This window comes from Paroedura picta, chromosome 14 (assembly GCF_049243985.1).
Source record: "Paroedura picta isolate Pp20150507F chromosome 14, Ppicta_v3.0, whole genome shotgun sequence".
Taxonomy (NCBI): domain Eukaryota; kingdom Metazoa; phylum Chordata; class Lepidosauria; order Squamata; family Gekkonidae; genus Paroedura; species Paroedura picta.
The window spans coordinates 16,731,168-17,018,639 of NC_135382.1; the positions used below are offsets into that span (position 1 = coordinate 16,731,168).

Sequence of the window (287,472 nt, forward strand, 5' to 3'; positions counted from 1 at the left end):
GCCAAACAAGAGGCAAAATGATCTTTGGTCCGAAGGAGGGTCTGGGGTGGGGGTGGGGAGCGTCAGGCTCCCCCAGCTCCGGGGGTTACATGCAGCACAGTAGGTCCCAGGACTTTTCCAGAGCCCAGGCCTTCCAGCCCACCTATTAAAATCCCATAATCTCTGAGATTAAGCGGCTCCTGTAAACCCTCAGGAGGAATTTTACTCAATCAGCATGTATATGCAGTGAAGAAAAAGTACATGAAGCTGCCTGACCCAGCATCGGACCACTGGTCCATCAAGGGCAGTACTGTCTACTCAGACAGGCACTGGTTCTCCAGGGTCTCAGGCAGAGGTCTTCCCCATCACCTACTGCCTGGGCCTTTCCACTGGAGATGCCAGGGACTGAACCAGGACCCCTCTGCATGCCAAGCAGATGCTCAACCAGAGTCATGGACCCACCCCAGGCTACCAACTCATGTGTGGCATGACATGAAAGATACCATTTCCAAGGTCAGATGTATTCATTGGGGCTTTGTTAAATCCCATGGGCTCAAGGAAGCCAGGACCACTGGGAGTTCCATCAGCTCTTTATTAGGAACTCAGCATGGTGGTAGAAGAGGCAAAACTGAACTGAGAAACCCTCTAAAGAGCCCCAGGCTATATACACTCACAGACAAGGGATCTTCCTGCCCGTGTGCACTACTGGGCCAATTATGCATCCGTTGGATAATGCCCTTTCAATGTGCTTTTGCAGCTGGATTTTCCTGTGCAGAACAGGATAATCTGCTTTTAAAGTGAATTTAAAGTGCATTACCCAATGTGTGCATAATGGGCCCTAGTCAGTTTCAGTTTAAATCGACTGGATCCTGAAACCAAGGATCTAACAGCACATTGGTCAATTACATTGCCTGTTTCTATCCTGCCTCAGATCTCAAGCTTGGTCCTCTGACGGATCGTTAACAAAATGACAAACCCAACAGGCTTCCTGCCAGAAAAGGGGTCTTGGGGTTGGAATATGTGAGCAATTGGTTGGATAGTTTTCTGTGACTGACTACAGGCCTCCATCAATTAATGAAACAGTGATATTTTGAGCAAAAAGAAAGAAAGTTAAAAGTACATGGAGAAAACTAGATAGCAGATATGTCTTTCCTGCCACAGCAGAAAACATCTCCCCTAAAACAGTGTACATATCATCTGCAATCCAAGAATGCACTTTCATGTATAAACTAGTAAAAGAGCCCATTGTATCCTAAATACAATGGGCGCTAGGAGGCAGTGGGAGAGTAGGCAGTGGGAGAGTTCTTACCCGGCGCTGTGTTTTCAGAATGGCGGCCATTTTGATGGCGGCGGAGGCGGCTTGATCGGCGGCGGCGGAGGCTTGATGGCGGAGGCGACTTAACAGGGAAGGCTTGATCGGCGGGCGCCGCGCTTCGCGCGACTGAATGGCGGCCATTTTGATGGCGGCGGAGGCGGCTTGATCGGCGGCGGTGGAGGCGGCTTAACGGCGGAGGCCGGGGTCTCCCCGGCCGGCGGGCTGACGCGTCGGAGGCGCTTCGCGCCTCCGACGCGTCAGCCTGCCAGCTTCGCGCGGCTCGCAGTTGCTTTCTTGAGCGGCGGCTTGACGTGGCGAGAGGCGCTTCGCGCCTCTCGCCGCGCCAAGCCGCCGGCCAGGGAGCCCCCGGCAGCCGCGCTTCGCGCAACTGCCGGGGACTCCCTGGGCGGCGGGCTGACGCGTCGGAGGCGCTTCGCGCCTCCGACGCGTCAGCCCGCCAGCAAGGAAGCAACTGCGAGCCGCGCGAAGCGCGGCTCGCAGTTGCTTCCTTGTGAGTGGGGTGGGAATCGACCGAGCCAATCGGCAGGCGCTTCGCGCCTGCCGATTGGCTCGGCCGATGGTCCGTCAAGAGGAAGGGGCCAATTGGCACCCTTCCTCATCCCGGACCGAGCCCGCCCTAACTCCTCCTACACAGCCCTTACGGCTTTATTTAGTCCGTGGCGCCCGTGGCGCCACGGGCGGTGTAAAGATATGCAGATTTATGGATTAAATCTGATAAGATTTCTTTGGATGTAGTGACATCCCTAACACATATAAGAGCAAAGAGTGAAAACCCAGGGCTTTTTCAGAATGGCTTTGTTGGAAGGTGGAGGTAAAAACTATTTAAAATAAGTTGTGATCTGATTTTTTAACATACCACTGAACATCATCATTTGCCCTTTCTTTTTTTTTTTTTGGCCAAAATTTAGAATTGTAGACTTGGGGTATTTTTGTAGAGTCCTACAAATGGATTTGTGAAACTATTTCACATAGCGAAGAAGAAGAAGAAGAAGAAGAGTTGGTTCTTATATGCCGCTTTTCCCTACCCGAAGGAGGCTCAAAGCGGCTTACAGTCGCCTTCCCATTCCTCTCCCCACAACAGACACCCTGTGGGGTAGGTGAGGCTGAGAGAGCGCTGATAACACTGCTCGGTCAGAACAGTTTTATCAGTGCCGTGATGAGCCCAAAGTCACCCAGCTGGTTGCATGTGGGGGAATTCAGAATCGAACCCGGCATGCCAGATTAGAAGTCCGCACTCCTAACCACTACACCTTAAAGACTCACAACATTTGGGGCAGGGGAGGAGTTTTCGTGAATCAATGCTCCCTTCTTCAGAGACCTGAATAAGTGAAGAAGTGAGCAGTGATTCACAAAAGCTCCTCCTGTGCCACAAATTTTATTAGTCTTTAAGGTGCTCCTGAACCCTGGCTCTTTTCTCCTGCTGCAGACAGACTGACATGGCCATCCATCTTGACATAATAAATCAGTTTCCTTCCAATTCTCACATTACAGATTATTGGCACCATAGTTTAATATGCATGTTCAGTTTGTTCTGCTAATACATTTATCAAAAGTCTTTGGGAGAAATGTCTCCACCACATGTTCTTTGGTAAATATTGTAAAAGCAGCATAGGCTCTGAGATCTCTAATGAGTATGTGTAAGAAAACAGGCTTGAAAAGTGTGGTTGTTTACAAGGTATAATTTCTGACCTGGTAATAGTCTGTTTAGGAGGTTGTTCTGATGAACCCTGTTATCTATGAGGAATTGTTCTGTCAGGGAATTACAGATCTTGGCTTCAGTCTCACATGAACTAGGCACAGGTATTCACTGGTAACCACAGAAGATGAGGACTGTCCTTCTACATCCAAGCACTGCAAGTGGGAATCGAGCAAGCAACATGGACATGAGTCTCCCTTGACCTTTAAATGCATGAGCCAGAATTAAAGCAATCACATATATATTGTTGGGTTTGTGGTTCTGCCGAGGACCGAACTAGAGGTCTGAGGCAGGATCGAAGCGGGCAGTGTAACTGGCCAATGCACAGCTGGATCTTGGCTGAAACTGACCAATAGCATGCATTGGTGGGAAGATCCTTCATCTGCCACTGTATAGAAGTTGGGATTTTGCAGGGGTTGCTGGTTCAGTTCTCACTTCTGCTTGTACTATGCTGGGGTCTTAATGAAGAGCTCAAAGCACCTCCAGTGTCCATGGCCACCTCTGAACTCACAATTTAACAAAAATAATCTGATCTGATTAACGTCTTTGCAGAAACGAACCCCAACGGTTCCAATGGGAGTTACACCAAATTGAGGATGCAGATAATTAAAGTCTTTACACCCAGTCTATTTTGACCCAAACTCTTGTTGGTTAATCTTGAAATTCTTTCAACGTTTCTGTTGAAGAGTCAGAGAATGGCATGTGGCCAGAATAACCATTCTACAGGAGTAGCCAGAGGAGATAATGAAATGTCGGAGCCCAAGAATCTTGAGTTCGGTACAGGGCAGTTCAGGGCTCTGAATGTTAAGGTGTAAGAGCTATTGAGGAGGTGGGGCAACTTCATCCGTGCCTTGCCATGATTTATATCCTGGTACTGAGGGAGCCAGGTAAAGCACTCTCACCTGAAACCACTATCCCTCATTGTTTGAATGACTTGAAAAGAGGGGATTACTCAGGAATACCCAAATACTGAATTATTTTCCTCTCACTTTTTCCCCCCTTATAACAAAGGTAGATTATACTGAAAGATAATGACTGGCCCAAAGCTATTAGGGAGCACCAAGGCAGAGGGCCAAACTACCTGCTCTGTTTCATACTTGTCCTCTACTGGGACTTTTAGTCAGAGGCAGCTGTGAGTTGGCCACTGGGAATTCAGTTCTCAAGTGTGTGTGACCTCAGTTTGGATTGTTCCAATGAGCCTGAACTGAAGTAGAGCTCTGTAAGCTTTAGACCTGGGCTCCTGGTGCAGAACTCACTTGACTAGAAGTCTTTGCAGAAAGGAAAAGCGTAACATTCATTTAGGTTCTGAGTGAGAATTTGAACGTAGATCACCCCAGTTCTACGCCAAGAGGCTCAGATGTTAACCATTTCCCCACCTGAGCCATGAGTAGGTTTGTCTTGGAATTCCACTGAGAAATGTTATCAAACACACTGCCCTGTTCAAGTAGGAATTCATCTCAAATTTTCACTTTAAGTAAAAATCGGGCACCTAGCTCTTACCCGGATATGTCTCCTTGTGCTCCGCGGTATGTGATCACTCATGTTGCATGATCTCAAGCTGAAAACAATTTTGTACAGATGTTCATGTCAAGTTGAATAAGAAATGATGCAACCACATGTGATTTCCTGTTCCTTTAAATCTTCCCTTCCCTTGGCTTCTATTTCTTCTACCAGCTTCCTTCAGTAAAAGAGATGAACCATACCTTCGCTAAATGTTTTGCTTATTTACAGTTTTTATGCCCCACTCTTCTGCCCTCATCAGGACCACCAGCGTAGCTAACAGATTAGAAACACACGGAACAAAAACACATGCTAAAACCCATAAAAACCAAAGAGGAACACATCATTTGAACTATTAAAACCAAGTTAGGATATGCACGTGATATAATAAAATAACAATTGAACAATTAAAACCAAGTTAGGATATGCACGTGATATAATAAAATATACATAGATAAAAGCAACAATTAAACATGACAGGAAGGAGAGATCATTGTGGGAGGAATGCCAGATGAAGTAACAAAGGCAGAAGATGGAAACAGGATACAGACAAATCTCCTGGAGTAGGGGTAGTCAACCTGTGGTCCTCCTGATATTCATGGACTCCAATTCCCATGAGCCCCTGCCAGCAAATGCTGGCAGGGGCTCATGGGAATTGGAGTCCATGGACGTCTGGAGGACCACAGGTTGACTACCCCTGTCCTGGAGTAATTAATTCTAGAGTTTTTGTGCCAAAACTGAGAAAGCCGTCTCCCAAGTTGCCACTGCCTAAATCTCAGAATACTTCGGCCACCTCATGAGAAGGAAGGACTCCCTGGAGAAGAGCCTAATGCTGGGAGCGATCGAGGGCAAAAGAAGAAGGGGACGACAGAGAATGAGGTGGCTGGATGGAGTCACTGAAGCAGTCGGTGCGAACTTAAATGGACTCCGGGGAATGGTAGAGGACAGGAAGGCCTGGAGGATCATTGTCCATGGGGTCGCGATGGGTCGGACAGGACTTCGCGCCTAACAACAACAACAAATCTCAGAAGGTGGTGGCACCTGGAGCAGGACCTCAGAAGATTACCTTAGTGGTGAGATAGGTTTGTAAGAGTGTAGGTGGTCCTTTGCTCAAGTATTCCCCATTACCATGTATGGATGTGAAAGCTAGACAAGGAAGAAAGTTCACAGGAAAAAAAGATTGCTTTGAAATGTGGTTTTGGAGGAGGATTCACTGAATTTTAGAATTTGCTGAAATGACTAAACTCACCGTCACTAATTAGAGAGAAGACAACTTCCTTCATGATTAACTGGAAACCTCTTATTGACCTTGCAGGAAAGAGAAAAGAGTGGGTGACTTGTGGATTTAGAGACTAAAGAAAATAACTTAGAATTAGTTTTAATTTTAATTACTTGATATAAAATGATAAATCTGAAGTATAAATTATAGTTTATGATCCAGTTGGCTGGAGATTAAAAAACTGTGGTAGTTAAATTCTTTGTTCTTGTTTCCTTATTGTACCTTTTCTTTCTCTTTTCTTTTAATCTGTATGAAAATCTCTAATAAAAATTCTTTTGGGGGAAGGGGAAAGAATAACTGCCCAAGTGAAAAACAAGCTGATCTTAACCGATACACCAACATTGTTTCAAAACAAAACTTGTCTGATTGCTCTGCCCGGGTTTCTGTGAAGTCTAAAAACTATCACATATATTCTCATATTCAACAAGGATATTGATTGAAATCACGAACCCAGTGCTAAATTTAATTTTTACAACACCGATGGGGGTGGGTGAAAGAGTAATTGAGTAATCCTACTCAGAAACCTTAGATGTATTATTTGGGCTTGCTTCTAGGAAAGTGTTCTTAAGATCACATCACACTGAAGACCCATGACTGTTCTCTTGTCCATGTGGAGTAGATTAAGCTGCAGTAATCTTAGGCCAGATAGAGCCTCTTGTGGCGCAGAGTGGTAAGGCAGCAGACATGCAGTCTGAAAGCTCTGCCCATGAGGTTGGGAGTTCGATCTAAACCAGCCGCCGGCTCAAGGTTGACTCAGACTTCCATCCTTCCGAGGTCGGTAGAATGAGTACCCAGCTTGCTGGGGGGTAAACGGTAATGACTGGGGAAGGGACTGGCAAACCACCCCTATTGAGTCTGCCATGAAAACGCTAGAGGGCGTCACCCCAAGGATCGATGCTTGAACAGGGGATACCTTTACCTTAATCTTAGGCCAAGCCAATCCAGAAACAGCAGGCATGGCCCTCTCAGACCCTCCTGCTCATTCCAGGCCCTAGGGAACCAGTAATTGCTCCACTTTTGCTTTGAAACTCTTCCTCCCACACACACACAGTCTACAACAATTAACTTTGCAAGCCTTGCTACATTTTGAAGCAATTTAAATTATGTCTCGTACATGGATTTTTTCAAGAAGATGGGGAAAAACAGCCATTTTGAACATTAGTGCGCTTTCTAGTCATTTCCCCAGGCAGCATTTGGTTCTTATTATCAAAAGATAACCGGGGGAGGGGGGGGGCTAGCGAATAATCCAAAATGCTGTAAGCATTCCCCAGCTATGCATGACTCCAAAAACATTTGAAACAGAACCCTTCAGAAACATTTCCTTTTGCATGTCAAACTGACTTTATTCCGTACCATGAGGATCAATGACACATTAAAGGTTATTCTAACAAAGGAAAGGACTTTGTGGTTAAGAATGTCCTGAATATTTTAATGTTCTTAATCTGGAAACATATTAAGCAAGAATAGTTGCTATACTGTATTTCTCTACTTCTTTAGCCGTTCTAACAAATCGCAGCAATAAAAGTGTGTGTGTGTGTGTGGGGGGGGGGCTTGCAAGGATTTACAGGGACTTGCAGGGAATGGGAAGCACTTTTTCCTGTCTTTCATTATTTCCTCTTTGTCTTTCCTGAACACCCCAATACCCTTTCCCCTCCTTCCCACCCAGTAGCCACCCTTGTCTTAGTTTCTTAAAGCTACAAGTGCAGCCTATATTTGCAGGGAAATTAACCCCCCTCCCCATTTTTTTAAATTTCAGATTTTTCTGCAAACCTGGGGCTTTCCTCAGGTTACTAGACAGATCTCTCTTGTTGTCCATATCTCTAATCTCTGGACAAAACTATCCACAGGTGCTGCCATGTTGAGAATGAGAAACAGTGACAGCATCACCTTTACTAATCCTGGTTATTAAAATCACGCTGGGAGAAGCATTTGAATATGACTGCGGGCCAGAATTTGGGAATGAAGCAGCATTTTCTTCAGCTGCAGTTGGATAAAGTCAGTCGGTCATTGTTGATATCGTTAGATCTTTCAGCAGCACAAATACCGTTGACCATGATCCTTTGGTGCACAGCCTACAATCCATGTTTGAGATAGAAGAGATGGGCAAGCCTTTCTGGTTTCATTCTTTCCTTGCTGGAAGGGAAGAAGGAATGTTCATAGGACAGGCAAATGCAGCTAGTTGGGGCCTGAAGTGTGGGGTGCCTCAAGGGTCCATTGTATCGTCAGTGCTCTTTAACCTTTATGTTAACTCTCTCACTGAGATGATCAGGAGCTTCCAAATGGATCATCTGTGTCACCATTATACAGATTTCACCCAGCATATAAGCGGCATATAAGAACCAACTCTTCTTCTGGTTCTTCTTCTTCTTCTTCTTCTTCTTCTTCTTCTTCTTCTTCTTCTTCTTCTTCTTCTTCTTCCTGCCCTTATGGCAACAGCTAGATCAGGGTTCCCCAACATGGCGCCCACAAGTACTTTCCCTGCTGAGCATTACAGAAAGTAGATGGGGCCATTGGCTTGTTATTGGCTGACCTAATTCAAATGAAAGGTTTTTTTTCATGGTTGCAAAAGCTGTAGGTAAGTACATAGGCTTGTGGTCGCATTCCCCTTTCAGGTTTTCCTGTTCATTCCTCTTTCTCCTTTCCTCACACCTGGGCTTTCCTTCATCCCTTTTTATTTCCTTTCTGTTATTCTTCTGCAAAGGAAGGAGGGGAATATTGTGTTTGTCTACCCCTCCACCTTTGTTTTGGTTCTACATCCTGAGACAGCCATTCTGAGGTGTCACTCATGAAAAGGGGGGGGGGGGAGATGTATCAGCACAGCGAATTCTGTGGGAGAGGGAGGGAAGACCCACCTGTATGTTTGAATCCACAACATCCTGATCTTTGGGCTGATATCTTACTACATCTATAATCTTACTATACAGCCTAGGCTGAAGTTTTGAGCTGATAAATAGCATACAGAGGTTTCCCCAAATATTTTTTAAAAACAAAGCAAGACTCTGACTGTACCAAGTTTCCTTATTTTTTTTAAGAAATTGACAAGATGGGAGAGAAAGGGGGGAGGACAGATGGCAGCACTTAGGAGCATTTCTCAACACACGCACACACAAGTTGTTTAAGGATTCATGAGGCCCATAGCACCAGAGTCTGTTTAAGGATTTGTGGGGCCATGCAGAGTACAATTGCAATGGGAGCAGCCAGACGGGGAGAGGGAATGCCCTCCAGTAGAAAGGGGGGGGGTCATTCCACATCCTTAAAGAGGATAAAGCGGGGAGGAGAGAGGCTACAGCCCTGATCAATTTGGGGGGGGGGGAGGCACTGTGAGGGTCCCCTGGAAGTGCAGGACCCATAGCATGTGCTACAGTTTGGTGTAGTGGTTAGGAGTGCGGACTTCTAATCTGGCATGCCGGGTTCGATTCTGCGCTCACCCACATGCAGCCAGCTGGGAGACCTTGGACTCGCCACAGCGTTGATAAAACTGTTCTGACCGGGCAGTGATATCAGGGCTCTCTCAGCCTCACCCACCTCATAGGGTGGCTGTTGTGGGGAGAGGAATGGGAAGGCGACTGTAAGCCGCTTTGAGCCTCCTTCGGGTAGGGAAAAGTGGCATATAAGAACCAACTCTTCTTCTTCTTCTTCTACATGTGCTCATGGTTAAACCCTGCTGCATAATGCACCTGTTAGGACAAAGAAGGGGGGAGTGGCTGAAGGGGACACTAATGCTAGACCCTGATTCTCACAAGAATTAAGTGGGGGCTCATAAAAAAATAAATGTTTAAACAGTACTGGAGCTTAGAAAAGATGAAAACAATCTGGAAATAAAAGAAGCTTTAAGCATCTCTCCTTACAATTTCAAAAGACACCCCTATCTGAAAGGTTCCAACCAGTGCAACAAAAGGTGAAAAAAAAAACCCAGAACCCTTGGCAATCCAATTTTTCTCATTAGTATTCAGTTATACTCTGTGATTCAGAGGAGAAAAGTCAGAGAGACGTTTGGAGTGTAGGAACAAGATGTGAATTAAAAGCACACTGGCTTCAGCTCAGTGAGAATAAGAATTAAGCTGTGCATGCAGAAACAGCCATTTGTAAGGATGCAATTTTTCTGCTTGAATCTACTAACCATCATTTTCATTGGGTATCCCTGAGTTCTAATATTTTGGGAGAAGGAGAAAAAAGTTTTCTTTCTGCATTCTCTCTACCCTGTTAATGATGCCATAAATTTCTATCATGTTCTCTCCCTCACTTAGTCTTCTCTCTTCTAGACTGAAAAGTTTCAGACCCCAACTCCTTAATCACCTTGGTTGCCCTCTTCCACAATTTTTCTGGCAACTCCCATCTCTTGGCCTCTTCCCATTCATGGCTGTTCTGCCCCACAGGCAGATGGGCTTCTATAGTGTCCCTATCTGGTTAGTGCAGCCTCTTTCGACCTTTGGATCATGGAGGAGCCCCTGAAAAAATATTTCAAACTTCGAGGAGCCCCAAAAGTGATGTCACCTGGCCACACCCCCTGCTACATCCCAGAAATGGCATCACGACTCGTACCCCTAGCCCTGCTCCCTCCCTCCACTTATACTGCTACTATGGTGGCTTTGCTTCATGTGGGCCAGAAAGAAGAGTCGGAGCTGAGAAGACAGCCCCGACACCCCCCCCCCCCGCCGTACCATGCCACTTAAGTGCTCCCATGGACCCCTGGTTGGGAATCCCTGGGTTAATGAGTCCTTCCTTCTTGAAACCCTCCTCTGTCCATCCTTTAACATTTCTGATCCTTTTTTTTTGAAGGGGGGACTTCTACATCTAGGAAGGTAAGTCAAAAAGTATTGCTACAAGGGGTCCAATTCATATACGCGTGGGTTTATTCCAAACAAAGTTATTTTCTCAAAGGACACAGGATGAAGGAGTTGTAAGAACACTGAAAACTGCATTGATGAGAAAAAGGCCAGGAATTTTTCCCCCATCATGACAATGTATAGCAGGGGTAGTCAAACTGCGGCCCTCCAGATGTCCACGGACTACAATTCCCACAAGCCCCTGCCAGCGAATGCTGGCAGGGGCTTGTGGGAATTGTAGTCCGTGGACATCTGGAGGGCTGCAGTTTGACTACCCCTGATGTATAGCCTCATTCTTCAAGGGCACTATGAAAATGTCATAGGGAAGCCTAACCCCACCCACCCTACAACCTTGATCTTGCCCCTCCAGCCTTCTTATTGCCCCCAAAACCCAAAGGATATTTAAAAGGAACATGATTTGAGTTCCTTGAGGATGCCAAAACTGCAGTTTTGACGTTCTGTAAGTGGAAGAGCACAGAATTCTTCAAGGAAGGGTTAGACAAATGGAAGCCCCACCTTCAAAAGTATATTATTATTATTATTATTATTATTATTATTATTATTATTATTAATTAGATTTATTTCCCGCCACTCCCCGTAGGCTCGTGGTGGGTCACAATAGTCTTATATTGAGCTAGATGTAAGATATGTCAAGAAACAATAGCTTCACATTTCAATGCCTATGTATAATAACATTTTCTGAGATTTTGTAGCAATGCTCTCTGACTTACCCTCGTATCATGTCAGTCCTGATTAATAACAATTCATTGAGCCTCTATTAAAGGGAGAGGATATTTTTCTCCAGGCCAGTTGGCAACCCTGCGTACTTCACTCATCTGGTTCTCCACTGAACTCTGAAGTCATTACAATATAATGTGTCTAAACCGTTCTGGATTCCATTGTGTAGAATGCATTGGCCTTTAGTATCTGAAGTCTTTCTCCTAATTGAAGCACTGCGTGGGTCTCCTCTGAAGGCAGAGGATCTGGATTTGATCTGCCGCGATTCTTGATAGTGCAGCATACTAAAACCATCAAAGTGGCTCCAGCTGAGTAATAAATAGCAGCTCCAGACACAACACGAGAATCCTGTTTTCCTTAGCCTCCATTCTCCTGAATGGAAGCAGCTTTAGGAAACCAGACCCCCTTTTGTTGCAACTGGCTAAGAGTGGGACCAACTCTTGGGACTTCTGACTTTGTGATGTCAGCGGGAAAGCATGAAATGATTTTCCCCCTTTACTTTAAAAATGGATATGGTGTACAATGATCAGCTTTCAGTGACTATTTTTCATTTGGAGGCTGGGAACGGCCAATGTTATTTCTAAAGAACCAAAGATGTATCGTAGGGCAAGTGCTATTTTTAAAGGACCAAAGGTGTATCATAGGGCCCTGTACACCTTACAAAGGCCATCTGGTGTACAAAAACATTCCCAACAGGCTTCCCAGTCAAATAATTTGCCCAAATCCTAAACTTCCAGAATGTATTGAGGAGAGTTCTAATCCCAGGCCAGTTTCTTCCACCTGCCTGATTTTTCTGCTGCCTCTTCTGGGAGGGAAATCAGATGCGACTTTTGATCCCTTGGAAATTCAGCGTGCATCTCTTTCCTTCCTAGGACCCGGTGATTTCTAAGACAGATCACCAGGACCTCACCTTACCTCTTCCACACATTGACATGGAGCATAGGAACAAATCCATGGGCTCTGGGCCTTTCCTGGACGTTATGTATCCCCTCTAGGGCAGTCCTGGTTAGTAGGGTGTTTGAGCCAAGTTGACATGTGGCTTTAAAATATTTTTAAATTAGCTTTTATATACGGTATCAAAGTAACTGGTTATGAAAGTGCAAGCAAATGTCTATCTTCAGTAACTAAGTAAAAGTCGAAATAAATGCATTTCCTTAAATCTGAACGTACTTTAAAGATGGAGCTAGAAGTCATCTTTAAAACTGAAGTTAGAAAATTATCTCGAGTCTCTTCCTTTTATCCAGCAGTGTCTCACAGCATCACCATTCCTTCCGCCACAACAGGTGGTAAGAACACATGGTAAGAACTGGTACAATCCAGCCAGAAAACAAAACAAATAACAGCATCATTCGAGGAATCAACAAGTCCAACTTAGATAACAGCCCCAACATCTTGAATGAAACTTGGTTGGTCTTAAAGGTGCTCATGGACTCTAAATTTGTTCTGTTGTTTCAGACTAACACTTGAACCCACTTGAATCTGCCCCCACCTCAGACCTTCCAAAGAGTACTGCCTTGCTCTTGTTTTCAGATGTACAGTTAGCTGGAGGCTTTTTGGACCTTATGGGGAAGCCCATTCCATAGGGTTGCCTGCTGTGAGTTGGAAATTTGGGGTGGGGGTTGACGCCTGGGAAAGGGGACTTCAGAGGGGAGGGAATTCAGTGGGGTATAATAATACACATCCTTAAGCTGCCATTTTGTCTTGCATAGTGTAGGGCAGGGGTAGTCAACCTGTGGTCCTCCAGATGTTCATGGACTACAATTCCCATGAGCCCCTGCCAGCGTTTGCTGGCAGGGATTCGTGGGAATTGTAGTCCATGAACATCTGGAGGACCACAGGTTGACTACCCCTGGTGTAGGGGGTTGGACTAGATGACCCAGGAGGTCCCTTCCAACTCTATTATTCTATGATTCTATGACTAGCTACCCTACCACTCCAGAGTATTGGTGCCTCCACTGAGAAGGCTTCAGATCGTACCACTGAATCTGCTGGTTGGAACAAGAATTGCTCTGAGGACCTCAGTGAGTGAGTGGACCTTAACAGAGAGAGGTGACCTTCCAAGAGCTGAGAGGGCGAAAACTTTATGGGTAATATTGATTTGAACGTGTTGAGTTCTTCCAGCCTCCATGCTCATGGGAAACCAAACCTGTTGATTCACAAGCAGCGGCATGCTAGTTGCAGCTCCTGAGTGACCTTGGATGGCAACACCGTGACGAAAATGTTAGAGTAATCACAGCTAGCGGTTGCCGAAGCCTGGATCAAAGTGGTGAGATCAGCCAAGTTCATAAGGAAGGACAGATGGTATCAAATCAAATGCAGATGGCAAAAAGCAACTGCGTTCATATGAACTTTGGCAAGTGGGGCTGGGCCTATCAGTTCTCCTAAGCTTCAGCCTGGCCTTAAGAGGACAAATCAGACCTTTCTAACATATCCACCTTTCCCTCCAACATCACCTCCACTGTCTGAATTCAGCTTGAGCTTGTTTCCTCTCATCCACAGGAATGGCCTGTCCCCTCTAGACAATTGGCCAGGATACCAGAGAAAGGGATGTGTGTGCTGGATGCAGCAAGTGGGACCCCCAAGTATTTCACCTGGGTCCACCACTGCTGCCGGGGGCGCATTCACTTGGCCAGCTTTCCGTGCTTCTACCCCATGAAAGAAGGAGGGAGGGAGGGAGGGAGGGAGGGGGAAGAAGAGGAGGTAGTTGCTCCATACAATATTTTCAGTTCCAGTCTCAGAAATGGTTCATTGGATCAAGCTGGAAGCTAAGAAGAAGAAGAGTTGGTTTTTACACCCTGCTTTTCACTACCCAAAGGAGTCCCAAGGCGGTCTACCATCACCTTTCCTCTCCCCACTACAGCCGCCTTATGAGGTAGGTGAGGCTGAGAGAGTTCCTGACAGGACTGCTCGGTTAGAACAGCACTATTAGGACTGTGATGCAGCTGGCTGCATGTGGAGGAGCAGGGAATCAAACCCGGCTCGCCAGATTAGAAACCACCGCTTTTAACCCCGACACCAAGTTGGCTTTATAAATATAATTCGGTGTGACCAAAACCTTCATGCCAAGTGCAGCCAGGATTTCACAAAGCATCTTTTAGTCATTACCATTTCTTTGTGAATCCTGGCAAACCTGCCACAGCACGCAGGAAAGCTGAGGCTGCTTGGGAAAATTAGATGTTATCTTAGCAAAGGCGTAGCCCCATCGTTGCATTTGCTCAGATAACAGGGAATGTGTATGCGGGGGCACTTATAGGGGAGGCAGGAAGGAGGTCTTTAATCTTGCATCCGACATTTCCCCCTGCAAATGCCCACCTCGGGGCTGCTAAATCGGGAAGGCCAGGCGGAAAAGTCCTCGGGCCCCGGTCACACTTGACGGCCTTGGAGCTAGGCAAGCTGTGTAACTTGCTTCCATATGATGGGTGATATAGGGCAGGGGTAGTCAACCTGTGGTCCTTCAGATGTCCATGGACTACAATTCCCATGAGCCCCTGCCAGCATTTGCTGGCAGGGGCTCATGGGAATTGTAGTCCATGGACACCTGGAGGACCACAGGTTGACTACCCCTGGTGTAGGGGAATGGTCCAGCAGAATCTTTGTCTGGGAACCAGCTGCCCCCTTTTCCCCCACAATTGGGCTCATTTCTGGGTTTGCATCCCAGCTGGGGAGGGGCATTTGCAACAGACACTTGGCAGGTGAGGATTAAGCACACAGGTACACATGCTACTTGCTGTGTGCCACTGATGACTCTCAGCCCTCGTAATCTGGGCCTCTGTTTTATGCACACTCGGGAAGGAGACTTCTGTGGTTTTAGCCCCCCCCCCCCAGCAAAGAACACTGCCATCTAATTAGACAAGTATTATCATTATATCCAAACTATTTGAAAACAGTCCATTCAATTGGTGAAGGTTGGGTGGGGGGGAGGCTCTTCCCAGAAACAATTTGATGTTATCTTGGCCACTGTGGTATTTTTTTTATAACGATGTCTTTTAGTCAAAGTTTATTTTCCTGTGGTTTCTTACACAGGAAGGACTTTTATGGCTCCTTCTTTGAAAAAAAGAAGACAGTTATTGCTAAGAAACCACAGGACTGAAGATTTCTCAAGGCCAAGATTCAATCATGATTTCAGGCCGCATTGTGGACTAGATCTCAGTGCAAGCTCTTACACCTTAGTAGGAAATTGTGTTCAGTTTGTTACATGAGATTTGCAAGCTCTGAAATGTTTCCTCTGGTTAATGAGAGATGTGCCACTCAGTGGTGAATAAAGGAATTTCAAGCACCGCCCCCCCCCCCCAATTATTTAAATATACAATTCTACAGCTTTCTTAACATACAGTGAACTTATATAAGCAGAAGGATCGAAACCATCTAAAGAAATGAACTGCAAGCGTGCATTTTCAGTGGGCAGACGAACTGATTCATCTGCCTCCCTTTTTAAAGCATTCGGTCAAACTGAGCATTCTTAAATCGCCCGCTTTATTTTCTCTTAGCAAATTATCCTTTTAAGCATCCATGAAATGACTCCAAATGAAAAAGGGAGCCTCCCAAGCGTCATAAGACACCGGGCACTTTCACCCCTGTAAAACAATGCACTTTCAATGTCCTTAGCAACTGAATTTTACTGTGGGAAATGGCAAATCCACTTGCAAACATTAATGGAAGTAGAGTGAATCTGTATTATTGAGCATGTGTGAAAGTGTCTACCTTTTCCCTGAGAGAGGGGAAAGGATACTCCTATTGCCAGTTTACATATTTGTATGTAAGGAGGTTTTTTTATGTAGTGGGCAGAATTGCACATTTCAAATGAGAGGGGCAAACCATCAAAAATGGCACCTCCATGTTGAGCCCCCCACCCCCACCCCTACATCACTTACCCAGGAGTCTTTTCTAGACCCTTTCAGCAGCACCTAATGCTGAGGAATATAGGTGGGGAAGTGCAGTGTGAATATGTTACTACAGGGGCTAAGTAAGGAGAGGGGAAGGAGCTGGTCTCTGATATCTTCAGCAGTGGCAGCAGCTTCATGATCAAAAGTCAGGCTGAGCACTATCGAGAAAATATTGTAGAGATGTATACTTAATACACTGAGGTTTCCACATTCTCAAATGAGACAAATTCTATAAGTGTTACATGCCCAGCTGGCCAGTAAGGATCTGCCTTACAAACCCGGGTCTCTATGCCCCCACCTACAGAGGTGACGTGTGTGGTGAATTGAGACAAGGCATTTTCTGGGGTGGCCCCTCATCTATAGAGCAATCTTTCCCTGGAAGCTCTCCTGGCACTTTAGTTTCTCTGAGGCAGCAGGCTAAATACATCTTTTCCCCCAAGCTTTTAATTAGGGATTTTTATCTTAGTGATCTTTGAATGGTTTACTTCTGTTTTATGGATAATTTTGATTTTAATTTGATTGATGTTGCTCATGGCTTATGTTTTAATACCGTAGTTTTTAATTATTAGCTGCCTCAAAAAGGGCTCTGAAGAGACAGCACAGAAATATTCTAAATACACAAGTCAAAAGCAGCACGGTAGCCATCAGCCTGCTGTACCAGTCGGGCCTTTTCCATAAGTTCGGAGCCGATTCAACTTTTGTTTGGGTCTACATCCCTACAACTGTTGTTCATTACAAAATAAAAAGGTCTGCAGAGTGAGCTTTCAAAATTTCCACATGCCAAGAAAAACAGTGCTGACATTATGATCCCTCTGTTACATGTTTATTTCCTTCAAATATTTCCACAAGCAACATTTGAGATTCATATCTAAAAAAAAAATGACTACGGGTGCCAACTTCACCGGCTGGTTGTATTAAACTGGGTGTAATACTGGCCAGATGGAAAATTGGCATATACGTCTTCATCGAGGGCAGCTCTCCTGCAACAGAAATATTTTCAATTAATAAATGTTTTTGGAGGGATCAGATACTTAGTACATAAATGTTGCTGTTCCTTTTCTCTTTTTTTTAAAGATTGTAGAGCAGACTATAATAAACATGTTTTGTTTCTGGTACAAGTGTGATTGGTAGACAAAAAGCATCTGTTGCAAAATTTGCTTTTAAATATCCACTCCACATGAAATGCCTTCAAAAATCCCCAAAGTTTTGAGGTAACCGCCAAAGGCCTGTTTTGGTTCTGTAGCTCCCTGGGCACTTGCCAGGGAAAGGCAGATTGGCTAGAAAGAACCAGAGGCATCTGACCGCAGCACTCTTCTAAGATAGCTTATGCCGAAGATAATGAATTGGTGCTACTCCATGGGCAACAAGAGACCTTTGGACTGGATCTATCTCTCACTAAACGGAAGAGCAATTTCCATCTGTGAAGGAATGGACTTGTAGGTCCCATTCTTTCATGGTCCCTGGGAGATTAGAAAGCCCTGCGATTGTCCCAAGACTCCACCTGGAGATGCTACCCCGTTCTCTTACTCCTGAGGGTTCACCAAAAACAAACAGTGCAGTAACCACGGCCACCAGCAACTCAGAGGACATGTCATGTTAGCCGGTGCTGCACATCTGAATCTGCATGGCCATTTTCAGGCTCTGCCTACTTGCTGTGCCTTGGGTCCAGTGCCAGGCTTCATATGGTGGCGGAATGGTACGTAATGCATCTACACAACATAGACAGTATCAGTTTCCAGTTGGATGTGTCATACGGACACCTTGATTGTGCAAGGCATTCTGTTTATGGGATCCTTCCCTTTTAAAAAGGAGCAAGGAGATGATGCCAACAGGAGCACTCTGCAGTTATCTAGGCACTGCCCTAGAGCATCCTGCTTGCCTGGGCATTCCTCTGTGCAGTGGAGGGAGTGGGGTGGAGCTTTCACTCCTATTGTACCCTGCCCATTAAGCACTGGCCTTGGGCTTTGCTTATCTTTGGTCCACTACACCAGACCTTCGCAGTCTGAATGAGGTTTGCCCTGGGAAATACATGAAGGAGAAGCCTTTTCCATATAGTCTGCTCCTTCTGCCACCCCCAGGAGATGCATCATTCTTTCTTCAATCCCTGATATTCCCAGACAAGAGCACAAACTCAAAAGGAGTTCTGGTCACTGAAGCGCACGATAATCAGTTACTTTTCTTTCAGCTCTTACCAAAGCTGGGCCAGGCAACTAAGAAACAAATGGGATTCTACAAAGCATTTTCCTTGGCCAGATACCTTTGCCTAAGACTGATCCTGGAGCAAATACCACTTAGGCACAGTTTTATGCCAAAGGGGTAAATCAGGATAAAAGGCAGTAAGTTACGTAATGGTGCATCACACCATCATAGAAGGCCACTGTTATTGTATAGTATGGCAGAATGACACATTGACAGCATAGCAGGCTCCTCAGAATTTCACTTGGCTCATCATCTTGAACCAAGAAGAGCATATTTTGTCAGATGGAATAACTGCCAGGACAAGGTCATAGGCAGCCATATCTGACACTGGACTTGGAGGGATGTGTCCAGGATGCATTCCCAGAGAGGGAGTGGCTCACGTGTCGGAACAAGTTCTGGTTCACGTTTCAGCTCTGCCACGGAAGCTCACTGGGTGACTTGTGGCCACGTGCTCACTCTTGGCCTATTCTACCTCACAGGACTGCTGTTGGGAACATAAAATGGAGGTGAGAACAATACTGAATGCCCCTTGATGTCAAAATCATGACTGATGCTTGCCATTTCTTGTGATTGGCCTTGCACTCTGCTTTATGACATGCTTTTGCTCTGTACGTCAACACTCTGGTTAGTATCACTGACTTGTTAGATCCCTGCATCCCTTGGAATGTTTAGTCTCTGGCACCACAGCTAGTTCCACCTTGTGTTAGACTTCAGGTGTGAAATACTGTCCTCCTAGTTCTTTTACCTAGGACACCCTCTCTCAGTCCTTGAGACTGGAGTCTAATCCATGTACAAAAATCTTCACACCTGTTTGGCACCAGTGGAGCTGGGTACCCAGGGTTGATAAGGGGGTGCTTGCCAGGAGGTCCCCAGTCTTAGCAAGAACCCCACAATGAACTAATTGTTCCCCTTCAATAAACGACTTTTTTTTAACAAAATGAAGATTAATTATTGGAAGTGAATTGGAGATTCTCACAGTTTGGGTCCCACTGTGGAGAAGGTGGGGCATACAGACCCCTAAATAAATAAGCCAAATGAAGTTTTGAGTGGAGGAACATCAGCCAGAATGCAGAGTTTGGATGACCAGGTAAAGGCATAAGGTCAGAGCTGCAACCTTTTTATCAGGCCTGACCAAACTGGCAGTTTTGCTAGTTGCAGGTGCCAATGCAACAAGCCCCTTCTGCTCCTGTACTCCCTCCCTACCTTCTTTTCTGCTCCTGAGAAAGTTGAGCATTAAGGTTATCCAGGGCTCTTCGGAGTTCCCGGTTCTGGCGTTGCTGATGGCGCTCAAAAAGCAATTCTGCTCGGGCTGCCTGGATACGCTGCCTGTCCCACTCGGCCCTTCTCTGTTGCTCCTCTTCCTCCAGCCTCTGGGGGGAAAAAAAGAGTGTTTGTGCTTTCTTCATAGCTGCCAGTCAGGGAAACTTCTTATCTAAATGAAGAATTCGGTACAAATGGATGTTGTGCATGCTTCCTTTCAAGCTGCAGTACCTGGTCCAGAAACTGGGAAGCCAGATTATCTACAATAGCAACAATCAATTTCTTTCTTTCTGTCTTTTCTTTGGTGGTGGTGGGGTGGGGACTGAATCCAGCCCTTGGTTCCTTGTTCCAGCTCCTTCAGCAGAAGACTGGTGCTATTGAAAAGGGATCTTGAGCTTGCTGAATGAGAGTTGGTAGAATTATATGGTTACACACACACACAGACAAATCAAATGAGATTGTGGGCTGCATTAATATAAGCACAGTATTCAAGTAATGATAAATAATAGTGTCACGACTATCCACTTATAGGTATCACATTTTGAAGAAATATGGAGTCAAATTGGAAAGACCGAGGGCTGAAGGTCTTCAAAACAAGTCCTATGAGGAAATTTTGAATGAACTAGGTCTGTTTAGCTTGAAGCAGAGAAGTCTGAAGGGAGACACGATCCACACACATGTTCTCAGCTGCTCTAGAAGCCAGGACTACATCTAATGGGCTTAAGTTACATGTTGGCAGAACTTCCAGAGAAACGTCTCAACGATAACAGCAATCTGACAATGGTACCGAGGAAGGTCGTGGATTTCCCTCTCCCTCTCTAGACGTCTTCAGAGGCTGGATGACCATTTGTCAGGAATGCTCTAGCTGCACTGAGGAGTTGGACTAGATGGCCCCTTACAGTTCTAGTACTCTATGCCTGGGCAGCAAAGGACTGTGGGTTCCTGCACTGTGCAGGGGGCTGGACTAGATGACCCTGGAGGTACCTTCCAACTCTGATTCTGTGACTTTTCATGGCAACCAAGATGGCATTCTACATCAAGGTGAATGCATGTAATGTGCTTGCCACAAGAACTCTCTGAGACATATGCACCCCTGCTGGCAGGGGTGCATAGTAATTGTAGTCCATGGACATCTGAAGAACCATAGTTTGGCCACCCTTGCTCTCGCCCCAATAAATAAATCCATTTGCTCAGAAGAGCAAATGTCACAGAAAAGAATTCTAACCTGTGTACTCCCTGACATGCTAGCCTTCTAAGTGCAGTGATGCTTTTTCCTTTGAACGCCTTATGTCATGTGACTGACATTTCTCGGTGGGAAGTGAGCTTTACAGCACCGAGGAGTCTTGGTAAGCATTTTAAAAGCTTTCTGAAATACCCTGGCTGAGTTTTTTTAAGCCCATTAAAAGTCTGAAAAGGCGACAGCAGCTCACATTCCTGGGTTTCACACCTTGTGATGGGACAAACAGAACAGGGGAGCACCAGTTCCTACGAAGAGTAAATCTGCCAGAGCACAGCTTGGACACAAAGCTGGCATTGACTCATACACTCCTTTGGCACTTTGAGTTGGGGAGAGGGACTGGACAGGAGGCACTAATAGGAGATCCAAAAACTGTTTTTCCCTTCTAAGGAGAGATGGGCAATGTCCAACCACCCCATGTATAGAATGTGGAGCTTCACTGCACTCTTCTCTCTTCTTGTAGTCCCTACAACCCCTGGGAAGATCATACTCAGGATTGCAGAAACCCCTTGGAGGAACTACACTGTATGTTAGGAGGCCAGGGGTGAAATCACTCTTGCTTCCTCTTTCAGAAGAAGAGCTTGTTTTTTTTGTAGTTCTCTTTTCACTACCCGAAGGCTTTTCAGAGCGGCTTACAAACACCTTTTCCCTCCTGTCCCCACAGCAGACACCCTGTGAGGTAGGTGAGGCTGAGAGAGCTCAGAGAACTGTGACTGGCTCAAGGTCACCGAGCTGGGTGCATGCCGAGGAGAAGTGGGGAATCACACCCAGTTCTCCAGATTAGAGACTGCCACTCTTAACCACGACACCAAGCTGGCTCTGCTTGTCCCTCCTCACTCCAGCTCTGCAAGCCACATAGCTGTTTCTCTGCAGGAATCCTGCAACCCTAGGAAGAGTCTTTTCAGGAATCAGAAGAGGCTACAGGAACACAGATAAATCTCCATGCCTTAGTGGAAGGATGTCACCCAGTGGATTTTTTCTCAGTAGGGGGGGATATAATTATGAATACCAGCTTCTCAAGGACTTGTTGCATCTGAACGTCTCGTATGTCTTTCAGCTGATCTTGACTCATCCCTTTCCATCGGTCGGTAACCACTCGATGAGAGGCAAAGGAGCTGACAGCTTGCTGTGGATTTTCAGACAGCAGATCTCCTTTCAGCAAATTTGACATCTCGGCAATGTTATCTTCTAGCTCTTGCTGCTTTTCTAGTTTCTGTTTTTCTTCCAGTTCGATTGCCTTAAAAACAGAGAGAAAAACAATCAACACGCCTTATTTCAGTAAAGGTTTCTCTTGCCAAACTGTATGCTGTTCTCAGGGAGCAATCAGAAATTTTATAGTCCTATATACTATGCTACATTCTGCCTGCTGAGCCCTTCGTTCCCCTTTTGAAACTAAGCCCAAGTGCAAGAATGACAGGGTCGGGAGCAGGCATGACAGAAGTTTATAACATTATGCATGAGGTAGAGAAGATAGAGAGTGACCAGTTTTTCTTCTATCCTATACTGGAATCAGAGTCAACAGCCTCAGTCAACAATGGCTTCATTCAACAGCCTCATATAAAATCTGAAGAACATAAACAAAATAGAACCACAGAGTCATGTAGGGCTTTAAAGGACAAAACTGACACCTTAAATTGGGTTAGGGAATGGCTAGGTAGCCAATGTAACTGCTGTACTATTGGGGTTGCGTGCCCTCAACACCTGGTCCCAACAAGCAGCCTAGCTGGCATATTCTGCACTAACTGCTGCCTCTGGACACTCTTCAAGGGTATCCCCAAGTACAGTGTATTGCAGTAGCCCAGCTTTGATGGAACTAAGGCATGGATTACTGTGGCTAGATCTGACTGACCCAGAAATGGACCCTGCTGATACACCAGCCAAAGCCGGTTAGCACACCAGATCACTGCAGCCAGCTGGTTTTCTAAGGTGACCACTGTATGAAGCACTTTGTTTTTCTACTAACCCAGGGAACCTCAGTTTTGTCAAGATTAAGTTTCAGTTTGTTCACTCATATCCAGCCCATCACTGACTCCAGGCACTGGTTCAGAATATCAACAGCACTCTGGGAATTAGGTGGAGGAAGACGCTCATCTTCAAAAAACCTCAGAATAGGATAAAATAGTGTTCTGCTTATCACCACAGCAGCCCTGTGAGATCTGCTCTACCTCACCCATGATCACCAGCCACCTCCAGGGCAGAGGAAAAATGTGAACCTGGGTTCTTGAATTCCAAGTTTTAATATTCCTGTTGTTACCTGCCCTGAGCCAACCGGGAAGGATGGCTATAAAAATATAAAAAATATATAAAAATATAAATAAATATAAATAAAAATAAAAATAAACTTGTTATATTCTGTCACTAGAATATATTACACAAGGATGCTAGATGTGGAGTGTTAAAAGCTTCATGTTCAGTGATTACTTAGCAACATAGAGGGATATTTTTACATTTAAACTCACTACTTTAAAATGGTTTCCCCCTGCTCATGAAGCGACATTATTTGGAACCTGGAAAAAGATCAACAGTATTTAATGACATGCAGGGGGCTTGACACAATTACAAACCAAATGATCAATCAGGAGTGGGGTGTGGGATTACAAGATAAAATTTGTCACTGGCTAGAGAAGTGGGATGGGGAGGAAGGTGGGGACAAAGGTCAGATTCCATCTATGTTTCCTTCTTCCAGTAATTAAGACAGATGAACCTGTGTTCTGTTGAATTCTTTAGTAGCAACACAAACGGCTCGTCTTGTTTCCTCTTCTGTCTTCTGAAGGTCCATAGCCTTTTGGTCAAGCTCCAATCTGTGTGTGTCGTGCAGAGCATCTAAATGGGTGAAACAAAATTGTGCATAAAAACGTCATACTATAGAAAACCAAAGGTTGCATTTATCCCCCACTGCTCTTTTTTTTTTAAAAAAAAAAAGCTCAGATTAAAAAAGCTCTAGCTTCACAAACAAACCCACATGGCAAGTTGAAAACAGTCCGTGCAGTTGGACTACCTAAATCTGGTTCCAAAACTGCACTTGCATGAAGATCAACCAGTGACCATTGATACTTATGACTCCTTTGGTCCAGCCAAACTCATAGAGCTACTGTGAGGATAAAAAGGGGATAAGAGAACCCTCTTGAACATTACTCGGTATCTTTTAAGATTTCTATTCAAAATTGATCTAATCGCTCTTGAAATGATTAAAGAAAGAAGAAGGAAGATCAGCCCTCCCGCAGGTTTTACTGAAATGGGGCAGACAGAATGTATATAAAGGTATTAATGAATTTACTGTTTTTTTAATGATTGTTTATGTTGTTACCTGCATAAGCTATCAGGAAGGGCAGGATGCAAAAATAAATATTATTATTATTATCAAATATGGGAGAATCAGTATTACAAAAAATTATTTCCATGTCAATGAAATCAGAAACAGAAAAGCTTACATTTATAATAAATTTGTAATAGTTGGTGGTATGTTTCAGAACGTAAGAAAAAGTGAGCAGTGACGAAGTACATCACTATCTGGAAACTGAGATGGTAGTACTAAATGTGACATACTTCTGTTTTATTTCTTCTCATATACTGTTTTTTTTCTCACACATTAATATCTTTTGTCTTAAAATGTTCTGTGTAAACCGCCCAGAGCTGCAAAGGAATGGGCGGTATAGAAATTTAAATAAATAAATAAATAAATAAATAAAATAAAAGCACAGTAACACAGCCCTTTGTGCATGTGTGCGTGCAGCAGGGTGTGGCATCTCCAGCAGGGTCTGGCCCGGCTCGGTTCTCCCCGGACTCTGTTTGGCGCAGCCTTCCTGTTCCTGCTGATGCTTGAAGACACCAGCCCAGCTGAGTGACCCAAACCAACCTATCGCTTCCTGGGCCAGGGAACATGTGGCCTCCTCCTCCAGCCTGCAGGCTGACTCAGCGAACTCTGTGCTGGGGTGACAGCATGTATGTCCACAGAGAGGCTCTGAGTGCTGCCTCTGACACACGTGCCATAGGTTCACCACCACATGCCATATCAATAATAAATAAATAAATGCACTCTTCAAATGCTTATTACCTGCATATTTTCGGTCTGCCAGTGCATTAGTCCAGTCATTTTGTTGTTCCAGAAGCCATTCTCTTGTTTGCTCCTGCTGATATCTCTTCCTATTGTCGCTGTTTAGATCTTCTCCCATAAATTTCTGCAAGCCAGACACTGTACATCGAGGGTCACTGTCTGCCACACGAGCAGGCATACCTTTCTTTAAGGACTGGGGATCAGACAAGTCAAATTCACGCCGTGTTTCTGGCTGCTGATAATTCTGACGAAATTCATTGACAGCTTTTTCTATATTTACAGTGTCTTTTTTCTGCCGTTGATCTAAAATGCACATGATCTTGTCGTTCTGTTTCATTTCTGCAGCTAGGTTAAAATAACATTTGAGTTATAATCCAGAAAAAAACACAATTCATTTAATTGCTCTCAGAACTTATCAATAAGCCACTTACGAACTTAATTAACAGTTATGGCTAACAGTTCTGCAGAGAAACGTCCACCCGCAAACCAGGCCTGCCTTTGTGCCCAACATTCTGCCACCCTCACTGAGGATGGCAGAGGAAGGGATGGTTGCTTTGGGTCTTGAGTCCCTCTGTTTGTCCTCACTGTCAGGAAGGTGGAATGAAGGACTGGTGGCTGTCGAGGCCAGCCCACACTGATGTCCACTCGAGGGCAGCAATCCAGAGGAAGGCTGCAGGGGGTTTGTGCTGGGTGGCTATCAGTTGTTGCACTGTCACAAGTGTCCGCTGTGCCCAGTCTTGGGTCCATGGCATCTGCTGCATGCCTCACCAAGCCATGCTCTGCCCATTGGGGTAGATGTCAGGCATGCAGCTCACACTGCCTGCAGGGGCTTGTTGGGGCCCCAGTGGCACCCCCATAGTAATGTGCTGTGGCCACCATACCCTAAATATGCTGTTGCACCTGAAAAACATTAATTACAATTTTTGAAGCTGCCAAGCTTGCTTTATATTGTATTGACAATATTGTATTGACAGTATTATATCGTATTGACAATATTGTATTGACAATAGCATCTATTCATTGTTGCTAATATTAGGGACTAATGGATCTTTGGAACTGAAAGTTTACCACAGAAAAATAAAGCACTGATTTTTTTTTCTGTTCTACATCACTGTTGACAAATGATGACATTAATATCACTTCCCCTATAACATACCAATTGATTCATTCCATGCTCTTTGAGTTGCTTCTTGAATTTTTTTATCTTTGATTTGGGCATCCAGACCTTCCAAGTCGACCTTGGGTACAGAAAAAGAAACCCTGGTTACAACCTTTAAACCTGAGTATTCTGGGAGTGGCATTCTAAAAATTTGAAAATAAATAAAAATAAATAAAATATAACTAAAAAATTCACTATAACCACATAGGCTGCCTTCTACGTATCATACCGCACCCAAGGAATGCAGCTCAGAAGCAGTCCAAGAGCAGATACCTGTGGAACAGATGATCAGGGTAACTTTTCTGACATAGACTGTCACTGAAAAGGTAACAATTCTTGAAGCCTGCAGACATTACCTTGGAATCCACAGTACCTGCTATGCAGATGAATATAGTCAATTTAGGATTTATACTGTACTGAAAGCCAATAGAGCACAGCTTATGAGATTCTCACTCAGAGCGATTTTATTGTACACATGACAACTGCATTCACTGCACTTCTTCAAACAAAGGTATAAAATATGAACTGTTGCATGTCCTTAATATGTAAGTAGGTATGTACTCCAAAGCAGCTGTCCCAGTCCGTGGATCAGTTGGTACCAGGCTGCGGCTCCTCCTCGTCCTCCTCCCCGGCTGCTGTCTCGGGGGCTGCCCTTTGATGCTCTCTGGCGGCCACCATGGCCGGGGCTCCCCATCGGTGTGGCACTGCGCAGCTGCAGCTGGCAGCGCCCCCCAGTGGGCAGCAGGAAGTCAGGGGCGACATTCCTCAACAAAAGCCTACCCCCCCCATGATAAAAAGGTTGGGGACCACTGCTCCAAAGGACTCCTGCCCAACCATGGTTCCAGGAACACATACATAAAATGTAACAATGAATATTTGTCACTGACACTTGATTCTGTTTCAAGAACCCCTGAGAAGTTCCATTTGTCTCTCTGGCCTGCCATACAGCTAGGGGGATGAAAAAGGACAACGCAATGCACTAAATAATGTTAATTGACATGACTTTTGTAAAAAATCCACTTTCTTTTTCCATGTTACAATTGCCATATTTTGGAATCTTTCAGATACTCAGCAAAAGCTTTCCCCTCATGGGTGGAATTATTTCCCTCCTGAAGCTTGCAGACATTTCTTTTTACAAGCCGGGGACTGATCTTTTACATCGTTTTTACAATCTGCTCCTAGGCTGATGATTATTCTGTTGATTATTACTCCTCACTGATTTGGAGATTCATGTGCTTCTCTGCTCTGGATTTGTATTGGCTGGACTCCCTTTTACTTCTGTTTTTGTGATCTGCTGGGTCCATGATGACAGGGCCTCATGGTAATTGTAGTCCATGGACAGCTGGAAAGCTACAGCCTGGCCAGAGCGGCCATTTTCTCCAGGGAAACTGATCTCGGTAGTCTGGAGATGAGTTGTAACTCCAGGGGATCCCCAGGTCCCACCTGGAGGCTGGCATCCCTGGTTTCAGCAACCCTCCCCCCATCCTCGCCGCCCTGAAAAAACAACCCCCTCCCGGACCCCGCGGCCCTTCTTCGGAGAGGGACCAGGCCGGCTCCTTCCGTCCCCCCCTCACCCCGATCGTCCGGGTTCGGGCATCGAACACCCGGCTCTGGCGCTGAAGCTCTCGGAAACGCCGCCTCTGTAGCGCCGCCGCTTCGGCCAGGTCGGGCACATGGTCCACTTTGCGCATGGCGGCCGGCGACCGGAGAGATGGCTTCCCTGGAGACGCGTCATCCACCAACCGGTTGCTACGGCGGTTGCCAGAGGCAACAGACCACGCCCCCACCGGTGCGCGTTCAGTTATCTCGCGAGAGCTTAAGCCAATAACAGGCAGGGGGTGGGGGCGAGCACAGCGCTACGCTCATTGGTCGGAAAAGCCGTGACGTTGTAGATGACGTTGCCAAGGGGGGACACACGAGCAGAGGCCGTAGGGAATCCGTCGCTCGTAGTCTGGAAGGGGCTACTTCATTGGCTTGCCATCTCGTCATAGAGACTATGGGGTCTAGAGCGTCCGCAGAGGTCCCGCCGCGCTTTAAAGGCCAACGTTTATTTCACAAGTCGCCGTGCACGCCCCTTTTTCTCTCTCAAAATGGAGCCCTTGACCATGACGTCTTGAGGCGTGGTCACGTCACGTGTTCCCATTCGCCGAGAACGGCTCTCCGGACTCTCGCGAGAGTTCCCCAGTGGGAGAATTTGGCGCCCAACGTGCCTCCCCGTGCTCGAGCGTGGTTTCTGAGGGGAAGGTTCGGGCGCTGCTGTCTCTAGGCCGCCGTTCGGCAGAACCAGGCCTGCTTGCCGCCTCTTCCTGGGCTCATTATCAGCTGCTGTTTTTCACCGGAACATATATATATAAATATATATTAATGCGAGCTGTAAAGAGTGCTTGAGAGGAGGAGCCACGTAAATCCCGTCTGAGTTTCGGAGAAACGCCTGAATTCTATAAGGGCGTCCGCGTTTCCCGTTATTATTTGTTATACAACTGCTAAAAGGCACGTTTCGAGAAATGTTAATAACCGTCTCGATGGCCGTGAAGGGGAATTTGGAAATGGAGAAAAAGGACCCTTTTTGGGGTTGCCAGGGATGGAAATTCAAACCTTTTTGAGACTTTGGATGTATTAGGGTGGGTGCAGACACAGTTCAGGGGTGCAGCCCTGAAGTGATAACTGCAGGAGACATTGTTACATCAGTATTCCTGAGGGTGTGCTGTGAAGATCGATATGCTCTGGTGGCAACTGTTGCCAAAGCAACGTTTTTCAAAATCTGTACTGGCAATCAAGGCTACAGTGACAAAAGCTTTGCCTGATCTTGACCGCTTTCTAAGAACTCTTGGCAGGTACCAGGAAAGGTGTTGGGTGCCATGGTGCCTACAGACACCATGCTGAGCACCCCTGATTTAGAGATTCAGGTTTCCCTCCAATGCCTATATGGTGGGCTTTCTAGTAGGCCTACAGAACAAAAAGCAAAAAAATGGCAGGTGCTAGTTGACAGATTTATTGTTCAAAGTAACTACACATTTTGCCATATGAGCTTGATCAGGGGGAATCAGCATTCACCTAGTACTGGAACTGTCCACAGCAATTAAGATCTTTTAATTACTTTGCATAGTTCCAGCACTAGGTGGAAGCTCTGATTCCCCATCTTGAAGCCTGCACAGCAAATTGCACAGGGGAGTGTACAATAAATCTGTCGACTATGACCTGACATTTTTCTGTTGGCACATTGCTGGGTGCAGCCCATTTTTACTTCTTTCTAATAGGATGCTATGTGGCATGCACAGAAGGGGATTCTTTTGAATGTGACTAGGGAGAAAAGGTGAAGAGTTTATCTACTGGTTGCTACTTAACGTCTTTGGTGTTTATTTTTCAGTAAATCTTAAACTGGCTTCTGCTTAATAGTGAGATAGATGACTACCTATTTGTTTTATGCAAAGCTATCTCACCACCTTACCAATGAACAATAATGCTCCTTTTCTCTTCCAGTGCATCCAGAGATGGGATACTTAAAACTCTTGATAGTAGAGAATTTCAAATCATGGCGGGGACAACAATGCATTGGCCCATTCAAGAAATTCACTTGTGTCATTGGTCCTAATGGTTCAGGTAATAATGGTTCAGCTATTTCTTAATCCTGAAATTTTCAGATCATTGATAATATCTCATTTCCTTTGGGAAATCTCCACTTTTTGATAACCCCGAGAAAATGTGACATTTAATCAGCTTCGTGGGATTTGTTGTCTTTGAACTGCCTCAAGTGGCGTTTGGAGAGCGTACATTGAAGCTTCAGTGTTTGGAAAGAGACTGCCTGGGAATTACAATTCCATAATGGAAGACAGACACCATGTAAACTAAGTAAATAGATTGTTCTTAAAAAAAAACTACTTAGAGATTAACCTGAATTAAATCAGCCTCCAGAGAAGGGCGGAATAAATAAACCTGAGGTTTCAGCAGATGGTTTGTAATTTTATAGGATCAATTGCCTTTGCAAATCAGTGTTCTAGGGTCATTATATTAGATGTTAAAAACAATTTGTATGGTTACATTTTGGGACCAAACAGGTAATTTCCCCTCTTCATAATAGCTTCAGTTTGGTTAGGGAGATTCCACTCAAGGTGGGGGTTGTAAATCTCCAACTCCGATATGCCATTTCCTCTATTCACATTGCTCTCCCAAATCTTTTTCCTGAGGTAAAAATTCATGTTAATTACTGGTTTCTGTTGTCTATTTTCACTTCTGGTGAAAGGGGAATCTGCAGTAGTGAATGAAATGGGGAATAACACTCCTGAACAGTGCTGCTTGTAGCTCTTTGAAACAAAGAGATATTTGAAGATATTTAACTGGATCTCCCATATTACTACTCTTGGGGGGAATTCACCTGAAAAGACTCTACTGCTTCTTTAAGGTTCATGTATGTGTTTATTTCTTTTAAGAGAGAGTTCTTTACGGGAAAGCAATTCAGAGATCGGTTAACCTCAAAACAATACAAGCTTAATGCAATATGAGATTTACTTCATTTCCCAAAAATCTTACATATACATGCTATAATTGGAAAATGAATGCCTGTAAAATATTGTCAGACCTAAAGCCAAAATCTAGATGTTAGTCAGCTAATTTTCCATAGTTGAAAAGTACAATTTTTATGTTTTGTACAATTCAAGGAAAGTCAAATGTAATGGATGCCCTCAGCTTTGTAATGGGTGAAAAAACATCTAATTTAAGAGTGAGACACATTCAGGAACTTATCCATGGGGCACATGTTGGAAAGCCAGTTTCTTCAACTGGAAGTGTAAGAATGGTGTATTGTGAAGAAAATGGGGAAGAGAAAACATTTTCAAGAATTATCCGAGGTGAGTAATCTTAAGCAACTGAGTGCCTTTTGACTTCTGTGGAAATAGATTAGAATAGAACCTTTTGAACTGATAGTTTAATGTCTTCCAATATCTATTATTCAGTGCCAATCACCGTCTGATGTATAGTAGCATGAAACTATTTCACATAGTTAACTTTTGTTATTAATGAAAATGAATAGCTTTATACTAAATGTCAGCTAGGAATCTTCTTGTGGGCTATATCAGAAAACTATAATGAGAGGCTTTTGAAAGACTTGTGAAAATGCAATGACAGAACATAGCAACAATTATTGGCAGATTGGTATTGAGCTCTTTATTCTCCTTTGGTATTGGAATGTGTCCTGTTAATTCTTCCACTGGGTCCTATTTTGTGTTTAATCCTTCCCCTTCCAACAAACCTCTGAGTCATTCTCCCCCTCAGTTTCTTTCCTCCCTTTAGCTGAGCTGAGGGTTTGGTTAGGAAAAGGTGCATTAATCAGTCAGCTGTGACAAAACAAGCCTCAAAGGGAAGCAACACACTTTAAGCATCTTTTATTTCCTGGTTAAGTTTCTTCTACTTTCACCCAGGTTTATAGCTATATATTGCTTGCGTTCACTGAATCATGTCCAAGAGCCGGGTGGGTTTTTCCTAATTTCAGGTGATACCCTAATTTGATTAGCCCTGCCCACAATTGGGAAGATTTTTCAAGATCTGTTTCCAGCTACTGATGAGACTGACAATTATATACTTAACAGTGTGATTTATATGTATATAATCTGGTGTTTATTCCCATATTAGGTAATGGCTCTGAATTTCTTTTTAACGGCACTGCTGTTAGTCGATCTCTGTATACAAAAGAACTTAAAGAAATTGGCATAATTGCTAGAGCGCGGAATTGCCTAGTTTTTCAGGTAAATGTCTGATGTTTGGTTTGCTATTAGTTGCTGAAAATTACTTTTGCATCTAAAAATTAGTTTTGCATCTTTCTGTGAGCTCTGCAGTCGTTATAGAGTGTGATCACAACAGAACAAAATATCAGTGGTGAGCTATAAAACTGTTAATTAGAATGGTGTAAATCAAAGCAGAAGAACGCTACATCAGGTTAAGACCAGTAGTGTTGGAATAGGACCCTGCTTTGGACCAGTCACTCTCTGACCCTAATATCAATGAAGGGTTATTGTGTTGATCTATTGGAGGAGAGGACATCAAGTTTTAAGCTGCTTTGGGCCCTTGTAGGAGAGAAAAGCAGTGTATGGATAAATATCAGCATCAATGTCCTTGGGAGGAAGAGAGTTTTGATAAATCTCTGGAAGGCCAAGAGTGTTTTGGTGTGATAAGCTTTCTGAGGCAAGGGATTTCACAGTCTGGAGACCACAGTTTAAAGAGGACCTCTCTGGAACTTTTGGAAGGCTTCGTATATCCTAGCCCTATGCAGTTTGTGCTTTTAAAGGTCTGTTACAATATTTGAGTTGGGCTTTGCAGTATAGCAACCAGTATGCTTTGTATAACACCAGAGGTATGACTTTCCATGGTGTGTTCATATAAGGAACTTTTCTGCTTGTATTTCATACAAGTTGAAATTTACTGACATAGTAATCAGATGTGAATGTTATCAGGTTACTGTTGATGCATAAGCTCCTTCCAAGTATGTTTGCCATTGGCAAAAAGCCCTAGCCTGGCCAAAATGCATTTCTGGACCCTTCCCTCCACAACATGACAAGCTGTAGGGCTAAGTTCAGGAGTACTCCCAGTATGTGAACTTTGTCCCTTAATGGGACTTGCAACCTTGTCTAGAAAAAGTTGTAAGCTTAATCTTGGATTGGTTTTACACACACATACACACCAAGCAGAATTTACATTGTGTCTGGATTAAGTTTCAGTTGGTTTCAATAGGGAGAAGTTGAATCAATTGCAATGAAGAAACCCAAGGAGAGAACTCAGCTATTGGAACAAATTAGCAATTCAGGAGAACTTGCAACTGAATATGCAGAAAAGAAAAGGGTTATGCAAAAAGCTGAAGAAGATGCTCAGTTCAGTTATACTAAGAAGAAGAATGTGGCAGCTGAGCGCAAACGTGCAAAGTTAGAGAAGGATGAGGTAAGTCAAAGAATAGGACAGAGCACTAGGAGTTGACTAATATTTGCATATAGTGTTTAGCATATATTTTTTTCTCAAAGGAAAACCATGATCAAGGTTTTCTGACTTCACCTTTCGCTGATTTTTTTCATAAGTGTAAATGCTAGCAGAGTTCTTCCAAGATAGCCCAATGATAGTATTGTTCTGATTCTTCTCCTTTAATTTGATTAGCCCCATTCTGTGAAGCAGTAACTCAAGGTCAAACTAGATAGCACAGCAAGCTGCCATGCAGCCATTTTAGAGAAGAACTTGGTAAGTTCCAAAGTGCTGTGGGGCCTGTGGTGATTGGGCCTGTGGTGTGACTAGACAATGTCCAGCTTCCATGGCTTTTCTGGTACCCAAATACCTTTTTAAATTGCCAGATTTTTCTCTAGAATGGCTTCACCAACCACAGGTTGTACCTGCTGTAATGCCTTGTTTGGCTTTCAGGGTTGAACTAGACATGGCAGCGCACGTATAGCTTCACTGTCTTTTAAGGGGATCATATTGTCCTAGTTCAAATTGAGACTACACAGGAATGATAGCGAGGGTTTATAACTTCCACTACCAGTTTTGCCAACTGAAACCACCTACCTCATGCTATTACTAGCCCTGTAAATGAAAAAGACAGGTATTTGTTCCCCTCCACCCCTTAAAGGACTATAGCAGTTAGATATATGAAGGCCTAAAAAAATTTGGAAGAAAACCTTTTTTCTCCAAGGGCTTTTTCCAGCTTCCCAAACAAAAAAAAAAAAATTGGGAAACTTTATTATACTGAATAAAGAGTTCCTGTGAAATATTTCTCTTTTTGGGTAAGAACCCCCATTCATTTTTTAAAAAAAGCATTTCATTCATTCCAAATTACCTGGCTTCTGTCGTCCTCCCCACCATATCATCAGAATGCTAGCCAGCCTGCCAATCCACTGTGTCAACAGGCTACCCATTCTCTGGGTCATTTCTCCTCTATTTCCCTTCATTGCTGCCTCTTTGCAGCCCATCTGGTGTCAGTGGTGGCTCCTTCCTCATCTGCCTTGCCCACCCCTCTTTGGATTACAGAGGAGGGGGAGCAGTATTGGCCACTCCCCATCTGCCTGCCTTACTACTTCCACAGCTCACATAGCATGGACAGTTCCTGCTCCTGCCTTCCTCCAGCAGTGTTTGGTTGTTACAAAATTTATTTTCTGTAGTCTCCCTACTTTGTTCACTTTAATGATATGTGTGAAAATTTCTAGAATCAGGCTGTAGCAAATGATATCCTTTGCTTTCCCTGGTTTAAAGCAGAGGTTTCATGCTTTAGATTTTCTTCATAGTCTTGGCATTCTCAAGGGCAAACATTAACAGCAAACACAAGAGTAAGGAACCAGGAAAAAGGAATCTCCCTTTAACAGCTATTTATTTGGTGTTTGCAGGCAGAGCGTTACCAGATGCTTTTTGAAGAACTGAAAGAGTGCAAGGGTCAGCTGCAGCTTTTCCAGCTATATCACAATGAACAAAAAATTAGCTTTTTCAAAGATAAATTGGCTGCAAAAGTCATGAACATTGAAACTAAGAAAACAGCTATTGCTACAGCTGAAGATATAACAAAAGCCAATAAAAAGGGACTTGGAGTGTTAAATAGAGAACAGCAGTATATTGAAAAGGAAATTAAGTAAGTTCATAAGTTCACCTAGTTAGTTAAGTGCCCTTCTCTGTTTGCCCCTTGTCTGTATTAGACCAGATACCCATGATGCTGTATAGAGTGAATAATGATACTGCAGGAAGGTTTTGTTGTCAGTGGGGGAGGAATCCAGGCTGACTTACTCTGGGTTGCCACACAGACAGCACAATGCAAATGAGCAGGGTTTTTACCCCCACAAGTTGGAGAAGGAGCATTCCAGTTTCAGTCATATCAGCTCTGCAGCTTGAGACTTTCTCCCCCTATACTTTCTAGATCATGGTTGAGAAACCTTTGAAACATTCTCAGGCTTCAACCCTGGAAGTGGCAGGATCATGCAGAATATGATTGGGAAACACAGCTGTGTATATGCCCTCCCAGGGCCCCACCCCTTTCCACCCCCTCCAGGCCCACCACTGGCCATTTTAGGTGGGAGGGCAGGTCAACATGGCCATTCACCTGATAAATTTTTAACGAATTTTAAAAATGTGTAAAAAATTAATTAACACCCACCCAATTGGAGAAACCCTGGGCTACCAAGAAACCCTAGAGTTCCAAGAAACCTGGTTAAGAAAGCCTGTTCTAGATAGTTCTGTTCATGTGATTGTTCATGTCACTGTACAATCCTCCCTGCCTTGTCTGTGTTATTCAGCTGTCAGTGAGACAGTTAAGGTAAATACTCTTGCTCAGATGATGCTTTTGTTCTGAAGGATATGCCATGGCTTCTCTTGGACAGCTTGATGTATCATGAGTGAATTGCCATGTCTCAGATAATGTGACTCAAAGATACACTGCAGGAGGCTCATTGCCATGGGAAGGCTGACAGGGGTAGTGCCCCTCCTCAAATTTGCCCTGCCCTTCACCAAAACAGCCTCTTCAGCACCTGCCCAGCACCCACTGGCCTTGTGATTGTTGGTGGGAGGGGGAAGCTCAGATGCACTACTGCTGCCAGTGTCCTATAACTAGGTGCTTCAGGGGAGATTGGTAGGCAGCAGGGAAGGGTGTGTGTGGAAGATTTCTGATTCCTGCCCAAAAAGTGACCCAGGAGACCGGTTCAGCTGTAGGCGTAGGTGGGTGGGCTGGTGTTTGACAAGCAACTGGCCTTTGTTGTAATTGTGTAGGTGCAGCTGGAGCAAGGGCTTGGCTTGGAGCAGTGTGTGGGGCTGAGCAGCTACACCTGTCCGAGCCTCATCTCTGAAGAATTGCTCAGGCTGGGCCTCCAATAATGGTGTTGGTTGGATTGTGCCCTAAGCTCTTTGTGGCTGGCCTGTGGATTGCATGCAAGTGGGTGTGGCTGTGCCAAGGCTTTCCTTCACTATGAGATAGCCTTCCTCCCCCAAGTCCATGATGAAGAGGTGGCTGAGCTGCAGGCTGAGGTACAGGTAGGCTTGGAGGACCAGGGCTTAAGATGCTGATCCAATGGGGGCGCAGAGATGCTTGTTTCTCAAACTCAGGGGTGTTCACCCTGTGAAAATGATTGGCAGCAAACTTGGGACAGATAAAGTTGAAGCACTGGCAATGGCCCATGCCCCTGCATCAAAATAGCCTGCTCAGCACCCCAACCTTATGGTTGCTGGTATGAGAGGGAAGCTCGGGTGCACTGCCACCTTGCAATGTGGCAAAGGGTCTTTGGTGGGAGACAGGGAGGGGCATACCCCTGATGGAAGCATGGGTTCCCCACTGCCAGGATTCACTGCCCCACCTTTGATCAGCTGCCTGATAGGGGGAAATTACCCCCCCAAAAGAGGGAAGTCCATCTGACATGCAGCAACATGTCTACATCACTATGTGACTTGGGACCTCATCATAGGCTATGTAGTTGCTGGCTACGGTTGGAAGAATCCCTGTAGATTTGACATAGGGAGCACCTTGGCATGGAGATGTATTGCAAGGAAGTCCCATGCCCCCCATGCCCAAAGGTTGGCAATCCAGAGTGGGTCTTGGCTTCCTTTACTGCCCCCTTAAAGAATGCCCCTGTAACAAAAAAAATTCTGGTTTAGGGCCTTCATTGCAGCATAAGCTTTTCTTGGCTAGTGTCTGCTTACTTCGTCAGATTCATGAGAAGAAATGGGCATGAACCTAAAAAGTTCAGAATTCAATGTGCTTTGTAGCGCCATGGTTAAGAGGGCATCTGTTAATTTCTCTTTACCCAGTTTCTCCCTGAAATCGAAAAATATGTTTCTTGTTTTTCTGATCAATTTCATTTTTATAGGATAAATTCAAAGATAGAGGACAGGAAAGGTGGCTCTGCAAAATTTCAGAATTCTGCTGAGGCAGGCAGTTTGCCATTTATTCCTGTCTTCCTGCTGGAGCCACCACCCTGTGGTGTGTAAAATAAAACATCAGCAAGGACTCCAGTTACAAAGGGTGCATTGATTTCTCTTCAAAGAGAACTGAAACAAATCCTTTAAAAAGAGAGAATTATCAATGTCTATGCCTAAAAGAGTGAATTCCATAAAATAAATTGTCTTCCACATAATGCTAGTTTGATGAGGGCAGTCTATGAATTATAAACTTAGTTCCAGATATATGGCTTTTCTCATTTTGCAGGGGTTTTTTTGCTTAGAGTTTCTGGACGGGGGGGGGGGGGGTTAGTGGAGCCTTTCAAAATCATTTCATGAGTCCTCATAAGGCAATTTTTCTGACAGTTGACAATATATCATTTTCTTAGATCTCTGGAAGTTTTGCTTAATCAAAAGAAATCTCAGTATATAAAAGCAAAAGAGAGAACTTCTCACCAAATTAAAAAAGTAGACACCGCTAAGAAAGTCTTAAAAGATCATATGATACAACAGAGTAAGCAAGAAGAAAGCAAAAAAGAACTGGAGGGGGAGCTGATGGATATTGATAAAGCATGGAGAGCATTTGAAAAAAAAGTTGAAGAGGAAATGCTTCATCAGGAAAAAGATGTTATGCTGGAAGAAAGTCAGGTGAATTTTTAGACAGTCTTTGTTCCCCTGTATCATCTGTACATGAGTCAGACATGTGTCTGGTGGGTACAAGCTTGATTCCTGAACTGGACTAATTCCTACTGAACATGTATATGACCGTTTATGCACTGGAGGTTTCATGCTGGGCTGCAGGCTGGAGTTTTAGTCATGGCAGGTTGCCCCACCTCTTCCTGAACCCACATCGGGGAGCATTTGGCCTGGTGCACCTCACCCATCCCCGATCTGTGCTCCTGACAGGGAGGTGGGACAATGAAGTTCCCAGTGCATAAACGGTGTATTAGAGAAATTTCTGTTATCTCTTGCTTGCTGTCTTATCAGGAGCTGTATTGGGATGTCACTTGGGGTGTCTGATTGCACAATGGAGTTCAAAGATCCAAGCAGATCTCTGACTTGAAGGTTATGAAGGTTATGAGTTCTAGGATGCATTGCTTGACAAAGTTATCTAATGGGAATCTTTAGGCAATGAATCCAAGTAAAATCCAAATAACAGAGTTTGTGGAGCAAGATTGGAAGTAATGAGTGAGTTGAGATCCAGGGTACATGAGAATGACTGAAGCTGAGTTTGACTTGGAATAATGAAGGCAGTGCTTGTTTCAAATAGCAGAAATAATATGAACAAAAGTCACGGCTTACAAAAGTCCTATTTTCACAGGGCTGGGGGGAGTAATATGTTGGAGGTGAGCCCTGGAATTGGCTGAGCATGGAGGAACAGGAAAGGTTTGAGATGGAGGTGTTTGTTTCTAGGGAGTTCTCCAAATAAGGATAGCTGGAACAAGACAAGCTCAGTATCCTTTTGTTACAAGTTTTGTGATCTCTGGGGGCCTCCTCTGCTAGTCTGAATTGAGACTGAGCTTCAGGGCATGGTACTTTGGCTGAAATGAAATTTCTTAGAAAATTAACTATGGAGCTAACAAAGCCTGATGGATTAATTTCTCTGGCTTGCTCTTTTGCACTGCTTTACTTTTTCATGTCCAGCCTAACTGGACATAACAGTCCATGACTTGAAATGTAGCCCACGCCTGTCCTCTTGGCCAATCTAACGTTAGCCTGAGATCACAAGCCAAACACAATCTGGTTTTCTAGACCTCTTGTATCAGTTCCCAGAGCCAGTGCTACACTTTGAATGTTCTCTGGCATTTACTCTCCCTTAAAAAAGAAAATAAAAAAAAATCTGAGAGTGGAAAATAATGTCCAGTTTCCTAAGAAGTGCAAGTTTCATGTAGACCATGATGGAGGTAAATGAGGGTAATTGAGGTTATGTAGTTTCCATAGATATTGGATGGCTCCCAACACCTCATATTTCCTAAATAGCTGTATTTTTCCTCCAATCAGATGTACTTCAAATACAATACAAGGTTTCATGCAGCACTAGTTGATTAGAGTTAGATATAGATTTAAACCATGAAAAGGGGATGCTAAGTTCCTTCAAGGGACTATTGTTGGAAAGTTTCATACTATGTATTACCGTATCTTTAATGCATGCTGTTATAAAGTGGTTCACTTGGTAATGTCTGTGTACTCTTATATCCAGCTTAATAAATATAAAGAACTGAAAGAATTAGTGAGAAAAAGAGTAGCAATGTTTATTCAGCAACAGGAAAAATTGCAGTGGGAACAAAAGGCAGATGAAGAGAAGATGTCATTTGACAAGCGAAGGCAGAAAGAAATTGAGGTACTTAAAAACTAAATATTATTATGAAGCCATATCTGATTATTCTAAAGCTACGGTCCTTGTTTTTCACATTTCTGTATATGCTAACCTTACAGAAGGAGTTTCTATATAGTTTCTAACTTGTCTTTTTAAGGGAACAGGGAATTTAGTCTTATTCTTTCTCCCTGTTGCATCTAGATCAGCCTTTCTCAACTTCGAGAAACCCCAGAAGTGGTGTGATTGCGCAGAATATCGTTGGAAAGCATAACTGCATATATGGCCATCCGGGGCCCCCACCCCCAGGCCCATCATTGGCCATTTTGGGAGGGGGGGGGCAGGTAGACATGACCATATATAGTCATATCACCCAATAAATGTTTAACAAATTAAAAATATATAAAAAATAATTATCTCCCGCCTATTTGGGAAACCCTTCTAGGGCTATTGAGAAACCCCAGGGTCTCATGAAAAAGCCTGATTTAGATAGTCATGGAAAGGAAGGACAGCTCAACGTTCCCACAGTATGTCAATCCTTCAATCAGCATTGCATGGCAGAGCGCCTTGGAGGATGGATGTCATAAAATCTGTGGAAACTGTATAATGCTGCAGGAGACACTGCAAGAAGGGAAGCAGTCCCCCCCTCCTGCCAATTGCAGATGGTTTTGATAAAGCAGTTTCTTATGATTTTTATTGCATTGTGTAGGGAAACATAAGGCAGGTTACGGAGCAGATAGAAGATCACAAAAACCGGGTACAGAAGCTACAAGATTATAGCAGCACATGCATGTATGTATTTAAAAATCCTGCCCCCCTGAACAAAATAAGTTGTTAAATCTCTGTGTTGTTTTATTTTACTTACTTTGAAATATGTGCTCTATAATATTAAAGTTAGAGGAAATGTTTATGTTTCTAGTTACAAACTAACAGCACTGGATAGGACATTTGTGGGTAGGACTGAATTTCAACATGATCGTGGTGATAATATGAATCATAGTGGCTTCCATCCAACAGAATTAATCCTGAATTTCATATGCTGTATGCTGATTCACTGCTTAGCTTCTACCTATATGTATAAACTGGTAACTTCCATTTCACTGTATCTGAAGACACACATGAAAGCTTATATCTTGGATAAAACTTTGTTGGTCTTAAAGGTGCCACTGGACTTGAACTTTGTTCTGCTCCTTCGGACCAATCTGACTGGCTCATTTTTCATTTGTTTTGTAGGAAATCCTTTTTGGAGAAGAAAAATGAAGAAGAATTGCTGACAAATGAAATAGAACAAGCAAAAATACGAATGGCCACAATAAACGAGGAACTTACTAAAATAGTCAGTGATCTGCACAATGCTAAAATCGATGTCTATGAGGGGAAACGTCAGCAGATGAGAGCAGAGAACCTGGAGAGCCTCAGAAGGCTGTATCCTGATTATGTGGTAACAAGCAGGACGCATTTGATTTTAATGTTTGAACTTGAGTATTTTCTCTTATGGATAGGTGGTTGCTCTGACATAAGGAATGCAGCAGCTGTGGCCTTTAAGAGGGGAGAAGACATTTAATGGCTGCCAAAACATAGGGCAGGTCTGCCCTTTTTCTTTTGGTAGATGGAGGGTGTCCTCTGTCAGTTCCTCCTTTCATCTGCTACATCATACAGAGTTTGAGAGTCAAGTGGAAGTGCTTGGCAGAGCAAGCTCCTTTCTGCTGTACTGTCTGCTGTGCAGAGAGCTTCAGAACTCTTTCTTTTCTCTCTCTGACCACAACCTTGCTTAGCGACAGCCTCTCCCCCCCCCCTTATATTCTTCCTCTGTAAGCTGAAAAACAAGGGGTTGTTCCCCTACCCCTTACATCTAATTTTTATCACTTAGACCGTTTATGCACTGGGAACTTCACTGCCCCACCCCCTTATCAGGAGCACAGGTAGGGAGTGGATGAGGTGCACCAGTCCAAATTCGCCCCCATGTGGGTGCAGGAAGAGGTGGGGCAACCTGCCACGACTAAAACTCCAGCCTGGAGCCTGGCATGAAACCTCCAGTGCATAAACGGTCTTAAGGAGGCCTTTGTATTTTGCTGCACATTCAGGTTCATGCATGAATTATTCTCAGTTTCCACATATGCGTTGCCCAATTCATGTTTGTGGCAAGTGTGGAGAGAGCTTCAGTCTCTCCCCCAACCCCATGCTATTTTTCCTAACTTGAATCAGTCATGATCTATGAGTTTTACATGTGGATTATTCCAGTGGGCACACCCCTGATGTGAGGTTGATAGGACCTCAGCCATTTCTCCATTGGTTAAAAGTACCCCTAGAACATGTACCACAAGTTGAAAAAGGAAAATATTATTTAAAACATGACTGAATTACTCCATCTCTTTACACACCAGTTTAAACCAGGCGTAGTCAAACTGCGGCCCTCCAGATGTCCATGGACTACAATTCCCAGGAGCCCCCTGCCTTTGTTGGTCTTAAAGGTGCTACTGGACTCTGATTTTATAGAACCCAATGTAGGAACTGAATCCCATTTTTTTGTAACATTGTTGCATGTGCATCCATCACCAAATCAAGTGGTTCTTGTTTGTTTGTTTTTTAGTTTGGAAGGCTAGTTGATTTGTGTCATCCTATCCATAAAAAATATCAACTTGCGGTCACCAAACTTTTTGGAAAATACATGACTGCAATAGTTGTAGCATCAGAAAAAGTAGCTAGAGATTGTATCCGTTTCCTTAAGGAAGAGAGAGCTGAGCCAGAAATGTTCCTTCCTTTGGACTACCTCGAGGTAGGTTTTTAAATTTATTTTCTTTAGGGAGACTTTTATTCTCAGAGCTAGAGGATTACTTTCACTTTAAAGTATCCTTCAAGGAAACGCTGGTTAGTTCAGTTTAGCTTCAGAAATATTTAAGGTGTGATGCAGGTCTCCAAGAAAAATCTGTTCCTTTTTGAAGATTAAAGATTCCTAGCAACACTTATATGCCTTGTCATTCCTTTTACTTCTGCCTTTCGGTGGCCATTAGGTAATGTGTATTACCATTTTAATTTGAATTATGCTTGAAAACATGTTTGGTTTTCTCATGGAAGGTGTTATTTATGCGGTTCATTTATTAACATATTTTATTTATTTATTTAGATTTTTATACCGTTCTTCCATACAGCTTTGGGCGGTATATTATCAGAGTTCTCTGTGTTATGCTTCATTTACTTTTATAAATAATATTTGCATTTAATGTTCAGGTAGAACCACTCAATGAACAGTTAAGAGAGATAAAAGGAACTAAAATGATGATTGATGTCATACAGACATCCTTTCCTCCCCTGAAGAAAGTGATTCAGTTTGTTTGTGGGAATGGCCTGATTTGTGAAACAGTAAAGGAGGCTAGACAGATAGCCTTTGACGGACCACGGCGACTGAAAGTAAGCATGATATACCTGAGTTCAAAACCAATGGAAAATCTTATTTTAAAGGGCTGATCTGTATACTCAGAACAATGTGGCACAGCATTATCGGGGCAGTACTGTATCAAAATGTAGGTTTGGGGTTGCTTGGTTGATTGTTTCTCACACGATAATCTCCTTGTACAGCTAGAATAGAATAAATTCAGTTCAGGCAAGACTGATTCAACTTTATAGATTTTATAATAAATTAATTAAATGTGCTTGTTCTTTCTGGAGTGGCTTTGGTTGAAAATGGGCTGGAATGTTTTGTAAACATGATGCCAGCAATCCTGTGAATAGCTATTGAGTTGCTTTAGACAGCAGGGATAGCTGTAGTATCTGAGTCATCAGGAAACTTGGGGTGAAGACTTAAGTCCTCATTCCCTTGCAAAGCTGCTTGTTGCTATCAGAAGTAGAAGGATGGGTGAAGAAAAGCTAGAGGATGGTCTGAGCAAGAAAGTCCTACTGCTGCTTCCAGGAGCAGCAACAGATGAGTGAAAGATTTCAAATGAAGCAAAGGACTGGATCCAACCAGTGAAAAAAGGAGGGGTATCTTTTGACCACAAAATCAAATATCCTAGAGATTATGGGACCTGGATGGACGAAGTATGTGAGATGATGTAAGGAGGGGAATTGGGTGAGTGAATAAAAAAGCTGGCTGGATCGAACCCAAATAATGTTTCCTTTTTCCCATTGAAGAATGCAAACTTTCCTGTTTGTCAGACTTCTAAAAGTTACTTAATTGGCAACTATTGCTGAAATTATAACTATCTTATGTTAGAGTTTTGAACTTTAAACTGCTTTGGGTACCCATCTGGTTGAACAGTAGGATATAAATATAAGAAATAATTTTATCAATCTTTGGTTTCATCATGGCTAGTTTAAACCTTACAGTTCTGACAGTCAAAGGAATTCTGTGAAATGTTGAATTTGGAAAGAATCCTGCTGGTTGCAAATTCTGTTTTGTTTGGGGGGATGTCAAAATCAGAAATATATAAGTAGTTGTTTATGCATTGACTTTTTGATATTTCCTAGAACCTACTGCTGTATTATAAGTGCTTTAAGTATCGGTTAGAGATATAAATCACTTCAGGAAAACCAAATGTCTTTTCATTTTCAGACAGTAGCTCTTGATGGAACTTTATTCTTGAAATCCGGAGTAATATCTGGAGGGTCAAGTTATTTGAAAATGAAGGCTAGATGCTGGGATGAAAAAGAAATAAATGAGCTTAAAGAGAGACGAGAAAATCTGATGAATGAGCTAAAGGTATTGCTAACTTTAAAATATCTAACAGTAAAAGAGAATACTGTAATCTCATTTCAGTGGCAATTATTTTGAGGGACAGATTTAATAAGGCTGAAGATCTCATGAATCTCACATGTCTTTTTCCTTAAAGACCAAGGCCATTGTTGCGAACCAAATGGGATCAAGAAAGGATGCTGTGGGAAGGGTGTCTTTTTCACATATTGCTTATTATTAAAAAGGACTGTACTAAATATTACATTGCATGGAATTTGCTCATAGAAGTATTCCAGTAACATTACTTCTATCCATGTCTGGGAACACAATGTCAATTTACATTTCTGTTTGTTGAGTTGTGGATTTCTAACAAATGTAATATTCCGCATAAAGCCATATATTATAATCTTCCTTTAAAATAAATATTTTACATCTTTCAATTAAAATGATGTGCCTAAGATTCTCTTGTGGGGAAAACTGACAGAAGGTATTCTGGCAGTAATTATATGGTGGCAGCTAAATCAGTTTCCATAGATATGATGTTCTTTGTTGGTCCTGAGAGATAGATTTGGTATGTGTAATCAGAAAAAACTCTGTATATGCCTTTTTATTTTATTTATTTGTTTGTTTGTTTATATACCGCCCTCCCCGGAGGCTCAGGGCAGTTTACATTGAACTTATGAATCATACATTAACCATACATTTGCAGCCAATCAAAATTCTTCTTATATTCTGTTGTGATGTATCAAAGAGCCAGTAGCTTCAAGTGAACCCCCCCCTTTTTTTTAAGTACATATAGTATCTCCTTCCTTAGAACTTGACAAAAATCCGGCGCAAGGAGACTGACTTAAAGCAATTACAGGCTCAGTGCCAAGGACTTCAGACCCGGCAAAAATATTCACAGAGTGAGCTGGAATTTATTGAGAAGAAACGTCTTTCCAGTTTCTCCAAGGTAGCATCATACAGTTTACATGGAGGCTATAATTCTCAGTGATAACTATGGCATTTTAAGTTAAGAAATGTTTGTAGGCCTAATGTGGGTGCACCATAGAGTTTCTAAAATATTATGTGTTATAAAAATAGTAGTGTTTATTAATAATTAATAATACAGTCTAAATTAAAACACATTAATGCTTTATACATAATCTCAGATAAAATTCGATTCTATGAACATACTGTTTCAATGGCACTGACCAAACAGGCACGTATATAAATACAGCACACAAGAAATGTATAATGGATTTTGTAATGTTAGCTCCTATACATAGACAGAATCTTAACAGACATAGACAGTGGACATCGTTTGGGCTGTTTGTCTCATGTATGGGCCAGTGGGCCAGACAATATAAATGGAAGTCTCTAAATGATCAAAAACAGATCCTAGTCAAGGCAAGCATTAATCGTGTCCCAGCCTGTAATTTAGTGTCCTCCAATCAAGTAGGGAGCCATATATATGGTAAGTATGCTGATGGTCTCTACAGGTTCTAGTGCCTTATGTTAAGCTAGCACCCTTTGTGGGTGTAATACAACAGGTCCTACCTAATAGTAGTTAAGAGTGTTGTGTTGTGGTGTTGGGTTGTGTGGAAGTGTTGGTAGAATGATAATCCTCCCAGGGCAAGAGGCACAGACTCCTGCATGTTGCCCCATTAGTTTGTTTTGTTTAAGCTCCCTTTGCTTGGTTTGTTTGGGTTTTTAAGATTGTGTCTGTTTTTGTTTGAGTGATCTAATCATTGTAGTTTTTCAGTTGTGCATTGGAGTTGTGTTTTGGGAGTTGCAGGGCATACGATGTATACAATGTTTTTTGTGAGGGTCATTTCTATATTCTGGAGTAATAGTTGTGGTCCGTCTTGAATGTGTGCCCTGCTATTTTTTGTGGGGGTGGGGTTAGCTTTTGAGAGGGCTGTGAGAGTGTGGTGTGCCTTTGTATGTGTGTGTTGAGTTGGGTGCCAGCAGGGGGTGGACTGAAGGATTGGGGCCAGAGTGTTTGCATTTGGGAGGGGCTGGGAGGCTGTGGCATGAGTGTGTGTATCTTTTGCATCAAGTGCTGGCAGGGTGCAGAGAGGGTGGTGTGGGGAAGGATGGATCCAGGGTGTGAGTCTGTCACTCTGTCCCTTTCACATGCAGAGGAATGGTGAAGATTTTCTGGCTTGTGACGGAGCCCTTTGTGTTTGTGGGTTTTGTTTTGGAGGCATGAGTAGGATTATTTAATTCAACGGTCAATGACTTGTTTTGGAATGTTCATGGGGACTCACTCTCCAGCCTCAGGGCATGCTGGTTAACTGGTGAGCCATCCATGATAAGTTCCTTTTTCTGTGATATGATGGTTTCAGAGGGCTATCTCCCTTTGCCAGGGCTTTTTATGAGCACTTGAACACTTTTGGTGGCTATAATTTCTGCATGCAGAATTTTCAGAATGGGTTTACTGTTGTGTGATTCTGTACTCTGATCCTTCATTTGTTCCCAAAGTTGACTTCAGATTCCACCCAAGAAAGGGCCTAACATTGTCAGGAGATCTTTTAAAACTGACCTCCCTTTGGCTCATTTTCCTTGTTTGTTATTTATGGCGGGGGTCCTCAACTCCCGGTCCGCAGTCCGGTACCACAGTACCGGGCCGCTGCCGGCCACGGCTGCCTCCCCCCTGCAGCGAGAAGCTTGCCAGGCCGCGAGCGAAGCGGCCGCTTTGCTCGCGGCCCGGCTAGCTGCTCGCTGAGAGGGGAAGGGAAGAGGTAGGCGCAGCCACTGGCATGCCAGCGACGCAAACGCGCATGTGCAGAGCTGCCGCACATGTGTGGAACTGCTGCGCATGCGCATTTGCGCCCCTGCTGGCGAAAATGTGCATGTGCAGCAACTCTGCACATGTGCATTAGCACCACCTGGTGGCGAAAACGCGCATGCATGGCAACCCCGGAGGCGGTCCTCGACCAGAAGAAGGTTAGGGACCGCTAATTTATGGAGTCTTGAGTGTTAGCAGTAAGACTCATTGTCTTGCTGAAGGGCTGTTTATAGCTAGTATAATCTGATGGCTTCAGTTATGCATTGCAGAGATGTATAAAGCTGTGGATAGTTCTTTCGTGGAAGGTGAGCTCTTCACAGGATCCAGCTCAGCAATCAATCAAAGGAAACTACTTCTGTCTCATTTAAATTAAAAATCTCAAACTGACTCTATAACAAGATCTGTCTGTTTCTTGCAACTCAAAAGAAGATTTCATTACTGTTGCCATCAATCCTTCAGATTATAACAGTGTCGTCTGTAATTAAGAGCCTCTTGTGGCGCAGGGTGGTAAGGCAGCTGTCTGCCCATGAGGCTGGGAGTTCAATCCCAGCAGCCGGCTCAAGGTTGACTCAGCCTTCCAGACTTCCGAGGTGGGTAAAATGAGTACCCAGCTTGCTGGGGGGTAAATGGTAATGACTGGGGAAGGCACTGGCAAACCACCCCCTTTGAGTCTGCCATGAAAACGCTAGAGGGCGTCACCCCAAGAGTCAGATATGACCTGGTGCTTGCACAAGGGATACCTTTACCTGTAATTAAGCAAAAAATTACAGCTGTCAGATTAAGTAGCCGTTTTTTAAAATTAACTTTAAATGTTACTATCCTTTATTTGTACGTAGGAGAAATCTATGCTGAAAAGTGAATTGGTAAATATTCAGTCACAGCATGAGATGCTGAATGAAGGAGTTTTACAAAGAGCAAGACAAATAGATGAGCTCCAAAAGAAAATTAATGAGGTAAAACATTTAGCTTTTGTGGTGTCTTCGTAGATGTGCAAGTTGCTAGTTTATGGCAGTTCTTTAAATCAGCAGATTTGATATATCTTTAGGGAAACCTTTCCACATTTATTTGCTGAGATGTCATGTTTTGCAGAGAATTCTCAGGTACATTTTAAAATATGCAGTCTGTTCAGACAGAGCAAAACATATGCACATACATGCACCTTGGAAACGGAGAGAACATGTTAGAGCAGATGCCTGCAACCTTGATTTCTTCCTCTGGGTTGTGACATGGTTGGCTCAGTAGTTATAAAGTAGTTATAAAGTTTGCTGATCCCTACATTATTTATCTATTTAGATGTTTATACCTTCCTGTTCTGATGGAGACTCAGAGCAGTTTATGGTATCATTTTTTGTTTTCTCACAACATCCCTGGGTAATTAGGTTAGGGAGTTTCTTTGGAAGAGCTGAGATGTGCAGGACCTGAGCTAGGCTATTAATAAAAGGAAGTTTTGGAGGTAATTAATTCATAAGGTTGCCAAAAGTCAGAAGTGACTTGATGACAGTGTGTACACATGCATACCCTTTATGTTAAGAAATATTGGAAGGCTTGATGGGACCACATAAAGGACTTGCAACAACCACGTTTGGGTTGTCAGTTAACAATGATAAGTTTTCAGTTATGCAGATTAACTTTCTTTTGTTGCCTCTTGGCTCTAACCCCTTCCTTTAACTGTTGATGTACTTTAGTTATTTAATTATAAAAGATTGATGATCCCTTTCATATCATTATCCCAGTTACATCGTTAAACCTGCATGATCGCTGAAGAAATTCAGTATTTCTTTCAGGAAAATAATAATAGTCCTTGTAAGGCTTTTCAATGTTCTTAAAGGGCAGTTTGGAATAATAAGCTTTTAAAGAATAAAAATGCGAATGACCGTTTCTTTTGGTTATTCTATGAAGGAATTACAAAATTGTGTACCTCAACAGTCTTCCTAAAGGAAAAGAACATTGCTTTAATGCACATACAATTATATGATGAGTCAGAACTTGTTTCTAAAAAAGGATTTTAATTGCCTTCTTTTTGGGGGGGTTGTGACTGGGGATAGGTGGAAGACAATGTTTTCCTTGAATTCTGTGAAGAGATTGGTGTAGAAAATATTCGTGTCTATGAAAAAGAACATGTACAACAGCAGGAAGAAATTGACAAAAAGAGGTAAATACCAAGAAGGAATTACATCTTGTCATTTGATTATCTGTAGTACGTATTCCAAGTTCAGAACCCCATCAGCAGAAGAGAGGAGGCTCAAGCCTTTTACAGATTACTCCGCGGTCTATAAAAGGGAAATTAGAAACAACAGTTTAAGTTCTATATTGATATTTGTCATTTTCATCAGTTTTTAATCTTTTCCTGCCTGATTACTGTGTTGTGATTTTCTAGACTTGAATTTGAAAACCTGAAGATACGACTAAGTATTCAGCTTGAATATATTTCCACCCAGCTAGCAAAGGAGGTCAACAAGGCAAATATGCTGAAAGAAACTATTTACAAAGATGACACTGAGATTGTCCACTTTAAAAAGGTAACATGATTTTACAATGCCCTGATATACAGTAAAGTCATATCTTTTGAGGTCTTCTAGAAACTATGGAACCGTTTTTTTTTTTTTTTTTAGGCATTTGCACACCATTTTTTCTAGCAAACATGGCTTGCAACATTATTGTACCTCTCTCCATTTTACTCCCACAACAGCTCTGTGAGTTAGGTTAGGCTGGGAGAATGACTAGCCCAGTGTCACTCAGGGAGGATTAGAACCTGGGTTCATTGTAGTCCAGCAGTCTAACTCCAACACTTGAACACCAGCAAGATTTTTTAACAAGTTGCTTCGAGCAACATCACAGCAAATGGTCGTGACCACACATGGTCTTGTTCCCTTCAGTAGGGTGGAATGTACCAACTTGCCTCTGTATTTAATGCACATCCAGGGGGCATTAAATACCAAGGCTCAGTTCTGTGCTCCAACCCATTTCACAGACAGGTTGCAATCCTCTTCATAATAAGCAGAAAAAGCAGTCCTCCCTTATATATATCACTTGCATAAAGGAGCAATCATGTTTAACATCTCCTCCACATACAAACACACAAACACACAAAAACTTAATATGTTACACAAGGGACATATCAGCTCCAAGGGGTGTGAGTGAGCAGTAGCTTTCTTCAGAGAACCTATTCCTATTCTTATTTTGCCTTCTGAAACAGATGAAAATTTTTTTTGAAGAAGTTTCCAAGTTTCTATGGTTAAAAGCATGTATTTGGGCACCTCTTCCACAGGTTCTGGAAAGCTCTAAAAAAACTTGGGCTGCTTTACGTAAGTCTATAGGAGAGTGAGTCCAGTGTTTATTCTTTTAGATAATACACTTCTTTAATTAGAAATATTTTTTCTTACATAGGAAGAGACGAATTTTTTACAAATGGTAGATGAAGTTTTAACAGAACTACAGAAGCTTAGAGAAAGGCAGAATATTAAGAAAGTTGAGATTGCAGAAGCTCAGAATCAAGTGGAGGAATCAAGGAAGATGCTGCTAACTCTCAATAGGTAATTAATGTGTATGTGTGCTAAGTGCCATTAAGTCACTTCCAACCTATGGTGACCCTGTCAGTTAACCTCCCGGATGTCCTGTGGTGAACAGCCTGTCTCAGGTCTGGCAAATTGAGGCTCGTAGCTTCCTGTATTGAGTCAATCCATCTTGTGTTGGGTCTTCATCTTTTCCTGTTGCCTTCAATTAATTAGGTAATTAATATTATGCCTTAATTCCATTATTTACCTTTTGAAAATAATTTTGAGAACAATTGCTCTGCTGCATTTAAAGATTTCAGCTTGCACGTATTAATAATGTTGTATACTCATGTGAGGGGTGACTGATGGTAGGATCTTGAGTTCTCTCCTCAGCTGAGCAAGTCACTCCTGAATTGTTCCAACTGCTGTGGGGGCTGGTTTTGATGCATGATAAAACTGTGTATATGAAAGAGAAAGGTGTTGTATTTAAGGAGCCTGTTGTGTGTACCTACAATATTCATTGGGTGTAATGTGAGAGCTGCAGGAGCAAAAGTGGAAGTAACTTGCACAATAGTTTTGTTGTGGCCTCCCAAGAAGTGTGCCTAGTTATCTCTTGTAGTCAAGTGGGTCTGAATTTGACACTTGTATTAGGGAATGCACAGAGATTCATGAGCTCCAGTTTTTCCTTGAGCTGTTCAGTTGCAAGGATGGACAGTGAATTTGTAGTTGACCAAGCAATTTAAATATGATGTTTTTCACAGTGACTGATACATCCTCCAAGTGCCCTTTGTATTGGGAAAGGCAGAATAGTTAGTCTAATGGGAAGCCATAAAATAACAGCCTGGGGTGCTTTGGACTCAAACTATGAATCACATGAACTAATATGGACTTCTTTAACAAAGCAGTAGATATGGTAGAAGTTGGAGGGCCAGTAATGTTTCAGCTGTTTGCTTGCTTGTTTTTAATTAAAAGTATTTAGAGAATTGATGATAAAAGTAGAGGGTCCCACTTAAATAACAGATTCTACATGTATAAAGTGCCATTACTATTCCCTTCTCTCACTGCCCTGCATAATAAATCTCATCATTAGGGCTGACTGATGAGCAATAAATCATCAGAGTTTATAGAAAGGGTACTGAAGAGTTAGAAGTAATTGAGACTGTGCAGTATTTAAATTACAGAACTTATGTTTTAAACTGGGATTTAAAGTACTTTGAGATTACCAATAAGACCATATATCTAAAAGCTATCCATATGAATAATGTACTAAAATCCGCATTTATAGTTTCAGAAGTTTATGCCCTATCTCTTTCCTCACAAGGGCTAACAAGGGGGCTAACAAATTAAACCATACGTAATGAACCCTGTTATAAAACCAACCAAAGCCCCCAGACATAATTAAAACAAAAACAGAGCTAAAATACATACATAAAAAGATATAAAAGCAACAGTTAAAACACTGATCAGGAAGGGTGGATTAATGAGGAAATGGAAAATAAAACAAAAAAAGCTTCACCAGAAAAGGCAGAACATGCCAACAAGAGGAGATAGACAAAACTCCCAGCAAAGAAAGTTCCAGAGTTTTAGTGCCACATCTGGAAAGGCCTTCTCCTGTGTTGCCATCCACCGAATCTTAGAAGACAGGGGCAACCAAACCAGGGCCTCAAAAGGTGACTAATGTTTTGGTGTGTGATAAGGGAGTAGGCAGTCCTTTAGGTATGTTTGTTTCAAACCATATAGGGTCTTAAAAGTCAACACTGCACCTTGAATTGTGCCTGGAAGTAAATCGGGAACCACAGCAGACTGGCTGAGACTATAGCAATAGGGTCCCCCCTCCAGTCAGCATCCCAATGGCAGCATTCTGCAGCAGTTGTTTCCAGACAGCCCCATGTCATGTACTTTGCAGGAATATGATCTAGATGTAACCATGGCAAATCTTTCATTCTCAGTATGTGGAATTCTCCGTGACATGTCTTTTGTGTTCGTGATTTTTGTTGTCAGAGAGATGGGAAAGTTACAAAAGGAAGCCGGTGCAATCGAGGCCTTGCTGGAAGAGAAAAAATTAGAGAGGCACAATAAGCTACTTGAATGCAAGCTCAGCAACTTAAAGATAAACCTTCTTGAGGGATATCTCGATGACATCAGCGAAATAGAGGTACATTAGCAAATGTTTGTAGCACATGAACTGTCTGGAAGACAATGCTATGCTTTGAAAGTTTGTATATACAAGTTTTTATTTTCTGCCTCCCGATAATGTGATCATGTCCAAGTTCTATCCCGTGACAGATCACTGTTCATACAAGATCAGCTACTACAACTGCACATTTGAAAGCACACACAGACAAATCTAGTATTAACTAGAGTTAACTTTCATTACTGGTTTTCCTGAAATCTATTTTTTTTAATATATCTAAATGCTAAGCGGTGGTCAGGCTGAAAGATGTTTAATAATTTACCTTCTTATAAAGGGGAAATTTCAAAAAGATACTCCCAAGCAGGAATCCATAGAAGAAGGAAAGGCCCTTCATTTTCAGAGAGAAGTAAAAGTGGGAACAAAAGAGAGAGATTTAGCATGCAGAGGAAAGGAAAACTGTCAGAAAAGCAATCATTCTGGCATACACAACACCTTAGCAGTGGAGTAACTAAGTACTAAGGCACAGAAGATTTCTCAGGTGACCTAGGGGAAGGTCTGGCCTCTTGGCTGGAGAAGACGCTTGGATCCCCCTAAAGCCAAAGGTAAAGGGAGAAAGTGGGTTAATCTCATCTCCAACTTCAGGACCCTGGACAGCAATTTGCTTGCACCAACACAACTGAAGAAACAGACTTGGGACAGAAAGTACTTGCCTTCCTTCCCTGGGGTAGCTATGATGACATGTTTCTTGGGCATATACTGAGTGCTCTATAAAAACGTAGCAGCAACTGATCACAAGTTAAAATAAGTCAACCTATTTGGATATAAACTATAGAAAGTTTGGGGCTAGAATAACCACAGATTTTATTTTTATTTTTCCATGTATATCCCTCTGCTCCCATCAAGCTGCCTCGCAGTGGGTCATAATAAAAACATACAATATTATCCCATTTAAACACCCATTAACAAATTCCTATGGTGGCAACAATCCTGAATCCTGTAGTGCTAGCTATCATCCAGTATCAGGGGGACGTGAACAGTCAAAAGGTTTTCAGTGAGTTACACTTAAGCAAAAAATGAATAAAAGCATATCCACATCAGCTAACTAGATATATTTTGTTCCAATATCTTGAGCTAATAAGAACTGCAGAGATCAAGTACCCACTCCACAGCCACCAGTATGAATAGAACAGCCCAGGAGTGAATGGAACTGAGCAGCGCAAAACACAGGAATAAAAGCTAGGTTCCCTTATTTCAAAACTCGCTACACAGTTTTCCCATTGGCTTAATTACAGGAAGCAGTTTTCCCCTTACCTGATCTTGTGGGAGTTTTTGGTTATTCTAGAGGGAGAAACCATTCACAAGTCATTCTGTTGTTGGTTAGACTGCTAAGTATAATAAGGATTCAGGGAGTATCTGTCCCTTTTTGCCCCTGGGTAAGACAGAGGAGAGGGGGTTTTATTTTAGGGAAGAACAAGCTTGTGGTTAGGAGTGTGGACGTCTAATCTGGCATGCCGGGTTTGATTCTGCAGTCCCCCACATGCAGCCAGCTGGGTGACCTTGGGCTCACCACGGCGCTGATAAAGCTGTTCTGACCGAGTGGTATTATCAGGACATTCTCAGCCTCACCTCCCTCACAGGGTATCTGTTGTGGGGATAGGAAAGGAAATGCAATTGAAAGACGCTTTGAGACTCCTTTGGGTAGAGAAAAGCGGCATATAAGAACCAACTCTTCTTCTTGAGGCCTCTCTTCCCTTCCAACTTTTTAACCAGTATTTTTACCAGCTGCATAAGGGCTGCACTTGCTTTTCTGTCAGCAGTGCCTTTCAGGGCAATGCAAGTGCATTGAACTAGAAAGAGGAAGAGCAGGGCTAGAGCCAGAGACCTGTATCAAAAACCAACCCTGGGTGTAAATGTTGTGAAGAAGAATGGCACCTCCTCCTTTGTGGATCTTCAGTTACCCAGAAAAGCAAACTCTTGATTTGAAGCAAAATATTTCATTTATTGAGTAAGAAAGCATTCTCAACAAGGCATTGTTGAAACTGAGGCAAAAGGTATAGATCTCCACATATAACTCTGACCCTGTCCCCCCCCCCCCATGCCAGGGAAAGCAAGAGTGCATCAAAACACCAAGATTCCAAGGTTGGGGGTGGGTAAGGAGATGAATTGGGTAGGGAGGAGAGAGACAGGGAGGGAAGGAATGCAGGAAGGAGCATCAGGGCAATAAAGATAACATGGGACAATAAAACATGACCAAAGGGACAGGTCAACTCCAACCCCTACAGGGCTAGATTCAAATGGGTAGCCGTGTTGGTCTGAAATAGCCCTACAGGGCTAGCACACTACATCTATAGCTACATAAACATTACTAAATATTGGCAGAAACAACAGGATTCTGACACCTTCTCTGTCAAGTAAAATGTCAACCTGCTGCTGGTCGGGAGTTATTAAGCTAGAGAGATGAATAGGTGATATTAGTATAAAGTTGAACCCTGTCAATAGCCGGGAGTTGCAGGACCTCCATCTTAGCTGTATTCAGCTACCGCTAACTCATAACAACTGCCTTCTCACATCTCAAAGGGAAAATTTGCTTACCTGTAAATTCCTGTTCTGTGAAGTAGCAGGGAAGAGGTTACTCTGCTTTCCTGACTTGACTTACACAGTTCTTTTGCCATGTCCTATCCTCCATTTAATATTCTGACTTGGTTATTTTTCAGGAACATTGGTTTATATTTAATTAATCACATTCAAATCTACATCTGGTTTCATATGCTATGTATAGTTTAGGTGGTTTATTTCATTGTGTTACAGCTGGGAACTGGTACTGAAAGTACTGAAGCAACAACTGATATCTTTGAAAGAGAGCAGGCAATTTGTATAGATTATAGGAGTCTTACAGATGAGTTGAAGGTAAGAAAATATTCTAAGTTCCTAACTTCGTAGAGCTGATGACCTCATGTTCCTTTGGCTTGGAATATGGACTGCAGCCCTTTGAAAGGGCTGAATTTAAAGTGAGATAAGTCTCAAAGCTGCCAAATTCTTCTCTTGTTCAGACAGTCAATATGAGCCAAAGAATTCTGCCTCCTTTCCAGGGATGTAAACCTCAAACATATAAATGATTAAACAATAAGACATTGTTTACCATTTATATATTGCTGTTAATGTTTAGACGTTTTCCAGAGCTTGGAAAACTGGCAGAATGTTTCCTGTGCATTCCGGGATCATCTGTACCCGCAAAACGAGTATTTTCTGGTGCTAGCCTTAATTATCTGTATGCGTGACTGGCTCAAGATTGTTAACATGTTGCTCATCTCCCGACTTCTCATGCAGCCCCATATTGGGACTCTGCTTACACAGTCTAGCCACAGGAAATTTTCTAGCTCAAAAACTCCAAAGAGGGGGTATTCAGAACCAATGCATATGCAGGATTCTTTCCCAATGCATCACATCCTCTGTCAGCAGGCAACCCCTTCCCTCAGTTTCTTTATTGCTTCTGGTGCACTCCATTGATTTTCTTTGTTGTCATTGTGGCTGAAAGACTACTTTTTGTCCATTGAGGACTCGTTTTGCACTCCTTTGGGAGACTATTTCTTAAGAGGCAAGCTCCACCGTTTAGGCTCTCCCTGTTCGTTGTGGCCCCTTGTTATGGCATCCAAGGCACTGTTTAAAAATTGGTCAAAAGGTGAAACAAAAATGAAGCAGAACTATGAGCATGTATCCACGAGCATGACCCGAATATCTCCTAACAAAGATATCTGTCTCTACAGAGAGCAAATGTTAAGAATGGCAGAAGCCCTTGATATCGATGTTTCCACTTCAGATAACCATCTGAAGAACAGAATTTTGAATTGTCTGTATTCTGACATTGTAGGGTTGGTTGCATTTCTGATCCTGGAAGATCTTACTGACCTCATGGTTCCAATCTGGTGGAAACCAACCTCTATTTGGTCTACATCTTGTAAGGTTGAAAATTTATACAAAGTAAACTAGGACTCCACTCTGTCCCCCAGAGTAGCGATCCCCAACCTGTGGGCTGCGGACCATATGTGGTCCGTCAACTAATTGGAGGTGGGCCGCGAAGGACGCCTTCTCCCCCCCCCCTCCCGGCCTTTTACTTCATCCCTCTGGCCCTTTACAACACACTTTGGGTGTCATTGTCTCCTATCACTCCCAGATGGGACTATCTCTCGTTGCAGAGAAACAAGCTCAGGGTTCCCATTGATTTGTCATTGTCATGAGTTAAAATGTTCCTTATGTTCATTGTTGTGGCGTGTCTGTATCTTATTTTGAAGGGATGTTTAAACATTACCATAGCGACCAGAGTCAGAGAGCGTTAGGGCAGTGGGCCTCAGTAAAATTGTCAAGCGTTGAGTGGTCCCCGGTGATAAAAAGGTTGGGGACCACTGCCCCAGAGAACTTTAAGAGCTAGCCAGCAGAATGTGCTCAGGTTCCCCAGTCCCAAAGAGATGAGGTTAGCCTCAACCAAAGTCGAGGCCTTTTTGGCCCTGGCCCCAGCCTGGTTAAATGCTCTGTCAACCAAGATCAGAGTCTTGCAGGGTCTTAAACAGTTCCGCAGGTAGGATTTTGCCAGTTTAATGGTTGAGGCCTAAAAACATATTCACTATTGGCCTCCCTGTCAGAACCCACCAACCAACTGAAATGGTCATCTTTACGATTCCCCCTTCTCCCCTATGATAGTAAAAAGGGCAATCAATTTAATTCTTGTTTTAACACGTAAGGTTTAATGTGTTTATTTTAAATTCGAGTGTATACAATTCTATATGCTTGTATTGTACTCCACCCGGAGTCTCACAAGATAGGGCAGAATATATAATAAATTTAACTATAAAATTTACTTATAAAATTAGTAAAAATGATAGTTTCTTTTCATGCACCCACCATCATCTTCATTAGTTATGGAAGGCATGCAAGCATGCCAATAGCCCAACATGCCAGGAAAAGCCGCCATCCAGACACTTTGGAAAGAAAGTGTTATGCTTCCTCCCCTCTTACCTGTCATTCGTGTATCCTCAGTGCTTTATTGAGTCGTCCCCCTTTTCAAAAAGAAAAAGTGCCCCATGGCTGAGGCCTACTCACCGAAACCCTCAGAGCCAGCAGTGTTCTTGCCTACCTGCCCCAGTAGTTGCAGATGTTCCCAGATTTAGGAATAGGCTGGCACAATTTGCAGCAGCTTGTTGCTGGATTAGTTCTGATAGTTGGTTTTTCTCCATAGTTCACAAAGTTGACAGGAGCTGCTGTCCCAACCCCTTTGAGAACTACACATTTTTTGAATAACTGCTCAAATCCAGCTTACAGACAGCTTCTCTGACTACAAGAAGTGCTTCAGTGTCTTTAGAATGAATTATTCCCCCCCCCCCCCGTTTACAATTACTTTGAACTCAAGGATTCCTGACTCCTGCTGCATTAAACTAGGGTTCTTCTTGGCATTTTTCTTCCTGTATTTCTTCCACTGAGCACAAACCCTATAGATGTCATTATTAAGGCTAGCAGCTTCTCCCTCACAACAGCCGTCATGCTAAAAGTCCAGAGAAGCCTTTACTCTCCCAGAGACTATCTATAGTGTTTTTTTTGTTTGTTTTAAAACTAGGTCCTGCAGTCTGATAAAGAGATCGAGATCCACCTAGCGCGACTTCTACAAGAAGTAACGGCTAAAGAAAATGCTTTATTAAAAACAGCAGCACCAAACATGAAAGCCTTGGAGAGATTACATATTATTACAGACCGATTCCAAGAATTAGCTGATGGTAATACTGAAGTCTTCTGATTAGTTGTTGTTGTATTGTTGTTGTAGTGAATTAGTTATTGGCATTCCCCCCCCCCTGCTTTATTTGCACATTTTTTCCAGTATTTATTTGATTTTTCAAGATAAAGCACGATGTCTGAGTCTGGTCCAATCAGTTTTTGGGCCTGTTTTAAGTCTGTACTCTCTGTGTATGAGTATAGGATTTTGGAAACGTATATTGCTGTACGTGCAGAAAGCTATCTGAACTGTTGTGAATGTTTCAGAAAGACTGCTAGTAGCAGCATAATTTTAACCTGGGTACATACTGAATTTTATGATGATTTATTTATTTCCTGTGTGACTTGTCTGATGTCACCTAGTGAGCTTCTGTGGCAGAATGGGGGGTTTGAACCTAGGTCTCTCACTTTTGCATCCACCACTCCAACCACTATACTCATTGTCCTGACTTGGCAAAAGAGGCTGGTAGTGACTGAATATGAGACTGACTTGTGAGAATCCCTGGCAGTTTCCAAGTGGATGTTTTTTTTATCATCTTGGCATTCTTATTGCAGCACTATTTTCCTTCCCTATTTGTCCTGTTCAGGTGTGTTTTCCCCTTCCCCCAAAACTTTGCGGCAGACTTTCCTGGACCTAGTTTGTTACTATTGTTTAGGAAAGTTTGCAACCAAAGTGCCTTTGAGTGTAATATGGACAGGAAGGTAAGAGTCCCCCCCCCACATGCTGCATATGTTCAAGAGGGCCTTTTCCAGGCAATGACAATAGCTATATCACTCTAGCATTATGTCATAGTAATGATCTGTTGAAACAGTGTGCTAGTTCTCAGCTTTCTTTTTCTTTTTAACTCTCTAGCCTTTTGATTGCGGTGCTATAGGTGAAAAGGTGCTAGCTACAAGTATTGTTTTTACTTTTTTTTTTCTTTTGCCTGATGGAGAATTAAGGTGAGGAAAGTACAGGGAAAACTTAGATGTGGATGCTCCATTTCTATAGTAAAGGTTAATACAGAACAAAGAAACAAGTTATTAAAACACCAGTGTTTGTTTCAAAGGGCAGCTACTTGTCCTTGTTAATGATTTGGAAAATGCAAGTACACATGCTTACATTATTATTCTCCTTGTAGTTTAGAAATTAATTTGCCTCTCCCCCCACCCCTGAAAGTCCTAAGAAGATCAGTAACCCTGACAGATATTGGACAGGTAAAATTGCATTAGAACATAGTATAGTTTAAATTATAAAATTCAGTTGAAACAGGATCTCGTCTTGCATACCATATATTATAGGTCACTGGAATCTTATTTCCCTTGGAAGGGGTATACTATTTTTTTTGGGGGGGGGGGGTTGCATTTGCTTACCGTGCTAAGGCGGGAAGTTACAAAATTATCCCAGAATTGTAGTTACTGCATTCTATTAAAGCCAGCTCACTTATTTTTGTAGTATTTGAGGCCCACAGGAAGGAAGCCAGGGCATGCAGGCAAGAATTTGAACAAGTAAAAAAAAGGAGATACGATCTATTCAGTCAATGCTTTGAGCATGTGTCTGTAGCTATTGATCAGATCTACAAGAGATTGTGCAGAAACAGTGGTGCTCAGGTTTGTACTACTTTCAGGTACTTCCTAATGTCTATTTTTGACTGACCAAGATTCAGCAATTAGCAGTTCAGAAGCAGGATTGTTTAAGAAAGTATTTGTCACTATCTATTTGTAACACTCTGTTTGTAATAAGTCATGTTAAACCAGACCCAGGCTAGAAATGAAGCAAGAAAGTGATCATAACTTCGCTAGTTTCTTAATGTAATCTCTCTAAACTCTCTAAGCTGGAAAGTGGAGGTTGCTGGGCTTGAGTAAATTGTAGTCAGGCTGGTGCAAAAGAAGCACCAGGTAGGTGATGAGACCCAACACCTACCACCACCCCCAGTCAAGCTTTATTTATCTTACAGATTGAAGGATAAATAGCAAGATTGCTTAGAGGGAGTGTTTCTTTATTAACTGAATTAAACAGTGTTTGTGCTTTAGGCATTTCTTAGTCCAGAGAATCCTGAAGAACCTTACCTGGAAGGCATCAGCTATAACTGTGTAGCTCCGGGAAAACGATTTATGCCAATGGACAACCTGTCAGGAGGTGAAAAATCTGTAGCCGCTCTGGCTCTTCTGTTTGCCATACACAGGTAATACAGCATCGCATATATTATTTTGCTAATGCTGTCAGGTACTTTTGAAAATATAGGCAAATAAATGCAGTTATATGGGATTTATAGTCTTTCCTAATGTTGCTTTTGTTTCTCTGCTCTTCATGCATGGTCAAAACAGACAGGAAGGATATAAATCAAGGCTAGACTCTTTGTACTGTATTTAATAAGTTTTTTTTGGGGGGGGCAAGATTTGTCCTTTAAACCCTTTTTGTTTTGTTTTTTCATTTAAAACAGTAGCAAAAGTTGAAATGCCAGTTCTTAATGCCCTAAATGGCTTGGGGTCAAGATGCTTGAAGGATTACTTTCCTCTGTACCATGTAACCTGTTCTCTCTGCCCCATCTGCTGGGGTGAAGTGGGTCCTTTGCAATGGGGGCAGCTCACCTTTGGAATGTGGTCAGGGTCCACTTGGCACCTACTTTCTTGTTCTTTAGACATCAAGCCTTTGCTCTTTTTATGGTGTTGTTTGAGCCTGAAGTCTGGATTATTAATGTAATTTTAGACTGCTTAATGTTGCTTAATCCTTTTTTTAATGTACCAGATTGTTTTGTGGCTTTTTAATTATTGATAATTCTCATTTTTTAAATTATTGATAATTCTCATGTTGAAGTATTCATTTTTTCTTTTGTGGGTCACCTCCAGGTTTCTGGAGAGACAGACCCAGAGGATCCAGGGCTGTTGACAAACTGGCACAAAAGTTGCCTTTTTAAAAAATATACGAACAATCAATTCTCACCCAATCTGAAACCCCAGGGTTTCATAAAACCGCTGTTGAGAAAGCTTGCACTATGGAATTGGTGATACCTTATTCTTGCCATTAAATGACTGGGGAAGGCACTGGCAAACCACCCCGTATTGAGTCTGCCATGAAAACGCTAGAGGGCGTCACCCCCAAGGGTCAGACATGACCCGGTGCTTGCACAGGGGATACCTTTACCTTTTTTACCTTTTATTCTTGCCATTGGTCCTCATAGGGAAGGTGTTAAGATTAAATATAAACCAAACCAGAATATAATGCATGTAGAAAAGCAGCAGGAATTCACTTTTGTTAGTTCCGTTTCACTTTTGTTAGTTCCTATAAAGAGAAATTATTTTCCTAAAAGTTTTATTTATGGATGAACAACTTACTTTAATAAATCACTACTTAAGTGCATTTTCTTGGCTCTGTAGCTTTAGACCTGCCCCCTTTTTCATTTTGGATGAAGTGGATGCAGCTCTAGATAATACAAACATTAGCAAGGTAAGCTTCCCTCAATCTCTTGTCACTTAAAGAGAAATGGAAAATATTCCAATGCCAAAATTGGGATTTTATTTTTGCATATGAAAGTCATATTTTAAAACTAAGTAAAAGACATGGTTCAGCTTTGTGGCTTCTGTTTGGGAGTGCGCTTTTGCAGGCTGGCCACGGAGAGGAGCTGGCAAACTTTATAGAGATGTTTCTGGAGCCTAATCGCCCCTCCCCCAACAGATCTTCAGCATATCCTTTCCCACCCAAAGGGTCATGTGACAGAAGAATGGTAAGGCTTGAATTAACAACCAAATTAGGTTTAACATCACTCTCATGTCTGCCCCATTCATTCCACATATGGAAAAGGGCAACTCTCTACCCACCATTATCTGTTGCAATGGAGAAAAAGTACCTTCTTCTATATGCACCTTTGACTGTCAGAGAGAAAACCATTCTCCCTTCTGAGCTGAGCACCAGCCTTTTAAAGGCTGTCAATAGGCTCCTGAGGAATACTCAGTTGCTTCCCTCTGTGAGGGTATGGCCAAGCATCTGAGAGAACCATAGTGCTTTCTGAGCAATCTTTCCTCTGCTGATGCCTTTCCTGGCCCAAGGATGGAGCTTTCATACACCTGATTGGCAGATGAATGGCTGTCAAAGGGCCACCTGTCGTTGGCTACCTGACATAAAGATACAGCCACTGCTGATCCACTCATCAGTGTGTGGATCTTTACAAGGTATATTCATGGAGCCTAACTGGGCCTGGTGGATGCTGGGTTGACAGTGTCGGATACCGAGGTGGTCCCCACCCACCCCAACACTCACATGATTTTATATAAATTCCCTGAATTCATTGATATTATTTCATACCTTCCTATGGGCATATGTTCTTATTTATCGTTAAATAGCTTTCCAGTTTCATGTATTCTTGTTCATGTCTGACAAGCCAACTTCAAATTGCTTTCCCTGTTTTTAGGTATCAAATTACATCAAGCAACAGTCCCACGAAAAATTTCAGATCATAGTTATTTCTCTGAAGGAAGAGTTTTATTCTAAAGCAGATGCTTTGATTGGAGTTTGTGCTCAGGTACATATTATCCATCCTGACCTGGATAGCCCAGACTAGTATTTGAACGGTTCATGTGGGTAGCCATGTTGGTCTGAAGTAGCATAACAGAAATTGAATCCCATGGCAGCTTTAAGACCATTCAAGATTTATTCAAGGCATGAGCTTTTGTGTGCATGCACACTGAGGAAGTCGTGATGTGAAGGGAGGCAAGAAAAAGCTACCACTGAACATCTATAGTTAAAATATCTGGCAGTCCTGTAAGACAGTAGTTAAAATTATTGTTGCATTTTTGCTTTATCAGTTATGGCAAGGTGTTCTGTACTCATTCTGACCATTTCTCCTCTTAGGAAGATGATTTTATGTTCAGTCAAGTACTAACCTTGGACCTTACTCTGTATCTTGACCCAAATGAAAATGAAAGACAACAGAAACACAAAAAGAGCTCCTTGTTAAAATAAAATACAACGCAAGTGGCTGCTGAGATACTGTTATTTAACCACTGTTGTTAATACATTTGAGTATTAGTTATGAACATTATTGAAACTTTGGAGTTAATTTTAAAGCAGTACTGATTGCTTAGCTTTATTATAAATATATATATATATGTTTGTTCAAATGAATGCATTGGAAGTTAACTGCTAAAGCCAGTAGCATCTAATGGCCAAATTGCTCCGGAGATTTGTTTGTTTCTGTCTCGCATGGAGGTGTACCATTTCATTGTGTGGGAGCCTTTCTGACAGCCAGCTATGTTTTTTCAAATGCCTCTCAAATCAGTCTCTCCCCCCCCCCCCCTTGATCTGTTTTGGAGATCACTGGGGCTGAAACTGCTAAAGGGCAATTTGCAGTGGGGAAAACTGGCACGGAGAAGGTCAGGCCTCCTTCCCAAAAGTTGCCTTTCTAGTTTAATAGGAGCACTTCCTTTGGCCTTGAGCCACTATAATCAGTAGTGCCTTTCAAAGCATCAGATAAGCAATGGGGAAATGCCATTGGAGAGAAACTTAACCAAGCGGACTGGTAAACCTGACACATTAGAGGTCAGTGGGATGCTTTCTTGGCCTTAGTGAATTTGTGTCTTGTTATTGGCAATGTCATTTACATTGGACAGTTGTCAAATTTGAATGTTTGTTTAATGCTAGTTTCTTATTGTTGGCTGTGGCTAGCCCCGTTTGGACCTACAGTTACTACTGAAACGCTGTTAAAACTTACCCTGCAATCTGTCATGAGAAGCACCGACTCTTGCTCCTTCTTAACAGTTAAGAGAAATCTCTCGAAAAGATGGTACGCACTGAGCCTTGTTCACACAATTGGGAGCTGACAGGGTAAAGCCCATCTTGAGTTGTACCACTTAAGGGTCTCCCTCAGCACGAAGATGAATGCTGGAGAAAGGCTGGTCAAGAAACCTGGTTTCCAACACAGGAACTGTGATATGATCTCTTCCATCTGCAGCAACAGTTTCCTGGGAAACTTATTAATGCCTTTGTGGGCAACAGCAAGGACTGGCCTTGGCAGAAGTCTGAGTATACCACACCCACTAACTGGGACTGGCACGTCATAATTTGCTTTTTAACATTCTTCAAAGCTAATAAACACATGGAGGAAAAGAGGTATGTGTTCTTATATTTTATTAAAATGAATGCACAAAACAGAGCCCTTAATGATCCCGGTTTCATTCAAGGCAGAAAATCATCACACTTGCTTATATTCTGATTAGAAAATTGTAAAATGTACAAAAGTAAGTTTAAATTGTGGTTTTGGATGTGATTGGTCAGGTTCAAAACAGATTAATGAGAACACTCTTGTCCATATTAGAATGCCCTACCCACATGTAGTATGTGAAACGCATCCCTGAGGTAGTTACAGATCAGGCTTGGTTAAAGAAAACCCATGAAATGTACGTAACCCGGCAGGAGTGTGTACCAGAGGATCCCTCCCTAAGCAGTTCTTAAGTGATCCTTTCCTTCATTTCCAACTCATATGAATTTAAAAGATCTTTTCCAACATTACTATGATTACTGTGATATAGATGGCACAAATATAGTAGATAGTAGCTTTTCACGGAAGGACACCATCTTCAACAGTACCTGTATTTTAAAAAATTATGCGTTAGAAATTGATAAATAAGATTTTCTTTGGGGGGGGGAGACACACTATAAAAACATTTTGGTGCCACTGAATATGCAAGGCCAAGAAATTCTGCATGATGGTAAAGGGTGCCTTGTACAACTTCCTACTACAATATAAAGAGAGTTCAAGTCTTTTGATGCTTTTTTTAAGACTCCAGTATGTTATATATGAGCATGCTGGGTCCTGTTCTGTTTTCATACTAAATAACTCGGCTGATTGGTGTCAATGGCCTTGGTGAAGAAACCAGTGTACCTAGGAAGTACCAGTGTAATTCCTGCACATTACAGAACACGATTCGCTGGTCAAAGCATGACATTAACAACCAAAAAAAGCTTTAAGTTATGGAAGCAATCATAATCATAAGCAATGGTAAATAAATTTCAGTTTACTTTCAGCAGAGGAAATTTAAACTAATGGAAATGCTGCTTAAACTTTAACAGCAAAGAACAAGAATTTTAAAGGGGAAAAAATAACCCCCATGGATGATATCCACAGTTGCTTAGGAGGTCATATTCTCTGTTGTTTGGTTACTATTCTTTGAAGGAAGTTGTAAAAAAACCTAACACTTTATATGCCGGTGTAACATTTTTAGATACTTATGTATCTGCTACAGTGGTAATTTCTTTTGAGAAACACTGCTTTATTTTGTCTCAACAATCCCATCATTTTGTATATCTGCAAGGCATTCAGAAAAACAATGAAAAAGATTACATTACCTGTTTTGAAGATCAGGATATTCACTTCCTTTATAATATCTAAAGTTCTGCTTTGTTACATGCTCATCAGTGACCACCCTGCTTTATTTATCACGACACTTACATGTCCCATGAAATAAAAATAACAGGATTACCATTATCTGGCATCCTTGCTCTCTTAGGATGTTCTTTGCTACTGTCCCCCAATCTTCTTTTTGCACAGTCTACACATGAAGTTCCTACAAGAATAAGCAATGTTGAAAATCGGACACAATAAACTTAATGGCTACAAAAATGCTCGCCATCATAAAAACAGAATCTGGTCTAACTAGCTTCTTGGCAGATCAGGGGTCACACCAGAAGCCTCCAGTGATTAAACTTCACAATCTACTCAAAAACTACACCAGTGAGGCTTTTTCCCTCTGGGCTTGGATGCACACAGACAACAGGAAAGCCTAACCTAGACAGAGGCCTTGGTTTGGAGCAGAGCCTGTGTGACCCAAGAGCCAGATGAATGTTGTGAAGGTTGCTAAACCCTGGTACAGTGACAACAGCTTCATATTTGATTCACTTTGGAAGAACAGCTCCATCATGAAAATGAAAAGACGGTATCAAAAGAAATGCAAGATCCTGTAGCAAGTCTCCACTAAACAAACAACCTTACCACCTCTGAACAAATACACGACTCAGCCTTAAGCCATGTTCATATGAGGTTCTAGAAGTTGCAGCTTTCCCAGTGCATCTTCAGCATTAAAATGCAGACATGAGAAACTCTTGTGCATGTAACACCTCAAGAATAAGATCTAGCTACACTAAAATTTGATTTGCTAATATCCTGAAATCAGTTGGTGATTTCAGATCTGCTAAATGGCAGACGGAATTGATATATTGCTACACATATATACAGGACAAAGTTTGAGTCCAGTAGCATCTTTAATACGTCATCAAATACAGTGTACATGCAAAGAAAAGCTTATGCCTTGACTTAAACTTTGCTGATCCTAAAGGTGTCACTGGACTCAAAATTTATTCTGCTTCAGACCAACAGGCTTCACATCTAAATTATGCACGCGCGCACGCTCACACAAATAAAAATCATGATGTCAATTGTTCCTAAGGTTATACCCAAATTCAATATTAAAGTATTCATGGAAATAAAAATATACTTGACCAAGAAGTGTTGTACTATCCACTTCTTCAGCATCTGTAGAAAGAATATAAATGCAGACATGAACCAGGTTGGATATGGTTTCATTTAAATTGAACAAGTCACACAATGTGCAATCAAACTGAATAGGTTGAGATCATCCCATTTAAGACAGTATAAGGGTGGCCATACACCATCTTCCAGTCTAATCAAGCTACACACAGTTATCTACCAGGTTCATATGTTTTTTGGTGTGGAAACTCAGGATCAAGCTAGATGATGAAGACTTAAATGTATTTTTCATGTTGCTTTTGGACAGAAGTATTTATTTAATGTATGGTGTGTGTCGTGTAGCCAGGAGATTCTAAGATTGTCTGGCAGCCAGGCAAGGGACATTCAGAGATGGTTTGCTGTTTCCTGCCTCTGCATCTTGACCTCTAGTGTTCTTTGCAGGAACTACCACCCAAATCCTTGGAGGTCTCCTGTCCAAATATTTGCCAAGGGTTGGACCTGGTTAGCTTCCGAGGCCTGATGGAGTTGGACTTCCCTGACATGAAGTGAGATTCCAGCACCCACTAGTGACTGTGGAGGAGGAGGAGGAGGTTCTTATATGCCGCTTTTCTCTACCCGAAGGAGTCTCAAAGTGGCTTACAGTCACCTTCCCTTTCCTCTCCCCACTGTGAGGTGGGTGAGACTGAGAGCCCAGATGTTACTGCTCGGTCAGAAACGCTTTATTAGTGCCATTAGTGCCATGGCGAGCCCAAGGTCACCCAGCTGGCTGCACGTGGGGGAGTGCAGAATCGAACCTGACATGCCACTACACCAAGCTGGCTCAAGGTGTGGGGAGGTACTTGTTGCAGATTAATTTACAAGAAGGGCAAGGCTGTAATCTTGGATCCTGAGATGCTCAGGAGAAAGGCAGGCATATACATATATTTTAAATAAACAAGAATAGTTGGGGAGGGCATCAAAAGCACAGATTTCCATCCACAAACTTAAAGCAATATCCTTCCCAAGCAGCAACAGATATATCTGATTGGAGACACATAACATTTCTGTACCTGGGCTCTTCTGTTTGCAGATCTGACCAGTGAGATCTTCAACATATTCTGGGAAACTTTCAAAACTGTCCCCGTAGGATACGACTTTGATGCCATGTAGAAGCATATCGGCCTGGAGCTTAAAAAACTGGTCTTCATTTTCTTTGAGCACCAGCATATAGTGTTCCAAATCCCCTTTATTTTTGACGGTGTAGAGAAAGAGAGCTTGGAATATCTGATCACACAGGGTCTCTCCACAGCCCAGAAACAAAAACGATTTGGTGCGGTACAGGTTCTGCAAAACCTCCTGCCAAGAACAAAGCAAAGTTTGAGCCCGGGGACACTTTTAAGACCAACAAAGTTTCCTTTCCATTTCCCTTCCCTTCCTGTGGCAGCCACTTTCAAGCTTGGCCCTGCCTCCTCTTTTGGGATGAGGAACAACTTTTAAGAAGACATTTGACATCTGTACCTTCCACCAGCCATCCCTCCCATTCCTTTAAGCAAAAAAGCAACATTTTTGGACTGGGGCTCAAAACATGCACTTACCATGACTTCGGGATCTTGAGTAACATCTTTGTATCCGGAAGGATCCAATACCATTCCACATGGATCGGTGTACAAGCCGTGGATGTGAAGAACACCATACCTGATGTGACCTTTTGCCCACTGGAGGACCTACACAAAACCAAAGAGTGAATTGCTGCTGAGCTGAGAAAAGTCAGGCATCCAAAGAAGCACCTGCCTTTTAATCGTGCTGTCCATCGGCCCAGTCATTTAATTTCTTAAAAAATCATCTTGTCGCCATGATGTAAGGTAAAGGTAAAGGTAAAGGTATCCCCTGTGCAAGCACCGAGTCATGTCTGACCCTTGGGGTGACGCCCTCCAGCGTTTTCATGGCAGACTCAATACGGGGTGGTTTGCCAGTGCCTTCCCCAGTCATTACCGTTTACCCCCCAGCAAGCTGGGTACTCATTTTACCGACCTCGGAAGGATGGAAGGCTGAGTCAACCTTGAGCCGGCTGCTGGGATCGAACTCCCAGCCTCAATGGGCAAAGCTTTCAGACGGCTGCCTTACCACTCTGCGCCACAAGAGGCTCATTCGCCATGATGTAGTAACATCTAAACAACAGGCTACAAAATGCGCTCCTGCATTGTGCAGGGGGTTGGACTAGATGACCCTAGAGGTACCTTCCAACTCTATGATTCTAGAACACAAATACAGCCAACTGCAAGAACAGCTGCTGGTAAAGCTCCCTTGCATAGTATCGAGTAAACAGACAGTGAGGGCAAAGACCTGCCAGGAGCGCATTCTTGCTCCCCTCGTACCTTGTCCTTATCTTTCAAGTCGAGAGATTCCATCGGTTTGCCCTGCTGCTGACCAAAGATCTCCAATAAATTGTCGTAGTTGGTGGTGAGCACCATTGTCCCTCTCTCCATCAGGCGGAGGATGGACTGCAAAACGACAGGATTCTGAATGTGCTGCTCCAAATTGTCGAAAACCTCCATGAGGCAATCCTGGAAAAAATTGGGCTTGGCATCTCCTGTGCGCTGAGAGAGGAAAGAGAGGAGAGGAACGTATGATAGAATAAGATGCTCTCCTGAGAGAAGACAGCAACCAGCCTCCAATGAGACATTACTCTGGATCTGGAAGAGCCAAAGGCATAATAACTGTGGTGGTACCATGCGCCAGCACAACCCTTAACCCAGGGGTAGTCAAACTGCAGCCCTCCAGATGTCCATGGACTACAATTCCCAAGAGCTCCTGGGAATTGTAGTCCATGGGCATCTGGAGGGCCGCAGTTTGACTACCCCTGCTTAACCTACCGAGCCTGAAGACATGGAGCTCTGCTAGAGCTCAGCATATCTCTAGTTTTTGCTTCCTGTGCAGAACGGAAGAAACAGAGGAGAACGGCATGAAACCAATGGGCTGCATTACACTGGATGGGCCAAGACTTTGATAAACACCTAAATGGCTGTTTGTTGAGCCAGATTGCCCAGTGGCATGGCTGGAGCAGGAGCACTCTTGGGCAAGATGGTGATGGTGCCTCTAGAGAATATTAACTAGAAAGGAGAAGAAGAGCTCATTTTCTAATACCGCACTTTTCATCACCGAAAGGAGTCCGAAAGTGGCTTACAAGCAGCTTTCTTTTCCTCTCCTCACAACAGGCATCCTGTGACGGAGGTGGGGCGGAGACAGCTCTGACGGAACTGCTCTGAGAACAGCTCTAACAGGACGGTGACTAGCCCAAGGTCACCCGGCTGGCTGCACGTGGAGAAGAAGCGGGGAATCAAACTTTGCTCTCCACATTAGAGGCTGCTGCTCTTAACCACGACACCCTGCTGGCTTTCAGCCTTTGAAGAACCTTTGGCTTAAACCATGTAGCAGACAATAATGACACAATGGGATGGAACAATCTAAGCAGCTGGGAGTAACGTTTGTGAAAGCTGTTCTGGTAACGGCATGCTCACCGGTGACATCTTTCGTATCAGGTCATGGGCAACCACCAGTAAATCTCGGTCTTTGACCACTTTCTTGCGGAATTCGGCCACGTCCCCCGGATGCAGCACCTCCAGCTGGTCGGCAGCTTCGATAACGGCTTCAATGCAGCCCCGCCAGGAGCGAAGGGCCGGGATGCCTGGTGCCACTGCCGCACTCACCCCCGTCCCGATCATCAGTAGGAGGTCTCGAGGCTGCTTCCGGAGGAGGCTTTTTAAAAATTTTCTGGAACAAAAAAGTGGGACAAATGAATAATTTCTCCATAGCTCAGATTGCTGTGTCTCCTCAAACCAATTTAATATAATAAAGTACCAAGGAGAAGAAGAGCTATTTTTTTATATCCCACTTTTTATTACCCAAAGGAGTCTCAAAGGGGCTTACAATCACCTTCCCTTTCTCTCCCCTTAACCGATACTCTGTGAGGTAGTGGGGGCTGAGAGAGCTCTGAGAGAATTGTAACCCAGGGTCAGCCAGTAGGTCTCATGTGTCTCAAAGGGGCTTATAACTGCCTTCCCTTCCTCTCCCTGCAATGGATACCCTGTGATGTAGGTGGGACTGAGAGAGCTCTGAGAGAATTATGACTAGTCCAAGGTCACCCAGCAGATCTCATATGTCTCAAAGGTGCTTACAATCACCTACCCTTCCTCTTCCCACAACAGACACCCTATGAGGTAGGTGGCTCTGAGAGAACTGTGAATGGCCCAAGGTCACCCAGCTGGTTGCATGTGGACGAGTGGGGAATCAAACTTGGCTCTCCAGATCACAGGTCGCAGCTCTTAACCATAACACCGCGCTGGCTTTCAAATCTCAACTTGCAAGGCACCAAATTAAGAGAGCAGTGGCTAGGATTACGTTCTTATGAACCTCAAAAGGTTGTCCCCACCTTGATTTCTGTTCACTTCTATTTGTCTTCTTGTGTGCAGAATCCATCTCTGTAAAGCAATAAAACAATTCAGAAGGGTCGAAGTCCCATTGCTCAAAATTGTGAGACTTCTTTGGCACATAAAAATGCAGATTATGTAACATGGAGCCCCTGTGAGACTTCTCAAGAGTTACAACAAAACCGAAACTGGAAAAGCAGCACAAAGTGACCACCTTGTTAAGGGGACTTTGAGAAGGTTGCTGAGAGACGAACACATGAAGTTACCTTATACTGACTCAGCCCCGTCAAAGCTAATACCATCCATTCAGACTGGCAGTAGCTCTCCAGGGTCTCAGGTGGTGGTCTCTCACGACACTTCTTACCTGATCCTTTTAACTGGCTTCTGTTGCTCAACAGAGGAAATTCAGCAAGCAAAGTTTCCACCAGTTGTTGACATTCTAACTCAGCCTTTCTCAACTTTTTTTTAACCATTGAGAAACCCCTGAAACATTCTTCAGGCTTCAAGAAACCCTAGAAGTGGGGCAATTGTACAGAATGTGGTTGGGAAGCAGAGCTGTGTATATGGGTGATATGACTATATATGGTCATATCGACCAGCCCACCCCCTTTTTTCCTGACACACATGGAAATGCACTCTTGATGTAGAGCTAGGCAAAAGCTGAGAGTGATGGCCTCAGATAATACATATTTTAGAAGATGGGCTCCAAACCAGATACTTTAGAAAAACTAGTTGGAGCTACACCAAACAGATTTTTCTTTGCCACTCAGCAAGCCTAGATTTTGATCTTATACAAGAGAGCATCTCACACATTAAATTGACAACTCAAAACGCGTTTGGTCTATTCTGTCATGTGCAGTTAGCTATGTTTTGTTTTTACTTTGTTTTTAATATATCACTGGTGTGCTTTTAAAATAAATATTTGTAATGATTTTTTAAATATTGTTTTGCAGCTCAAATTTGGGTTCCTGACTCCAGCCCTCCCCCCATAGCCAATGATGGGCTTGGCGGTGGGTGGGAAAAGGAAGGGCCAATGGGGGGCCAGGCACAAGTGAACATGACCATATATGGTTATATCACCCAATAAATAAATGCCCCGGTCCAGCTTCCCTCCCAATTGGGGGGGGGGGGTGGTGGTGGCACAAGTCAACACAACAATGTATGGTCATGTCACACAATAAATGTCTAACAACTTTTTAAAAATGTATTAAAAACGAATTAACAACCATCCATTTGGATAACCCTTCCAGGACTACCAAGAAACCCCAGAGTTTCACGAAACCTTGGTTGAGAAAGCCTGGCTTAAGGACTCTGTAAGGAATCTATGGAACACCCTATTTTGTTCTTGGGACACCAAAAGATCAACTCCAACAAAAAAATCTGGGGGGGGGGGAGGGAGAGGGATTTCAGTGGTGTACAATGCTATATAGCTGACCTTCCAAACGGCTAACTTCTCCAGAGCCAGTTTGGTGTAGTGGTTAGGAGTGCGGACTTCTAATCTGGCATGCCAGGTTCGATTCTGCACTCCCCCACATGCAACCAGCTGGGTGACCTTGGGCTCGCCACAGCACTGATTTATTTATTTAGATTTAAAATAAATAAAACTGATAAAAACTGGGCAGTTCTGACTGGGCAGTGATATCAGCGCTCTCTCAGCCTCACCCACCCCACAGGGTGTCTGTTGTGGGGAGAGGAAAGGGAAGGTGACTGTAAGCAGCTTTGAGCCTCCTTCGGGTAGGGAAAAGTGGCATATAAGAACCAACTCTTCTTCTTCATCATCTCTGTTGCCAGGATATCAATGGCAATCCAGCCACCCTCAGAGGTTGACACCCCTAATCTATCTCAAAATCTGTATATTCCTCAAAATGAAGTTTCCAAGTGATGCTTCCAGCCAGGCTAAAACAGGTGCTCCATTGTGTTCACCATGAACTCGGCGGACTTCCCTTTAGCCTGTCTTTAAGCACTCACCCCACACCAGCACAAGGACTTCTGTCCGGCTTGCCAGCTAAAAATAGCAGCGCTCTGTTGGCTGAGGAGGACGGCTGGTGCCCTTTGCTCTCTGGCCTCGGCTGAGGTCGAATGTCACACCCACGGGGACAAAGAGGCCGCAAAAAGGAAAACATCCTTAACCCAAACAGAAGTCCAGGAACCAAATTGAAAGTTAACAAAAGGGGAAATGTCTATAGGCCTAATGGGGGTGCATCATAAAGTTTCCAAAATATGTCGTTATAAACATACTTATATTTACTAATAATGCAATTTAAATTAAAAACACCCAAAGGCTTTATGCACAGCCTCAGCTAAAATCTGATCCTACCAACATAGTAATGTCTCAACACCACTGATTATATCTATGCCAAACTATTGATAAAGCAATACAAGAAAAGAAATGTGGAACCCAATGAAATATACAGAACAATAAACAAACCAGAGTTTATTAAGACTGGGCTGAGCATTGTAATGTTGTGGCCTCTTTATTTTTGAACATATATATCTTCCTAATATATTTGTTTTTGCAGTGGTTGGCTGCTGAAATATTCTAGGTTGTAGACTAACGCATTTCAGGGAAACCTTTTGTATTTACTATTATTATTGTTGTATAAAGCAGTTGTTTAGTTTATTTTGTATCTTTTGTTTATGCTGCCTAAGCTTCTCTCTGATGAGGGGGATATTCTAGAATTGAATATCCTGTTGAAATGTTTTCCTGTATGTATCCATGACATGTTTTTCTAGTGTGGTGTGGTGGTTAACAGCGGAGGCTTCTAATCTGGGGAGCCGGGTTTGATTCCCCGCTCCTCCACATGCAGCCAGCCGGATGACCTTGGGTTTATCACAGCCCTGATAGTGCTGTTCTCACAGAGCAGTAATATCAGTGCTCTCTCAGCCCCACCTCCCTCACAGGGAGCATGTTGTGGGGAGAGGAAAGGGAAGGCAATTGTAAGCCACTTTGAGACTCCTGGTGGAGAAGAGGCATGTAAGAACCATCATATAAGAACCAATACTTCTAATATTTTTTCAGTATTTTATGTTGCATGTTTTCATTTTAAGGATTTTGGAATCCCTTGATAAATTGCTGTTTAACAAAATGTGTTGGGATTCATTAACGAATACTTATTAAAGAATTTGTGCTTTGAAGACTGAAGTCTCCTTGGGTGTCTCCTTGCTACACTGGATTCAGCGATCAAGTGCTACCATATAGGTGTCCTCAGACTATTGATGAAGGTAGCAATGCCAAAACATGTTTTGTTAGCAATGTTGAGACATTAGTATGTTCTTAGGATCGCATTTGATCTGAGGCTATGCATCAAGCCATTGGGCAATTTCAATCTGAACTGCATTATTATCAAATACTGGTATTTTTATGACTACAATATATTTTAGAAACTTTATGGTGCACCCCCAGTCCTGGCTAGACCTATAGTCCTGGCTTTCTCATCCACGGTTTCTTGATGGCCCTGGAAGAATTTCCTGAACGGGTCAGAGTTGATTAATTGTTAATATATATATTAAAAATGTGAACAGGAATCCAGTTTTATCTTAAAATAGTTTTAATATGGTTTGAAAATGATGTTGATTTTATGGGCTAGACATTACATTATAATAATGTATTTTATTAACCTTGTCATTTCGTACGAAATACGTTTTTTCTCCTTATTTTTTACCTTCTGTATCTTTTTAGAGTGACTGGCATGATGCCATTATCTAATAACCAAACAAACTGGGGTTCTCGATGGTAAAAAAGTTGAGAAAGGCCGCTGTCGCGATTTCCCTTTTTGTTCACCTCTTTTGGTTCCTGGCCAAAGGAGAGGCCACCTGAGGTGGGGTCCAGGCTGATGCAACCGTCTTCGCATAGCTTTGACTAATGCTCCTACAACGCACTTCGCAGGTCGATCTTCCTGCTCAATCCAGGTGCAAAAGCGCATTGAGAGCCCGTTATCCCGCGCGTGTGGAATTCCAGCAGAAGTTCCTTTCGGCACACCGCCTCCCCTGCCCGCCCCTTCCATCCATCTCCTCCATCCCCACGGCTGAAGTGCGGAAATCCAACAGATGCTGCTGCTGCCTCCGCTGAACGGCTCCCCGCCACGCCAGGACGAAAGGAGCCCCGAGCCCGGCGTCGGTGCGCCCCTCGGGCCGAAAAGTGGGGCGCCGCCGCCCGAGAAGACCCGGATCGCCGCAGGGGGGCGCAGGAATCGCCGGCGGACCCCCCCCCCGGGGGGCGTTTCCCTCAAAGCCCTGGCCGCCCCGTCCGGCTTCCCGAGGCGCCCCGGTCTGTCTCCGCGCCAGGAGGAGCCTCCTGGGCTCCCAGGCAAAGGCCGGCCTCGGGCCCTCGAAGGCAGCAGGGCGCAAGGCGGCTGCAGCCAGGCAGGCCCGCGGGAACGAGCGAGGCGGACGCGCGCCCCTGCAGCGGCCCGGCGGGCGAGGGAACTCCGGTCGCTGCGCCCTTCCCCTCCCTTCCCCTCCTCCCGGCCGCCCGCTCGCTCGCTCGCTCGCCCCCCTCGGCGCCCTCACCTCGGCCTGGTGCGCGGAGCCCTCCGTCCGCAGCCCGTCAAGCGCTCCGGCGGGCCGGCGAGGGGCGAAAGGCGGAGCGAAGCGCGGCGGCGCCATCGGGCTCCTCCTCGCGCGGGCCCGGATTGCGCCGAGCGCGGCCGAGGCGAGAGGCGGCCAGGAGGAGCCGCGAGCAGGCAGGGCGAGCCGGCGGCGGGGCGAGCGCAGGACGCGGGTGGCTTCGAGGCGCCGCCTTTCGCGTGCAGGCGGCACACTGGCTCATGCAGGCTCAGGCCTCGAAGAAGCCGTGGTGGGCCTTCAGGCTGCCCCTGGACTCACGTTGTGTTGTGCGCCTTCAGACCAGCGCGGCTCCCCACCGGGATCCATGAATAAGAACCGTGGGGGCACGGAAGACCCTGGAGGAGGGCCCACCGCATAGCATGGGCGCCTGGGATGCTAGAGATTGGTTGGCTTCGATTCTTGTTCTGCCCTGTCTCAAGAAGAGCTGATTTGCCTGCCTGCCGCTGAAATTGATTTCTTATATTCATGTCCGTCCTTCCGTCCGTCTATCTATCAATCTATCACCCTCCCTTGCGGCTCAGGGCGGTTTGCGTAGAACATGGGAGGCTACAGCATCAAAGAAAACAAGTCACCATAGGCAGGGGTAGTCAAACTGCGGCCCTCCAGATGTCTGTGGACTACAATTCCCATGAGCCCCTGCCAGCAAATGCTGGCAGGGGCTCCTGGGAATTGTAGTCCACGGACATCTGGAGGGCCGCAGTTTGACTACCCCTGCCATAGAGGTTTCCACAAGAATCCAGTGACTGGCGGTGGCAATGCCCTGCAGTTCACGAAAGAGGCAAAGAAAACACAGAGTGGGTGTTGAGACACCCACCCCGCCCTGGGAAAGACAGCCCCAGAGTAGGAGGAGGCCCCCCTTTCTCCAAGTCTCTATAGGTGTAGTTTCTAGGGATGCCATACAAGAAGTGCAGCTCCTAGAAGAGCATTTGTAGGCAGAGCCCAGGAAAAGTATCAGAGGGGACCATGGGCACTATGTTTGGAAGGCCTGACCTATGCTGATAGCACCTGTTTCCCAATGAAGGTACCTCCTGCTCTCAGGATGGAGAGGGAACCCAAGATTGGCCCTGTGGTTTGGGGAGGAAGTAAGGGGGCACCAGCCTTAACCTCGATAGCCCAGGTTAGCCTGACCTTGTCAGATCTCAGAAGTTCAGCAGGGTTGACCCTGCTAGAATTCGGACTGGAGAACACCAAGGAGTGCCAAGGTCCCCTCTGTATTCCCCTACCTGCCCAGTTCTAACCCTCAGTCCCGGAGAGCAGCTCCTGGTTTCCAGATGCTGGAACCTCCCTCCAGTGACATCACAGTGCCAGGGTTCCGGCCTCCATGGAGACGGAGAACTCTAAAGATGCTCCCGATGACTGTTGGGCTCAGAAGAGACCCAGCGGTCGTGGTGTTCACAGCACACGCTGCTGTCTGGCAGCAAAGGCTGAGGTTCTCATAGCAGAGAAAGATATGCCGACCTTTGGATGAACAGTAAGTCCTCTGGAGCAGTGGTCCCCAACCTTTTTATCACCGGGGACCACTCAACACTTGACAATTTTACTGAGGCCTGGTGGGGGGGGGGGTAGTTTACTCCTCTACTCTCAACCACTGCCCTAGTGCTCTCTGATCGCTATAGTAATGTTTAAACATCCCTTCAAAATAAGATACAGACACGCCACAACAATGAACATAAGGCACATTTTATTTTCATGGAAATTTTAACTCATGACAATGACAAATCAATGGGAACCCTGAGCTTGTTTCTCTGCAACGAGAGAGTCCCATCTGGGAGTGATGGGAGACAATGACACCCAAAGTGTGTTGTAAAGGGCCGGGGGGGGGGGAGGCATCCAATTAGTCGACGGACCACATGTGGTCTGCGCCCACAGGTTGGGGATCGCTACTCTGGAAGGCTGGGGTTGAACACGTGGATGTCCTGTGGGCATGTTTCTAAGGAAGAGCCAGCCAACATCCACTTCCCGAATGAAACCAGGGGCCAAAACGTGTGTGGAAGTGTGATTTCAATCCTAGAGTTGGAAGGTACCTCCAAGGTCATCTAGTCCAACTCCGCTACCTGCCCACCAACAGTGACCCCAATTCCATGCCCAGATGACCCTCCCCCCCAAAAAAACCCAGAATCTCTGGCCAGTCTAGCCTGGAGGAAATTTGCCTCCCGAGCCCACAGTGGCAATTGGCATTTCCCTGGGCATGCAAGGAAGAGCCACAAGAGCCAAGCACCGACACAATCCCTTCTGCCCACGCTTCTGCACACAAAGGCTCTAGGACAGGGGTAGTCAAACTGCTGCCCTCCAGATGTCCATGGACTACAATTCCCAGGAGCCCCTGCCAGCGAATGCTGGCAGGGGCTCCTGGGAATTGTAGTCCATGGACATCTGGAGGGCCGTAGTTTGACTATCCCTGCTCTAGGGAGCCTTTCTCTTACAATCTTGTGAGACCCCATTCAGCTGCACCATGAAAGGGAGATTATACTATCTGCTGATGGCCTGGCGTGTCACCAGCTGATGGGTAGGGCTGCCGACTTGAGCTTGAGACATTCCTGGAGATTAGGGGGTGGTGTCTGTGGAGGGGGCAATTTGGGGGGCTTTCCATCCCGCAGGAGTGGCCGAACTGTGGCTCTCCAGATATCCATGGAGTACAATTCACATGAACCCCTGCCAGGATGATACTGGCAAGAAATTTCAGCCAGCTGCAGGGATGGGAAAGGACCTGAGAGAGCAGGTTTCCATTCCACAAATGATGACTTGGTCTTTGAAAAAAAAGCACAAGATACAGCTGCATACCCCTGAGAGTCCAAACCCCAGAGGCCTTGCACCCATGGCAGAGAACACTTGCTCTGTAGTTTTAGAATGGGAATGCATTAGAAATTAAGTGTACACCGGCCAACGTGCAACTCCCAGAGTACCTTTGTTGTTCCCAAAGGAAACACTTGGGCTGATGACTGTAAGAGGCACACCCAAGAATGTAATTTGTCCCCTGCAAATACATGCTGAAGCATTCCGGTCTGATGCGACTGCTGGCATCAGCGGGCGGAGGGTGAATTCTGTTCTCTCTTGTGTAGGCGCGTGGGAGGAATGAGGCACTTACTGCAAAAGGAAATAGCAACAATTAAAGAGGGAGGAGGAGGTTTCTGTATGCCTCTTTCCTCTACCTGAAGGAGTCTCAAAGCAGCTTACCGTCGCCTTCTCTTCCTCTCCCCACAACAGACACACTTGCAGGGTAAGTGGGATTGAGAGAGCTCTGACAGAACTGTCTGTGAGAGCAGCACTATCAAGCCGGTGACAAGCCCAAGGCCACCCAGCTGACTGCATGTGGAGGAGCGGGGAATCAAACCCGGCTCGCCAGATTAGAAGCCCCCTCTCTTAACCACTGCACCCAGCTGGCTCTCACCTGATCAGGAGATCTGTGCAAAAAGAGGAAATGAGATTTCTACAAGAGATGTCCCTAAAAGGCAGGTACCACCTGTGGGTATCGGCAAGGCCCAAACAGTGAATGGGCTCTGGCGGTTGGATGCTTGCAGACAGAGACGCCAAAGGCTTATCCATTGCATCTTGGATCCTTGCCCCTGGTTTGTCTGGGCACTCTTAAGCAGAGTTAAAAGTTATTCAACAGCTGTGTAATCGCTGCTTATCATGTTGGTGCATCAGTGCATTAAATACGGGAGGGGTAGCACAGCCCAGATGGCAGACTGTGGCAGGATCAGTGCAGAATTTAAATAACAACAACAGCAATATATCCTGGAATTCAATGAAAAGGAACGACACCGTTGATTCCCCAATGTTACAGATAAGAGAAAAACGAAATCAGCCGGCCTCACAGCCACTCTTGTCTGGTGTATAAATCATATAATTCCTGGGCAATCACTTTTACTAAAGATATCCTGGAATGGCTGCTTTATTGTGGTTGATGGTCTAATTAATAAAGACAAACACAGAGCTGGGTAGTACAAGTGAAAAACACTTTTATAATATTTTTGGAGGTGATCTTTCCTGCACTTCCTGTGCATAAGGATGCCAACTCCAGCTTGGGAGATTCCTGGAGATTTGGGTTAAGCTCCTATGGAAAGCAGGGCTTGTGCAGAGAATTGCATGCCCTTCAAAGGTGTCATTTTCTCCATGAACTGAACTCTGCTGCCTTGGAGATCGACAGAATTAGCTCAGGTCCAACCCACGAGAAGTCTTTCTGGAATTGTTTGTTAATATATTTACATTGACACTGAACTGATGGAGGCAAAAACCGAAACGTTTTCCGTTCTTTTCTTCAAGCAAATACTTTGGGGGACATTGTTTACTCACGCGCAGGTGATGAATCTCCCAAAAGGACAACATTGTAGAGCCCCTTCTCTTGTAATTCAGCTGGCTGCCACTGTGGTGGAATTTCTCACAGATAAATCCAAAGAAGGTTTATTATATTACTTAAAAAGTGGATGCTTAAAAATGTAAAGTAGCCAAAACGGTTGGAACAAAGAAAAAGAAAAATAGAACTGTGAATGTAGTGTGAATGTACAAAACATAATAAATCAAATAATAATAATAATACTTGAATTAATAATGCAATTGCCTGTTCATTTCCAGTCCCTCAGTCCATGGCCTCTGACCCCAGAGATCAGCCCCGCCTTCCAGGTCCTGGAACCTCCCTCCAGCGATGTCACAATGCCAGGGTTCCAGCCTTCATGGTGACGGAGAACTCTAAATGACCGTTGGGCTCAGAGCTCCAAATGACCGTTTGGCTCAGAAGAGACCCAACGGTCATTGTGTTCACAGTGCAGGCTGCTATCTGGCAGCAGAGATTTCTGTTAGTGGACGGAAATAGGTCTCCCATGGACAACTAGTAAGTAATCTGCAGTGTTAGGGTCCTCTTGTGTGCACATCCATCAGCCTCTGCCTGTTTGTAAGGAAGAGCCAACCTGTTTCACTTCCCAAATGAAACCTGCATCAACGGGTGGCTTTGATTGCACCTTTAGTCTTACAAGTGTTGAGAGTTACATGAGGATGACTGAAGGCGCATGTCAAGAGAAAGATCAAATGTGCACTGTACACGTGTTGGCTGCAACTTGTGAAGGAGGATAAGGTCTTTCAGAAATGCTGGAAAAGGGAGTGGAGGGCATTCCAGAAGAACCCCCTTCAGTGCTGGCTGGAGCTTCACCCCCCCTCCCCCAGATCCAGCAGGAAGGAGATTGAAAATTGTGACAATGCAAATGCAGGAGGGCAACATGTTTTAAATCGGTGGAAAAGGAAGACTAGAATTCAGCATGATTTACAGTAAGAAAAATGTGAGTGCAGATTCTACCCTTATTACACTAGGGGGCGCGTGTGAGGGTGGGGTTGTTGTTCCTCTGCCACAGAGGTTTGCTGGGGAGTTTGGGTCAGTCACACATTCTCGGCCCAACCTCCTTTTCAGGGTTGCAATGGAAGGATTCATTTTCTGCTAAAGGAAAGCCTCGGCTTTAGTTAAAGGCAAGAATTAAACCAAGCGAATGAAGAGAGAAGTGTCCAAAGAGGCAAATGTGAGGGCTATTCTGCAGTGGGAAAAACGAGATAATTACCTGGTGCAGACACTTTATTTTCAGGGTATCAGATGATGCCCTCAGTCTCCCGCCTCCTCCCAGCGTTGCTTTCGCTACATTTTCCGATTTATAGCAAGAGCAGGGTAATCCCAAAAAGTCGATTCCCCTGGGGAAATCCCACCAGCTGCTGCAAGCAGCCAGCCAAGGGAGAGAGTCAGGAGGCAAGGACAGTAGTCGTATTGCAAGGAGATGTCCCACCCTCGCTTCTATCCCCTTCAATTCCGGGAGTGGGGTTTTGCTGTCTTTTAAAAAAAAAATGGCAGAGGCTGGAGAAATGAATAGGTGTTTGCGAGGCTGCAGGATGGTTTAAAAACATGTCCCGGTTTGCATTCCTCCCACGCTCCCCCCCCCCCCAAGTTAAATAAACCAATGTGACACTTTCCCTTTCTGTAGCCACAAGCCTGACCTGGCTGCAGATGTGAAACTGATACTTTAAAATGATTTTTCCCACCCAACCAATGCATATGTGAATAAACGGATTCTTGTTTCATCACATAATTCATATTTCTTTTTAAAAAAAAGTTTGTGGTGAGCTGCGGGGGTTTAAAGCGCCATGCTGCGAGGTGATTGGTTGTCAGGAGCGATTGATGGGTATGAGCTGGGGAAAGCACTGGAAGCTCGTAGCGTGTTCCTCACTCCTAGGAAGGAGGTGAGGAATTCTGCAAATTCTACAGTAGCAGAGAGAAAAGCCGAAGGGCTCCCTGGTGTAAAATGAAGGTAGGACGCTACAAACTGTCACGCTGGCCCATGCAGTGCCGATCACGTTTCTTTTTCCATTGTGCGGAATCAGCCTGATTTCGACATGTTTCTAAATCACAACCACCACTGGAGGGCAGCAACAAGCCAAAAACAGAGGATGTGTCCTCTGCTGTCGAATGACTGCTAGATGGAGCCTTCTGATGCTTATTCAGGTGTGCTGCTATGAATTCTCTGTTTGAGGATTACCCGACAGCTGTGCAAATCCTTTCTCGTCCTGTTAGTATGTCTGGGTAGCATAGTCCAAATGACTGCAGAGCCACAAAAGATCCTGTAGAAACTTCTTTGCTGTGGTTGATGATGAGCATGATTTATCGACATTTCCAAAATAGGGGGGGGGGGTGCTGTTTCCTTGAACTTGCAGCAAAGGAGGAAACCGTGGAACCAGCCTCTCCTAGGCCAGGTCCATCCCCGTGATATGGCTTCTGTACCTTTAAGAAGGGGGAACACCACAGAACAGGCTGTGACTTCTTCATTTCCTTCCATGTGGAGGAGCGGGGAATCAAATCCAATTCTCCGGATTAGAGGCGCCATTCTTAACCGCTATGCCATGCTGGCTCTTGGCTTTGTTATCAGCATTTAAAATCAGAACAGGTGTGTCTTCTCAAAACACACTCCACAACCTTTAAAACGCTAGCAAAAACCAGATGCGCAGTTCTGAACGAGAAAACTGACTAGGAGCCGGAAGGATACGCTCCCATTCCATCGCCTTCATGGCCCCAAGGCAAACCAAGGCTTACACAAACTTGCAAATTTGCATTTAATGGATGGGAAGAGACATATGACCTCCAGCTCATCTGTTCGGGCTTCAAGCCTGCCATATAAACACCTTCAACTGGTGCCAGAAATGGCAGATCCCTTGTGTTTATGAATTTCCCCTTCCAATTCAGACCAGAGCAACTGAGCCAGAAGAAATGCCCCAGGACCACCATTTCAAAACATTGTTTATTACATGTTCAAAATAACATTAATTCCAGGTTAATACGTTTGCCGAGCTTCTCGCAGGCCTTTTGTTTTACAAGGCAGTTTGTACGAGCGATTCCAAACAGAATGCCCTAAAACCACAAGGGAGATCTGCAGCTTGAAAGCAGCGCATTTCTTGTAGGAAAAATATAGAAAGAATTGGTCTTGCACCTTACAAACTTCGGGCAGTGGAAGAATGAGTCTTCTGCTACAATGTGGCCTCATTCTATCATCTTGATTATACACAAGTGAAGAAATGGACTCGAAACATGGCCATTTCCCCAATGCAGTTGCTTTGCAGTTATGGAAGTCACCGTTTTAGCGACAGGTAAATGAGGTGGGAACACCTTGATGGTTAAAACTGCACCCCAATAAGGTTTCGCTTTGTTCTTGTGGAGAGTTAGCACCATATAGCTGGATAGCTTCTTTGCTAGGAATGTATGATGCAATTTAATTCTCACACTCTATCCTTCACTCCAAATTCCTCTCCCTTTTCTACAGAAGTTTCAGTGCAAGAACAGAAGCAACACCACACCTCTACATTTGGTGGTTTTCTAACTTGTGTTGCAAAGAACTGTAGAGGTGCTTTATTGAGAAGATTGCTGAGAGCGGGCATGCTTCCCTAAAAGACAGTGTGCCTGTGATTCCCCCATGCTCTCGGACAGTAATTAGCTGCAGAGGTGCACGGCATGCAAGCATGCATGCCCTGTTCACACAGGTGGGCAGGTAAGGCCCTGCATGCCTGGCTAACATACCCCATAAACACTGCATGCTTGGGAATATGCCCCCCCCCAGTGTCCTGCCACCCCCTCTGGTCCAATAGCAGCAGAAGGAGGCTACCCTGAAATTTGAAAGTCTGAAAATCACTGTGTTAAAGAAACTTTCAGGTTTGATGGTTCAGCCCAAAACGTTCCTCTCCTCTGCTCTCAGTAGCATAAAGATGACTTATGACTACCAGTGGCTTCTGTTTCTGTGATCATTTTGGGTTTGAATCTCGCAGGAATGAGTGAGGTTTCACAAGGGCCAGAGCTTCACAACATTGCAAGCTGGCTGCATGGGTGGGACTTGTACTGAAATGCACCTATGGACAGGTGCAGGAGCAACCACATCTTAGCTGGTGGTAGAAAGAGTAATGCCATAGTTTGACATGAACAACATGGTTTGGTTAGACTATTTCTACCAAGACTGAATTAGCAGGACTCCAGAGCCACGAGCCAGTACCCCAAGCCCAAATGTTCTTGCCATGGTGCAGAAACAAGAGCGCACTGGATAAATCACAGTTCTTTCAAGCTGTCACCTGTTGGGAACCTTATTTGTTCATTTGCTGTTTGGGCCTTCTGTTCAGTATCAGATGAACTGTTGGGCGTGAGCATGTTTTTTTTTTTAAACAACGTAACCCAACTCTAATCTGCCAGCCTCCCCCATGAACTGTACACTGTTCCCCACCCCTCTCTACCCAAGCGCCCACAATCCCTTCCTGCAGCCCAATTCTGATGCTTACTGTGCAACATCTAGGGAGCAATTAAAGTACCCTTATTGGGGGTTTTGGCACGCAGTAATTGTTTAATCAATCAGCAGCATGAACTCCCCAACCATCTACTAGCGCATGCATTTCAGGTTTCACTAGAGCATGTGTGGAGCTCATTGGGAGTAAGCATCAAGGAACTGTGGGGCTTCCAAAAAAGCACAGAACAGGGCTCTCTGCTAACAAAAATTGTGAGTGTTCCGTTAGCCCCAGTTCATTACGGTGAGCTCTGTCATCATTTGGTTGACATCAAGACACATGGCTCCAAAGCTGGCTAGCTCAGGCCAGACTTATCACATCTCAGAAGCTAAGGAGAGTAAAATCCTGGCTGGGAGACCTCCAGGGAATGCAAGAGGCATGCAATGGCAAACCACCTCTGACCATCTCCTGCCTTGAAACCTCCACCAGGGGGTGCCAGAGGTCAGACGTGGCTTGATGGCAAAAGAGAACAACAACAAAGACCCATGGGTTTTCCTATCCTGCAATAGCATTTTATGAAAGATCCCTGAATATACATGGGAGTGAAATTTTATTTTGTGTTCAGATAGTAGTTTTTTCCAGACTTGTATAGCACGGAACTTGTATTAACAGGAGCATACAACTGAAGGAAATCGGAGCAAGTTACAGGGTTTCTCCTCAGAAATAAATCTGAAGGACCTGCACTGCTTAGCTGCCACCCTTCTAGGGGAGATCTTGGAAGCTAAGGAGGGTCAGCCCTGGCTAGTATTGGGATGGGAGGCCTCCAAGGAATGTCAGGTTCACAATGCAGAGGGAGGCAACAGCAAACAAGGTCTCTTGCCTTGCAGGGGTAGTCAAACTGCGGCCCTCCAGATGTCCATGGACTACAATTCCCATGAGTCCCTGCCAGCGAACAAAGTTGCAGTGAATGCACATGCAGTTCATATACAGCGTGCACCTGATTTTTCTTCATATGTGCGTCAAGCAATTCTCCTGTAACATTTGACCCATGTCCAGCTGAACTTGTGGCTGAACCCGCAGATATATCCAGGCACAGGTTCCCAGGTTCATTTGTTAAGTCTGTGCACATTAGAAAAAGAAGAAGAGTTGGTTCTTCTATGCTGCTTTTCCTTACCCAAAGGAGGCTCAAAGCGGCTTACAGTCGCCTTCCCATTCCTCTGTCCCTTACAAAGGAAAAGGTGTACACCTGCAGACGGAATGCATGCACATTCATTGGAACATAGGAACAGGGCTCGTTTCTCTCTAGGAAGCACCTTTATGGTGGAAACGTGCTGGCAAATCTAGAAACTCACTTGTTTTCGGGACTGAGGATCTTGCTTTCTGATCAACTGGCGGCTTTGCCCACACTGACAAACACGGCAACCAATGAGCAGCAAAGAGGAAGAGGAAATTTAGTAGGGCATTTTTGGTGGTGGTACTCAGTGGTACAGAGTAGCAGCAGGGATTTTTTTTTTTGGAAGGAGGGGTCTACCAGGTCCTGAGAGGAGAAATGGTAGGATATTATGCAATGTTACATGAGTATTGGCACTTTTAAAAAACACCCAAAAAGCAGAAGTATAGAATTCAGGGTTTTTGTTTTCAGTAGCAAGGACAGGGGATACAATGTGGAGCTCCGGTCTTCACCATGACTCTATGGTGGCTCTCAAGGCATTCATGATGAGGCTTTTTTGCCATTTATCTCTGGTTTATTGCGCATCTTGCTTATTCCCACACTTCCGTTAGGAAGTAAGTAACAACACCGGGGTCGCAGGAGCGAGAGATTAGGTACAAGACAGCCGCTTTGGTCATTCACAGCTCTTCACCTATGTCCAAAACTTTGGTTACGGCTTTGAAAATTAGCCCGGTGGACCTAAAGGGAAGACGATGATGCATTGAAGCATTAGTACAAAAAACAAAAAACAAAAAAGAGCAGAAAAATCAGCAATGAGCCAGTCGTGATGCGGGTCGGATGCCACTGCCGTCAAAAAAGATTTTTGAGCTCAAACGCCCGCAGTTATTGCTTGGAGGAGACGGAAACCCTTCTGGAAGAGCTTCCGCGGTCAGGGACCGGGCAGGGGTGTTCAATGCCGGAGGGTGCTGGAAGCCCGGAAGTAGCTCAGGAACTTGTAGCAAAGGCTCACCACGAAATACCAGATGTTCTGGGCCATCTGCGACCTGGCGATGAAGACGCGCCAAATGATCACTAGCAAGGTGGTGTTGAAGGCGTACTGAATGTTCCGTAGCCTAAGGGAAACAGAAGGAGGAGAGGGAGAGAGTGAGTCTGAAAATTCACCCTTCAAGAACCGCTATTTCTAGAGCGCACCACGGCATTCCCCCACTGCGGAAAGAGCGTGGCTGGTCTCATGTCATTTGCCGGCCAACGTTAAATCAGGGGGCTTCGGTCCATATAGAAAAGAATTAGACTGGCTTTCTCCTCCCATGAACTTAGAATGATTGACACAAGGAAATCAGTTATTAAGAAAGACGTAACAAGGATGCCAGAGGAAGACCTATGGCAAAGTAGGCCAACATCTGGTTGCTTCTCATTACAGAAACGGTCCAGCTCGGTTTTCAGCACAGAGGCTGATTCTCTAGTATTACTAGGTTGAAGACCTTCCTCTGTTTAGGTTGTACGACAGTGCTGACCTCTATAGTCATCATAGAATAATAGAGTTGGAAGGGACCCTACAGGCTGTCTAGCCCAACATCCTGCTCAATGCAGGGTCAGCCTAAAGCAGGGGTAGTCAACCTGTGGTCCTCCAGATGTCCATGGACTACAATTCCCATGAGCCCCTGCCAGCAAATGGGGCTCATGGGATTTGTAGTCCATGAACATCTGGAGGACCACAGGTTGACTACCCCTGGCCTAAAGCATCAATAGTCTCGTATGTAAGAATTCCATTCCCTTGCCTGTGTGGGAGACACCCTCATGGAAAGGTTATGAGTTTACGGATTCTTTTGCCCCTTGCTTTGCTATTCCTATTTGTGCCGTGAGAGCACTTCTCTGGGGGTTCTGAGGGCTACTGTTGTAATACTGTCTGTCTCCTTGTCTGGCAAGATGCGCACACTTCGCTTGTCTTTCTGGGGCTGCTGAATGCCTTCCTCGACCCTGTTCCCTGCTTTCTTGAGGCACCAAATTTAGACATTTCCCTCATTTAGACTGTACCTACACCCAGAGCCGGCTTGGTGTGGTGGTTAAGAGCGGCGGCTTCTAATCTGGTGAGCTGGGTTTGATTCCCCGCTCCTCCCCACGCAGCCAGCTGGATGATCTTCGACGTCATGGTCCTGTCAGAAGTTGTTCTCACAGAGCAGTTCTCTCCGAGCTCTTTTGACCCCACCTACCTCACAGGATGCTTGTGGGGGGGGGAAGGGAAAGATGCTTGTAAGCTACTTTAAGACTCCTTCAAATAGAGAAAAGTGGGGTATGAAAGCCAACTCTTCTTCTTCCTGCTGGGGGACCAAGAGAGAAACCACCCAGAAAGACAGGGGGTTCTCTGCAGAGCAAGACAATGGCAAGCCACCTCTGTGAATCTCTTTCTTGGCCAGTGCTATGGAGGGGGTCACCTGCTGGGCTTGGTTCTTACTCAAGGGTTTTGACTCCAGTAGCACTTTAGTAGAGACCAGCAAGATTTCCAGGGGACAGGCCTTTGAGGGTCAAAGCCCCCTTCATTCCTTGGGATCTGACTACTGACTTTGACTCTTGGATGTTGGTGCTGTGAAAACCTTGTCAGTCTTGAAGGAGCTACTGGACCCGAATCTAGTTGTTCGACTGCTCAGCATACGCAGCTTACGCTGTTCCTACAGAAAAAAAGCGTGCTCTCTAGTCCTTTGGCAAGCAGTGGTGAAAATGCTCTCACCGTGGACTTTTCAAGCAGTATAGAACTCAATTTTTTAACCACTGAGTAATCCGTGAAACATTTTTCATGCTTCGAGAAACCCCAGAAGTGGCACAATCGTGCAGAATACGGTTGGGAAGCAGAGCTGTTTACATGCCCACCCAGAACCCCTCCTCTTTCCACCCATTCCAGGCCCACCACTGGCCATTTGGGGAGCGGGAAAAGGTCAACATGACCATATATGATCATATCACCCAATAAATGTTTAACATTTTAAATATATATAAAAAATCAATTAACTCCCTCCCATTCCGGAAACCCAGGGCTGCCAAGAAATGCCCAGGGTTTCATGAAACCCTGGTTGAAAAAGCCTGATATAACCCCTTGGATGCCTTACTTTCGTAAGTGCTGCTTTGCAGCAGGAATTCCAGCCATGTCTTCATTCAGCAGATACTTCTTTGTTCCTAGGCAGTAATTTTCAATGTACTCAGACCAGTGCAGCTGGCGGACGTCAAAGCAGTATAACTGGTATCAAGGGTGGGGGAAGAAAAATGAAGAATGTTATGATGGACTAAATGCTATGTGATGACTAGGTCCATCTTGATTGTGGGCTCTAGAGCAGGGATAGTCAACCTGTGGTCCTCCAGATGTTCATGGACTACAATTCCCACGAGGCCCTGCCAGCAAACGCTGGCAGGGGCTCATGGGAACTGTAGTCCATGAACATCTGGAGGACCACAGGGTGACTACCCCTGCTCTAGACATTGGAACCCTCTCTCCCATGAGATACACCTAGCATTGACTTTGGACCTTCCAGGTCATGGCCATAAGACAGTGGGACTCCCTTCCCCATGGGATACACTTGCTCCCTATTTTGCTCCTTCTTACTGGTGGCCCTGAGGATTCCCTTCCTCCTGAGATACACCTGGCATCTACTAGAATGTTCTTGGTGGTGGACTTTCCTGGATCAAACTTACCAGATCTTGGAAACTAAAAAGGGTCAGCCCTTGTTAGTAATTGGAAGGGAAGCAACTAAGGAAATCCAGAATTGCTCCACTCAGGCAAGCAAAGGCAAACCAGCTCTGACTATCCATTGCATTGAAAACCCTATAGGGTTGCCACAGGTCAGCTATGACTTAGTGGCAAAAAAGAAAGCATGAGGTGGGACTGCCAAGGGGACCTGAGTGCTGGAAGAAGAGACTCATCTATGCTGCATTCCTCCACCGTACACATTTAGCAAGCTGGACCAATCATAAATGCTAGAAACACGGAATACTGGGAGAAAAATCAACCGTGGGTGGGGATGCCTGCCTAACAATTAGCCCCAGGGAATCTTACACCAGAGTCTGGCACTGACAAACTATGGGAAAAATGGAACTTCCCACTTCTAATCTGGATTGTTTTGACAGACAAACTGAATCCAAAACGGCAATGGATTTTTCAGGCCTCCAAACATGTACAAGGAATCTTAAGGATTGTATGAAAAGCCCTGAGCCTTGCTTGGTCTCACATGTAATTTATGCCTTTGTCTTGGAACCGACTAGACATTGGCAAGGGAAACTGACCCGCCCCACTGAAAGGTCTGGCCAAGTTCTATTTATGACAACATTGGACAGTATTCAAAACAGAAATGTGAATTGTTTTCTCCAGGTCTCCAATCAGCCACATAAGCTGCAGACAAGAATAATTATGCTGATGAGAGTTGGCAAGAGTTTCTTGATTTGGTAGATGCTTACTTTCTTGTCTTTGGGGCTGAGCTGATTCATTAACATGTTTACATTGTCTGAATTCCATTCCCAAGTACGAGAGGTAAAATATTCTAAAAGGGTCATAGTCCTGTGCAGTCGATTGAAGATCTTCATCATCCTAGAAAGAGAATGGAAATGAGGATGGACGTAAAAATATGATGATTTCTTTTTCTCTGAATGGACTACCCACTGTAGATCCCAAGGTAGTGCATGGATTCCAAACATTATTTCTGGAGTGATATGCCCCCCTTGAAAGAACTTGCTTGAACAACTTGTTCTGTGGATTCAAAGAGGCGCCTCTCTGCAAAAGAGTCCCTTCATGTCTTAGAGCAGGGGTAGTCAAACTGCGGCCCTCCAGATGTCCATGGACTACAATTCCCAGAAGCCCCTGCCAGCATTCGCTGGCAGGGGCTTCTGGGAATTGTGGTCCATGGACATCTGGAGGGCCGCAGTTTGACTACCCCTGCCTTAGAGCAAATGACTGAATTCTTCCCAGAGCAGTTTGTTGTGGGGGGGGGGAACCAACAAATTCACGTGGCAGATTGTTGGATGCAACTAGCATAGCTCTCTGGGTTTTGCCCAATGACTGCAACTCAACCAACAGCTAAAAATATTAGTCTCTTAAAAATTAGTGGGACTTCAGCATATGTATTTAGGAATTGGACTAAACCAAGCAGAAATAGATAATTCTTCAACTAATTTTTTTCAACCACAATCCTCCTGCCAATCAGTAAATTGCACGCAGATGAAGACGAATAAGACTTGATTACCAAGAGAGGACAGACAATGGACCAACAGAAAAACTGGATCCGTTTAAATACAAAATATTTGCAGTGGTTTGGTACGTACAAAATATTCGCATGACCCTATTTGGTAGTTCGTCAATGGAGCAGAAAACCAAGAGGAAGATGGCAACTAACTGATGCTGATCTATGACAAGATTACAAATGCAGGCAGGCATTTTTTTTCAAAGGTAACAGGGCTACACAATAAGGTAGTGGATCAGAAAGATGCTTCGATAAATGAACAAGGACTGTAGATTATACTACTGTATATAGCAGCCTTGCTCAACTTTTTTACCGTTGAGAAACCCCTGAAACATTCGTCAGGCTTCGAGAAACCCCAGAGGTGGCGCAACCATGCAGAATATGGTTGGGAAGCAGAGCTGTGGACACACCCACCTGGGGCCCATCCCCTTCACAGCCCTCCAGGCCCATCACTGGCCATTTTGGGAGGGAGTGGGGGAAACAGGTTGACATGACCATATGTGGTCATATTACCTGATAAATATTTAGCAAATCTTAAAAATATATATTTAAATTAATTAACTCTCAACCATTCAGGAAAACCTTCCAGGGCCATCAACAACCCCCAGGGTTTCACCAAACCCTGGCTGAGAAAGCCTTGTGTATAATGTGTCCTATCTTTTGCTGCATATATTATTCTATGTAATTTCCATATTGTTTGACACGTCATATTAATAATGATAGTTAGCTTCAGATTTCCGCTTGGTTTCAGATCCCTGCAATTCTAATCCGATTCGCTTATTGGATGTCTTATCCAAGTCACCGCGTTGACTTACAAGCCACCTTGAGTCTCGGTGAGAAAAGCCGACAATAAATAATGAGAACGGAGCCCCCAGGCAAGCGACATCTATCTCACAGGCTGTAAGGAGTGGTTCTCCTTTATTAACTGCCAGAGTAACCACGTGCTACTGAAGCATTCCTCACCTTGGCTTCCTTCCGGTCAACCTCAAATACAAATCGTACAACAAGGCCGGGAGTCTGTGACTGACCGTTGTCCAGTACTGGTGGATCAGGTAGCTTGAGGTCATGTGAGCACTAGGAATTCTGAAGGCTTTCTCCAACGGGTTCCTCTTGTACGTGGCTATGACATAACTTTCTGCAAGATAAAAACGAAAACACATGGCTTTCATCAAAAGGATGGCCATGCTGAGAACGTGCTGGCAACAGCAGGTCAGTGCGCCTGGATTAAATTAAGACTGGCCGACGGTGCAGAGTGGGGGACACCGCTGGAATTTGACTCTTGGCCTTCTATCCAAGATCCAACTGGGAGAAATGGGGTCCTCTTTCACCATTATCATCCCAGGGTTACATTTATTAAAAAGGTAAATCAGTCCAGTTTTTGTGCTTGTTACTCAGGGGCAACCACACGAAATGCGCCTCTTGTGTCTAGCCTTGTGCCCACAAAGACCAAGAGGCTTCCTCAGGTGGCTACATAGAGGAGAAAAGGACATAACTGGAATTAGGGCTTGGATGGCCAACCACTGGCCATTTTGTCTCGTCCAGAGTATCCCCACCAAATGTTCTCCATGTTGTAGGGTTTGCTCATCGGGTTTGCCAGCTTTGGGTTGGGAAATACCTGGAGATTGGAGGGAGTCGAGCCTGAGGAGGGGAGGGACTCCAGTGGGTACAATGCCAGAGAGTTCACCTTCCAAAGCAGCCAGTTTTTTTCCAGGTGAGCTGATCTCCGTAGCCTGGGAGATCAGCTGTAATCCCAGTAAATATCCCCCTGCCACCTGAAGGTTGGCAAACTCATTTGTACATCTTGCTCATATATAATTTTTTTTCCAAGGTGTTAAAAATAGAGACCTGCCAACTGTTAAGGTTTTATTTTCACAAATTAGAGATGACAGTACATGGCTGGAAGATCTCATCACTGAATTCTCATCCCAACAAGAAAATATCCTGGACAGATAAAGCTACCAAATCAGCATCCCTCTTTTCTCCAACACACTGGAATGCTTTTCTGCCAGTGAATCAGTAGAAAAAATGGTTTTGGATCCAAATAGTAGATCACCTACTTGTTAAAATGTTTATACCCTGGCCTGCCTCTCCTCTTGGTTCAAGACGACCTGGTTGGAGGGGCATGGAGCAACCACATAGCTGAGGTAGCACATCCCTTAGACATGCGCTGGAGGCATGTTCAGCCATTCAGTTTTGGGGGGAGAAAGTTACCACCCACATCAATTTTGTATTAGAATGTTCACAGGTTTTTGAAGACACTTTTAAACTATCTGCCCTTCTCATTGAGGGCTCACTGATGGCCAGTGAAAATGGACTCTCTGTGCCCTTATTACAGCTAAAAGACTTGTATTACAGTACTGGAGAGAGAAATGCCCACCACATGTCAATCAGTGGGTTAAGGACCTTACAGCATTTCCATCCATCCATCCTTCCATCCATCCATCCATCCATCCATCCATCCATCCATCCATCCATCCATCCATCCATCCATCCATCCATCCATCCATCCATCCATCCATCCAGTTGATTTGTACCCTGCCTTTTGCCCCAACAAGAACCCAAAGTGGCTTACAACCTTCTCATCTCCTTCATATTCTCCTCACAACAACCTTGTGAGGTAGGTTAGGCTGAAGCAGTGAGACTGGCTCAAGATCACCCCATGAACCCGAGTGCCCAGACACTAGCGTGAGACTTCTTATCGCTATACCACAGTGGATCTTATGAAGATTTCAGATCAATATCTGAACACACGGCAGATAGACAACAATTGTGTATGCACTTATTTTCAGAGATCTGGAACCCTTTTATAGACATTTACGGTTAGATCTGACACCGCTCTCGTATTTGTGTTTTGACATTATGCACATTATCCCTCCTTTTAAAATTAGCTGCTGGATTTTGAGCAACCCCCCCTGTTCTTGTTTTTTTCTGTTGTTTTTGAGATTTTGTTTTCTTTTTAAAGAAGTATGATGCAGTTAGATGGAACAAAAATCTCAAGTTCTCCATTGGCTTCTAGTGGTGCCCCAAACCCCATTCTCCCTTCGTGAAAGAACTCATAAAGCCGAGGTGAGCTGGGTTGTCTGTATCATGCTGTGAAGTAATCAGCGTTTTACCACATATCAGGGTTAGAGCGGTGGTGATAAAGAAATGTAGTAGAACATGTTCCTTAACTGCATCATCTAACCGAGAGATAAGGAGAGTCGCGCCATACAGAAGACGTGTGATAAAATTATTATCTATGACACCCACATGCTACTTCACAAATAACAAATATATTTCATCTCCAGCAGTGGTGGCTCATGGGGTGGATTTTAGGGAGCAGGGATGGAGCCAACCATTCTCCAAGGAGCCTTCTTCTAGCCTCAGAGTTTCCCAACCAGCATGCCGGGGGTATAGTAGCATGCCTTGAGAGCCCCTCAGATGTACCGCAGCATGGGTACAAGATGGTGGCTGCATGGAGCCAGCAGCCACTGCCACAGCACTGCCACAGGGGGGAAGCATATTTTAATTTTATTTTACATTTTATTTGCATATGGAGCATAGTGTGGTGGGGTGAGGAGATGGAAGGCTGTTTTTAATGGGGGTTTTGCATATTATTTTATTTTTATTTGCACGGGGGGCAGGGACATTGCCCACTGATGTCAGGTATCTCGAGGCCTGAAAAATATTCCAGGTATATCTCCGGTCAAAAGGTTGAAAAAGGCTGCTCTAGCCTAAGGAGGCTTTCTCCAGCTTTGCCACTGAAATTGGCAGAAGTTGCCTTGAACTGGAGGAAGGCTCAAGACTTGAGTCAAAAGGACAGGTGGGGGATCAACATTTCAATAATCATACTGTCCTCAGTGGAGTGGTAAGATGGCATGGGCTCCATCCCACTCATCTCTGAAAGCCACATCAAGGTGAGGTACAGTGTCCTTCTCAGGTGGGGTCTGGAGGTAGCTATAGAGACACTGAGACTATAACCATAGCAATGTGTAGATCCAGTTACCAAAACTCAGCACCAACAAGTGATGTCATCACACAGCACCAGGTTCAGCTTGCCTGTCAGTTCCATCTCTACCTCCAGCAAGAGCCCTGTGGCCCCACGTGGTGTGAGTTGGGCTGCTCCCTGCGGCCCACCAGACCAGCCACTGATGCATCTCACATAAGTGTGGCAGAGAGCTCTGACCAGTGTGGTCCCTGTGACAGGATTTTGCACAGATCCCAGCATGGCTGTGTAACCTTTTCTGTCGATTAAAGCTGAGAGACACAACTTAGGCATGGAGAATGACTCTCAAGCAGCTGTCCTACTTAATAATCTGCTGAAACGCCGCAGCCATTTTGGTCTTCTCTTTCTCTTACCGCTTAAGGGGAAAGAGAGTTAATTGTAAAAGTCACTTTTGACTTTCAGCCTGGGAAAAATCAGAAATAGCTTCCGCCCAAGGCAGTCAGTTCATCATACGAAAGAGAGACAGAAATGTATTGAATTTTCACTTGGGAAAAACGGCTGTGGAGGGGATGACATTTTGAGTCAACGTTTCGGAATACAGCACAACGGCCTGACAACGCTTTGCAAGATTAACCCAGCTGGACTTTATTGACAATATCTGAACAGCAACGGAGCTTAGCCGATGGTTTTAAAGAGGCTGACCTTGCAGCTTTGAGCCAGCAGCCAAATAACAACAGTAAGAAGATATATTTGCCGAGGGAAGGAAGTAACAATTTAAGTCATTAATATAATCTGGCCGAGGAGTGCCGGCTAAGCAAAAAAAGGGGTAAAACTTTTCAAAAACAAAAATTAACGCGTCAGCATAATCGAGTCCCCTTGGAGCTCTTCCGATACGCTCGGTGATTTCAGAGAGAAATAATGGCGACAAATACTCTCAGCCTAATCTGCCTCATAGGGTTTGTTGGGGTGAGGATAAAGTGGAGGAGAGGCTAGCTACGGAAGTGGTGCAATGGGGGGGAATTGTGATTTATATATATCAATTTAAAAGTTTCAAGAATTGGGTTGTTGTGTAAAATGTATGTGAAAACATCAAATATTAAAACTCCGTATTATTTTAATTTCGTTTTTTTTTTAAATCTTAAAAAAAAATTCACATCAAATTAAGGATCTCGATGAGACAAAATTGTTGGTTTTAAAGTTTTGACATTATAAAAAAAAATAATGGATCTATCGCAATGCAACCCTGGAGCATGACACTTGCTGCCTACGGCTGCACCGTACAGAGTATGGTTCACTAGTTAAGTGTGCACCTCGTGCCTGGCCTCCTGGATGTTCACAGCTCATGCCTCCACAACCTTTAGATTTTGCCAGTGGCCAATGACTTCCGTAATGGATTTCTGTTGCATTTTTCATTGCATATTCGTTCGTTTGTTCATTCATTCATTCATTCATTCATTCATTCATTCATTCATTCATTCATTCATTCATTCATTCAATCAATCAATCAATCAATTGGTGTGTTGTCACTGTGATGAGGCAGCTGGCCAGTGAGTATTCTCAGGCAGGACAATGGGGTTCATGGGCTCCTTGCAAGTCGAAGACTGGCGACCCCGGCAAATAATGTGTTTGGTGTACGCCAGTTTGCTGTAGTGGTTAGGAGTGTGGACTTCCAATCTGGCATGCCGGGTTTGATTCTGAACTCCCCCACATGCAGCACATGGGCTCACCACGGTGCTGATAAAGCTGTTCTGACCAAGCAGTAATATCAGGGCTCTCTCAGCCTCACCTACCTCACAGGGGGTCTGTTGTGGGGAGAGGAAAGGGAAGGCAAATGTAAGCCACTTTGAGACTCCTTCAAGTAGAGAAAAGCCGCATATAAGAACCAACTCTAATAATAATGATGATGATGATGATGATGATGATGATATATTCTTAAACTGCAGAGGGTTTAGCCCTGTGAGCTTTGGTAAAACCCGATCTTCATTCATTCCTGCTCCATAGTTTATGGACTGCATGGCGAAGGCGTCCCGCTTCTGTTATGACCGCCTGCTGCTACCCTGTGGGTGAACTCCGGCTCTCAGATGCACAGCACTGATTCTGCCTGCCTACTCGGCACTCTGTCTCTACACAGAACTCCTGCTGACCTCAATAAGTGCTTTTCTGTGCATAATGGGCAACAAGGGAGAAAGATCTGCAGCGTGCAGCAACCAAAATTTTGCCCTCGGCCAATTTTACAGACGCCGAGTTGCGCAAGCCTGTGAGTTTGACTTGCATATCAGGAGATAAGGCCTTAATGGGAAAAACAAAAGCTAAAAGAAAAAGAAAGGGATGCAGACAAAGAATGATAGTCGAATAGAGAAGAAGAGTTGGGGGTTTTGTACCCCGTTTTTTACTACCCTTTTTATTACAACACATCATGTGACCAGACTTGTTAGAAAAATCATTAATGCTCGGCATGGTCAGCGGCAAAAGGAAACGTGGTCGCCAAAGGATCCGCTGGTTCGACACGATCAAAGCTGATACAGGGATGACTACGAACCAACTAAAAGAAGCAGACTGACAAAAACATATGGCGAAAACTTTCCTATAGAATTGCCAAGGGTCGGACATGACTGAATGGATAACATCATTTCACTACCCGAAGGAGTCTCAAAGCAGCTTACGATTGCCTTCCCTTCCTTTCCCCATAACAGGCACCCTGTGAGGGAGGTGGAGCTGAAGGAGCTTTGAGAGAACTGTGACTGGCCCAAGGTCACCTAGCTGTCCAGCAGGAGGAGAAATGGGGAATCAAACCCAGTTTTCCAGATTAGGGTCCACCACTCTTAACCACTTTGCCAAGCTGGCTCACTTTTTGGAACGGTGCCATCCAACTAAGGGAGAAGATAAAAATGCTCTTTTGAGGGTCTAAAACAGGGGAGTCCAAACTGTGACTCTCCAGACATCCATGGACTACGATTCCCATGAGCCCCTGCCACTGGGCACTGTAGTCTATGGACATCTGGAGAGCAACAGTTTGGCCACTCCTGGTCTGAAATATGCAGCAAGCCTTCACCTCCACTGCTTGGCTCTGAGAAGTATAAGCATTGGTCCAGCAGTGCGTGAACAAAAAGTGGGGCAGGGAGGAAAGATGCATCGGAGCACATGTTCAATTTCTCCTTTTGCATCTGCAAGGAAAGGGAGCTGATAGCTCAGGGTAGACAGTTCTCTGATCCTGCAGATGAAAGTGGCAGTCACAAACCAAGGTTCTCTCTGAGTGGAGATCATAGGTGACCTCTCATTTCAACAGTTTGCTCATACTGGGTGTGAAGACTATGGCTGGACTCTAAGCCAGATAAATGTTTTGCCAAGTAGGAATTTCCCGAGAAGCTGGTTAAGATGTATGGAAACCAACAACAATTTTTCATCAAGGTCCCATGTAGGAAAACAACTGTTATGCAAAAACATAATAGAACAGATGATGACGAGTTCAAAACTTAGCGGATCTTTGAGTGCCTATCGTGGGGTGCAGTGAGGGCGACAGAACAGAATCATGTGTCACCATAGGAACATCTTGAGAAGGACACATTTTGCTCATAGAAGGTCCTCCAGTGGAATGAATCCTTCATGCTAGGAAACTGAGATGACATACTCAGGTTGATCGTATCCTGGATACGTGAGACTTAAGGACTGAACATCCTGGCACAGAAGTTGCCCGTGGTCTTAAGAGAGAATATCCAAGGGCATGGTCAATATCTGTGATATGAGTGGAGAAGCTTTTTGAAGCTGGGTTAACATGGCTACCATTGGTCCAAGCAGAGCCAGTTCTTGCTTGTCAGTTTTCACTTTGCAAAGCACGCATGGTATTATTGGAAGTGAAGGAACGGCATATATGACGGAACCCAAGAATACCTTCATCAATGTATTGCCTAGAGAGCCTCATCCCTTGCCCATTTTTGAGAAGAATTCTCTGCTCTGCATTCAAATCCAAACCACAAGACTGAGATATAAATCTGAGGCAACCTGGCCACAGATCACTTGGATAAGATCCTACCACTATGGTCAGCCACACTCCAGTGTAAGGAGCATAGCCTGAGCAGAAGTCAGGGCCATTCCGCACCAGGATCTATGTAGCAAATTGGTTGTGGAATGAAAAAACGCCATTTTAAATAGTGGAATTAGTCGTTATGCATACCTGCCTTTGTAGTGGAATCCAGTTGTGTTTCTATCGTTTCCCACAGGTTTCCGGTCTTGGCAAAAATCGCTAGCCAGGAAGCGTTATTGCGGAGCTTTGTCCCGCCCCTGGCCGTCAATCAGATGAGCAGCCAATGGGCGGCCATTATAATGCCGAAGAGCCCCTTTCCCTTTAAGGCAGGTTAAAAAAAAAAACATGTTGCAACGAATCTGTGTTGATTTGTTGCAACGGAGAGACAAATCTAGCTAGCAGGAGAGACCAATCTAGCTAGCAGGTGGTGTTTGAGCTGCCATTTCATCGTTGCCACGCTCCCCCCCCCCCCGAGTGAACCTCCCCCCCGCACGGGTGCGATTTTCAGCTGAAAATAAAGGGGAAAATAAAGGGAAAATAAACCAGCAAACGGGGCTGTGTGGTGTTTGGTGACTTAAAACAACTCTGGGGAGGGACTGCAGCCAGGGAAGCCTCGCTGGGTAAACGAAAGCTCGCCGGTGCGTTGATCTCTGCTCGTTCCGAGAAAAAAAAAGGCGATCACTTCGCCGGAAGATCAGAGGAGAGAGGCAGGGGGAGGGACTTTGCAGAAACCGCAACTGTGGTAATGCACAGAACTTTCCCGCTAGTGTTGCAGATTGGTTGCAAGAGTGTAGCGCTTTCCAGAGGGTGAATCCACTTTTTGGGATTTCCCTGAAAGCGCTACAACGAAGCGGATCGGTTTCAGGAGTGTGGCAGATTGTCAACGACTTTGTGCATAACAGCAAATTAGTAGCGATTTCAATTTGCAACCATTGTGCAATTTTGAACTAGTGCGGAATGGCCCTCACTCTTCCACTACTGGCAAAAGAGCAATGAAATCAGAGAAAGTTTCCTTTGGCTGGAGAAAGACTTGACACTAGAATGGCAGGAGGCAGAGGGAGTTCTCGCAGAGCTGTAGAAGAGTAGGCTGGCATTAAGTACTGTGGTGGCAGGGGCTCATGGAAATTGTAGTCCTTGGACATCTGGAGAGCCACAGTTTGGCCACCCCTGCACAAGAGGGATTATGGTACAAGACAGTGATGCCAATATGGTGGCAGAAGGAACATAACAAGAGTCCCTCGAGAAGGAAAGAAGGGTAATATCCCTCCGAATGGAGGGTTGTCCCCTTGGGGCGATCTTGTTACTGAGCTTGCTTAGTAACCCTCTCCCTTCCAGTGCCATAGTAATGACTCACACCCCAATGGCTAGCATGGTGCACATGCATTAAAAGCACATCTGAGTGGTATACAGGGTTGTCTACAATCCCACCCACCCCTGTCAAGTGATGTCCAGTTGTTCTGGTGCAACTGGAAAGAGAGCACAGTTATCAACTCAGAAGTCCAATCTGACATGAAAAACCCATGTGACATTTAGTGTAAGAAAATGTCCGAGGAATTTCTACCATGAAGAGTAGAGGAGCGAACAAAGAGGAGAAAAGGCACCGAAGAAACTAAGACGGGAGTTTTGAAGAGCAAAACTTGCTCTCTTTTTTCTTCTTCAGTTTTTAGATGGTTCAGGAGTTGATGGATTTGCAGAGCTTCTGTCCAGATTGTGATTTGAGGGCTGAGCACTTAGCAGGCGCGGGATAGAGAAGCTTAGATTTGCTGACTGGATCCAAATCCTCAGAAGCTCGTCTCTCTCTGGGATCAATAGTGGATGGCAAAAAGGGTAATGGAGCAGAGATTTCAGCTCACTCACCCGTCAAAACCATCTTGCCTGGAGGAGAGAAAAGCCCGGTGCATATCAACTGGCTCCCAGTGACTCTGTCTGAGCTGGCCTCCTTCTCTACCAGCTGCCAATATACGATTGCTTAAAAGGCATTTCAAGCGATGCTACTATTGTATTTCTCTAATTGCTACCAAGTGCCTTGTGTGCTTTTTAAAAGCAGAATGGTGGGATTGGAATTTCTGGAGCAAAATCACAAGTCACAGAAAGCTCTCAATCACTCTGGTTGAGTGATTCCTGTAAACCCCATTGGCCGTAAACACAACACATCCATATTGTGCATTTGCACAGAAGAAGGAACTATGCAGGGATGGGGGTGGGGAGGACCCAAATTCAAAAAAAGGAAAGGAAATCTTCCTAATTGCAAATTTTGCAGCGTTTTAAGAGAAACTGTTGTGGGGCAGCCAGGACTCAGTGAGGTTGAGTGCTCCTCAGAAGAGAAAGGGGCCAGCATGGCTAAGCCAGAAGCAGCAGATGATGACGAACAAGAGGGGATGCCAGCATGCCAACACAGCCCAGAGATTGTACAGAATCATCTCCCCCCCCCCAGCTCTGATCCAGCAGATGAAAGCCAGCTCCCTGTTGCCAGCCCTCTGGGATTTCCTTTACCATTAGAGAGGTAAAGGCACAAGTTTAGAACAGAGCTGCAGGATAAAAGGAGAAGTGCTTGCCTTATGGTTTGATGTCAGCTACCTGTTAAAAGTGATGATGAGTTGTTGCAGGATTGAGTCTCCACAGTTGGCATTTAACTATAACACCTCTCAAGGAAGAAGAAGAAGAAGAAGAGTTGGTTCTTATATGCCGATTTTCCCTACCCGAAGGAGGCTCAAAGCGGCTTACAGTCGCCTTCCCATTCCTCTCCCCACAACAGACACCCTGTGGGGTGGGTGAGGCTGAGAGAGCCCTGATATCACTGCCCGGTCAGAACAGTTTTATCAGTGCTGTGGCGAGCCCAAGGTCACTCAGCTGGTTGCATGTGGGGGAGCGCAGAATCGAACCCGGCATGCCAGATTAGAAGTCAGCACTCCTAACCACAACACCAAACTGGCTACCAAGGGACATTGTGGTGTGTGAATGCAATACAAGCTATACATGGAAATGCTGATACCAGCCTGCCTAGTAACCTTGACTTCTTTGACTGGACTACTGAGCTTGCCTGGCCTCTGGAAGCCCTGACCTTTGGACTGGAAACTACTTTGCTTCTCATCACCTCCTTTCACTTTGGTGGTTTGAAGGAACTGAAAAGGAAACTGCAGTCTGAAACCAGCACCTGGCCGGGCAATGACAGAAACTCTCAAAACCTTTTAAAGTGACATTACTTCTTCAGCAACTAGAAGAGCAGTTTAATGATGCTGCTCATTTAGCCTACAGGCCTTCAGCAATGCAATCCCGAAAAAAATTAAAAATAGCCAACTAGTGACTGTAATTGAGGCTCTTTGAATTTAAGTATGTGAGCAAAAAAAGAAGAAGAAGAAGAAAAAAAAAGGCTATGGCCAACGTGACTCCAAAATCTGCCTAGTCTCTTAACCTTATCTGGTGTTGACAACGTCTTGTTATTGTGGAAAGGAGGAGCAATCCACAAATCTCTAAGACTGCAAAAAGGTACCACGTTCCACTAAAGCAATGCTCCACCATTGCTATCAATCCATAAGCACAGTCACTGGAATGGAACTGAGAGGGAAGATGCTTGCCTGCTGGTCTTTTGGCTTCCTTCCCTCAAAGGAGAGATGGGATTGCCTGTTCCTTCTCAATAATTCTGCAGAGGGGGAGAGACACTTTGGCCTGGGCCTTAGAACCCATGAAGGTCGGATATTCACAGCCCACAAGATTGCTGAGTAGGAAAAAGGGTTTTCTTCCCCCTCCTAGAAAAACGAAACTTGTTCAAAAAGAAGAATCTCTGCTCATGGTGGGACACTTTTACTTCTGGTAAACATATCTGGCAGGCTTTGTTTTCAAAAACTGCAGACCTTTTCATCCGAGGCGGCAGTAGGACAAAAGAATGTGTGCCTCGGGGAGCAAAATTTCTGCCCAACCCCTTTCAGCTCACTTAAACTATCACTTGTCTGCAACTGAAAGCAGTGTTGTGTTTACTTGCTACGCCTTTCCTATGAATAAAATCACTGCATTCTCCAGTAACAAAACCAGAAAGGCTGGAATTGTGCTATTTGACAACAAAGCTGTTTCCAGGATGCCCGTTCTGCTTTTCTGCTGCACACTCAGAAAGGCATCTTAGAAATATGCCACCCAGTTGAAAATGTTACGAAGAGAGCTACGTCCACAGGCCAAGGAATGTGGCTTCAGAGTAGGCAGACCATAACAAAAACCCCTCTGCTTCATAGCAAATTCCAACATTTCAGCAGTTTTCACCGTGCAAAATCTGAATTAGTAAGAAGCATTTCTATTTCTGGGAAGCTACATTTCAGGAAACAGTTTGAAAGTACCAAATGTTGGTTAGCATATGTGTGCAATAATATATATATATATATATATATATTTCTTTCAGGGAATACCTGTGTTTGTCTGCAGTAGATCAGGGAGACATGGGCCCAGTAGGACATTAGTACCAGCAAGATTTTTGGGGGTGCAAGCTTTGTAGCAGCTTATCCCAACTTTTTTTACCATTGAGAAACCCCTGAAACATTCTTCAGGCTTTGAGGAACCCCAGAAGTGGTGCGATTGTGCAGAATACGGTTGGGAAGCTGAACTGTGGACATGCCCACCTGGGACCCCTACCCTTCCCACCCCTTCCAGGCTTATCACTGGCCATTTTGGGAGAGGGAGGCAGGTCAACATGACCCTATATGGTCATATCATCACCTGATAAATGTTCAACAAATTAAAAAAAAACATTAAACATTAATTAACTCCCACCCATTTGAGAAACCCTTCCAGGGCCATCAAGAAACCCCAGGGAGTCATGAAACCCTGGTTGAGAAAGTCTGCTTTGGAGAGTCAAAGTTCCCTGACAAAGACCGTTTACGCACTGCAGGTTTCATGCCGGGCTGCAGGCTGGAGTTTTAGTCATGGCAGGTTGCCCCACCTCTTCCTGCACCCACATGGGGGAGCGTTTGGCCTGGTGCACCTCATTCGCTCCCTATTTGTGCTCCTGCACGGGAGCTGGGGCAGTGAAGTTCCCAGTGCATAAACGGTCAAAGGGAATTTGGGAAACTTACATCCCAGACATCTTGTTGTTCTTGAAGGTGCAACTGGCCTTGAGTGTAGCTATTTTCTTTCTTCCTAATCTTTAGGGTTAGGGACTTTCCCCCTGCAGTCCTTACTCGTCATATACGATTTCCCTTGACATCGTTCAGACTTGAGATCCTTCTAAACGGCTTTGCACTCAGTGGCAGCAGATGCTGTCTTGCCAACGTGACTCAAGTGTTTCTCAAGTGGATTTAGTCTTCATTTATCACTGGCAGTCTTCAAGCAAAGGCTGGATACACACTTTTCTTGGATGCTTTGGGATGCTTTGGGCTGATCCTGCGTTGAGCAGGGGGTTGGACTAGATGGCCTGCATGGCCCCTTCCAACTCTATGATTCTATGATTCTATGATCATCTGGCATGTGTATCATGTAGAGACGAGGATTGGGTGGCAGCCAGGCAAAGGACGTTTGGAGGTGGTTTGCCTTTGCTTGCCTCCACATCCTGACCCCTGGAGTTCCTTGGAGGTCTCCCTACGAAATACTAGCCAGGGCAGACCCTGCTGAGCTTCCAAGATCTGACGGGATCAGGCTTGCCTGGGCTATCCAGGTTGCATTCAGTGGGAAACCACGGCTGATTTGGTTTCCAGCTATGTGGCTCGTGCAGCACATACATGTATTGCAAAGAAGAAGAGAAGAAGCTGGGTTTTTTATACTCCACTTTTCACTACCCGAAGGAGTCTCAAAGTGGCTGACATTTACCTTCCCTTCCTCTCCCCACAACAGACACCCTGTGAGGGAGGTGGGGCTGAGAGAGCCCTGAGAGAACTGTGACTTCCTGCATGAAGAAGACGCTTCATGCATGAAGTACGGCTGCCTGACCCACAGAGGGACACCACGAGCCGTGAACTACGGCAAGCTCCTAGAATTACATGGCACATTGGCAACTTCCAGGGACTCCCCCCCCCCCCCCCGGCCACAAACACTTACCCATCTCTCCCCAGCAGAAAGGGTTGATGCCGCCCGTTGTGCAGTTGTATATCAACATTGATTTTGGTCTGGAAGAAGAAACAAACAAACACGGAAGGAGACCGAGAGTGCTTTCAGTGCAGAACGGAAAAACAAACGTGATGCTTTGTTGACAAACGCAGCCCCAGACGTTTGTGACCAATACTTGTCTAAATGCAGATTAGAGGAACCCTTCACTTCTACATCTCCAAAGGTCGAAGGACAAGAGAAGGTAGGTTATCCATGAATGGCCTCCCCCTTGAGGACTGCCCTGGGCCGTCTCCCTGACCTCAAACACGCCCACCCCCCTCTCCGCCCAGAGTTGCTGTCTGCTGGGTTAGGAGAAGCATACAGATCGTCTGCCCAAGTGGCAGCTTTTAATAAGGGGTTGTTCTCAATTCTGCTTCTGCACTGCTTTGTGAAATTCATTTAAAGATGCTCAGTGTTTTGTGCAGTTTTCATTCTTTTTAATGCAGCGTTTTAATAGTGAATTACTTTTAATGACCGTTGTGCCATTTTACATGTTTTACCATGTAAGATCCTGGTACCATGTAAGATCATGTACCTACCATGTAAGATCCTACCATGTAAGATCAATAGCCAGGCTAGCTCCAGGTCATCAGGTCTCAGAAGCTAAGCAGGGCTGGCTCTAGCTAATATTTGGATGGGAGACCACTAAGGAGTACCAGGGTCATGATGTAGGGACAGGCAACGCCTCACCATAACTGAACATCTGTTGCCTTGGAAATAAGAGCTGTTTTTTTTTAATACTCCCCTTTTCACTACGCAAAGGAGTCCCAAAGCAGCTTACAAGCACCTTCCCCTATCTCTCCCCCCTGTGAGACAGGTGAAGCTGAGAGAGCTCTGAGAGAACCATGACTGGCCCAAGGTCACCCAACTGGCTGCATGTGGAGGAGGAGTGGGGAATCAAATGCACTTCTCCAGATTAGACACTGCCGGCCCATTGGCTTTATTATGCAGATGCCATAAGTCATTGGTGACTTGACGGTACTTTCCAACACCTGTATGTAAGCTGTAGGAGGCAGGTTCTCTGGGAAGGAGGCATGGCTGTTTTCTAATCGAACACACAAACAACAGTCCCTTCTATGTAGCCACTGATGCCATTGTGTGGACCCCTGCTATGTTTTTTGCCCCCTTTGAAGCAGGAGGAGATCCATTCGGAACAGAAACTCAAGCAGAGACCCAGGGGGCTGGGATTCAATGACAATATACTTGAAACTCTAGGGGGGGGGGAATCTTTTTTGGGATTCAAAAAAAGAGAAGCTATTCCTGGGAAATCTTGTTCCAGAGAGGCCTTTCCTTCTAGTTGTGGCGGCAACCTTTGAAAGGAATGCTTGCACCGAGGAAAAACTTCACATGCACCCAGAGGCAAGAAGACCGTTCGTACCTGTTAACTCCGGTGTACCACCCGGCAGTAAGGATGAGGTTAATAGCCACGTCGACTGGAATGATATCAGCGACTGCCTCGATGTTGCATTTGACAGTCCGTATAATGCCCTTTCCAGCCTGCAAGGTGGAGGAAAGGCGACTTTCAGTGCTTTCAGGGGCAGACCCCGTCGGTCCAAGGACAATGTTGAGTCATGACTGAGTGCAAAAACCAGGAACTGGTCAAGACCTGACAGCTATTTCGTGGCTGGTTTAAAACGGCCATATGTGGGTGTTCAAAAAGGGCCTGGAGTTGCCTGGTGAAGCTTCTTATCGGTCCCCTATCACTACTTTGGCCTTCTGCCTCCACTGAGGCCATTGTTATTCTTTTTCGGTCCATACCCCACCCCTCCCGGCAATGCTGGCTCGCCAGGGCTCCCAACATCTGAGCCTTAGTCACTTGATACTAGACAAGCTCAAGTCAGATTTTATTGCATGGAGCCATAGGCCACTACAATGTAAAAAGATTGAAAAGGATTGAAAACATTTCAGATCAGTAACAAAATAGTAAATAAGAGAATGTGCAATCGCAGGCAATAATTACTAATCACCATAAGAACATTTCTAGATTACATACATCCACCTATCCTACAACGATTCTAGGTATTTGCTCTCTGCAGGACCACTTTGGCCCAGAACTTGAAAAGGTTGCCTTGAGAGCCACCATGGTACAATAGATAAGAGCACCAGCCTTTAAACTGGAAAACTGGGTCTGATTCCCCACTCCTCCTCCACAAGCCTGCTGGGTGACCTTGGACCAGTCACAGTTCTCTCAGAGCTCTTTCAGCCCTACCTGGTTCACAAGGTGTCTGTTGTGGGAGGAGGAAGGGAACCAGAATGTAAGTTGTTTAGAGAGCCCTTATAAGAAGAGGAGTTGGTTCTTATATGCCCCTTTTCTCTACCCAAAAGAGGCTCAAAGCAGCTTACAGTCGCCTTCCCTTTCCTCTCCCCACAACAGACACCCTGGGAGATGGGTGAGGCTGAGAGAGCCCTGATATGACTGCTTGGTCAGATCAATGCTGTGGCGAGCCCAAGGTCACCAGCTGGCTGCATGTAGAGGAATGGGGAATCAAACTCGGCTTGCCAGATTAGAAGTTGGCACTCCTAGCCACTACTTATGAGTCAGAGTTTTCTTTCTAATGTATTATCCATTAAAACTTGGGAGTAATAGGGAAAACAGAGCACCAGTGGAGATTCATATGGCAGCTCTCTAGATGTCTACTAGCTTCTTCTGTGAGGACCACTGAGTACATGAACACATGAACTTGCCTGAATCAGACCATTGGTCCATCAAGGTCTACTCAGTCTGACAGCAGCTCAACAATGTCTTAGGTAGATGGTTTTTACCACACCTAATGCCTGGGCATTTGAACTGGAGATGCGAAGGATTGAACTTGGGACCTTCTGCATGACAAGCAGAGTTTCTGTTAAAGAGTCCCTGGGGACAGGACTGTAGCAGAGGAGCATAACAGGAAGTGGGAAGGAAGTCAAGCTCATTCAGCACTGGGCCAAAGCATGGCTGCTGGGTGAACAGTGGTGCATGATGCACAGCCTCCGTGTGCCTGCATCCTGCTGAGGAAGCAACCAGAGATGTGTTGTGGGTCTGGCCATCCAACTGTCTCTATACATACCGCAATAAGAAAACCACTGGTCCCATTGAAGTTGTCAATCCAGCCCTGGGCAGGGGAGAGAAAAAGGAAAACACAGTTGTTGTTTTTCATTGGTTTGAGATGGTACGCACCTTCATTTCACCCACCAGTTGGGAAAGCCATGCTTAGATCTGTAAACAGAATAGGCTGGAATGTGAAGTTCAGAATGTACTTTGGGAAAGCCCCCCTGCATGGTGGGGAGAAAAGAATTTAATGGCTCATCTTTGTCAGATCTGAACACTGTTGCTGGAGATACAGTTTGCTCCCTTACTTAAGGCAACCAGGCAGGATATTACATACCGGCTGGACTTCAGATTTTCCTGGCTTGAGTATTTGGATTTCATTAAAACAGTAATTTCACCTACGGTTCTATTTCATTTCAAGCGCTCCCTCTGTGTACACTTTTGTAGCTAAGGATAAAAAGTGGCTGGCCTCCTTTTATAATGACTTACGGGCAGGAGGGGGGGGGGGAAATCAGGGACAAAAGCAGAGGTTTACCAATATACATTTTAGGGGGAGGAAGAAGGAGGCCCAATCTTTGAGTCTGCTACTATGAGCTTCAGTTGAAGGATCTGATAGCCCGAGTCCATCTCTTGAGCACAAACAATACTAACTTCCCTCTTGTGTTCCTTTGGCTGGATGCCGATTACACAAGGGGGTGGTGGACAGCAATTTGGCTGGATCACTATTCTAAAGAAGTGGAATGAAATAAACAAAAGAAATAAACAAATGAAATAAATACGATCCCCCCCCCCCCAAGTAATATTTAATCTGTGCTAACTGAATTCTGGGAGCCCTGAACCGCCAAGAGCTTCCATTCCCGGTAGACAGCGCTGCGTTGTGGCTAAGAGCCAGAGAATCTGATTTGGAACCCTCCGGGTTAAAATCTTGGCTACCAAATTCTGTTGTTGTTATTATTAATTCAATTTATTACCCGCCACTCCCTCCTGGCTCGTGGCGGGTGACATACACATACATAAAACCCCATAAAAACCCCTGTTAAAAACTAGATATAAAATCACAGTCGTAATCCAGAAAAAAAAAAAAGTAATCTTAATAGCCCAAGGACCAGCTTATAACGGAGTGAGAGGGAGGAGGGTGCAGATGTCAGATTGCACAACCATCACAGAGTGCCTGGAAGGGGGGCCAAATAGATCTTCCTGGGCCGTACCGGCCTCAACCATAGACCTTTCTTGCCCTGCAGCCCTGCCCCCTCCAATATGGGGACAGTGATATGGATCAATTGTTTAAAAATGTATTCTCTGCTCCAAAGGATGTTTAGGCTGTATATGTGTTTGGGGGAACTTGTCCAGCTTATTAATTAATTCTGGGGAATGGGGAATGGAAATGTATTTTGTACCCTTTTTGTAAATTTTATGCTGTTAATGTTTAATATTGTTATGGCCTAGGGCCATGCACAATCAAGTCAACTCGCTATAAGTGGTTGAACATCTCACTCTTAAGCAGATCCTGAAAATTTCACTTATTTGCAACTTGTATAAAAGAACAATGAATGAACTCTTGTGCTTTGCTGGAGACTCAGCTATTAACCGCCAAGTTCTGGTAAAGAAAAAGCATACCCCCTGTGGAGGAGTCTCCTGCCTGGTAGCATTTCAAAGCCTAATATGCAAAGTAGCCCCCCAGATCCAGGCAGATATTTGCGGGATCAATGAATTCACCCCCAGACGAGACCAACCACAAAACTCCCAAGAAGCCATGGATCCGGCTAGCTTCAAGATGCACCGAGCTGTACATTTCCTTCTGCCTTTCTGAAATGATGGTTTTTTCCTGCCAGCAGCAAAAATGACAGCTGCGGATGGATTGTGTAGGGTGCCTGGCAGAAACGGGAGAGCAGCCATGCCTACCGGAAACGGCTCCTGCCAGCTCGCTCCCACGATGGACGGTCGGATGATGGCGACGTTTAAATTGCCCCTCTCTTGCTGAACCAGGTATTCGGTCAAGGCTTTGGTGAATGTGTAAGTGTTGGGCCAATCCCCAATCAGCTTGGGGGTAATCTCTTGGATGAGGGACTCGTCCATCCACCTAATGGGATTCGAAAGCAATATTCTCCCGTGAAAACAGGTCAGTGGAAAAGGGGGAAGGAAGAAGCGTACAGGCGTCACAGTCAAAACGAGTAACATTTCAGCACATTCCCTTTTAGAAACCTTTGCTTGCGCGCACTTCAGTTTGCATTAGCATGATAAGGCGTCTGCCACATTTCTGCCCCTGTGGCCATAAAAAGTGACTCACAATTTTCTTTAAAAAAAAGTTAAACATAATCCAATCAACAAAACACCACATTAGTTCATTAGTCAGAGCGCCGCTGTTGACCACAATGTGGCTTGGTGTGAACTACCAAACCAGATGTGGGCAAAAAGGTCGACTAACATGGGATTGAGCAAATGGAACAGATCTCACCTGGCACCTAAAAGATGATGAGGATGGAATCTGGTGAATATTCCATAGGGGAGAGTTCTGAAAATGGAGGGGCAGAGGTGGAGGTGGGCTTCTCTCCAGCCATCACCCACCTAACTCCTAAAAGCAGGGACGTCCAGATACAGGCCTCTGAGGACAATCTCAACAGACAGGCAGGCTTCAAGGGGAGACGACTGTCCTTCAGTTACCCAAATTCCAAACCATTCTGGAATCAGCAGGAACACCAAATTCCTTCTGTACATAGACTAAGGTTCCTACGAGCAGACTGTCAATTCCAGGAAAAGAAGATCAGATCCCCATGGCAGCTGGATACAAAAGGAGGACAAATCGGGGCTTGATAAGTCTTTAATCATTGTTCTGCAGAGAGGATCTGCAGGGATGTAGCTTCTTTCCTGCTTGTGTGACAACACTGCAGCTACAACAGCAATTTGTGATGCAAGAGATTTGTCCCCACATCTTCTGAATGCAACCCCTCCCGCCCCAGGCCTATGAAAGCAGACAGAGAAATTAAGAAGGTAAAGCTCTCATCAGTTTACCACGCAGCCTGAAAAAATGCTTCACTTGTTGATCATCTTTGTCAGGGTTAGTCAACCTGTGGTCCTCCAGATATTCATGGACTACAATACCCATGAACCCTTGCCAGCAAATGCTGGCAGGGGCTCATGGGAATTGTAGTCTATGAACATCTGGAGGACCACAGGTTGACTACCCCTCATCTTTGTGATAATCTGCAGTTAAGCAAATGGCAGAAAGAAAGAAAGAAAGAAAGAAAGAAAGAAAGAAAGAAAGAAAGAAAGAAAGAAAGAAAGAAAGAAAGAAAGAAAGAAAGAAAGAAAGAAAGAAAGAAGGTAGGAGCTGCTGTTCAGTTAGGAACTTGCAGCCTCTTCTACCACCAAATCTAAGTCACAAGACTTCTATGCTATTTATTCCACGATGCTATTTATTTCACTGGCATTTGCAATGGAAACATTAACATGTGTTTGCAGTTACTGTACAGTTAGAACTCCTTAAAATCCTGCCCCCCCCTCTCCCTTTCCGTGATGTCCCTTCTCTCTTCGATGGTTAATCTTAATCCCTTCAAATCTAAAGTCAAACATCCAGGTGCCTCCAGATGAGCTGAGGAAACAGGTAATCTTCTGGATCTGACAAGGCTTGACTTAATCTCACTGTTGAAGGCAATGGCCTTTGGAGGGCACGCTGAGGTAAAAAAGAGCAGCTCAGGGCATCGAGAACATCTGGTGGAGGATTCAGCATGCTCTCAACCGGGGTGCTGAAGGGAATATTCAGGGGTGACAGTTCAGTTCGGCGTGGGAGATATGCTCCTCATGGATAAAACATTCCCGAAGCAGTTCTGTTTCTCAGGTCTGGACCACCTGCTGGGGCAGTAAATGTGTGGTCCCGGTTCCAAATTGAGCGAATAATAGGGCAAGGCAGAGGAGAAGCAGTAGACAGCTTAGCTATCAGCAGCCAGTTTGGGGATTTTGTCTTTTTTGCTTAGTCAACTGTTACCAGGGTTTCCCACTAAATTATCACCAAGACAAGATGGGAATGAGACAGGAAGAGCTAAGAAAGGACTATGTGACTGGCCAAATCCATGTGGTTGTGACATCAGAAGTGGGGGAGTACGAAGGAGATCTTGGTATCCTTCTTCCAGACATCCCATTTACCTCATTAACAGAAGGAAAGATTCTTCCATATGTGGAGGAGGAACACAATTGGAAGATCATATGTAAGACACTGAGTCCAGTAGCACCTTTAAGACCAACAAAGATTTATTCAAGGCATGAGCTTTCAAATGCAAGCACTCTTCCTCAGGGAGACTATGAACTCCCTTCATGACAGTGGGAATATATAGCAAAAATTAATTCTGTTAGATTAGTAAACTGTGTCACACATCCAAGTACAACCATATGATAATTCTTTGCCAAAACAGTCAATCAGTCCCTTGGAATTCAGTTGTAGTTCATAAAAACATAGGAGAAATGAAACTATGTCAGTGATCAGAGGCTGTTTCTTTTAGGGAATGTGTCTATTTCAGCACAGAAGGACCACTTTAGCTTTTTAAGAGATGACAGACTGCTGGTGGCCAGATATACTGCTATGAATTGATTAATGGATTTTGTAGAATAAAAAAAATGTTATTGAGTAAATTGACAACATAGAAGAGTCTGCAGGTTTAAAAAAAATAAATCTGGAGTAAAAACACATTCTTAGGGAATTGGCAACAATTAATCTTGATGCCATAGTAGCTAATCTCCAGGTAGGGCCTAGAATTTTCTCCGCATTACAACAAATCTTCACTACATGTGGCATTGCCCTCGATACTGGGAACCCCAATATAAATTTTTGGCAGCCATTTTTGCCAATCTGACCACACACACAGCTGAGGAGAAAATAATGCTTCTTCCTGGGGATGTAGAACTCTACATTACACACATGGCAGCCCTACTAGAGCTGCCAATTCCATCTCAGGAAATCTCTAGGTATGTGGGGGCAGTGCTTAGGGAGGGGAGAATGTGGGAATATATTTCACCTAAAATCTACAGTATACCATACAGTCTGTCCTTTGAGGCCTCCATTTTCTCCAGAGGAACTAATCTCTGTCTCAATTGTAATAGTGGTAAATGTTGGCCAAAGTTGGTCTAAATAAAACATAAACTACAGGAAACCTCCCCCCCTAAAATCAAGGTAAGATGCCATACAATAAAAGCAGATTACAAGACTGTGGGTTTTAAATTTCACATACCACTTCCGCACATATTTTCGTGGCAACTGGAGCCTTGTGTTGACCTAAAACTTTTGTAACTCTAAACTTGTTTGCAGTTCTCTCACAAAGAGACAGCATGTGCAGTCCCCTTGGCGTACCGAGAGGCAGCTGCCCTGGCTGTGGGGAGGGGTGATGGGTTTACCACCAGTTTCCTGATTAATTATTAATGGGGGTTCTAACGGGGATTGTTGCTTTTCTTTGGGGTTTTATTATGTAACCAGCCACGAGATGGCTTGCTATAAATGGCGGGAAACAAATCTAACGAACGAACGCAAAAAACAAAAACAAAAATGAAGGCAAGAATGTTTCCGCCACTTACTCCACAAGGTCGTAAAGTTTCTTGGGCTCCACCGGAGGCGGGTAGATGACTTCTTCTATGTGCCTCCGGTTGCAGTTCGCGTAGGCAGTTGAAACGTGAATGAAGGCCTCCAAATTCTGCATCTGGCGGGCCAGCATCAGGAGCCGCTGTGTGCCCATGACGTTCAAGAGAAGGGCGTGCCTGGGCAAGAAGACGTGAGACCGTGGGAAGAAGGTCGAGCGGCACAAGCGGACCGTGTCACCCGCAATCCACCACTCTCATCTCTACCAAGGGTGGCCGGACACCCTTGCGACAGTCAAGGGATGGTGTCTAGAGGAACCCCCCCCCCCAATAACTTGTGCATCTGGACCTTGTCCAAAGCGGATGGGGAATGTGCCCATTAGATGGGAGGAAATGCTTCTCTGGATGGCAGAAATGCACACCTGCCTGCTTTGGATCAGAACTGGAAGCATGGGAAAACTTCTCTCACCACTGAGAGAGGGACCATCATGTAGTCGTAGAGCACAGGCCCTCTGCTTGATGATAGTTCTAATTTTCCAATTAAAAGGAGGGAGCCAATTGGACATAGGATACCAGATGAAGTCTGACTAGCATGGCATAGGGTGGAACTCGGACTCAGAATCACACAGAGCTGGAAGAGACCATAAAGGGCCATCCAGTCCAACCCCTACCTTATCAGGGACTTAAACAAAAATACAGGTGCTCATCCAATCTCCACAAAAACATCCAATGAAGGAGATTCCACCACCCTCTGAGTCAGCATATTCCATCTACAAACATCCCCCCACCTTCAGAAAATGTTTTCTAATATTTAAGTGGAACCGCCTCTCCCATAGTTTGAACCCATCCCTCCTAGCCCTTGTCTCTAAAGCTGCAGTAAACAGGCTGTACCCCTCTTCAACATGTCTACATAATTAAACAGAGCTATGCTATCACCCCTTGCCCTCATCATTTCCTCCAAGATACACATACCCGACTCTCTCAACCTCTCCTCATAAGGCCCGGATTCCAACCCTTCAGCCATCCTAGTCGCCCTTCTCTGAACGCGTTCCAAATTGTCAATTTTCTTCTTGAACTGCAGCACCCAGAACTGGACACAATATTCCACATGCAATCTAACCGGTGTGTAACAGAGTGGTCATTTCCCTTGCTTTAGATCCTATGCTCCTAGCAAGGCAGCTGAAAATCATGTTAGGCTTCTTAGCTGCCACATTGCACTGTTGGCTTATATTGATACTAGTAATCAAGCCCGCTGTAATCAAAATACAGCAGGCGCTAGGCAAGGGAGCCCCCGCCAGCCTCGCTGCGCACGGCTGCCGGGGGCTCCCTAGCCGGCGGCCTGACTCAGGCTGCTGGCAAGGAAGCAACTGCGCCAGGGCGGGAATCGGCCAATCGGCAGGCACTTTGTGCCTGCCAATTGGCCCCTCCGATGGTCTGTCCAGAGGAAGGGGCCAATCGGCACCCTTCCTCATCCCGGACAGAGCCCGCCTTAACTCCTCCCCCTAAGCCCTTACGGCTTTATTTAGTCCACGGTGCCTGCGGCACCGCGGGCGGGGTTAGGATATTTATATTGATTATATTGATATATTTATATTAAGTATCAAGCCATGTATCCCCCATCTTATATTTATGCATCAGATTATTAGTGCCCAAGTATAATACTTTACACTTCTTCCTATTAAAATTCATATTCCAGTCTATCCAGATCTCTGAATAGTACTCCTTTCCTTTGGGGTATTAGCCACCCCACGCAACTTAGTGTCAAAAAATGTGATCTTTTTTGCCTTGTGGATCCTTTTATTTGTATTGTCTTTGCCATCAAGTTGCAGCTGACTTTCAGCTACCCCACTGGGTTTTCAAGGCAAGAAATATTCAGAGGTGGTTTGCCATTGCTTGCCTCCCTGTAGGCATTTCTGGGTGGTCTACCATCCAAATAAGGTCCAGGGATGACCCTGCTTGGCTTCTGATATATGACTCACCTGGGCTATCCAGGTCATGGCAAAATTAGATACAACACTTGTGAATGCAGCCTGAAATCACATTCACCATTTTTTACAGATGCATTAGTTTGCTGATTCATGTTTAGTTTGTAATCAACCACAATCCTGAGACCCTTTGCATATACCTTACTGTCATGGGAGGTGTCCACGCATCCTATACACCGTGTGCATTTGATTTGTTGCCTCTCGATGCAGAATTTTGTGCTTGTCATTGCTTCCATTTCTTAACTTTAGCCCAGATTTCCAACCAATCAAGTTTGCATTTTATTTCTGTCTTTTAAGGTGTTAGCTTTTCTGACCCAGTTCCTACAAGCCTGTAGGCATTCCTACTGTCCTATCCTGCCTTCCGTTAAAATTTCAGCTCATTGCTTAGGCTTTTATCCATTTATATTGGATTATTTAGAATATATTTCCTATTTGTCATTGCTAGGGTTAGCAAATGTGTCTTTAGTAACTCCTTTTTAAAGGAATCTCACCCTTTTGAATTCCTTTGTCTGATAGATTATCTCGTCATGGAATGCTCCCTAGCATTTCATTACATTTATTAAAACCAGGTGTTCTAATAGTACTTCTTTGCCTGTACTCATAAATAGCTTTCCACTTGCCCCCCCAAAGTTCCTACTGGTTTCATTTTATGGACCAAGATTCCCGTATTGTTTAGGATCAGGTCACGGACAACCAATCTCCTTATTCCTTCCTCCACTTTTGGAAAGAGGGGATTGTCATCAAGTCCAGTGGACTTTGTCTTAAACAAAAATCAAGGAAGATCAATCTGTTAGCATTAATTCTTGCCATGTTCTTCCCTTGCAGAATGTTCCATAGATTAATCTTTTGACTGTTGTGTCCCACCGTGGGTAGTTTTGAGAAAGGTGGCATACATTATTTTAAATGCCATTACAAAAATACAGATTACTTGCTCATGGTTTTCTTTCCTAAGTACCATTATGCTTAGGGCCTATTAAGATGCTAATCCCATAGACTCTACTTCAGGATCAACCTGTTTAACAGGAGCGGCAAAGGACCCAAAGGGCAAAGGAAGCAGGACCTACTTTAAGGGCTCATCAAAGCGGACGGTTGCAGCACAGTGGAAGATGATGTTGACTTCAGCCAACAGCTCCTGAGTGTCTTCGGGACTGATGGCCATGTTTGGCTGGGTGAGCTCGCTATTGACTGCTTTGATCTTCTCGTGGAAGTTGGGCCACCCTTCTCGAACTCTGTCAAAGACCTGGAGACACAAATCTCAAAGGTTGAGTGAACAAGAAGGAGACCAGGTACAATTCTCACCTGACGCAGCATGAAATAATTTCATTTTGACCCACATTGATTACGGTTCCTGATGAAATCCTCCAGTGCCGAATGTCTCCTCGGATTTTAAGGTTCCAGATTACCTGAAGTATTTGCTGGAACTCATAGTATTGTAGTGTGTGTGTGTGTGTGGGGGGGGGGGGAATAGTTAGAATACACCCACATACAAAGAAGTAAAAATAGCAAACATTGGTATGCAATGAAAAAACATGGCTTTTATGACACAAGACTGTTCTTTTTCAAAATAAAAAAGTTTCCTTGAACTTAACCCACTGTGTGCGGCAAAAACAGAGTTGTGTTTTTTTGGTTAGTTTTGAAGTTGTTTCTTTTATTGCATGTTTGTGTGTGTGTGTGTGTGTGTGGGGGGGGTATTTAAAGAAGTGTACAGTTGCTCCCAGCATGCACTCTCCTGAAAAGAGCAGTTTCATGGCTTGGGTGTGGCTGACGACAACTTCAGTCCCATCTGTAGCTAGGCTTGCCGGGATTTCCTGCCATCCACTTGCTGTCTTAACTGCTGCTTGGCAGGGCAATGGGGGAGGAAATGGGAGGAAGGCAAGAGTTTGCACACCATCACTGCTGGTGAAAACCAGGAAGTGACATCATTACTCTGTGACCTTCTAGGATCCCCACCCCAAAAGAGTTGGAAATCCTAGAGCATCATACCAACATGGTGACATCACTTCCAAGTGTTTCCCCCTGAAAACAACATTCCCGTAACATTCCCCCTCCTTACCACCTTTCTCTCCCACCGGTTGTGAGTCAGCAACTGGCCACTGTAACTGCAGCACATCATGCCTTTTGTGACTTCCATGGCTGCACAAGCCACATTCTTTCAATGACATTGCACAATTCCGCCACAGAGCCATACGGTGTTTGCTTCTGATATGAGACTGCCTAGAAAGAGGGTTCCGCAGCTGGCACAGAAGCAGGGCAGCAGGGGTTTTGACTTGCCTAAGCTCAACATACCAAAGCTGAAAGATCAACACAAACTGGCAACTGGTTTCCAGGAACGCTTCAAGTGCCGGGCATTACCATGAAAGCCTTTATTGCCTGAGACTAGACCATTTGGAGCAGGGGTGACCAAACTGTGGCTCTCCAGATGTCCGTGGACTACAATTCCCATGAGCCCCTGCCGGCAGGGGCTCATGGGAATTGTAGTCCACGGACATCTGGAGAGCCACAGTTTGGCCACCACTGATTTAGAGAATCCCTGGGTGAGCGGCCCCGCAGTTACAGCCAGAGGTGATGGCTGGCCACTGGAAGATAGTCTTTTCTGTAGTGGCCTAACCCTATCCTAATATCAATTAAACACACTCATCATCTAATCATGAGTTGACTTTGGGAGTGGGCAGTAATCTGAATATCTATTCCATTGATGCTAGCCTTCCCCAAATGCTCCTGTAAGAATCATCTTCAGATGGAAAGTCAAGGGTAAGAAGGAAACATGGGGGGGAAAATAATGCTTACACAGGGACTCCCCTTCCCCATTCAGTCCTGTTGCTCTAATTTTTCCGTATCAATGTTTCCTAATTCTTAAAAGCTAAAGGAACTGGCAAGCGGATACACTTAAGATTTATTGCAGCTGCAAAAATAGTTCAGAAGGGGTTGGCATGATCTCTTTCATCTATTCCTGGCTGAAAGGGCTTATCAAATATATCCCAGTTGTGCTTACAGCTGATAAATCTGTCCGCCCAGGATGGTCTGCAAGATCTTAGCAAATACCCAAAAGTGGCTTTTAAAACTGCTGTCTCAGCAACTTCCTCCCATTTTTTTTGCAGCAGCAGCTTCAGCCACAGCACAAGAAAATCTGTCCCCAATTACGTTTCTGAAAAGTTCATCCCATAAAAAATATTTGCCATTTTGTCTGTCCTAATTCCATGCGCAGGATCCCTGAACTATGCAAAGCATATAGAAGCAAGGAGGCCAAGCTCCCCTTTGCTTGAACAAGTAATTAGGCTACCAACACTGCAAGCATCAACAGTGAAAGTTCGGGGGGGGGGAGGGGAGAAGTTATTTTTTCCTCCCAGGAGCTCTAAATTGGCTGGTGTTTTTCATTGCAGAGGTGCATTCTCCCAATCCTGTTTAGAAATTCTAGCACAAAGGCTAGGATTGTAAAACTTACTATAATAATGGTAGCAACAACAACAATTTTACCCTTGCAGCCCACCCTGTCTCACTGTTCAGTAACAACAAAATCGATCATTTATTGCTATTTATAGTTTGGAGCAATATACTTCCATGCATCGTTGCTACCTTAATCGGCATGCCAAATTCTAGACTTGGCGGGTGTCAGCTTCCCCCCTCACACACACATTTGTAATCTGCTTTTTGTAAATGTCACATCAACTCAAGGGGTATGTATGAAATGCCTGGTTCCACTGACTGCTTGACCCATGACTCAAGCCAGGACTCATGACTCAGATGGCACACCACTTAAAAATAAACAGCTTAATTTCAGTCATCCATAATCATACCCTTACGGGAATGCCTAGCGGAAGAATTCAAGGCTTCGAGGTCTAAATCTCAGGCTAAATCAGATGTAGAAGGCCATTTCTGGGACCAGGATGCTTTTATCAGGATCTACTTTAAAGGGAACAAGATAAATCTGGGTATTGTGCCCATGGAGGTCTCATATCCGGCCTATTCTCCACCAGCTGCAATGGTTACCAGTTGAATTCCGGATCAGACTAAAGGTTCTGGTTATTACCTTCAAGGCCATACGCGGTCAGGGCCCAGTGTACCTGAGGGACCGCCTCCCCGCCTATGCCCCCAAAAGAGCTCTGCGCTCTACTACCACCAACCAGCTAAGGATTCCTGGCCCTAAAGAAGTCCGTCTGGTCTCGACCAGGGCCAGAGCATTCTCTGTTCTGGCCCCTACCTGGTGGAACGAGCTCCCAGAAGAGATCAGGGCCCTGACGGAGCTTAAACAGTTCCGCAGGGCCTGCAAAAAGGAGCTCCTCCACCAGGCATTTGGCTGAAACCAGACGTAATCAACAGCGACCAAGGGCCCCTGCTCCCCCCCCACCCCCCCTCAGAATTCAATAAATAAACCACCCCCCTCAGAATCCCAGCAATAAGCCCTGGACCTGTTTGTAGTACTATATTGTTATACCGTTATATTGTGCTGTTATTTTGGTTACAATTATTAGTTATCAGTTATACATGTTACAGACTGTTTTATGTATTGTTCTCTGTTATGATATAAACCGCCCTGAGCCTCCGGGGAGGGCGGTATATAAGTATGATAAATAAATAAATAAATAAATAAATAAATAAATAAATAAATAAATAAATAAATAAATAAATAAATTATCCCTACATTTTCTGGTGGCATCATTTATTTATTTATTTTTATTCATTTATTATTTAAATTTGTATACCGCCGTTCCCAATTGGGCTCACAGTGGTTTACTGTGAGCCCAATAAAAACACAATAAAACCCATAGATACCCATAATTACAATTACTAAAGGTAACAAGACGGCAAGTGAAAAAATTAATGAAGCTCACCCCCCTCGTGCAGATCAGCCTTTCTCAACTTTTTTAGTATTGAGAAACCAGTGAAAAATTCTTTGGGCTTCAAAATATCCCAGAAGTGGTGCGATTCTGCAGAATATGGTTGGGAAGCAGAGCTGTAGACATGTCCTCCTGGGGCCCCTCCCTCCCCATCCCCTCCAGGCCCATCACTGGCCATTTTGGGAGTGTGGGCAAGTCAACGTTACCATATATGGTCATATCACCTGACATCTCAAAATCTCTCTAAATCAGGGGTAGTCAAACTGTGGCCCTCCAGATGTCCATGGACTACAATTCCCAGGAGCCCCTGCCAGCAAATGCTGGCAGGGGCTCCTGGGAATTGTAGTCCATGGACATCTGGAGGGCCGCAGTTTGACTACCCTGCTCTAAATTTCTCTCTCTGTGTCTAATTCACTCCCACCCATTTGGGAAATCCTTCTAGGGCTGTCAAGAAACCCCAGGGTTTCACAAAACACTGACTGAGAAAGCCTGATTCAGAGGGCTGCCAACCTATAGGTGGGAGTTGGCGGTTTCCTGGAATTATGAGAGATCTCCAAATCACACGAATTTATTGAAAATATTTCTCCCACTTCTGGAGAAAATGGTTGCTTTGTAAGGTAGACGGCCTGGCATCACACCCTACCGAGGCGCAGGTCAACATGACCATCTATGATCCATATGACCATAAATAGTCATCACGATAAATGTTGAATACATTTAAAATATATATTAAAACCAATTAATTCTCACCCATCTGGGAAACCCTTCCAGGTCCATCAAGAAGCCTCAGGGCTTCATGAAACCCTGGTTGAGAAAGCCTGCCGTACAGCTATTCCCGGCTCTGGGTGCGCACCTACCAGGAGTTACCTTCCAATTCCTACAATCATCGTCGTCTTTATTTTTATATCCCGCCCTGCCCAAGTGGCTCAGGGTGGGTCCCAACATATCAAAACATACACTGAACAACTGCATAATTAAAATATATATTAGTATAAATAACTATTAAGCTATTAAACTATAAATAAACTATTAATATGTCAATGGAGGTCATTAGTATGATGGCAATCAGGACTTTGTAAGCAGAGGATGCTTCTGCCGGGATGCTGGCATTCCTTGACGTTCGATTCCTGCCTTACAGGCTGTCTGGGGCTGTTGAAGGTCCCTGTTGTGGCTCACTGCTCCAGAGCAGGCACCCAGCATACAGATGCAGAGTTCCAGGATGTCTCTTCCTGCAGCAGCGTTTCATTTTCTTCTGATCGGAAAAGGCATCCTCACCGTCCCATCTGACTGCCTCCCAGGGTGGGAGCAGCTTTTGCATCTCTGTGAGCTTTGGAGAAAGTACGCACTTTCACTCTTCATCAGGGCATGGACACTTAGGTGGCTGCTCATGGGACTGCACTACTGCGCAGGAGGTATAGCCCAGGCCAGAGTTATTTAATCCTGCCCTGAAGAAGCGCTGAGAAGAAGAGGTGGGTTTTTTATACCCCGCTTTTCACGGAAAATAAACAGACTTTGCATGATTCCACTGGGCAAGATCTTGAGCAATGCCTAGCTGTTTTCTCCCAGTATGACACGAGGCTTAGACATCAGTGGCACAAGCTCCTTTGGCACACAACTGCATGAAGCCTGACTTTCTGCAAGCATCCATCATGGCTTTTCCCTCATGTTTCTGTTCGCCGGAGAGTTTTAGAGCAAGAAGAAATTTTGCACAGAATCCAGCCCAGTACTGATATCCCTGCAAAGGTGAGGAAAGTGGACCTCCTGGCATATATAATCTAGTGCAGGGGTAGTCAAACTGCGGCCCTCCAGATGTCCATGGACTACAATTCCCACGAGCCCCTGCCAGCGAATGCTGGCAGGGGCTTGTGGGAATTGTAGTCCATGGACATCTGGAGGGCCGCAGTTTTACCCCTGATCTAGTGGGTAGCCATGTTGGTCTGAAATAGCGCAACAAAAACAGTCGAATAGCACATTTAAGACCAACAAAGATTTATTCAAGGCATGAGCTTTCCAGTGCTGGCACTCTTCCTCAGACAAAATGAACAACCACCATAACTGTAGAGATATAAGGCGAAAGCAAATTGTGGCAAATTAGTCAACTGTGTCCTAATATCCAAATTAAGGCATGGCAGCCATCTGAAAGCTTTGCCCATGAGGCTGGGAGTTCAATCCCAGCAGCCGGCTCAAGGTTGACTCAGCCTTCCATCCTTCCGAGGTCGGTAAAATGAGTACCCAGCTTGCTGGGGGGTAAACGGTAATGACTGGGGAAGGCACTGGCAAACCACCCCGTATTGAGTCTGCCATGAAAATGCTAGAGTAGCGATCCCCAACCTGTGGGCCATGGACCACATGTGGTCCTTCGACTAATTGGAGGTGGGCCCCGAAGGACACCTTCTCCCCCAGTCCCGGCCCTTTACTTCATCCCCCCCCAGCCCTTTACAACACACTTCATTGTTGTGGCGTGTCTGTATCTTATTTTGAAGGGATGTTTAAACATTACCATAGCGATCAGAGAGTGTTAGGGCAGTGGTTGAGAGTAGAGGAGTAAACTACCCCCCCCCCCCACACTGTGCCTCAGTAAAAGGCGTTGAGTGGTCCCCGGCGAGTGGTCCCCGGCGTTGAGTGGTCCCCAGTGATAAAAAGGTTGGGGATCACTGCGCTAGAGGGCATCACTCCAAGGGTCAGACATGACCCGGTGCTTGCACAGGGGATATCTTTACCTTTACCTTTAAAACAGCTAATCAGTCCTTTTGCGTTCAGTTGTAGTTCACAAAAAATTGGGAGAACTACAACTGTCCCCGGTAGTCATTAATGGCAGACACTTTCCCAGTTGTTGCTGGCCCCATCCTTCTCCACCCAAGCGTGGAAACATCCCTGCAAGTGACAAGCTGTGCTGGCAACTATCTTGTCTGAGACCAGAGAGTTAAATTCAGAATTACATGACATATTACTAACATCACCTTACAGTCACATTGTCCCAAATAAAATGAATTAAAAAGAAGAGAGGATTGGAAGGGATGTGGATATAAGAGTTGAACGAGGTTAGCATGCAGAGTGAGATAAAAAGGCAGAGTGAGATAAAGAGGGAGGGGCTGTTAAGGAGTCTGAAGTATTTCTTCTCAAGAGGACCAGCAACCAAACAGTTTCTATGCTCCACTGAGCCATTCCTCCTCAAGAGCCAGCTGGGTGCTTTCCCTCCCAAGACAGCCATAAGCCCCCATCCTATCAGGAAAGGGCGAAGACACGATGAGGAAGTCAAGCTTTAAGGTAAGCGGTGTGGGGAAAGAAATGGTTAGTAACAAGATTATAAAAGTTGGCTGGACAAGGGCCAAAGCCCTCGACAACGCCTTGCCTTGTTCAGCAGAAAGGCAGCGGGGCGGCCGCAGCAGGGCTGAGCTTGTAATGGGATGTTTCCAAAACAATTATTAACTCAATTAGAGTCCGTTAACGGGAACACACGAGGGAATCGCTGGTTCAAATTAGTTTCTAATTGTTGTTGCTTTTGTAAGGGTCAGCCGTGCTCTCGCAAGACCTGTGGGGAAGGTATAAAGAGGGGCAGGGGGGCCAAGCATCTGGCCCCAAGGAGGCACCAGACTCTAAAGTCAACCAGTATCTCTGCAGTTTGTGCTCTTCCTGGAGTCTGTGCTCATATGGCCCAAGGAGGCATAAAGGCAGTGGGCTCCCCTCCACAGAACAGCCATATTCTTTGCCCGAGGGGGAAAACTGAAGAGGCTGTCTTAGGATATCTAAAACCATGTGGATCTTTCCTGCTCCGCAAAGCATGCATGGAACTCTAAAGTCAACCAGTATCTGCAGTCTGTGCTCTTCCTAGAGCACTGGTTCTCAACCTGGGGGTTGGGACCCCTATGGGGGTCAAACGACCCTTTCACAGAGGTCGCTGCAGAGCAAGCAGCTTGGCTGGGGAGCGGGCGCCATTCACACAACAACCTTGCAGGGTAGATCGAGATAGAGTGTTCATCTGAAAAGAGGAAGATGGGCATGGTGGGACAAGAGGCCGAGCTGAACTGAGGAACCCCGGGAAAAAAAAACCATTTATATACAATCATGAACCATGGATCTTCACGCCATTGGTCAGTTTCGGCTTAATTTCTGTGAAAGAACCCTTGCATCGTTTTATGCTTGGGGGTCACTACAAGATGAGGAACTGTATTAAAGGGTCGCGGCATTAGGAAGGTTGAGAACCACTGTCCTAGAGGCTTGTGTACCTGCCTCAGCCCCAGAACTCCCTGTAGTCACAATATTTCTTCCAAAATCCCTGTGTGGGTTTCTTTTGAGCTTAGTGAAGAGCTCTTTTGTTTTAAACCAAGCTTTCTCAACCAGGGTTTTGTGAGGCTTCTTCCCTTCTCACGCCTTCCAGGCTCATCACTGCCCATTTTGGGGGGGCAGGGCGGTTGTCAACATGACCATTTTTGATCGTATCACCTGATAAACGTTTAACAAATTTCAAAAATATATTAATTAACTTGCACCCATTTGGGAAACCCTTTCAGGGCCGTGAAGAAAGCCCTGGTTTAGTAGGACGTCAGTTGAACAGGCCCGACCCACATCAATAGGGCAGAAACAAGATTGTGGGTAGCACATGTTATGGCAAAGCAGGCAACAAGCTTTTGCTGCATGGAGTTTACATTCTTTTGCATAAATATGCACCCAATCAGGCCTCTGGTAAAATACAACATTTTCCAGGCCACCTTTCATCTTTCCCATACAAAAGCTGATTCTTTTCCTGCCATTTTGACACAGTTGTGTGTTGACAAACGGAATCCGGTTTGCGTGCCCCAGAAGGTGAGGGTGAAAATAAACCTTGAGAAATGCTCTCATGGAGTCTATCTTCAAAGGCCATTTTTTAAAAAGGCACTTTGAATGCATCCCGATCTCCGTTTCTTAAGTGTCTGATGTGTCCTTGAGAGCTAAATCACAATTAAAAAAAAACTCCGAGGCTGCTGTCTTAAGACCTTGTTTGACAGCTGGGTGAAGAACCACACCGCATTTCCTGAGATGTGCAAAGAAGTCAATCAGCCACTGGTGACAAAATAGGCTTCTCCCTTTACAGTCCCCATTTTGAAGTATATGCTGAATCGTCGCCGTTGTCAGCTCAGCACTCTACCAAACCCAGAAACCTTGAAACAGGAACCTGATGTTTACCACATGCAGGGAGGGTGGGTGTGCCTGTGTGTGAACAGCACGCTACGTGGAATTTAAATCAGATAGTTAAGTGAAGCACTGAAATGTATTTTCTACTGTTTACAGCAAACGGAGTATTTCCTCCTGAGCCCTGAGGTCATTATCCTCAGGGGCACTGATCTTTCAAGTCCAGAGATCAACGGTAATAACGGAGATCTCTAGGTACCACCTGGAAATTGTCAACCCTAGTGGGCGGGGCCTGAGCCTTCGCTTCCCTGCTTGGTGAGAGCCACACTCTCACTATCCCTTCCACAAGCTTCAGGGATGCTTCTGGAAAGCTGGAACCAGCCACAGTTCATGGCTGCGTTCAGAGAACCTGAGAACGAGGCTTGGTTGTGCCTTCGTCCTGCCCACCCCCCTCCCCAGTCCCTTTGCACAGCATAGAAATTGAGCACTTCTTCGGTTTGCAGTAAACAGACTTTGTTATGATGCCTGAGGGGCTGTTTACACAGCCCAAAGTTCTTGTGTTTGCTGGGGAACAACACAAGGACTTTTTGTCACCTGTGTGAGGAGAGTTTTGCACACCAGCTCTTTCCTGCTTGAGCACACCGCTGAGGGAAAATTGGCCACAGCCTCTCCTCACACAGAGTTGCTGTTCGCTCCATGACGTGCAGCCATGTAAGTAACGTGTGAGTCGGATAACCCAGATGGCCTGATCTCATCTGATCTTGAGATCAAATCCGGGTTGTTTCTGGCTAGTATTTGGATGGGAGGCAACCAAGGAAGTGAAGGGTTGCTACACAGAGGCAGGCAATGGCAAACTACCCCTGTTTGCCTCTTGCTTTGAAAAACCTAAGGGGTCGCTGTCAGTCAGCTGTGATTTGATGGCAAAAGGGAGGCAAAGACTGATTCTCCCAGCATGCTGCGGTGTGCGTCTGGAGGCACAAAATTCCCATAGCACAAGTGATGCAAAGTGCTTGCATGGTCCCCAAATAAACTTTGTAACGTGGTACCAGGGCTATGTCCTGGAGTGGACTGAGAGGACTGAGAGGAGAACCGAAACCTTGAAGAATTCCGGGTTTGCTTCAAGGTTTTGGGTCTAACCTTCAAGGCCATAAACAATCTGGGTCCGGCGTATCTAAGGGACAGTTGGTCTGAATATGTCCTCTGGAGGAAGCTCTGCTTGGTGGCCGCAAACCATCTAGTACATTGGTTAAGATTTGGGACCTCTAATCTGGGGAGCCGGGTTTGATTCCCCACTCTTCCATGTGCAGCCATCTGGGTGACCTTGGGCTAGTCACAGTCCAAGGCCAAGGTCCAACACTTCTTCCTTTTGGTTCTGGTGCCTAAGAACCTGTAATGTAAATGTCAGATGAGTTCAAGGGGGGAATTCCACAGGCCGGGAGAGAGCCAGTTTGGTGTAGTGGTTAGGAGTGCGGACTTCTAATCTGGCATGCCAGGTTCGATTCTGCGCTCCCCCACATGCAACCAGCTGGGTGACCTTGGGCTCGCCACGGCACTGATAAAACTGTTCTGACCAAGCAGTGATATCAGGGCCCTCTCAGCATCACCCACCCCACAGGGTGTCTGTTGTGGGGAGAGGAATGGGAAGGCGACTGTAAGCCGCTTTGAGCCTCCTTCGGGTAGGGAAAAGCGGCATATAAGAACCAACTCTTCTTCTTCTTCTTCTTCTACTGAGAAGACCCCATCGTTAAGTGCTGCCCGCCTCAGATCAGTGGGTCAGGAAACCAGGAGAGCTTGTGAAGAGGACCTCAAATAGTGCGCTGGACAGGATAGGAAGAGGTAGTCCTTCAGACACATTGATCCGAATTCAAGTGGTTGTTGCTGGAAAAACCTGAAACATTGGATACACTTCAAGGCTTAATGGTGAAATGTTTCTGTTCTAAAAAAATGGGTGGAGGGATAATGTCCCTGTAATTTCTAACTCCACATTCTGCAGATGAAACTGGCTGGGAGGACATAAAACGTCTATCAACACAAGCCTATTTTAATACAATACAAATTAAAAAAAAAAAAAAAAACGTCCCCATGGCAAGCCAAGGACTGAGGAAAGTCAAACTTGAAATTCAGTCCCTTCATTAATTGAATGTGACATGGATATTCTGTTAGCAAGAGGTTCCCCCCACCCCTCTGATCTCTGGAGTTTTTGTCCTTATATAGAGTCTAGATTTGAAGGAGGTCATGTTCATGACACATCATGTAGCAGTCAAAAACCAAGCCAGGCACTGCACAAAGCTGATTCAGTGATCTTATGTGTGCAATTATGTTAGCGCTTGCATTACAGTCTCAAAACCCCACTCGGGCACAAGCCTCAGTCTAACCATAATCAGAATAAGTCCTATGAAGCAGCTGTGCCTAGTGAACATCCAAGGCATTTTGGTGTAGTGGTTAGGAGTGCAGACTTCTAATCTGGCGAGCCGGGTTCTATTCTGCACTCCCCCACATGCAGCCAGCTGGGTGACCTCCAGAGTCAATCAGGAACAATGGATCTTCATGCCATTGGTCAGTTTCAGTTTACTTTCTGTGAAAGAACACTTGCGTAATTTTATGGTTGGGGGTCACCACAACATGAGGAACTGTATTAAAGGGTCGCGGGCATTAGGAAAGTTGAGTACCACTGTTTTAAATGAACCAAATGGGTTTAGAATATATTTGCCAGTGTCCCACTGTTCTCCGACAGTTACAGCAGATCTCTGGACTACACAGATTAGTTCACCTGACAACAGCTTTGAAGCACAGGTCCTATGGCATCACATCCCTGCAAAGCTCTCTCCCCACCTCAAATTCTATCATCCCGAGGTACTGAAACTAGATTTCCAAGATTTTTCCATTGACAACCCAACCTTAGAAGAGCATCACTTTGTGTAAATGGCTCTGCCAGGGAGCTTGTGTCAGAGGAGGGATGGAAGCCTTCCTGGTTTACAACTCAGCCTACCAGTGGCTCCCTTTTAAAGTTTCTTCACACACTGCCTTTTCAGGCATACATATAGGAGTGTAGAACAGTGGTCCCCAACCCCGCGGCTCCCTCTTCCCGCCCCCCCACAGCGAGAAGCTCGCCAGGCTGCGAGCAAATTGGGAGGGGGCGTGAAGAGAAGCTTGCCGGGCCGCAAGCTAATTGGCCGCTTTGGCGGCCGATTTCCTTGCGGCCTGGAGGGGCGGGGAGAGGGAGCCGCATCCGCCGGCATGCCGGCGGCACAAACGCACACGCGCAGACTTGCCACGCGTGCGCGTTTGCGTCCAGCAGGGGCTCAAACACGCATGCACGGCAAGTCCACGCATGCGCGTTTGCGCTGGGGCTGCCGCGCACGTGCGGGGCCCTGGGTCACCCTCTCCCCACACCCCGGTGCAGCGGTCCGCAGCCTGACAAAGGTTGCGGACCACTGGTGTAGAAGAGGAATTCAACAAAGAAAGGCTGGAAAGACCATGTAAGGAAATGAAATTGACTGAGGATCCCAGTTGTGAAATTGACTAAGGATCCTAGGAGAGTCTATTGCTGCATTCACACACAGCATTTCTAAAAGGTTATACCTTTCAAAGTTCTCAAAATTAGGGATGATAATGGTATAAAACTACTGACCACAATTTATCCACAACCACTCACTTTTGGAGTTGGTTCTGCTTCTCCTCTTCCAAGAGTTCAGGTTCAAGAGAAAGCTGGATTATGGAGACGGATAGAACCAATTTCCTCTCGCTATTATAATTTATTATACTAACACTACAAGAGCCTCTTGTGGCGCAGAGTGGTAAGGCAGCCGCCTGAAAGCTTTGCCCATGAGGTTGGGAGTTCAATCCCAGCAGCCGGCTCAAGGTTGACTCAGCCTTCCATCCTTCCGAGGTCGGTAAAATGAGTACCCAGCTTGCTGGGGGGTAAACGGTAATGACTGGGGAAGGCACTGGCAAACCACCCCGTATTGAGTCTGCCATGAAAACGCTAGAGGGCGTCACCCCAAGGGTCAGACATGACTCGGTGCTTGCACAGGGGATACTTTTACCTTTACCTTTATACTAACACTGGCATGAATAAAGGCACTCCCAGGGGAGAAATTGTCATAATATAGAGAACACTGAGGACCTGACACTACTTATGTTTAGGACATTAGAAACCTAGTTCAGCTCCTCCCTATGAGAGAATGAAAGGTTAATATGGCAGGAATGCAAAATGGAACAACAGTAAAAAAAAAAAAACTGGACTTTCCATTGGAAATAATGGAGGGATGTGGGCACCCTCTTTGGGAGCTCCTAGATGTGGATCCCTTGGATGAATCATTTTGAAATTTGGCGGGGAGTCAGGGAAAGAGCCACCCGGAGCTACCCTGAAAGTTTGGAAGCTATACCTCAAACCCTCACCCCCCCCCCCAGGTCCCAGAAAAGGCAGGAATGCTGACATTCCCATTATAGTTTATGGCACCATTGACTTCCATGGGCACCGATGTCGCATCGGCTGAATCAGGCCCTTTGTGCACAAGCCTACTCGTGATCTCATAAGGGGTGGTGTTCAAAAGCACTATGCCTCTATGATTCTATGCATAGGCATTGCAAGGGAGTAGTATAATTTAACAATTTAGCGGACATCGCGGGACCTTTAAACTGCGTCAGAATATGGAGGAAGGGGATTGATTGATTGATGAACTGATTGATGGGCCTGAATTGATTGATGGGCAGAAGCAAGGTGTGTTGCTCTCTTCCCCTTCTTCCATCAGCAGGTGAGGAGGGTAAGACGAACAAAAAGAAGGCAGACGAAGGTGAGAGAGCAAAAAGGTGAGGAGGGCCTGGGAGGCACGATAGGATGTTGCACTTTGCCATTCCGCAGGCGTGACGCTATTTTTACTAGTGTGCAGAAATGCCCTTAGTCCTCATTGGGTGCCCTTCCACTCTCACATTTATTCTTCTGGCAGAGATTAGGATCTGAAATACCAACTGGGTGACTCCTGCACCTGTAGGCGATTTACTCGTATAATGCAAGAGCTATGACAGTAAAGCAGGCCCAGCATGTCAGAAAGTGTTTGGGGATTTTTTGTTGCGTTTTTTTTGGGGGGGGGTGCGAGGGAGCAAATCTAGACCATACCGTCCCCAGTCTTGTATCAGGATTTTATGGGCAAATGCAGCATATGGGTTATGCTCTGGATCTTAACATAAACTAAGTTTTAAACGGTATTTAAAATGATGTGATCTGCCCTGAGTCACTTGAGACAGGGTGGAATATAAATCAAATGAATGAATGAATGAATGAATGAATGAATGAATGAATGAATGAATGAATGAATAAATAAAAGCCTTATGGCATAGCCTAATTAAAGAGGTTATGAAGGATCTGATTCTCCCGGTTTTCTGCAAACCATGTAAAATGCTTTGCAAACTATGTAAAGCAGAATTCTAAATGAGGGCTTTGTTTTTGAAGAGGCCTGTGCTGTAACGGTTCAAAAAAATTGCATTGGTCAAGGGACAGGGACTGTGACCTATCCCACCATATTGCTGCCTCTCACTATTAAGTATGCTCCGATGGGGTCATTTGTAGACCATTTGATGTGTTGTGATTAAATGCTAATTCTTTTTCCCCAGGCCCTATTCTGCACACGTTAGATAATGTGCTTTCAATGTACTTTAAAAGTAGATTTTCCTGTTCCGCACAGGAAAATCCAGCTGCCAAAACACATTGAAAGTGCATTATCCTATGGGCGCTGAATGCACCCAGGTTTGTCTCAACTCACTTAGATTTCTGCTTGTTATCAGGTTTCTGTGGTCCAGACCCTACTGCATGGTCTAATGGCTGACCCTGGTCCTGTTGATTTCATTTGGCTTGTGAAATATAATCTGCCTTGAGTCTCAGTGACAAAAGCAGACTATAAATAAATAAATATTTGAAGCCGAGCTGGGAGTGAGAGGTCACGAAAACTGTCTCCATGGTTCCCCTGTGGAATCAATACAATCCCCAAAAGAATCCCCCTCCCAATCTTTCAGAGCCATTACACATCATTGGTCTCTGTATTACAAGAAGGACCCACCCAATTTAGATCCTGGGAAACACCTCTGCTAGCAGAATGGATCCAGGTAAACGGATCCAGAATAATTAACAGTGCAGCCCTTGGAATGAGATTCACTGAATAGACTGGAATAGGATTCTGGGCATACCTGCTAACAAGGGCACTGTAAATAACTAAAGGATCTCAGGGGGTTGAAGTGCTGGCTCTTGGAAGAGCCTGCCACTGTGTCTCTGCATGATTTACAATGACCATTGCATCTCTACGTACGCCACTGATTTCGGCTAACCTTGTTCCGATCAACAGGGAGTCGTACAGAAGCACAGCAAGGGTGCTCCCTAAATGTCTCACATTTGTGTGCCACAGAAGAATTAAAATTCCCAAATTAAATCAGGGGCAAAAATATGCATCTCAGCAAATCAGGAGTCGGGGGACAATGCAGGAAATTAAGTAGCTCTGAGCCAAAAAGATGTTTAAAAGAATTCTTCATAAGGAAACAAGGACTTGGGGTTCAGTTCTGTGGGCCTGTTCCACCAGTGGTGGTGTTCTCCTCTGGTGCAAAGAGCAAGAGGCTGATCCAGCATCATGGCTCCCAGTCACTTTTCATACTGCCAAAGCACATCATTTGCTAGTGGCAGCACAGAATACCAGAGGAAGGGCATCTTATGGATAAAACCTCATTGGCTATGGGGGTTTGCTGTGATGCTTTGTTGGAGTGTGGGCAAGATGTGGAACTTGATGAGTACATATGGGGGGGTGGCGTCTAACAACAGAGGGCCCTCTTTGTGAAGGTGGAAAGAACATGGAAGCTTGAATAAAACTTAGTTTGGTCTTAAAGGAGCCATCAGATGCAAACTCTGTTCTGATACTTCCACTTGAATCTATTCTCATCTAAGGAATCATGTCCATTCTGACTAATTAAAGAGACTGCATTTGAATTATTTCTTTAAAAACTGTAGTCACAAAAGGACTGCTGTCAAAAATCTATGCCATACTTTGGGACAGTGAAGATAATTTAGCAACAGCTTTATGAGAGAATGGGAATAAAATGTTGGAAGCAATTATTCTGGATCGTCTCTGGGGAGGAACGTTTGCAAGAGGGCCCTCATTGTCTCCATGATCTAATTGGAAGGATAATTTCTAAAGTTCCTCTATGCTTGGAATCTGAGCCCCACCTCGTAGCCCTTTGAGGCTAAGGGCAATTAGCATCTGAACACTCCTCCCAACATCTCAGACATTCCGATGATGAAATGGGATCGATCCAGTTGACCCCACGATCTACCGCCTTGCTCGAAAAGATGCTGTGTCCTAGTTTCAAACCAGGTCTTATTAAAGCTGAACTCTTATTTGAGATTTCAGCAGCCCAACTTGCAAGTTACAGAAGACCCACCTATTTTCTTCCTTTCTTTATGAGATTGTTAGGCTGCCCTTCTCCAAAAATGGTCTTGTGGAAATGTATGTCTGAGTATAAAACGTATCAAATACAAATTCGAGCAAGGCAACCTTTAAGCTAAAACAATAATGTAATTCTTACGATAATCGCTCCATCTCAGAAACTGCCTAATGAGCCAGGCATGCTGATTATAAAGACCTTGTGACTTTACACAAGTGCTAGAGTGATTCTCACATTACATTCAGTGCATGTACAGCTGAATGTGTGGCTGAAATGTCACATTTAACTAGGGATTGGTCCCCAGTTTGATTTGTAAAGTAAAGCGTCAGCTGGCTCATTCTTACAAACAGGCTTACGCTTGTACATGTACATGCCCCGAGTTCAAGGCCCCCTCAGCCCCCCCTCCCCCATGTCAGTTCATACTGCTGAGGATTAGTGAGCAAACTAGGTTGTGCCCATCTGCCATCTAGCTTGTGACTTTCAGGTTTCACAGAGGATATGTGCTTGTTTAGTGAACTAGCATTCAGCATAGCAATGCTTGGTGTAGTAGTTAGGACGGTGGACTTCTAATCTGGTGAGCTGGGTTAGATTCCCTGCTCCTCCACATGCAGCCAGCTGCGTGGCCTTGGGCTCATCACAGTGCTGTGTGGCCTTAGGTTCCTCACGATGCTGATAAAGCTGTTCTGACCAAGCAGTATTGGACTCCTAGTCAAGGAACGACTCTGTATTTGCAATGAAGGTCAAGTTGAGACCACAGAACATGTCTTACTTGAGTGTAAATTACATAATCATATTTGCATGGGTACATTAGTGCTTATAGAATGGCCTCATGGCCTGAGAAAACATCGCCTGCGACTGTCATTGTCAGATTCAAACAGTCTTCTATCTAACAAAATAGCAAGATTTGCTCAGCTAGCTTCCAGAATTAAGAAACATTGGATCATTAATGTATAGCCATTCTAAGTACACTGATGGGTTTGTAGAATCAGTTATGCTTTTAGGATAGTAGCTTTTATGGTGTGTTCCTTAATTTTGTATCTAATTTCTATATTTTAATTGTCTTACTGCTATTATGTCTCATTTTACTCTTGTGTTTTATTGGTTTATGACTGCCAAATAAAGATTGATTGATTGATTGATTGACTGACTGACTGATTGATTGAGCAGTAATATCAGGGCTCTCTCAGCCTCACCTCCCACACAAGGTGTCCGTTGTGGGAAGAGGAAAGGGAAGGCGACTGGAAGCCACTTTGAGACCCCTTCGGGTAGAGGAAAGTGGTATATAAGAACTAACTCTTCTTCTTCAGTAATATCTGGACTCTCTAAGCTTCACCTCCCTCACAGCATGTCTGTTGTGCAGAGGGGAAACGGAAGGCGAATGTAAGCCACCTTGAGACTCCTTCGGGTAGAGAAAAGGGGCATATAAGAACCAACTCTTCTTCTTAATATCAGGGCTCTCTCAGCCTCTCCTCCCTCACAGGGTGTCTGTTGTGGGGAGAGGAAAGAAAAGGTGACTGGAAGCCGCTTTGAGACTCCTCCAGGTAGAGAAAAAGCGGCATATAAGAACCGACTCTTCTTAATATTGTTATTTATATTAACTACCACATACTAAACTCAATAGCACCTTCTAATAATATTCTATTTCCCTCTCACAACAGGCCCCTATGGGGTAGGTTAGGTTGAAAGAGAAAGACTGGCCAATTCCAAAGAGCTGCCCTAACCACTACTCCATGCTGCCTTTCTATCTATGACGAAAGGCCATTGAATACATGGGGCATAGGGGCCATTCCCATAGCTGTTTCTGGCTGTCAGTCAGCTCCTAAAGGTAAAGGTAAAGGTATCCCCTGTGCAAGCACCGGGTCACGTCTGACCCTTGGGGTGACGCCCTCTACCGTTTTCATGGCAGACTCAATACGGGGTGGTTTGCCAGTGCCTTCCCCAGTCATTACCCCCAAGCAACCTGGGTACTCATTTTACTGACCTCGGAAGGATGGGAGGCTGAGTCAACCTTGAGCCAGCTGCTGGGATTGAACTCCCAGCTTCATGGGCAGAGCTTCAGACTGCATGTCTGCTGCATTACCACTCTGCGCCACAAGAGGCTCCCGATCAGCTCCTAGAAAAGGCAAACAGACAGCTGCCGTTGCCGATATAAAGTCCAGTTCTTTACCTTGCATTTCACCATATCCACCACTCGCTCTTGCATCGATTGTCCAGCCTTGGGCCTTACGAGGATGTAAACAGCCTTCACGTCAGGGCTGGAACGCAGGAGCTTTTCCACGAGGACCTTGCCCATAAAGCCCGTGGCTCCGGTGACGAGGACCGACTTCCCATTGTAGTACGTAGCAACAGACGACATGGTGATTGCGTTTCAGCTTGTCGTCCTTCCGACTTCTTTCTGGAGGTGCCTAGTGGAAATACGGAACAGTCAAAAGCATGAGAGGCTGGACAGATCAGGAGTTTCAGATATGGAACACAGTTCCAGTTTCCAGAGTGATACCGAGGGGGGCACCTTCAAGGCGTGGTCCGTATCAGGGTTTTTTATTTTACCTATTTTAGCCTAACTGCTGTTACTTCATTCCTTTCATTTGGCTCTCTCACTGCTGTTTATTTTGGCTTTTATACGTTTTGGCCACCTTTGGCTGCCTTTGTGGTTTTGGCAACGTTAACTCCCTTTTGTTTCTTCTTCCCTCCTCTTTGCTTAATTAAGCACGGGGGGGGGGCAGGTTTAGCAGAAGAATCTTGACACTGTATTTTCTCCATACAAAAATTCATGTGGTGTGTTAATTTATTTGGTGTGCAGATTTACGAGAGTAATAAAACGGCTTAGCCTTGAGAAATGCAGCCAGGCAGAGGGGGGAGAAGGAGGGAGGGAAAAAAGCACAGGGTTAGCTTTTTCTTTTCTTTGTTAGGGATGGGCAAGGAACATGTAGATAAGGAAGCAATCCCGGGGGCGACTACCCCCAAACGATGAATCATTTTACTTGAAGAGTCCTTTTACTTCCCCAGTCAAATCGTTTTCAGATCCTGCAGTTAGACCCAGTGGCTTCCCCACCTAAGTCTTCTTAGTTCAAAGAGGCAAATAGCCTCCAGTCAGATACTGCCACAGTAAAGACACTTTTAGTCCCCTTTTAAAAGCATGCCTTGGGGAATACGGTGGAGGCACCAAAAGTTAAGCCTCCGTTTGTACTGCAGAGAATTCAGACGGGGCCTACTCAAACGACCTGACATCATGCGTCCCCACAAAATGGTAAATAAGGCCTTGCCAAAAAGTTTAAGCTCACAAGGGACACAGGTAAAAAATTTTAAAACGCACCGCATGGATAATTCTCTGCTGGATTATCATTTGCTAGCTACCCAAATGGGCATGGTTGCTCACTCACACTGCTGCTTCTGAAGTTGAGTGACTTGGGGCACAGCCATCCTACCCAGCGGGGTGCAGAAGTCAAAAACGAGAACATGCCAGTAGGAAGGCAGAAGCAGCATTTCAGGTAGAAGCACAGGACCTTTTAGGAGCTTAGCCCCTAACGGGAATTGCTCATCAAACTGCATGAGAGAACACCAATTCTCCCAAGAATCCACGAGGAAGGCTTCCTAAGCAATAAGCCTTCCGGCAACTGTAACAGCAAATCCTTCAGGCGGACACCTTGCAGGGGCCTGCACCTGTCTCCAGGAGGGTGGGTGAAACATTACCAGCCTGTCTCTCAGGATCTACTGGCGCCAGAATAGTTCAGCCAAAGCTTCTGACTCTCTTCCTTTCTCTTTCGCCCTCAGTGAGAGTGGGGCGGGGGACATACTTTCCCTTTCAGCCCCGCCACCCCCCCTAAGGGGTGAACCTGCCTGTCCCGAGTGCCCTTCGCTCACCTTCTCCAGCTTCACACTGTCCAACCCCAAGAGAAGATCCTTGCAGAAAACCTCTCCCTGTTTGCAACTCTGCTGATTGTCTCCAAGGCACTGCTGTCCTGTTTAACAACAGACGACAACCGAGAGTCCCTTTACTCTGGCCTATGAGAACGAAGGAAGGGGAACTAGGAACGGATGTTGCCAAAGTAGATTGTGGTCCTGGAGGCCAGGCCCGGACTAACAGTGTGCTCACAGGCACCCTGTTCCTTGATTTAAGGCTCTGTCGAACACAACCCTAAAGAACATTTTCCTGGCAGGAAGCCCCACCTAACTTCTGAGCAGACGTTCTCAGGAACGCTGCCGATGTGTGCAGAGATGGGGGTGACTGTGGAAATAGAACGTATTTTTTTGTGAAGAGCTCCACAAGGGGAGCAAAAGGGGAACTGGATCACCAGGGACGGAACTTCTGCCACAGTGGCACTATTGTTGGCCTCTTATTAATTCCTGTGGCTTATTTTTTAGCATGAAATGGAAGAGGGACACACTGGAAACTGCCTTATACTGAATCAGGCCATCGATCCATCCAGGTCAGTGCTGTCTACTCAGCCTGGCAGTGCTCTCCGGGGTCTCAGGCAAAGGGCTCCCACGTCACCTATTGCCCTAAAGATGCCAGGGATTGAACCCAGGACCTCCTGCATGCCAAGCAGATGCTCTGCCACTGAGCCCTGCCGGTGACATCACAAGTTACTGCCACACTGTGACATCACGTGTCACTGCAATGCTCTAGTTCCCCCCTCCACAATCTCCTGTCTTCACTTGCCGAATTTTGCCCAATTTGGATGGAAAAGAAGAAGAGTTGGTTTTTTAATACTCTACTTTTTGCTGCCCAGGAAGGTCTAAAAACAGCTTACATACATCTTTCTCTTCCTCTCCCCACCACAGACACCCTGTGAGGTAGGAGGGGGCTAAGAGAGCTCTGAGAGAACAGCACTATCTGGGCTGTGACAAGCCCAAGGTCACCCAGCTGGCAGCATATGGAGAAGTGGGGCATCGAACCCAGATCTCCAGATTAGTAGATGCAGCTCCTAACCACTCTACCAAGTTGGCTCTATTTGCTTTTGGTTTTTTAATTGATAGTTTCTTCTTCTTATGTCTCATTATTATTTCAAAACAAGTACAGTTCTGATTAAGAAAGCTGGGCTCTTCCACAGGAAATAACAGTGAAACAGAAATAGGGGAATAAAACAAACACTTCGAGAGGCAAAGCAAAGGAAACCACCCAATAATGAAATGCACAGTCACAGTGGAAGGACTGAAATGAATGCACAAGTCAAGGCAGCAGGTCCGTTTGACATGAGAACATGCTGCAGGGCAGGGAGGCAGAGGAAACCGCTTCCTGACCCAAGAACTTCCAACTTAGTAATGCCTAGCGAAGTCCCCAACCCGCCCTCCCTGGTGGACTTTCAGGCCTCTTGTTCGCCTCCATTTTGTCTCTTTCGTTTTTGCTGTGCCATCTTCTTCAAAATTCTGGAAGTTCTCAGTTGACTGCTTTAGCACCAGACCAATATAGCAGTTCTTAACATGGCCCTAAGGTGCCAGAAGAAGAGTTGGCTTTTATGCCCCACTTTTCACTACCCAGTGGAGACTCCAAGCAGCTTACAATCGCCTTTCCTTTCCTCTCCCCATAACAGACACCCTGCGAGGTAGGTGAGGCTGAGAGAGTTCTGAGAGAACAGCTCTGTGAGAACTGCTCTAACAGGACGGTGACTAGCCCGAGGTCACCCAGCTGGCTGCATGTGGAGGAGCGGGGAATCATGCCTGGCTCACCAGATTAGAAACCACCACTCTTAACCACTACACCAAGGTGGCTAGATTTTTCTAGGGCAACAGTGCTCAACTTAGAAAGTTCAAAAAAAAGGTTTGAGGGCCATCACATAGTGGAAAAGGGCAGAGGGGGAAGTGTGGCATATTGGGAGTGCCGCAGACATTTTAAACGGCACATTACAGTGATTCAGAAACACAGTCAAGAAGTGAAAATGGGAGAAGGTGCTTCACCTCAAGAGCAGCTCGACCACACTTTGCTAACTGGACACAAGCACCTTTGTATGAAAAGATCAACAAAGTAGCTGGCTACCAAAATGGATTACAAAGGTTGGGTGAAAAGGGGCCAGTGTCCTGCATCCTGGAAAGACACCTTTTGCTTCCCAGCAGAGAAAGAGATCTGCAAATCCCAATTCAGGGCATTTCCACACGACATAAATTTAGCGTGATACTTATCCCCTGAAGACGCTATATTCCGGGTGCTCCACATGACATCGCCAACCGCCCAGGTCTGGCCAGCAAACTAAATCCACCATTTTAAAGCACGTTGGATACACCAACCTAAAAAGCACTTTCCTCCAAAGGACAACCAGCACACTACACATCAAAGAAATGTATGGGGGCAAAGAATTACTATCTTTGCCTCCAATGTCCCACCCTTGCACCCGCCTCCCTCCCTCTTTTCCTGGGGACAGGATTTACTTTTTTAAAACAAACAGCCTGGTGCAACGAATGTACAAGTGTGCGGGCAAAGCCAAAAATAATTTTTCCCAAAGTTCTCACACAAAGCATGCCTCTCTAAAGTCCCCCCCCACAAAAAAAATCAGGAATGAGATTAATTTTTTTAAAGATTCAAGGCTCGTGATTCCATGAGGGGTGGCATTATAAGAAGTACTATGCATCTATAATTAGATGCATAGGCATTTAAACAGAGAAGTATTAATTTTAAAAAATTGCCGGGCATCGTGGGACCTTTAAAAAAAGGAGAAAGGGGATTGGCTGCCTGGCTTGATGGACAGGCAGAAAAGAGTTGCAGATAACCCACGTTGCTCACTTCTGCCATTTCCAGCAGTGCTTGTGGAGGGTAAGAAGCACAAAAAGGCGGCAGACTACAGAGAGATGGCAAGAAGGTGAGGAATGGCTGGAGGCACAATAATATTTAGTGTTACAGCATTCAGCTTCCAGAGGCTTGCAGGTACTGCGGGGTGTGTATGTATGTGTGTGTGTGTGTGTGGGGGGGTTATTCTGGAGTGGGTAAGTTGGAACCTCAAGCTCCAACCGAGGCAGGCCCCGTACAGAGTCTTCCATAATAAGGGCGTTCGTGTCAGCCTGTCAGCCAGAGTTGCTTGTGGAGAAACAGGGAATCAAACTCGGCTCGCAAGATTAGAAGCTGCTCCTCTTAACCACAACACCATACTGGCTCATGAAGCTGTGTTATACAGAACCAGATCCATCAAAATCTGTACTGTCTACTCCAGCCTTCCTCAACTTTTTTACTGTTGAGAAACCCCTGAAACATTCTGCTGGCTTCAAGAAACCCCAGAAGAAACCCCATGTAAAACATGGTACCCGCCCACCTGGGGCTCCTGCCCTTCCCACCCATTCGGGAAGCCCTTTGAGGGCCAGCAAGAAATCCCAGCATTTCCTGAAACCCTAGTTGAGAAAGCCTGAGTTTCAGGCAGAAGTCTTCACCTCCTGCCCAATCCAATGCTGGGGTCTGATTGAACCTGGAACCTCGTGCATGCTGAGAAGACGCTCTGCCCCCGAGCCACAGCCCAGCCCAACCTCTATCTGAACACAAAGGGATAGAGATGGGGATGAAACAGAACGAATAATGGTGCTTCTTTGCTTGGGCTGAGATTTTAATTCTGCAGTTTCATTAACTAGCCCTGACCTGGATAGCCCAGGCCAGCCTGATCTCGGAAGCCAAGAACGATTGGTCTTGGTCAGAAGGGAGTCCACCAAGGAATAACAGGGCTGTGATGCAGAGTCAGGCAATGGCAAAACCATCTCTGGAGGAAGAAAAAAACAGGCTGTACCCAGCAATGTGCCAACAGAACAACAAGGGGGAAATGCCAGGTGACAATTGACAGATCCCTTTTTGTACAAAGTCCCCTACGCATTTTGCCATGCAGACTTCGTCAGGGAAGATCAGAGCATTCACCTGGAACTGTCCACAGCAGAACTTAAGTGCTGTGGACAGTTCCAGCACTAGAGGAATGTTTTCAGATCCCCCCCCTGACAAAGGCTCTACTGCCATTCCCCCATTTTTGTTCTAACTCCATCTGAACATCTCTTACCTCGAAAACCCCACGGGGCTGCCATAAGCCAGCTGTGATCTGACAGCCCCAAAACAACGTTTTTTTTCTTTATTACGTTTTATTTTTTAAGCCTCTTCAGGCAGGTTCTCTGGAGAGGGAGCATAATTTTTTCCTCTAATCTATCTAGTCTCCTAACTAAATATATAAAAAGAGGAGATGAACAGGAGAAAAGAGATGCAAAGAGACTGTGAGGAGCATAAGGAAGATGCGAGTACAGAGAGAAAGTGGAGGTGTAGAGAACGGAAATTGTCGCCATCGGGCTCAGGAAGGAAATAAGATTAAAAGGCAGAGTTAAAATCATATCAGCCATGTTTTTTTTTTTAACAGGTGATGCGGTAAGGGATTGCTCTTAGATGAAAAAAAAAATTAAAAGTGACTGTGAGAGTAATTTGAGTTCTGTCCCCTTAGCTTTAACAATTCATTTCAAAGGGTACATTCAAATGAATAGCTGTGTTGGTCTAAAGTAGCACAATAAAATCAGAGTCCAATAGCACCTTTAAGACCAACAAAGATTTATTCAAGGTTTGAGCTTTCAAGTGCAAGCACTCTTCGTTTTGCACTCAAAAGCTCACGCCTTGAATAAAACTTTGTTGGTCTTAGAGGAGCTACTGGACTTATCATTTCAAAGGGGGTGAGTTTTCCATTATTATCATCTGATCACTGCCTTTGAGGGTGGGGAAAATGTTTCATCTCAAACAGGAGATTGGTGCAAGCTGGTGGGGGGGGGGAAAGATGAATGAGTTGTTATTTGGCTGGAGGGGATGGGAATGGCAGAGACCCTGCGTGCTGTGCCAGTTCTGGGGTTTCTCAAAGACTGAAGACAGTTTCAGGTTTCCTCAATGGTAAAAATGTTGAGAAAGGCTGCTATAAGGAGTATTTTTTAAATCTTTGTAATGGAGAAATTGGGAAATTTGTGGGAATTCAGGTAAGTATAACTCCTATGAAATATTTTCTCTTGTAGAATGAGTTAAATGCATACTCAGGCAAGTTTTGTTTCACACTGAATAGTAGAAAAACATCTTGAGAATTTTCTGTGTCAATTTTCTGTTGGAAATTTGGAAATTGAGACATTTTGGAAAATGTGTGCGGGGGACCTAAAAAGATTCCCCCCCTTTTTTGAATGTGTGAAATAAAAGACAAGGTTCTATTCAAAGTGCATAGAAATATTTTTTAATCTGAAACAATCTCCAACATTCCATAATGACAGTAATAACCATAGATCTCTCTCTCATTTTCAATAGTATTATGGTTTAAATGCAAATTATTCTAGCAATGAGCAATATGCTATAATATCTTTAGTAATGCATTATTAAAGATTTCAGTGTTTTCAATTGGGTAAAGTTTAACAATATCCAGATATTCTGACAGTTTCACCTATAGAAGGCGAAGGTAAAGGTATCCCCTGTGCAAGCACCGAGTCATGTCTGACCCTTGGGGTGATGCCCTCTAGCGTTTTCATGGCAGACTCAATACGGGGTGGTTTGCCAGTGCTTTCCCCAGTCATTACCATTTACCCCCCAGCAAGTTGGGTGCTCATTTTACCGACCTCGGAAGGATGGAAGGCTGAGTCAACCTTGAGCCGGCAGCTGGGATTGAACTCCCAGGCTCATATTCAGAGCTTCAGACTGCATGTCTGCTGCCTTACCACCCTGAGCCACAAGAGGCTCTTTTACCTATTAGTTCTGTCCAAGTAATGTTTTGTTTATTACTGAACTTGTTCCCTTCCTTCAATGTTTACTTTTTCCTGCCTCACAGATGGTAGAAATTAAGATCCACGTGTGATGGCAGCAAGGAGAGCCGTGGTTTCTAACTCTTCATCAAAGGCTGGGTATATTTTCAGTGTCTCTTATGGAAAATGAAGACCTTTATACTTTTAAAACTCCATAAATACACCAAGTGGCACAATTTTATATGCTAAATAATTTATACACAATGCATTTTATATTGTTAATGGTTGATAGGAAAATAAGTGATAGAGAAATAAGTAGATTTCAATCCAACCCCCCCGGAAAAAAGTGGGTGGATTTCCTCTGCTGCTTTTAAATTTCTAGAAATATTACATTTCTACCTACAACCAAACTTTTTTTTTTTAATGATGCTTTTGAAATTATTTCAGCTGAAAGGCAATGAGCCAGTACGCGGAACACCAACAGGCCAGTAAAACAATGAAACTGTATGATATCATAATAGCCATAATGGAAATTTCTGCAATTAGGGGAAGCACGAAAAAAGAGTTCTGATAAGAACATACAGAAGTTCTGTTTCGGAAAAGACAGCACACTACCCATAACCAAGCACTTTGGGGTTCAAACCAGGACCATTCCACCTTCATAGAATCATAGAATAATAGAGTTGGAAGGTACCTCATGGGTCATCTAGTCCAACCCCCTGCAGTATGCAGGACACTCACATCCCAATCGCTCATCTACTGTAACCTGCCACCCCCTTTGAGCCTTCACAGAATCAGCCTCTCCATCAGATGGTTATCCAGCCACTGTATAAAAATTTCCAAAGATGGAGAACCCACCACCTCCCGAGGAAGCCTGTTCCACTGAGAAACTGCTCTAACTGTCAGGAACTTCTTCCGGATGTTTAGATGGAATTTCTTTTGAATTAATTTCATCCCATTGGTTCTGGTCTGTCCCTCCGGGGCAAGAGAGAACAACTCTGCTCCATCCTCGATATGGCAGCCTTTTAAATACTTGAAGATGGTTATCAAATACCCTCTCAGTCATCTCCTCTCCAGGCTAAACCATTCTTTCTTACACAAGAGTCGGCCTTCTAAGATATTTAAACCTTGTTCATAAGTATTGTCAAAGTAATTCTCTAACCATAAATTACTCAACATCCAAAGTGCTAGTGTTGTCTAAGTGCTGGAAGCCAAAGAAATTATCCAAGTCAGAAGCTTTAAATATTTGAGTAATACTTATCACTACCATCTTAACTGGTCAACTCATCGAATTCAAGCAATAAATTTGGCCAAATGTTCTGCTGCCCAAATTAAACAATTTTATTTCCTTAAAGGCAATCAATTTGTACCTGCTGCAGTAAAAGAATCTAATGCTAACTTCTCATAGCAAATATTATATGGCCTACCTATTTGGGTAAACGCATTCCACAATAATGTTGAAAAAGTCCACAGAAACTTATTTTGGCAACTCCTGGTTGCCCTGAAATATGAGCCTTAGTCTGCCATTTGCACTGAACAGGGCAAGCATCTCTTGGAAACTAAGGCCTGGATCATAACTTTAAAATATTGGCTTAAAACACATTTTAGAACTGGGTCAAGCTGTTTAATTTCTCATTTTAAAAATGACTCCTGTGCCAACTGGTTTCTTATTATCGAGTCCAAAATCACTCAAATTGGATTTTCAGTAGAGTATTTCCTACTCTCAAATGAATCAGCCATACTTTGTGCTTTAAAATGTAGATCTTGAATATTCAAAAAAATTTCCTGTTCAGCCTCATAGATGTTCTCCTATCAAATTTGGTTTACAAATCCATCACGGAAAGATGGCTCCTTATTTCTATAACCTTGATAACCCTTACCAGCGTGGACCTTTCATGATGGCTAGGATGAACATGGGAGGGGCTCATGGGAATTGTAGTCAATTGACATCTGGAGGACCACAGGTTGACTCCCCCTGAATATGAATATACATACCTACACATATATATGGGTGTGTGTACATGTCTGCCTGCCTGCCTGTCTATGCATGCCTGCCATTTTTAAGTGTATTGCCATGAAAGGTATATGGAGAGAATCTGGAAACAGAATAACAGTTTTGGCAATACTATTGTTTTTATGCTATGGGATGTGACAAGCCATGGAAGACTGACTTTGCTCCAACCATTAAAATCTGTTCCCTCCTCCCATGGTATGGGATAATCCTTCAGAATTATTATTAAATAAATTGTTGACTTCATTAGCAATATAAACCTCAAGAGATTTTAATGTTTGCATCACGAGACTGCATCAGAACTATATTGTCTGTATTGGAAAGAGAGCTTGGAACTTTTCTTTCTTTCAGTTTAGCCTTCTTGTAGTTAGCTTAAAGTTTGATACTTCTCTACACTGCTCATTTTTTTTTAATTTCAAAGAGAGACGTTTCTCATTTTCTAACATCAGACTGGTTTTGTGAATGATGTAGTGGAATATGGATCAAAGTAGGTCTTGTCCTCCTGGGCTGCTGGAAGCAATTCATCTGCAAGGATGCCCGGAATTCCCAGGCTTTTATTTGCCTCTGTTGTCATTTTCTGCATGTCATTTAGGGTTCATGAGATTTCGTCTTCAATATGATTTTGAAAACAGAAATGCTTCATGCACCATACTCTTCTGTAAAAAACCTTGGAGGAGAAGAAGGATGCAAGCCACCATATATGACTCACAGCATTCATTTATTTAATTTATAGGCCAAGGAAGGAAAGAGGTGGAAGAAAAGCAAGTCCAGCAGTTAGACCATTCTTGCTTTTGGCTTGCTGGTTCCAGGAATAGTCTATAAAACTTGGGTGTGCCTGTGGCTCACAGCCAGCGTTTCTTCCAGGAACTGGGGCTGCCATACCATGACCCAGCTCCAAGACAGTCTGCTGTTTTCCCTTTGTTTTCTTTGGCTGTCTTATTTATAATGTACTTTGATGTTGATATTGTATACCACTCTAGATTCCTTCAGGGAGGAAATGAGGACATTACATAATTTTCTTACCCATCATGCAATGAGCTCCGGGTGTTCAGAATAGTTGCCCTCTACTCCATTTTATCCTCAAAACTAAGCAAAGTAGTTCAGGCTGATATGATGACAGACCTGCAGCTGGCAATTCCAGGAGGCAGGAAGGGAAGCAGCATGCCTTCCAAGTGAAGGTCCGGGAGTGATATCACTGTATCAAGTGACACTCCAGGAAGTCCACCAATCTCTATGATGAAGACCACAGAGATTGGAAGAATTCCTCAAGAGCTGCTCAGTGCAGTGATGCCACTTCCTTCCCTTGTTTCCTCCCTAATGCTTCCCTGAGCAAGCATGGGTAGTGGGTGGGAGTTTACCCACCATGACAAGGCAACTGACAAGCCTACTTCAATATCACCTATTGGTCCAAGACCAACATGAGAACTATTTCACTATACTGGCTCTGTAGCTTACTTCTGAAGTCTTCTGATCAGAGCCATTTAATATAATTAGCAGAACTGCAGTAGAGCTTTTCCTGCAGCTAGGTAGAAAGAAGAGTGTGGAGGTGATGCTACAGTGGAAAAGGCACATACAGGAGAAAGACACACTGAATTGCTCTCTTGCATAAGTTTCTGTGTCCACGGAGCCTGATTAACAAAGGCATTCAAATGTGTCTCTACACATTGCATACTGACAGCATGAATTTGCATCATTTCGAAAAAGCATTTCCATTTCATTGTGCCAGCTACACAGACGTGACTCAAGAATGTGGTAATTGGTTAATTGTAAGAATTTCTGCTGAGTTGTGTAACTGGATGGGAGGGGAATTAGGAGCAGACATTAATATCTTCTGAAAAGTTATATCAGAAGAGACTCCTGATGTATCCAAGAGACCACCTGGTGCTAAGGGGCAAAAGGGTATAGGGTAAAAGGATTTAATAAGTGTATAGACCAGAGGGAAATCATGTTAACTATGCTCATACCATGTTAGTATGTTTTGATATGTTATGCTTCATCATGCTGGACTGCAACGTATGCTTTTATCCTCGAATTTTTAGGCGGCAACAAGATATGCCATTCAATACCAGATATTAACTGTATTAGATATTTTATTTCTTTATTTGATTTGTAGTCTGCCTCTCTCAGGCAATGGTCTCAAGCGGTTAACAGCATGTAAAAACCCATACACGCATGGTTTTAAAAACAACAGGCAGTTAAAACCTAATTTCTTATTTATACATATAAAATGCTCCAACCATCCCTTTAAGTCAAATGTCTAGGTTGAGTTTAGGGTATGAGTGCTTGGACTCCAGTGATGGGAGGAGATGGAGAGGAGGAGGTCTTGTACCTATATGTCTGCGTTGGTCTTAACCATATGCCTGGTGGAAAAGTGCCTTCTTACAGGTCCTTTGGAAGTTTGATAGCTCCAATAGAGCCCAGATCTCTGCTGGCAGCTCATTCCACCAAGCTGCTACCTGGCCAACAAGGCCCTGGCTCTGGTTGAGGCAAACAGTTCAGTGGGACCAGTAGCTTGGCATTTGCTGATTGTTGTATTCTTTGGATGAGGTGGTCTCTCAAATATGCAGGGCTCAGACCACATAAGGCCTTAAAGGTTAAGACTAACATCTTGGAACCTGATCTGGAATTCCACTGACAGCCAGTGCAGCTGCTGGAGAACAGCTGCTCAAGAGAATGTGGGTTCTCCATGGGGTCCTCATAAGGGCAAGCAGCTGGGGCGCCATCCACACAACAGCCTTGCGGGGTAGATTGAGATAGAACATTCATCTGTTTGGAGCAGTGGAAAATGGTAAGATCAGCATGGTGGAACAAGAGGCACAGCTGAAATGATAAACCCCAGAAAAAAAACCCCAAACAATTTATATACAATCATGGACAATGGATCTTCATACCATTGGTCAGTTTCAGTTGAATGTCTGTGAAAGAACCCTTGCATAATTTTATGGTTGGGGGTCACCACAAGATGAGGAACTGTATTAAAGGGTCATGGCATTAGGAAGCTAAGCTTGGTGATGCTTAGCTTGCACATTCAAAAAATATCTGCAGGGTAAACAGGAAATAAGAAGACCTATGATTATCTGAAAATACCACTATTAACAGCATGCCCTGCAAATGATGTTCTAATGAGGTACTTTTACATAAAAGATACCTACTGATCTTCAAGCAACTCTGGCTGACAGGCTGACACAAATGCCTTTATTACAGACGACTCTGTACAGGGCCTGCCTCAGTTGGAGCTGGAGCTGGACTCTTGTAATTCATTTACAATAGACACCAGTGGGCTCCAGGCACAGCTGGGTGAGCTAAAAGCCTTCCATTTATCACGTCAGAGTTGTCAACAGTTCATACATTCCAGTTTGTCAGCAGTCAACACAAACACATTTGTTGGATCAGCCAACTGGTATTTGTCCAAGCCTCTTATTAATTTGCTAAATTATACCCTTTCCCTGTACACAAACCCATTCACACAACTCCCACCGTGCAGCAATGCAACCTCCTTCATCATGGGCGCCATGGAGAGAGAAGGCTTGCCCACGGAAGTGGCTGGGGATTCTATATCCTTGGGGGGACTGATTGCACGGGCAAATCGCACATTGCAGATATGAGACTCCAGAAAAACTGCCTGCCGAGAAATGAATGCGTTCATTGCGCTGAAAATGTGGAGGGCAGATGACAGCTAAGAAGGGACAAGAAAATGAAAGGAAATTGGTTTACTGAAATGTTGAAGGCTCAGGAGAGAGGGAGAACTTGGGTGAGGAATTTCCCAACCTCTTCTTTTTTGCCCTCAAGTCACTACTGATTTATGACAACCCTGTGGGGGGTTTTTCAAGGCAGGATCTGTTCAGAGGTGGTTTGCCGTTGCCTGTCATGACCCTGGTATTCCTTGGTGATCCCCCATCCAAGTACTAACCAGGGCCAACCCTGCTTAGCTTTCAAGATCTGACAAGATCAGGCAAACCTGGGCCATCCAAGTCAGGGGCCCCAGCTGTTTATCTCCCCACAAGTCCTGGCAGTTCTCCATGTTCTGACCACAAAGAACTGCAGCTCACAGTCAGCCTATGCAGCTAGGAGGTGTCTCAGTTCCCTAATGCAGAGGTAGTCAACCTGTGGTCCTCCAGATGTTCATGGACTATTTATTTAATTTATCATACTTATATACCGCCCTCCCTGGAGGCTCAGGCTCAGCAAACACTGGCGGGGGCTCATGGGAATTGTAGTCAATGAGCATCTGGAGGACCACAGGTTGACTACCCCTGCTCTAATTTACCTGTATTGTGCAGTCAATGAATAGTATTTTGGGACATCAACATGAGATAAGGGCCCTACTTTCTGCTCTGGACCTTAGGTTCCTAATGAAGAGAGGATTGTCAAACTACTCCTCAAACTGGAATGAGGTGGGTCTCCAGACATGATACTTAGGTAACTCTGCAAAATTCTGGGCACAATTCAAAATCTTTGGCCTTGGGCAGGTGCATATGTGACTTAACTCTTCCTCTCCGTTGTGTTCACTATGTTTTTCCTGGATCTTCCTTTCCCTGCCCTGAAAATGCCACCAAGAGCAAAAGAAGGCAGTGTCAGGCTGGAGTTGCCCTTTTCCTCAACCGACTGGAGGAGCATTTCATTCCCCAAGGCAGCCCTTTACCGTTCCAAACAGAGAGAGGAAAAGTTCAAAAGCATCAGCAAGAATGCTGGCAGGAAGCCTCCTATCACCCAAAGCACAACCAAAACCAGTCTGACATCATAGCTGGTGCCAAGCAGCTCCCTCTTGGGAACGGAAGGGATGCTCTGCTGGATGTTATATCATTGAGGATAAAGAATACGCCTTTGCTTTGATTTGGTATTGCCTATGTTTGCTAGGGTTCCCCCCCCCCCATACACACACAGCTATTGTACTAAATTCCACAATAAACTCTGTATTTCTTTTAATTCAGGTCTCTGCCATCCTTTTTCTATTGAAAACTTGCTACCCACAGCCATTTCTTTAGGTAAAAGATCCCAATCTTCTACACACACTGCACAAACATGCCAACTAATTCCCCATGTTAATCTGAAAGTATGTTCACATGTTTGATTCCCTGCTCCCCCACATGCAGTCAGCTAGGTGGCCTTGGGCTCGCCACAGCACTGATAAAGCTCTTCTGACCGAGCAGTGATATCAGGGCTCTCTCAGTCTCACTACCCTCACAGGGTGTCTGTTGTGGGGAGTGGAAAGGGAAGGCGAATGTAAGCTGCCTTGAGACTCCTTCGGGTAGAGAAAAACGACATATAAGGACCAACTCTTCTTCTTCTTTAGTAATATCAGGGCTCTCTCCGCCTCACCTCCCTCACAGGGTGTCTGTTGTGGGGAGAGGAAAGGGAAGGCAATTGTAAGCTGCTTTGAGACTCCTTCAGGAAGAAAAAAAACCCCGGCATATAAAAACCAACTTGTTTTCTTCTTGTAGGGGCGTGGTTATAGGAAATTGGCTACTGGCTTGTGATAAACCAAAGTCTGCAATAACTGGTAGTTTCATAAGGTCTGCAATAGAGGAGAGAGAATCTAGCCCAGTAGAACCTCAGAGTCAAAGCTCTGTCGGATACAAGTAAGAGCAGTTCTGTGATGTGAAGTCACAACAGCACACGTTTAAGCAAAAGCTGCTTCATAATGCAGTTAATTAAATTAGCAACCTTTGTGCGCTACTGATATTTAAAAACGGCCATTTGTTTGCACCAATGGCCATGACTCCATCTTCCAGGGATTTAAGCGGTGACTTGTCATGCTTAATTACACACTTCTGGGTGGAGAAATTTGGAGACTCATGCGTGGATGGCATTATTGAACTCAAGCTGGCCAATCCAATCATCCCACTAATCGAGTTCTTATTAAGGCCTAACCTTTTAAAGCCCAGAACTACAAGGGTGGGGGCTACAGAGATGACATAGTCTGAAAGCACTGCAGTAAACTCCATTGACCATCAGTCCCTGAGCCCTAATCAGGCCTGTAGGGCCAGAATATCAGACACATTACAGAGGAACACGTAAACGAAAGGTAAAGGAATGCATCTCTAGCTAAAGGTCAATGGCTTTGAAGCAAATGCTAAATTCTTGCCTTAAAACCAATGGAGATTCAGAGCGATTCATGTGAAAGTTTCGTGCACAGATCCATCTGAGTACATAGTTGGCACCCTCCAGGTGGGACCTGGAGACCCCCAGTACTACAACTGAGCTCCAGATGACAGAGATCATTTCTTCTGGAGGAACTGGCTGCTTTGGAGGGTGGGCTCTGTACCCAGCTGAGGTCCCTACCCTTTCCAAACCATGCTTTCCCCAGGATCCACCTGCAAAACCTCCAGGTACAGCGGAGTCCAGAGTTGGCAACCCTAAGCATGCTTCCTGCAAAAAGAGCTCCAAAAGCAGCAGCTCTGGCATCATCCGTGAAAAGGTTCCCATCTCCAGCCCACTTGGCATGAGGCAAAAACTGAAGCACTGAGGATTTAGTGCCCACAGGGCAAAGCTGAGCCCATATGCAATTGTCATTGAAATATGTGTCTTTCTAATGTGGAGATTCATGGTAATTATGGTCCGTGGCCATCTGGAAAGCCACAGTTTGGCTACCCCAGGGAAAGGAAGTAGGGTAGGGGGCTGAGGCCCCTTTCTCTGTGCCTCAATGCAAGCTCTGCTTCTTGTGGCCTTTTAGTATAGCAACTCTTGTGTCTGAATGCCTGTTTGGAATGGAGAGGCCTGTAGGTCGCTACCATTCCATGCGCTAGAACAGTAAGAATGTCTATCTTCAGGAAACCCTTTTACAATCTATTTCCTGCATGTAGACGTTAGTGCAGGCTTTCTCAACCAGGGTTTCACGAAACCCTGAGGTTTCTTCACCAAAGTTGAGAAAGGCTGGGTTATTTATTTATTTATTTATTTATTTATTTATTTATTTATTTATTTATTTATTTATTTATTTATTTATTTATTTATTGTTTGGATTTACATCCTTCCACTTCCCAGCAGGCTAGTTGTAGATCACAGTAGTCTTTAAAAGTCCCATTAAAACTCCCCATTAAAAGACTCTAAAATTCATTACTTGGCGGACAACCACCCACTCCCCCTACAATTGAAGGCGTTGAGAAAATGGAGCAAGGATGATATCTGCTGTGGGCCCCGGGGGGGTGGCGGTGGTGGTGGTGGTGGTGGTGGCCAATAGATCTACTCCAGAATGTTGGACTGGGCTACAGGAGACTCCAGGTGTGACTCCTCCTCCCTCTGGCATGGATGCTGGCTAGGGGACCTTGGATCAGTCACAGAAGGGAGAAGAACAAATCTAAGCTACTTTGGGTCTTCCCACTGAGGAGAAAGGTGAATTATAAAGGAAGTAAGAAAACTAAATACTTAATTTAAACAGTCGTCAATGTGCAGGTCAGGACCTGCAGGTGAGTTGCAGCACTCCACCCTGCTGGATCATGTGGAGAGCTGCCAGGTCTCTCACTGGCAGCCATCTTTGGCCATCATCACTCTAAGTGTCTTTAGCCATCCAGGCTCTCCCTATGCCGGTATCACCCATATCCCTGCCATTAACCCTCTGCATCCAACAAGTCATGTAAGAGTAGAGGTCTCCTCCAGCCTCGCACGGCAACCTGATTTTGCTACGCACCCTCAATAATGTTATCAGCCCCATCGGGCGGTCCGTAAGATCGGCCAGTTCTCCACTCCCTAAAAGCAAACAGGCAAGGAAAGGACGGTTGGGTTGAACTCTGTTCGAACTACATGGCAACAGGGATGAATGATAGTAGTAACGTACAAATGTGTATCTTGGGCGGGGCGGAAAGCGGTGGAACAAGGTGAAGACCACAGCGAGAAAAAAAATCGCTCTGTGGGCACTCAAGGCAGCGGGCACTTCAAAAATAAAATGGTTCGTTATGAATCCAAAGTCTACAGCACTACGTTAAAACACAAATGGAAATAAAAACCAGTTCGCCCAAGAGCTGTACTTTGCATAAAACCAAATACTTGTGACAGACACGTCAGGGTCCACCTGGAATTAGGGTCACTGTGGGTGGGGCATGTAATGAATTTCCTGCATTGTGCAGAGGGTTGGATTAGATAACCCTAGAGCAGGGGTAGTCAAACTGCGGCACTCCAGATGTTCATGGACTACAATTCCCAGGAGCCCCCTGCCAGCATTCGCTGGCAGGGGGCTCCTGGGAATTGTAGTCCATGGACATTTGGAGGGCCACAGTTTGACTATCCCTGCCCTGGAGGTTCCAACTCTATGATTCTATGGTTCTATGATTCCCTTCTTCCTAAGAGTGGCCAATGAGAGCGGATGGAATGTTAGTGAGAGAGAGAGACGGAAAATGGCAGTTGAGAATTGGCAGTTAGGCCATTACTGCGCAATCCTAAAGGAAGTCACTCCAGTCTAAACCCATTGAAATGAATGGGCTTAGACCAAAGTAACTCTCTTAAGGACTACACTGTTAGGGAGGGTAAAGGGTATGCCTCAGTGAAGCTGAGGCGAGTTGCAGTTTCAGGCTGAATGGAAAGAAAAGTTAATTTCTAACAAATGATCCCCAAATGCTGGAATACATTAACAGTTCAAAAGCTCAAGGGAAAAGAGACATTGTAAGGTCTGCCTGATTTCCTTCAGTGTTGTGTTCAAACCTTATGCCCTCTGAAGAGAAACCATACGTAAAAGTTGACTTCTAGTTTGTTTAAATATGAGAGCTGGGTCTCAGAGAAACAAACACACAAAGATCTTGGTCTATATATGTTTTGTGGTATGAATAAATGGCAATAGAACAGCTTCTGAGCTTCCAATTTAAATAACTCAGTGAAGTTCCTGAGTGAGGGCCCAGGCCAGAAAGGCAGCTGGTCTACCCTATCTGTTGTGCTATCTGCTATCTCTGTGTGAGAAGACCAGAGAGGTGAAATGGTCTTGGCTTTCTAGAGAATTTAAAAGCGACCAGAAGGGTAGTGATCTTGTCACCCTGAACCTGAGAGAGAGATTGTGTGTGTGTGTGTGTGTGTGTGGGGCGGGGGGGTTGACATGCATGAGTGTTGCGTATATCACAATATCAAAATCTTCATATACCCATTTTTGTTTACAACTCTTAAGGTAAATGGTTGCCACATTTCTTCAGAAAGGGAATTTCTCCCCGCCTTAGTCAAACTGATTTGCCATGGGGAGTCCCTTCTTCATTGCTGGCTATTTCCCATTAAACCTGAAAGGGGGGGGACTCGTGGGCAGGGGATACTGGCATGACTCCTATGCCCGGTATCCTTCTCTACTGTTACAGGGTTCCAGTACTGGGCATCCCCCCCACTGTGAGAAGCCTGATTTTAATCCTTTTTTATAATTTATTTTTGCTTTCTCTATCTATTGCTCAATGACTGTGAATAAATGATGACTTGACATGACTTGACTTGATGAAGAGGTTTTTAATATCCTTTAGGAGTGCCAAAGTGGCTTATAACCTTCCTTTCCTCTTCCCACAACAGGCACCTTGTGAGGTAGTTAGGGCTGTGACTGGCCCAAGGTCACCCAGTAGACTTCATTGGAGGAGTGGAGAATCAAACTCGGTACTCTAGATTAGAGTCCATCGCTCTTAACTGCTACAGCAAGCTAGGATTTCAGAGTGTCCCAGGTTCAAATCCCCAGTCTGTCGTGGCTGGGTTACCTCGGGCCCGTCACACACTCCTGTGGTGTATCTTCAAGTCCTAACCAGCCTGACGCGGCTACTGTGAGGATAAAACGGAAGAGGAGGAGAAGAGCAATGGAAGCTTCTTTGGGTCCTCAATATGGACAGGGACAGAGTATAAATAAAGTCGATACAACAAATCAGCATCTTTGCAGTAGCGCCCACACAAGAAGGGCAGCCTTTTGCACCCTAAGTCCATTTACTTCTCCCCTATTTGTCATCTCTTCCTGCTCTTTATATGCTTTTGCGATACTCTCTGCTGTTTGCGAGTCGTGCACATGTCGATCAAGGGCTTTGATATTTCCGTGTAATCAGCAAATGAGACGAGTCTTGGAAGGACATCAGGGCAAAAACGATATTCTCAAATGGCCAGCCCATTACCCTTGAACACTGCAATTGCCCATCTTTTAGGACATCCTTGTGATCCGTTTAACCTGTAATTACGAGATTACATTGGCAGGGGTTGAAAGCATATCCCTATGTTGTAAAGTATCAATTGTAAGTGGTGGCTGTACTTTCTGGATGTTATTTAGTACCGGTTCCACGGGGCCTGTAAAACAGAGCTCTTCCGTCAGGTTTTTGGTTGAGGCCAGGGCGCAGGAGATCCCAGGGGCCCTTCCACAACCAAGAACTATTGGCGGTCCTGGGGATTGGGGCCCTGAGGCACTGATGGGGAGGGGCAGGACATGGGAAGTGGAGGAGGGTTTTTTATTTTTCTCATCACCAGAATGGGCTGTTATTCAGTTTTTATTTTTTATGTTTTATATATTGGGATTTTATTCTTGATTGTAACCCGCCGTGAGCCAATTCTGAGAGCAGCAGGTAAGAAATCCAATTAATAATAATGATAATGATAAACATGACAAGGATGGTATCTAAGAAAGGAAAACTGCTGAGCTGGGGCATGCCAGAATCTTTGGGGGTTTTCTCTTTTTAAATGTACAGCCAAAATTGGAAGCCAAGGTTGCCACAAACACACCCTTCCCTCCACTTCCCCCAGTCTTTTGTGAGCTTTTCTTGTACATCCTGAGTCTTCCCTAAATTGGGTCAGAAGCTGACCTGAAAACCTGAAAGCAATCACAAAATTATACAAGTAGGCTGTATCTGAAAGGGACTTTAATCTAATTCCCTGCTTTGACACAGAAGTTCAGTGCAAAGCCGGGATACAGATTTGCAAACAAATCAAAACAATAACCACCACCAAGTGTTTGTTGTAAAGATCATGCAAATAAATAAAAGAATGTCCATCGAAGGAGTGGTTTTTCATCAGGCCAGATCAGCTGTCTGCAACATCATTCTTTCTTCACTGCCACATTGTCGGATCTGATGAGTACATGGGACTGGGATTTCTTTATGGTCCTGGAAGGGTTTCCCAAATGGGTGGGAGTTATTACTTTTTAATGTATTCTTTTAAATTATTGAACATTTATAGGGCGATATGAAAACGCTAGAGCAGGAGTAGTCAAACTGCGGCCCTCCAGATGTCCATGGACTACAATTCCCAGGAGCCCCCTGCCAGCATTTGCTGGCAGGGGGCTCCTGGAAATTGTAGTCCATGGACATCTGGAGGGCCGCAGTTTGATTACCCCTGCGCTAGAGGGTGTTATCCCAAGGGCCAGACATGACCTGGTGCTTGCACAGGAGATACCTTTACCTTATGACCATATATGATCATGTTGACCCACTGACCCCTCCCAAAATGGCCAATGATGATGTATTAGATTTCTTACCTGCCACTCTCAGAATTGGTTCACAGAAGGTTAAAGCAAGAATAAAACCCCAATGCATAAAAACATAAATACCATCAAAGGAAACCCCAATCTACTCTGGCAATGAGATGGGTTTGGAGGGGGTGAGAAGGGAAGGCGGCCTGGGTGGGCATGTATACAGCTATGGTTCCCAACCACATTCTGCATGTTTGCACCACTTTTGGGGTTTCTCAAAGCCTGAAGAATGTTTCAGAGGTTTCTTAACAGTAAAAACTGTGAGAAAGGCTTGCTGTGTCAATCAAATAGCTATCTGCCTGTCAGGTGTGAAGACAAAGAAGCCTCCTGGCAGCTGCAGCTGATGTCATGGCTCTGGAGGGAAATAGGATGGAATCCAATGTGGTGTCTGCAGAAAAGGATGACACTTTGAGCAACCTGTGTTCTCCCTTCAGTCAATCTTCTACTGTTATCCAGAATCAGCTGGATGATTTTTCTAGACCACACAATGACTGCTCTTGAAACAATGAAAGCCGCAGTGGAAGCCCTGACTGCCACTGTGATTACCTCATGCAGCTTTTTAAACGTAAAGTCTGCCTAATCCATTATTTCCCTGAGGATGCCTTCACTGTCTTCTGGAAGGAGGCTGGATGTTTGTAATGCAATTACAGGAGTGTCCACAAGAGGGACCTGCAAGAAATCTTCAGCACATTGGGGTAAGGCTTACGACTTTTAATAAATGCCAGAAATTAACGGTTAGACATTGACTTAGCCCATTCTGCCCTAGGTTTTCTCTCAAACAATTCCAGGAGTGCAAAAACCCTTGAAGATGTATCCAAAGTGGGAAAAACTCTTGATTTCCCTTAGATCTATTAGTCATTTTTTTGTTTATGCGCCACTGGGAACTGTTTAGATCCAGAGCAACCAAAGATTATCCCAGTAAGTATTGGTAGTCTTCTAATTTAAAGAAGCACCGAGACCGCTGAGGTACCTGAATTTCTTCTTCTTCTTCTTCTTCTTCTTCTTCTTCTTCTTCTTCTTCTTCTTCTTCTTCTTCTTCTTCTTCTTCTTCTTCTTCTTCTTCTTCTTCTTCTTCTTCTTCTTCTTCTTCTTCTTCTTCTTCTTCTTCTTCTTCTTCTTCTTCTTCTTCTTCTTCACTACAGTTGGATCCACTATCAGATGGGTCTAAATCTAAAGGAGTAGTTCTCCTTCACTTTTGGGCTGCCTTACTTGGCCTAGCCCTTTATTCACCCTGGTATAGGTCTGTCTATTCCTTATCTACATTTGGGGAGGGGGAGATAGGATAACTGGATGGGAATGGGTCTGAAGAAGAATTCACCCTTTGGCATAAATTAGATATTTCCTCTCTCATTGTTTGCCTCAACAAACCAAAGAAAGCAAGGGCAAATTAAGGGACCCAATGCCACTTACATTACCAGTTGGTGGTATCTCAAAGGAACAGGCAGGTTCCATCTAAGCCCATTTGGTTTGTACTTGCCTGGTACTGTGCTAGATTGGGTCACTGAGAACACTCAATATGGCTGCTGAGAGGATTTAGCCTTTGATTCTGAGTCTATGCCCCCAGGGGGTTCTGCCCCTTCCTGCTTTAATGGACTTGGCCACAAGCTAGGGAACTGGCTGCCTTTGGCCAGAGGGCTCAGTGGGTAGGCCATGGATTTAAAAATCAAAGGGGGAGAGGAGTCAGTTGTGGCATGGTATAAGGGGATCTGAGCTGTCGTCTGAGCTTCTGCCCTTCTTTCCATCCTACATGAGGTAGAGCCACCATAGCATAGCAGTAGTAAAGGTAGGGAGAGAGAGTGAAAGGAGGGTGAAGGATGTAGGTGGTCATGGCACTTCCGGGGGCATCGCAGGGAGGCGTGGCCAGCTGACATGACTTCAGGAGGTTCTCTCATTTGAAAATTTAATTCAGGGACTCCTCCATGGTCCAAAGGTTGGAAAATGCTGCCCTAAAGGGATGCCATCACTCAGCTGGACTTGAAGGCACCATTTACCCTCGAGGTCTAGGCTTCAACTCTCCATCAAAGATCAAACATTGCATCAATAGAAGGTCAGCCTTGAGCAACTAACACTTATAAAGAGGTTGCAACGGAGAGACAAATGGACCTCTGTCCTTGAGTTTTCTCTCTGTCCAGGCAGCTGGGAAAATTTATTCCAACTGCTTGGTTTTTTTATTTTTTAAACATAGGAATTCCTTCTCCAGATATGCTAAACAATGTATAACAAAAACATTATAAACAAAGGAAAGGAAATTTCCACCCAGGATGGTTTGACCGTGGAGTCAGGAGTCATGTGTAAAACAAACCTTCCAATGTCCGTACAATCTCTCCAACAATTAGTAATCTTGACTTTATAGATTTAATGTAATCTCCCAGGAATTAGAGACCAAAGGTACAACCACTTAACGGGGTAATTGGAGAATGTCTTTCACAGTGAATTATCAGGCAGATAATTAATTATAAACCAACCAGTAGGCCTAGTGTCATATATAGGACACAAACCAGCACAAGATAACAATATCAAAAAGAAAAATGTTAAAATTGTTCCAACTACAAAGCAAACCTGTAAAGCAAAATTCCAGTGCTCAGAGAAATCCATCTCACTGAAATCTATGTGCTGATCCAAGCAGGATGGATGGTGCTCCTAGTTTCAGCTGTTTCACTTATTTACAGCTCCTGCGATGAGCAGCCAAAATGAATACTTTCCAAAAGTTTCCAAAGGCAGGTTTTTATGGCTATTTCCAGACCAGAAGTGTGTCACCATGGCAATACCAAGCACAGGAAACAAACTGACGCAGAAGGTTGTTTTTATAAGCTATGACTTCAGCCCTGGCAGAGAGATCTTGCAGCAGGCAGCCAGTGATAAACCAAAGACGAAGAAAAGGGACTGTGTAACAAGGTGGTGGATGATCCCAAAGTTTATACCTGTACTTGGAACAGAGCAGAATTTGAGTCCAGTGGCACCTTTAAAACCAAAAAAAATTTATTCAGGGCATCAGCTTTTGTGGGTAGGCACATTTCTTCAGAACAAAACTGGACTCCTGTGGCAGCTTTAAGACCAACAAAATTTTATTCCAGGTATAAGCTTTTGTGACTCAAACTTTGTTTTGCAAACTCAAATGGTGTAGTTGTGGATTCAGACTTTGTTCTGCTGCTCTAGACCATTACCTGAATCAATGCACTTGTGAAGTTTTTCTTAATAGGAAGTTTTTTTTTCCTGCTTTTGCAGGTGGAAGTTCAAAGCCTGCCAGTGTTTCTTGAGACCTCGCAAACCACATCATCTTTTAGGAACAGGGAATAATTTAATTAATTTGGGGACATGAAATATAAACAAAATATCATATAGTAAACCATGGACCTAACATTGGTTACAATATATTTACTGTACTTTTATAGGTATATACGCATTCATACAATGAGCCTCTTGTGGCGTAGGGTGGTAAGGCAGCCGACATGCTGTCTGAAGCACTGACCATGAGGCTGGGAGTTCAATCTCAGCAGCCAGCTCAAGGTTGACTCAGCCTTCCATCCTTCCGAGGTCGGTAAAATGAGTACCCAGCTTGCTGCTAGGGGGTAAAACGGTAATGACTGGGGAAGGGAATGACAAACCACCCTGTATTGAGTCTGCCAAGAACACGCTAGAGGGCGTCACCCCAAGGGTCAGACATGACTCGGTGCTTGCACAGGGGATATCTATGCATTCACGCAATACACACTTTATTTTCACCATGCTAGAAATAGAGAAAAGCGGTTTTAATGCACACTTATTTTATATATTTATGTCCCGCTTTTCTCCCCAATGGGGTCCTAAGCAGCATCCAACATTATTCCCCTCTCCTCCATTTTATCTTCATAACTAACCTCCAAGTTAGTCCTGGAAGAGTAGTGGCCCAAGGTCACTCCAATTGAGCTTCCACAGCAGATTAGGGTCTCAAACCTGGGTTGCCCAGATCCTAATCTGACACTCCAACCACTAGGCCAGCCTTTCTCCACTTTTTAACCATCGAGAAGCCCCTGAAACACGCTTCAGGCTTCAAGAAACCCCAGAAGTGGCGTGATCGTGCAGAATATGGTTGGGAAACATGGTTCTCCCCTTCCCACTCCCTCCTGGCCCATCATTGGCCATTTTAGAGGGGTTGACAAGGCCATATATGGTCATATCACACTAAAAAAAATATAAAAATTAATTAAACCCTACCCACTCAGGAAACCCTTCCAGGGGTGGCAAGAAACCCCAGGGTTTCACGAAACCCTTCCCTAGACCATGCTGGATCCCACTTCAGGATGCTTCTTCTGGCCCTCCCATGTCCTTCTGTTTGTTTGGCATTTGCTCAGCTGTGCACCCACCACCGACTGCCAACCCTGGGCCCAGCCTCTCCCTTGCTTTGCGCTCACTGCCAGCTCTTTAATGCAATCAAGCACTTATTTATGGCCAGCAGGATAAAACCTACATGGACAGAGTGGCTTCAACAACACGTGAATCATCCTTCAGCACAAAATGTGCCATTCTTGGCCATGCACTCACCTATCTAGGGTGTGGTGTTGTGCCCAGCCCCCTGGTCCCTCGCTCTTTTAAGGGCTTCCAGCTCACCTGCAGCGCGCTTCCCTTGCCCTTGACTCCCCAAATGTCCCTTTCCCAGCTGTCACTCGCTGCCTGCCCTTTTCTCCTCTCCCTAGCAACCACAGCCTCTCGGGAGCTGCTACAGGGTCATTCCCTATGTAAAGTTACTAACAGCGCTGGGCCTACATCAGCCTACACTGGAAAATGAATGTTCCAGACCGCAGATCATGAGGTAACTGTTGACAGATTCTTGGAAACTCTGCTCCCAGCCAGCCAACGGCATGGTCCAACTAGAAGTTACTCTGCCACACACAGCAACAGGCTTTTGTCAGCTCTGGGGATGGAAAAGCACTTCCAAAGCAGGGGATTGAGAGGAGGGATTAAATACGTCTCAGCTCAGGAAAGTTGCTTAGTGGGATCTGGAGCAAGGAAACAGCAGACAGTGTAAATGCTATGCGTCCCCACCCTTTAGTACATCTCTACTCTTCCACAGTACAATGGGACCCAGTGGGGTGTAGTGGTTGACAGTGCAGACTCTAAGCTGGAGAATTCCCCACCCCTCCTTCACATGATGCCTGCTGGATGTCCTTGGCCAGTCATAGTTCTCTCAGAGCTCTCTCAGCCTCACCTACCTCCCAGGGTGCCTGTTGTGGGGACAGGAAGGGAAGGTGATCATAAGCCGCTTTGAGACAGAGGCAGCCAGCTTGGGCCAGTCACCGTTCTCTCAGAGCTCTGTCAGCCCCAACTACCTCACAGGTGTCTGTTATGGGGAGAAGAAGGGAAGGCGATTGTGAGGTACCTTGAGATTCCTCAAGATAGAGAAAAGCAGGATACAAACCCCTGCTCTTCTTCTCTCAGTGTTTCATTTTAAACGGCTAATCAGAGTGCTTCTGTATATGACAAGTATCCATCTACTTCATTTATGCCTCCGCCTTTCTCTCAAATAGGGACTCAGACCAGTTTACAAGATTATTCTCCTCTCTTCCATTTTATCCCCACAACAACCCTGCGGTGTAGGTTAGCCCCAGAGCGTACAGCTGGCCCAAGGTCACCCAAACAGAATTCCATGGCAGAGCAGACATCTGCCCCTGAGTCTCCCAGATCCTGGTCTGCCACTCCTCCCCTGTAGAACACCAGCTGTGGTTTCATTTGTAGTCAAAATGGAGGCGATCGCTGCTGCAGGCAAACTGCACAGGCACATTTCCTACATCAGCTGCATGTAGAAAAGCCTGCACTCTGAGAAACACAGGGTGGCAGCAGAAAAATGGCAGCCCCACTTCAAACTAAGCCCTGACATCCTCCTGCTACCATCATAGCATCAGCATTATCCCCCTCTACATTTCTGGCGAATGCTGGCAGAGGCAGAGAAATTTGCAGTGGTAAGGACATGACACACAACAATAACATGCATTTAAAAAGATGAGTTAGTTTTTATATCCTGCTTTTCACTCCCTGGCGGAGTCCCAAAGAGGCTTACATTCGCCTTCCCTTCCTCTCCCCACAACAGACACTCTGTGAGGTGGGTGAGGCTAAGAGAGCCCTGAGAGATCTGTGACTGGCCCAAGGTCACCCAGCTGGCTGCATGTGGAAGAAGAGTGGGGAATCAAACCCAGTTCTCCAGATCAGAGGCTGCTTCTTTTAACCACAGACACGACATAAACTCATGAAGATGGATCAGCACTGCCAAGTTAGATCCATTGTCTGCTCTAGGAGCTTTCCTGCATTGGTTTGCTAAGCTAAGAAGAAGCTCCCTAGATTAGCGATCCCCAACCGGTGGGCCGCGGACCACATGTGGTCCGTCGACTAATTGGAGGTGGGCCGCAAAGGACGCCTTCTCCCCCCACCCCGGCCCTTTACTTTATCCCCCCCCCCCGGCCCTTTACAACACACTTCGGGTGTCATTGTCTCCCATCACTCCCAGATGGGACTATCTCGTTGCAGAGTAACAATCTCAGGGTTCCCATTGATTTGTCATTGTCATGAGTTAAAATTTCCATGAAAATAAAAGGCTCCTTATGTTCATTGTTGTGGCGTGTCTGTATCTTATTTTGAAGGGATGTTTAAACATTACCACAGTGATCAGAGAGCGTTAGGGCAGTGGTTGAGAGTAGAGGAGTAAACTACCCCCCCCCCCACCGGGCCTCAGTAAAATTGTCAAGCGTTGAGTGGTCCCCGGTGATAAAAAGGTTGGGGATCACTGCCCTAGATAACACACAGCTGACTTATTTCTTGTCCTGTAATCAGGGGTGGCCAAACTGTAGCTCTCCAGATGTTCATGCACTACAATTACCATGAGCCCTGGCAGCACGGTCAATTGGCATGTGCTCAGGTTCATCATAGATCAGGTGCTTTGAGCTAATGTTGTAATGGTGCAGCTTGTGGCTGTGTGAATTGAACACTCAAAGAAACAAAACCCCTAAAGTTCCACCATGCCAGGGCAACTGATATTCTGCATGCCTCCCCCCCCCCCCACCCCCGCCCCTCCAAATCTGAAGTCTGCAGCCTGTTCGAAGAAAGCATGCTGACCTCATCTGCATAGTGTCCAAATGCCTCATTATTTCCCAAAATGTATTCTGGTTTTGCTGGTCACACTGAGGGGCCACGTCTCACTGACTTTCTCCCAGCACCAGCCCTTTCCTCCACATTCTGAGAGTTCAGCTTTCCTTTGCTGACAGCCTTTAAGGCACAACTTTGTAGCTAAAGCAAGCGTATTGTTTTTAAGCAAACTCTGGGATTCCCAGGGAGCTTCCTTGCACAGTCTGCCTTCCCAGAGGCCTGCCCCTTACACGCAGCCTCACTCTTGTCCTGGAACTGTGGATTACTGCTTGCCATGTCTATCCCACTATGGACAAAGTATGGAAGATCAGGCTGGGGAAAGACGGGGGCCCTGATTCCAGAGGCACAAATACTGTCCCAGAAACAGAGCGTTTCTGCCCTAGGGGTCTGGCGTTCTGTCCTGCCTGGGCCAAATGGAGACCTTGGCAGGGAGAAACCTCCTGACCAAACAGCCCTCTCTTCTGCCATTCTGGCCCGTCAGGTCTCCCTCCAAACCTGGGAGAGGAGACACCCCCTGCCAGTTGTTCTACTGGCAAAAGCTGGTGAGCAAGAGGACAGAGGAGCTTGGATATAAATGGTACAGAAAAAAAACAGAGCAAGATTCCTGCCACACCCCCAACCTCCTAAATGTGTTTTTCCATGACAAGAGCACTCAAGAGTTGCCCAATGGAACTTAAAAGGCAGCACAACAGTAAACTCCTCTGCTCATCACTTGGGTACTGGGCTATTCGTGCATTGTAGCAAATCATCTGCAGCTGGATAATCTTCTCCATACAGGACAATCTGGTTTTGAATGACAGCTACAGGGCAATGATGTCCCAGGGCGTGAGGATGTATGCCAGATAGGACTGCCAGTACTCGGTTGGGAAATTCCATGGAGATTTTGGGGATGGAGACAGGAGTGGGCAGCCCGTTTCTCCAAAGCAGCTGTTTTCTCCAGGGGAACTGATCTCTGTCACCTGGAGTCGAGCTATCAAACTGGGGGATCTCCAGGTTCCATCTGGGACCTGGCACCCCTAAGCTCAGGGCAGACAAAAAGAAAGCACTTCTTTTGTACCAGCCGTTCTCAATGGGAGACATATGGCCCACTTGGGGGGTGGCACATCTAAAGAGGACCACAGACTGAAAAATATGAGAACAGGAACCCAAAGGGTTGGGGGGGGGGGGGCTGATAACTGAACCGATGAAATACCCTTTTTGTCGCATATGGCATCATTAATTGCGATAAAGTTTGACCTTTATCAAGGGGAAGAAAAAGAAATAATGTAATCTGTTCCTTTGTGTGTATTTGAATCAATGCATTCAAGGGGAAAAAAGAATGCACGTGCTTCTCTGGGTCTAAAGCTCTAGAAATCAGGTGAGCTCACTCTTAGCTTAGGCCTTTTCCCACCTAGCTCATTGTGCAAGCAACCAGCCTACTGCAAGAAGCCCTGGCACCTGAGAAGAGTTCCTAAATGGCCAAAAAAAAAGGTGGAGAATGACTGTTTATACAACACAGACTTATTTATTTTTATTGTACTTTGATTCGGCCCTTCCCCCGAAGGCTGAGGGAGGATTTATAACATTTTAAGAAGCTCACTACCCCCAAAGGGGCTGAGGGCCACTTGCTTAAATGGAAGACACATCTGTTGATGGCTATTAGCCAGGGTGGCTGAATGGAACCTTCTTTTCCAGGGCATTTCTGAATAATCAGCTCTTGTGGAGTATCCAATGTACTTGTGTGGGTGGGTGGGTGGGGTGAGCATGTGGCCATGTATGTGGGAAGAGGGGGTGCTGCCTCCACACCCTTTGTGGGTTTCCTGAATCTGGGTGGCCAATTCTAGAAGCTGGATTCTGGAACCTTGGTCTAATCCGGAACAGCTGTGCTTACATTCTTCTGTTCAGTCACCTCCCCCCCCCCTCTCTCTCTTTTATAGGCCATGTAAAACATGCAAACATTGAAATAGCCACACTTGAAAAATATGGCCAAGGAATCTGAGACAGGATAGCCACATGATTCAACACTACAGTTGTGGTGGTGAATAATGCTGGCAAGTCACAGCTGATTTATGGCAACTCCTTGGGGTTTTCAAGGCCATTTGTGGTCTGTGCCCAGTGTATCTGAAGGACTGTTAAACTCCTTTTGCCCCTTGCAGAGCTCTCTGCTCTGTGAATTCTAACAGGATGATCATCTCCAGCCCATGCAAGGTACACCTGACTTCAACAAGGGTTGGGGCCTTTTCAGTCCTGGCTCCTACCAGGTGGAATGAGCTCCGGAAGAGCTAAGGGCCATGTCAGGGTTATCTCAGTTCTGCAGGGCCTGCAAGACAAAGTTCTTCCATCAGACATTTGGTTGAGGCCACAACAAGGAAGATCTGTGTGTCCCACCCTCCAAACACCTGGCATGGAGTCAGGTTAGACCTGTCAAATTGACTGTGTATTTTAGAGGGACTGGTTTTTATTACTGATTGTTATTATTGCTATTTTATTGTTGTTTTACTTATTCTGCTGTAAACCGCTGTGAGCCGGCTGGCCCAAGGGCAGCAGTCAACAAATCTAATAAATAAATAATAAATAAAAGGCAAGAGACATTCAGGGGTGGTTTGCCATTGCTTGCCTCTGTGACATGGAGGCCTCCCATCCAAACCCCTAGCTTCCGAAATCTGATGAGATTGGGCTAGGCTAGGCTATTACTGCTGCCAGCATCCTGATTCTTCCAATAGATTTTGAATGCTTATCTCATAAAAAATAGATTTGGGAGCTAGAGTAAAAGCTGGAATTAAGACAAGGCATCTTACTCATTTCAACAAGAATCTGTATTTTGTTAGGCCAGGTATTGATAGATGGAGACTCACCAATCTCATTTCTTAATGGATGCACTTGGATGCCGATCAGGAAATTACCCCAATGGAACATAAAATTTAGAGGAACAATATCTTTGGTTAAGTCAAATGAGGGCGTCGATAAGGTTACATTAATATTAAAAACCTAAAATCTCATTTAAAAACCTTTTACTGCAATCCAGTATAGCCTAATATTTCCATAATACCATCAAACGAAAATAGAATCCCATTTTTCACTCTAGATTGATGTTTCCTCAGAACATTTGAGCACCTGGGGTACCTGTCAGAATCCATGACCCCCTACGAGATGACTGAGTTGAGAGCATTCCTAGATAAGAATTTGGCGAAGGGTTTCATCTGCCCTGCGACCTCCCACATGGCTGCCCCAGTGTTGTCTGTAAAGAATAAAGACTGTTCTCTAAGACTGTGGATTAGAGAGGTTTGAATGCAGTCTCTACCTCCTATGCATATCCTCTCCCACTAATGCAGTCTCTACCTCCTATGCATATCCTCTCCCACTAATAAAGGGTTTATTGGGGTAGTTGGGTAGAGGGAAGGTGTTCACGAAATTGGATTTAAGAGAGGTGCACTACCGGGTACGCATCAAAAAGGAGCATGAACATTTGACTACTTTAAACACCCCCTTGGGACAGTTTGAGTACCTAATGATGCTGTTTGGGTTGCCTGGCATGCCCGGAGTATTCATGAACTTAATTATTGAGGTGTTACATTATTTAGTGTATAATGGCGTCCTGGTTTATTTAGATGACATTTTATTATATTCTGAAACAATGGAGGAGCATGTAGCATTGGTGCAAGGTGCTGAGATGTTGAAGGAGAATCATTTGTACGCTAAGCTTTCCAAATGTGAATTCCACCAGGAGCATATAGACTTTCTGGGTTACTGCATCTCGCCGCAAGGGCTGAGCATGGACCCCAATAAACTCAAAGACCGGCTAAGCTGAGAAGTGTCACGCACCCAGAAACAGTTGCAAAGTTTCTTATGTTTTGCAAACTTTTATAGAAATTTTATTCCAAATTTTTCCTGAGTTGTGCTCCCTCTTATGGACTTGTTAAAAATAAAATGGGGGGGGGGCATCCAAGATGAAAAAAATGAGTGCCCCATTGCATTGCAGTGGATGGGGGAGTGCCAGCATGCCTTTAACAAACTTGAGAGACTGTTCACATCACAACCAGTCCTCCATCACGTAGACTCCACAAAGCCCTTTACCCTGCAAGTACTCCAGCAATGTAGTGATGGGAGCTGTGATTCTCCAGAAGGGGGAGGATGGGCATTTACATCCCCGGGCATAATTTCCAAAAAGTTTAATGAGACCGAATGCAACTGGGCTACTTGGGAGAAGGAAGCTGCTGCTATTAAGTTAGCACTAACCACTTGGAGACACTGGTTGGAAGGGTCTCCCATCCCATTTGAAGTGTGGTCAGATCACAAGAACTTGCAAGCCCTAAGGCAGCCACAGAACATGACAACTAAACAAATTTGTTGTGCGGAATTCTTTTCCCGTTACTTGTTTACGTTAAAGCACTTGCCCAAGAAAATGAACTTTTTGGTGGACCCACTATTGCGCCTTCCCCAGCATAAAAGCAAGGCAAAGACAGTGGTGGAATCAGTGTTTAACCCTGCCTATCTGGGATTGGCGGCTGTTACACGTAGCAAGGCGTCAGTGGCTAACTCCACCTTGGGAGGTTGGCTCCAAAAGGACTTGGGAGGGGTGAGTTCCCATGGCTCCATGCCTCCCTAGAGGAAAAGGAGGGGGTGTTTTGCAAAGGGGGGTGACTGTATGTGCCTGCAGCAATGTGAGAGGAAGTTCTCAAGCTGTGTCATTTCGGACATTTTGGTTTTGTGAAAACTCTACACTTGGTGTGGTAGCACTACTGGTGGCCCACCCTACAAACGACTGTGGAAAATTATGTAAAAGGGTGTCCTATTTGTATAACTGCTAAGAACGCTGGAGGCAAGCCGAAAGGCCTCCTATAACCTCTAAGCATGCTGGAAATAGATCACTATGGACTTTATTACAGACCTGCCCCGTAGCCAAGGGAAAACAGTGATTTTGGTGGTGGTGGATACATTCTCTAAGCAGGCGTACTTTATTCCGTGCACCACGATACCCACGACCCCGAAATTGGCTTCCCGATTTGTTCTACACGTGTACAAGCTATATGGTTTACCAACATGTCTGTTAGATCGGAGCCCCCAATTTGTGGCCAAATTCTGGACAGAGCTCCTCAAATTATTGGGGGTGGAGCAGGCTCTGACAACAGGGCACCACCCTGAGTCCAATGGCCAAACGGAATGAGTCAATCAAATCCCAGAGCAATATCTGCATTGTTTCACTAATTACCAGCAAACTGACTGGGTACCTCTGCTCGCTCTGGCAGAGTTCGCATATAACAATGGAGTCCACTCCACGACAGGGGTGGCCCCATTTAAGGTAGTTTATGGTATGGACTTAATTGCTACCCCAACATGGACTCCATCCCCAGAAAGCCCTCCAGACTTGAAGGTGTGGGCTGACCGTATTGCAGAGGCTTGGCCAAATTGTTCAAGTGCTGGATGTGGCAAAGTCAGACTATAAGGAGGCAGGCTGACAAAAAACGTACCCCTGCTCTGGTGTCATCAGCCCTTCCACAAACGGAGCCCTCGCTTTGTGGGTCCATTTTGAGTGACCAAGGTGATAAATGATGTGATTTTTGAATTGGAACTCTCTAAGACTTACAAAAATGTTCATCCCGTGTTTCATTCTAGCCTCCTGCGGAGGACACCAGCCCCGGATTAGTGGCACCGCTTCCCCACTGCTCCTATTCCTGTCTTCATGGATAAACAAACACACAATGGAGTTCACCAAATGTTGGACTCTCGCTGGGATCATGGCAGGCTCCAGTATCTTGTGGACTGGAAAGGGTTTCCCATGGGGGCTAAGGAGAGGGTGGGGGCTGATGATGTGCAGGCCCCAAAACTAATGCGTGCATTTCATGAGGAGTTCCCACTGAACCATCCCCTCTGGTGGGGGGCTGAAGGGAGGGAGATTTCTCTTAGGGGAGATGGATGTCAGAATCCCGGGAATTCTGTCGTATTGATTGTGATTGCTTATTGGAGCTGTCTGGTTTTGCCAGGCCTGTGATACTTCCCAGTCTCTGTTTCTGTTTTGCACCTCAAGGCTGAATTACTTTGTCTGTAGTTTATGACTTTCAGTTCTCACACCAAAGCTTCACCAACCTATCTCTCCCCCACTGACTCCCTGTGCTTTGTACTTAGATTGTACGATTGTTTGGTCTCCCTTTGAAACCCGAGTCATCACCTTCCCAAGGGAGGGAGGGAAGGCAATGTGCTTGTGTTTCATATATGCAAATCCTTGTGTGTCACTTCAGTTCTGCCTATGGTTTTGTCACATGTCTACGCTTCTGAATAAGAGACTTTATGAAATAGAGGTTTTACTTGTCTGAAGTCGAACACTCTGACACTACCGTACATCACTTGATTAAAAGTTGGAAGTGCCACTCACTTTATGCACAAATATATTTCTTATTTCTTGATAGAGGGCCTCACAACAACGTTCACAAGTTCCCCCTGCCCCTCCATGTTGAAAACTGGCATGCCAGACCATTTTGATTGTTCTGTAAGGCTGGTTCTCCACTCAGCCCACTGAGGCAGGACCATACTGGGGCAGACAGCCTGACAGGTGGCAGTGGGACTGGCTGGTATCCATCATTACCTCCTGGACCTCTTCAGTGACTAGTCAGGTCTGAAGCAAGTCTCTGAACGGTGTTCCATAAGAACATAAGAGAAGCCATGTTGCATCAGGCCAATGGCCCAACACTCTGTGTCACACAGTGGCCCAAACCTATGTCCCCAGGGGCTGTCCCATCCCCCAGGCAGATCCAGGGTGCCAGATTATGTGGGGCACCAAAAATGTGAGAGGATCCTTCTCTGCTGGCTTGAAACAGAAGCCTGGAATTCACTGGCATCTAGAATCTCCATAGCTGTTGACTTTGGTCTTCTGTAGCTGCCATGATGGAATATGGAAGGCTTTGAAGACAACCACCAAGAGGCCAGCTCTCCCATTTTGGATAAGACTGAGCTTTCTAGCCATGATAAGGCTTTTAGGAGTCTCCCAGACCCGTGAGCTGTATTATCTCAGGGCATCCCCAATCTGCCTGTCGTGACAATATCATTATCCATGGAAAGAGGGCGGATGCACCATGCATGTTGTTCCTCCTCATACAGGCAAGAAGTGGGAAGCCCCACTTCAGCCCCTTTCAGGTCCCACAGTTTTGGAATCACTTATCTAGCGATCTAGGCCACACGCAGCATCGGACTGTAATGTCACTCAGTCAGCTAATTAAGAGTTAAACTTTTACAAACATTCATCGGGGACTCTCCCAGTAGCTCTTGAGCCTTCCCAGGTAATTGGTTCTAGAAAGGCTGAATCCCTCCAAAAGGAAATGTGGGCGAGGAGGAGTAGGTGGTGTTTGTGCAATGGGATGCTAATGAATTAACAAGGCACACACACCAAATTGGTATGTACCTAAGTTAGCTGAGTCTGAAGACACCGGCAGTCAAGATTCAACCCTAAGAGCTGGAGCAGGATCACAAGCCAAAAAGGCATTGCAGCTAATTCTCTACGTTTCTCACTCCATGAGACTATCTGCAAAAATGAGCAATTGTGCTTTCCTTTTCCGTATTTCTTACTTTCTATGAAATAATAATAAAATTTTTTTAAACAAGCCAAAAAGATTGCAATCCAGTTCTTCCAGGGATCAGAGATGATGGATCATCAGGTAGCGCAGGCCACCAAGCACTGAGAAAGCACGGGATGGTCATTATTGTCAGACTTGAAGGGAGTTCTTCCACTCATGCAAACATCCATCATAAATTTCTAGTACATCCAAGTATGCCCTCCCACATATTAGTCATGTGTAAACCCCGAGGAAGAAAGGAACCACCAATTCTGGTAAAGTTTCTCTTCCTGTTCATCTGGAAGCAATTTTTAGTTGCCACAAGTAGCATGGCTATTTAAATCTCTGCTGGGGGGGTCGGGGCTCCCCCCCCCACAGTTTCAATCTCCAGGCATCTTTCCCCCTTGGTTTGACTTTCATAAGACTGCAGGCTATTCTTAATAGTAGCCCTTTAGGATCTTCCTGCAGCCCAGTATGAACGCTGCATGCTCTCCAATTCTAGCACCTTTCTAAAACAGGTCAGCTGTCTGTGGACACCATGGGCACCTGCCACGCCTCTCTGGGTGCCCACCAAAGGTTTTTAGACAGTGGGAGGGACCACGTGGGGCTTTTCCCACCATGGCTTCTTCAGAATTAGTTTATTAATATGGCACCAGACCAGAATTCACATTACAATACACATGCACTAGATATACAAAGATTAAAAAGGGGGAAAGATTCCAAGCCATGGAAGATCATATATAATGCAGCTAGTAACACTAACTTCACTTCGATACCGCCCAGGTCTTCCTTATTTTAGTCGCCCTCCATGCAAATTCAGCCACGGCAGACGTTGGTTCAATATTTTTATCTGACAGCAGGATTTTAAATGGCTCAGAATTAAGCCTAATTTGTGGGAAAGATGAAGTCAGCTCTCTTTTAATTTAATTGTATGGTTGGCATTCCAGTAATGCATGTTCTGATGTTTCAATGCTCCCATCCTTACAGATACATAAACACTTGTCAATAGGTGGTTTTAAAAAAAAGCCTACCCAGGAAGCAAATGGAAGCATATCATAGTGAAATAGCATAAATGCTCTCCTATGTTCAGGGATGATTAGATAGGATAATAGCCTCAGATGCCAAGGCTTCTTACTGGCCACTGGACATCTGATTGGGAGTGCAGATTCGGGAGTGCAGAGTTTTAAAGAATGGTTGCTTTGGCCGCTGCTGCCACCACAGCACTAGGGTTGTGTGGTGTAACTCAGGGGTAGTCAACCTGTGGTCCTCCAGATGTCCATGGACTACAATTCCCATTTGCTGGCAGGGGTTCATGGGAATTGTAGTCCACGGACATCTGGAGGACCACAGGTTGACTACCCCTGGTGTAACTGACAGTAAGCTGCAGCAGCCATATTTTGGCTGGCTCCACCTCCTGCAGCGCCCATTTTGTGGCTGGGCCCACTGCACTGTGTCAGATGTCCAAAGATGCCCACGGGCTCAAACAGGTTGGAAATCCCTGTTTTAAAAGAAGCAGACCACATTTTTAAAATATATAACAGAGTTGGAAAGGACCTCTTGTGACATCTAATCCAATTCCCCACACTCACAACCCTATCAACTCACCCACTGTAACCTGCCACCCTCCTTGAACCTTCACAGAATCAGCCTTTCCATCAGAAACAGCCTCTCTGATTAAACATTTCCAGAGATGGAGAACCCACCACCTCCCTAGGAAGCCTGTTCCACTGAGAAACCGCTCTAACTGTCGGGAACTTCTTCCGGATGTTTAGGTGGAATTTCTTTTGCATTAATTTCATCCCATTGGTTCTGGTCTGTCCCTCCGGGGCAAGAGAGAACAACTCTGCTCCATCCTCTATATGGCAGCCTTTTAAATACTCAAAGACGGTTATCAGATCTCTTCTCTGCTCAGTCGTCTCCTCTCCAGGCGAAACAGACCAAGCTCCCCCAACCTTAAACAGGATCAAAGCACAAGGGAGGTGGTGAAAGGATACCAAGAGTTCTGTTACTTGCGAAGAATGCATTTCAGCAAGCACTGCTCCCCCACCCTGGGTCATATGGAACAGGGCATTTGAGGAAGCTACATTGCTATTAAACACTTTGGATGCCTCTCCCTTGATGAGACAAAATCTAACAGAGATCCTCTGCCTGGTCTCAGCACACCATGAGTTGACCTATCAGAGAATCTTCAGAGAAGAGATCTAAGGGCAGTATCTTTTCTGATCTAGGCGTCATAAGAGTTCACAGGCAGGAGGCCAAGGAAAGAATGCCTATGTAGGGAGTTGGAATGGAAGTCCACAGGCATTCAGCATTTGCAGAGATTCGACACCGGCTAAGAAGAGCAAACACAGTACAAAACAAGACAACTCCTTACATTCCAACAACAACTTTGAACGATGTGGCATATCAGGAGAACGAGCCCTCCTACTGCATTGCCCACTTGGTCTGCAGAGATGAGGGAGAACAAATAGCTGATTCTGAGGAAGAGTGCTTCCACTCAAAAGCTCACGCCCTGAATAAATCTTTGTTGGTCTTAAAGGTGCTACTGGACTCTGATTTTGTTGTGCTACTTCAGACCAACACGGCTACCCATTTGAATTGATTCTTCCTTGACATCCAGTGGGATTCAGGAGATCCCTTCCGCTAGCCGAAGAGCTTTCTGCTGGGAAAAGTAGTCTTTCCCTCCTGGCAAGATCCTCTTGTGCGTGCCTTGCTCTGAGGCAAAGGGCCTTCCACCAGAGGAAAGCATCTCTGCTAGGAGAGCAGGATGACAGGATCTGAAGGATGTTCACCTGAAATTCTACTTCCACTATGATCTCTGACTGGAAGAAGGGCTGTTGTTGTTGTTTTGGTGCCATTTTTAACTACTGGAAGGAGTATCAAAGCAGCTTACAACAGACATCCCCTGTGAGATAAACGAGGCTGAGAAAGCTCTGAGAAAACTGTGACTGGCCCAAGGTCACCCAGCAGACCTGGTGTCTCAAATTGGCTTACAATCACTTTCCCTTACTCCCCCACAACAAACACCCTGGGAGACTGGTGAGGTGGATAGAGCTCTGTGAAAACTATGACTAACCCAAGGTCACCCAGCTGGCTGCATGTGGAGGAGAAGTGGGGAAATCAAACCTGGTTCTCCAGATTAGGGGCTGCCACTCTTCACCACTACCCCAGCCTTTCTCAACTTGTTTACCATTGAGAAACCCCTGAAACATTCTTCAGGCTTCAAGAAACCCCAGATAGCAGTGGGATCATGCAGAATAGGGTTGGGAGGCATAGCTGTGTACACACCCACCTGGGACCCCTTCCCACTCCTCCAAGGCCATCATTAGCTGTTTTAGGAAGGAGAGGCAGGTTGGCATGACCATATATTTTAAAAATTAATTAACATCCATTCGGGAAACTCTTCCAGGGCTGTCAAAAAAACCCTGGTTGAGAAAGCCTGCACTAGCCCATGCTGACTCTTGTCAGCTTAGCCCAGGGGTAGTCAAACTGCGGCCCTCCAGATGTCCATGGACTACAATTCCCATGAGCCCCTGCCAGCAAATGCTCCTCCCCAGGAGCAAATGCTGGCAGGGGCTCATGGGAATTGTAGTCCATGGACATCTGGAGGGCCGCAGTTTGACTACCCCTGGCTTAGTCTGATGAGCTCATGGATGCAGATAAAGTCAGAGGGAGGAGGAAGGAAACTTCATTTCGACAAGCCCCAAAGCTTCTGCCCAAACCCTGAACCTGGATACTTATACTGAACTTGGCTACTGATCCCAGCCAACCCCCTTAGCCGCACTCCATCCCATGACAGCATCTATGTATGGAATGCAGAAACCTCCCCAGACTGAGAAAGAAAGAAATAGCTGGAAGAAAATGGCACACCCAGCAGCAGCAGATGCTGCAGGCTGCCTTTTCCTATTCTGTCTTAGTTTCCACTGCTCTTTCAGCTTTAGTGGCTGCCTTCCTTTGCTCATCTAAGATCTCTTTTTCAAACAAAAAAAAATTACTCTGGGCCATTAAAACCAGAGAGCATTGCTGAAGGAGATAATTCCAAATGAGTAGCCGTGTTTGTTTGCAGCAACGAAACAGAACTGAAATTCAGTGACACATTACAGACGAACGCACTTTCTTCCAGCCTGAACTTCTGAGTCACGGCTCATGTCAAGGGCACCTCCTTTGATAATTATAGACTGTCAAAACAACCCCCTCCTCCATCCAACTTTCTCTCAGATCATAATGCTTCCTCCATATAAGCCAGGAAAGGTCCAGAGCACCAACATATGGATTATTTTCATTTAATGCACATAAAAACATTTATGTCTGCTCTTCCCTCTCTACCTGCCGCCACGCTCCAAAAGATAACTCAGTCCAGGGCTGGCCAAACTGTGTTCATGGACTACAGTTCCCATGAGCCCCTGCCAGGCTGTGTGTGTGTCATCACGCGGGGCTTTGTTCCTTATCTGACAGAGACAGTTTTAAAGCCACCCAAGTTCTTGCAAGGGAATCCCATCTAGAACAACATGCATCACCTCCCTCTTGGCTCGATTCCATTTCAGCTTGACTCCCACTCCACCCCCCCAGCCCCCAGAAATGGGATCCAGACACTGATTCAGAATAGAGGCATCTGCATATCAGAGGCTTAATTAAAGGAACAGAGAGCTGGGTGTCATGAGTTTACTGATGACACCCAACTCTTATGCTTTAGATCAGGGGTAGTCAAACTGCGGCCCTCCAGATGTCCATGGACTACAATTCCCAGGAGCCCCCTGCCAGCATTTGCTGGCAGGGGGCTCCTGGGAATTGTAGTCCATGGACATCTGGAGGGCCGCAGTTTGACTACCCCTGCTTTAGATGGTCTCATTCAAAGTTCTGAAGTACATATTGAGCAACAATGAGAGCCAGTGTGGCAGAATGAGGGGGGGGGGGGCTAGAGCAGCCTTTCCTAATATTTTTACCCTTGAGAAACCCCTGAAACATTCTTCAGGCTTTGAGGAATGCCAGGAGTAGCATGACCGTACAGAATATGGTTGGCTAGCATAGCCTGCCAACCTGGAGCCCCTCCCCTTCCCCCAAATGTTTGATACCATCAGAGAGCCACGCTTGTATCCCCTATTGTCTTTTCCAGATGGGATCCACCATGTCGAAGGCCACAGAAAGATCAATCTGAATATGGCAGGAAAGCTTCTCTGGACCTGACATCTAAGATCATTTAATAGTAGACATAGCCCAAGGGTGACCAAACTGTGGCTCTCCAGATATCTGTGTGCTGGACAGGGACTTTGGGGGGGGCACAGTTTGGCCACCCTTGGTATAGCCCACCAAGGAGAACTGCTTCAAAAAAACAGATGCCACTATAATTTCATTGTCCTGAACTGGATGGCCCAGGCTGACTCAAACTCACCAGATCTCAGAAGCTTTGTTATTGTTAGGTGCGAAGTCGTGTCCGACCCATCGCGACCCCATGGACAATGATCCTCCAGGCCTTCCTGTCCTCTACCATTCCCCGGAGTCCATTTAAGTTCGCACCGACTGCTTCAGTGACTCCATCCAGCCACCTCATTCTCTGTCGTCCCCTTCTTTGTTTGCCCTCGATCGCTCCCAGCATTAGGCTCTTCTCCAGGGAGTCCTTCCTTCTCATGAGGTGGCCAAAGTATTTGAGTTTCATCTTCAGGATCTGGCCTTGTAAGGAGCAGTCTGGGCTGATCTCCTCTAGGACTGACCAGTTGGTTCGCCTTGCAGTCCAAGGGACTCGCAAGAGTCTTCTCCAGCACCAGAGTTCAAAAGCCTCAATTCTTTGTCTCTCGCCCTTCCTTATGGTCCAACTTTTGCAGCCACACATTGCAACTGGGAAGACCATAGCCTTGACTAAACGCACTTTTGTTGGCAGGGTGATGTCTCTGTTTTTTAGGATGCTGTCTAGATTTGCCATAGCTTTCCTCCCTAGGAGCAAGCGTCTTTTAATTTCTTTGCTGCAGTCCCCATCTGCAGTGATCTTGGAGCCCAGGAAAATAAAATCTGTCACTACCTCCATTTCTTCCCCATCTATTTGCCATTATCTCAGAAGCTAGGTAGAGGTGATTCCTCGCTGGGGGATCACCAAGGAAACCATAGAAATGCAAGCGATGGCAAACCACCTAAGGAGCCATATGGAGCTGCCTTCTGTCAGTTGCTGCTCGAAGTCACTTTTCACCGCATAACTTCATTAAGAGGTCTAAGCAAGTTGGGTTCCCCAAAGGATGTATTTATAGTCCTGGTCAATGGAAGCCTAATCTTGCCCAGGCAAGGTCGCAATAGTCAGGAAGGGCAAGGATCAATCATCTGTCACTAGCCCTTACCTACTTCAGTCAGACGGACCAATCTAGAACTAGACAAGCAGATTCTTACTACCTTGAATTATCATTATTGCTGGTCAAGGGATTGTAAATAAATGAATTGAATTATCAATCTTGGGATGGTCACAAACCACTGCCCAATGCAAAGAAGGGCTTTAGTTTAGTCAAATGGTGCAGGACCGGCCAGCTGGGCTGGCAAAGCAATTTTTGCAGCCTACATGCCTGGATCCTCATGGGAAGTGAGTAGGAGGGAATGCCGATGTAAGGAAACAATTGCTGATGAAATGTGCCGAGGTTGAGAGCTCTCACTAATTGCTCGGTGCTAATGAAAACAACAGCTTCTGTAGAAGCAGCAGCGGCAGGGGCAGCGGGAGACAAATGGCTTTAGCGTGGCAAAGTCGACCCTTGGACTTGGGAGAGAGGGCGTCTTGGGGCAAGACTTCCGCATAGCTGAGGCTCGCCTTTTAGCCTGACCTCTTTTATAAAGCTGTCAAGATGAGAGGTCTGGGTGACGATAGGCCACCTGAGCTGCACGGAGACCTGGAATCCCAAGAATACTGAAGGGGAACCACAAGAATGCTGGGCATTTATGCTGCTTTTTAAAAATGCCCAGAGTCTCTCACAGCACCCAAGGGATTGCCAAAAGTTCTGTGGCATCACAAAGAGTTCTGTGGCATCACAGAGAGCCAGTTTGGTGCAGTGGTTAGGAGTGTGGACTTCTGATCTGGCATGCTGGGTTTGATTCTGCACTCCCCCACATGCAGCCAGCTGGGTGACCTTGGGCTCCCCATGGCACCGATAAAACTGTTCTGACCGAGCAGTAATATCAGGGCTCTCTCAGCCTCACCCACCCCACAGGGTGTCAGTTGTGGGGAGAGGAAAGGCGACTGTAAGCTGCTTTGAGCCTCCTTCGGGTAGAGAAAAGTGGCAGATAAGAACCAACTTCTTCTTCTTATCTCCTTTAAAGGGCACCCTCTTCATCCCACACAGATTCCAAGGCATGATGCACAGGATAGGAGCTGTGCATCTGTCGCCACACTGGAGAAAGTTTCTTTTTGCACAACCATACAACCTCAAAAGTCCTGTTTATTAATATATATATATATATAAAACACTATATCTTAGTGTTGCAGTGCTAGACACTGTAATAATACCACCATTTTCATATTGTCTTTGGAAGGTTAAAATTGAGAGAAAGGCTTGCGCCCAACGGGGCTGTGGGGGATGAAAATGGTCCACAATGTTTTCTGAGGATGCATATTTCAGTGGAAAATTTTCCACCCCTTATCTTTCCACCTAGTAAAACATGGTTTGTGGTTCTGATGGCACACTTCTTAGAATCATAGAATCATAGAATCATAGAGTTGGAAGGGGCCATACAGGCCATCTAGTCCAACCCCCTGCTCAACGCAGGATTAGCCCTAAGCATCCTAAAGCATCCAAGAAAAGTGTGTATCCAACCTTTGCTTGAAGACTTCCAGTGAGGGGGCGCTCACCACCTCCTTAGGCAGCCTATTCCACTGCTGAACGACTCTGACTGAGAAAAACTTTTTCCTGATATCTAGCCTATATCGTTGTACTTGAAGTTTAAACCCATTACTGCGTGTCCTTTCCTCTGCAGCCAGCAGAAACAGCATCCTGCCCTCCTCCAAGTGACAACCTTTCAAATACTTAAAGAGGGCTATCATGTCCCCTCTCAACCTCCTTTTCTCCAGGCTGAACATTCCCAAGTCCCTCAACCTATCTTCATAGGGCTTGGTCCCTTGGGTCCAGATCATCTTCGTCGCTCTCCTCTGTACCCTTTCAATTTTATCGATGTCCTTCTTGAAGTGAGGCCTCCAGAACTGCACACAGTACTCCAGGTGTGGTCTGACCAGTGCCGTATACAATGTTCTTGAAACAGGAGGCAACTGGCCCTGAGCTCAGCAGGGGTGGATGGGTGTGTTCCACCAACAAGAAAAAGGTAACAACAACAACAACCTTTAATGGCCTAAAAATAGTCACCACATGTAAAATAGGGCAAATCAGACTACAATCAATTCGTTCTTAAATTCTCACAGCTTAATTGCTATTTGTAAAAATGTAGCCATTTTATCAATTGTATCTGGATTCTGATTAGAGAGAAGGAACTGTACCTTGCACTTATCAGAATAACCAATTAGGAGTACATCTAGAGCAGTGGTTCTCAACCTTCCTAATGCCGTGACCCTTTAATACAGTTCCTCATGTTGTGGTGACCCCAACCATACAATTATGCAAGTGTTCTTTCACAGAAATTAAACCGAAACTGATCAAAGGTATGAAGATTCATTGTCCATGATTGTATTTTAATTGTTTTCCCCCCGGAGTTTCTCAGTTCAGTTCTGCCTCTTGTCCCACCATGCTGATCTCGCTCTTTTCCGGTGCTTCAGACAAACACTCTATCTTGATCTACCCCGCAAGGCTGTTGTGTGGATGGTGCCCCCTGGCCAAGCTGCTTGCCTTGCCGTGAACCCTGTAAAAGGGACATTCGACCCCCCCCAAAGGGGTCCTGATCCCCCAGGTTGAGAACTACTGATCTAGAGCTTTAGCCTGAATAGTATCGTATATGGGGCCATAGAAGAAAACGTGTTGGTTTCTATAGAACCTTGTTTACATGGGCAGTGTCTCTGTATGTAAGGAATCTTCTAAAATCTCCCTGTCATAACTGCTGATGGATGTTAAACTTGGCAAGCATAAAAACTCTGCGTTGCTGGGGATTAACGAGATGAGAAAACAGGAAAAAGGTAGTCCAAGGGATCTGCCCAGCAAACCCAAACTGCCTTTTTCCTATTGGTCGAATATCCCCCACTCAGGGCCAATCATGCTGTGAGATGTTCTTAGCCTTCACAACAAGACTACCGATGGAGGTCTACCTCCTCTGCATGCTCTCACATGCACGTTTGCCAGTAACCAGGAAGCAGTAGCTGTCTGTGTTAAACCACTCTCAGCTAAGGCTGAAATCAGACTCTCTTCAGTCTAGGCAGAAATCTTACTGTCCGTACTCAAGTCAAAGCAAAAATCTGACTGCCTCTTTCCTCAGCATGCAACTCTCAAGTCTTTCTCTGCTCAGCTGACCTTAACCAATCAGATTGCTTGGAGCAGCCTGTCACTCAAGGCTCCCTGTTTCTATGAAAAAATAGTCCTTTACAGTCCTTTACTCTGTACAGCAATTCTAAGGTTTGAAGTCTGTCACAAAGGCCAAATACCCAGATTTTCCACAATCAGCTATTCCACACGTGAAGATTTTTAAGCAACTAGTAATGAGAGACATAAGACAACAGGAAGCACCTCAGCACTGTAGGTGGAAATTATTTAAGGAGGATTAGCAAACAGTACGTGATTTAGCAAATGCTGAATGCCTGAAATTAGGGATGCAGATAAGGTGCTGCAACAGTTACCTATGTGCATTCATGCTAGGTTCCATCCCAAGCATTACATCCTTCTGATGTAATGGAAGTCAACGGGTTTAGAAGGCCACAGCTGTGCTTAAGGTGGCAATCAAAGTTGCATGCTTTCTTCAACAAGTGAAGAGCCCACACAAGATAGTCCTTCAGTTTCAAGAAGTTACAGAAGACACATTGGATCTGTGAGACAAAACCATTCTGTGAGCAGAAAGGCATGACTTTTTGGGGGTGAAGAGTCTGATATTAGTGGGAGCAGTGGGATAAACGTGGAATGAATAACCAGACAAACAGATGTACATATGTATGTACAAATAAATAAATAAGCAAACAAACAAGCAAGCAAGCAAACACCATCCTGAGCTGGCTTGTTGGGGGGGTGGGGGAAGACATATAAATCAAATAAGTAAATACATAATACATTTATAAATAAACTTGCCAAAGCAAACAGAGCCATCATGCCCTGCTGAATCAATGCAGAACCAGAGAATCTCAGCATAATACTTGGCAAAGTGGCACAACCAATATCAAACGAGAGAGTACACACCAATGTAAAACCAAAGAATCCAAGCCAAGCAGATTCAAGCAGACACTCTGACACTGGGGTAGTCAAACAGCATTCGCTGGCAGGGGCTTCTGGGAATTGTGGTCCATGGACATCTGGAGGGCCGCAGTTTGACTAGCCCTGCTCTGACGCAAGCCCAACAAATCTCGAACCAGAGAATCCAATGCAAATCAACTTGAACAAAGAATGAAATGCCACAAGTTTGAGCCAATTTCAAAGCCAAACCAACCTGGCAGGGTGATATCAAGAACCTGGCAAGAAGCCACTGATACAAACACAGTGATTAAAAAAAGATCAGCCCTGGGAGCCTTAAATTGCTGCCTCCTGATATTCCCAGTTATTCCCAGAGATTTCTGGAATTTTTCAGGACCCATCCACTGGCACCCTTGTTACCATCCAATTATTCAATCAGGCATTCTAAAAATATTTATTTTGACCAGAAATATCTGAAAACACACACACACCCTGCATTGGGGGAAGGTTCCTTCTGCTGAAGTTTGCTAGCAGAATGAATCTGCAGAGCCCAAAACATTTCCTGCTCATTCTCAATCTTATATTGTAAACCAGGATTGCTAAAAATCTTTAGCATCTTTTAAACAGAGTAAAGAGGGAAGCATCAGAAGGCTGGGTTATTTCCACAGAGTCCCTGACACAGAACACAAAGCACCTGGATTACCAAGTGAAATGACACAGTCATAATGACAGTTATCTTGCTCAGTACACAGACTGCATTTGTGTACGATCCGAGAATCGTCTGAAGGTAAACAAGCAGCAGTTCTGGCACAGGAGGTAAGCAGGTGAGGTGAGAGCCTGCCTGGAGAAAGCAAAGTGTAAGGTCTGGGTAAGATGTCCCCAGTTCTCCTCCCGTTTCTGTAAAGTGACTGAAAATCGATCATGGATTTGCCTGTTTGCTTCTTCTCATATGACAATCCCCCTCTTGTGTATTTATAAAGCTCTCAAACCAGCTTATAATAAATTGAAATCAACAGCATTTTCATAAACATAAAAACAACCAGTAAAAACAAACAGCAATAATGTCAATAAGCAGCAATTTAAAAGAAAGGCCACATCTCTCCTACCCAAATTGGTCTAATGGTTAGAGTATGGGCACAGGATCTGGGATTCCCAAATGTGAGTCCACACTCTGCCACAGAAGAAAGTATGCCAACCTTCAGGTGGGACCTGGCAGGAATTCCTTCAGGAATTACAGCTGATAACTGGACTACAGAGATCAGTTCTCCTTGAGATAACAGCTGCTTTGCAGCATGGATGATATGGCTTTAGACTCCACTGACGGCCTGCCCCCTAGACTCCACCCTTAATCTCCCAGCCCAGAGCAGGCAGCCTCATACAGGTGAAATAGGGCCAGTCACTTGCTTTCTTCCAAACCCACATGGCAGAGCTGTGGTTAAGAGGATGAAATGGAGAGCATGCCCCCCTGCAAGATAGGACTCTTCCACCAGGCTTCCACCAGGTTGAGGCCAATTTACACACAACATGACAAGTTTATTTTCAAAACACAGCCTTGTCAATGACTATTAAAAATAGGAGGTTTCTTCTCTTCTTAATTCTGCCAGAAGCCGTTTAATCTTGCCCTTGCTATCAAGGTTCCCTGGATTTACAGATGATCATCTAATTAACATCTTGATTGCAGATAATGATAATTCTGTTTCTTACATGGTGGCAAAGTTTTGCTACACTGCCAGCAGAGTGTGGAAATCTTTGGTTACTATTGATGCTGAGTGACCTGACTGTCAAAATGCTGTATTAATGTTGTGTCCCTTTGTTAACTCCCTGATGCCGAGTGTCCTGTTAAAATGCTGTAATAATGTATGTGTAGATACTTTGATGCTGGTCAATGACCGTAATAAATAATCAGTCAGTCAATCAATCAATCAATCAATCAATCAATCAATCAATCAAACATACTAAGATTTTATGCGCTTAGGGAGCAAAGGAAAAATAAACTATTGGCATGCATCCCTCTCATACTCCAACATACATATGGAAGATATACCTGTAATTCTGTTGGAACAAAACCAAGACATTTCTATTTTAAATATCATCAGTATCACCAAGCACAACTGTATATACTAGCGATCAATGATACATTTTTTTTAAATGGTCAAATAAATTTAGGTCTGAAAATAAGGTCAACATTTTTCTTCCCTGGGGAAAATAATCCAATCTCGCATCCAGCTCGGTTTTCAAAATTTGAGGAAAGTGTATCACTTTAGAAAAGACAGAATTAAAAGCTCTCCAAAGCAGAGAGGCTACAAGGAGTTCCTAAAGACAAATGCATTGACTTGTATTCTTGTCACTCCAGCTGGAGATTTGGCACTCCACAGCCTCTTCTGCGTGATGGAAAAGCTGCTGAAAACTCACTAAATTCACCTTTGTTTTTCTGATCTCTGCACAGAAGAGTTAATTTACTCCGCAAAACTGATTTTGCTCTGCATGGTGAATTGCCTCTTCGGTGCTTTAAGCATCTTTTAAGCTTTGTTTCTGAAGGATGCTTTTCACCGATTCATTTCTCTCCTGCCTGCCTGAGACGATCTATTAGCCATGCAGAGAAAATCTTTAGTTATGCAGATTAGTGACTGCATTCGAGAACAAAGCAGAATTGGCAAAACTACAGGGGGCAGGGCTATGAATTGTTTCATGCAGAGAGCAAGTCAGCAGTCCTGCTGCGTAGCGTGACTGTGTTTTCTAGCGACTCTCCTCTTCTCATTACATGACCAAAGGATGAGATCCTCAGTGTAGTGATCTTAGCTTCTATCGGGAGTTCAGGATTGATTGGGTCTAGAACCCACTGATTTGTCTTTGGGGCAGTGCGCAGTACCCATACTCCTCCAAGACGGTTCAAAAGATTCAACTTTCTTCCTGTCGGCTTTCTTCATTGTCTAGCTTTCACACCCACACACATGAATTACCTGGAGCTTGGTCACCAGTAAAGAATCTTTTCTAGCCCCTTCGTGGCTGCCCTCCCCAGTCTCAATCTCCTCCCGATTTCCTGGTTGCAGGCTCCCTTTGGGTCAGTGATGGAGCCAAGGAACACAGAATCTTTCTTCACTGCCAATCTTCATGTAATTCCTCAGCTGTCATTACTTTTGTCTTCTTGATGTTCTGTCTTAATCCTGATTTGGCAGCTTCTTCTTTAAACTCTATCAGGAATCTCTTCAACTCTTCAATATGTTCTGCCTGTTGGAAAACAACTCTCTGCGTGATGTCTCCTGACTTGTGGGGTGTAAACGGGACTCTCTTGCCATAGAGTTAGTGAGATAGATAGGACACTGACCACTCTTACCTTTGATCTCACTGACCTGCCCCAAGAGGGTAATTTCCTGTTTCCACAGTCCCCGTCCTTTTCCTCCTCCATCTCTTCAGCAAGCAACATGATGGCAGGAAGATGCCTCAAGCATCTCTCTCCATCCAGCTATTTAGAATAGAATAGGAACCTTATCTTTGCCTCTAAGTATGTAGTATTAAGTTCTTTATTAAACAGTAGTTATATTAGTTTCACACCACAGGCACTCTGCCAGCCGCTGCGTTTCACGCCTCACTAAGGCACTCTGCTAACTTTAAGGATATTAAGACTTTACCAATCCTTAATATCCAACACTGCCGATGAAATTATCTGCTTACCTCAACCTGTTAATCTTCCTTCCACCAGTTCTACCTTCATCTCAATCTAATCCAGTTTTCCTTATGATATGTTCTGCATGTAGATGTAATAAATAAGGCAATCAAATAGATCCTTATCTGATACCGTGGCCAGCTGGAAGGTAATGTTTCTCTACAGACTCTCCTAACAGCATGTTCAGAGTTTCTCAAGCAGGGGTTCATGAAATCTTGGGGTCACTTGACAGCCCTGGAAGGGTTTCCTGAATGCGTGAGAGTTAGTAATCTGTCCCACATAATGTATTTCTGGTAAGGCCTTGGAAGAGGAGTGTGTCTCATGGCTTAAGTGCCATTCAGTGCTTAACACTCAGAGCAGTTGTCCCGCCCCTGAGTGCCTCCTCCTCCAACCGGGTTGTCTGCCCAGCGGCCAGCCAGTTGCCTTCCGTCTCCCACCCTTGGCCATCCCTTCCGCCTTCCAATTCCCTCTGAGGCTCAGAGGCTGCAGATCCCTGCTGCTTGAGAGCTGCCCCTGCCGGTGAGTTTCCTAACAGCTGCCTGCAGCCCTTCCAGGTCCTGGAGGGAGGGGTAGGCCGGCTGCAGAGTTCTCCCACCCCCCAATTTAGTGCCATTGTATTCCTGAATGCAATGGACTTGGCCCCTAGTTTTTAATATATTTTTAAAATGTGTTAAATATTTATTGGGTGATATGATCATATATGGTCATGTTGACCCACCTCCTCCTCCCAAAATGACCAGTGATGGGCCTGGAGGGGGTGGGAAGGGGAGGAGCCCCAAGTCGGCGTGTCCACCGCTATGTTTCCCAACCATATCCTGCACGATCACACCACTTCTGAGGTTTCTCAAAGCCTGAAGGATGTTTCAGGGGTTTTTCAACATTTGAAAAGTTGAGAAAGGCTGGTATAGGCTGTAAATGAAGACAATCAGATGTGATGACACACCCATATTTTAAAACCAACCCCAGCTTTTCATTATCCAGCCCGAAACCTTGTTATAATCTGTGAAACACAAGCTCATTTTCTTCTAAAATTATTTTATGTTCCAGTAGTTGTCATAATTGGCCACCTCATTAGAAGGAAGGACTCCTTGGAGAACAGCCTAATGCTGGGAGCGATCGAGGGCAAAAGAAGTAGGGGACGACAGAGAATGAGGTGGCTGGATGGAGTCACTGAAGCAGTCGGTGCGAGCTTAAATGGACTGGTAGAGGACAGGAAGGCCTGGAGGATCTTTGTCCATGGGGTCACGATGGGTCGGACACGACTTTGCACCTAACAAGTTGTCATAAATTTGCATTATGATTTCTAATTCTGCTTCCTTTTCTGAATCCAGCTCCAACATCTGCCTTTTCTTGTCCCATGTATAGTAACTGTCTTTGTTGTAGGACTCTTGCCCATCACTTGACTTGCATGAGTAATTAAAACAATGGCCCAATAATAGATGCAATCTTTGACATCTTTGATGCAAAACTAGCGCAGATAAACAAAAACTTAATAGGGTCCTTATATTAGCCCGCAAAACACACTTTAAAAAAATATATATGTCGCCATTGGGGCTGTATTTCTACACCAAGACAAAATTGTCTTGTGTTGCAGAAGGTCCCGCAGAAACAAAAAAAATCTGCAGGGGCAGAAAACATCCTCCACCTAAGACAGAACGTCTCCTCTGAGTGAAGCTGTTCCACCCCTTTTGCATATTGAGTAACTCACTACTTCCATCCTTTTGTAAGCTCCAGTTTTTATTTTCACTTTGAACAAACAAAACACACATTTTGAATCAACAGTATTGGAAACCTACCATGCACTGCCGTAAATTTTAAGCGACACACACACACACACGGGTTGCTACATCTATCTCTTTAGTTCTTAGTTCAACAGCCTAAAAAATGGGGTGGGGCAGAGGCAGCCGTAGCCTCTGAGCTGACAGGGTGTTCTCGTTTGTTCTGGACCAGCTTAGGCAACCAGCCATAAGCTCTCCTGCACAGTTGTGTTTTGACTGATACATAACCTTTATTTGTAAATAGACCGTTTCACACATCATTTCATCCAAAGGTGCTTTCCAGAGCCCTACCCGGAAACACCGTTCCAGAGCACACTTCTAGCCTTGGACAGGAAACATAAATCTGTAACTGTGGGTGAGTTTTCCCATCCAGGAAGATCTGTCAGACTGGAGAAGTGAAATATTATTACAGCCTTAGGAGACAGCAAAGGGACGGGTGAACTCTCTCCACATACTTTGCTTTGTGGATTGGAAGGAAAATGCATCTCCTGCATCCTGCAGCAGTCACTGCCACAGACATAAATTAATTGAAATGGCCTTTCCCTCTCTCTGAAGAGATGTCCGTCTAAGAGGGGGAGAGGAATATGTAGCCGAGAGTATGCAGTATCCCCAGCCAGTTTTTAGGATTTTATAGAAGCCAGGACAAAGAAAAGATACAAGTATCTCGGACAGAATAGACAGCCGAATGTGTTTGCAGATCCATTCTGATTCCAGTTTTTTGGTGTACGACGGGACATCTACATCAATGCTGCAACAAGCATCTAGCCCCACTTGGCATTTGCACAAAGTGACATCATGTGCATAAATAACCACTGTTCAAAGACATGCTCCCAAATTAAAACTAATTCTTGGATCAAGCCAACTTTGTCACCTGCCTCTTATGAAGATCTTACAGTTCCCAGAATATCCAGTTTTGCATATTGGTCAAAGGGGACCTTTTCTTCCTTTGTGCCAGCAGAAATACTAGTTGGAGCCAACCCCAAATTTAGGGTTGTTTCTTATCTCAGTATGTTCCCATCCTGTCACCCTGGAGAAGAAGGGTTTTTTTGTTTGTTTGTTTAAATAGCTCACACTATCCATTAAAGCTGAAACACAGTTTATAATCATCCTATCTCCTGTAGGAGCCTCTTGTGGCACAGAGTGATAATGCAGCAAGCTCTCCCCATGAGGCTGGGAGTTCAATCCCAGCAGCCGGCTCAAGGTTGACTCAGCCTTCCATCCTTCCGAGGTCGGTAAAATGAGTACCCAGCTTGCTGGGGGGTAAACGGTAATGACTGGGGAAGGCACTGGCAAACCACCCCGTATTGAATCTGCCATGAAAACGCTGGAGGGCGTCACCCCAAGGGTCAGACATGACCCAGTGCTTGCACAGAGGATACCTTTACCTTTATCTCCTGTAGATTTTAAGCTTGGAACAGGTTTGAACGTAACTCTGTTACTAAACTGAAGCAGGGACAAAACCAACACTTAAAAAAAAACCCTGTAAGAATGAAGTGCTACATGATCGACTCAAAAACTTCAAAACAAATCCGTGACTTGACATGTGAAGAGCCAGTACCATCACCCCGGACAATTTTCCCCATCATTTTGCCAGGCATGAGGAGGTAGTCTCCCTACACACCACACCCAGTGATCACTCTTCTGCTCCAACTGCAATTTGAGCATCAATTGTGAGCTGCTCTCAAACAAATCTCCAGTTTGCTTTTTAATGGAGTGCTCAACAGTATTTCTAGGCTTGCACCGCAAGAGTTTCACACATAAGCCTGCCTTCCTTCCTTCCTTCCTTCCTTCCTTCCTTCCTTCCTTCCTTCCTTCCTTCCTTCCTTCCTTCCTTCCTTCCTTCCTTCCTTCCTTCCTTCCTTCCAAGCATTTTGATTTAAAACTCTCTGGATGAAGCGATAAAGTCATGACCCGGGCCATGATCTGCACATTGGTAATCAGTATTGGTCCCAAGAACTTAAGGTTTCTATTTCTTCTCCTATTTTATGATGCCGCTTTTTAATTAACTAATCATAGAATCAGACCCACCTGGATCCAAGGCTGCCCTCAAAGTTGCTGTTCAGCTCCATTTTTATTGCCCTCTTTTCCTTGTAAAGGAGTCACTAAAGTCTCTGCAGCAAGTGCTGAAAGAGGGATGCCAGAGGATGGAAGGAAGAGAGAACTAAGATCCAAATAAGGGGACTACTTGCTAATTTGCAGATGACACCAAACTGGGAGGAGTAGCAAACACCCCAGAAGACAGAGACAAAGTTCAACAAGATTTGAACACGCTGGAAAAGCGGGCAAATGAGAACAAGATGCAATTCAATGAGGAGGAATGCAGAGTTCTACATCTGGGTCCAAAAATGAGAAGCATGCTTACTAGAAGGGAGATACATTTCTGGGAGGCAGTGTGTGTGAATGACTTTATTGCTAGTGTGTATGCGTGTGCGGTAACATGGTGCTTTCTGCAGCAACTGGTCAAATGTCACTTGCAATCAAAACCAGAGTGAATGAATGAAAATGCATGCTGTCCACCATTCAAAGTTATAGCCATCACCAAATTTTCTCTAGTTTTTTTTTTTTTGAGGATTTTGATTTTTGCACTTCAAAAATAAAACTTGGCAAATTTCATCTGCGTGCAATTTCATTTCAGTGCCCCCTGAAATGGTTAGAGAAACGGTTTGCCCACCGTTCTTCAAAAATTTCTTATTGCCCTTGTTAAGTCTCTGGGTTCAGAAGTCACAGGCTTCTGAACCCAGGCCTCTTCTGCGATTTGTCTCTTTATTAACACCGAACACTCAAACCCAATAAGCCTTTATACCAGGGGTAGTCAAACTGCGGCCCTCTAGATGTCCATGGACTAGAATTCCCATGAGCCCCTGCCAGCATTTGCTGGCAGGGGCTCATGGGAATTGTAGTCCATGGACATCTGGAGGGCCGCAGTTTGACTACCCCTGTGTGTCCTGCCAGAAAACCTGATTGGCTCTTACTGGGGCCTTGTGATTGGACCTAGGCTAATGCATTTAATTAGTTACACCAATAAGGAGAAATGGTTCCTGACTTTACAATTCCCTGTTTTGAAATACCCAGCAAGCATGGCTCAGTAACCACATCCACAAGAACCCTTATCTGGCAACCTAAGTGACAAATTCAAGTTGGCTCAGAACCAGCTCTTCCTCCTTCCCTTGACTTCTGGTTGCCCTGGGAGCCCAAGAAAACAGGGAAGCGGCCCTGGGTGAGCAGGCAAGGCAAGAATGAGCAGGAGTCACTCCAGACACAGCAGCCAACAAGGGCCTACTTGAGCTCCCATGGGAGAAGCACCAACTGTTTCCCTCGTGCTGCTCAAGCCAAAAGTTCTGCTCCTTCACAGGCCGGGTGCCTTACGGTGGACTACAAAAACGGCACAGTAAGCTCCCTCGTGTTTGCCAACACCATCATCCGGCTTCTTCTGGTCATTTCTCCTAACATGAGTTGGTCCAGCTGGATTGGCTACCAAGGGGACAGTCAATTGGGGAACCTGGTTCCCCCGGCCATTGGGCGAGGTCCAAAGAACAAACATACGATGGTGGTTGTTAGATCCGTGGGTCACGGAACACGGAGGCACTGAACTGATTGGATTCTTGGCAGATCCCACTACAAATCTACTGCCTCCCACAGAGTGGCCCGCAAGCCCCGAGGCAATCAGTGGCTCAGGATTACGATCCTGCCTCGGACCTCAAGCTCAGTCCTCGGCAGTTCTGCCTACACAGCAGTGGTGCTCCCCCCTTGGTGGAGGGAAGGGCTGTCATGTCCCAGCTGACTTACGCCGACCCCTGGTGGGTTTTCAGTGCAAGAGACCTTCAGAGGTGGTTGCCTGCCTCCTGGGCCTATTCTGCACACAATAGATAATGCACTTTCAATGTACTTTAGAAGCAGATGCCAAAGCACATTGAAAGTGCATTATCCTATGTGTCCGGAATGGGCCCTGGCCTCCCAACTAAATCTTGACCAGGACTGACCCTCCTTTGATTCCAAGGCTTGACAAGACCAGGCTAACCTGGGGCATCCTGATCAGGGGTCTACCCATCACACTTTTACAAGTATCCTTCATGATTCACTCTGCACCTCTGCCAGAACAGCTGTCCTGAGTCCACTGCATCCACCACACAGAGGCAGGTGTAGAGCTTGTACATCCCCAGCACGTTTTGCCCATCTGCAGCCCAACACACATAAATGACAGCACATCCTCCCGGCCTGAGCACAGACAGGGCAGGTGATCCCCAGCAGACCATGCTACAGTCAGCTGCCCCTTTATGAGCGAGGGACCATTCGGGAATGTGGAGAGGAGAGCAAGGGGCATTTTGCCCAGCCCCCTCCAGATGGCACTCCAGCTCTCCCACCCGCTGCAACTTTATTGAGGCCCTTAGAGGTGACTGTCAAGTTACGACACAACTTTGCTACACAATCACTCCTGGAATCTGCACCCCAAGCATCCCCTGCCCCTCCAGGTGGAGCCCAGCTTGGCAGGGCAGGGGGTGGGCAGGACTTTCCAGCTCTCACCTGCCTGCCTCCAACGTTTTTGCCTGGAATTCAGCATGCCTTTGCACTGCCCAGGACTGAAGGGTGGTCGAGCCAATAAAGATGAAAAGTATCTCAGCCAGGAAACAGCCTCACCCTCTGGCCCTTTCAGGTCTGCTCGGAGGTCACTCCTAGACAGACACCCCTCGGCTCCCACCCCCTGCAGTTCATAGAGCTCCAAGTGCTCTGCAGCTACAAAGCCTCCAATTGCCAACTCCTGTTTCTGAACTTCCTGGAGATTTGGAGTAGGGCAGCCAGGCTGTGAGGCCACAGAGTCAGGCATGCCAGCCTCCAGGTGGGACCTGGGGATCCCCCAGAATTTCAGTATCTCCAGAGATGGGTTCCCCTGGAGAAGAGGGATGCTTTGGAGGGGAGAGCCCATGGTGTGCCCCCCCACCGGAGGTCCCTATCTCCCCCAAGCTCCGTTCCCAAACCTCCAGGAGTTTCCCAAAGGGATCTGGCAACCCTACCCACTTTATCCCCGGCCAGTGGGGATTTCGGAAATCTACCCAGCGCCTGCTCCCCCAAAGCTCCCCTCCAGAGGAACTGACCGTCCGCTGTCTTCCCCGGGAGAAGTCCGGACCCCAGCTGGGGCTTACCCACACCGGAGCATCCCGAGATCTGGCCTCGCAGACCCCCTGGGCGCCCCGACCCCGAACTCTGGTTGGAGCTCCCCTCGGAGGCTTTTCCCCTCCCTCCCTCCCGAGGCTGGCGGCGAAAGAGCCGGCCGGCGGGCGCCTTTCGCCACGTGTGCGCCGCTTTCCTGTTCACACGTGCACGCGGCGGCGCAACCCCCGGGCTTCTCGGCAGCAGCCGCTAGCTCGGCCACAGGGTCGGAAGGGCTGGGCTCGCCTTGCAACCCGCTGCTGCCGTCGCCGCCGCCCCGGGCTGGCTGCGGGGGTTCAAATCCCGGCTCCACGCTCCTCCAGGGCCAGGCAGCCGGCGGCGGCGGGAGAGGAGCTGCCGTCCGCCGCGCCCCGGTTGCAAGGGGCGGTGTGCGCGGGAGCAGGGCTGGGGGCCGGGGAGCGGCCGCTTTCTCCGCCCGTCGGACTCCCGCTAGGCGCCCCCAGGCCGGCGGGGCGAGGCGTCGGGCTGGGCCGGGCGGCCTCGGGGCTTACCGTGCGAGGCGGGACCGGAGCGCCTTTCCCGGAGCTGCAGGAGCGGGCGAGGCAGGAGGCAGGAGGCGAAGCGAAAGCGGCGCGGGCGGCGGCGGCGTTTTCCTGGCTGAGCAGCGCCGCCCCGCTCGGCAGCCAACCGGATGTGTCTTGGGCGCCAGCGGCCGCCAACCCGCGCGACTAGAAGGAGCCGCCGACCCGGCGCGGGGAAAAACGAAACCCAAAGAGGAGAAGCCGCTTTCCCGGGCGCGGAACCCCGAGCGGCCCGGCCGCCTGTCCCAGCCAGGGAAGGAGCCGGGAGAGGGTCGCTGCGCCCCCTGCCCGGCGAGAAGGATCCTGCCCTGCCCTCACCCCGCTTTGAAACGCCCCGAGCCCCACGCTGGCCGCCCAGGGATTGATTGACTGAAGCATAAAGTCGCATGAAGCAGCAGCTGCCTTTGCCCTTTTGAAACATCCAAAACCAGCGGAGTCCAACATTTGGGCCAGTTGGAGCCCGCGATGTCCGACGGCCGCAAGCTGCTCCTTACCTGGGACGCGACCCGTCAGGAGCGCTGAGAACGCAGCAAACGGAGCCGGCCTGGCTCTGCGGCGCAAGTGGCCCGACGCCGCTTCATTATCCGGCGGCAGCGCCTTCCCGCCCCACCTCTGTTGTTGCCACCTCCGTTAATCCTCTGGCGAGCCCAGTGATGGTTGTGTGGGAGGCAGACAGATTATCTTCTGTTGACTGATGGGGCAAGAGATGAGAGGTGCCTGGCTTAAGGCCTGGCGGGATGTCAGTGTCGGGCACAGCATCCTGTTACTGCAGATTAGGGGCCAAAGAAACTGTAATGTCCCAGGAGGGTCGGGAGGGAAATCCCTGGCTGTGATTGGCTGTGCTGCTCTGCGGTCACAGAATGGGTGCTGGCTGCTATTGGCTGGGCTGGGCTGATCTGAGAGAGAGAAAAAACGCTTGCTCTAGGGTTAAAAAGAAAGGCGGTCTTCTTTTGGGATTCATTCTGTGATTGGCCAATCCCAAAATTCACTTGTTGCTTTGGAATAACCGGCCACCCCTTGGACTTTGAGGAATTTCGTGGTGGGGAAACCATAGGCACGGATGGTCTGAGCCAACCTTGTGCCAGGGGGTGGCATGGCAGGCAGGAGGAGGGGGCAGAAGAAGAGGAGGAGACCTTAAAGAGGAGACCTGAAAGCCAGAGGCTGAGGGAAGCAGGAGGACTTAAGAGGGAGGTTGGTAGTAGCCCAGATCAGTGAGCAGAAGGTGATGGTGGGTTGAGGCTGGGGCGGGGAGAGAGACAAACTAGGGGAGAGGTCTGGAGCTAGAGAGGTGAGGATTGCTGAAGAAGAAGATCTGCAGCTTACAAACGCCTTTCCCTTCCTCTCCCCACAACAGGCACCCTGTGAGGGAGGTGGGGCTGAGAGAGCTTTAAGAGAACTGCTCAGCGAGAACAGTCCTTAGAGAACAAGTCTACCCAGGTGACTGCGTGTGGAGGAGTGGGAAATCCACTCCGGTTCTCCAGATTAGAATCTGCCACTCTTTAACCATTACACTATACTGCCTCCCGAAGCTTGCAGGGTGATTTGAACTGGATCAGTTGAACATGTGATTAAAGTGGGTAGCCTGAAATAGCACAATAAAAATAGAGTCCAATAGCACCTTTAAGACCAACAAAAATTCATTCAATTGATTAAATCTTTGTTGGTCTTAAAGGTGCTATTGGATTCTACTTCAGTTGAACGTTTGGCATTGACCCGCACACAGAAAGCAGGAAAACCCAAACAGAAACCCCGGTCTTTCTTTCACATATTTAATATTCTGCATGCAATTGCTAACTGTCTCCAGAGACCATCAGAGATAAACAGCTGTTGTGCCTGGCGGATGGCTGGCTGTTTGCTGGGAAGTGAGATCAGGAGGGGGGGGGGAGTCACAGTGCATGTATATCTGGCAGCAAGTGCATCTTCTCCAAGGGCAGAAGCAGAGGCTCCTACCCCTCAAGGCCACAATCTTATTGGTTACAGCTGAAAGAACAATGTCCACACTGATTTGGCTTCCTTGATGATGGGAGGTCCTCCTTGCTTGCTCTTCAATGCTTTGCTCCTTAATTAATTAATACTGCTGAATCAGGAAGGTTTTCGAGTCATGGGGAGCCGGGAGTGGAGGCAGAAGCCAAAGAATATGCAGATCGATCAATCAAAATCTGCTCAGGATCCCTGCCACCCCCCAAATCCAACTTTTCCACCATGGCCTGATAGAGCACTGCCCGGTAAGATTGGAGACCAGAGCCCTGTGGGACCACAGAGCTTCTAGGACAGAGTTTTTCTGCTGGGTTTGTGGTCGAGGCTTGAGGTACATCCAAATCCCTGCTTAAATCCACCAAGCTGGCCTTCGTAGTCTATGCCAGGCTTTCTCAACCAAGGTTTGGTGAAACCCTGGGGTTTCTTGACAGCCCTGGAAGAGTCTCTCAAATGTGTGGGAGTTAATTGATTTGTTATATATATATATATATATATATATATATATATATATATATTAATGTATTACACATTGAATGGGAGAGATGACAGTAAATGGTCATATTCACCTCCGCCCCCCAGTGGCCAATGATAAGCCGGGAGGGAATGGGAAGAAGAGGGCCCCCGAGTGGACATGTCCGCAGCTCTGCTTCCCAACCAGACTCAACACCAGGGGTAGTCAAACTGCAGCCCTCCAGATGTCCGTGGACTACAATTCCCAGGAGCCCCTGCCAGCATTCACTGGCAGGGGTTCCTGGGAATTGTAGTCCACGGACATCTGGAGGGCTGCAGTTTGACTACCCCTACTCTATACAATTACCCCACTACTGGGGTTTCTCGAAGCCTGAAAAATGTCTCAGGGATTTCTCCACAGTAAACAAGTTGAGAATGCCTGTTCTACACACTGCCCCTTCTTCTTCTCTGGGCATGATAACATCAGGCAGACAGTTTTATAATTTTGTATTTCAGTAATTTTGGGTTTTCCTTTTACATAGCTGAAAGTTGAGATTTTATATTTTAAATTATGTGACATTTTAAATCAGGGGCAGTCAAACTGGCAGGGGTTCATGGGAATGGTAGTCCATGGATATCTGGAGGGCCGCAGTTTCTACCCCTGTTTTAAATGGTGGTTTTTTACCTGCTGTAACTCCTCCTGAGCCTTCAGAGAAGGGCAGATTAAAAATAAATAAATCCCTCTATGTCCTGGCAGATAGCATATTTCAAGGGGGAGGGACAACATGCCAGATACCTTGTCCCATAGGTCGTGTGCCTGGTCAGGACCAGAATCAAAGGCCTTGCTTGCCATCCCCCTGGAATCCAGGCAAAGCTGATGGCCAGAGCTTCTCCTCCTTCTCTCAATGATAGATCAGGCTGAACCAGATGCAATTATATGAGGAAGGACCTGAGACAAGAGCTCACCTGGGGCATGTCAACCCAGCCAGAAGACCTCTGTATTAGTTGGATTCAACTTCAGCCGACTCCGCTTGGGCCAATCAGCCACCACCTCCAGGCCAGCATACTCAGGAGCGTGGACAGATGGCCATCCATCAACAGATACAGCTGGGTGTCATCGACATATTGGTGACACCCTAGCCCAAAACTCCAGATTAGATATAACTGTTAAACATCATTGGGGAAAGAATGACTCCCTGCAGAAGGCTACAAGTTAAAGCATACCACTCTCTCCTACCACCTCACCCCAGAGAAAGGACTGTGGCCATTTCAGGGCCATGCCCCATATCCCTATGTCGGTTAGGCGTTTGGCTACTATCCCATATGTTAAATGCTACCATAAGATCTAATAGAATCAGCATCACCAGCCTGCCTAGATCCAGCTTTCTCTGGAGATAGTTTGTGAGGGCATGTTAATAAAGAGAAAACTATTTTAAAATGCTAATTTTAAACAATATAATGTTTAGCACAGAGACCTCTACTTCTGCACACACACAAAGTTGCAGCATTTCTAACATGAAACACTAGGCATTCACTTTAAATTAAGAAGACCATTAAAACAGTCAACAGGAGGAAAATATCAAGCCAGTTTCTCATAACATTAAATAAATAATTTCCAGTTTGCTAGGCAGTTGAGGGCCATAGCCTGGAGCCCAAGGAAGTATTTTCTTTCTGTAGACTTTAGCCTTTGCCCTGAACTATCAGAGGTCGGTACAAACTGAATGGTAAAATGTGAATTTCTAAAGTGGCACTGAACACAAAAAAAGAAGAGCAAAAATAGGGTTCCAGGAAGCTGTTTGGGACCCAATGAAACAGATTTAGGAGGGCACTCTGAATCCACTTGACTTAGTCTGGGACTTCTTAAGAGCATCCACTAGCTGCATCTAGTAACTGTCTTGGCAGTTACACCGACCAGCATATTATCTACTGGAACGTTACCTTTCTGCAAGGACTACATATACTTTATGTACAACATCATACTTGCAAGGCATTAAGCACTTTTTAACTAACAATTTCCTAGCCTATCATATGGGATAGTCAAACAGCACATGGGTTGGGATCGTAAAGGGCATGGCAGACAGGAGATGGAGCTTTTGCCTCCATTAAACCAAGAGCTGAATTAAACGAAAAGCTTTCAAATGAATTTTCCCGCTGGATTTGACAGAGAAGAAGCACTTTCCACAGTACACCATGCAAACCAAAGTTTAGCAAATGGGGGGGGGGGGTCTGCTCCTGTTGAAATTAACAAAGAACAACTTCTCATTCCTGAATTCCTCCCAGACATAAAGCTTGCCCTTGGGGTCTGTTTGCTGAATTACAGAAATGCAAAAATAAGCAGAAGTCACAGAGGTAAGAATTACAAACAAGAAAAAGGAAAACTCTGTGAAAATGCAGTAATGCAGTGGTAGCTACCTAAACATGAATAAGACAGACAGACAGACAGACAGACAGACAGACAGACAGACAGACAGACAGACAGATAGATAGATAGATACATGGTGGGTTGGTGGGTATTCTATCAACAGTAGGGATATGCACTGGGAAAAAAGATTCAGTACTTTCTGGATCTGAGTTTTCTTGATTTGGTATATCTTGAATCAACTGAATCACTGATTTGTCATATGATTCAAGTTTGACCAGTTGGGGAAACTCAAACCAATTTGGCCAAGTCAGCTGACCTTGCTGTGATGATCAGCTGTTTGGAGGGAAGATGGATCAGCTGCTTGGCAGAGTCTTCCCCACACACTTTTCCGAGGCTGCCCTCTCTGCAGCTCCAAGGGTGTGGGTGGGGAAGCATTTAAAGCCCCCACCAAGCTGCTGAGGCCCCAGGCTTGCTTGTTGAGCTTTCTTGATCAGCTGAATCATGAATCAACCTAATCAAGCCCAAAACTTCTCTGATTTGGCTGATTTAAACGGATGGGATGTGTAATTAGGCTCAGGTAAGCCCGAAAAAAACTTGAATCAACACTGATTTGGGAATTTACAGGTTTATCCACACCAAATTGCCCATCCCTAGACAACAGTCCACTGCAACGTTCAAAATCAAGTGCAAGATCAGGCAGTCAAAACACAGAGAAGGAAGAGACAATAGCCGAAAACACTGACAAACATGTTCAGGGTGATGGAAAATGCAGAGAACTACTGTGTTTCCCCCGAAAATAAGACTGTCTTATATTTATTTTTCCTCAAGAAGGCACACTATGGGTTATTTTCAGGGGGTGTCTTATTGGTATTTAGAAAAGTCGGTGCCATCAACAAAGGTGTTTGTGTGGGGAGAGAGAGACTGGGGCAGCCAGCGCTGCGGCGCGGAGGGGAGGGGTGCTGATGCTGGCAAGTGCAGAGCTCTGCGCCCGCATGCCTCCCTTCCCCTCCCCTCCCCTCCGCTGGTCGCCTTGGGCGTCGGTGCATGCCGAAGTGGCCGCAGCCCTACCACAGACTATTGCTGGTTGGTGCTAGGGGAGAGAGACCCACAGCGCTGAATAAAATGGCAGCCACAGCTTTACTTCTATGGCTTATATTGTGCAAACACTTAGAAATCCTGCTACGTCTCATTTTATGGGTATGTCTTATTTTCAGGGAAACAGGGTACCTACGACATGAACCAGTATGGCTACCTTTGTAATCAGAGACTACTAGGAAAGCAGAGGGCCTGTGGTCCTGTGCAGTGATGAGGAAGACTTCGGGGCTTTTCGCACGCCTTCAAAATAGCACAATGGTTGCCAATTGAAAACGCTACTGATTTGCCGTTATGCACAACGTCGTTGACAATCTGCCACACACCTGAAACCGATCTGCAAAAAGCGCTTCCTTGTAGCGCTTTCAGGGAAATCCCCAAAAGTGGATTCACCCTCTGGAAAGCGATACACTCCTGCAACCAAACTGCAACACTAGCGAAAAAGACCTGTGCGTTAACATTTTTGCGGTTTCTACAAAGTCCCTCCCCCTGGCTCTCTTATCTGATCTTCCGGAGAAGCGATCGCCATTTTTTTTTTCTCCGAGCGAGCGGGGATAAACGCACCAGCGAACCTCTTTCTGTTTAGAGGCTTCCCCGGCTTCAGTCCCTCCCCTTCAGTCACTAAGCACAAAGAACAGGAAAGCCCGTTTGCTGATGTATTTTCCCTTTATTTTTTACACATTCATGCAGCCGAAAATCGGGCCCGTGAGAGGGGGGGGGGTTTTCTCACTCAGAGGGAGCGTGGCAACGATGAAATGACAGCGAGCCTCTTTCTGTTTAGAGGCTTCCCCGGCTTCAGTCCCTCCCCTTCAGTCACTAAGCACAAAGAACAGGAAAGCCCGTTTGCTGATGTATTTTCCCTTTATTTTTTACACATTCATGCAGCCGAAAATCGGGCCCGTGAGAGGGGGGGGGATTTTTTTTTTTCACTCGGAGGGAGGCGTGGCAACAATGCAATGACAGCTCAAACACACCAGGCAGCTGGATGGGTCTCTCCGTTGCAACGAATCAACACAGATTCGTTGCAATGGGTCTGTTTTTTTTTTTTTTAACTTTCTTAAAGGGAAAGGGGCTGTTTGGGAGCATGCTAACGGCTGCCCATTGGCTGCTTGACGGCCAGGGGTGGGACGAGCTTGGCAATAGCGCTTCCTTTCTAGCGATTTTTGCCGAGACCGGAAGCCTGTGGGAAACGCTACAAAACGCAACTGGATTCCACTACAAAGGCAGGTATGCATAACGACGAATTCCACTATTTTAAATGGCGATTTTTCATTCAGCAACCAATTTGCTACAAAGATCCCGGTGCGGAAAGCCCCTTCATTTTACTCTTGCAACAGCATCAATGAGTTATTAAAGCGATTGTTCTCAGGTAGCCAAACAGTTCCATAGTTTCGTCTTGGAAAAAACAAACGCAGTGGATGTTGTAATTTTTGGTTTGGTGCCATATTTCTCTGACGCAGCTGAAACAGTGCCAGATATTTGTTATCTGTTTTGATGACGCTGTGAATAAGGCAATTCAAAAGGGTCAGATAGATTTAGTGGTTCAAAAGGGTCAGATAGATTTGGGGGGGGGGGGGGAAGAACACTGCTCCAAAGTTTCCACTTGGTACTTGTCCGGGGGATTTTCTGTCTCACAGGTGTTAACAATTAACCAGAAAGTGTCTGAAGACTCAACTGGAAACCAGTGCAGCTGCCTCAGCACAGGCTGGATGTGGACCCTCCAAGATGTCCCAGTGAGGACCCTTGCAGTTGCATTTTGTACCAACTGTAATTCCAGAGTAGGGACAAAGGCAGGCCCATGTAGAGCGAGTTGCAGAAATTTAATCTGGAGATGACTGTCACGTGGATCACTGTGGCTAGGTGATCCTGGGTCAGATAGGGCACTAGTAGTTTCGCTTGGCAAAGATGGGGAAACGCCAGCTGGGCTACTTTGGTGACCTGGGTGGGCCTCCACAGCAAGGGAGGACTCCAAGGTCACACCCAAATACCTAGCAGTGTGCAAGATCTTCAGTTGCACACCATCCAGGCAGGATAAATGCGCTTCCTGATCTGGCCTTTTCCTACCAAATCACAGGACTTCTGTCTTGTCAGTAAGATGGCCTTGCTAGAGCCAATCTTGCTTGAGCCAGACTGTCATTGCTTCCAGATATCTGGCAAAGGACTCGGGTGGGGGGGGGGGAGAGTCAGGTCATTTGTCCATCAAGAGATAAAGCTAGGTGTCATCAGCATATGGATGGCAACCCACCCCAAACTTCACACCATCTGGGGGCACAAAGATGTTACATGTTGTGGGAAAAGGACTGTGCCCGCTGAAAACCCACAGGTGAGTTGGTAACAATGTGATCGCTTTCCCCCCACTTCCACCCTCTGTGTACGGTTCCAGAGAAAGGAGCACAGCCATTGAATCCTGGCCCTGGTGAGCCACAGCCCGGGTCCTGGCCCTGGTGAGCCAGTGGACCAAAATACCCGTGGGGATACCCAGGCACTTGTATGATGACCCAACATAACTAATACAAGGATACCTGATTTGAAGTTACAACATCCTGTTTTTCAGATTAAATGCTCTCCTTGCATTGAAAAAACATCTCCCCGGTCTCAGCTCTCCAAGATATTCCTGCACCATATCTTGGAGTTCCCAGGGTGCTGTGTAAAAATCTTAGTAATGGTTCATGAATATAATCTGCTACTGCACTAATCCAGACCCACTGCAGCATACAACTGCCCAGAAACCTTAGCACTAAATGCTTTAACTGCTGCGTGACATACTGTCCCTAGAGGGATAATAAACTCTTGAAATAGCCTTCCCAATACTCATGAGTTCTGAGTGCTTATAACATGAGTTCTAATGCACCTTCCAATAACTCCTAAATACTTAAATTGCTCTGCTTGCTCCATCAACTAATCTGCATCCATCTAATTTCGCATCCATTGTTTTGCCTTAGAAACATGAATAGTTAGGCCCTCTCTGGAGCAATACCCAGTAAAGGAGGCTATAAATGTATGTGGACCAGGATTTATGATGGAAAAGGGGATTAACCCCCCCCCACAGGAATAAGAAAAAAATAAAAATGACAGCAGTGCAGTCTAGACATTACAGAAACATGGATCGGTATGGTAGGGCTACCCGAATCCAGAATGGAGAACTAACAGATGAGAAGACACTGAAAACAGAAATAGCCACCACATCCACCCATCTCTCCATTAACAACAGGAAGAAGGGCTGTTTTCTTATACTCTGCTTTTTGCTGCCTGAATGAGTTTCAAAGCAGCTTACAATTGTCCAGCCTTCCTCTCCCCACAACAAACACCCTGTGAGGTAGGTGAGGTGCTGAGAGTTTTGAGAGAACTGTGACAGGTCCAAGGTCACTCAGTTGGCTGCATGGGAAGGAGTGGGGAATCAAACCTGGTTTTCAAGATTAGAGGCCGTGTTTTAACTGCTACACCAATCTGCCTCTCTGGGGAAGTGGGCTGGGACCAAAAGCACCTAATAAGCATAATACGGAGGTATACAACGGGCGCTAGAGCCTCTTAGGGTTGCCAGCTTCCATGTGAGGTAGAGAGCCTCACATGGAAGCTGGCAACCCTAAGAGGAGGTCTCTCTGTGCACAGCAGTCTTGACCTTAGTAAGATTTTGTATAGTGTTTTTTATTTGCCAGGCCAAGCTTGAAAAAAGTCACTTCAGTTCCCATGTCTCTCAAGCAATTTACTTGTTCACTATTTACAGTTTCAGGCTGTTAATATTCTTTATTTAGATCTTCCTGCACTTTCCAGACTCACAGGACTGATGCTGGTCTGTCTGTCTGTTTGTGCCCCAGAATACAAACAGTTGCTGGTAATTGCTGGCCATAGCCCATAGCCCAGGAGGGACACACCTGCACAACTCCCCCCCCCAAACTGCAGTTTGCTAGCCTCTACCATAGTATCTAGATCACTGCTCATCTCTAGATTATAATGATCAGCTCTGCAGGCAAAAATGGCTACTTTGGAGGCCAGACTTTGAGGCACTGTATGATTTTGAAGTCCCACCTCCAAACCTCCAGGGATATTTCTAACCCAGGGGTAACCAACCTCCAGGTGGAGCCTGGAGAGCTTCTGGAATTACAGCTCATCTTCAGAGTATAAAGATAAGCTCCCCAGGCAGAAAGGGCTACTTTGGACAGGGTTGTGGTGAAGAAGAAACATTTAAGGCCTCACAAAGAGGTTATTGTTTAATTGAAAGACTTGAGGCCTACTGCACAGGGTTTGTTGTGCAGATGAAACAGGAGATAAAAGAACCTCCGCAACAGCATCCAGTTTCGTCTGCAGAATAATGCTGTGCAGTAGGCTACAAATCTGCAGAGACTTGTGAAGAAGAAATACACATGGCTTTGCTGTGTCTACCCCCTGGCCCAAGCAGTATTTTAAGTGAGAAGGGGCTTTTTTGTGGCCTCCCTGTCAGCCAGCTGTTTGGCAGAAGGGGAAAGCTCCCCCCCTCAAAAGGAAGGCCCACACCCATGCTTTCAAACTCCTCTGCGTTACTCTCAGAAACGTCTCCCTCCCCTCAGTCAGGGGCTATCAGAGGCTCCTTCCCAGAAGGCCTGAAGGGAGGGGGAGGGAGCGCACTCTCCAGCCTCCTGCCAGCTCTGCCAATGTTCTGAGGCAAGTTACAGTTGGACATGCCAGTTAGGGTAGCCTTGGAACAAAAAGGGCTGGTGCAGCCTGTCCAAGCCTCTGTTCTCATCCCCCTTGGCAGCCCTACTGGCCTCCTACTGGCGCCGTGAGATCTTTGCGCGGTCGGTGGGAGGGGGCTTTCCCTCCCCACTTGGCCTGTGGGGGAAGGTTCCCTGGAGGATGACTAGATTCGCCCTGCCTCTTGACTCACATAAAACAACCCACAGTCTAAATTCAACCACTGGATAATAATTGCAGAACCTCTGATCCTTCAAACAAGGTCTCCTACGTGAAGGATTTAGAGCAGGAATTCTTGGAATGGCGAGATCCACCCAATGAAATCAAGAAACAAATTAACAAAGCATAAAATGAAAATGAAACAAACCAACAAAGCCAGAGCAGGAGCCAAAAACATCTGGTTACAAAACAGGACCAAGGGAGAAATCCACTCAGATCAGTCCAACATTTCCTTAATCACCTGTAATGGCAGTTCTCTGCTTTTTACCTTCAATAGTACCTTCAATTTAAAATTGCCAGCAAAAACTTAGCTATCTTTGTAATAGTTGCTGAGTCCCTCACATATAGTATCATTTTAATTCAATGTTTCCCATTAACACAGCAAAATTTCAATTTCTTCATATAGTTAGCTAGGGGGCGATGATATACATCAAAGTTAGGACACACCAGAAATATGTGGTATAATGTCTCAGGGACACTACACCCATGCAAGCAGTATCTCTCCTGAGGAGGGATCTTCAAAAATCTACCTCAGGTGACATTTGAGGGAAAGATGTTTAAGCGAGCTACTAGAAATGCTCTTCTTAACGGGTGTGCCTCCAAAATTTGGAGATACATGGGCATGGATTTGTATGTTAAGGGAATATCCCAGAAACTGGGAGAACATACACTGTTGTTAGAGGAGCCCAGAATCTGGGTATCCTGATCTTCTAGTCTCTATGATATTAGTTTAGTATAGTCGTTTCATCTTGCATTCTAAGAGTTGAGATGTCCAGACTGATAGTTTGAAGTTTCTTTGACATTTTACTTAACCAGTTGAGAGAATAAGGGTCACTCAAAAGGTTAATTAACAAACTACCTGGTTGTTGGCCAAGTGTATGATTTGCCACACAGTTTGGGACTCCTAGTAGATTTCTGAAAAAGAAAGATTGGATGTTTTCTAATTTATTAGTAAACACATCCATCCATATTGGGATTCCATAAAGAATCTAAGGAATTATTTTGGCATTGTAGATTTTAATGGCTGCTGGAAAATCTTTGTTGCCTTTTTGATGATAAAACTTGGCTAAAAGGCTAAAATAACTGGCTTTTTGCAGTTCTGATTATTTTCCCTCTATGGTTTGCCCAACTGTGATTATAAGTGAAGTTTATGCCTAAATACTTGTAGTGGTTGACCTGTTCTATATGTTTACCATTTATTATCCAGAGAAACATATAGCAAGTCTTTGCAAATACCATGATCTTCGTTTTTTCAAAATTAATTTTTAGTTGATTGTCACCACAGTAATCTGTAAATGACCAGAGATAGCGTATAAGGCCAACTCGAGTTCTAGATAAGATAACTGTGTCATCCGCATATAAAAGAAGCGGAGTGGGTCTTTTGCCAAGAATGGGAGGATGACCATTAACCGTGTCAAAATAGAAGGGCAAGTCATTTAAGAAGAGGTTAGATAACTGAGAAACAAGGATACAACCTTGTTTAACGCCTATGTTTATTTGGATTTTTGGTGTTAAATTTCCCCCAGCAGAATATTTGACTTGGCAGTGGTTGTTATGATGGTGTTGTTTTAATAGAAATAGTAGACGCTGGTCTATGTCTAGATTGTCTAATTTTATCCAGAGTTTCTCTCTGGAAACTGAGTCAAAGGCTGATTTTAGAGCAATAAAGGCAACAAATAATTTGCCCCTCTTAGGTTTGTTATATTTCTGGCTTAAAAAAGCTAAAACAGTACCGATCTAAGGTCGGGTATCCCTTCCTAAACCCTATTTGCTCTGGCCCTATGATGTGATTGCTGGATGTCCAGTTTATGAGTTTAGTGGCTAGATATTTTGCAAAGAGCTTACCTACAGTTGACAATAAACTGATGGGGCGGCAGTTACTTGGAAGGTCGATGTTTCCTTTTTTATATATTGGAGTTATGATAGAGTTTAACCATGAATCTGGGATTAGTCCTGTTTGGTTTATTTTTGTAAACAGATGTGCAAGAGGCTCAGCCCACCAATCAGCATAATGAATAATCAAGTCTGGAGGAATCCCATCTGGACTTGTGAGGTTTTAAAGATTTTATCAGTTCAGAAATCTTAGCAGGTTCAACATTTGGCCAACAGGTTCAACATTTGTGGCCATCTAGCAAAAAACACAAGCTCAAGAACCAAATCCTGCAATGTACCTAGATGCCAACTTTGTCCCTGTATACCTTCAGACAGTACTTTTAGGGCAGTACTGTCACAAAACCTAGCAGCAGAATAATTCCTACATAAGTTCATCTGCTCGTTCATCCTCCAGTGGGAAGACATGCTTCCCATAAGTCAATAGAGTCCCTACATAAAGAATTAAGAAGAATAAGAAGTTTTTTTATATCCTGCTATTCACTCCCTGAAGAATTCCCAAAGCAGCTTACAAATACTTTACCGCCCGTCTTGGGCTAGCCATCTTGGGGCAGTGCACAATATGGATCTAAAACATTGGTTACAAGAATAAAACAGTGACATATATTAATAGCTTTAAACTAACAAATGAAAGGCAGATAAACAAAACAGCAGCAATGATAGATGTTTGATTCTGGACAGCTGGTGGTACAATAATATGAGGAGGCAGCAGGGAGGGTAAAGTGACCAGATTTTAACATTGGTAAAGCGGGACACCATTGACCGGGGGGGGTTCTTGATTAAAAAATTGGTCTATATAGATCAACAAAAATTTTCATAAAACGCATAGAACGCAAAAATAGTATTGTAATATATATATATTTTTACTTGCAACATAAGTACAATTTACCAGGTGCCTGCAGATGTCCCTCCAAAAGTGGGACAATCTGGTCACCTTAAGTGAGGGAGACCCAATCAACTGTTTGGGTGTATTTTCCGTTGGCCTCAATTATAAGCCTGGCAGAAGAGCTCCGCCTTGCAGGCCCTAATCTCTCCCGAGAGCTTATTCCACCAGGTGAAAGCCAGGGCCCACAAGGACCCAATCTGGTACTTCCTTGGGGTCAGGGACCCTCAGCCAGTTGGTGTTGGTCAGTGGACCCTCATCCCCACAGCACTTTTAGGGTCATGCATTTGGAAAGGCTGTCCTTCAGATATGTATGACCTTATGGCCACCCTACTAATGAATGTCCTCCAAAACATCCCAGTCTTGATAGAGCCCATTCATCTCACGCTGAGTCTTCCTCTTTTCCTGCTGCCTTCCACTTTTCCTAGCACCACTGTCTTTCCCGGTGACTCTTGTCTTCTCATAATATGAACAAGTACAGTAGCCTTAGATTAGGGTTTGAGCTTCTAGGGAGAACCCAGCCATGATTTCATCTAGATTCCCTTATATGTCTTTTTTGATAGTTTGTGGTATCTGTAAGGCCTTCCTCCAACACCACATTTCAAAGAGATCTACTTTCTTCCAGCCAGTTTTCTTTGCTGTCCCATTGTCACACACACACACACTCACGCAGTAATGGGGAATACTGTGACATTTAGCCACCTTCACCTGCATTCAAAATGCCAAGCTTGATTCCTTGAGTCTTCAACCACATCTTCTTAAATCCGTCCCCTCTAGGGACGCTATATGATTGTGTGTGAGAGATCAGAGCTTAGACCAGGGGTAGTCAAACTGCGGCCCTCCAGATGTCACCAGCATTCGCTGATAGGGGCTTCTGGGAATTGTGGTCCATGGACATCTGGAGGGCCGCAGTTTGACTACCCCTGGCTTAGACTTTTCTCCCCTCCGATGTTTGACATTTTTCAGAGTCCTGGTGGCCTTTTCTTAGGGCTCTAAAAATCTTTTTGAACTCTGTGGCTCAAAGACACACCCTTCACCTGAGTAAATTCTTTCCCAAGGTAATTACCTAGGATTACAGGTGCAGGTAAACCTTCACGCACTTTAACCTCCTTTCCATCCCTTGTTGCTGATTTGTACCTGAGTCACAGGAACAGCCAAGAGGGACCTCCCAGTGTAGTGGCTGAAGTACGGTGGCCTGGAATCTGGAGAATCGGATTTGATTACCCACCACTCCACATGAAGGCATCCAGGTGACCTTGGGTTAGTCACAGAGCTCTTTCAGCCTCACCTACCTTACAGGGTGTCTGCTGTGGGGAAAGGAGGGGAAAGGATTGTAAGCTGCTTTTTGAGACTCCTTAGGTTACTAAAAAGCTTAATATTCAGAGTCTGCTTCCTTGCATGGTCATGAACAGCCTTTTTCAATGAGGGTTCTGTGAAACCCGGGGGGGGGAGTTCTTGACAGCTCTGGAAGGGTTTCCTGAATGGTGGAAGTTAATTACTTTTTCTTATATTTTAAAAATTTGTTCAATTTTTATTGGGTATGACCATATATGGTCATGTCGACCTGTAAACCATCACCCCCCAATGGCCAATGATGGGCCTGGAGGGGGTGGGCCCTGGGTAGGTGTATATACTGCTACACTTCTGAACCATATTCTGCAGGATTGTACCAGTTCTGGGGTTTCTTGAAGCCCGAAGAATGTTTCAGGGGTTTCTCAATGGTAAAAATGTTGAGAAAGGCTGGTCATAAAGAACAGGAATGGTTAGGGCCATGTGGTAGGGTTTAGGTAAATTCTAGGGTACAGAACATTTTTCAGTATCCTGGTTGCCCACAATGGTACCATTAACTATCTTTCAGATTCCTTCTGGAATGAGTTGTTGTTGATGCTAGTTTCCTCGATTAGTATCTGTCTTGCATTTTCATGGCCCATCGGCTTGTCATCAAACCAGGCTGGAAAGCTTGTGCCAGCGACTTTATCAAGCACTTCACCACTGTACTTTCCAGGTCAAGGACTTTAAGACTGTTCTAGGCCTAAGAACTGTTTCTAACAATCTGTAGTTTTAGAACTATGTGACCACTGGTAGATGTCATGGACATTCAAGATGACAAAAATAGTCAAATCCAGCTTTTTTCCTGAAAGCCATGTATGCTCTTGGACTACATTCAGCAACCCAAACAAGTCTCTTTCTCACCTGCATTTTATATCATTATTGGTCCTCCTGAGACCCTTTAGGAAGAAGAGTTGGTTTTTATATTCCTCTTTTCACTACCCGAAAGAGTCTCAAAGAACAGTTTACAATCACCTTCCCTTCCCCTCCCCACAACAGACACCCTGTAAGCTAGGTGAGACTGAGAAAGCTCTGAGAGAAACTACTCTGTGAGAAGAACTCTATCAGGACTGTGACTGGCCCAAGGTCACCCAGCTGGCTGCATGTGGAGGAGCAGGGAATCAAACCCAGATCTCCAGATTAGAAGCTGCCATTCTTAATCATGACACAAAAATTACAAACAAGTTAGCCAGCTAACAAGGCCAGAGTTTGCCTGCTCTAAAGCAGCAACACTTTCTCGTAATCAAGATGATTTAAGTAAAGAGTCAGGTCTGCACATCCACTTATGAGTTTCTGGAAAGTAATTATTTCCATCAGAAGGAAAGTCACTCCAGAATCTGAGAGCTGGATCAACAACTAATCATTAAAATATTACCACTGTGCCATGCAGACATGAATGTTGCAACAACTTTGTGCAAGAGGTGAAGTACCATCTTTAACAGTGCTTCGCTGTTAAAATAAAAGCCTAAGGGCTGGGTGGGCGGAGAGTGGGCGTGGATGGAGTTCTTAAAAAAAAAAAAAAACGACCAAAAATAGATTCATTGGATCATTTCCAAGTGCCAGAGCGAGGTGGCAAACAAGTGCTCGAGGGCAACGGAGGGTCGGGATGCTTCACTTTGGAGAGCTGCAGCAGTGTGAAACTGGTTCCCTCTCTCTCATCTCCGTTGCAATACCGAATCTGTATGATTCCAGGATCCCTTATCCCGGGACGATCCCCCCGCCTGCAGACTGCTTGTGTTGGGTGACTCACTGGTGCGTGAAGCCCTTCTGTCAGACGCACAGGAAACTCACAACAAAACTTATTCAAAAGAAAATAGTTTTATTGATTAGCACTATACGCATTGGACTGAAAGTCAAATCTGACTCGAAGCCAGATTTGCCTCAGCTTATCAATACATTTCTCCCGCCCAAAACTTGACAGTTCCCAAGGAGGGGGGTTAGTGAGGAAAGACATATGTGAAACAACAACAGGATTCCAAACTCCCATCCTTGAGAGAAGTGACAACAACCCTGTGAGCCCATAACAAGATAAGGTTAAAATAACATCACTATTCTATTTTATTGCTTACAAACTACAAGGCCGGGGCTAGCAGGCGCCAGGTTCAATTAAACAATATAACTGACATGGAGGAACTCAGGCTAATTTATGACAGAGATTCTACAATCCTGACATCCCTCCGCATTAAAACTAACTTCACTCCCCCACCTAGCCGGCATCTACCGGGCGAGGACAATCAGGAAATGCTCGATGGAAAGCCCGGAGAAGGCGGGGTGCCTTCACATTCCCTGCCTCCACCCACTCTTTGTCCCCCGAGGGGAAATCTTTCCAATCGACCAGATATTGAAGGCGACCCTTGTGCAAACGAGAGTCTAAAATTTGGTTGACTTCATAGTGGGTGTCTTTGTCGATGTAAATTGGCACAGGCTGGTCTGGAGGAGGGTGCCACTCGTCTGGGACCGGAGCTCTTCGCAGCAGGCTGGAATGAAAAACCGGATGCACATTCCTATAAGTCTTTGGTAAAGCTAGCTCAACAGTCACAGTATTAATCAGTTTTACCACCTTAAATGGCCCCACGTATTTAGGGCCAAGTTTCTTTGATTTCTGCTGGCACCTCAGGTTCTTAGTAGACAAATAGGCCAGGTCTCCCACTTTCCAATCAGGTGCAGGTACTCTTTTCTTATCTGCTTGAGCTTTATAGGCTTGCTTTGCCTCCTTGAGGCTAGCAACAATTTCTGGCCAACCTGAACTGATGGTCGATGCCCATTTATTTATGTCAGGAGTCTCAGTGGAGCTGAGTTCCCAGGTGGGGGCTGTTGCCAAATCCGTCCCATACACTACTTTGAAGGGTGATACCCCCGTTGAGGCATGAACCCCATTGTTGTAGGCAAATTCAGCCAGCGGTAATAAAGAGACCCAATTGTCCTGCTGGTGATTGATGAAACAACGCAAGTACTGTTCCAGGATTTGGTTTACCCTTTCGGTCTGACCATTTGATTCAGGGTGATAGCCCGAAGTGAGGGCTTGCTCCACCCCCAATAGTCTCAGGAGTTCCCTCCAAAACTTGGAAACGAACTGGGGGCCCCGATCCGTCAGGACACGTGTCGGGATCCCGTGCAGACGTACCACGTGTTCAATGAAAAGAGAAGCCAATTTTGGTGCTGAAGGCACTCCCGTGCAGGGAATGAAGTGAGCCTGTTTAGAAAAAGCATCCACTACCACCCATATGACGGTGTTCCCGTGGCTGGGAGGGAGGTCCGTAATAAAGTCCATAGTGACATCTGTCCATGGACGAGAGGGGGTGGGCTGTGGTTGCAATAGCCCCTTTTTCTTGCCCCCAACCGGTTTTGAGGCAATACAAATAGGGCATCCCTGCACATATTTCTCCACATCTTTGCGCAGGGACGGCCACCAATACTGTCTCCTGACTAGGTGCAGAGTTTTCACGAAACCAAAGTGTCCAGCAGTTTTTGCGTCGTGGCAAAGTTTCAAAACTTTTCCCCTGGCCGCCACAGGAACAAAGAGTCTCTCGCCCTTAAAAAAGAGTCCCCCCTTCTCAGTCAGATCAGGGCGGAGGGAGCCAAACTCCGGATCTTGTGACATCTCCTTCTGGACCCAGCCCCCTGGGATGGGCGTAACAGTCTTTACGTGGCTGCGCGTCACGGCGGCCATCCCTAGTTGGGCGGGGGTGAAAACGGTGTCCACCAATGGGTCTCGTTTGCTGTTGTACTGGGGCAGGCGTGACAATGCATCTGCCAAAAAGTTCATTTTACCCGGCAGATGCTTTAGGGAGAAGTTGAAACGGGCGAAAAACTCCGCCCATCGCATTTGCTTGGCGGAGAGCGATCGGGGCTGCTTGAGTGCCTGAAGGTTTTTATGATCCGTCCAGACTACAAATGGGATCGCGGACCCCTCTAGCCAATGCCTCCAGGTGGAAAGGGCCAATTTTACCGCGGCCGCCTCCTTTTCCCAAATTGCCCAATTTCGCTCTGCCCCCGAGAATTTCTTTGACAGATAGGCCAGCGGGTGTAATTTCCCGTCCTCCCCCTCTTGGAGGATCACGGCCCCCATTGCTACGTCCGAGGAGTCTACTTGTACAGTAAATTGCTTAGAAGGGTCAGCATGGGCCAGTACTGGTTCGGACGTAAACAACAACTTAAGTTTGTCAAATGCGTCTTGACAGGGGGGAGTCCACAAAAGGGGCGTCCCCGGGCGGCTCGCCGTTTTTCCCCCTTGTTTGGTTTTCAACAAGTCAGTGAGGGGCAACGCCACTTTGGCAAAATTGGGAATGAAAGTCCTGTAAAAATTAGCGAATCCTAAGAAACTTTGCAGTTGCCTCCTGGTGCGGGGAGGTTCCCAAGCCAGCAAGTCGCGCACCTTGCCAGGGTCCATCTCAATCCCAGCCTGGGAGACACGGAATCCCAAAAACTCCACCGCATCGCGGTGGAACTCACATTTAGACAGTTTAGCAAACAATTGGTGCTTCCGCAAGCGGTTGAGCACTTCGCGTACCAGATCAGCATGACTCTCAACATTCTCTGAATACACCAGAATATCATCAATGTAAACCAACACCCCCTGGTACAATAAATCATGCATAATTTCATTAATCATATTCATGAACACGCCCGGAGCGCCGGCGAGGCCGAACGGCATTACAGTGTACTCAAACTGCCCCAGGGGGGTATTAAAAGCCGTTAGATATTCGTGCCCCTTCTTGATCCGAACTCGGTAATAGGCTTCCCTCAAATCCAATTTCGTAAAAATTCGTGCCTTCCCCAAGTGGCCCAACAAGTCTTTTATCAGGGGGAGCGGGTAGGCATTGCAAGTGGAGACCGCGTTCAACCCACGGTAGTCAGTACACAAACGTAGCGAACCGTCCTTCTTTTTCACAAAAAGGACCGGGGCCGCCAATGAAGATGTGGCCGGTCTAATAAAACCCCTCGCCAGGTTCTTATCCAAAAATTCCCTAAGCTCCGCCATTTCCCGGGGGCTCATGGAATAAAGTTTGGCTTTGGGGAGTGGTTCCCCTTTCTTCAATTCAATGGCGCAGTCAGTTTTACGGTGGGGAGGAAGTTGGTTGCACTCCACCTCCTCGAACACATCAGCAAAGTCCCGATACTCAGGAGGGAGCGCTGCCCCACCCGATCCCAAAGCGGCCACAATCCCCGTGCGTGGGGGATCCCGCGGTCGAGCGTGCTGCTCGCAGGCGGGAGAGGTAAAGTCCACAGTCCCTTCTTTCCACTTCACTAGGGGGTCATGTTCCTTCAGCCAATCCAACCCCAACACACAAGGGAAGGCAGAATGAGGGGCTACCAAAGGCTGGATTTGCTCCCAATGTTTTTTTATGTCCAAGTCCATTGGGCGCGTTTTCGCCGTGGCCTCCCCTCCGGGAGCACATTTCCCATCTAATTGGGTGATTGGCAAGGGTTCCCTCAGCGGCACCTTTCCCACCCCCAAAGTCTCGGCCAGTGCCGGGCTCACTAGGGATTGGGTGCACCCCGAGTCCACGATACACCGGACTCCCACTGTTTTCCCCGACTTGGGGTTGGAGAGCTTGGCAGGTAGGAGTAGCAAGGGGGAATCACTCACCACGCGTTTGCCCCTGTTGGCGGCCTGCTGGCGGGGCGCCTTTACAGCAGACCGTCCTCGTTTCCCGACTGCTCCTCGGCTTGATCCTCGTCCTCCAGCCCGCTTCCCTCCTCCGAGTCGTCCACTGCTGGCACGGCAGCCACTGGCACCAGGAGAGACTTGGCACTTTTCTTTGGAGTGGTTTTCTTGGCGGGCTGGGCTTTCGGTGGGGCGCTGCTCACTGCCCTCGGGGCCGCTGTTGCTTTTGTCGGGCAGTGTGCGAGAAAGTGCCCCGCTTGGCCGCAACCCAAGCACAGCCCCTTTTCCATGCGCCGGGTGCGCTCAGACGGCTCCAACTTGGCTCGGGGCTTGACTTTCGCCGGGGTGGAAGTTTTCGCCACGGTTTTGCCTGCCAGGACCTGCACCATCGAAGCTCGCTCCAATCGATTTTCCATCTCCCCCGCCAATTGGACCCACCCTTCAACTGTAAGCGGGTCTTCCAGGAGGAGGCATTTGTCAGCCAGGGTAGGATTGAGGCCCCCCACAAACGACAGCACGCGTTGGGGTTCCGTCCAGTCCGGCACCGAGGAAGCCAGCTCTTTAAACTCCCGGGCGTACTCGACCACGGACAACTTCCCTTGCCGGTGAGCCCTGAGTTTTTTCTCCGCAGTCTCTCGTTCGAACGGTTCCACGTACATCTGGCGCAGGGCTCTCATAAAATGGTTGTAGTCACGGATGGCTTGGGGGTGATAACGGTACAAGTCCACGAACCATTTGGCCGCTTTACCTTCTAGGGCTTGACCCACGAAACGCACTTTCTCAGCGTCGTCCTGGAAAGTGAACCCCATTTCCATCATGTAGGCCTGGAGGTGCACCAGAAACGTAGGAAAATCGGAGGGGTCCCCGGAAAACTTAGCCTTGAATTTATAGGTGCTCCGCATCTCCACACCACGGAGGTGGGCAGGTAGGCGCCCTGGGCCCCAATCCGCCGGTGCCGGGGCCGGTACTAGGGGTCTTGCACCACGGCCGATGCCTCGTCCTCTCCCCGCCGCCACTCTGGCTCGTTCCGCTGCCCGTGCCGCCTCTGCTGCTCGCGCTGCCGCTCGCGCCGCTTCGCGTGCCGCTGCTGCCGCCGCCGCCTCGGCTCCCGCAACGTCCGCCGCCGCCGCCGCGGCCGCCGCCGCTGCTGCATCCTCGCCTCCGTCCGCGCCGTCCCCTCCGGCTCCATCGCCGCCCGCGCCGCCTTCGTCCTCTCGCTCCTCGTCCTCGCCTTCTCGTTCCCTCTGCGCTCTCGCTCGAGCCTCTGCCTCCGCCTCGATTTCCAGCTGCGGCCTGGCCCTGGCCAACGCCTCAGCATCCGCTGCTGCTTGCGTGTCCGCCATGCCGTGTTCCCGCAGTGCAGGCCCACCACTCGCTCTTCGCAGGCTGGTATCGTGCGCACTACCACCAAGCACTTCCTTCAGCAGGCGTTGCGTTCGGCGCTTCTCCTCCGGATCCAGCCGACCCGAAAGATCCTGCAGCCAGTTAGTCACCCTGTCCAGCTTGTACTGCAAGTCCTGTGTCTCACCCACAGGCTCCAGCGCGTAGCTAGGCAGTCCCAGGTGCTCCGGCCACCTCTCATCCCCAGTAGGGCGGTCGTATCTAGACAATCGCCTGCGCTGGGTGACGTGTCGTTCCAAAAATTCCTCGGGCCCCGGGGTTGTCCCCGAGATCGCCCGCATCATGCCTGAGCTGTGCGGGCCGGCACCCGCGCCGTCGCCCTGGGAGAGGTCCCAATCCAGGCCCTCTCCCTGCTCAGAAAAAGTATGTCCCTCGCCCTGCATTTTGCAGGTGAAAGGAGTTGTGAGATTTGACTTGATGTCAGACGCACAGGAAACTCACAACAAAACTTATTCAAAAGAAAATAGTTTTATTGATTAGCACTATACGCATTGGACTGAAAGTCAAATCTGACTCGAAGCCAGATTTGCCTCAGCTTATCAATACATTTCTCCCGCCCAAAACTTGACAGTTCCCAAGGAGGGGGGTTAGTGAGGAAAGACATATGTGAAACAACAACAGGATTCCAAACTCCCATCCTTGAGAGAAGTGACAACAACCCTGTGAGCCCATAACAAGATAAGGTTAAAATAACATCACTATTCTATTTTATTGCTTACAAACTACAAGGCCGGGGCTAGCAGGCGCCAGGTCCAATTAAACAATATAACTGACATGGAGGAACTCAGGCTAATTTATGACAGAGATTCTACAATCCTGACACCTTCCCTGTCAGATTGCACAATTCTTCCCCTCCCTCTTCCAGTAAGGGGAGTTGGGGTGGGGAAGAGCACCCATTGGCCTCTTGCTCCGGACTGACAAGCGGAGGACCCAATCGGCAGGCGCGAAGCCGATTGGGCCTTCCGCATGTCAGTCCGGTGCCAAGGGGCCAATCGGCAGCCAAGTGCAGCGTGGCTGCCGATTGGCCCCTTGGCTCCAAACTGGGCCCACCCCCTGGCTACTGACATGGCTGGTAGGTGGCTGCCTGGCCCAGCCGGCCCTGTGGGCCTCGGCCAGGAGGCAGGCGGGGGGGGGGAGCTTTGGGGTTGGTGAAGGGACTGTCCCTTTGCCAGCCCCAAAGTCCTGGGGTCGCCCAGGAGCTGGCCAGGTGGGGGGAGCCTCTGGGGCCGCCACAGCCTGGGAGAGGAGCAGGGACCATGCTCCTTACCCCAGGCCGGGGTCCCGGGGGGGGAGGGGGGCAGGGAGGCCCCCCACTAAGGCTCCTAGGGCCATTGTATTAAGCATACAGCGAACTTGATTTCTACAGTGTGTGTGTGTGTGTGTTAAACATTTGTTAAACATTTCAGGTCATATGACCGTATATGTTAATGTTGACTTCTCCCCCACCTCCCGGGCCAATGAAGGGCCTGGTGGGGAGGGGAGGGGAGCTTCCCCAGGTGTGTGTGTTCACAGCTATACTTCTCAACCGTATTCTGCATGATCACTCTACTTCTGGGGTTTCTCAAAGCCTGAGGAATGTTTCAGGGGTTTCTCAATGGTAAAAAAAAGAGTTGAGAAAGGCTCTATGGGACACCATTAAGCTTCCTAACAACACTACTGAGAGTAAGGCATTCAAGTCCACAAGCGCAATATGCTGTGGAAGAAAGGATTCAAGCAGGTAGTTTGGCATTTTTATCGGGGGAAGAATCTCAACTGAAAAATGCAACTATACTGTACTTTGTGAGTTACCCCCATCACACTCACATAAACCAGGTCCCTCAAGCATATTTTAATTGACTGACTCAATTCACATCACGTCTATTCATTTATTGTATTTTATTAATTTATTATGACATCTATATTCCACCACTCCCAGTACAGCTGGCTTGTGGCAGATTACAACAAACCCTAATATACATGTAAAACCAATCAGTAATTAAAAATTCTCCACCCACCCGCCCCATCCCCCTTTCCCACCCTCTCTCTCCACTTGGGCCAACAGGTCACCCACCCCCTACCCCTGCACTATATACCTAGAAAGACAATATGGCATTCTGGAGGAGGGGCTAGATTGTCCTTCACTCTTCCCTGCCCAGCCTCAACCAAAGGCCTAGCAGAAGAACTCTGTCTCATAGGCCCTGCAGAACTCAATCAGCTTTTGCAGGGTCCTCGGATGTTCCAGGAGCTCATTCCACCAGGCTGGGGCCAGGACTGAAAAGGTGTTGGCCCTGGTCAAGGCCAGGTGGACTTTGTGTGTCCCAGGGATCTCCATTCTGTTAGCCACTGCAGGGATCAGTTACCTATACGGGGCATAAGGAGTTAGACAGTCCCTCAGGTACACTGGGCCCAGACCATGCATGGCCTTAGAGGTCAAAACCAGTACACTGATCTGGTACTCAATGCAGCTGCCTCAGCATAGGCTGGATGTGGGCCCTCCAAGATGTCCCAATGAGGACCCTTGCAGCTGCAATTTGTACCAGCTGTAATTCCAGAGCAAGGACAAAGACAGGCCCATGTAGAGTGAGTTACAGAAGTTTAATCTGGAGATGACTGCCGCATGGATCACTGTGGCTAGGTGATTCTGGGACAGATAGGGCACTAGTAGTTTCGCTTGGCAAAGATGGAAAAATGCCAGCAGCGCTATTGTGGTGACATCAAAAAACATCTCCCTGGTCTCAGCTCTCCAAGATATTCCTGCACCATATTTTGGAGTTCACAGGGTGCTAGCTGTGTTAAAATCTTAGTAATGGTTCATGAACATAATCTGTTACTGCACTAATCCAGACCTACTACAGCATACAACTGCCCAGAAACCTTAGCACTAAATGCTTTAACTGCTGCATGACATATTCTCCCCAGAGGGATAATAAACTCTTGAAATAGCCTTCCCAGTACTCATGAGTTCTGAGTTCTTATAACATGAATCCTAATGCACCTTCCAAGAACTCCTGAATACTTTAAAAGCTCTGCTTGCTCCATCAACTAATCTGCTACTGATTGCTTATAATTCCGCATCCATTGTTTTGCCTTTGGAACATGAATAGTTAGTGATTGTAAGCCACTTTGAGAATCCTGAAGGTGGAGAACAGCAGGGTATAAAAAACCTGTAGACCAGGCTTGGTCTGGTCTCAACCCTGGGGTTTCTTAACAGCTTTGGAAGGGTTTCCTGAATTAATGGGTTTATAAATGTTTAATATATTTTTAAAATTTGTTAAACATTTCAGTTGAGATGACCACATACGATCATGTCGACCTGCCCTCCTCCCAAAATGGCCAATGACAGGCCTGTAGGGAGTTTGAAGGGGAGGAGCCCTGAATGGGCATGTGCACGGCTATAGGGCAGTATATAAATATAATAGACAGACAGATATTCTGCACCATTGTGCCACTTATAGGATTTCTTGAAGCCTAAAGGATGTTTCAGGGGTTTCTCAATGGTAAAAAAGTTGAGCAGAGCTGTTCAATTTGGACTGCAGGTGGGGAAACTTGGGTCCATTCTGCACCCGGAAAATATAGTGAAAGGCTTACCTTTTGCTGACACCATTTTTTGGCTTTTTATTCAACATCATCAGTGTTATTCCCCCAAGTATGTAGCATGAGCGAGAGGAGAGCAACCAGTAAGCCAAGGAAACATGTGGAGCTGAAGAAGCGCTATCTCTGCCTCCAGTGCCCGCCCTCACACCTCCCTCCCTCTCCCTTCTCCCGGTGATGGGACTTTTTTTTTTGAAGCAAACTGCCTGGAGTAATGAATATATGTTAAATCATCAAGGCATAGCAAAAAAAAAAAAAAAAATTCCCCCACCAGTTAACACACAAAGCATTTCTCTCTAACCCCTATCCCCAAAATAATTTGGAACAAGGTTACTTTTTTAAAGCTTCAAGGCTGATAATTCTAAAAGGGGTGGCAGTGAAGTAAGCATTATGCATCTATGATTAGATGCAAAGGCATAGCATCAGAGAAGGTTTACTTAAAAAAAATACCTTGCATTGTGGTCCCTTTAAAAACAGGGGAAAAGGTGATTGGCTGCCTGGCTTGATTGACAGGCTGAGGAGAGTCATGTGTATTGCACATTCCTCTCCTCCACCATTTCAAGCAGGCGTGCGAGTGCCAAGAAGCGCGAGAAAGCAGCAAAGGAGAACGAAGAAGAAGAAGAAGAAGAAGAAGAAGAAGAAGAGTTGGTTCTTATATGCCGCTTTTCCCTACCTGAAGGAGGCTCAAAGCGGCTTACAGTCGCCTTCCCATTCCTCTCCCCACAACAGACACCCTGTGGGGTGGGTGAGGCTGAGAGAGCACTGATATCACTGCCCGGTCAGAACAGTTTTATCAGCGCCGTGGCGAGCCCAAGGTCACCCAGCTGGCTGCATGTGGGGGAGCGCAGAATCGAACCTGGCATGCCAGATTACAAGTCCGCACTCCTAACCACTACACCAAACTGGCTCTCAGGAGAAAGCCAGGAGGTAAGGAATGGCTGGAGGCGCCATTTTTATAGCATTACACAATTGCGCTATAACACTATTTTTTCCAATGTGCGGAATGGCCCTTGGCTTCCGCATCAAAACAAAAACTCTGTACAGACAAAAGACGTATATCCAAGAGAACGGTCAAGCCTAACTCTCTTCCTGTCCAGCTGATTTTGACATTGTAGGAGTTGCAGCCCACCTTCCACAGTGGCTACTTTCTCCAGGAGATGCATGGGGTGGGAAATGTTTTAAGAATAAATAAATGCGCAATTCATGTAGTCTTGGCATCAGTTATAATTCTGGGTGATCTCCAGCCTCAAACCCTCCCCCCCCCCCACCCCCAACCTGGAGAATAGTTATTCGATGCAAAGGTAGGAAACAAATCTGCTCTTTTACATTTCAGGCCTGGGAAGAATATTCAGGGCTTGTAGGGGAGCACAAAATATCTTTGAGCCATTTCCGCAAAAAAACACAAGGCGTTTCCTGAATGACATTTCACTTTGAAGAAAGGAAGCAGTTGCTGGAGGGCCCTAGCTGAGGGCTTTAACAATTGTTTTGCTCATTCCAATGGAGAGGTAAAGGTTCCACACACTTTTTTTTTTGTCACAAAGTTTTTGTCCCTGCAACTCAAAATAGCTGGAAAGGAAAGATTAGGTGCTCACGTTCTTTGATAACTGCACAGACACAGAACAAGAACAACAATGAGAAGTTTGATCCCAGCTGTCGTTCGGTGATGTTCAAAGTGTATCCTTGGCAACCGTCCATGTTCTCAATAGCTTACTAGAGATTTCTCAATGGGTAGAGACTGTTGGATGTTAATATTGGAACGGGGTTATCTGGTCAAACCATCCAACTGGTTGCTTTGGGCAATTCAGTGAAAAGGGCACCGATGCACCATGGACGTTTAGTTTGCTCTCAGCGACCCAGGAGATCATACATCCCCTCCTCCTGGGTCAATGCCATTGCTGCACGGGCCCTAGCAGAAGCTCTGGACCTGGAAGAAGGTAAGTCAAAGCACTTGTGAGGCATGCCAAAGCACCTTGAACCAGAGCCAGTTTGGTATAGCAGTAAAGAACGGCTTGTAATCTGGCAAATCGACTTTGTAATCTGGCAAGTCGGGTGTAAAACCCTTCTTCTTCTTCTTTTCGGCATTGCTTGGTATGCCTGAAACGCTCCTCCAACATCGCATTTCGAATGATTCAACTTCCTTCCTGTCTAGCTGGAGCCTGGCAACTCACGCCCTGAAAGCGTCAGGTTAGAAGTACTCGAAACAGAAAGGAGCAGAAGCTCAATCTCCTCCTGCTCAAATCCGTAGATATGGGGCAGAATAGCTAGTCAGTTTTGCTCTCTGCATCCTTTTGAACCTGAGCGCAAGGATCATGCAGGGATGGCATGCTCAAACGTAAACGGAGAAGACAGATGTCACGTTCCCGCAGGAGCCATCAAGCAAAATAATCGGAACGGCTGAATGATTTTTAGAAGGTCACCGTCAGAGTCAGCTCTCGCCCTGCCGTTGATAACCATTTGTCTCGGACCATTTCAACAGCTGAGTGGCAAATTAGCATCGTCGGTCTTCAGTAAAGCAAAGCAGAGTTTGCCTTTTACCCAAGCTCCCTGGTCACAAGCTCCTGCTTTCAATCATGCCACTGTGCAAGAAGAATGACATAAGTCACAAAGATAGATTCAGCCGTGTTGGTCTGAAGTAGCACAATAAAATCAGAGTCCGGTAGCACCTTTAAGACTAACAAAGATTTATTCAGGGCATGAGTTTTCGAGTGCAAGCACTCTTCGTCAGCTTGCACTCGAAAGCTCACGCCCTGAATAAATCTTTGTTGGTCTTAAAGGTGCTACCGGACTCTGATTTTATAAATCACAAAGGTGTGAGTGAGGCTATCAGAGGGATCAGGATCAGGAGGTGATAGAGGGAGCTGCCCTGGTGTAAGCCTAGACAAGGACTCCAAGTGGGCAGGACCACATTCTGTAGCAGACTGATGAGGACTCCAAGCCTGTAATCTAATATGCTCTTTTCAGCTTGGATTGTCACACTTGCAGGGCGCTAGCTAGCTGGAGATCCAGATATTGGCTTGCTTCACGAGGAAAGCAGGGCTAGGCAGAGAACCAGCCTTGGCATAATGTGCATGTTCTCATTAACGTGGTGCTTCAAGCCTTGCACAATGAAAGACACCCAGCCACCGAATCGTGCTGGAGAGGTGTGGGGCTCGTTAGCTGATGATGACTGGATAAGCAGGCGCCAAGTGCAGAGTCTTAGAAGAGCAGAACAGTTAGGAGACTGCAGAACAGTGGGAAGAGCCAACCCGAGCAGGGAGAGCTTAGAATTTGAGCATCAGGACCCTTAAAAGTCCTGAATAATTCCTGATTTGCTTGGGATTTTATCAAATTGATCTATATGGCATCAGAGACCGCCTCCCTGCCTATACCCTCAAAAGAGTCTTACACTATGCCACCTCCAACTGGCTGTGGATCCCTGGCCCCAGAGAGGTGTGTTGGGCCTCAACAAGGGCCAGAGCTTTCTTGGTCCTGCCCCCCACCTGGTGGAACGAGCTCCCTGAGGAGATCAGAGCCCTGCCCGAACTTCCACAGTTCCGCAGGGCCAGCAAGAGGGAGCTCTTCCCCCAGGCATTCGCTTGAGGCCGACCGACTCAGAACACCTGCTGGTGCCCCCAGACACCCCCCATTGCTGAAATAATTGACCTCCCAATGTTATTGTAATTTTTTGATGCTTTACTGAAAGTTGCTTTGATGTTAACAGTCTGTATAACGTTCCATGTAAGTTATAGAATGTTCAGTGTAAACTGCCCAGGTCTGCAAAGAAATGGGCGGTATAGAAATCTAAATAAATAAATAAATAGATAAAAATAAATTCCACGTTCTTGAACTTTGTTATGTACCGCTTAGGTTCCCCTCGATAATGATAAGCAGTAGAGTGGAGAGGGAGAGCATTGATATTGTTTATATTGCATAGCACAGACCTGGCCCCATTCTGCACATATTGGATAATGCACTTTCTGTGTGCTTTTGTAGTTGGATTGTCCTGTGCGGAACAGGGAAATCTACCTCTAAAGTCCACTGGAAGTGCATTAACCAATGTGTGCGGAATGGGCTGGAGGGCCCATGCTAGCCTGATCTCAGCAGAACTTGGAAGCTAAGGTGGGTCAACCCTGGTTAGCATTTGGATAGGAGACCAGCAAGACAATCCAGGGTTGCTACACAGAGGTAAGCCATGGCAAACCAGCTCTGACTATCTCTTGCTTTGACAACCCTAAGGGGTCACTTGATGACCATTTTAACTATCACATGAAGTTGGGTATATCATCACATATAACTGCGAAATTTAAAAGTTCTCTACAAGTTACATCTAATTTCAGAGATATACTTTCAAAGTGTGACATTACAGATATTGCAAACCTGGCATTTATGAATGACAAACAGGGACCTGTGATACTCATGCATATGCATGCATGATCCTTCTCTCCATCTTAATTACCCCCATCAGTGTTGCTATCCTGGGGAATTTCTCCCCCTCCTCAGCAAGGGCTTCTGGCTGCCAAAGCATCTTCCTCCATCATCACCAATATTTCTGTTAAGCCCTGGGTGTTCTATTGTCCTGAGTGTTGTAATAACTGGTAATTCAGCAATCTCCCAGGATAGTCTGTTTCTGAAGATCCTTTGAAATTAAATAGCTCCTTTGAGATCACCCATTGAACGGAAGGCTGAAGTGTTCTCCTACATGTTTCTCAGTTATGGGATTCTTAAGCGATATTGATTTCTTATCTCACGACATAGTCATAGAACAAAGTTTGAGTCCAGTGCGCCCCTTTAAGACCAAGTTTTATTTTGTGTGTAAGCTTTCGTGTGCATGTACACTACTTCAGACATATGCTAAGGTGTTCTTGCATCTCTATGTAAACTCCTGTACTATGTTGTATGTTATTCGGTGGCTATGCACAGGTTTTGCCAATTGCCTTCATTCAATCTTAGTTATATTTACTGCTCAGTAACTTAGCTGTCTTTCCTCTAAATTGGCCCTTCCTGGCAACACTCTCCCCATCCTCCAATTATATGCAATGGTTGGTGACTTCTGTTTCAAAGAAGTGTGCATGCTCATGAAAGCTTATAGAATGAAAATTTGTTGGTCTGCCATGGGGAGAGGAAAGGGAAGGCGATTGTAAGCTACTTTGAGACTCCTTCAGGAAGAGAAAAATGGCATATAAGATCCAATTCTCTTCTTCTTCTTCTTCTTCTTCTTCTTCTTCTTCTTCTTCTTCTTCTTCTTCTTCTTCTTCTTCTTCTTCTTCTTCTCCTCTTGGTGCCACTGGACTCAAACTTTGTTTTGTTCTGCTGCTTCAAACCAACACAACTAGCCACCTGAATCTATCTTTATGAACCTCTGTCTTAGTTGCAAATAACAAATCACAGTATGAAAACCTGTTCTTCATGCTTAGAGGCATCAGGAGCATCATCACATGTCGGAACAATAAATGGCCTTTCCTCTCTCTGCCCAGTATGGTTTATCTGCAACTTCTTACCACATCATTCACTAATCTCATTCTGACACCTCCATTCTGTTTGACTTTAATCAAATGGTCATAACTCATGAGCAACATCATTATAATGAGATATAATCTCAAGAGTTCGAAAATGTGGGTCACCTCTCCAATTATTATCTCCTTGGAATGATAAACCTATCAAAGCAAGAAATAAGGTTAAACAGCATTACATGAAATTGCGTACAATGTATGTGGATCAGAAAATTTCTCTCTGATCCAATTTCAAAAGTACAAAGCCAATTGTCACTGGCAACTTAAACTAGGTTTTAAATATTGAATGTAACATCTTAAAGTTTTTATGTTGTCAGTACTATTACTGTTTTTTCTCTTTTTAAATTGTCTTCGTTTTTAATTGCTTGTATTTTAATTTTGGTCTGAATGACCATAAATAAATAAATAAAAACAAACAAACAAACAAACTGCATTACAGGTGTGCAAACCCCCCCCCCCCTGTATTTTTCAGGTTCGGATATACCGAGCCTGAAAAATATTGTTCTTGCCTGCTATTTCTGAATCCCAATACTGGTAGGGTATTTGGGTTTGGTAAATATTCAGAAATGCTGACATCTAGACACGACTTTAGGTAGAAACCTATGGCTTGGTTGGAGAATCCCTCTCCCTGGAAGAAACTTTAAAAACGGCGGGTCCACCTTTAGGGCTGTTTGTTCACTAACCCTTCTAGTGGATGTGATAGCTACTAAAACATGTTTTCATGGAGAGCTTAGCCAAGGAGCATGTGGGAAGTGGTTCAAAAGGCTTGGTCATCGATTGTGTTCAAACAAGCGAAGGTGACCTTGGGGGCCTGAGGTGGGCAATGATGACATAATCCTTTCAGAAATCTTTTGAACAGGTGATGGGAGAAAAGGGATCGCCCATCTACCATTGTGTGATAACAAGAAATAGCAGCTAAAGATTTAAAAAACGAAACACTCATTTTTTAGCCACAACATGTATTCAAATGCGGCTTGCAAGGGAGCAGTACTGGAGGATAATTGCCTGTTAGTGCAGCAGAAGGAACATGGTCTCCATTTCTACCATTTCTTTCCATTTCTTTCTGGTATTGAGTTTAAGAGTACATCATCAGTTTCCTGAGATCCCTGTTCCAAGCGTCCAAGTGATGATGCGCTTGGTCGATACTGATAAAATCGGAATGTTTGAGCGGAGTTGGTCTCCTGGACCTGGTGAGGCCAAAATGGAGCCATCAGAATCATGCTGGACTTTCCCCTCCTGGCTTTTCCCCTCTTGGCTCTGGTAAGTTGAGGGAACAGAGGGAATGTGTCAGGAGTCAGCCTGTGGAGCCTGGTGATGAGACAGAGGTGGGAGAAGAGGAGCTACAGATGAGAAGCCATGAGCAGGAGGGAGTGGCGAGCCTCTTGAGCAAGGGCGGAAGAGGCAGAGACAAGACTTAAGTCTCGTCTAGACGGAGAAGTGCCCAGCTGGCTGCTTATTACAACCAAAGGCCAGAAGATTGAGGATGGTACTGAGGATGGATAGATATGTGAAAATAGGCCCCCTTCAAATAGATAACAATGAACCAACAGTGAAACTTTAATAAGGGAATGAAATGAAGGGAATGAAAACCTGAAAACATGTAGAAAAACATTTGAACTTCTAAGGTCCAAAATTGGCCTAGTTCCTCCATTCTTTTAATCCACTAAAACCCTCAGGTGACTCTAGGACCTCTTCAGTCACACCCTTCTTGATTAACACTTCTATAGCCTGAAACTGGTCAGGTGCTATCTGGCCGGATACTTTTGAAGGTAGCAAACATGGAGGAATAGAACTAAACTCTAGCCTATAATTTAGCTATCGCTAACACCCACTCATTGGAGGTTATCTCCTTCCAGGCAGGGTAAGGTTGAATGAGCCCATTGCCAAATTTGGGGTGGCTATCAGCTCTAGTCAGAAGGAGGGCTTTTGTACTGAGGATGCTTCTCTTCTAGTGCAGGGTCGATGCATTCATAGAATCAGAATCCTAGAGTTGGAAGGGGCCATTCAGGCCATCTAGTCCAACCCCCTGCTCAACGCAGGATCAGCCCTAACCATCCTAAAGCATCCAAGAAAAGTGTGTATCCAGCCTTTGCTTGAAGACTGCCAGTGAGGGGGAGCTCACCACCTCCTTAGGCAGCCTATTCCACTGCTGAACTACTCTGACTGTGAAAATTTTTTTCCTGATATCTAGCCTATACCGTTGTACTTGTAGTTTAAACCCATTACTGCACGTCCTTTCCTCTGCAGCCAACGGAAACAGCATCCTGCCCTCCTCCAAATGACAACCTTTCAAATACTTAAAGAGGGCTATCATGTCCCCTCTCAACCTCCTTTTCTCCAGGCTGAACATTCCCAAGTCCCTCAACCTATCTTCATAGGGCTTGGTCCCTTGGTCCCTTCATAGGGCTTGGTTCCATTGATCCGGGTTGACTTTTGTTTATGACACCCTTGCTGGTGATGAATGAAGGGCTTTGAAGTAGGATCCTGAGACCCCAGGGGGGTTGAATGGCAGTACTCTTTCTGCTAAGGGTGCCAGGATTGTCGCAGAAGGGGCCGTTGCTTCAACTGGGAAGGACCAGTTTGGGACACACTCAATGACTTTGTAGTTTGCTAGTTTTTCTTAATCAAAGACCATGTCTTGTCTGTCCTGGAAGAAAAAAAGAGTAGCTCCTTCAAAGGGGAAATCTTTAACCTTTTGCTTAGTTTCAATAGGTAGGGCTGCTGACCTCAGCCAAGCGGGCACCTGAGGACAACGGAGCTTGCCATGGCTCAAGCTGCGGAGTCCGTGGAATGGCTACCAGTGTTGAATTGCTGCGTTGAGAACTTATGGCCTCCGTGTGTAGCACCTTAGCTAAGGGGTGCTTGTCCTCAGGTAGGAGTCCCAGGAAGGGCAAGATTCTCTCCTTCGGGAAGAGCCATGACTTGGAGATTTTGAAGCCCAATGCAATGGAGGAATACAGTTTTCTTTCTCACATATCTAGTTTTTGACCTTCTCTGTCCATTGGTATGATTGGCAGTTTCTAGGCTGCAGTTCTTCTGTAACTATTGAAGAAATCAGAGGATGAGTTTAGATCATTAAATGGTTATTTCCTAATCTCTTAAAAGTGTTCCACCCTTCTGGACGTGGGTTACAGTGATGAGGGCTTTTGCCATAACTCTTGCATAATATGACCCAGGCCTTCCAGTACTGGAAAGGCAATAATTCCAAGGGAATCTGAGTACAGCCAACATAATTTTTTGTCTTGCAACTTGTGCTCTGAAAGAATGATGTCAATTTCCAGGGATTATACCATACATATCATTGAAGAAGAAGATTTGGTTTTTATATCCTGCTTTTCACTGCATGAAGGAGTCTCAAAATGGCCTTCAGTTACCTTCCCTTCCTCTCCCCACAACACACCCTGTGAGGGAGTTGAGGCTGAGAGAGCTCTGACAGGACTGCTTGATCAGAACAGCACTATCAGGCCTGTGACAAGGCCAAGATAGATACAGAAGCCTTTATTGGCATAATGAACAACACAATTAGGGAGATACAAAGTAATTTAAAAAAATCAAGTGGAGTTACTCAGTTTTGTTAAAAACAAGGAATTAATTCTAAAAACCTTGCCTAAAATGCTGCAATACGGGTGGTTTGGGCAAGATCCTTGCTATCAAGAGATTTATTAACTATTACAGTTTCATCACAGTGGAACTGAAGGGAGGAGAGAATGCCAGATATCACATAGCGGTATAAAGAAAAATTGGGGCAAAACAAAACAATATGAGGAATAAGATTGGGAACCATATGACCATGAAAACATAGTCTCTCCGCTAACTGAATGTGGTTAAACCTTCCTAAGGGAAGGGAAAGAGTTCAGCCAAGCAAGCATGAAAGCTTTCCTGTTGGAGTAATCTTCAATAATGGCAAGGTAGGGTGGGATAACTTTATATAACAGGATAATATTCCATACACGGGGAGAGCAAGATGAAGATGTAAATGACAGTAAGGATTGATTTTCAATGTCCTCCAGTCTCCTTACAATGAACTTATATATACATTTCTCCTCAAGATTCATCAAAGAGTGTAAATCTAAGCCCAATGAGAGGAGTTTGTTAGAAAGTCTATGAGACCAATTGGAGTTGTGGGGATTACGTAACAAGGCAGCTAAAAGGTTATTTGACTGCGCCCTAAAATGAAAACAGATCCAGTATCTAAAGGTAAGCGACCAGGCTCTGGTTTCGAGCCTCTGTTGGCCTAGTTCAGCAATTAAGGTGTCATTAGGCACATTTCTAGGGATACAAAGTGCTTCTAGATCATGATTAAATGCTTTGATCCAGATTGGTATCCCATAAAGCATCTGTGGGACCATTTTGGGCATATATATTTTCAGTGCTGCATTGAGGTCATGATTGCCCTTTTGAAAATAAAATTTTGTTAACAGAGCCAATGGGCCTTTCATAGAACACCTAACTTTCCTCTTGTGCATTAGCCATTTGTTGTTAAAATTTAAAGTGATACCGAGGTATTTGAAGTGATAGACCTGTTCAATGTTGTTTCCACCAATTATCCATGAATATTTATAATGCTTTTTTGAAAAAAAAAACATTATTTTGGTCTTTTCAAAGTTAATTTTTAGATTATTTTCCAGGCAGTACTCAATAAATTTGATGAGATAATGCTTGAGACCAATTCTTGTTCTGGATAATAACACTGTGTCATCGGCATACAAAAGTAGGGGAGTAGGTCTTGACCCTAATATAGGTGGATGACCATTCACCTCCTCAAGGTACACAGGGAGATCGTGTTGGAATAGGTTAAATAACTGAGGTGCCAAAATACAACCCTGCTTAACACCGATCTTTATAGGTATTTTGTTTGTTAGATTACCCTGATGGGTAAATTTTATTTGACAAGAGTTCTTGGAGTGCAAACTCTTTAGCAGAAATAGGAGGCAATCAATATTGAGATTGGCAAATTTGCTCCATAGAGATGATCTAAGGATAGAGTCAAACGTCATCTTCAGATCTATGAAGGCTACAAATAATTTGCCTCTTGGTGGCTTTATATACTTATCGCATAGGAAGGATAGAACAGTGCAATGATCTAGTGTTGAACAACCTTTTTTAAAGCCAATTTGCTCATGCCCTTTAATGTTCTTACTAAGTACCCAGTTAGATAATTTCATGGACAGATGCTTACTATAGAGTTTAGAAGAAGAAGAAGAATTGGTTCTTATATGCCGCTTTTCCCTACCTGAAGGAGGCTCAAAGTGGCTTACAGTCGCCTTCCCGTTCCTCTCCCCACAACAGACACCCTGTGGGGTGGGTGAGGCTGAGAGAGCCCTGATTTCACTTCTCGGTCAGAATAGTTTTATCAGTGCCGTGGGGAGCCCAAGGTCACCCAGCTGGTTGCATGTGGGGGAGTGCAAAATTGAACCCAGCATGATTAGAAGTCCGCACTCCTAACCACTACAAGTAAACTATATTATAGAAAGTAAACTAATGGGGCGGTAATTCCCAGGCTGGTCAACTTCCCCTTTTTTGTAAATCTGCAGAATGATGGAATTTAACCATGATTCTGGGATTTGGCCAGTAAGGTTGGTTGAAGAAAATACCTTTGCCAAAATAGGGCCCCCCCAGTGAGCATTGTCAATAATGAGCTCAGGCGGGATGCCATCTGGCCCGGGCGATTTATGGGGCTTCAGAGATTTTATCAATTCATAAATCTCATCCACTTCAACTGGCACCCAGTGAGGTAGAGAAGACAAATCAATAGAAAAGGATTGGTTATCTAGCTGGAAGAAAGGAGAAAATACTTTTAGAAAATGCTCTTCCCAAATATGGGCTGGAATTGCAGGGGCTGTGCGGGAATTGTTACTCAAAATCTTGGCTATTGATTTCCAAAACAGTTGACTATTAGAGGAGTTTAGTGCGTTGACAAGGCGAAGGTCACCCAGCTGGCTACATATGGAGGAGTGGGAAATCAAAACCAGCATGCCAGATTAGAAGCTGCCACTCTTGAGCACTACACCACACTGGTTCTCTGTACATGCAGAGATGCTGCTTGGGAGATGCTGGAGAAGGCTCACCTATTCTCTCATCCGGACTCAGATCCAAGGTTATACTGGGTCCATCCAACTGGAGGGTCACTTCTTCTGTTCTTATTACTGTTTTGGAGAAACGAGGTCTCTAAGAAACTGTTGCTGAGGGCAAATAAGAAGCACCCCGATAAGAAGAAGGGCAAATTGACATCCCCAGTTCAGATGAAATGATTGCCCCACTCTTCCAATTAGCCAGGGGACATCATATATGGATATGAGGACCAATGCATAGCTGACTGAGGTTGTGACCATGTAACTATTGCTTCATGTTCCAAGCAGGACTCATGTAGCTCTTGACTTGTAGGTGGTTCCAGTTCCACCTCCCTTTCCGAGATGGATACTGAGGGGCATCTCAGTCTGGGATATGGAGTCTCAGGTTTCTCCTAGAAAGTTGGGGCGGGTTCAGGAATGTGTAGAGAAGTGGTTCTCAAGCTGGGGGTCGGGACCCCTTTGGGGGTTGAACAACCCTTTCACAGGGGTTGCGGCAAGGCAAGCAGTTTGGCCAGGGGGGCGTCACCACTGTTGCCGCTCTTCCTGAAGGCGCCTGCCAATTTATATACAATTTATAACCAATTTATATACAATCATGAACAATGGATCTTCATGCAGTTTTGTATTAATTTCTGTTAAAGAATACTTGCATAATTTTATGGTTGGGGTCAACACAATATGAAGAACTATATAAGGGTCGCGGTATTAGGGAGGTTGAAAATCACTGGTAGAGAGTAATCCTGTTGACTGTCTTTGCTGTTCTTTGTCCTCTTAGCAGGCAGCTCAGAGGAAGCCCTTAGGAGCAGAAGAGATTGTAATCCCAATTGGATCTGTTGCAAAACAGATCAGGGAGGTGGACCGGAACTTTCTTTAAGTAGTTCAGGGGTAGGCCAACAGGTCCTGGAGCTTCACCATTTTTGGTCATACAAGATTGGATTTTACTTCTTGTGGACTAACTGGTGACCAAGTTTGTAAATTCTCTGTAATTATAAGAGGAGTAGCCTGTGTATGATAACTATATAGGTTTTGAAAAAAGACTATTTGTCCAAGGAAACTTATAAGTTAGACAGTGAAGGAGTTCCATCCATTTGCTCGCCTTTGATTGACCAAAATAGTGCATAATTGTTTTGCTTTAGCACATCTTTAAGGTTCTTCCAAAGCTTTAAAGTATATTCCTTTTTTGTGTTCGTATATTTGTATTTTTTTTGTTCAAGTAGTGCCCAATGTGCCTTATGATCCTCTCCAGAATTATAGGTTTTAGCAGAGTGACATAATGAGATTAGGGTCTTTTTTTCTTTTACACAATCTTTACACAGTCAGTCAGTCAGTCAGTCAGTCAGTCAGTAACCTTTTATTGGCATAAAGGACAACAGTGTTTAAAAAAAATAGAACTGAACACATAAAGGGAAAATGGTCACCTAAGAATGGAAATATCTTGACTTTAAGTATGTTCAGAAATTGGAAATTGTATACTAGATTGTAGTCAATTATTCTAGCTCCATTTCCTGCCATAAAGGGGAACTCAATAGAATGATCACCATGAAACGAGCCAGTTAGAATATGCAATGGAAATCTTTAACCACTCCTGTGGAGCAGATAAAATAAATTAGTAAGGGCTGTGTGGGTGGAGAAAGGGCGGGGCCTGTCCGTGATAAAAACTCAGAGGGGCCACTTGGCCTGCCCTGGACTGGCTACGCAGATAGTTCGCTGCCAGGAAAGGAGCAGGCCCTACTCCTTTCTGCCCGCCCAGCTAGGAGCCTCGCCAACAGGGGGGGCCTTCCCGAGCCTCCCTACCAGCCTCCCACCCAGGCCGCGCTTGCCGCCCTGCCCGCCGCTACCATGGCCAGCCGCCTGCATGGAGGGGCACCTTGTGCCCCACCCACGGTGGGGCACCTTGCGCCCCTGCCCAGCCACTCAGGAGCCCTGCCGCCACAGTGACAGGCTAGGTAAGCCTCCCCATGCTACCCCCCAACACCCACCCTCCCAGCTCTGCCCCCCCACATTGCCCCCCATCTGACGCCGCTCACCCAACACTCACCCCCGCGCTCCCCCCACACCCCGATGCAAACCCCCGCCCCACTCGCCAACCTTCTGAGCCTCCAGCAGGACCCAGGGACAGCCTCATCCCGTTGCGCATGCCACAGCGCTGCCCCTGGGGCCGGCTCGAAGTTCCTCTGCTCTTCCTGACCCAACCCCAGCCATCCCTTTGTCCACCCACCCACCCTTCGCCGTGCCCTACTTACCCTTCCCCATGTCAACCCCTTTGGCGGCTGAGCTTTGATTCTAGTCTACATATAAGTTAGCTAAACATAAGACAGTGTAATTTGAGTCTTGATCCGTAAAGGGATGATCCAATCATCTGGACCTAGGTCTGTGTTAAAATTCACTCACTAGGAGCCTTCCCAATCCCACCTCCGAAACCACTTCTAGCTTGTAAGACAGATAACTATCTAGCTCTAAATCTTCTGCAGTCCATGTCTCCTGCACAGTAATTATATCAGAGTATCTATTAAAGAGAGGGATTTCCGGGTAGGTAAGGCAACAAAACCATCCAGCTACATTCCATGATATTATTTCCAATGGTTTGGTTGACCTTTCACAACAATGTTGGTGGGATTGTCAATTATGATCCACCTCATTAGATACTGGGTCAAAATCCATTAAATGATCAGAGGACTGAACTATCTCCTTGTTGTTGCTCAGTGGTTTGATGAGCATCACTGTTATTTGCAATTTGCAGCGTAGCTGAGTAGATCATGAGATTGTTTATCTTCCTTTATTCTGGAGTAATTGGAGGTTGTAAAAAGGATCTTATTGCATCATCATCTTCCATCTGATCATCTTTTATAATGCTCGCCAAAGAGCCCGTATATGGTTTCTTTTCTCCCTTCTGAGAAGAATTGATGTTAGTTTGCACCATAAGGTTCTCATGCTCTTCTTGGTGTTTAACGTTTTAAGTAGGAAAGGTTTTCAGGGATTCCAGCAGGATGCATAGATTCAAGGTTGATTCCCTTGTTTGTTGCAAAGAGTGCAGCATTGTTGAAGTTCAGTCTTTTCTTGCAGGGTTGTTCCTAAGATGTGAAATAGCATCAGCTTTTTAATCATTCCACATGGTGATTAACCCTTGCAGCGCTGTGTCTTCCTTTATAGGTCCTGTTTTGAATATTGAGAATGATCTTAATTTCATCTCCCAAAAAACCTTAGTAGGATAAATTCTGAAAGTGTCCAGATAGTTTTTCATTTTCATGAGGGTAAGAGGAGGAGTGTTTTGTTTCAGTGTCAGAATCAGGGCCATTCAGCACCCGGAAAATACAGTGAAAGGCTTACCTTTTGCTGACACCATATTTTTGGTGTTTTGCATAATGTCATCAGCATCCAGCATCCCAGCAGGAAACTGACAGCTACAGCCTCTATTTTAAAGCACTAGCGTGAGCAAGAAATATTCATCCAGCAACCACACTCTAAGGAAATATGTGGAGCTGAAGTAGTGCTATGTCTGCCTCCAGTGCCCACCATCTCAACCACCTCCCTCCCTGGAGATGCGGCTTGTTTTTGAAGCAAACTGTCTGGAGCAACAAATATGCATTTTTCTCCAACCAGTTAACATACAAAGCATGCCTCTCTAACCACTACCCCCCCCCCCCAAAAAAAAATCATGAATATTTTTGATCCCCCTATTTTGGTTACAAGCTATGCCTTGGAACTGCTTAATAGGAGGGAGTGAATAAACCTCTGCAAGGTCACAGCTGTTCTCTACTCTTCCAGCATCCGGTAACCTTTCGTGTTGTTTCCCTTCACCTTGTTTGTTTGATTTATCTGGAGGGAAGTTTCTGCTACCAGTTAGCAAACATTGATCTCCCACAAACTTGAGGATCTCTACTTGAACCATCTAGTCCAGAACTGCTTGGGAGGGAGGACTGAAGTTGGAGAAGCTGAGAGGCAAGAGGATTGATCCTTCCCACCACCGTCAAAGAAATCCTCCGCATAGGCTTGTACCGAGTCAATGGAATGAGAGCACATTATCTGGCTCTTCCAACTATCCCAATTACTCCAGCAGGACAAACATATTGTTGATACAAAGAGGAGTCAGCTCTGTTCCAAACTGCGACTCCATGCGTAGTAGTTTTGTCACTTTAAAACCAGGTGGAGGAGGTGAGTCATGTGTGGTTACTTCTGCTCTGTTTTCTGCTCTTGGCTTTTTGTTTCTTCAGAGTTCTCTCTCTCATTTGCCTAAGGATGTTCACTGGGTTTTTTTGCAGATGAAGTTATTATTCTGTTATCTGCTCCATTTCCTGGGCAATTTGCCCGCGGAGTGCTCTCTCACAAAATCTGCAATTAAGCATATCTTAATTAAATGTATCTTCCCCGCATTTAATTCTTGAATTCAATTCAGCTTTATTATCTTGTGCAAACTTCCAGAGATAAATAACTGACGCTCAGGCAGGAATTATTTTTTAAAGAAAAAGAAAATGTAACATTTTCTGGAGTGAAATGCCTCAGTTATCTGCCACACACCATCTTGCCAGTCTGATCATAATGTGGCATTCACTGCCAGAGGATTTAGCGATAGTCACAGCTATAAACTGCTTTCAAAGGGGATTAGATAGATTCACGAAGGATAGGTCTATCAGAAGCTACAAGCCATAGTGACTGAAGGGAACCTAAACATTCAAAGGCACTAAATCTCTGAATTCCAGAGCCAGGAGGTCACACAGAATCATAGAATCATAGAATAATAGAGTTGGGACTTCATGGGCCATCTAGTCCAACCCCCTGCACTATGCAGGACACTCACATCCCAATCGCTCATCTACTCTAACCTGCCACCCCTTTGCTTCACAGAATCAGCCTCTCCGTCAGATGGCTATCCAGCCTCTGCTTAAAAATTTCCAAAGATGGAGAACCCACCACCTCCCAAGGAAGCCTGTTCCACTGAGAAACCGCTCTAACTGTCAGGAACTTCTTCCGGATGTTTAGATGGAATTTCTTTTGAATTAATTTCATCATCATGGGAAGACCACGGTCTCTATGTCCTGTTGCTCGCCATCCAGAGGAAGAGGTTAGCCACTGTGTGAGAAAAGATTTGGACCATTTGTCTGATCTACCAGGTGTTATCATGGTGTTGGGGATTGCTACCTAGATGGATCTGTAGGTCTCAGTAAGGTATACCTCCCTCCCCATCTTCCGTCAAGGCCCAGGGAGCCTAGAATTAGGAATTTGCTCAAGGCATAGAAAAGCCAAATTTTGTCACTGGCTGACAGAATTGTAATTGTTACCAATAAGATTTATCCCCTTTTTATAGATGAAACATGGAAGTGTGTCCCATAATCTTCAGTGTCTGGAGTGTCTATTGCAATCAATTGGATTTCATCGAAGTCAACTGATTTGGTGATTGTATCTGTAGCAAGGGATAATGTTCAGCCCAAATGTGGTATCAGAATCCTATCAAAGAGAAAAGATATACTACGGGCAGTTACAAATAGAGCAAAAAACCCCTGAGCATCACATAGAGCCTTGGAAGGGTAAACTTTCCTACTAAAAATAGTTTCTGGTGAGTCGTAATAGAAGAACAGCTTGGTATCTTTGGGGTCAAGTCCCCAACCATTTTTCAGGGGTTGATTTTGGTTTTGCAGAGAGAGCCAGGCACCTGGAATGGCAAACCCGATGGGCTCCTGGCTTCTGCACTTCACAAGGCTGCGAATAAAACTCCACAAAGAAGGCCACCCAGTTTGTCCTGCATCTGTTCCCAAGCTATTATCCACAGAGCTGCGAGACCTGTAAGCAAGCACGAGGCTGGACGAAACAGAACAAACTTTCCATTTGATTCCGTGTAACACTTCATTTTCCTTTGAAACTGCATGTTTGCCTGGGCACATCCAAGGAAAACAGGGGGAAATGCTACTCAGCACAACAGATTTCTTCGACCATACCATGGAACAAGCAAACTAGTCATTGCCAGCTTACTGGAGGGATTAATGAAGGTAACTGGAAAACCTGGATATTTGGATCCAAACCAGAACAGGGGTTCAAGTCATGAGGGGGGTTCAAGGCATGTACACCTGCACGAGCACATGGTTGCACAAACACATACATGTACACAATGGTCACTGCAGGTTGTTCACATCACAACCAGAGTGAAACAAGGCATAAATACACCATTTACTTAGAAGCTTACTTTTGTTTTTGCATTTATATCTCAATATATATCCCACAGGTCTCGGTTACTGTATCTGTGCTCCTTATTTATCAAACCTTTTGTCACTCTGTTATCCATAGGAGTTCCAGAGTGATTCTCTAAGCCAGGGGTGGCCAAACTGTGCCTCTCCAGATGTCCATGGACCACAATTCCCATAAGCCCCTGCCACAAGTTTGGCCACCCCTGCTTAAGCATTAATACAACATAAGTTTAGATCAAAATCTACAAGATTGTGCCCTTTATTTTTTGGATTATAATAGCCAACAGCTCCACAACACGCTCAGTAACTTCAGGAATCTAATCAGCTAATAAAATTGTAACAAGTTGCTCAGGTGTTAAATGCTCAGGTGCACCAGATTCCTGCAAAACAGGGCCGATCAAATAAGCACATTGCTTAGAGAATAGTGAGCAATTGATTTGAGTTTACCAAGGTGATAGTCACAAAGCTTTTGTTCAAAAGGGAGGTCCCTATATCCCCCAGATGGGGAAATATTCAATCTGGCCATCCTAAAAGCTCAATGGTGGGAGGGATTTAACAAGTGTGGGAAGTATTGGGTCATGGATTCCTGAGTGACTGAAAGAATCGCCAAATCTTCTAATAAAAATTTATGTTGGATCTGTAAAGTGTAGAATATGATTGGCATTCAAAAAAAAAAAAAAAAAACGCAGTCCATTTTCAGTTTACAGACCTAATTTCTAGCCTACTTACAAGCATTTCCCCCCTCACTCTTCCTCCAAGGAGTTCAATGCTGCCACCTTGCGGGCTCTTTCTGTAATTGCATGGCAGTCCTTTTTTCGGCTTCCCTGACTGTTTTGCTAAAATATCACAATGCATTTTTGTTTTTTGCTAAATTCTCCACAGGGCACATCCTTCATGCTGACAATTTTCAAGGCTGCTCCTGTGATCGAGCAGTGGTGCTCCAAGTTTTAATGTTTAAGCATTTACTGTCTAGTTATGCCCATCACCCCTTTCCACCTTTTTGGTCCACATTTCCCTCTGTTTCAGGCACCCTTTTCTTCATTCTCACAATTGTTTCCCCAAGGTCTCTTACGAGTCTACCTTCGTTTCTTGCTTGCATTTCCTGGCAAAGACCAATCTGTCAACTGGCTGTCGACTTACCTGCTCCTCTCCCTCCACACTATAGCAATAATATAATACAAATATATACAGAACGAAGTCTGAATCCAGTGGCACCTTTCAGACCAACTTATTAAAGGTGTAAGATTATAGCTTACACAAATAAAACTTTGTTGTTGTCATGTTCGACTCTTGGCGATCCCATGGCACAGTAGTCACCATGATCCCCAATCCCGCACCGTCTCCCTCACCAGTGTAATGTTCTGGCTGGTGTCCATTTTGATTGGCTCTAACCACTGCGTTCCTTGTCAGCCAGGTCTCCTTTTCCCACTGACCAATCCTAGCACAACGGCTTTCTCCACTGGACCATGTAATACGTCCAAAGTAAGTGAGCCAGAGATTTGTGATTTTGCCTGCCGGTGATACATCAGATACATTCTTGGAAGGGAGCAGGAGAGGGGGCACAAGAATCATCACCTAGCCCTGCCATCCCCTGTGTACACACGGGGGTGGAGCTCTGCTGGCTGTGCTGGCTCAACAGCTCTGCGCATACAATGTGGGACCGAAAGCGCTGGAAGCATTTCTACGCGGTGGCGGTGGCAGCAGCAGCGGCAGCGGGGGGGGGGGGATTGGGGGTAGGAGGTACCCACTGCAGGGTGGTGGGGAGCATCATGCTGCTCTCCCACCATGGTGGGGGCGGGGGGTTGTCCCGGTCAGCTCTGTGGAGCTGGCTGGACTGAAGGATGTACCTGCTTCTCATCTGTTTCCAAGGGACCTCAAGGCCGTATGTCAACAAATCACAGATCAACAGGCTGCCCCCAATCTAATTAGAGGTTTTGGATTGAATTTCCCACTCTCTGAAAAGGTAGCCAGTGCAGGATAGTTGGCCCTTGCCAAGTTGACCTTGTTAAGCCATTTATTTTTATTTTTATTTTTTATTTGATTTGATTTCTATACCGCCCTTCCATATGGCTCAGGGCGGTTTACATACAACATCACAGGGGGATACATGGAATGAGTCAACATACAACACAGTCAATATACAACAATAACAACCCAACAGAGGTTCTAAACAACAACTTCAGTGGTTCCAACAATAGCAACATACAAGCTAAACTCCCTAGAGAGGTCAGGCTGCTTCAGGCCATGGAGGGGATGTCAGAGGTGTGGGGGGGGAACCTGTGGTCAGTCTCAGGCAAATGCCTGGTGGAGGAGCTCCCTTTTGCAGGCCCTGCAGAACTGTGGGAGTTCATGAAGCTCATTCCACCAGGTGGGGACCAGGACGGAAAAAGCTCTGGCCCTCGTTGAGGACCGACGTGCTTGTTTGGGGCCAGGGATCACCAGCCAGTTGGCAGTGGCAGAGCATAATGCTCTTTTGGGGGTATAGGCAGAGAGATGGTCTCTCAGGTACACTGGGCCCAGACCGCGTATGGCCTTGAAGGTAAGAACCAAAGCCTTAAGCCTGATCCGGAATTCAATTGGGAGCCAATTGAGTTGTTGAAGTATAGGCCGGATGTGAGATCTCCACGGTAGTTGGTGAGAATCCTGGCTGCTGCATTCTGCACCAATTGCAGTTTCCGGGTCAAGGATAGGGGTAGGCCTGCGTAGAGCGAGTTGCAGAAGTCCAGTCTAGAGGTGACAGTTGCGTGCATCACTGTGGCTAGGTGTTCTGGTGCCAAGTAGGGCGCTAGTAGTTTGGCTTGGCATAGGTGGTAGAAGGCTACTCTTGTGACCTGCGCCTCCATGGAGAGGGAGGCATCGAGGACCACCCCCAGGTTTCTGGCAGAGTGGGCTACTGATAGATGCACTCCGTCCAGGTTGGGTAGGCACGATTCCTATCTTGGTCCCTTCTTACCCAGCCACAGGACCTCCGTCTTTATAGGTTTGAGCTTCAGATGACTCTGCTTGAATCATTTTGTCACTTCTTCCAGGTATCTGGCTAAGATTTCTGGGGGAGAATCGGGGCCGTCAGGAGGAAGAGCTGGGTGTCATCTGCATATTGGTGGCAACCCAGCCCAAACCTCCATACCAGCTGAGCAAGAGGGCGCATGAAGATGTTAAATAGAATAGGAGAGAGGACCGCTCTCTGTGGGAGTCCATATGTGAGCTGATGACGGTTGGATACTCTCTCTCCTATTTCAACCCTCTGTCCGCGACCCTGTATCCCAGCTGTCCCCCTCATCCAGGCATCGGCAAGGCGATGAGCTCATGATCTAGTGTCAAACGCTGCTGATAGATCTAATAGTATCAGCAGCGCTGACCCGCCTCGGTCTAGTTGGTGATGGAGGTCATCCATCAGGGCGACTAGCGCCGTTTCCACCCCATAGCAAGGCCGGAAACCCGACTGAAGTGGGTCAAGGGCTGAAATTTCCTTCAGGAATGTTGATATTTGGTCCGCTGCAGCCCTTTAAACACATTCAGATAAAGAAAAAATAAACGGTACTGTAGTAATCATAATGACCATTATTATGAAGAGGAGAACGTGCTTGTACATGTGGCAAAATGAGGCCTGGAGGGGGATCGGTGCCCTAAAATGGCTGCCCTGGGCCTGCATGTTAAAATGGCTGCTGGAGGTAGAAAGGCTGTGATTGCCTACACTTCCCAGGAGACTCAGGGAAGGGAGAAGGTCACATGCTCCAATGGGAATGGAGGAGTCAGGCTCCACCAGCGGGAGGAGCGTGGGAGTATTTAAGCTCCAGACTTCCAGGGAGGGGGAGTCTCTCCAGGATCGCCAAGGGAGACAGTGGTAGATCTCCTCTGCAGAGAGAGAAGGCCCTGCTTGCCCCGGGCAGAGGACAGGGCCTGGCCTGACCCCAGGAGAAGCAGCCACCAAGCAGGAGGGCAGTGAGCCTGGCAGGCAAGTGGCCACAGGGGCCTCTCCCCCTCTTCAGTAGGGAGTGTAGGGAAAGAGGACTGCCTTTACTCATCCCTTTAAGTTCTTGCCCAGAGCGTGTGTAAGTGCTGTGGCTTGATTCCATGTGGTGTGCTGGAGGGAGTGTAAATTTATCTATCTGACTGTAAATAGTTCAATGAACTTGAGTTCTGCATATAACCAAGTGGCTGGTTCTCTGAATCACCTAGTCTCCCCCACTTGGGTACTACTAGTGCATTGGGAGGGCCCAGGGGAGGAAAACCAGGCAAAATCAGGTGGTTGCCAACTCTCCAGGCAGGACCCGAAGATTGATGGTTTTGGCTCAAGAAAACCAGGAACCCAGCCGACGGGTCTCACTGTCCCTGGGGAAGGGGTATTGCAGTCAGTGAGTGGTGGCAGCAACAGACCAGAAGGGATAGGCCCCACCCAGGGAAGGGGTGGAGGGCTGGAACAGGGCCCACAGGCTTGGCATCTGGCAAGCAGGCGGCCAGTTCTGCCACAGTTCCGCGAACATCCCTGAGGAACTGCCGCAAGTCCCTGAGCAAAGATGTACTGTGGCCTCCTGTGGAATACTATGAGGAGGAACTGGGCCACCCTACATAAAATTGGGGAAGCAGAATGAACTATGGGTTGATGGATTCAAGTGGGCAGCCATGTTGGTCTGAAGTAGCACAACAAAAATGGAGTCCAATAGCACCGTGAAGACCAAGAAAAATTTATTCAATGCGTGAGCTCAGACTAAATGGAACAAGGAACATAAGCATACAGATACAAGGCAAAAGTAAATTGTGGCAAATTAGTAAACTGTGTCGTAATATCCAAATTAATTGAGCTGTAACAGGGAGTGACTTGTTGCTATGCTCAAGAAGAAGAAGAAGAGTTGGTTCTTATATGCCGCTTTTCTCTACCCGAAGGAGGCTCAAAATGGCTTACAGTCGCCTTCCCTTTCCTCTCCCCACAACAGACACCCTGTGAGGTGGGTGAGGCCGAGAGAGCCCTGATATTACTGCTTGGTCACAAAAGCTTCATCAGTGGTTAGTGTGACCAGATTGTCCCACTTTTGGGGTTACCTAGGAAATTGTACTTACGTTGAAATTAAAAAATATATATTATAATACTATTTTTGTGTTCTATGCATTCTATGAAACTTTTTGTTGCTCCATATAGACCCCCCCCCCCCCAGTCAATGGTGTCCTGCTTTACCAATCTGGTCACCTTATGTTTGGTGGGCCTCTAGGTTCCCCCTGGAGGCTGGCATCCCCAGACCATTGGTTGTGCTATAAAATCCCCCCCTCACACACACCCTTGCCAGGCACACCTCTTCTCTCCAGGGAAACCCAGGTGAGCTCTGAGTAGACTTCAGTGGTTCTCCAGTTCTCAGATGGAGGCTGACATTGAAGCAATGTTTGGGCAGCCAGCCACAGCTGTCGCCTGCAGCTCTGGCATGCAGTGTCCCTTTTCCCCAGGGGAGGTGATGGGAATGGGAAGGAACTGCTCTCTGTGTCAAGATGAGCAGCACATCCAGTGTATTCCCATCATCTCCTGCCTGGAGGGTGGCACCTGTGTGCTAGACCTGAGTGAGAGCGTGTTCCTCCCTGCTAAGGGATTTTTCATGATTCCGCCATCTCTGTGGCCTGGGGAGCGAGGCGGTTTTCAGGTACATGCACATGCCTACAGCGGTTTCCCAGTGGAACAGGCTTCCTCGGGAGGTGGTGGCTTCTGAAGCCTTTGAAATTTTTCCACAGAGGCTGGCTAGTCGTCTGACGGAGAGGCTGATTCTGTGAAGGCTCAAGGGGGTGGCAGGTGACAGTGGGGTTGTGAGTGTCCTGCATTTTGCTAGGGGGGTTGGGCTAGATGACCCAGGAGGTCCCTTCCCACTCTGTTATTCTATGATTCTATCCTTTGGAGGCCCCACTTTCAAACCAGGGGTAGCCAGCCTCCAGGTGGGGCCTGCAGATCTCCTGGCATTATAGATCATCTCCAGATGATCAAGATCAGCTCTCCAGGCAGAATTGGCTGCTTTAGGGGGAAGGCAGGGTTGTTGTGCAAAGAAACAGTTGAGGCCTCCCAACCAGGTTGTTGTGGACATGAAACACTTAAGGCCTACTGCCAGGGTTGTTGTGCGGATGAAACAGGAAAGGAATGGAGTCCCCAAGTTTTGGTGCCATAGCTGGATAACCCCTTTCTTGGGCAGGTGACCATCCAGTTCCAGGGGCTTCCCAAGGGGACTGGGCTGGACTCTGAGCCCAGCATGACATCCCGGAACACGGTGGGGGAGGTTGCCAAGAGACGGGCCAAGCCCTCCTTTCTGACCTCAGCCCCTGTGGGTTCCGGGCCATCTCATCTGTTGGTTGGCGGTGGACTGGCTGTGGATGAGTTGTGTGCAGAGTGATTTTGCTTGTTTGTTTGTTGATTGCTGGTTATATTAGATTGGTTTGTTGTTCTTGTTATTCCTATTCCTAGTCTGTTTGTTTTCTTGTTGGTTTGATTGTTTCTTGTTTGTTTGTAGTTTTGTTTATTTGTGGTTTTGATTGTTTCTTGTTTGATTGCTTGTTGTTTGCTTGATTTATTTGTATATAGTTTTTGTAAATAGGTGGGTTTTTTTTGTTTGTTTCTTTGTTTTACCATTCTGTACATAAAAGATGTGGACGAGTTAGTCATGGTTAAGTGGGCCAAGGATCTAGGCTATCCAATAGATATGGAGACTTGGGGACATTTATGGAAGAAACAAATTAAGTTCTCAGATAGTTATGATTTGAGGGAAAATGTTTATAAAATGTACTTTAGGTGGTACTTAACTCCGTCAAAATTGGCAAAATGGTCTCAGGATACTGACAAGAGATGTTGGAAATGTAAGATAAATGAAGGCCACTTTTTCCATATGTGATGGAGTTGCCTGGGGATGGTTAAATTTTGGAATAAAATATATGTAGAACTTAAGAAAATGTTGGGTGTTAACTTCAAAAAGAAACCAGAACTATTTCTATTAGGTATAACGAGAGATGAAATACCTAAAGAATTGAATATATTGTTATTGTATGCCTTAACAGCAGCCAGAATGATGGTGTCCATCCAGGGCCAAGCAGCCAATGGGGAGGCACGTGAAGCACCTTCCTATTGGCCCCTCACCAGGACAGACCAAAATTCCATTCACCCAGCCCAGTCTGGCTGCCAGTCTGCTCCTGACCACTGCAGGGAGAGGAGGTCAGCAGGGCTGCCAAGGGGGATGAGAACACAGGGTGTGCCAGCTCATTTCACCCCAAGGCTGTCCTAACTGTCATGTCCAACTGTAAATTGCCTCAGAACGCTGACAGAGCTGGCAGGAGGCTGCAGAATGCTCCCCCTCCCCCCCCTTCAGGCCTGCTGCGAAGGAGCCTCTGACAGGCCCTGACTGAGGGAAGGAGGCCTTTCCAAGAGCAATGCAGGGGAGTCTGAGGGCCTTCCTTTTGAGGGGGGTAGGACTTTCCCCTTCTGCCAAACAGTTGGGTGACAGGGAGGCCACAGAAAAGCCCCTTCTCACTTAAAATACTGCTCTGGCCAGGGGTTAGTCACAGCCAAGCCATGTGTCTTTCTTCTTTGCAACTCTCTGCAGGTTTGAGGCCACTGCACAGTGTTATTCTGCAGAGGAAACTGGCTCTTTTGTCTCCTGTTTCATCTGCATAACAACCCTGTGCAGTAGGCCTCAACATTCAACCCCATGCCCTTACAGACCGAACAACTCCTCCCCTTCCTCTTCCCACTGCCAAGCTCTAGCGCCCGTTGTATTCTTGGAGACAACGGGCTTTGCCCCTAGTATGTTGTATAAAGTGTTACTGGAAGTTTAATTATGTTACAGTGGAAGACTACAAGATTTATGTTATTATGGAAATGTATTATTAATAAAGTTGCTAATAAAGTAAAAAAAAAGATGTGGACGAGTCATCGCATAATGTTGTAAGTGGGGTCTCCTCTCATTTTCTTCTGCCCTTCTCCCTTGGGGGGGAGTTGGGGGGCTCCCAAGCCATCTCCCCAACCAGCTCAGGCCCCAAGCAGGGCTGCGGGACCCCCTCACTGAAGCCCCTCCCCCAGTAAAAGCTGTTGTTTTGAGGAATGTGATTGGCAAAACGTGGACAGTTTGAAAAGAGACCTCCCCAACACCTCTGCACCCAGCGCCCTTCCAGGACAGCCCCTTCCCAGCCAGCGTGAGGCCAAGGGCAGAACCCTCAGGTGGCAGGCTCCAGCCAGGTCCCTTTCTGATCTTCCCTTGTCTCTTGCAGGGCACAACGCCTCCGCTCCCTCCTGGGCAGAGGCAACAACCAGATAGCTCCTCTGCCCACTGAGCTGGATTACCGGCAGGAGGCTGCAGGTGAGGAGATGCCCCACCCCTGCCAGGAGTGCAGTGGAAAGTCTCCCTGGGCTCTCCCTGCGGATGGGGGGATGGTTTCAGGCTGTTCTGATCCTCCCCCTGCTCTGGACACCTCTGCCATGCACAACATCTCTTACACCGCCGCCAGAACCCTCCGGGCTCTCCTGCGTATCCTTTGCAGGCCGCTGGCATTGCTGGGGTCTGAGAGAGGCAGAGACCCGGATTCGGACCTCCCCGGAGGTGAACTGTGTGGCTCTTGTGGCACCTGTCCCAATCCCATGCCAGGCTCAACATGGCGTGACCCTGGCAGGGGGCAGAGAAGGCCCAACTATGGGCTCCTTCTGGCGCAATGCATGCTCCTTGTGATATTTTTGCAAGTAGGAGGGGGGGGCACCAAGGGTGGGGGTGAGCTGTATTCTTTTTCCAATACAGAAAGTGTGATGCACACCCCTTGTGCCAGGAGGAGCTTGGGCTGAGCCTCAGGAGGTTTCACGGTTTTTAGGTTGGAAAGCTGGCCGCCCTCCTTCCAGCCTGCTGGAGATACGATCCCTCAGAGTCCCTCGGGTGGTCAGGGGAATCGTCTAAGAGGTTTGGAAATCCCACGTGAGGATCCAGAGAGCGGCCCATGAGGACGGGGGAAGGAAACACTGATCTCTTTCCCTGGCTCAGCCTCTTCTCTCGCTGTTTCCAGTTCCAGCAGCATCCCCACCTCCGACACCACGAAGGGACTATGTCCAAATTGTGGCCCGTCACATGAGTGGGGAGCATCAGGTAGGTCCCTTGGAACCCCACAGCCCTGCCCTGAGCGATCCCGAACCCCTCTCTGATTTCCCTCCCTCGCTCGCTTGGAGAGTCCTTGTGGGTGAGATGGACATACCCGTTGAGCCTGCCCTGCAGGCTCCCTGAGGGGTGGGGTCCTTGCACAGGCCTCTCCCGACTCACAACTGTCCTCTTGCCCAATCCAGAGCCAACCGAAGCGCTTCCTGAAAGCGGTTGCCCACCTCTGCCGGGAACAGCAGCGGCACACCACCCTCCGCCTGCCCTGCTCCAATAGAGACGTGGCTGAGAGCGTGAAGGTAGGGCTGCTTGGGAGACTCTTCTGATGGACGAGGGATGCGGGCGGGCAGGGGGGGGGCAGAGCCAGGTGACCCCTGCCATGGGTTGGAAGAGGGGAAAGGGGAGCATGCTCCTTGGAATTGTGTGGGGTCAGGTGGGGCGTAAGGGTTAAAGAAGGGGCAGATGGAGGGGCTAGGGATTCCTTGGGCTCCCCCTTGTCTCCTGGGAATGCCTCCTTGTGCCCACCCCTGCCTTGGGGCAGGCAAGTAGCAAGGGGCAGCGGCTCACTAAGAGGCAGCCCGCCCGATGAAGTCGCGCCTTGCTTGTGGAGAGGGAGCCCCCTGGGACTGTTCAAGGGGGTCCTTGTGGCCAGTGGCGTCCAATGACTGACCTCTGAGTTTTTGGGGATGGGGCTTGCCAGACCCACAGGAGGAGACCTCAGGCTCTCCCCCCCCATCACTTAGGCTGGTGCTGGGGGTGGCCTGGAGCTGGCGTCACTTCTCTTCCGGTGGCCTTGGCAGTTCCGGGTGACAGGGGAACTGACTCCATCCCCTTCTCAGAGAGTCCTACCACCTCGGAGGACTCGTGGGTTGTGCTTGGGCCTCGTGCTTGGGCCCAATGGCCTCTGCCCACACCGGTGGGATGGAGAGAATGGATGAACAGGAGGCTGCAGGGCCAGAGAGAGCCTGCTGGAGTCCAAGGGCTCAGACCGCCATTGTTTCCGCCCACACGGTTTCCTCCCTTTTCTCCCCCAGGAGATCATGGTTCAGTCCCTGGTAGGGACACCAACCTCCTGCGTCCTATCTCTGCAAGCCATCACTGGCCTCAGGTCGGTCTTTCTTCCAAGGAGCAGCCAGAGGGAGGGGAGGCTGGGGCTGGACATTCCAGAGGAGGAAATCCCACCCTCTACGATGGGAAGAAACGGCTGCCCCCGTGGCCTATCCACCAACCTGTGGGTGGCCCAAGGTGCAGCTCTTTCGAGCCCTTTGCTCGACCGCCCTTGAGAGGAGCGTGAAGAGGGAGCCAGAGGGGAGGGGTCTGGCCGGACTCACTAGGGAAGTCCATGTTTGGCCCATGTCTGCTTCTGGGAAAGCCCGGGGAGGTGTGTGCTGGAGGGGGTCGGATCACTGTGGCCGAATCTCTCAGCATTTTACAGTGTCCAATCCTTCCCTTTCTCCCCAGCCGGTTCCAGCCTCCATTGGAGGAGGACCTCCGCAGGTCGCTCGTTTCCCTGGGCACTCACCTTGTGTGGACCTGCGTCTCCAGCAATGAGAACGCGGCAGGCCAGGTAGGTTCCCTTCGGACCCCGTTCGCAAGACCACAGCCGAGGGGCTGGGATGGGTTCTCCTCTCAGCACAGGGAGAGGCCCTGGGGAGTCAATGTGCTACAGCTGACCGGGCCTGCAGGCCTTTTCTCCCACTGCCCACTTGCCCCTCCTTTCTTTCTTGCAGGCCCTGGAGGGGATGTTCAAGGGGCTGCTGAAAGAGGCCCCCACCACTCGCCACCTGGTGGGACTCCTTGACGTAAGTGTGCAGGAGGGAGGGGGCGGAGCATGGAGGGAACGGGACAGACAGTACAACCGGGTGGGTCTCAAAAAGGCCACGGTTCTCCTGCTGCAGGCAGGCAGGCAGGCGTTCAATGGGGGGTTGGTTCAGGGACGCTGCTTCTTCCCACAGCATCTGACCTACTGGATGGAGGTTGGGGAGGCTGAGGTACGTGCCCAGGCAGCCTCCCTCTGCAGTTCCCTCCTGCAATTCGCCCGGGACCTGCCCTCCTTTCAGGTGAGTGCCCCCAGCACACCCGATGGCTGTGCCCCGGAGGGAGGGAGTCCCAAAGAAATGGGCGAGGATCATCCACGAGTCCCTTGCATGGTTCCGTGCCCAAAGCGCAGCCCAGAAATCCCCTAAAGGAGGCTGCAGGAGTTGGCTGTGGCCCCCTGATGTTTCTTTGGCCTGGCTGAGGAGGAAGTCCCCCCTGGGCGAGGAGCTGAGGAAGGAAAGGAGCCTCCTTGAGGACGCCCAAAATCTCTCTGGAGATTGGCCCCCTGGGGCTCCCTATCTCGAGCTTTATAGGTGGAGGATGGGGAGAGGGGTGGAGAAGCCAGGTCATTTAGATGCAGCGCTGCTATCCCAGTGGTGGGCATTCTAGGTCCCTAAGATGGAGATAGCAGTGCTTGCAATCCAGGGAGGAGAGAGAAGGCCTGTGCTCCCCCCCCATTTCCTCATTCCTGGGATGCTCCCTGCAAACACCTTGTGGTGGTGGGGGGTGTCCAGACCCGCTCTGGCCCACAGCCCGAGTCCAGTCCGAGGGCAAGTGTTTCTGAATCAGGAGGCGGTGGAGAGAAGAAGGATCTGCACGGGGTGGGTCGGCATCCTCGGGCCAGAGAAGGGGCTTCTGAGGGCCTGGGAGCTTTCAGGTTTTGCTAAAGGGGCCTTTATTTTCCTTCCCTTTAGAACGCCGCCGAGCCCCAACTGGGCAGCCTGGTAGCACGGCTGGCGGTCTCCCTCCTGGACCCCGAACCCGTCATCTGGTCCGGGAGGCCGTCAGCCAGCTCCTTGTGCTGCTGTTGCAACAGAACGGTAAGTCCCAGGGGGCAGTGGGGAGCCGTGGCCCTTTGGGCTGTCCTCCGTTCTGCATCCAACTCCCTTCTTGTGGCTCCACGGCATCGAATGGTCCATTCTGCTCTCGAGAGCCTCCATTCTTCCCCACCGCTGTTTCTCCAGAACAGGGCCCCTGGGGAAGATGGGAGGGCCCAGAGGCTTGTGCACAAGGGAAGGGGGCCAAAGGACGCCTCCCATCACAGAGGGACAAGCTGATTGAGCGTGTCCCACACAAAGCCTGCTCTGGGATGTCCGAGACTGCTTAGGCCAATTGGAGCAGGATCAAAAAGGATCTCCCCACCAGGCATGCGAGAATGCCTCTGAACTCCCCTGACCAATGGTGGGTCCAGCCAAAATAGGGACTTGGTGATCCAAAATGGTTGATCTGGCAGGGTAGGAACCCAGGGAATGGAAGGGTTCATTCCCATGGAAACCCTCAGGGGTCCCCAATCTCATACCCTTCAAGTGGCCCCTCGGTCCCACCCTGGTTTGGGCCAGTCTGTCTGGGCATCTGTGGAGCCTGTGACTGTTCTCCCCTGCGGCTCAGCCATACCTCTCCCCGGGTGCCCTTGGCCCCTGCTCCGCCCCATCAGTCCCCATGGAAAGTGGGCCTCCGTGTACCCCAGAACAGGGCCTTCATTCTCCAAAGCCTGATCCCTGCACGGCTCCTCCGGAGTTGCTCAGGGAGCGAGGAGAGGGGAGAGGAGGGGAGGGTGGGAGGCCCTGAGGCCTGTGGGGAGAGAGGGGAGAGGGAAAGGTGCAGAGGGGGCTGAAGAGGCACCTTTGCTGGGTGGGGCCTCTGAGCTGGAACTTGCACTCTCTTCCTGCCAGGGCTCCGTGGCAAGGGCACCTCATTCCTGTGGTGCCTGCAGTGGAAGGGGCAGCCCTTGAGGGCACGGCTGTACCAGCTTGTGCGGGTCAGCGAGGTAAGGAGACCCTGAGGGTGGGCGGGCCTGGAGGGGGGTCCTTTGTAAAGGTCAGGGAGGGCGTGGAGCAGAGGGCATCTCGAACCCTCTCTTCAGCACACAAGTCACACAGCCGCCTCAGAGATCATCTGGAGCTCTCCCTTTGGGTGACCTCTCCCCCTCCCTTCCCCTGGTCTTTGGAGACTAGGAGGAAGCACGGAGAGGACTGGCCTTTGCCCCAAGGGGCCTCCATCCCCCTGGTCTTGGGGAGAGGAGGAGGAAGGGTAGCGTCTCTGCCCCAAGGTGCCTCCTGTTTCCCTCTCTCCAGGGGTTGAGGTCCGGGAAGGAGCGCTACTCTAGAGGAACGGAGCCCAAGGCTGTTTCCGCTTCCTCTGGAATGGAGGCATTCTAAAAGTGTGTCTTTTGGGTTTCAGCTCTTCGGCGTGTATTTCACAATGCCACAAGAAATGGAGTTCCTGACCACGTGCTGGAATATGGTGCTGAGCCTGGCCCAGGAGTGGAGGAGAGTCGGGGGCCTGGTTTTGATGTACTCCCTCCTGGGCCAGGGGTACAGCCTGATGGAGGAGGAGCAAGAGGTAAGGCATGGGGTCATGGAGGGGAAGGGGGGTGGGTGGAAGCCAGCTCGGCACCTCTTTCCTGGGGTGGGAAAAGAACTAGCGGGGTGATGGGTGGCCTTTTTCTGTCTTCCTCTGCAGGGAGAAGGCCTGCAAAACCATTTAGAGCTCCTCCTGTCAGAACTGCGGCAGGGGCGGAAGGTCCCTGCTGAGATAAAGTTTATAGTCTGCAGAAAGGTAGCCTATTTCCCAGAAGAAGAAAGGGGGTGGGTAGCTGTGAACACAGCCCTGTCCAAACAGGCAGAGCTGGAGCCCCACTGACTGACTCCTCAGCAAAGTTTTCGCTGTTGAATGGGGAACAAACGCCTAACCCCCCCCTCCCCTGTCCATGGGCAGGTGGCTGAAACCGACCTCCAGATTAGACCTAGTGCTGTCTGCTTTGAGGAGAATCAGGAACTGGATCCCCTCCTCCAATCCCTCCTTGCAGTTGCATGCAGGGCCTGCCCTGAGCCTGTGGCCAGGGACTGAGGCAGCCTGAGAGCCATCAAAACAATCCCTCCTGGAAGTGGGAATTTCTGCTCTCCTTCCCTGCCCCTTTGAAACGGTAAACTAGTAGATTTGTGTAGCCCGATGCAGCCATATGGCCAGCCGCTCCCAGCCTGCTTGTCTCCAGTGTTTGCACCCAGCTAGGATCCAATATTTCCCCCCTGGGAAAGGGGTCAGGGAAAGGGGTTGGGATCCTGCTTGTGTGTCTATAAAGCTCAGGTCTGGCTTCAGCGCTTGGTCGCAATCAATTCTTCTGTTCTGCGTGTGACCTTGGCAAGGTGATCTGTCGGTATGTCCTTTATTCAATAAACTCACTTTTGGTTACATGCCGAGTCGTGGTATTGGCCATGCGGGAGATTTGAAAAAGGACTTCACAGCTGCACTTGACTGAGGTTCTGGCCCTCAGATTTCCCCAAAGGGTCAAGTTCCCTTCTAGTCATTCAATTCTATGGTGCCCTTTGCTAACTCAGTATCCTTCCTTTTCAACCTTCTACTGTCCCCAATCCTGCGTTTCTCCCCTTCCTTAACAGTATAGTGACCATGTGTCACAAAAATAGCGGGACAGTCCCAACTTGGCTCCAAATGTCCAGTGTCCTGGACTATTGTTGGAATGCCCCGTGGCGTCCGTGACGTCCAGCGTTCTCTACTGTGCCTGGCCTCAGCCACACTAGGCCCAAGATGGCGTCCGGTGTTCGCCCAGCCCCGGCTGTGCTGCAGCTGAGCTCGTCCGGCTTTCTGTTTCTTATTGTCTTTGCCTGGCCCTGGTGGCACTGAGCTCTAGCCGCACTGCCTCCCCACGCACATTCTGCCGTGCGTCTTGATAGGCTGCTGCCCGGACTCCGCCTTCTTTGCTCGGCGAGTCCAGAGGAAGAACGGCAGCACGTGGAGGCGAAGGCGAGGTGGGAGCTGTGCGACTGCGAGGTGGCGGGGAAAAACGCGGTCTTCACTTCAGACCCAGGAGCTGAATCCGACCAGCTTCTTTCTTCTTTCTGCCTGCCCTGGTGAGCCTCCCTGTCCCCCCGTCTCCTCCAGCCTCCCATGGCCTGGGAAGCCTGTGCGCCATGTAGCCTCCAGCCCCAAAGAAGTCTGCTGAGCCCATGCTGAATGTAATGTTGGCTCCCAAGCCCTGATCTGGCCAGGATTCAATATGAATTCTTGCGTGCAATTTGCACCCTTCCCTAACAACAAGCATTTGGGCTGGCCTTTATAGAAACACCTCATTTACCATTATCCCTGTGTTGTTAGATAGGTGGCAGAATACAGCAGTAATATACCATCTTGCCAGTACTATCATATTTGTCTTTAGTAGGTGCTGTGCTTTAATGTGTGTGGAGTGTGCTTTAATGTTGTGGAGTGAGGGCATTCTATAAGCATTGGTACTAATGCACCTGTGCGAATATGATTATACAGCTTGCACTCATATAAGATGTGTTCCGTGTTCTCTACTTGACCCTCGTTACAGATACAGAGCTGATCCTTGAGAGGGAGTCCATCAAATTTCCCACTCAAGTAAGCAGAGGGTAGGGCATTGTGATGAAGGAGAGCAAAGGATCTCCTGTGCTCAGGATTTACCACTTTTCTTAGATACTACATCAGGGTGTTCCTGTTTAGGAGATCTTTCCTAAAAAGTGGGTCCTGAATATTGCTGAGATCATGTTGCCTCTCTACTTCTATCACTCTTGTCTTAATAAGATTTATAGCCTTGTCACAAAGCAAAAACAATTGTTATGAGAGAACATAGTAGCACAACTTTCTAGTGAGTGCAATTTGCCAAGGTGCGACGAATGTGTCTATCACTATTAGACTTGCAAGACCTTGCTGTTGGAAAACTAATTTTAGTCAGAATGTAAAGGTAGCTATCCAAAGCCTGGACTGAACGTTGACCATACCTGTCTCAATCCTAACCTACATTTGAGATGTTGATTGGTATTGCCAAAATTGCCCTCAGAAATTTAGACTGGACCTTTTCTAGACTGCCCGATCTGCCCATTATACTAATTGGAGCCCCATATGTTAGCTGAGCAAAAGTCTTAGCCTTGAAGATGTTAATTGCTGCTGGAATGTAGCGGCCTCCTTTCTGCCAGAAGAATTTTTTAAATGCACCTGCATTTTTCTGTGCATTTAAAGAGATGTTATTAATGTGGGCAGATCTTGAATAGGTTGCCTGGAAAATAACACCAAGATATTTATACTGTTGAACTTGTTCTATTAGGATGCTATTTAGTCTCCAGATATGAGATTTAGGTCTCTTACCACATACCATGATCTTGGTCTTATCATGGTTAATTACTAGGCTATTCAATTGACAGTAGGAGTTTAGCACTCTTAAGGCTCTTCTCAGTCCTATAGGGGTTCTGGCAAATATGGCTAAGTCATCAGCGCATAGTAAAAGTGAGATGTGCCTTTCCCCAACAATCAAGCAGTTCTTTTTCAAAATGCTATAAAACTCGTTGAAGGTGACAAAATTTCGGTGATCGAGGTGGCACTTGAAGTTAATAATTTAAAATTTCAGTGTCAAGAGTGGTTAGATAATGCTTTTCTTCCATTGACTATCCGTCATAGTGTAAGCCACCTAGAAGAACAAGGTGCGCTAAATCGTGTAGATTTCATGAGTCACGTTAATAAGTTCTATGGTAACTGCAAAGATTATTTAGAAGAGTGGACAGTACATTACAATGATATTGAGCATTTTCATTGGGTTATATTAAAACAACTTAATTGGAATGATGTGCAAAAATCTTTTGATCATATTACTCAAAGTTTCACAGATAACAATATTTCCGAAAATGATCTTTTTAATGAGGTGTCATTAAAAGAATATGCTGATAAGGAAAAGGTTATATCTTGGGCATCAGCAAAAATCACACTAGAGAACAAATGGTTAGGAATATTTCATCATTTTGAAACAAACCATGTTCAATACAAAAATACACTGAAAATTGTGGAATATGCTGCGAATGAACACATTTTTTCTACTGTAAATAAAGTGTGGACATCAGAAAAAAACACAATTATGTATCCATGTATCCCCCATGTTGTATGTAAACCGCCCTGAGCCATACGGAAGGGCGATATAGAAATTAAATAAATAAATAAATAAATAAATAAGTGTTGAGACTTTGAAAGCCATTTTAGTTGTGAAGTATAATTTAACAGATTCCTGTGACAAATGTCATGACATTTTAAGCAACGACATCAATCTACTAAAAAAAAATTCACTCAAGTGAGAAACTGCCCAGAGCTGTAAAGAATGGGCGGTATAAAAATCCAAACAAATAAATAAATAATAAATATGCCAAAGAGTAACTGACAACAATGCCAATAAAGGTACTCTGAATCTGAATCTATGCCAAAGAATAAAATAATACTATAAATACGTTTTGATTAATATTTCATATTTGTTAATTGTGGTTGTTATTTGTTGAAATTAAATAAAAATTACAATACTATTTTTGTGTTCTATGCAAAATTTTGTCGTTCCATATTGAACCCTCCTTTTTACCAGTCTTTTTAGTGATAAAGGGGAACGTGGTGATTCCAAAACTCCAGGCCGCACGTGGAGGTTGGCAGCCCCACAAGAAGTGCAGGCCTGAGGTGATTCCAGATCTCCAGGCGACACCTGGAGGTTGGCAAGCCACCCGGTCAGTGGTGTCCCTCTTTACCAATCTTAAAATCTGGTCACCTTAGGTTAGGGGGCCTTCACACTGTAATCGTTAGGAGCCTTCATACTTATGCAGTTTGTGAACTGCATAATTGTTACAGGGAACATGTGCATTCTGCATGTAGTGGAAAGAGCAGTCAAGTCACAGCTGATTTATGGCAACCCCTAGTGGGGGTTTCAAGGGAAGAGATGTTCAGAAGTGCTTTGCTCTTGCCTGCCTCTGTGACACGACCCTGGTATTCCTTGGAGGTCTTCTGTCCAAATTCTCGCCAAGGCCAACCCGAAATTTGATGAGACTGAGCTAGCCTAGGCTATGGTCATGGCATATACCTGGAGATTTTGGGGGTAGAGCCTGAGGTGGTCAGGGACTAGAGATGCAAAGGATTTCATTGGGGTATAATTGCCAAGAGGCCCATAGGCAGAAATACGTTGGGGCAAAACCTTTGGTAAGGGAGCAACAATATCAAATACACCCAAACTCCTTGTTGTCATCTTTCCTATCGACGCTACTTTCATATATTGGTAGCAAATAAATATTTGTCCCCCCCTTGATTTGTGCCTTTTCATCAGAAGTTCTAGACCAGGCTTTCTCAACTTTTTTTTACCATTGAGAAACTCCTGAAACTTTCCTCAGGCTTTGAGAAATCCCAGAAGTGGCACAATGGTGCAGAATATGGTTGGGAAGCACAGCTGTTTACATGCCCACCCAGAACCCCTCTTCTTCCCACCCGTTCCAGGCCCATCACTGGCCATTTGGTGGGGGGGGGGGAGGCAGGTCAACATGACCAACATGACCATATATGATCATATCAGCCAATTAATTTTTAAGAAATTTAAACCTGCCCACTCAGGCAATCTAGAGACATGGCTGCCAATCTGCTCCTGACCACCACAGGGAGAGGAGGTCAGCAGGGCTGCCAAGGGGGATGAGAACAGAGGCTTGGACAGGCTGTGCCAGCCCTTTTTGCCCCAAGGCTGTCCTAACTGTCAAGTCCAACTGTAACTTTGCCTCAGAACCCTGACAGAGCTGGCAGGAGGCTGCAGAGTGCTCTCCCCTCCCCCTCCCTTCAGGCCTGCTGGGAAGGAGCCTTTAACAGCCCCTGACTGAGGCGTTCCCGAGAGCAACACAGGGGAGCCTCAGGGCATGGGGCGGGGCCTTCCTTTTGAGGGGGAGGGAGCTTTCCCCTCTAACCAAACAGTTGGCCGACAGGGAGGTATTTTGCACAGAGCCAAATAAAAGTGTTTAAAAAACAACCAGTTTAGACCGCTTTATTATACTACAATCGTTGTTCGGCATTGAATATAGTCTGTTGAAAAACTACGTTGCAATGCTTACTGCATGGCACAATTCATAGCCCTGCCCCCTGTAGTTTTGCCAACTCCGCTTTGTTCTCTAATGCAGTTACTAATCTGCATAACCAAAAGAGCTTCTCTGCATGGCTAATAGGTCGTCTCAGGCAGGCAGGAGAGAAATGAATCGGTGAAAAGCCTCTTTCAGAAACAACGCTTAAAAGACGCTTAAAGCACCGAAGAGGCAGTTTACCATGCAGAGCAAAATCAGTTTTGCGGAGTAAATTCACTCTTCTGTGCAGAGATCAGAAAAACTACAATGTATTTAGTGAGTTTTCATCAGCTTATCCATCATGCAGAAGAGGCCAGGGGGGCCAAAGAAAAGCCCCTTCTCACAATACTCCTGTGGCTGGCCATGCTGCTGGAGGGAAGAAACAGCCAAGCAATTCACTGCAGATTTGAGACCTACCACACAGGGTTGTTGTGCAGGTGAAACTGGAAGCTGTTGCAGAGGTTCTTTTGTTTCATCTGCAAAACAACCCTGTGCAGTAGGCCTTAAGTGTTTCAGTTCCATAACAACCTGCGTGGGAGACCTTAAATGTTTCTTCTCAAACATGTCCAAACTCCATAGGAGCCCTTTCTGCCTGGGGAGCTGATCTTTATACTCTGCAGATCAGCTGTAATTCCAGGAGCTCTCCAGGCCCCACCTGGAAGTTGGCTACCCCTGGGTTGGAGATATTCCTGGAGGTTTGGAGGAGGATCTTAAAATCGTACAATGCCTCAGAGTCCAGCCTACAAAGTAGCCATTTTTGCTTGCAGCGCTGATCATTATAATCTAGAGATGAGCAGCGATCTAGAAAGGATGGTAGAAGCTCACAGACTGTGGTTGGGGTGGAGACACAGACAGACAGGCAGACCAATATCAATCCTGTGAGTCTGTAAAGTTCAGGAAGATCTAAATAAAGAATATTTACAGCCTGAAACTGTAAATAGTGAACAAGTAAATGGCTTTAGAGTCATCGGAACTGAAGTGACTTTTTTCAAGCTTGGCCTGATAAATAAAAACTCCTATGAACTCAAAGACATAAGTGGCCCAGAATTTCAAGTGTAGTTAGCTTTACAGGGAAGTAGACAGTGAGAGTGGCTGGATGGAGTCACTGAAGCAGTTGGTGCGAACTTAAATGGACTCCGAGGAATGGTAGAGGACAGGAAGGCCTGGAGGATCATTGTCCATGGGGTCGCGATGGGTCAGACACGACTTCGCTCCTAACAACAACAGACAGTGAGACTTTGGGGAAAACTGGGTGATCCACTTTTATTAGGCAATGACTTGCAGACAACAACAGAAACTGCAGTTGCCAGCAGTAGGTCTCAGGCTTCAGAAGGGCAGACATCACCAGCCAAGCAACCAAGTGGATTCCTTTTGAAGGGATGCATGTGAGGGGAGAGCGCTTTCCCTTCAACCTAACTGCCTAGAGATGAGCTGTACTTCCCGGGGATTCTCGGACCCCACCTGGAGGCTGGCATCCCTTAAACCTCAGGGGGATACAATGCTACACAGTCACCCCTCCAAAGTAGCCATTTTTGCTTGCAGAGCTGGTTTGTATAGTCTCTTCCTCCCTCTGAAGTCTACTGGGTGATCTTGGGCCAGTCACCATTCTCTGAGAGCTCTCTCAGCCCCACCAACCCCACAAGGTGTCTGTTATGGAGAGAGGACGGGCAAGGCAACTGTAAACCGCTTTGAGACTCCTTCGGGTAGAGAACAGAGGGGTATAAAAAACCAACTCTTCTTCTCCTGGCAGCGAGAGCAGCTGGTCGGGTAACGTGGGTAGTCACCTGTGTTTAGAGAAATGTATTTACATCCTGGCTGGAATGCTGTGGTCCGGTGGCTAGACACCCACAAACCCTGGGTACTTCTGAAAAGTACAGGCTGTACAAGAAAGGCCCAGTGCACAGGCTGTTAGTGACGACGGGCATGATAGAATTTAAAACCGGGTTCCCCCCAAATGGGCCGAAAGTGAGCTTTGGAGCGGGTTCAATCCCAGAGCCCTTTAATTTTGATTCACAAGGCTAGTCAGATGAGGTGAAATCTTCTCAAGGGAAAAAAGAAGTGCATTGCAGGGAGAGGGGGGGGGGATTTCTTTGCCCAGGCAGAGAGGAGTTGGGCAGGTTCCCAAGACACTCTGCGGTGTTTGCTGTCCCTCCCCACCTATGGCCCTCCTGCTCAGTATTCTGATCACGCTGAAGGATGCGGGAGGAAGGCCAAGTTCACACCTCAGGTCCACACAGGGAGAATGCCACAGGGGAGAGAGGTGGGGGGAGACTCCTGGAAAGGTGTCCTGGTTTCTTAAAATAGCCCTCGCTCTCCCATCAGTTTCTGGAAAACAGAGAGAGTCGTTTTTGCTGGGACTGGGCTTATTTCGGTGAAAAACAATTTTCCCTGCCAGAACTTGTGTTCGTGGAAGATCTTAGAGCGTGCTTCGAAAAAGCTGCAGAGCCATCTTTTCAGCCTGGCTGACCCGATTATCCAGATTACAGGCCGCCGCTCTTAACCACGGCACCAAGCTGGCTCTCTCGTCTCGTCCATTCTAACCACTATGACAGTCCTGCGGACAAATCGGCTGCGATGGTCATCCAAGAAGAGGGCACAGAGCAGTTGTGGACATGGTCACTAGTCAGGTTGCCAGCTCCAGGTTGGGAAATACCTGGAGATTTTGAGGGTGGAGCCTGAGGGGGGCAGGGCTTTCGAAAGGGAGGGGCATAATGCCTCACAGTCATCTTTCAAAGCTGCCCTTTTCTCTGGGCGAATTGATCTCTACCCTCCCCTATTTGACCGTGGAGGAGTCCCTGAAATATTTCTCAGGCTTCAAGGAGCCCCAGAACTGGGCCGGAAGTGTGGCCAAGTCCATTATCGGGAAAAGGCGGGAGAGCCCCTGGGGTGATCTCGCAGGAATCCCTGCATTAGGGTATCACAAGCAAGAAACAACCATGGATACTGCCCAGCCGACGAAGAGGGCAAACACCAGCGGGCAAGAGAAATCAGGAAGCAGACAGATCCTGGGCAGAGACCTGGCATGTGCTGTCAGGTCTGAATGTGACCTGAGCACTCCTGTAATGGCTTTTTACCCACGTACCAGCAGGTTTGCAAGTGAGAAAAAGCTCTCCATTGGCCAGAAGCAAGGATTCATCTCCCATTTAATTCAACTGTGCATTTAAATTTGTCCTCATTACCTTTTAAAAAAATCATTTCCTGTGAGAGGAATAAGTTTTGTTCCGTCAAGTCCCGCAGGGCATGGTTTTGAGACGGGAATCCTGTTGCATTTTCAAGTGAATGAGTCTGTGATGAGTCTGTGATGACAACTTGACGAGGGGGATAATCAATTATTGAATGGAATGGATCGAACAGGGAGGAAAAAAGGAGCAGTGGATCTAGCAGCCAATGATTCCCAGGAACCCGCAGCTCCCAGGCCAGGGATTGGCTTTGCTTGTTTCTTGCTAGTTTTAGAATACGGACTCCCACGACTGCGCATGAGTAGGGTTCAGTTCTGGACATGAATAGCCGACTTCTCGTAAGCACCTGGGAGTGATGTTCATGAGCAAGTCCATTCGGAACTCTACCTGGACATGGGGAATTCACTTCCAGCCGATCCCCTGGGAGACTGTGTTTCAAATTGGGGTGGGGGGCGGAGATAGAGGATGACCTGAGTTCCAATCAATCTGAATTCAGCAGAATCAAGAAGAAGAAGAAGAAGAAGAAAATGATGATGATGATGATGAAGAAGAAGATGACGAAGAAGAAGAAGAAGAAAAGTTGGTTCTTATATGCCGCTTTTCTCTAGTCGAAGGCAACTTACATTCACCTTTCCTTTTCTCTCCCTACACCCCGTGAGGTGGGTGAGGCTGAGAGAGCCCTGATATTACTGCTCGGTCAGAACAGCTTTATCAGTGCTGTGGCGAGCTCAAGGTCACCTGGCTGGCTGCATGTGGGGGAGCAGGGAATCAAACCTGGCTCTCCAGATGAGAAGTCTGTGCTCCTAACCACTAGACCAAGCTGGCTCTTACTGAACAGTGTGTTCAATAAGGAGTCACTCGTAGAGTGAAACATGAGCTCTGTCTTAAGATCACACCATAGTACAGAACTCGCCAGCCCACCTCCCAAACTTATAAACAGTGTGCGGATCCCTTCAAAGATTGGCCCCTTGTGAGTTCCCCAAGGTTCAAGTGATTTGGACCTGGGTTGGGCGCTTTGGAGCGACTCGGCCGCTTCGGTGATTGTGGAAGCCCGAGGTGTCAGCCACAGCACTGAGAAAGCTGTTCTGTCCAGTAATATCAGGGCTCTCTCAGTCTGACCTACTTTACAGGGTGACTGTTGTGGGGAGAGGAAAGGGAAGACAAATGTAAGCCGCTCTGAGACTCTTTTGGGTAGAGAAAAGTGGTATATAAGAACCAACTCTTCTTCTTCTTCAGTAATATCAGGGCTCTCTCAGCCTGACATACTTTACAGGGTGACTGTTGTGGGGAGAGGAAAGGGAAGGCAAATGTAAGCCGCTCTGAGACTCTTTTGGGTAGAGAAAAGTGGTATATAAGAACCAACTCTTCTTCTTCTTCAGTAATATCAGGGCTCTCTCAGCCTGACCTACTTTACAGGGTGACTGTTGTGGGGATGGCCCTACTTAGATGTGACAATTTATCTGGGACATTCAGATCCGGGCTGGAGGGTTATTCATTTTTTTAAAAAAAAGATCTTAATTTTTTTGTCTTCCAAGGAACCTGGTCTATTTCAGAGGACTCTGGCCCAAATATTCCAGGTCATCTGTTTAGTATAGAATCATAGAACCATAGAGTTGGAAGGGTCTGGACAGGCCATCTAGTCCCATCCCCTGCTCAATACAGGATCAGCCTAAAGCATCCAGGATAAGTATCTATCCAGCTGCTGCTTGAAGACTTCCAGTGAGGGGGAGCTCACCACCTCCTTAGGCAGCCCCTTAGGTAGCTCCTCAGGGAAGATCCTTCAACAGTTGAATGTCTGTATTAATGTTAAAATGATATGACTGTTAAAGTGGACAATTTAAAAACCTTTAGGAATTAAAAAACATAGATACAGCCCATAGGCTACTGCAAAACAATGTGCTATGCACTATATGAACCATTAGACTGACGCATTTCGGCCCTTACAGGGCCTTCTTCAGAGGTCTGGTTTTAACACGTACCAGTTCTTAACACATATAAAATACGTACAGCAGCCAATAAAAGCTCCACAGTAAGAGCTGCAAAGTATCAGAGTCACTTAATGAAAGAAGATGTCTAGTTGTCAGCCATTAGCTCTCTTCCAGAGGCTGCTAAAAATTTCAGCAGTGTGTTCTGTTATTCGTGCATGTATTGCAAGGAGTTAAGTGCATCATAATTCCCCATACCTGTTAGAAAACCACCATTATCAGGACGGTTTTGAGAGGCGTTTCATGCCGAAGTGGATCGAGCACTCTTTGATTTTACATGCCATTAGAGGGCGATGTTGTTCCAGAAATTCTCTATTCCTGGACATTCTGTCCAAGAATTTCTCTCTTCCAGCTAGGTGGTCCCTCCAGCTACCTCAATCCTAAAGCAAGGTGAGCAGCGGCAGAGTTCAACAACGCACCCATTTCTTATTTTTCTTGCCTTGCGAGGCGAAGGCACAGTAGCTATTGAGGAGTGAGAGACGGCGTCTGCGGGGAAAAGCTCACAGATCCCTCGCGGATCTTCACCTGTGCAGTCTTGACAGTTCCCCTTCACTCTCCTTGAAGGAAAGGTGAGGTCATCCAGCCGTCTTGGTGTCAAAACTGGCATAGCTCCCCCAACCACCCCCAGAAAAGAGCCCTTGTGAAGAGAAATTTTAAAATTAAGCAAAACAGAAAGTCCTGTAGTATCATGAAGATGGAAACAGGCATTTGGGCATCACCAGCTGTATTGGAGGTCCCACGGAACATCTTGGTTTTTCTTTTACAGGCTAGTGTAGCTGCTCACCCAGAATTTGGACCCAGAGGAAAGCTACGGCATGAGGCCTTACCCTGGAACATCACCCTCGCAACGGCCAACTCCAGAAGGGGGGGGGGAGGAAAGGGCTCGGCTGGCAGGGAAGCAGGATCTCATCGCAGCCTAGTCTCAGTCAAAGGGACCTCATTATGTTCGGAGACACATGGAGATGCCTCAAGAAACAAATCCCTGCAATATTAATACAAGCTTTGGGGTGCTCGGAGTGCAAACTTACAGGCAAGGCTGCCATTTGCATCCCATTTGTGCACTATTCAGTGCCTTGAACCTGGCTTCAAATTTGGTTCAGTTGGAACTGGGTAAGTCTGCTGTGTCCCTGCAGTGAGTAGGGTAGGACCATCCAGTTGCTTCCAGTTCCAAGTACCCTCCTTCCGAGGAGGATGCCCTTTGTGATGAGTCATTGCCATGGGCTTGGTGTAGACCTCAGTGGTTAAGAGCAGCGGCCTCTAATCTGGAGAACCGGGTTTGATTCCCCACTCCTCCATCACATGCAGTTGGTTGGGTGACCTTGAGCCAGTCACAGTTCTCTCAGTTCTCTCTCAGCTTCACCTCACAGGGTGTCTTGTTACAGGGAGAGGAAGAGAAGGTGACCATAAACCCCTCTGAGGCACATAAGGCCTTCTTGGTAACCTTGGGCCTATTACTGTTCTCTCAGAGGTGTCTCAGCCTCACCTACCTCACAGGGTGTCTGTTGTGTAAGGTGACCAGATTTTAACATTGGTAAAGGGGAATACCATTGACCAGGCGGGTTCTTGATTAAAATTTTGGTCCATATGGAGCAACAAAAAGTTTCATAGAATGCATAGAACGCAAAAATAGTATTGTAATCTATATTTTTTAATTTCAACCTAAGTACAATTTGCCAGGTGCCCCGAGATGTCCCTCCAAAAGTGGGGCAATCTGGTCACCTTACTGTTGTGGGGAGAAGAAAGGAAAGGTGTTTGTAAGCCACTTTGAGACTCCTTTTGGTAGTAAAAAAATGGGGTACAGAAATCCCAGCTCTTCTTCTTCTTCTTCTTCTTCTTCTTCTTCTTCTTCTTCTTCTTCTTCTTCTTCTTCTTCTTCTTCCGTCCAATCAGGACTCATGCCCAGAACAGTGACTTGTACAGAAATGCAGAGAAAAGAATAATTCTTACAAGCTTGAAAAGCATTTTTTTTCTGGGTACAAGAGGAAAGGGCATCTCCAATTTAAAGTCACAAAACAGTGGACTGCAGCCTTCCGGGAAGGTCCGGACTAGTCTGAGCATGCCCCAGTGAAAGACAGCAGCTGGGCAAGACATCCGGCTTTGAGCAGCATCCACAACCCCTTTGGAGGACGGGGCTCCAGCTGCCTGACTCTGCTTCTTTGCAGATTTGCATTATTAAAAACGGCAAGCAGCCTGGTGAGTGAAGGCCCCATATGCTCCTGATTTCACAGATTTCAAAAATAGAAAGCGAAAGCTCCCAGCTGGGGGATACAGCTGTTGCTTAAACACTTGTGAAAAACAGGGCCAAAAGTTTCAGTTCATAAAAGTGGCAGGTTTTTAACAGCAGCCAAAAGAGGAGCTTCCCTCCTTCCTGCTTGGAGGGAAATCAAGGGAGGGGTGAGAATATCCCACGGTGTCCCCCGCTTTCCTGCCTAGCCGTCTCCATCTTCCCCAAAACATGTCTGTGTTGATCTAGGGGGCTTTGGGAACTCTGGCCCTGCTTGTCTTCTGGGAAGCCTGTGAGATGGTTTCTCCCCCTCCCCTCCCCTCCCCTCCCCTCCTGTTGTCTTGATACCATACTTTTCAGTGAGTTTGCAAAAGCTAAAGAAGAAGCCCAGAGATTTGACCATTGTGTGGACTAGAGGGAAAGGAGGCAGGAAGCAGAAGGATACAACCGGTCATGTTAATGACAAGGTGAAAAGCAAACCAGAACGTATCGAATGAAGGGCCAGCAGACACCTGTGCCCTGAGGTGGCTAGGAGGCTGCTGTTCATGCATTTCTGGCTCCAGGAGGGATTGTGCACACAAGCAGATGCGGCTTTAGGAATCACTGTTTGGACACATTGAGCTGTTCATACATAACTTTTTGGGGATGCTGGAGTTGGGCTGACCATCTGTTGGGGAGAGTCCTCCCCAGTAAACAGCTGACTAGTGCAAATCCATCTTTATTCCATGACTCTGTGCATGTAGACTTGTTATATTGCATGCACACACTGCGGATTCAGGGGCAACCTGGATTGCTCTAGATCAGACTTTCTTGACAGGGGTTTTGTGAAATCCTGGGGTTTCTTGATGGCTCTGGAAAGGGGAGGGGACCTGGGTGGGCGTGTACATAGCCATGCTTCCCAACTATATTCTGCTCAATCACACCACTTCTGGGGGTTCTCCAAACCTGAAGAATGTGTCAGGGGTTTCTCGGTGGTAGAAAAGTTCAGAAAGGCTGCTCCAGATCCCAACAGTTCTTTGTGGTATTAGAAAAATGAGCATATCCTTTAATAAGCCTGCAGGTTCAGTAGACGCAGACTACAAGCTCTTCAAAAACACAGCTCTTTTATTGAATCCAAACTCCAACCAAAATACCCAACAAACAACAGTGGAAAAACATGGAGTTATATGCAATTTAGTGGGCCCACCAAGACCTCTGATTGGCTCTTAATGTGGCCCTACAATTCATTCATAGAGTCCAGGATTCAGAGTCTGTGATTGGTCCTTTTTTCAACCTTTATTTTCATGGTGGGTTGTATTAGCACCATTATGTCCACATATATAACATCCTTTTGTTTTTGTTGTTTCATTTACATCTTGTCCTGTCTGATGTCATCAGATACTGGAAGCTAAGCAGGGTCAGTTCTGATTAGTCTTCCGGTGGAGTCCAGGGAGTCCAGGGTTGCAGTGCAGAGTAGGGGGGGGGCAGCTCTGGGTTGGGAAATAATGGACAATTCTGCAGCTGGAGCCTGGGGAGGGTGTAGTTTATAGAGGGGAGGGACCTCAATGGGAGATAATGCCCTAGAGCAGGGGTAGTCAACCTGTGGTCCTCCAGATGTCCATGGACTACAATTCCCATGAGCCCCTGCCAGCATTTGCTGGCAGGGGCTCATGGGAATTGTAGTCCATGGACGTCTGGAGGACCACAGGTTGACTACCCCTGCCCTAGAGTACACCTTTCAAAGCAACCATTTCCTCCAGGGTAACTGATCTCTGTGTTGCCTGGAGATCAATGGTAATAAGAAGAGATCTCTAGCTACTGTCTGGAGGTTGGCCACCCTAAAACAGAGACAGGCAATGACAAACCAGCTCTGAATGTCTCTTGTGTTGACAGCCCTACAGAGCTGCCATAAATGAGCTGCAACTTGACTGCATGTCCCACCACCACCACCAATTTAATTTTTTTAAATGGGCCTTTGTGTTTCACTTAAGGAATTTTCCCTCCTCTTTACTGAAATTCAAGCTCTGACTCCAAGGTTGGCCGAAATAAGGTTGAGGAATTTTCTGGGTTATCCGGTATCCAGAGCACACTCCGCACTTGTTGGATCATGCATTTTAGAAGTAGATTTTCCTGTTCCACACAGGAAAATCCAGCTGCAAAAGCACATTATCCAATGTGTGTGGAATGGGTCTAGGTTGCATTCTAGTGCTCTTCTCCCCTATCTCTAGTTCATATGTGGAAGGAAGGGAATCCTCTTCCCTCCTGTTTCCATCTTGTTCCATGCTCCCTCTATAAAGCCATTTCCCAAGAACTCATTGCAAGCAACCTGTTGCACCATTTAAATTCCCACAGCTTCTGGAGTCTCATTGTGAAGGTTAGTGACTATTTCCATATTCTAAGGATTTCTGGGTGACTCAGTCCATTCTGCGTGGATGATGTCAGCATGCCCAGGGAAGATTTTCCCTCCCATTCTGAAAAAGGACTGGTGCTTCCAATGCTCCCTTTCCTTTGGCTGTCCTCCCGATTTCCCAGATGTTTTGCCTAAGGAGAACTCCCAAATTCACGTCAAATGTTGTCACAGACAAAAAATGTGGGGCCATCTAATTCCAGGACTTGCAAAACTGAGCAATCCAGCCTGAGCGCATCCCTCTTTGCTTTGCATGGGACAAAAACGAAGGGATGTTAGTATTGGTAACCTTGAATAAGCAATTGGGCTTGGTTTGATTCACCCCCGGTGCATTTTAGAAGATGATACCTTAATCTGATGTTGGTTTTCTGCTGTCATTTTCCTCCTATGCCTTCAGCTGCAGTCCTACCCATGTGATTGTTTCAGTTCCATTCCTTCCTTCCTTCCTTCCTTCCTTCCTTCCTTCCTTCCTTCCTTCCTTCCTTCCTTCCTTCCTGTTGGCTGATCTATCTATCTATCTATCTATCTATCTATCTATCTATCTATCTATCTATCTATCTATCTATCTATCTATCTATCTATCTATCTATCTATCCATCCATCCATCCATCCATCCATCCATCCATCCATCCATCCATCCATCCATCCATCCATCCATCCATCCATCCATCCATCCATCCATCCATCCATCCATCCATCCATCCATCCATCCATCCATCCACCCACCCACCCACCCACCCACCCACCCACCCACCCACCCACTCTGGTGTCCCCCATAACCTGATGTGTTCTATAAGTACTGTAAAACACTTCAACCTAGTTCACATTCCAAGCTAGATATCTTAGCTGCACACCGTATCGAATTCAACTTTTTACAGCATTCCATAAAAATGCACTTACAAACCCGCAGTAGCCATGTAGCCAGATTTCAACGGGTCCATGAGGAGGTTTCTCCCCTCCCTCAAATCATGACACAAGATGGAAACATTGTTCATCCGAACCCACCCTTAATCAAGAGAGAGGATATGAGAAGAAGGAAGAAAACGCTTGGGGACGGGTGTAATTAGAACATTAGGTTGTGTCTTATTTTCCTTTGCTCCTTAGCTGTGATTTCTGACCTCATATTAATTTGGATTCCCTATTCCTCCCCCCCCCCCCGCCCCGCCGCCCGCAGTGGAGGTCTGTGATTTTCATGCTAAGTAAGCTCTCTTCAAAACCAGCACAAGCCGCAGTGGCCCTCTGCATCCATGAGGCGAGCCAAAGGCCTTTGGTTACCTCAGCAAAATGTCAACTTTGGCTTGGAGACGCTGAGGCAACTCCTTACAAGGCGTGTGACATGACAGGCCGTTCACATTGTCTAGCAACACGCTGTGCCTTAAACCTCCTTTGGCAGGAGGACGGAGGAGATGAGCTAGCAGGGGTTTTCCATCTCTCACCGAAATGAACTGGGTTTCTCTCGGTGAGACATGAAGCCAGCGGCTGACCTCAGATACGAATGTTTGCCTTCTTGGCTGATTCCATTGTTATTCCCTCATTACGGAGCAAAGGAATCCTACGACCCGAAGGGAGAGGTCAAAGCACAGCAAGATTAAACAAAAGCCTTCCATAAAGAACTTCAGTGAAACGTTATTTTTTTTAATATATATATTTTTCACTGTGGGAGATCTGAGCTTAGATGGTGTCCCGCTACCCCATGCTTCCTGAAGCAAACTGATGAAACCAAAGTGGAAAAGTTAACAATTCCAGAACAGCGGCCAGTGCAAAATTTCCAAAAACAAGGAACTCTGCCGAGTCATAGAATATGTTATCAAGTATGTTGAGAGTCAAATAATCTATTCAAAAAGGCTGTGGTGTTTATGGGATGCCCAGAAGCAGTTTATTTTAGCAGCACATGTGGCCTGCCCTATGGACACTGCAGTTCCCAGGGCCCTGTGGTACTGTATAATTACAGTACCACACTGTGATTGCTAGGGTGTCTTCATGCTTATATAGCCTGTGGGCCATAAGAATGGAAAAAGGATGCTACGCATGCTCTATTAGTAACTGAGCATGTGTGTGGCCCACAAGCACGTAAGTGTGAAGGACCCCTTAGATATTGAGGCATTGCATTTGTGTGTCCCACCAAGGTTCAAGAAATGTTCTCAGCAAAGTCAGTTGCTTCCAAAGATCCAACTATCCTGGGACCCCACCCCCATTACTTGTGCACAGCAAGTTGTGCTTAATCCAAGAGAACAGCCCCCAAATCAATGGAGAACCTGGATATGATGTTTGTGCCCCATGTCTGGTCAAAGCTTTGGTTGCCAAACTCCAGGTCGGGGCTGGAGATCTCCTGGAATTGCAACTGACCTCTAGATTACAGACACCACGTTCCCTATAGAAAATGGTTGCGTTGGAGGGTTATACCCCATGGTTGCATTGGAGGGTTATACTCCACTGAAGCCCCTCTCTCTCCCTAACCATGACATCCCCAGGTTTCACCCCCCAGTTTGACAAGAATTACCCAATCTATATTTGGCAAGCCAACTTGTGAACTCCTGTGAAGACTGAGGACCCTGCTCAAATTCCACAACCAGGGAGAATGTTAAGGAGCACCAGGCAGGGAGACAATTCGTGGTTGTTGGGTGGTGTTGTGCTTGGTGGCTCACAAGTAGGGTTGCCAGCCAGCTCTGGAGATTTTGTGGGTGGAGCCGGGAGTGGGCGGGATGGGACCTCAGAGGAGTATAATGCTGTAGGGTTAACCCTCCAAAGCAGCCATTTTCTCCAGGGGAACTGATCTTGGTCAACTGGAGGTCAACTATAAGATGAGGAGTTCTCCAGGTCCCACGTGGAGGTTGGCCACCCCAACCACAAGGGGTGTAGGCCAGATCTAAAGAGACATGCCCGACGTTTCCCCCTTTCTCCTTTTACACGACCACACATGGTTCTAGCTGTGGCTGTGACCAGCCAGTAATTCCAGCTCACAAGAAGCCAGCCGTCTTCTCAACAGAGAGCTGCTTAAGAAACAGAAATGACTCTTGGGGGAGAGTCTCGGTGCCTTAAAAGGTTTGCTTTTGAGAGACGAAAAGGTATTATTTTACACGGCAGGATATTTGACTTCCCCCTTCCCTTCATGCAGGTCAATATGATTGAAATTGCTCCTGACAGGAGACCCAAAGCAACCACTTGCCAGACGAGACCCTTCCAAAAGTGGGACGGGAAATGTACGTTGTCCGGAATGACCCTTTAAATAGATAAAGGCCAAAGGAGGAGAGGAGGGGCCTCTTTGTGCCTGCCTCCTGTTTGAGCTGGGCCTGGCCCTCTGCCATTATACACACTCCGTCTGTACCTATAAAGCTTTGAAAGCATTAAAGAAGCATTCATTATCCACAAAGGCACAAATCCTCATTATGTTCAGCTCCTATTTGTCAACTGGGGCAACGCTGCTGAAACCATTTCCAGAGAGTGGGAGCGATCAGAATTCACCTTCCTTCTTTCCTTCCTTCCTCCTTTTAACTTAGTGTTATTTTTCTAAGCCATAAGAACATGGCTGGCTTGTTTTCAGTCCAGCTGACACTGTGAGGGAGGAGAAAGGCGAGGAGGGGAGGCCTCCTTCACAAGCCACTCACGATAAGAAGGCCTTCGGCGAGGGGAAGAGAACACGATGGTGTCTCTGACTGAAGGCTTCAAGGGATTTCATTTCTGGTCCCACCATAAAAGAGTCCAGAAAGACAGAAGCATTTTGGTTTTCCATAAAGCTAACTTTACTTCAGAAACCAGTCTTTCAGCCCGCTCTTGGCAGCCAAGTTTGTGGCGTCAACAGAATTGAATTCTGGGACCATTGCTGGTCCTAGAGTTACCAGCTCTTGCTTGGGAAATGCCTGGAGATTTGGGGGTGGAGCCGTGGGTGGGTGGGGTTTACAGAGAGGAAGGCTCTTAGCAGGGTATAATATAGAGTCCACCCTCCAAAGTGGCCATTTTCTCCAGAGGAAGGGAGCTCTGTCATCTGGGGAACTGATGTAATTCTGGGAGATCTCCAGACCCCACCTGGAGGCTGGCAAAACTAGTTGGTCCTATCAATAGAGCCACTTCAGGGAACAAAAGGGGTTCCCTGGTCCCAGCACCTGATATTCCATGGTCCAGCATCTCTGCTACCAGGATGGTCTGAAGAGATCTCCTTTGAATCTTATTGTTGTTGTTAGTTGCGAGGTCGTGTCTGACCAATTGTGACTCCATGGACAATGATCCTCCTGGCCTTCCTGTTCTCTACCATTCCCCAGAGTCCATTTAAGTTTGAACCGACTGCTTCAATGACTCCATCCAGCAACCTCATTCTCTGTCGTCCCCTTCTTCTTTTGTCCTCAATCGCTCCCAGCGTTAGGCTCTTCTCCAGGGAGTCCTTCCTTCTCATGAGGTGGCCAAAGTATTTGAGTTTCATCTTCAGGATCTGGCCTTCTAAGGAGCAGTCAGGGTTGATCTCCTCTAGGACTGACCGGTTTGTTCACCTTGCAGTCCAAGGAACTTGCAAGAGTCTTCTCCAGCACCAGAGTTCAAAAGCCTCAATTCTTTGACACTCGGCTTTCCTTATGGTCCAACTTTCACAGCCATACATTGCAACTTGGAAGACCATAGCCTTGACTAGATGCACTTTTGTTGGCAGGGTGATGTCTCTGCTTTTTAGGATGCTGTCTTTGAATCTACTGCCAGTCAATGTTTTTTTCTGACTCATCTAAAATTGCTAGGCCCCTCCGGTCTACCAGTGGGGGATGGTTTGTGTGTGCATTCTGGGAGGAGTGCTGAAAATTAATGGGACATGCTGACATTGCCAAGAAGTGACATAGGCATGTCAGTGGCATTGAAGAATAAGAAGAGATGTTTTTTATACCCTACTTCTCACTATCCGAAGGAGACTCAAAGCGGCTTACAATCACCTTCCCTTCTTCTCCCCACACTCTGAGTTTTGGGCAAAACCTCTACGATAGAATTAGGTTTTGCCCCCAAACTAGAGCATTGTCACCTGATATCACTATCATGTGTTGCTTTTGGGTGATTTCAGCATATCATGTTTTCTTCCTACTTCTTCCCTTCCTGTGCCTGGTAAGTTTCTCCGGTTTCTGAGAGCCCCCAAAGAGGGGAGAGGCTCCAAACCGGGGGGGGGGGGGGGGGTCGTCAGACCTCAACCGGGAACTGGCATCCCTATTTAAAACATACAAATCTACTTTTGGTTAAAAAAACAATGTTAGTATCTGTTTACTCAAGCAAAAAAAAAAGTATGTAATACTCTCAGAATTTTTCATTAGGCTAGATCAGTCTTTCTTAACTTTTTTAATGTTGAGAAACCCCTGAAATTTTCTTCAGGCTCTGAGAAACCCCAGAAGTGATGAAATCATGCAGAATAAGCAGAGTTGTGGACATGCCCACCCAAGGCTCCTCCCCTTCTCACCTCCTCCAGGCCCATCACTGGCCATTTTTGGAGGGAGGGTTGGTTGATATGACCATACAATAAACAAATTAAAAAAAATATATAAATAATATTAAACTCCCACCCATTTAGGAAAACCTTCCATGGCCATCAAGGTCCATCAAGAAACCCTGGCTGAGAAAGGCTGAGCTAGATGTTCAAAAGGGGGAGGGGGCATGGCTGTCTGGAACAATCGTTAGCTGCCTTTCTACCGCATGGAACTAGATAAAGAAGAAAAATCAGAGGAAGGCATAAAAAGCCTTGAATGAATATCAAAATGCACAACCACTGATAGATAGGCCATCAACTCAACTAATCGTATGTCATTCTGAACATAACCACAACAGAGGAGAAGCTGATATCCCTGCTTTTGGTAGCATCCAGAGGACATGGATCCGTCTGCTCTTCTGCCTGTCTCCAAAGTGATGAAAACTTGATGAAGTATTAAGAGTCCAGTTAGAAATTGGCAAACCTGCAGTCTTTGAATAAGCAGCACAAGCAGAACCTGGGGCTGCAGCAGGAGGAGGGGAAGCCCAGTTAAATTCTTTCCACGTGCCCTAAATGTTTAATGCACCTCTCGGTCTCAGAGGCCCACGGGAGGAGGAGGGTCAGTGTCTGCTTTGCTAAGAAGGAAATGATAGCATATGGTATTATTATTAAGTGGAAGCATCTTGGGAAATGTCAAGTTGAAAAGACAGAGAGGGCTTGCTTGCGTAGACCTTGGGGATTTACATAGGTTGCGTTGCATGACTTAACCAAGTTTCTAAAGAAATCTTTGCATAGATTATCGAGAGGCCCAGTCTCTCTGTGACACACACACACACACACACACACACACACACACACACACACACACAGAGCTACATTTCTGTAGTTGTTTTTAAATACATGCATCACAATCCTCCTCTGTTATGCCATTGGTAGTTTTAACTCAAGGTGAGAAGTGCCTCTTCGCATGATTTAAAAGTGCCCCAAATGAGGATTTCTTTTTAAACAGAGTTCCAACGAGCATGTTCCATGTAGGAACTCAGCACCTCTTTTCTTGAAAGGGTTCTTGCTTTGTACTAGCCCAGGAGCACAGAATATGTCTGTACCTGCATTCTTTGGTTCAGGTGAAGACCTCCATAAGTATAGGCTGGTTTATATGCTGGGAAACTTTGAGCCATGGTATCCTGTTCCAAGGATTTATGGTTTGTGGATTGGAGGTCGGGCAGAGCTTGCATGTCACTATGTGATTAAATAACTCTTTAACCCCCACTATGTGATTAAATAACTGTTCCTGTACACTCAGAATACTAGAATATCAGAGAGAGCTAGGCTAGAACTCTTTATTTTGATGTGCAAGGTTTATATGGGCAAGGGATAAAATGTAAAGGTAAAGGTATCCCCTGTTCAAGCACCGGGTCATGTCTGACCCTTGGGGTGACGCCCTCTAGCGTTTTCATGGCAGACTCAATACGGGGTGGTTTGCCTGTGCCTTCCCCAGTCATTACAAGACACAAATAAGCATTTAAAGAGACATGTGTGGTTATTCTGCATGTATAGATCAGCTTACACATTGACATACATGTTCAATGAAGGCACAAATTGGCCAAAATATTACACTGGCCAACCCCATAACTGTCTCACATAGAGGAATGTGAAAGCACTGAGGTGGGTGGACAAGACTCTTGGGGTCTTCAGTATTTTCAACAACTTACCATTGCTCCCATATACCAGGGGAAAAAATCTTGGGAAGCAGAATTCACAACAGGTTGACAGATACAGAGTCAAGTACATTTATAGTACAGATATATGCATAACATTGCTAAAGAGAAACAAGAAGCAAAAGATGTGAGAAACAGCCTGATGCAGCATTCCAGCATCTCATACATAGAGACAAAAAAAACTATTATAGTAATCAATGGAAAGAAATAGAAGAGAACAGCAAAATAAAGAAAACAAAATATCTGTTCTACAAGATCCAAGAAATCAAGGGGAAATGTAAAGCATGGCTAGGCATGCTGAAAGATCAACATGGAAATACACTAACTGAATAGGACCAAATAAAGAAATGATTGGAACAATAAACTGAAGAACTATTCAAAAGAGATGAAAGGATGACAGCTTCCTACAAAAAAGGAAAAAAGAACCTGCAGTTTTAGAAAGTGAAGTGAAACCTGTATTGAGAGGAACTGGGCGAAACAAACCATCAGGAGTAGATGGGATATCAATAGAACTATTTCAAGCCATAGAAACAGAGTTCATGAGATTGTGCCGACTCATATGGAAAACCAAACAATGGACCACAGACTGGAAAGACTTAATTTACATTTCAGTTTTTAAAAAGGGAGATGTTAAAGACTATAGCAACTATTAGACCATGACATTAATTTCTAACATGAGTAAAGTTATGCTCAAAATCTTACATGGAACAAGAAATGCCAGATGTTCAAGCTGGATTCAGATCATGTTGCAAATTTACATTAGTTACTGGGGTATACAGAAGAATTTCAGAAGAAAATTAGGTTGTGTTTCATAGATCAAGCAACAGAAAAGATGTGGGGGGGGGGAAATCAAACTGAAAAACAGGTGAGATCCAAAGATGTTGAGGGACACAAAAGTATATAAATATATATATAAATATATATTAAATAACATATTAAACAGAGCTGAAGGTAATTAAAAATCCATAAAAAGGGAACATTCCCCGTTATGTCACATAATAAACAAATAAGTGTCAGTAAAACATGTATACCATATATACAAAAAACATGGTCCTAATGCATTTTGATCTATAAGATCTTCATCAGGGGTCAATACAATAATACACAGTTATAAATACAGGAGGTAAAAAATCTTTACATTCCTCGGTCTGCAATTTACTCTTATTGGTTGTTGTATGCCACAGATTTTTTCTTCAACAGGCATCCATCTCCCCTGGGTGGAAGTAGATCAAACTGTGTGTGTCTCTATGTGCAAGAGTATTTAATATTTATACTTTTGTGTCCCTCAACCACCTGTGTGTTTCATAGATCACAGCAAGGCTTTTCCCTATGTGGATCATGAAAAGCTATGGTTGGATTTTAAAGAAATGCATTTGCTGCAGGATCTGATTGTTTTGATGAACAACTATTACTCCAGACTAGAGGCTACTGTTAGGACAAAGTATGGAGAAACAGAATCGCAAATGAGAAACCCAAATCGCAAATGTGTCAGAGAAGGCTACATTTTGTTTCCCTGTTTCTTCAATCTATATGCAGAACATAAGGAAAGTTGGATAGATTTAGATGAAAATTGGTGGAAGGAACATTAGCCATTTGAGATACACAAATGACGCTGCATTACCGGCAAAAAATAGTGCAGACTTGAAATGACTACCGCTGAAGGTTAAAGCCAAAAGCAGGATTATAGCTCAACACCAAGAAGACAAAAGTAATGACTAGTGGGAAATTACACAACTTTAAGGCTGACAATAAAGAAACTGAAATTGTCCAGGATTTCTGATTCCTTGACTGCATCACTAATTGAAAGGGAGACTGCAAACGAGAAATCAGAAGGAAATTAAAGCTGTGAAGGAAAGCCACAAAGATTCTTAAGTATAAGGATATATCCCTGGCGACCAAGATGTTTAATTCATGCCAATAGTGCTCTATTACTATGTATGAGTATTAAAGTTGGACGAGAAAGAAAGGCGACAGGAAGAAAGTTGATTCATTTGAAAGGTTGTGTTGGAGGAGAGTTTGACAGATGCCACCGACCACCAAAAAATCAAGCCTGACATCTCCTTAGAAATGGAAATTCCTAAACTGAACCTATCACGCTTCCTTCATTTATGTACTTTAAACATACTTGAATGTCCAAAAGGTTAGTATGGCCATAAATGGTCATTTCATTTTATTTCTCATGCTCTGGACTGTCCCAGACTTCTCCACTTACCCAGGCTCTGCCTACCATGGCCCAGAAAGCTAAGTGAAGGAAGGCTCCAAACTGTTAAAGAGATTGCTGATGAAATGACCATGCAATATTCAGATCACAAAAGAGAAAAACAGACAACTAACACAAAGTCCCATGACCCTCATAGATCACGCCACTTTTCCCCCAAGGGGCTCCTCAGGACTCAGAATTAGGGTTGCCAACCTCCAGGTGATGGCTGGAGACCTTCCTGCTATTACAACTGGTCTCCAGGTGACAGAGCGCAGTTTACCAGGGTAAAAAGGGCATAATGCCCCAAACCTCACCCTCCTCCAGCTCCACTACCCAAATCTCCAGCTATTTTCCAGCCTGGAGCTGGCGACCCTACCTAGCATGCTTCCATGGTGGAGTGGGGGTTCAAACCTGGTGTCTCCCACATCCCTAGTATGCAGGGATGCCGGTCCACTAGTGAGCCCTGTAGATTCCCTTGAATCGTTGCTCATCTCCAGGAGACAGAGATCAGTTCCCCTGGAGATAATGGCTACTTTGGAGGGCAGACTCCATGGCATTAGACTCCACTGAGGTCCCTCCCCAACCCAAATCCTACCTTCTTCCAGCTCCACCCCAGGTATCCAGGTATCTCCCAGCCCAGAGCGGGCAACCCTACTAATATGACACTTGAACCTCACCCCACCCACTGATGTTCACACCACACTAATTTAGAATGAATAAAGTGATTTGGAAAGGAAAGTGAGTATGGGGTCATAAAATAAGGCCTCGTGTACTTCTGATTGTCCTAATAGCGATAGAGGATTTTTTTGGTTTTCAAAAAAAGAAGGAATGGAAGCATGAAAACAGAAAAGTCTCCAATGCCTTGCTTACTTGTCCAGTTCATTGTTGGCAGCAGCCTCTCCTCCCAAGGACAGGACACCCAAAGGGAAATACCTGCAAGAGCAGCGGGGCAAAACACTGCCCTGCCTGTTTGCCAACCGGAGCGTGTTCCTACTGGCCCGGCTTCGTCATGGCTCCGTCGCCAGTGACCGGCCGGCTCAGACCCACCTCGGAGAGCCGTGTTTGCTTTGGCGGGTCCGTCCACCTCGGGCAACCCAGCCCTGTACTTGAGCCATGCCCAGTGCTTTTACAGAAACGGGAACACATGTTTTTTGTTTCAAGAGACATTGCTTAAAATAACTCCGTTTCTAGAAAGTTGAAGCTGGAGCCCTGCTCTCCCTTCCCGTCGCCTCTCCCTCCTGTGTGCTCACGGCTGGAGTTCAGCAGCGCACCTAACCAACCTGTATCCCATGCACTCTTCAGAGTGTTGTCACCCCTCGTTCCCACCTGCTTGATCTCCACTTGGGTCCATCCTGAAGCGCATCTTCTGCCTTGGCAACGAGTCAGGAAAGGAGGGAGAGTTTGGAAAACAATCCTCTCTTGGCCTCAACTCCTGCCATCATTCCTCTGAAAACATTTACTGGTTCCCTGGATGGCACGTCCTTGTGTCCAGCTGGCGTCTCTCAGTCAACTTGTGAGACGGCAAAGGGTTTTAGATGACAAAAGTGGACGACGGGCTTCAAGCACAACACAGGGGGAATGGATGGAACACTCAGCAGGGGGCACTTTTAAGTTTTAATCCAGCAAATTTTCAAGAGGAGAAAACTGCCAGGGCTTCTAGAGGAATTCTTTAAGTGCTTTTTTGATAAATGCTCTCTGAAGCGCTTACGTTGATCGGCATGAGCCCAGCTCTGACAGAACAGCATTTCCTCCTGGAGGGGGGAGGGGGGACGAGAAGGAAAGAAAAAGATTTCTGCTGCTTCTAGGGTTGCCAACTACCTTGAGGTCTACTCTTATTACAATTGCTTTCCACATGATGAAGATCAGTTCCATTGGAGAAAATGGGTGCTTTGACATTATACCCTCCTTAAGTCCTGCCCCTAATCCTGCCCTCCCCAGAATCCACCCCCCCCCCATCTCCAGGTCTTTCTCAACCCAAAGCTGGCAACCCTACCTCCTTCCACGTTCCCCTGCAGATTTACCCTTTGCCTCCTCAGCTATTCCTGAAGGTCTACTGGCCTTCAGGAACCTAATGCAGCAGGTTTTGTGGGCTGTAACAGGAGGGGGAAGTGTGAAGTCCTGTTCTGCTGATTGCACAAGCTGCACCATGGCTAATTGTGCTATACAAAAGCCAGGATTGATGGTTTCTAGGTTTTAAAGGGCCATGTGTGTAACAAGCCACGTATCACCATCATTTGCAGAATCTGGATAGGGTGCCTTCAAAGGCCTTCATATTTGACTGAAAATTCAAGGGTCCAAATCCCCCCTCCTAGTCCTGGGAACTGAGCTGCTCTCTCAAAAGATGGCCTGAAATGGCAGAAAGTGGTCTGCTGGTAGGAGCCAATCCCACCTGAATCCTAAATACTCAGAACTGTTGATGAAGAAGAGAGGAGGGGTTTCCTTTAACCACCAAAACAGGGAAGCATGGGATCAGGGATCTGCATGGAGAGAAGCCATGTAGTGCAAAAGCGAGAGAAAGGAGGAGCTTGGGCAAGATGGAGCAAAAAACCTTTTTTAAAAGGGGGGTTGGTTACAATGCATTCCAGAAACTTTGTGAAACAGAAGCCAGCTTGGGGTACTGGCAAGGAGAGCAGACTTCTAATTTGGTGACCGGGTTTGATTCCCCGCTCCTTCCCCACATGCAGCCAGGTGGGTGACATTGGGCTCTCCTCAGTGCTGATAAAGCTGTTCTGACCGAGCAGTGATATCAGGGCTCTCTCAGCCTCCCCTCCCTCACAGGGGGTCTGTTGTGGGGAGAGGAAAGGGAAGGCAATTGGAAATCGCTTTGAGACTCCTTCGGGTAGAGAAAAGCGGCATATAAGAACCAACTCTTTTTCAGTAATATCAGGGCTCTCTCAGCCTCACCTCCCTCATAGGGTGTCTGTTGTGGGGAGAGGAAGGGAAGGAGATTGTAAGCCACTTTGAGACTCCTTCGAGAAGAGAAAAGCGACATATAATAACCAACTCTTCTTTTGAATTAGTCCTTTCTCTCTTTTTCTTAATTTTTTAACTCTTTTTCTATCTTGGACCATGGTTAATAGGTTTTCATTGATTCAATAAGTAGTTTTTTGTATTATTTCTTTTATTTAATCTTTTTTTTGTTAGGGCTAACCCCCCACCTCCCCTGGAGAAAAACCACGGCACAATTTCTAAAGAACAGTCTTTGAAAACATATAGAAAATGCAATTATTCTACATGTAGGGAGCTTTTCTGGGGGCGGGAGGGTAGAGGCTACTGTGGCTACTGAACTGAACACCATTTTATTGGTCAGGCCATTCAGATATTGGCTGGTTGGTGTCTCTGCTGGGAAGACTTCCGTGAAAGGAGCTTTGTTGGCCAACCACCTCCTCCACACATTCAGGGCTGGGGGTCCACAGGCAACCAAAGTCCACACTCCACAAGCAATGCAGTGTAAGCCTTCATTTACTGGCCTGACCAGTCAAACTGCGTTTGGTTAAGGAATCACTTTTCAGACTGTGAACTTCCCATTCTGCAACACATGGTGATACCTATTCCACCCGGTGGAATGCTCTGCCAATTGAGATCAGGGCCCTATAAGACAGAGCTATTCCACCGGGCCTATGGTGGAGGCTGGGAATGCAACACCCAAGAACATCAAATTGGCCGGTGTCCCTGGGAAAACATCCACCCAAAGGAAGAAACTCCCCTCAATGATTATATCAACTGGCAGAGGCATAGATTGTAAAGTGTTTTGGTGTTTTAATGTTATTTATAACTGTATTTTACTCTTGATATAACCTGCCCTAAACCTCATGGAAAAAGCGGGTTACAAGAATAAAGATGATGATGATTACCGTTATCTTCTGTTGTTGTTATTGTTACCATTGTTGTATTGTATTTGACACAAACCTGAGTTCAATATATTTTTCTTTACATTCCATGTGAACTGCCCTGAGCCTCAGGGGAGGGTGGTATACAAATGTGATAGGTAGGTAGGTAGGTAGGTAGGTAGATAGGTAGGTAGGTAGGGAGGGAGGGAGGTAGGGAGAGAGAGAGAGAGAGAAAGAGAGAGAGAGAGAGAGAGAGAGAGAGAGAGAGAGAGAGAGAGAGAGAGAGAGAGAGAATTATTGTGTCTATTCAAGGGGAGTATGGAGCCCTTCCTTTGAATTCAACCAACTGTTCCCTATTTCTACGGCAACCCAATAGATTCCTCTAATCTCTCTCTAAATAACATTTGAATGCTATAATCATGGACCTCAGTAAAGGAGGAGATAGGCACTGTCTGTACAAGAAAATGGCACCAGAGGTCAACTCAGAGTAATGTTATGGATTGGCAGCCCCACCTTACAGACAACCGGCCCCCACGACAGCTGGCAAGCATTTTATTTGACGGTTGGGAGAAGGAGTCTCCCTCGCCTTCTTGTGGCTCGGGAAAGAAAACCTTTCCTTTCCAGAAAACAAGAATCTCTCAGTTTGTGTTTACGAGAAGATTGTGAGTTTCACTCCAGCGGAAGAATAAAAAAGAAAGTTGTGAACGTTGCTCTTGGCCAAACTGAACGTGGAGGTCATGCAGCCCTTCAGAGAAAGGGTTATTTCATCCTACAGTGAATGCAAAAGCCGCCCCCCCCATCCCCCTGTTCAGGAAAGCCACAATTCCCAGGCCTGGGGACTGACGGGAATGCCCACACTTAGGTGAAGCACTGCAAAGCATGCCAAACCAAGCCCCTGGGCCACCACTTGTCTTGGCTAAACCTAGTAGAAAGCTCCCATTAGCCGATGTTACATGGAGAAGAAGAAGAGCTGGAATTTATACCCTGCTTTTCACTACCTGAAAGAGTCTCCAAGTAGCTTATAATCACCTTCCTTTTCTCTCTGCACAACAGACGTGATAGCCCAGGGCCTGGTCTGGGCATTTTGGGATCATTTGCCTAGTGTGCAGCATCCAAACAGAGTGACCACTAGACTGGAAAAAAATAATTTTATTCAACTGCAGCAGAACAAAATGACACAGGGGGGTTGTCCCAAAAAAGCCTGTGTGTCGAACAAAGGATTACATGAGATTTTATAATATTCCATTGAAGGCAGGGAAAGATTATGCTTTTTGGGTCGAATCAATAACCTGGGGTCTCCACCCCTTGCACATCCCACAGGACCACCCATTGCCATTATGCTAAGTCAAAGGTTACAAAAGGAAATTTCCCATTCTTTCTCAATCCTCTGGTAACATAAACAATGGCAAGATATAAACAACTGTCTCTGGCCTTGAGAATAGAACATATCAGCCTTGGTAACAACTGTTATCTCCATTTGGCTAACCAGGGAGGGTCTGCAAATGGAAGGTGGAGTAGGGGAGAGAAACGAGAGAGCCAACTCAGTGTAGTGGATTTCTAACCTGGTTTGATTTCCTACTCCACATGCAGTCAGCTGGGTGATTTTAAGCTTGTCACAGTCCTGATGGAGCTGTTCTCGGAGAGCCATTTCTCTCAGAGCTCTTTCAGTCCCAGCTACCTCACAGGGTGTCTGTTGTGGGGAGAGGAAAGGGAAGGCGATCATAAGCCCCTTTGAGACTCCTTCGGGTAGCTGAAAAGCAGGGTATAGAAACCAACTCTTCTTCTAGAGTTGCCCACTCCACAGCTTGGCAATGTGGAGGTGTAGCCTGGGAAGGGCAGGGTTTGGGGAAAGGAGGGGCCTCAGAAGGGTATGATGCCATCAATTCCATCCTCAAAAGCAGCCATTTTCTCCAGGAATCTGATTAGTCTAGTCTGGGGACCGGTGGGAATTCTGGGACATCCCCAGGCCCCACTTGAAGATTTGCAATTTAAGAGAAAGCAGCACCCACACACCATTTCGAAGATAATTTCTCATTTCCCATTTATTACTTTATTGTTGTGATGGCTTCTTGGCTCTCCTCAGAAGCTTGGCTAAGATGACAGTCTTCTTCTCCTGCTGATTCTGTTGGCCAGAGTCCCGTTTTTCCTCTGGCTTCTGCAACTTTTCTCCCAAATGACAGCATTAAACTCATATGATATTTCATGCAAATTTATGGAGTCCTCAGTACAAAGCTTAGCATGTTGGTCTTCCCCTGTCCTACCATGACTCCTTTGTATCCCCAGCTCCCTGAAACTAGGCTGCCTACCTCAAGCTGAGCACAAGGAACAGATGTACCCACCCCCCACTCATTGGATCACTGGTTGAGTACTCTTCTCTGTGGATGGCAGCAGATCTCCGAAGTCTCAGGAACAGGAATCTGTCTCAGTTCTGCTATCAGGGTTGCCAACCTCCAGGTAGGGCCTTGAGATCTCCTGGAATTACAACTGATCTTCAGACGACCCAGGAAATGGCTGTTTTGGAAGGGGGAGTTTATGGTGTTACATAGACTTATTTTGAAAGGCCAAACAGAGGACATATTTCCTGATTGATTACTTCAAACAAGTGATTGCTATGCTACACCTCATTTTAAATATCCCTATTATTTAAGTGGGGATAACTAATACTAGTTGGGGATATTCCTAACCTTCCAACCCCCAAAGGGGGCATTTTCATCAGCTTTTTTTTTTAAGCCCCAAAGAAAAAGAGTTGGCTTTTAATACCCTGCTTTTCACCACCCAAAGGAGTCTCAAAAAGGCTTTCAATCACCTTCCCTTCCTCTCCCACACAATAGACACCCCACAAGGTAGGTGAGACTGAGAGAGGAGAGAACTGCTCTGTGAAAACAGCTCTAACAGGACTGTGATGAGTTCATGGTCACTGAGCTGGCTGCATATGGAGGAGGAGCAGGGAATCAAACTCTGCTTGCCAGATTAGAAGCTGCCACTGCATCAAGATGGACACCCCCCAAAATGAAGCGACATCATCTAAAAAAGGGACATCTGATAAGCCTACATTGGATCCTGCTGCGTTCCCCCCCCTCCCCAAACTTTCCCTCTCTAGGCTCCACCCCCCAATCTTCAGTAATTCCCAACCTGAAGTTGGCAAGCCTGTGACATCCTTTATCAAGGGACACAAGTTAGGAAGAAACTGTGCCTGCGAAACATACATTTGGCAAGAAAGGAAGGAGCATGAACAACACCACTGAGGTGTGAGTAAACAGGGAGAGAGGCAAGGGATGGCATATAAACTGCATGAATAAATTGACAGAAGGACTTAGAAGGACTTTAGCTATGTGAAGAGACGACTTTTAACCTATCATTAATTTCAAAACCTAAATGAGATGAATTAATGAGTTTTTTTTAATCGTTGTGATTTATCCAAATGTATTTTGAATGTTTCTAACCTTGTTGTTGTTATCTGCGCAGAGCCTACCAGGGGTGGGCAACCTGTGATAATAAAATTACTATTATATCTGATTGACATCTGCTACCCCACCTGTCTTAGGGCAAAGAAATGTGGATTTTTTCCCAATAAAAAACAGACAAATAGGTGGGTCTCATGTGATGATCCACGAACAGTCCACGCATATTTCCTGTGGCTGCTGTGATGTGCCGGCCGCCTGGACTCATCCTGCAAGGTGAAGCAATGGAGTCCGATGGTGGAAAGGTCTTGGGTTTCTGTCTCCTGTATCAAAGCTACTGGGATATCAAAGCTCCTGAATCAAAGCTCCTGTGACAAAGTTACTGGGATATCAAAGTTCCTGTATCAAAGCTACAGGGGATATTGCGTCCCCATTTCCGCTAGCATGGAAATTGGCTTGCAACATCACTCCATGTAGAAATGTACCTGCTAGATATCAAGAAAGAAAAATTCACAGCCAGAGAAGTTCATCCATGGAATGGGCTTCCTAAGGAGGTGGTGAGTTCACTGGCAGCTTTCAAGCAGCAGCTGGACAGAGACTTATCTTGGATGCTTTAGGCTGATCCTGCATTGAGCAAGGGGCTGGACTAGATGGCCTGTATGGCCCCTTCACGCTCTAGGATTCTATAAGCTGATGAAGATGGACAGGGGATGATCAATCCAAAATACATCCTCATCAAATACCAGAAAACACTAAGGGGGGGGGGGAGATTTAAACTTCCCATGAAATCCAATGTGCAAAAGTTTCAATACAAGTCTTGCGACTTCTTCCACTGAAGTCAAGCAGGGTGGGTGGGAAAAATGGCTATTCACCGGTTATGAGACAGCAAATCTTTGGCTGGAAAAGGGACTGTGTTTATTTACACAGTTTTTACTGGTACATCTACCCAGATACACATGCTTTCATGGAAATTTTGGCTGTGTGACAGTATTATCCTTGGCCAAAGCCTGGGAACTATTTTCAGAAGCCTTCATAACCTTTCAGGAAGTACCTTTCCTCTCTTATTTATGTTCAGTACCAGGGTTCATTTTGTGAATCCAAACAAACATACCAGAAAAGAGATTTTCGCCTTGCTTCTAGTCTGCCTTTGTGCTAAAGAAGAAAGAGGAGAAAAGGATCTAAACAAGGCCGTGTCAAAAGGCAGCCCCTGCAGCCCAAGAGCTTTCCCCAAAGAAATCCCCAGATCCAGCAAGGGTTCCTCCAACACAGCAAGGTAAACAGACCAATAGAGCATTACATCGGCTTCTTAAGGCCGATTTTCAGAGCAGTAAGCCTTTAATCTTGACTTCGGATTCTGTGCCTGCCTTATGCACCATTCTTTTTCCTCCGGTGTATTTAATTCTGCAGCTACGATAACAAACACCCTGCACTTTTCTAAATTGGGGCAGAATGTCACTTGTGATGTGGATATGAATGTAGGGTGGCATCCAAAGATATATATATTGTGTGTGTGTATATATATATATCTATTGTAGTTGTGCAGTATGGTCCGGCAACCACCTTCCGTTCCAGTCCTCCTGGTTCAGGTTTTGCTCCTGCATTTTAGTGTTAGCTCATTGCATGAAGGGGAACAGAAAGGCAGGCAGGCAAAGGGGGGGAAAACCCCATGTTGAAACTGACCTGACTTTTTTGAAACTGACAAGAAGACTTCCTTGAAACTGTCAAGAAGCGGCAAAGCCCTGCTTTACATATTGTCCAGCCCTATGGGATTCTCTTGCTGGGCTGTAAATGGGATAGAGTCACATGATTTCATAATACGGGGGGGGGGGCACACGTTCAGTGTACAGAATGCCTGGTAGGACCCATTGACATGGGCATTGCAGCTGTGATAGATGACACTGAAATCTCTCTTTCTCTCTCTCTCTCTTTCTCTTGCACTGGGAATGTTATCGCTTGTTATCCTCTGATCCTCTGATCCCCCTTTCAGCTCAATACCAGCAGGAAACTAAACCTCACACTGTGTCAGAAGTGTCTTTTAAATTAAATTGATCTTTAAACCAATTCTAGGATTTGCTAACGGAGCAATCTGCAGAAATCTCATTCATTCATTCATTCATTCATTCATTCATTCATTCATTCATTCATTCATTCATTCATTCATTCATTCATATTAAGCCATTTATATATCACCCCTCTCCGCATTCTCTAACAAAACTGTTTCTGCTTTGCACATTTTTGTTTCTTGAGGAAAGCATGTGGAAAAACAACTTGAGAACCTTTGGACTTGTTGCAATTGTGCTCTGCGACTGTGATCCAACAAAGGTTTCTGTGCAGGTGAGAGAACTGTGCTCTCCACTGGCATTTCTATGAAGAGACAAGCTGCTTTCCAAACAAACGCTAACTGATGTTTAAACTGAAGAATGGGTTTCACTTCAACGTGCAACAGGAATCTCCAGCTGTTCAGCATTTTCTTCTATTCATGTTTGTCGCTGTTGCATCAGATACCGCCTGCAAATATAAGAACAGCTGATCCAATACAGATCCATGTAATTTATTGCATAGGATAGTATTTTGCCTGTTTTTAAATTTTTATCTTATTTATTCAGAAATTTTGCATGCCGCCTGGCCAGAAACTGCTGGAGGTGGCCCGTCTCAACTAAAACACCACCACCTAGTCATCTAAAACATGCCTGGCCAACAAAAATAATGAATAGCTAGCCCAGCCAATAAAAACAGGTCAGTAAAAACATGCTAGGACATAAAAGCATAAAATGAACAGAGCAGCCTAAAATGACATGGATGCCATAGTCCTTGGGCTTTGAGCAGCCCATAAAACAGTTTTTAAAAAGATGAAACCCTTTAGCAAAGAGCCTGAGGATGGAGAAATGCTTTGACCTGGTGGCTGCAGGAATAATAGAATCATAGAGTTGGAAGGGGCCATACAAGCCATCTAGTCCAACCCCCTACACCATGCAGGATCAGCCTAAAGCATCCAAGTATCTGTGCAGCTGCTGCTTGAAGACCGCCAGTGAGGAGGAGCTCCCCACCTCCTTAGCCAGCTGATTCCACTGCTGAACTACTCTGATTGTGAAAATCCCCGCCCCCCGATATCTAGCCAATATTGTTCTACACCTAGTTTAAATCCATTACTGCAGGCTCTATCCTTTCCCTGCTCTCTTATAAGTGACGATCTTTCAGGTACTGAAAGCGAGCAATCATGTCCCCCTTTAGACCTCCTCTTCTCCAGACTGAACATTTTCAAGTCCCTCAGCCTTTCCACATAGGGCTTGTTCCTCAGGCCCCAGGTCATCCTTGTCCGTCTCTTCTGTACCCCCTCAATTTTCTCCACGTCCTTTTTGAAGTTCCCAGTGCAAAGTTGGTGCCAGGCATTCCTCAAGGAGGAGGACATTGCAAAGTGGAGGCATCTCGATGAAAAGGCCACCTCTGGTTGCCACCCCCTCACTTTTGCAGGTTGGGCACAGGCAGCAGGGACCGAGAGGAAGATTTCAGTTAGGGATGCCAGCTCCAGCTTGGGAATTCCTTGAGATTTGGGGCTGGTGCCTGAGAGGATGGGGAGGGAGCTACTGACTCTGAAGTACACAAGAGGGGGACTCATGAGAACTGGGGAGGAAGAGCATCCCACCCACTCTCCCATCACTGTTGTCCTTCTGCCTCCACACTCCCCAGCGGGCACTTTCGCAGTGGACGGAGCCTTGGGACAGCCAGTGCATGAAGCATACACAGCAAAATGCCTGCCTAGGGAAAAAGGAAGACCAGACATGAGTGGGATTGACTCAGTCGAGGAAGCCGCAGACTGCAAGAGCTGAGCTAGGCTGCTAACCATTAATCCTGCTGGTTGAAGGATTCCCGGGGCCCATAGCACCAGAGCCAGTGTAAGGATTCCCGGGGCCTTAGCAGAGCACAACTGGTGCTGCTCCTTGTGTTGCACAAGGAACGGCCGGCCCCCTTCCCTGGGATAGTCGGAACTTTGGAAGCAACTGGCCACACTCATCTACATGCAGCCAGCTGGGTGACTTTGGGCTGGTCAGAGTCCTGTTTGTTAGAAGCTGCTCTCACGGGGCAGTTCTCTCAGAGCTCTCGCAGCCCCAGCTACTTCACAGAGTGTCCGTTGTGAGGACAGGAAGGGAACGTGATTGTAAGCTGCTTTGAAACTTCCACAGGCGGTGAAAAGAGGGGTATAAAACCCAACTCTTCTTCTTCCAGTTTGGTGGAGAGCCAGTTTGGTGTAGTGGTTAGGAGTGTGGAATTCTAATCTGGCATGCCGGGTTCGATTCTGCACTCCCCCACATGCAACCAGCTGGGTGACCTTGGGCTCTCCATGGCACTGTTAAAACTGTTCTGAAAGGGAAGGAGACTGTAAGCCACTTTGAGACTCCTTCAGATATAGAAAAGCAGCATATAAGAACCAACTCTTCTTCTTCTTCTTCTTCATCTTCTTCTTCATCTTCTTCTACAGTTGGCAAATGTGTTTTTACTGTGATTGGACTATGCTGTATCAAGCATGTGGTTTACCAAGCTAAATTCTCGGATGAAAATTTAAGAAGTTTTGCATTCCAGCGACTCCAAACTTGAGTTGCACACCTTCCTTTCCATGTCCCTTTCCACACTCTGAGCAGTGGTAAAAGAAATGTAAAATTAGAAATGGCCACTGGGCGTATGCCGTATGTTACTTCTGGGAAAACCTATCGGTGACATCATACCTCTCCAGGAATTGCAACCAGCAGGAGACGGGGCAGGAACATGGGAGTGGCAGGCGGCAACAGTGTGACATCACTTCCAGGAAAGCCCTGGAATTGATGTCTGTCCTTTCTAGGAGTTGCTGAAACTCCAGTGGTTACTAGAGAGTTGTGACATCACTGCCTGTGCTTGCTTTGATGTCACACCATTGTTGCCGCCTGTTCCCCCATTCCAGTTTCCTTCCCGTTGCTGGAACACGGGAACTAATGTAACTTTTTTCAACCTTGGCCTGGCAAATAAGAAAACAATATAAAAACCTTACTAAGATCAAGACTGCTGTGCACAGTCTTCCTCTTAGGGTTGCCAGCTTCCCTGTGAGGCTCTCTACCCCACCTCCCTCATGGGGAGTCTGCTATGGGGAAAGGAAGGGAAGACAACTAGAAAATCCTTTGAGACACCTGAGGCCTACTGTGTCACTGCAGCCCATTCCCAGTTCTCTCAGACCTCTCACAACCCCACATCACTCACAGGTTGACTATTGTGGGGAGATGAAGGGAAAAGGTGTTTGTAAACCGCTTTGAGACTCCTTTGGGTAATAAACAACAAGGCACAAAAATCCATTCTTCTTCTAAGGAGCAATCATGAAAGAAGCATTGGGCACATAACATTTTATCAACAGTGAAAAAATGGAGAAGAAGAAACAGGGTGGACACCTGTGTACTGTGACTACCCCATGTGTATTAGGGCAGAGGGGCATTTCAGTGTCTGTGGCCTAATTCACACAAGAAGGGAAATGACGCAGAACTGGGAGGAATTGGTTGCCTTGTAATCTTCCCCTAAGAAGAGTCTCCAGTCTGATTTCACCTTCACATATCTGAGGACGTGGCTCTGGAAAGCTCATCTGTAACCACTATGCCACAATTCCCAAAGGTCAGTCCTCTCCCACACTCAACGAACATTCCACACCACAGGTTCTTGACACCCATATCTCCACACCCATACCCTCATTTGCCACCATGCCACCACAACCTCCAACAGAACACACATGACAACCCCATGCCCTTACAGACTGGACAACTCCTCCCCTTCCTCTTCCCACTGCCAAGCTGTAGCGCCCATTGTATTCTTGGATACAACGGGCTTTGCCCCTAGTTCACCATATAATGCAGCAATTTCATAATATGAAATATTATATTTTCTGTACAAAACTTTTACCCTCATAGAAACACACACGTATATATTGTATAATAAGTGTGTATGTAAGTCAGTTTATATTATATATATATAATAATCCACACAGGATTGTAGCTGTCTCATCATACATCCCATAAAGAAAATGGTAAAATTCAGCTTGGTAAACAACATTTTTGAATTTGGCACCTTTCAGTTGCATAGAAAATGCAGGAGAAGGGGGAGGCAAGGATTGGGTGACAATGACACATGACTCTGACAAACCACCAGAGAGTTTTACTTGAATCCTAGAGAGTCACATTGGTGATGTGATGTCACTTCTGGGTATTTACTGGAAGCAGCACTGTGCTGTTGGCACAACTCTGCTTTTAATTTTTTTCTCCCTTGCCAGTGCTTGACAGGCTGATGGGCAAGAAACAGGGAATCCGGGAGGTCTTCCTAAGAAAAACACCTCCAACATTGTCCTTTCCAAGTAACATGTCCCAGAATTCACTCTGACATGACCCTGTGATGGCATCACGCAGCCAAATTTAACATAAATAAAGGGCCGTGCTTTCTGTTCTCACTCTGGCATTGTGCTGCCCAAGCAAAACAAATGGTGCTGAATAGGAATATAATTATTGCCACCCTCATGATGAATAAGAGTACCAGTACAACAGCCAAAAACCTTGCTACGGCTCTCAGAGCATCCCTCTCCTGAAGAACTGCTGAAGGGGGGGGGGAGGGTTGTCTCCTCCAATCCACAAACATATCTGTTAAGTCAGAGGCTTTCTCAGCTCAGCCTTAGTAAAATACAGATCTTGCTGGTTAGCAAGTAGTTCCATACGCTTGGCAGCGGATCACCGCTTGGTAAATAGATGCCTGTGTTCACCAACCATCTCTCAGGCGCAAGTTTTGTGGCTCTTTTCATGGGAAGCCTCCAAAGTGTGTGTGTGGGGGGGGAACCCACACATTGATTTTCTCTCTTGCTGCTATCAGTGACTCGTCCTGCTCACTGCCCCCCCACCCCGTATTGCTTGCTCCCCGGGACGGCCCAGGCTCCCTTTGATCATGCATGGCTTGACAAGGTAGATACTTCTGAGTTTTTAATCTTTATGGTGGTTTCAAAGCCAGTCTGGTGCTAGTGAAAGCCACCAGACTGTGACAACTCTGGAGACTGAAGTCTCCTGTATCCACTGCCTGTGTTCGATTACTTTTTAAAAACCATTTTCAGTACTTGAGCACTGATATAATTCTTTCCATTCCAACGGGAGGTTACAGATGTGGATGCAACCCTCCCTTAACA

At 45.9% G+C, this 287,472-nt stretch overlaps 5 protein-coding genes and 2 long non-coding RNA genes across 17 annotated transcripts; 4 read left to right on the top strand and 3 right to left on the bottom strand.

Moving 5' to 3' along the window:
• Positions 1-17,044: 17,044 nt before the first annotated feature.
• On the bottom strand, positions 17,045-28,054 carry RIBC2 (RIB43A domain with coiled-coils 2). Its single transcript, XM_077310691.1, has 7 exons — positions 27,721-28,054; positions 26,144-26,225; positions 24,988-25,332; positions 23,638-23,756; positions 21,943-22,170; positions 19,640-19,806; positions 17,045-17,217 (listed from the first exon to the last, which is right to left on the bottom strand). The coding sequence occupies exons 1-7, from the start codon at positions 27,835-27,837 to the stop codon at positions 17,136-17,138; spliced, it is 1,140 nt and encodes a 379-aa protein (XP_077166806.1). The 5' UTR covers positions 27,838-28,054; the 3' UTR covers positions 17,045-17,135.
• A 113-nt stretch (positions 28,055-28,167) lies between these two features.
• Positions 28,168-64,238, top strand: SMC1B (structural maintenance of chromosomes 1B). Of its 7 annotated transcripts, none has more exons than XM_077310678.1 (26): positions 28,169-28,636; positions 29,627-29,746; positions 30,802-30,990; positions 31,772-31,884; positions 32,867-33,070; positions 34,498-34,736; positions 37,414-37,672; positions 39,225-39,365; positions 40,048-40,130; positions 40,572-40,779; positions 41,929-42,114; positions 42,567-42,746; positions 43,888-44,034; positions 44,822-44,959; positions 47,617-47,733; positions 48,826-48,932; positions 49,158-49,299; positions 50,168-50,313; positions 52,276-52,429; positions 55,217-55,315; positions 58,014-58,170; positions 59,601-59,755; positions 60,179-60,330; positions 61,523-61,592; positions 62,554-62,664; positions 62,994-64,238. In XM_077310678.1, exons 2-26 carry the CDS (start codon positions 29,638-29,640, stop codon positions 63,102-63,104), a joined length of 3,717 nt encoding a protein of 1,238 aa, XP_077166793.1. In that variant the 5' UTR covers positions 28,169-28,636; positions 29,627-29,637; the 3' UTR covers positions 63,105-64,238. The 7 variants fall into 7 exon arrangements, with proteins under 7 accessions (XP_077166799.1, XP_077166793.1, XP_077166795.1 ...); XM_077310679.1 differs by lacking the exon at positions 28,169-28,636 and adding an exon at positions 28,731-28,980; XM_077310680.1 differs by lacking the exon at positions 44,822-44,959.
• Positions 64,239-64,251: 13 nt separating this feature from the next.
• On the bottom strand, positions 64,252-75,679 carry FAM118A (family with sequence similarity 118 member A). Of its 2 annotated transcripts, none has more exons than XR_013226651.1 (9): positions 74,812-74,831; positions 71,033-71,081; positions 70,122-70,374; positions 68,979-69,200; positions 68,199-68,327; positions 67,674-67,959; positions 66,632-66,669; positions 65,621-65,704; positions 64,252-64,727 (listed from the first exon to the last, which is right to left on the bottom strand). XR_013226651.1 is itself a non-coding variant. In XM_077310689.1 (9 exons), the coding sequence occupies exons 2-9, from the start codon at positions 71,077-71,079 to the stop codon at positions 64,699-64,701; spliced, it is 1,083 nt and encodes a 360-aa protein (XP_077166804.1). In that variant the 5' UTR covers positions 71,080-71,081; positions 75,540-75,679; the 3' UTR covers positions 64,252-64,698. The 2 variants fall into 2 exon arrangements, 1 of the variants encoding a protein (XP_077166804.1); XM_077310689.1 differs by lacking the exon at positions 74,812-74,831 and adding an exon at positions 75,540-75,679 and having other exon boundaries at positions 66,637-66,669.
• A 1,019-nt stretch (positions 75,680-76,698) lies between these two features.
• On the top strand, positions 76,699-92,879 carry LOC143823936 (uncharacterized). The gene is made up of 3 exons (XR_013226652.1): positions 76,699-77,067; positions 89,849-89,922; positions 92,542-92,879. It is a non-coding gene; the product is annotated as an uncharacterized LOC143823936 (long non-coding RNA).
• FAR2 (fatty acyl-CoA reductase 2) lies at positions 85,941-192,525 on the bottom strand. Of its 4 annotated transcripts, none has more exons than XM_077310686.1 (12): positions 192,260-192,525; positions 134,831-135,068; positions 116,359-116,534; positions 113,310-113,489; positions 109,653-109,830; positions 107,770-107,814; positions 106,101-106,219; positions 104,675-104,742; positions 91,677-91,848; positions 89,935-90,064; positions 88,596-88,723; positions 85,941-86,606 (listed from the first exon to the last, which is right to left on the bottom strand). In XM_077310686.1, the coding sequence occupies exons 2-12, from the start codon at positions 135,017-135,019 to the stop codon at positions 86,444-86,446; spliced, it is 1,548 nt and encodes a 515-aa protein (XP_077166801.1). In that variant the 5' UTR covers positions 135,020-135,068; positions 192,260-192,525; the 3' UTR covers positions 85,941-86,443. The 4 variants fall into 4 exon arrangements, with proteins under 4 accessions (XP_077166801.1, XP_077166800.1, XP_077166803.1 ...); XM_077310685.1 differs by lacking the exon at positions 192,260-192,525 and adding an exon at positions 191,736-192,012; XM_077310688.1 differs by lacking the exon at positions 192,260-192,525 and adding an exon at positions 191,217-191,233.
• A 50,323-nt stretch (positions 192,526-242,848) lies between these two features.
• On the top strand, positions 242,849-245,593 carry LOC143823484 (uncharacterized). The gene is made up of 5 exons (XM_077309858.1): positions 242,849-242,853; positions 243,177-243,265; positions 243,957-244,036; positions 244,231-244,341; positions 245,504-245,593. Exons 1-5 carry the CDS (start codon positions 242,849-242,851, stop codon positions 245,591-245,593), a joined length of 375 nt encoding a protein of 124 aa, XP_077165973.1.
• Positions 245,594-245,769: 176 nt separating this feature from the next.
• Positions 245,770-246,841, top strand: LOC143824064 (uncharacterized). Its single transcript, XR_013226677.1, has 3 exons — positions 245,770-245,844; positions 245,998-246,102; positions 246,775-246,841. It is a non-coding gene; the product is annotated as an uncharacterized LOC143824064 (long non-coding RNA).
• Positions 246,842-287,472: the final 40,631 nt, after the last annotated feature.

What these genes read in the sequence shown, in the direction of transcription:
- LOC143823484 (XM_077309858.1), top strand. An exon ending in TTACCGGCAGGAGGCTGCAG is followed by an intron (nt 243,266 to 243,956) that starts GTGAGGAGATGC and finishes CGCTGTTTCCAG; the next exon opens with TTCCAGCAGCATCCCCACCT. An exon ending in ACATGAGTGGGGAGCATCAG is followed by an intron (nt 244,037 to 244,230) that starts GTAGGTCCCTTG and finishes TGCCCAATCCAG; the next exon opens with AGCCAACCGAAGCGCTTCCT.
- FAM118A (XM_077310689.1), bottom strand. Translation starts at nt 71,079, where the DNA reads ATGGATTCTGCACACAAGAAGACAAATAGAAGTGAACAGAAATCAAG. An exon ending in ACTTGAAAGATAAGGACAAG is followed by an intron (nt 68,328 to 68,978) that starts GTACGAGGGGAG and finishes GGTTTTGTGTAG; the next exon opens with GTCCTCCAGTGGGCAAAAGG. An exon ending in CTCAAGATCCCGAAGTCATG is followed by an intron (nt 67,960 to 68,198) that starts GTAAGTGCATGT and finishes TGTTCTTGGCAG; the next exon opens with GAGGTTTTGCAGAACCTGTA.
- RIBC2 (XM_077310691.1), bottom strand. Translation starts at nt 27,837, where the DNA reads ATGCGCAAAGTGGACCATGTGCCCGACCTGGCCGAAGCGGCGGCGCTA. An exon ending in CCCGAACCCGGACGATCGGG is followed by an intron (nt 26,226 to 27,720) that starts GTGAGGGGGGGA and finishes TCTGTACCCAAG; the next exon opens with GTCGACTTGGAAGGTCTGGA. An exon ending in TCTCAGGAGCAGAAAAGAAG is followed by an intron (nt 17,218 to 19,639) that starts GTAGGGAGGGAG and finishes TTTCTGTTGCAG; the next exon opens with GAGAGCTGCCCTCGATGAAG.
- FAR2 (XM_077310686.1), bottom strand. Translation starts at nt 135,019, where the DNA reads ATGTCGTCTGTTGCTACGTACTACAATGGGAAGTCGGTCCTCGTCACC. An exon ending in TGGATATGGTGAAATGCAAG is followed by an intron (nt 116,535 to 134,830) that starts GTAAAGAACTGG and finishes TTGTGTCTCCAG; the next exon opens with GTCTTTGACAGAGTTCGAGA. An exon ending in TGGTACACCGGAGTTAACAG is followed by an intron (nt 104,743 to 106,100) that starts GTACGAACGGTC and finishes TTCTTCTTCCAG; the next exon opens with ACCAAAATCAATGTTGATAT.
- SMC1B (XM_077310678.1), top strand. Translation starts at nt 29,638, where the DNA reads ATGGGATACTTAAAACTCTTGATAGTAGAGAATTTCAAATCATGGCGG. An exon ending in ATTTTCAAGAATTATCCGAG is followed by an intron (nt 30,991 to 31,771) that starts GTGAGTAATCTT and finishes TTCCCATATTAG; the next exon opens with GTAATGGCTCTGAATTTCTT. An exon ending in ATTCCAAGAATTAGCTGATG is followed by an intron (nt 58,171 to 59,600) that starts GTAATACTGAAG and finishes TTATTTTTGTAG; the next exon opens with TATTTGAGGCCCACAGGAAG.